This window comes from Ahaetulla prasina, chromosome 1 (genome assembly GCF_028640845.1).
Source record: "Ahaetulla prasina isolate Xishuangbanna chromosome 1, ASM2864084v1, whole genome shotgun sequence".
Taxonomy (NCBI): Eukaryota; Metazoa; Chordata; class Lepidosauria; order Squamata; family Colubridae; genus Ahaetulla; species Ahaetulla prasina.
In genome coordinates this window covers 26,388,690-26,596,078 of record NC_080539.1, presented here as the reverse complement: position 1 = coordinate 26,596,078, position 207,389 = coordinate 26,388,690, and the positions used below count along the sequence as shown (strand labels likewise).

Genomic DNA, 207,389 nt, shown 5'->3' with positions numbered 1-207,389 from the left:
GAAAGCCTTGTTGCTGGCACAGGCTGAGCTTTGGGGTAAGTATTATTGTTGAAAAATATTGTTTGGGTTCAGACATCACACTAAGCTATAAAGGAGTTGGCCCGATTTTGGTTCAGCATGGAATTTGAATCCAGAAATTTGCTATGATTGCTGGGTGGAAAGTCTGAACTCAGACAATTGTGGCATGTTCAATAAATCAAATTTAACCTGTGGCTTGGCATAATTTGTGAACTCAACCAATGCAAGTTTGGGAAGTGGGGGTGGGGGGGCTGTCCATAAAGGAGAGCTGGATATTTTGGTAATCTGTATACCATTTCCGTTGCAGTTCTACACTTCTGATCTCTTAAACCACCCTTCTTGGCTTGGGGTATGCATCTAATGTTGTATTCTGAAGTCATCTATTTTGTGGTTTGATTGAACCATAGTCTATTGAATAAGCCACATTTGCAGGATTATATAACATGCAGAATTAGAAACAGGTACTGTAAATCACACTGTAGTTAATGTGTGAATCCTGTCATTGGCTTATATTGAAGTTGTGAGCCACTATAATTATATTTCACTGAACCTCAGACAGACTGAAAATGTTATTTCTGAAAGTTACATGGACTTCTGCAAATCAGGGTTGGCCTCAAAGCTACAGGAGACACAAGGCTGGAAACAGGTTCCTTGTTTCAACACTGCTTTAAATGGCTTGACTTCAGTTATTTAAATTTTTAAATATTTGCTGAAGAACTGATGATATTCCTGATGATATTCTTTACTTATCAAATGACACCTCAAAAATTAAGATTGAAACAGGATATAGATTTTGAATTTCAATCTCTTGTTTTACAGTTCCATTTTTATTATCTTTATCTTCTCCTCCCTTTCATTTTGATGCATCTTTACATCACAGTCTGCTGCTTCTTTGATGAACAAAATTTATCTTCTCTTGTTCCATTCTTGTCCTTTTCCCAATCCCCTTTCCCTCATGTCTGAGTCCCCAAACTATTTTTCTAAGTGGATTATGGGTACTAGTTATGAGATACCTCATTTATTGAAACCCTCATTTTGCCATCCAATTATATCATTTCTGCCATTTTTGTCCTTTTTGTCCTTTTTTATTTTAATGTTTTCATTTTGTCGTCGTTTCCTTATTTTAAAATGTTTTTAACAATTTATAAACAGCTTACAGTTTCTGGGAGACTAATGATGTAGTATTATACTATTATTGTTGTTGTTGTTGTTGTTATTATTATTATTATTATTATTATTATTATTTTCCCATCATCAATAGCAAATAAAGTTTTGCTATGATTTTTATAGAAGTGCAATTTCTTCATACATGGGCCACAATCGTTTTCCTCTGAACCAGTGGTGAAATCCAAATTTTTTTACTACCAGTTCTGTGGGCATGGCTTGGTGGGTGTGGTGTGGCTTGGTGGGCATGGCAGGAGAAGGATACTGCAAAATCCCCATTCCCACCCCACTCTGGGGCCAGCCAGAGGTGGTATTTGCCAGTTCTCCAAACTACTCAAAATTTCCACTACTGATTCTCCAGAGCCTGTCAGAACCTGCTGGATTTCACCCCTGCTCTGAACCCATGTAAAATGAAAGTAGTGATGGCTATGCCCTCCTGCAGAGCCATAAATGAACAGTCCAGAACACATCCATTTGCAAATAACAATATGTTTAATTGCATAATTATATATCTACCTATAATAAGTATTAATAAAATAAGTCTAGTTAATAATTTATCGTTCTTCCAGTTCTTTCAGCAACTCGTCAAAATGAGTGATGTACCACTTTGCTTTTTCTTTTACTTGTTTCCGTACAACGTTGCCCCCGAAGCCGATGAAACAGTCCTGGGCAAACAGAAAACAGACAAGCTGGGGGTTATTCTTCCTCTCCCAAAGAGACAATTTCAAAGTTCACAAGTCATGGACAAACTGGAAATGTGTCATCCTCTAGTAACAACTGAAAAAGCAACACTTATGAATAGCAAGACTGAATGGATGTTTATTCTTGGGAGAATGAAATACTTTGGGCACATGGACATTTGAGAAAATAAAGATATTAATAGGCAAATTTTTCAAACACTTGTGGAATTCCTGCCTTTCGGTCTTAATGCTACCAAATTCTTGTAATTTTTTGGTTTTCTTTCTGTATCTTTTATCCTTAGCTGCCCTGCACCACTGCTTTATGTTGTGTTGTCCACTGTTAAAAATTCTTTAGAGGAAATGATTCTGAAATAACTTCTTTTGGCTAGCCTAGCACCATATCTTTCCTACCCAGGAGCCACTGCATTTCCCTCCTTTATTTGGTCGTCCAAAAATCCAAATCTAAATCCACTGATCTAATAAAGAAGAAATATTTGCCTTTAAATGTCAAGCTGGCCAACTACCGTGACCAGCACAAGGGTTTTGCTTCTGAATGCCAAGTCTAAATGTTCTGATTGGTCTCTCCTCCCCCAGAAGATATAAAAGACAATAATTAACAATGAGTGATAATTATTAACCAGGAAAGGGAATCATGCTTATTTCCTTATGGAGAGGTATGTACCAAAAATGATTTTTTAAAAAGGCTCCCCTTTTTCATCTGTGCATGCTTTATGGGTTAATTTTGTCTAAATGGTGTGGGAAAGTGCAGGTAAATCTTTCTGGAGAGAGAAAGTTGAAAGGAAGACAGGTGAATCTGTGTTTTATCAGGAAGCTAGATTAGACCACTTTTATACAGTATATGCTTGGCAAATCTGCTGATTTATAAGGGGTTTATTGAATTTAAACGGAGCCAAAAAGCCTCCCCAGCTTTTGGTCAGTCTTGGTCTCTGACACACTGCCTATCCCAATCTCTGTGGAGATAAAAATACAGGAACTCAGCACAGAATACCCTAGACCAGAGGTGTCAAACTCAAGGCCCACGGGCCACATTTGGCCCACAGGGTGCTTAGAAATGGTCCACAGGGCTGCCCTGAAAACAGTGAAGGACCGGCCCATTATGCCTCTTCCAGCAAAAATAGAGCTCAGAAGAGCAGTGCATAGCCCTCCCGGACCTCCGTTTTCAGCCATGACAGCCTCCTGCAGCCCTCTGCCAGCGAAAAAGGAGCCCAGGCAGTCCTCCTGAGCTCCATTTTCATTGGCAGAGGGCTGTAGGAGGCTGTTGCGGGCAACAAAGAGGCCTCAACAAGTGATGTGGAGCTGGCCATGTCCCCCTGGCCACACACCCCTGGGCCCCTGAAGTCAAACACAACCCTGATGCGGCCGTCAATGAAATCGAGTTTGACACCCCTGCTCTAGACCAACAGGAAGAAGGGTAAATAAAGATTAAATTGTGGTTGAAACGTCCATCTTTGATACTCACTGCTGGAGGGCAGGCTTCCATGTCTGTTGCTCCATCTCCAACCATAACTACTTTCTTAAATTGAAACTGTTCTTTCAAATAACTGATGACTTGTCCTTTACCACCTGACTCAGCTGTTGGCTGCGTTTCATCAAAACCGGCGTATTCTCCTAAATAAATGACACAAAGGGAAACCTCTTGACTGGCTGTCCCAAAATACTAGGGAGAATTTTAAAGATGTTAGAAGTCTGAGAAAGGGAGAAAAATGTCCTTAGGGAAGTTCTAGTCATCAGAATTCTTATACAAAAGATTTCAAGTCTGGGAAATCGATTCTCTGGTTAGAAATCTAGCTTTTATCCGCATGTTGGATTTATATTTATATTTTCATTCAGGAGACCAGAATGGTGTACATAACACTATAACAAGAACTTGGAATGAGAGTGGCCCAGAGTCACCCAGGAAGATTTTAGGATTGAGGCGGTCTAGAACAGGTGTCTCCAACCTTGGCAACTTTAAGACTTGTGGAATTCTGGGAGTTAAAGTCTACAAGTCTTAAAGCTGCCAAGGTTGGAGACCCCTGGTCTAGAATCTATGTCTCTCCAGTGCTGTTCTGAACTTTTTAATCATTATGCCATCCTGATTCTGTCTTAATAATCTGTTTTAATAATCTTAGTACATGGATTTGGCTATTTTCCTCTGAAGAGGAAGAAATTTTTTCTTACATGCTCTGGGGCTCAAATGTCTATTATTAGGCCATTAATTTCAAAACTAAGTCCTGAAAATAGAAATAGGTCCCAAACACATTAGCTTCTGATTCCATCATTTAAAATTTGGGGGAAATTACCATTCCCCACTTTCTCTCTTTATTCAGGTTTCCTATCCTTTTCTACAAGCAAAAAAGGTCGGAGACTGTGGAAAAATTCTGATCTTTCACATTTGCTTTTATTTGTCCCCCTGGCAATACAGAGTGATTAATCTAAAGCCAAGTACCACACACTTGAGTGACCCTGTTTATTGCAATGTTCCAAATAAGCTGAGCCCAGCTAGAAATTTGTAATATCAGTGTCATATCACTAGCGGGATATCTTAACCTTGAAGTTGTATATTTTATCAGTTAATGGATAAGAGACCCTGCTGATCGCTCAATAAACAAGCTGATCTCAGCAACACACCCCTTGCTCTTACCATGTGCCAAAGCAAAGTGTCAAATCTTAACCCTTGGAAGGAATTACTTGTTTTGCATAACCTGGGACAATTGATGTTTCATAACTGGGACACTGATTAGCAGGCCTAATTCTTCAAGCGCAACCATTTACAGTCTAAAGATTTCACTTCAACTTGTTTTCCCAGCCCAGGGTCAACTTAAGCAACAACTGGGTCTATGATCTAAAAAAAATTAAACAATTCAAAATATTCCAGAGGGGAACAGGTTTGGAAAGCCCTTTCTACAAGAACAGGCTAAAATTTCTGCAGTTTGGAAGCAGGGAAGATTTAGTAACGATCACAGATTATTAGGTACGATGTTAGAATAGACTCTAAATCTATATACTGCTGAATCCTAGCTGATGGGAAAGCAAAAAATGAAGGCCAGGGACCTGCTGCTTCAAGATAAACTTGTAGTTTGTTGACTTCTTTGGGAAGCAGGAAGCTGGATTAAACCAGCCTTCCCCTTCCTTTGTCCTCCAGACCACAATTCCCAGAGTTCTCAGCTAGATGATCAGGTTAGACACAGCTGGCCTAATGGACTTTTAGTTCTGCTTTATGTTCTAAAAAAGCAAATGGAGCCCATAATTGCCAACCCAGAAATTTGAGAAGCTGAAGTGTCCTAAGGCTAAAAGCTCTCCGATATTTATAACCCCAAAGATCCTTTTTGCAGACAGCTCAACAAACTAGTTTTACAGTACACTTTATTCACATTTCTGAAATGAGTCCTGAAGTGTGAAAAGTCACTAGAAGATCTGTAAGAAATGTGCAGCAAACCTTGACTTACTGTATGAATTGGCAATGAGACTTGTCAGTTGGCTTGTTAAGACCAAATGGAGGTTTAGCTACCTTGGAAAAGGCCCTCTGTACATAGAGTGCATGGTCATTAATTTAAATTAAGTGTGAGAAACGAGTAGCCATTTTCTTCATGCATCGATGAAAATGGACTGATCACCGGTGAGGAAGTGCTAAAATGTAGGTATGATACACATTTTGGGTTTTGAGCCTGGATTGCCTTCTTGGGTATGTCATAAAATACTGCAGCCTTCAGTCTGAAATAAGTTCCCACTTCTAATCTAAATTTACACTTTGCAAGTTTATTACTTTTCGATGGAAATGCATCATGTGGCCATACAGTAATGTATTAGAACAGAATTATTTTCCCGAGTTCCAAACCAAGAAAGAAAGTTCAAGTAAGAAAGTAATTAAAAAAGCCTTTTAAAAAGGCTTTAATTACTTAAAAAAGCCATGAGGCAATATGATCCAGTGGTTAACATACCAGATCCAGATGGATCTTGACAGACTTGAACAGTGGCCTTATCTAACAAAATGAAATTCAGTGTAGAGTGTAGAGAAAAGTAAAGTCTTACACTCAGGTAAGAAAAACCCAAAGCACACATAAACTGGGGGAAACCAGGTTTAATAGCAGTGACGGTGAGAGGGATCTTGGAGTCTTAGTGGACAATCAGCTAAATATGAGCCAGCAGTGTGCAATGGCAGCTAAAAAAGCCAATTCAATCCTAAATTGCATTAACAGAGGGCTACAATCAAGATCAAACCCTAGTAAGACCACACTTGGAGTACTGCATCCAGTTTTGGTCACCACACTATAAAAAAAATGTTGAGGCTCTAGAAAAAGTGGAGAAAAGAGCAACCAGGATGATTAGGGGACTGGAGAATAAAACATATGAAGAACAGTTAGTCTAGTGAAGAGAAGGTCCAGGGGACACATGATAGCAGTGTTCCAATATTTGAGGGGCTGCCACAGAGAGGAAGGGGTCAAGCTCTTTTCCAAAGCACCTGAAGGCCAGACAAGGAATAATGAATTGAAACGGACCAAGGAGAGATTCAACCTAGAAATGAGGAGGAACTTTCTGACAGGGAGAGCAATCAACCAATGGAACAGCTTGCCTTTGGAAGTTGTGGGAGCTTCATCACTTGAGACTTTCAAGAAAAAATTGGACTGCCATTTGTCAGAAATTGTGTAGGGTCTCCTGGTTGAGTGGGGGTTGGACTAGATGACTTATAAGGTCCCTTCCAACTCTGTTAATTTGTTAAATAGTCACTACCAAAGTAAAAGTGAGGGAACCCAGATTCTAGCTCATTCTCAGTTTCAGAAACTCCCTGGGTGATTTGGCCAGTCTTGCTTACTCAACACAACCAACTTCACAAGCTGGTTATTGGGGGTGGGGGAATAAGCCCTATGCTTAGAAGTACAAACAAATACCTACTAAATATAAATTTCAACAATGAAGAAAGAAATGATTTAGTCTTGTATGGAATAAATGTTTACATTGATTACCATAGCTAGCCTTCAAATAATTCTTATATATTTCATTTTTTTTAAAGCAAAAGACTTGGAACAGTTTTTGATCCTCTGATGCTACAGAATTGAGATGTTCTGTAATTCTGTTTCAGTTAACACATCATAGAGATACTACTATTATCTTTGGTCCCTATTAAGTCACAACTTTATCAGTTCTAAGTTCAATCATATGGAAAATTTTACCATTAAAGTAGAACTTCAATCTGTTGGCGTAGATATTTGCTGTTGGAATGTTTAATTGTGAGGCGACATGTTCGACAATGCTCTGAAACCCTCCAGAAATTAAGAAAACTTGAACACCACGCTGGTGGAGCCGGTTGACGAGTTCTCTTTAAGGAAAAAAAAATAGAGAGACCATAAGGTCAGGGGAAAAGAACGAATACATTCAAACAGGTTGTTTTTGTTCGTTATCTTCATTAATATCATATACATAATAGACCCATAATAAGCTAGAGAGGTCCAAAGGGATCTTGAGGCTCACAAAGTCAGGCTCCAGCAATAAACTTTAAAAAAATGAAAGGTATGTTAGGCACAGAGAAGTAAGAGTTCTGCAGAGATCTTCCTCCAAAATAACCTTCTCTACTCTAATGCCTTTCCTGTACATTGTATTTCAACTTGCATAATCCCCAACCAGGATGAAAAAAATGATATTTATTTGTGACTTGTTAAATTGAAAACTAAGGCATCTGGCGTGAATGAAATATATGAGAAGATTCTGTGGCAGTGTTTTGCCAAGTATCAGGGCAGTGAGCGGGTGCCCAGACAATCAGTTTGTTTGGAACTCAAGACAATGAGCACTCCTAGGAATAAAGATATTTTAAATAATTAACTTAAATTATTAACTTAAAACAAGATGATATCCAAATTTCCTATAAGCTCCTTAATAATGACAGCAGAGATACCCCCAAAGTGGCAAATTTCCACAGTACCCCATACTAGGGTCTGGGCAGACTCTCCCGACAAACAACAATAGCAATAGCATTCAGGCTTATATATTGCTCCATAGCACTTTATAGCACTCTCTGGGCAGTTTACAATGTAGAAGCATTATTTGCATATTGTCCCCAATAATAATAATAATAATAATAATAATAATAATAATAATAATAATAATAATAATAATAATAATAATAATAATAATAATAATAATAATTAGTATTATTATATTTTTATACCGCCCTTCTCCCGAAGGACTCAGGGCAGTGTACAGCCAATAAAATCACAACAATACAAAACACATTAAAAAACTAATTAAAAAACTTAATAATTAACTTAATAATCAGGATAATAAATCCTAATTTTACCCATTTCAGAAGGAGGGAAGGCTGCGTCAACCTTGAGCCCTGTCAGAATCGAAGTCCAGGCTGTGGACAGAGTTTGCATGCAATACTGCACTTTAACCACTGCACTACCAGGACAATAACTCCAAGATGTTTTTTTAAATCAAAATCTGGCACCATGATTTCTTGGCCCTGTTTTTATGGTCATGAGACTGACCTTGCCTGGGTAGCACATGACTCTAAGATGGGAACGGAAAGTCCGTAATTTTCACAGATTTACAGCTATGTGGAGATTCCCCTCCCCTTCTCTTTTTTTGAGTAGACAAGAGAAAAAATCAAACCAAACTAAGAGGGTTAGCTCAGAATGAGCTCTAAACTTCTAGACTTCTTAATATGAAGGAGAAATAAAAATATGTTACTAAACTCCTCCAATAGCCAAATCTGGGCATAGCAAAATCTCATTTTCACAAAAGAACTACCATTTTAGTCCAGTACATGGAACAAAAATAAAGTCTTCACAGTTCTGTGAAAGAATAAGGAGTCAGAGCCACCCAAACCTTACAGGAGATTGTTCCAAAGGGCAGGGGAAGCAACAGAATAGACACATCTGCTAGGTCCCATTGTATGACTACTTCAAACAAAGGACTGTCTACCTTGGTGTGTAATTTTCGGACTGTCAGAAATAACAAGTAGATGGTCCTGAAAATAACAGCCCTGTTCCATACAGGGATTTATAGATGATAACTAGCTTTTGAATCACACCTAGAAGCCTATCAGGAGCCATTGCAATGCACAGAACACAGTAGTGGTCTTGCATGGACATACCAATGTGCCTGTACTGCTGTACTCTGGACCAGTTGCAGCAACTTAGAAGGCAGTCATTTGTAGAGACCACTGCAGAAATCCAACAGGGAGATGACTAAGGCATGAATGACAATGAACAGGGCCTCCTGATCTAAAAATGGGGGCAATTTATGCACAAGATAAAGTAGTGCAAAGGCCTTCCTGGACATGGCTGTCACCTGTTCTTCACAGGAGCCGTGAGTCCAGGAGGAACCCAAACTTCTCACCAGCTTTAAGTCAAGGAATGCAGTTGTACCCAGAACCAAAGATGAAAATCCCCAGATCAGAATCCAAATTCCATACCATAGCTTGAAAACAAGCAGATAAAGCAAAGTTTGGCTGCAGTTTGAGTACAATAAAAAAAACAGTGTTATTGCAATGGATTTTAATCTCAACTGGCAACGGGCAAGACACAGGAGGGGGAGCAAAGATAATATTGCCTGAATTCAGGAATAGCTTGTATGCTTTGATGGATTGCCTTAATAACAGGGGTGGGGGGGTGGGGGGAGAATCCAACTCAAAGGTCCAAGTCCCAGTCCAGCATTATTGTATTATGTCTTTCATAAAATCCTAGGAACACAGCAAGGACCTATGACAACCTCCATGGGAAAAACACATATTTGGAATACTGCACCACATAACCATTCCTAATATTTCTTACCTTATTCCTGGCGTTAACTGGGGTGGATGCTCTGATATTAATTTCTGCACTTGTTCGTAGGAAGGTCGTATGAGGCCTAGCCGTGCAGTTAATGCTGCCTTGAATGTTACTGAACCTCCCATTGCTCTGCGAGTCCTAAATTAGGAGTCAAAGAAATTCATTTCAAGCTTTTAAGGAAAGCAGAAGGATCGCCTGAGGAGTTTCAATACACAAATCTGATAAACTAGAATGCATTGTAGAAACCCACTGAAAATTTATTCTGTGATGTAAGAATATAAGGGCTCCCTGCTGTATCAAATCATACTGTTTCAGGCAGTCCATTCCCCATAGTGGCCAAATACATATTTATGGAATCCATAAAGAGGATAATACTGACCTTTTTCAAGCTGCTGTTCAAAAGCTGGAACCCAATGTTCACTAATGCTAAGCTTGTTTATTATTTATTTATTTATTTAGATGTTTTATATGGCTGCCCACTCACTCTGTGAGACTTTGGGTGACTTACAAACAATAAAAGCCCAAATAACAATTTGGATGAATAAATTGTTGTGAATGTTGCCTCAATCCCAATCACCTGTAGCCAGTGGTGGGATTCAGTCAGTTTGGGAGAACCGGTTGTCAACTTTCTGAGCCATTTGGCAACCTGGTTGTAGAAAGAAATCATTAGGGCAGAGAACCAGTTGTTAAATTACTTGAATCCCACCACTGCTTGTAGCTGCTACTTCAGTGTTAAAAATGACACATATGGTATTTCTACTATGATCCTTAAGTGGTTTTTTTTAAAGGAATTAAAAGTTCTTATGGTTATGCAATCTAACTATGGTAAATGCCCTGTGTTCTTATACCACAGTGTTAAATAATTTCTCAACAACACCCACTACAGGCTGACATTTCTCTTTCATTTAAAAAAAAACAAACAAAAAATGCCAGGAACTTGCACAGCTGGTTTAACTAGAAGTAGCAAGAGGACAGTGAAAAAATACATAAGCACTGGAGGCAATAACAACTGTGTAGCTGTGGTCAGCAACTTTTTGGACAGACATGACCAACTACAGGAACTTTTCACATCCATTGTCAATTCACACTGTGTTCTGGCTTGGGCAAGCAGAAGATCGAACAGAATCTCTCAGCATTTAGACTTGGTCCTGAAAATGCCACATACTGACCACATTTTGTAAAGATACTTTACAACATAGCTATTCCAAAAGTTTATCATAGATGCATTTCTAAACTGTACATTAAAGTTGTGCCAGAGATACTCAAATACCTGCATGGTGTTATGAAACAAATCTTACAGGAAGCTTAATTGAATTTCTCATGATTAACTATATAGTATCACAAAAGTTTCAAAACCACACAGACACTGAATGTTATACTGAAAGTATGAGATATAAAGTCCTTGGACTGATAATACAATTACACAAGCTTTTTTTCCCTTCATCACAGAGCTACCTCAATTGTCTTTTCATCTTTGCACATACAGACTATGATAATTTTCTCTGCATTATTCAGTGAAATGCCAAAGCAAGCAAAAGCACAAGCAAACTTTGGAGTTACTTTGTAAGTCATATTGAAGAGATGCAAAAGACAAAGCTTGCTGCATTACTAAAGACTTAAGATACCATACTAGGGGGGAAAGTTAGCAGCATTCTGATTGTGCCATGAAGCAGCTTACAATGAGATAATAGATGAACTCAAAATATGTTGTCATATCAATATATTTAAAGCAGCGGTTTGATTCAGTCAAAGAGAAGCAATATTCCTTGTATAATTTTCCTGCCTTCCATCTTCTTGACTTTAGTGTTTATGATCTGTTTCAAAGCTAACTACAAAACTGGTTTCTCAGACTAGAAATAGTTCTGATCTGTATATGCTTATTAGATGCCTGCTTACAATTATCTGCTCAAGAAGCTTCATTAGAGGACTCCGTATATGATCTGACTAAGATCTGATAAAACTAGCCACTCTCATGCAGGACTTTAGATGGGCAACCAAACCCAAACATTAAACCTATAAATTTAATATATTTAATAAATAGTTATCTTTTTGTTGGTAAGAGCCGTCACCATTGCATACAGCCCAGTGGCTTTGGACTTCTCATATTCAGGTCAAACACACTGGTAAACACACAGTCTTTTGGGCAAACAAATTTCCATGTCTGTGTCCCAAAGGTGCTTTTTCAAAAGACAGCTGGACTTCCTTTGTTTTTCCTTGAAGATGTTTCACTTCTCATCCAAGAAGCTTCTTCAGTTCTGAAGTGAAGAACTGGACAACAGAACTGAAGAAGTATCTCGATGTCTGCTCTCTCTTCTCAGAAGCATCAAGCAAGACACAATCATACTTACATTTCTGCCACCGCATCTCCAACACCACAGAATTTTGCCAGTTCATCGATGCCCTCTTCTTTAATGACTGTGCTGTCCACATCGAAGCAAACGGCATCAGCATTGAGGAAGATTTCCTTCATCTCCATGATAGAAGACATCCTTTTAGGAACCTTCCTGTTATGTGAAAGATAGATGAAGTCATTTTGGATGTCGCCAGCCTGTACCCTCAGTTGGGCCATCTTAGAAGCAGATCTGTGGCTGAAAGCCCTGTGTTGAGAGGGGGCAGCTGATGCCGCAGCTCCTTTTTAAGCAAGAGCAGGGAGTGGAGGAGGGGGGGTAGAGGACGCTGCTGATTTGCTGGCTTCAGGGGCAGCAGAGAAATGGGCAGACAATCAAGGTCCCCCCACCCTGTTGAGTTAACCATTCCTGAAACTTTCACTGACGCAGTCCATCTGAGGTATCGCACACATTTACTGAAGAGAAGGATTTCTCCTCCAGGAGTGGCCATCTATCTTACTCTTTGCTACCCCAAAATTCCACAAAATGATTTTTACCTCTTGAATAAAAATAACCACCTTTAGTGATACTTTTAATCAAACTACCCCCTCCATTTATACAGTCTTGTTCCCCCTCAAAAGCACCATCAACTGGTACTCAGAGTTCTTGACATAAATACCACAGAACACTAAAAGAATTCATCTTAAATTAGACTGAAGGCAAAGTAAGTAATCATTTTTGATATCCCAGGGAATGAAACCAGAGTCTTGAAGTTTAACCAAAGAACAAGAGGAAAATTAAAAAGGAAGTATTAATGTGTATAATTGTGGGGAAGGGGAAGAATCAGCACCATGAGGAAAAAACAAGATTTTTTCATTAGCAACTGGAATTTCTATAAATAATGATAATAAATGATTGCATCAAGAAGATCCATTCAGTCACAAGAATAGGAACTATACAAGAACTTATTTGAGGATTTTTTGTTTCATACCTCTTCCATTTTTGGATCTGCTCTGAAAGTCCTGGTCATTAATGCATCAAATTGTAGCAAAGAACTTGGGTAGCCAATGGGTGGGAGCAAAATGATACAGGAAAATCTAACTTTTTTCTGTCATGATCCAAACTTTTGCATCCCAGATAGTGTATGCTACCCTTATGTCTTACAAAAAGACATGTGGATTCCAGAATAAGTTGCTCAAGGAGCCAATCCAGATAGCTTGTTTAATCTGTTTTGCTCCAATATGGAATGTGGCACAAAGTATAAATCTGATTGTCCCCTTAGCTAGCCTCCCGCAGATGTAGTGAGAGTTTCCTAGATGACGAGAAAATGAGAGCTTTTCATCAGATAAGATGGTTTAAAAAAAAGTTTTTTAAAAAAACTTGACTGGTTTTGGAATTATCTCTTGGTCTCATTGTTGGATAAAGAATGAACAAGCTTCCAAATATGCACAATGGGACCTTTCATATACCTGAGTGAATTACATTGTCTCGTACTTGTGAAAAATTGCCCTGTCCCCTTTATCCTAAACATCAGTTATTACTTTCTATGTTCTTTTTAAGACTACCCTGGTTGTGGCAACCAGATGTCTGATCAAAGGCCAAATTGTCAATGGAAGGAATAATAGAATAACAAAATTGGAGGAGAGGTCTTCTACTCCCAGCTCAAACAGGAGACCCTATATCATTCTGGGCAAATGGCTGTCCATTCTCTTCTTAAAAACCTCCAGTGATGGAGCAGCCACAACTTCTGAAGGCAACCCATTCCATTGATTAATTATTTTCACTGTCAGGGAATTTCTTCTTAATTCTAGGTTGGATTTCTCTTTGGTAAGTTTCCATCCATTACTTCTTGTCTTGTCCTCAGGTGCTTTGAGAATAGGTTGTTCGCCTCTTTGTGATGGTCCCTCAAATATTAGAAGACTGCTATCATGTCATACCTGGTTCTTCTCTTCATTAGTCATATCCAGTTCTTGCAACCATTCAGCATATGTTTCATCTTCTAGCCCTCTAATCACCTTTGTTGCTCTTCTCTGTACTCTTTCTAGGGTCTAGAGGAGATGTTTGCAACTGGAAGGGAGATCCTGGATAGATCATAGCCTCTGCCATGTCATCACCATTGATTTGTGGCCATCAGTGTGCCACAAATTGTGCAAATAGCAAAGTTTACACAAGGAAAAGTTGGGGAATACCACTTATAAATCAGATCAGATCAAAGTTAGATGATCTCATGGATGGGTTGGGGTAAGCTGCATCATCAGGAGGGGTCCTCAAAGAAGAGTTAAGTGAAGCATCTTCCAACCAGGTAGGAGAACATGAGGAAGTGTTGAAACTTAGCTTGTACCTAAGAATATTTTTAGAGATTTCAATTGCTTTTTGTTTCATTGTGGCCTAATTATATTTTACAATATAAGCATAGACTAGTTTTTATACTAGTAAAGGTGATGGCTAAAAAATAAAGAAGCCTTACAAACTTTACTCTGACATTAGGAAGACACAGACTATGTGGTCCCAGTATATCCTGGTAGGATGTGACAATTAAGGCTTTAAGGTGATGCTTTATGCTTATGGTTTGGATGTGGTCAGAATCCGAGAAGAGGCAATTATGCTAAAAGGACAGGGTCTGGGAAAGTGTTGAGAAAGCGGAACTTCACATGTGCTCACTAGCAGCCTTGACTTGCTGATGGCTTCCAAATGTTCTATTTGTTTTAAGCCAGAGAAGGCAGAAGAGAGAGCTTTGACTCTGGGGCGGGGTTGGAACACCATGCAATATGACGCATTGTTACACAATGCCATGAAAAAGGCACATGCTCATAGCTCTGGAGTACATCCAGCTGTTTTTTTCCAGGCAATATGAAAGGATAAACATCCAACCAGAACTCAATCTCATGTCACCTGGCCAACTTTGACAGGGACATCTTGCCAAGATGCACCAAGCTGCCTGCGTCACCCTGTCTCCAAATCATGATGTAATATCTGCAGATTAAAGCTGGATTGCAATAGGGACTTTTAGTGATAAAGGAAAACATGTACCTGCCATGCAATGATATTTTACTGGTCCACACTAGTATTTGCGGAAGAGCTTTAAAAACCTGAGCATTCATGGAAAAAGTGAGCCACTTGGGGAAACTCGTCAAATTCTTTTGAGCTAAATATATATATAAAATGAAAACTCTAGTAAGAATAAACAAAAGCTAGGTCACTTTTTAAGACCTCAAAATGGATTTTTAAAAATGCTGAAATTTTGAGAGATTACTAGATTTGACATCTTCACTTGACATCTCCAAAATTCATGTACCGTAAATACACAAAACAGTACAAAAACTGGCAATTGTTTAACATTGTACCGGCAACTATCTTTAAAATTCAATATTCCAAATTTTATTTAGAGTTAGAGTTCTGTAGATGCTATCTAGGGAGCTGTGAGTATCTTGGCACACAAAGATGTGCAAAAAACTAGCATAAACAGGTAGGACTTCCCCACTCTTTTTCCCCCCTCCTTTTTTTCTTTTTCAGAGTTTTTGTAAAGTACTGAATGCTAACCTAAAATATGAACATAGTATTTCTCAGGCCCATTTTTTTAACCATAATTATGCAGAAATTTCAAAACACCTAACTGCTGAAATACAGCCGTAGGTGGTTTGCTGTGGAAAACCAGTATTACTACCAGTTTTAAACAGCCAAACAAGATGGCATTTTATGGGCCGTACCAAAGCCTCATGGGTTTGCTATATGTCCTCTGGACTATCCAGTGTGATATTATAAACCAAAGATGAGAAACTTGCTAATGCCTGGTAGCTGGTGTTGTGTTTTTTTTTCCCAGCTTCAAAAAGCTGCAGTGAGTAACAGAAGTGACATAAACAGCTCTGTACCAATTCATTTCATTTTAATTTAGCATAGTCCTGAAAGGGCATGCCTTTGCTCCAATAGTGCTTTTCAGACATGATAAATATACTTCTTGGATGTTAGCAGATGTCCAAGCCAAAGTTTATCCACCAGACGGATTCACTTTGGATATTAGAGGCTTTTCAGACTCTCTAGGGATGGGAACACTTTGACTGGCTCCGAAAGGGAAAGACATGGCAGACAAATATGCCAGAACACTTAGTCGAACTGCACCTGAAGATGGGGAAATTTAGTTTTCCAAGGGTACCCAAGAATATGGAAATTTGAAACATGCCAGTGCTGGCTTGTTGTTGTTCCTGTATGAGCAGTTCATGTGGGAAACTGGGAGCGCTTAATGCTATCTATAGAGGGACAGGATTTGGAGTTAGTTTCCCCACACTTTATATGGTTGGGAGGTTGTTAACCTTTTTATAGGTATGAACCTACAGATACATAACTCATCTATTTCCCTGCAGGACACTGATAGAAAATTTCAGGGTTTTATTTGGTGGTTTGAGACTGAAGTTCAGCAGCATAATCCTGATTGGCCTCTACAGCAGCGGTCACCATCTGGTGGTCCATGGACCACTGGTGGTCTACGAGAACATTTTGGTGGTCTGCAGAAAAATTATTTGCATTTTTTATATTGCACTAAATCAGAGGTCCTCAAACTACGGCCCCTGGGACAGATATTTTATTTATTTTTACTTATTTATTTGTCAAACACAACGGTATATATAAGTATAAGCATGAAATAACCATACGAATTGGATACAGTCAAAGGGAACATTAGGACAGGAATGGTAGGCACGCTGGTGCTCTTATGCACGCCCCTTACAGACCTCTTAGGAATGGGGTGAGATCAATAGTAGATAGTCTTTGGTTAAAGCTTTGGGGATTTTGGGAAGAGACCACAGAGTCAGTGCATTCCAGGCATTAACAACTCTGTTACTGAAGTCATCTTTTCTACAATCAAGATTGGAGTGGTTCACATTAAGTTTAAATCTATTGTGTGCTCGTGTATTGTTGCGATTGAAGTTGAAGTAGTCTTCGACAGGAAGGACATTGTAGCAGATGATTTTATGAGTTATACTCAGGTCATGCTGAAGGCGACGGAGTTCTAAATTTTCTAAACCCACGATTTCAAGTCTGGTGGCATAAGGTATTTTGTTGTGATATGTGGAGTGGAGAACTCTTCTTGTGAAATATTTCTGGACATGCTCAATTGTATTAAAGTCCGAAATGAGGTGTGGGTTCCAGACAGGAATGTACAATGAAAGTTTTTGTTGCTGCAGAGAATCTCCCCCTTTGGGGTCTTTTTGTGTAAATCGGAGGGGGACAGAAATTCCGACTTGGGGTCTGCTTCGGCCTCCTGGTGTTGGGCTTTGAGCAAAAGCTGGAGGGAAGTGCCACTGGTGGCAAAGAACCGGAGGGCCTTTTTCCAGTGGGACCGCATCATGGCCTGAAACTGGCTGACCATCTCAGCCCACTGAGCCTCCAGGCACTAGCACCTGACCTTGCACTCCTAAAGGTCTTCTCTCTGCTTGGAAAGTCTATGCTCATATTCCTCAGTGAGGTGCTTCTGCCAGATCCAATTTGAACTGAGCTATTTTGCCAACTCTTTCTCATGGTGGCTGCTTAGCTCCAACAAGTGCTTCCTGTAGGGGGCCTAAGGAGCCCAGGTGGGGAGGGGAGGAGTGGTTGAGAGGGGAGGGGCTAGTACAGACTGGCGAGGCGCCTCTTGATGTGACATTGAGTTGGCCACACCCACCCAGTCACATGACCACCTACCTATGCCCACCCAGTCGGTCATTAGGCAGATCATATTAGTGGTCCATGGGATTTAAAATTATGAATTTAGTGTTCCCTTACATCTGAAAGGTTAGGGACCCCTGCTCTACAGTGTCCCCAAAAAGTATTTCCGATGATGCATACCTACCCCTGGTGTAAGCCATAGTTCATATACTGTACATTGTCAGGGACATAATACAATTACACTGAGCGAGCAATTGTAGTAAGTCTTTCCTCACCAGTAGAAGGAAAAATTGGACTACTTTCCTTTTGTATATCAATTCTCTCTTACATGATTGAGCTGATGGCGGCACGCAGTGGGGCTTCCAAGCAGGCTCCCCTCCAGGGTTGGGTTAGGCCTCTTCGGATCATCTCCCAGTCAGGGATAAGATCTTGCACCATAGAGGCTGTGACTTTAAGAAATCTAAAAGCAAAGTCCTCCTTATTTTAGAAAGGCACAATCCATTGGAAACCAATGCAGGTGATGTTGTTTTCATATGAACTGATTATATAGGAAAATATATGCAAATATAACCCTTTGTTCTTGGGTTTGCTTGCCTATAGGAGATATGTAAATAGCTCTTTATATGTCTTGGTTCTGATCTCTGGAAAAACTCCTGCTTCCCTCCTTCTGAGATGTTGCCATAATTTAAATCAATTAAATCAGATATGACTGAAGAGGAGAAAAAAATAATTGATCTCCAGAGCCTTAGGTAGCCCAAATGTAAATTCATATGGTTTATTATGTTTGAAAATATTTTCAAGATAATAAGTAAAATGAGCCAAATTCAACTAAATTCTGTCTAATAGAATTGTAATCTAATATACACATTTACCTGTGCACTCAATTAGGCTTATCTCTGTATTGGTGTTTATGGGACTGCAATGTAAGACCCATAAATCCAATGCAACATGTTCATGCTAGTTAAAAAAGAGAAAGAAAATTTTCCAACAATTTGGCATGCAGAACTCTTATTGTCTCACCAAGTTCAGTGTGGGACTGAAGGGGATTTCAGAGAAAGAGACAGGATAGCCATTTGTCAGAAATGGTGTAGGCCAGGGTCTCCTACAGGAGTTGGCCTAGAAGACCTCAAAGGTCCCTTCCAACTCTGTAATTCTGTTCTGTTCTGTTGTTTTATTATAATTGCCCTGCCTCATTCATAGAAGAGATCCAAATATATTCATCCCATTGATAATTTTCCAAAGGGCTTTTGCCATTTGCTCTGTCGTTTTTCTCATAAATCAATCAAGCAAACAAACAGCAGCAACTGATGACCAGGGGTCTCCAACCTTAGTAATTTTAAGGTTTGTGGTCTTCAACTCCCAGAGTTCCTCAGCCAGCAAAGCTGACTGAGGAACTCTGGAAGTTGAAGTCCACAAGCCTTAAAGTTACTAAGGTTGGAGACCACTGTGCTAGACCAATTCTCGAATACAGCTCATCTGTCTGGAACCCACACTGAATATTGAACATTAATACAATTGAGAGAGTCCAGAGATATTTCCCGAGAAGAGGTCTCCACTCCTCTGCTTACAACAAAATACCTTATGCCACCAGACTTGAAATTCTGGGTTTAGAACATTTAGAACTACGCCGCCTTCAGTATGACCTGAGCATAGCTCATAAAATCATCTACTACAATGTCCTACGTGTCAATGACTAGTTCAGCTTCAACCACAACAATACATTAGCACACAGTAGATACAAACTTAAAGTGAACCGCTCCAAACTCGATTGCAGAAAATATGACTTCACTAACAGAGTTGTTAATGCCTGGAATGCACTACCAGACTCTGTGGTCTCATCCCAAAACCACCAAAACTTTAACCTAAGACTGTCTACTGTTGACCTCACCCCATTCCTAAGAGGTCTCTAAGAGGTCATAAGAGCACCAGCATGCCTACTATCCCTGTCCTAATGTTCCCTTAATTGTATTCATTTTATTTATTCAATTCATGCTTATACTTATATATATTATCTAATATGTACTCAATAAAATAAATGAATAAAATAATAAAATGAAAGAGGGAAAGACAAAAGAGAGCTACCAGGATATTTTTTATCAGTGGTGTTAGGAATCCTTGGATTAGAAGTTCTTAAATTTAAGTAAATATGCAAGAAGACTGCAGCTATGGGCACCAACCTTACCTATACATTTTAAATTGTAGAGTTTGTCACTCTTCCTTTCATGGAAAGCTTCAAAGGTAGCAGAAAAGGGCAATGCTTTTGTTTAAAGCTTTTTCAAGTGGATATTCTTGAAAAAAAAACCAAGTAGTTATATAACCTTACATAGCTTGGAATTTTGTTACAAAAAAGTACTAGTAATTGGGTTCAAAAAATATGAAAAGTCGTGATTTGCAATGTACAATTGGCTTACTGTATGTGCAATAAGGTAAGCTATATTTCAGTTTATAAATCACTAACCCTAACCAAATACTACTTCAGCCAATTGCTAAAGCTACCCAAAATTTATTTATTTGATTTTCATTCTTTATTACGTTATAAGTAACTCAACAAGTAAAAGTATCTAATATTCATTTCTCCACCTATTTTCCCACAACAACTCCTCTGCCAAGTCATCCAAAGTCATCTAGCCAGCTTTCATCCAGCCTAAAGTAGAACTAGAACTCACAGCCTCTTCATTTCCAACCTGGTGCCTTTACTATATTTCAGAAATTCAGCAAATTTTAAATTTTGCTGCTCAATGGAACTGAAAAAGCAAGCAAGCAACCTAGAACAACATCCTTAAACTCTGGGTAACATTTAGGGTTACCCAGGTGATGATCAATTTGTCAATTTATTCTTTTTTCTGGTATGGCATTTTACATATATTTCAGGCATGATTTAAGGAAGCTAAAGCCCATTAGCTTTATGGAGGAAGGCAGGCAGTCCTCTATTTTCTTGTATCTTCTGTTCTTTAAATTTTGAACATTGAAGACATGAGCTGTCAAATTATTAATAACTTTGTGTAAGTGGCACTGGACATCTTTTGGCTGTAGATAAATAAATTGGAGGGGATTATTGTCAAAGTAATAAAAACAGGCATGTGATTTGATTAGCATTTTTACCCATTTCTATTGGAAGTCAGCTCTAGGAGCAGAAGAACCAACTTTGGGATTGCTGAAGAACCTACCCAGCAGGCTGGAACTTTGAGGGCGTGATAAATAGCTGTTTTAGTATTGGGCAACAGAAAAAAGGTGGGGTGATTTGGATACTGATTAGTCTCAGCGGTAGGAAATGGAAAAGTACTTTTGTTTTTTTTTTGCCAAGGCGTTATTGGTAAAGTTCAAGGGCAACCAGAATGAAAAATGACATCATCGCAGGAGAAATAAGCTTAAAGAGTTAGTGATAATTTGATTCTGGCACTAGAAGCATAAAGACTGCTTCACAGTATTCAGTTCATAAGCAGTGAAAATGCCATCGTTCTCTTAAAAGTGGGCTTTGTTGGCATATCTCTCTCTCTCTCTCTCCTCATGAAAGAGAAGCCCCTCCCCTCCTTTCAGTTTCGGAACAGCAATCAGTGAAGTGACTTCACTGTATTCCAGCTATTGCTGGGAATGAAAGAAAACAACGCAATCACAGGATAAAAATCCAATAGACACAGAAGCAAGGTCAAGAACACAACACATCCAGAAAAGAAAAATTGGAGAATGGAGGCAGCAACATCACCAGACTTTTGGCTTAGACAGCCAGAGCCCTACTCAGAAGTAAGTCCCATTAGGTTCAATGGGGCTTTACATTTCAATGGACAATTCAATACTAATACTCAGATGATGGGAATTATCTTGTAACATCAATATTTTCTTTAATAAAATTTTTTTATTATACTATTTAATATTAAGTCTTTTAATTGCCCTTTACTGCCAGTGTTTTAATTTGGAGGACTTGTTATTTTTATTTTAATATTTTTAATCTTGTTTGTGCCACTTTGATGTAATGCAATAGAACATGATTATGCAATAGGATATGAATCAATATAAATAAATTAGGATATATTATAGTATTTCATGCATCCCTTTGCTCTAATCTCAATCTCCTTCCTGTGTTTTCTTCCCAGCAATCAAAATGTTAATGGTGAATTTATGTGAGAAAAGGCTAGTGTTTTTATATTAAGTTGTAATGAAAAACACTGCCTATATTAGCAACGGGAACTAATGAATGAATAAAGAATGTAATGGATGCCTTACAGGATCTGACAAAGATCCATTCAGTCCATATTCTGCTTCCACTGTGACCAAAGAAGGAAAATCCCTCTCCTATTTTTCATCCCCAACACAATATATCTGGAAATAAACAGCTTCTGAAGATGGACATTAGCAGTTGCTATAGCTATAAAAGATATTGAATGATGATCTGTACTCCCATAATTGTATTTAATCCCATTTGACCTGAAACACACATGATTTGATTGCTTCTATTTATGCTTTCTTCATTTAAAAAGCTTTTTTCCTCTTGTTCAGTTTTTCATGGGGAAGAGGAATTAATAGAGCCATGGTGGTGCAGTGATTAGAATGCAGTACTGCAGGCTAAGTCACTGCTCACTCCAGGAGTTCAATTCTGAGCCGCTCAAGGTTGACTCAGCCTTCCATCCTTCTTCCCAGGTCGGTAAAATGAGGACCCAGATTGTTGGGGGCAATATCCTGAAATTTGTAAACTGCTTAGAGAGGGCTGAAAAGCACTGCGAAATGCTATTGCTATTTGCTTTCCACTTTTGGAACTGGAAAAAATAAAAGGCCTGTCGGCAGCAGTTGAGCAACAGAAGGCAATAGAGACTGCTGCATGATCCACCCATGCCTAATGTGAGAGTTTGAGGTGGCTCCCTCATCAAAGTATCTTATGATTCAGCAATCAGAGTCACACAGAATTTTGTACAAAGCTGCAATTTTGTACACAGTGGGCCATGGCTTGGTGAACAAACCATAGTAAAGCTAATAATCATTTAGTGGGATATGTGAAGCTGCCAATATTCTCTATGGATCCCGTTAGCGTGCCATCTTCCTTGCTCGGTTCTTGCTTTGAGCTTTGTCTCATTCATGCTTTGCCTTGTTCAGCACACAGTGGGTTAACCCTTACTAACAGTTACTTTCTGGAGATGCAATTGGCAAGACCCCATATCTGAACAGAAGATAACTGGGGCATGCAAGGGGAGACAAAGGCCTTGTTGCTGCATCGCTGCTTAAGGACATCAAGCACCATAGCCTGAGAAAATGTGCAACCTACCGCTTATATGCTTTGCTCTTTGGCCACCTTGGCTGATAACAGTCAAGTAACAGGTGAGTCCAGAATATCTTTTTAGAAAAGAGAGAGTGCTAGCTTTGAGGAAAAATAACTGGGAAGCCTCTCTTAAACAGGCCAGTCTTAGATTTCAAAGATTAAAAAAAATACTGACAATGATGAATCATCCTTTTTAAAGCAAAGAGCTTGAACTGGCAGTTTTAAAATCTGTTTTGTTTTTGTTTTGTGCAAAGCAATTCACTCTGATCACCAAGAAGAAAAGGAAAGCTGTGTTTATATATTTAAAAACATTTTAAATCAACAATTTTAAGCAGCATTTTTGTCAAAATTATTGTATCTGTGGCTATTTCTTGTCAGCTTTCTTGATGATTTTTAGAATTTTCTGCCCATAGGCAAAGTAGGAATAATGAAATAAAAAATAATAATGAAAATTTAAAAAATCAGCAACACTAATCTCATTAAGCATATCAATGATGATAGCACATTTTTAAGGCTATGAACTTCCCTCTGCACTGGAATCTCATTCTTCCTTTCTTCAACCTTTACAAAATAGAGACAAAATATGGGGGTACAATATGATTCCATCAGGAACTGGGAGCATTATCTGTGGAATCTGCTACCTGGAACAATAAATAGTTCAGTATTTGTTTTAAAAAAGGCTCCCAGTTTCTTGGCCTGGTGAAAGAAAGTCCCAACAACCTCAAGCAAACTCTCTCTAATAAAGATAGTCAATTACAAGACCTTTGGAAGATCTCAATAATCATGTGTGAATTCTGTGCTTTTTGTGACTCCTAGACACTGAGGTTTTTTCCTTCTCACCCTTGCTGAACCTTTTTCATCAGTTTAAGAACACTGGCATCTATACTGGAAATGCTGAAGAAAGTTAATAGTTGTGAGAAATTTGCTTGATACATATGATGCAGTTTTCCACAAAATCCAAAAGATTTCCATGTACAAAACTCAGCAAAACTGCAGCCCAGAGAAACTGAAGGCTGTTTACAAAAAGAATATGAAAAGTTCTGCTTTTCTTTCTTTCTCTTTTTCAAAAACATTTCCTTTCATTAGCACATTGTTTCAATTTCTTTCAGATAACCACACTGAATACTGTGTTTAATAAAAATGAAGATACGTGTTCTAACTCCACAGAATCCTGCATTATTTTCCTCTGGCAAAATAAAACATTTCTTCAGCATCAGAGTATGTGACATGGGCTTAAATTACCTTTAAAAATAAAAGTTACTACTTTAAAAATAGAAGCTTAAAATGCCTTCAAAACAGTGATCAAATTTATTATAAATATATCTAGGCATGATTACTGATGGGGGGAAATGGACTCTCCATATTCAACAGCAAATCTGTCTAAGCATGTAAACAAGATATCAGTTTCATAACTTGTGCCTCCGTTTTCTTGAAGAATCTGACCAATCACTGTAAAAAGCAAACTGCTGGATTAGATGATCTGCTTTAATTTTGAGTGTAATCCAACTCAGCAGAGCTCTTCATAATAAGGTTTTCACTGAGACAAGTGTTGATGATTTGGATAAAGTTTGTCTTATATTTTTAAAAACCTTTTTTTCTGGAGGGACAGGAGCTTCAAAATCATACATATTATGCAATATACAAAAAGAACAACTTTCTGCTCCAGATTGAGATGCTGATGTTTTCCCTCTTTGGGATTGCATCATTCATTCATTGTACATTACAAAAGGGCCCAGAACCTTTTTCCAGCACCACTGCAAAAACTGTATCAACCAGCAGAGGGTTTGGAAGCCAATTCTTTGTGTTAGCTGTCAGTTTGAAGAAGCTGCAAAATCCGAGAGGGAAAAAGAAGAAAAGAAAGGAAATGGAAATACGTTCCCTGAATTTAAACTCCCAGCAACTTACAGTATGGTGGTGTCCTTTGCAATTTTGGACGTCAGTGCCAGCTACCTCCTGACTGTGGAGCCGAGAGAAGGATCAGAGAAGCCCTTCAGTCACATAGATGCAAAAGCACCAAATGAACTGGAAGCCAGCCACATTTACTGTGAACAGCCCTCTTAATTCTGCTGAGCAAGCAGTGGCCCTCCTTTTTTTTAAAAAAATGCTGCTTACATGAAAGCAAAGGGCTCAGGTTGTTTACAGAAAGGCTTAGGAAAGAAACGTGTAATTTTGCACTTTGTGGGGGGAGGAGCCCCTCAAACCCAGCCCTGCAAGATTCCCGATAGGTCGAAGAGAAGCCGGCAGAGAGAAAGTGGGTGGAGAAGGAGGCGGAAAATTGTCTTGATTTGAACAAGTCACCTTGAACTTGCCAAGTCTGTAGGAGTCAGATTAAGGGATGGGGAGCTGAGCCAGAAGGTCTGGCATGGAAGGTAACCTGAAGAAGGAAAGTGAAGGGGGGAAAGCTACTGGCCACAGAACACAAGGGGAACAAGCCCGAGAGCTGACAGAGCAACTAATGTTGTGCAGTTTTGAAGCAGGCAAGAAAGTGTAAACTGTTTCTCCCAAAAGATCCACAGATCATGGCACAAATTTTGTTTGCAGCAGTTCAGCTCTTTCAGTTCTCCGCCCCCCCCCCAAAATAATCTCTTTTTGAATAATTTTGCCTGCCATGAAGCTTCAGTGCCTCATACATTCTGGATTATACTGTGAAGCAAAGTTGCTTAGCGCTGAGCCTCTGCTAGGCCTGCTGGGCTACCCAGGGCTGCTTTCATGAACATGAAAGTGAACATACACTTTCAAACTTCCCCACAGCCCTCTGCAAATCAACGTTAGTAAACAAACTGTCTTTTGCAGAAGTTTGTCTTTCCTGTCCATGAAAATCATCATGGGTAAACTTCCAAGGTGCTCTCAAATCAATCAAAAGTGATAGCCCCCCCATTTCAATTTGAGGTAGAAACAGGAATTATATTAAGATACATACTATTTCATATTGTACTGTTATATAATATGCAGGGAAAGCTTAGAGCCAGGAGCTGAAAAAGACCAAAAATGCTCAGTTCAGCCCCTAGTTTAAAGGCAGGATATTACCCAACATCTACACCCACACTCTCTATCTATCCACCTCTTGAGCCTTTTTTCCCTTTTTTATATAATATCTTTATTAAGTTTCAACATCATGCATTAAAATACAAACTAACATAAAAGGGAAAGGGAAAATAATAAAGTGACAAAAAGTACATCAAATAAATAAACAAAAGGGACCTCTAATTTGTAAATAACCTTATATTTAAATAACCCTGCTGCTTCCGTTTGCCTCCCACCGACCCGTGCGCTCTCACAGAGAGGGACTCCTCAGGGTGCCGTCGGCCAAGCAATGCTGGCTGGTGACCCCCAGGGGAAGGGCCTTCTCTGTGGGGGCTCCTACCCTCTGGAACGAACTTCCCCCGGGACTTCGTCAACTTCCCGACCTTCGGACCTTTCGCCACGAGCTGAAGACGTATCTATTTCTTCGAGCAGGACTGGCATAGGATTTTAGAATTTTATATGTTACTATTGGGGTTTTAAATTTTAACTGGTTTTTATTGTTTTATATATATATTAAATTGGCCATATTTGATAGGTTTTTTAATTATTGTTTTATTATATTTATTATTGTGGTTTTAGCTGGCTGTGAACCGCCCTGAATCCTTCGGGAGAAGGGCAGTATAAAAATTTGATTAAATAAATAAATAAATAAATAAATAAATAAATTTCTCTAGTGAAATCTCATCTCTTGAGCTCTTCCAAAGAAAATTTTACTACAGCAAAAGTCACACCTTTCAAGTAATTCCTGTATCTGACATTTCAGCAGGGGAGATTGGTTCTTGTTTTATGTTAACATATGGTGTGAACCTTGCCAATTTAATATTTATGATTTAGTATTTTGTGCAACACCAGAAAATGAGGTAATTCAGTAACTAGATTGTGTCTTATAAATTACACTGCCTATATAGGTATTGATCTACCTGTATTAATTTTTCAAATTTTTGGGAACATTTAAAAAATCATAACTTTCCTGTCTACATCCATCTCTCCAAAAAAGTTAAAAAGTTGCTATGTATCAATCAAGTAGGTATGCTGTCAATACCCTATCCATTCGTTTTGATTAGAATAGGTTTTATAGTGGTATTCCTGAAGGGCTGCATGCAAACAGCATTGCACAAGCCCTTCCCTTTTGTAATGTGTTGTTGTTTGTACTGTAATGAGCTTTTATCCATAGGCTGGATAAAAAGGGAGTGCAATTATGCTGTCATCATTTTGAAGAAACAGTAAGAACTTGTGGACATTCATGGTAAGACATATACCTGAAATAACATTGCACGAATATGATCTCACTAGAATTTTCCAGGCAAAGAAATAATCCCAGTAGTAATGTGAAATTAATCCTCTGTTGATCATGTGATATTAAGGGGTGATTGCAATTATAAGCAATTTTACTTTATTCTTGTGCTTGAAATACTATTAAAAAAATTTTCATGCACTGAAAAAAGTGACATGAACATTTTTGACAGTAACGACCTTTGAAGCATCATGTGATAAAAATTTGGATGCTTGTCAACTGGTTCATACTTATGACCGTTACTATGTCCCAAAGTCATGTGATCACCTTTTGCAACCTTCTGACAAGCAAAGTCAATAGGGAATGCAGATTCACTTAAAAACCAGATTACTAACTTATCAACTGCAATGATTGACTTAACAACTGTGGTAAGAAAGGTTATAAAATGTTGCTCACTTAACAAATGTCTCACTTAACAACAGAAATTTTGGACTCAATTGTGGTCACAAGTTTCTCTCTCTCTCTCACACACACACACACACCTTTACATATAAACTTATCTGCCAATAGAAGGGTGAAGATAATCTTGTCAATTTCATTTTCCTAATATGAAGTTTCTCTCTAGCAATCCTACTCAATATTGCTAATTTCCCACTATTAACGGCAGATGGAAACCAGTCACCTTAATCAGATTTATCTGGAGGAGAAGAGAAACAATATAGCTTCCTTCTTAATTCCAGTGGCTTTGATGCAAATCACTGGTTTCACATACCATAGAGTTGCTGGGAACAGGTGAAGGAGCTCAAAGCAGATTGCCAGTTTCCTTCTGCACTATCCAATTGATCAGTTGGCTGGCAGGAAGAACGGTGTAGGGGCTGCACAAGCTTCTCTTAAAGATTTGGTTACAAAGACCAACTGAAAGTTGATAAACCTGATCTGGGCATTATCTATGGCTTATATTGTTTAAGGTAAATAGTTATATTTAATGGATTACTCTATATGTCATTACACACTTATACGTATATTTTAACAGATCCCATTTAGAGAAATGCATATTATGGTGATAACTATGGCAAAGTAAAGGGCATATCTATAAAACACTATTTCCATTCCTTAATTCCTCAAAAGCAGCTTGAAGCAAACCTGCCAACTTTATTCACTCCTGGAATGCTGAGAACATAATGAACTAATCTGCATTCTCCCTCTGGCTGACCAGTAGGAGCTTACAAAAAGTAAGTGAACAAGTATTCCGTTATATTGGTACATTCACCCTCATGTTCTTATCACGTATGCTCGATCCACCCCTGGTAGTCTTTTTTATCTCTACCTTTCACCTGACACCCATATATGCTCGTTACCATTCCCCTCACCGGGGTAGACCATCTAGTCCGGGTGGAGCCCTATTCTTGGCTTTACATATTCCCTAAGCGGGTATTATTCCTTCATGCTAGTTGCTATTCCTAAAGCAAAATAAAAATCCCACAACCAAAGGGAAATGTAATGAATGGCTATTGTCCTTTCACACTTTTTTCCAATACAGCTGTAGCATTTGTTTGGATTATCTGGAGTACTGGTAATAAGATGAAGCTGCCTGGCTATCAAATCATAATTCTTCCTGAATTAAAAATTCCACTGAGTGTTGTGACATTGACATAATGTCTTCATCAGTTTTATATCCAAGCTTTTTCTCAACATTGTTCAGAACTAGAATGGTGACTGATATTGAGAAGATATAGTAAGTTCTGAACAAAATGCTTACTTTCCAGTTGGTGGCACTAAAATGAATTGGGCAGACACTTGTGGCTTGTAAAAATTCATAAAACCAGACGTCAACAACAGAATATTCTATATAAACTCAGATTGCTGAAACTCAGGTGGCAGAAGAAGGAGAAGATGAGAGAGATCTAGGTGTCCTAATAGACGGGTCAGGTATGAACCAGCAGTGTTCAGCAGCTACCAAAAAAGCTAATGCACTTAGGTTGCATCAAAAGAGGGATAATTTCAGGATTATATGAAGTAATAGTACTGCTTTATAGTGCACTGATGAGACTACATTTGGAACACTGCATCAAGTTCCAGGAGCTAAAATACAAAAAAGATGTTGAGATTCTAGAAAGAATAAAAGCAACAAACATAAGGGGTCTAGCACCTAAACCATATGATGAACAATTGAGGTAACTAAGTATATCTCGTCTAATGAAGAGAAGGATAAGATCGCATCTTCCAGTGCTTGAAGGGTTGCCACAGAGAAGACAGAGTTGACCTATTCTCCAAGCACTTGAGGGCAGGACAAGTAGTAATGGATAGAAGATCACTGAAGAGAGATCCAACCTAGAGCTAAGGAGAAATTTCTTGACAGTGGGAAGAATTAATCAATGGAACAGCTTGCCTCTGTCAGTTGTGGGTGCTCTCCATCACTAGAGGGTTCAAGAAGAGACTGGACAGCCATTTGTCCAGAATAGTGTAGTGCCTCCTCGAGCAGGTGGTTGGACTAGACCTCCAAGTTCTCTTCCAATCCTATTATTCTACATTCTTTGTTCTTCTAATGGAAAACAACCTGCCCACAAGCTCTATAGAATTTGACATTACAAAAAGCAAAATAAAAAATAAATTGTCTCAATTGTCAGTTATTGGCACTATTAATCAGATCTGCTTTTGAACTTGTAGAAAAGTCTTTCTGTGGGAAGGTCTGAGGAGGAAGTTGCATAGGAATGTTGTGTGTATGTGTATGTTTTTGAGTCTTGAATCCTGGCAACAAGTCTCTGCAGTTTTCTTGGCAAGATTTCAGAAGTGGTTTGCCCTTGCTGCTTTCCTCCTAGGGTTAAGAGAAAGCTATTCCAAGTTCAAAAATTTCACCTTGTTCCAAGATTCAGCTATACCCTGGATTTGGACATATGGGAAATACATAATTAGATTTCCCAAGGCAGAACTCTTTCCTTTCCTTTGTAGGATTAAAAGAGATAGTTTTAAGTACCACTGCAGCTTTAAACTAAGTGGTGTCTAAAATGTATTCCCAACTAATACCATTCTCCCCACCTCATCTCTGAAATTGCTCTCAGCCATAGGGTAGAGGACAGACAATCGGTTTCAGAATCCAATAGCTGAAGATCGATTTATGAAAATTCACTTGAGAATAGTCTACATTTTCTACAAGCCAGAAAATGAAGCCAAGTTTTTGGATTTAGTATGAGTGCACTGCCCTCTTCTGATTGATTCTATATAGTTCAAGGAAAATAAAAGGCGCCATGTAGGTAACCAAGATACAGACAAATTTCAGACTAGGAATTCAAAACCAGAAAAGAATGTATTATCTTCTTTCCCAGGGGTTTATAAGCATATTATTGTCCCTGCATCTTTTGGAAAGAGGCCATATTTCCTTTAATTAGAGAAAAAGCAACTTCCCAGATTCTGCTTTTTCTATCTGAATTTGATAGAATAGGGAGAAAGTGTGTCCTGGAAAATGTTCCTTTTGGTGCAGTTTAAATAATCCACGTATTATATCTACTCAGAGTTAAATTCAGTTGTTGTCTGGTCGTATTCATAGAAGAGACTGCATCACAAACTAGTCAAACCTAGCTTGAAGTACACTATGTTCAAATTCAGCTGCTGGGGAACATGGTGAAATGCTCTAGATTTCAAGGTAAAAATGTGCTTTGGAGGATTTGGAGATGCAAACATAGCACCTATTTACAATCCTTAAGCCTGGTGTCTGATTTAAGGAACCACTGACCAGACTCTTTCTTTGTATCCCCATATACACTGAAGCACCTTTTTGGAATCAGATCCAAAATGCTACTTTGTCCTATTCTAGTATTGTTATTGGGTATATTGTGTGACCCTAGAAAACTGGATTAATTTCAATGGATAGGTGATGGATGTTAATTGTATGTAAAGTTTCACTCTAACACATCCATCCACAAGGATGTTCCAGTTTAGAGTGAAATGTCAACCAACAAACAATAGCTTACTCAGCAAATCACATTATTGTATGAAAATTCTAGCTCAGCATGATTTGTAAACCCAGTTTAGACATGCTATCATATGTGTTTCTCTGAAAAAAAGACTGGGTCTTATATATTTTGGGGGGACCAAAAGACCCATTATTTTCAGGGAATGTCTTATTTTGCAACCGACCGTCCGCTCTCTCCCATCATCTGCTTGCCCATGGACGCAATGGCTTAAAAGACTTTCCAGGGCAGACACACTTTTCATTGGAGAAATGACAGAAACTGGAAGCTTTGCCTGCTTGCAAATGGGGTGCTTTTAGCTCCGTTTCAAAGCACCCAATTTGCAAGCAGGCAAAGCTTTCAGTCTACCTCTGGGCAAAAAGTATGTGGTGGACTCAAGTGGAGGCAGAGGCATGGGGGGGGGGGAGGCATGTGATCACCAACATGCCACCTATTCCATCCCACTCTCTCTCGGCTTGCCTGTTGCCTCACGGGGCATCAGGATTGTCTGCCTCTCCCCACCCCACACGGTGACTCTGTCTCCATCTGCTGCTGGTGCTACTGCGAGCCTCCCATGAGCCAGGTAGCCACACAGCAGGTCTGGATTGCCTGTCTCCCCCCCACCTCTGCCTCTGTGGTCAGACTTATCTACACTGTGCCAAGGGGTCGGCGGGCTGTGGCTGCTGCCGGACATAGTCGGCCCCTGCGTGTTCGTCACCTCTTGTGCTGGCCAAGCCCATTCCCCTGGGCTTATTTTGGAGGTAGGGCTTATATTAGGCCAAAAAGTCAGGCTAGGGCTTATTTTTGGGAAAACATGGTATGTGGAGATAAGAAAAGTGGACAACCTTGAGGCTGTTTTTGCATTTATCCAGTAAACGTACCAAGAACCAAAAAGAATATTTCTTCCAAGAGTCTGTTAAAAAATCATTGAATACAAAAACCATAGTATGCAAATAGAAACAATGCAAAGTAGTAAATTTGAAAATTTGGAAACTAAGCTAGAATACAAGCTTCATTTACCTGTTTCCTTTTTTCTTAAAGCACATCACACTATGAAAAGGGCCCAATGCAGTTCTAAGTTCCAAACATCTGAAAAATGGAAAATCTGGATGACTTTCTCAAAAGAAATTACAATATATATTACTCACAATATGTAAGGAATTCTAAAAGTTTTATAAACCAGTAACCCCCAACCTTTTGGGCATCAAAGACCAGTTCTTTGGAGAGAAGTTTTTCCGTGGACCAGAGGGGGAGTGGTTTTGCATACTGCCTGCATCCTGTGGATGGGGCTTTGCTTATTTGTACAGACCAGTTTCTGGCATGCCACAGACCAGTGCTGATCCAAGGATCCCATAGTAGTTTAATTAAGAGATGACAAGGGCATGAGTGACAGTCTTTGGTGCATCCTCCACAGGAGTTCAATCCTATCAGACACAAAGTCTGAGCAAGTCCAGAATCAATAAGTTTCTGAATGAGGAATCCCTCCATCTTGTCTGGGTTGAGTCTAATCTTTTACATCCAAACTCTGATAGCCTCCAGATATCAGGTCATGACTTCTACTGAATCTCCCAATAGGCCCAGGGTAGAGCTGTGTAACAAGCATACATATTGTACATAAGTACTGCATATTGATGATACAGTGCTTAATCCCAAACTGATTGATTACTTTTCTCAACCGTTTCCTAAAGTTACCCATTCCAAGATATGACACAGGACTTAACCAAGAGAAATTCCATAAAGAACATATTCTGTAATCCTGTAACTGTTCTTGGAGCAAATTCTCACAATTACCAACATTTGGCTCCATTTGCAACACTCTGCCCTATTTTTCAACCCTCACAAGCAATCCAGAAAGATACTGTGGTTGATACTATCAAAAGCTGCTAAAGGATCTAGAACAGGCGTGTCAAACTGGTGGCCCGTGGGCCACCCCCACTCCGACTCCACAGAGGCAAGAAATGTCACGATACGTCCCGATTCAGCCCATGACGCGATCGAGTTTGACACCCACGATCTAGAAGGACAAGAATAACCTCACTCCCTCCATTCAGGTCTTGCCATACATAAGTCATCCATCAGACCAACCAATGCTGTTTCCTCCCTTGACCAAGTCCGAACCCAATTGCCAGGGGTATAGATTATCTGTATTCTCCAGAGCCCTTAAAAATTGTAGCCCCATCATTTTTTCAATAACCTTCCCCAGGAAGAAATAATTAGAAGACAATAGTTGTCCAATTTTATTCAATCAGGTCTCCTGAGAAGCAGGTGAAGCCATGCACCAGCCTCTACCACCTCCCATTTCCTCAAAGAAGCATTGACTATATCCTGCATCACTAGCCAGATAGGCATGGATCTGATCTACAGCTGGCTGAGTTAAAATTGCAGAGGATTGTATCCATTTCCTTAGGATCTACAGGATAAAAAAAAATCTGTTCTTTCTATAGATTCAGCAGAGATGAAATTATGCTTCATTGTCTTTATTATTACAGAGTAAGCTCAAAGCTAAGTTTTAATTCATATCTGGTCACATTTGCCTCTTGTTTTATCCCAAGCATTGGTGCAGGCATCTCTTCAGTCATTTCATTTCCCAGAGGCCCTCACTGAATCACTAGGCTACATAGGATTGCTCTGGGGTAAGCTTATCAAATGCCCTAGCACTTCTTCTTCTTTTTTTTTTATAAATAATTTTTATTTCCATTTTCCAACATCATATTTATGTACAAACTATTATCCATCATTAACCATTAATTTTTATTTATTACTGATTCAGGCCTGTCCGATTGCCACTTCCTTTCTTCACAACCTCCCTCTCTATTTATTTATTTATTTATTTAATCATATTTATATACCGCCCTATCTCCCGAAGGACTCAGGGCGGTTCACAGGCACTTAAAAACACATAAATACAATATAAAAACAATTAAAAAACTTATTCTATAAGCCCGTTAATTAAAATATAAAGATAAAACCCAATTAAAACCCATAAATTTAAAATCTAGCTCAGTCCTGCACAATTAAATAAGTATGTTTTAAGCCCGCGGCGGAAGGTCCGAAGGTCCGGAAGCTGACGAAGTCCGGGGGGTAGTTCGTTCCAGAGGGTGGGAGCCCCCACAGAGAAGGCCCTTCCCCTGGGCGTCGCCAGACGACATTGCCTCACTGACGGCACCCTGAGGAGACCCTCTCTATGAGAGCGCACGGGTCGGTGAGAGGTATTCGGTAGCAGTAGGCGGTCCCGTAAATAACCCGGCCCAATGCCATGGAGCACTTTAAAGGTGGTCACCAAAACCTTGAAGCGCACCCGGAAGGCCACAGGTAGCCAGTGCAGTCTGCGCAGGATGGGTGTTATGCGGGAGCCACGAGGGGCTCCATCTATCACCCGCGCAGCCGCATTCTGGACTAACTGTAGCCTCCGGATGCCCTTCAAGGGGAGCCCCATGTAGAGAGCATTGCAGTAATCCAGGCGAGACGTCACGAGTGCGTGAGTGACCGTGCATAGGGCATCCCGGTCCAGAAAGGGGCGCAACTGGCGTACCAGGCGAACCTGGTAGAACGCTCTCCTGGAGACGGCCGACAAATGATCTTCTAGAGACAGCCGTTCATCCAGGAGGACGCCTAAGTTGCGAACCCTCTCCATCGGGGCCAATGACTCGCCACCGATGGTCAGCCGCGGATTTAGCTGACTGTACCGGGATGCCGGCATCCACAGCCACTCTGTCTTGGCGGGATTGAGCTTGAGCCTGTTTCTCCCCATCCAGACCCGTACGGCCTCCAGACACCGGGACAGCACTTCGATAGCTTCGTTGGGGTGGTCCGGTGTACCCTCTACTACTTTCACATTCTTCATCTCCTTCACTTTACTACTTCCTCTCCTCCTTCTCCACTCCTCCCTTCTTCCACCCTATCTAACCTTCTTATTCCCCTCCTCCTTCTCTACTCTTTCCTACCTACTTTCTTCCCTCCTTCTACTCCTCTCTCCTTTTCTTTCTGAAATGGCAGTCGAGCATCCCCAATATCATTTAATTTTTTTTAATTTCATATCTTCAAAAATTACTGTACATTAATAATCAATCCATGTATCATTTTCCCTTTCCCTTTCCCCTCCCCCGACTTCCCAGAGCAAATACCGGGTATTATGACCAACAATCACAAGCTAAAGTATACAAAATATACATAACCTCCCACCTTTAAAAATTTAAAACTTTAGATCCCCTCACAATAAAAATAAAAAGATAGGAAAGAATAATAAAAAGAAAAAAAGAAAAGAAGCAATACCAACTTCACATATTACTTCTTCTTACAGTCCATTTTTAAAATTAATCCATCTTCTCAAATTCAATTTTTTTTTCCACTTGTATATTCCTTCAAATTTCGTAAATCCATTTCTCAAATTACAGTCCATCTTCTCGAACTCAAATTTTTATCACTTATATATTTCTTCAATTGCCATAACATTTAATGTCCGTTCTTCTTACAGTCCATTTTAAAAATTAGTCCATCTTCTAAAGTTCAAAATTTTTTTTCCACCCACTTGTATATTCCTTCAAATTTTATAAGTCCATTTCTTAAATTACAATCCAGCTTCTCAAATTCAAATTTTCATCACTTATATATTTCTTCAATTGTCATAAGATTTAATATCCAATCTTCCAATACTACTCCATCAATCAAATATCATTTCGAATAAAATCTCTCAAATATAATATTTCCAGCTTAACTTCATAACTTTTACTATCTATAAACGTGTCAATTAAAACAAATAATAATTTAAACTACATCCACATTATCTAAATTCATAAATTTCACTTTCCATCCTTCACAATTAAATAATATCATCCCATAGATTTATACCATACAAATAACAAATAACAAAAATCCTATAATTTATATCCTAAACAAATCAATTCCAAAAATTAACCATAATCATCATATTCACATCTTAAACATTCCTCCCCTCTCCCATTCTATTTTCCATCATTTCCAAACCAATTAACTTAGCATCTAACAACAAAGGATTCCCACTCTTTAAAACATTAATATAAAAATGTCTCGCTTTCATAACTGAATTAAGAAAATACTTTCTGCCTCTAAAATTCACTGACAAACCCATTGGAACTTCCCATCTAAAATATATCTGATGTTTCTTAAACTCATCCACTAAAAAGCAAATTGTCTTTTAAAAATATAACTTAATAACGGACAAAAAAAAAAAATTCAAAAAGAGAAATTCAAAAAACTTTTCTTCTAAATCACTATAATCCCAAAGAAGAAGAAAAAATATAAATCATAAAATTCTCGTTTCTTCCATTTAGTCAGTATCTTCCTATATATTTCTTCAATTGTCATAAGATTTAATATCCAATCTTCCAATACTACTCCATCAATCAAATATCATTTCGAATAAAATCTCTCAAATATAATATTTCCAGCTTAACTTCATAACTTTTACTATCTATAAACGTGTCAATTAAAACAAATAATAATTTAAACTACATCCACATTATCTAAATTCATAAATTTCACTTTCCATCCTTCACAATTAAATAATATCATCCCATAGATTTATACCATACAAATAACAAATAACAAAAATCCTATAATTTATATCCTAAACAAATCAATTCCAAAAATTAACCATAATCATCATATTCACATCTTAAACATTCCTCCCCTCTCCCATTCTATTTTCCATCATTTCCAAACCAATTAACTTAGCATCTAACAACAAAGGATTCCCACTCTTTAAAACATTAATATAAAAATGTCTCGCTTTCATAACTGAATTAAGAAAATACTTTCTGCCTCTAAAATTCACTGACAAACCCATTGGAACTTCACATCTAAAATATATCTGATGTTTCTTAAACTCATCCACTAAAAAAGCAAATTGTCTTTTAAAAATATAACTTAATAACGGACAAAAAAAAAAAATTCAAAAAGAGAAATTCAAAAAACTTTTCTTCTAAATCACTATAATCCCAAAGAAGAAGAAAAAATATAAATCATAAAATTCTCGTTTCTTCCATTTAGTCAGTATCTTCCTATATATTTTCTAATTCGACACTAGCTGTTAATAAGCATTTCTTTAACTTTTGTTTCCAGTACACACATTCCACAAAACCGCCATTTGCTTTCTTCTCTCCTATCTTCGCAACAAATATATCCTCAGGGGCTTGCAGTCTTCTTACAAACAAGTGCTAGAACTCCAGTTTCTGCTCCGTCCACGTTACAATCCATCATAAATCAATTCCTGCCATGGAAATTGGACGCTATGTTTCGTCTGCCATAAAAGGCAGATGCCTTCCCCAGCCAGGAGCTTATCAGGCTATGGAAGGAGAACTCCCCGCAAGCCTCAGAAGCTTCTGTGGCTATATTTGGGTGTCTCAACTTCAGCCTGAATGCTCATCTCTCTCTCTTTGCCCGAGGGAAGAGATTTCCAAGCTGTTGGACCAGATTTACGATGTCCTGACAGCTTTACAGACTAGGGAGTTAGCAGCCTAATCAAAGCTGCTTCTCAACAGAGCGGAGCCATACTGGAAGTCGCCCCCTAGCACTTCTGTATTCCAGAGATCAATAAGATAGCCAAAGGAGTCCTGACCAAAAGCAAAAATGTCATTAGATAAACTTGCTGCGTCCATCAGATAGCTGGGAAAAATAAGCCCCTCCTCCCAGGCAGGTCTAGTTAACCTTAAAAGATCACAAGTATAGTATAGCCTTTATTGTCATTATAGAATAGAATAGAATAGAATTTTTATTGGCCAAGTGTGATTGGACACACAAGGAATTTGTCTTGGTGCATATGCTCTCAGTGTACATAAAAGAAAAGATACGTTCATCAAGGTACAACATTTACAACACAATTGATGGTCAATATATCAATATAAATCATAAGGATTGCCAGCAACGAGTTATAGTCATACAGTCATAAATGGAAAGAGATTGGTGATGGGAACTATGGGAAGATTAATAATAATGCAGATTCAGTAAATAGTTTGACAGTGTTGATGGAATTATTTGTTTAGCAGAGTGATGGCCTTCGGGAAAAAACTGTTCTTGTGTCTAGTTGTTCTGGTGTGCAGTGCTCTATAGCGTCGTTTTGAGGGTAGGAGTTGAAATAGTTTATGTCCAGGATGCGAGGGGTCTGTAAATATTTTCACGGCCCTCTTCTTCATTCGTGCAGTATACAGGTCCTCAATGGAAGGCAGGTTGGTAGCAATTATTTTTTCTGCAGTTCTAATTATCCTCTGAAGTCTGTGTTTTTCTTGTTGGGTTGCAGAACCGAACCAGACAGTTATAGAGGTGCAAATGACAGGCTCAATAATTCCTCTGTATATTTCTTATATATCATGTATACAACGATACATGTTTTAGCCTCATTCAAGAGAATGATCTGCCATAAAAATGAATTGATGTAAAAGCCTCCCCACAAAGGAAATCACAACACATCTATTCCAAGGTGAATATGGTCTTTCATGTTAGTTAGGCCACTGATGGGGATGGGACCATAATTGTCATGACAGCCATGAAACCCTAGACTGCCTCTGATTTCAGAGATGGAAGATTGAAATCACCCAGTACAGGTAGTCCTCAATTTATGACCCCAATTGAGCCCAAAAATCTGTAAGTGAAACATTAGTTAAGTGAGTTTTGATCCATTTTACGACTTTTCTTGCCATAGTTAAGTGAATCACCACAGTTGGTGTTAGCAACCCGGTTGTTAAGTGAATCTGGCTTCCCCATTGACTTTGCTGGTCAGAAGGTCGCAAAAGGGGATCACATGACCTTGGGACACAGCAACCATCATAAATATGAACCAGTTGCCAAGTATCTGAATTTTGATCATATGACCTTGGGGTCATAAGTGTGGAAAATGGTCATAAATCACTTTTTTCAGTGCTGTTGTAACTTTGAAGTCACTAAACCAACTTTTCTAAATTGAGGACTACCTGTACTAGCAATCTAAGCCACAACACCCTGCCATGAGATTAAGCACCTGATAAAGCACTTGGAAGAATGTTAGGATTGCCATCCCTAGCCTGTTCCTTTGACCCCAAGTCTTGAGCATGTATTTATTAGAACTAACAAAAGAGAATTTTAAAAACAAAACTCAAATATTAGGATTTCTGACTTCTCTATTTGTTCTGAGGAATATGGCATAATTAATGTTTCCTACTATATGTGTTAAACTGTTAGGAAAACATTGCAAATAATTTGATATTAGGGGTCAGATTTCAAATGACAGGAAGAGTGGGATTATTTTAAATATAGGACACTCCTATATTTGTTCATTGTTTTGATTTTATTCCTCAGTCCCCGAGAGTTCAGGGCAGAATCCCAAAATCTGAGATTTAAAGGAGCAATGTAACAGTGCTTTTATGCGTGTGGGTGCATGTGTGCATTCATAAACTTATTAAGCAATCCAGAGAGCAAAATGTTTTTTAAACAATAGCTTAATCAGATTATATAGTAATATGTTAAAGTTCTATGAATATTCCACACTTAAACCCACCACCATTTTGCATAGCAACTGCCACCAACCGCCACCCTAGCCGTTATATCAGGCAGCCCAGTGGACTCCTGAGCGAAGCAACTATTTGACCAATGGAATGAAAGGCGGGCTTTCAGAGGACCAATAGCACCCCAAGTGCTCAGGCCTTGATATAGACTATTCTAGAATGAAAGCGGCTGTGACGTCTCTAGGCCCGCCCCTCGTTTCGTCAGACCTGGGTTGAGTCAGGCGGGAGCGTGCGTACGCTCGTTCCTTTCTTTTTTTCTCCTCCAGAAGTAGCCGGGAGCGATGGCGGTGAAGGCGCTCAACCCCAAAGCTGAGGTAGCGCGGGCTCAAGCAGCCCTGGCGGTCAATATCAGCGCCGCGCGGGGCCTGCAGGATGTGCTGAGGACCAATCTCGGGCCCAAAGGAACCATGAAAATGTAAGGCGGGGGGGAGAAGAGGGGGGGGGCTCGTTATGGGAGCTGAAGGTTAAGAGGAGAGGCGTGGCGACGCCTTAGCCCCACCCACCCACATGGCGTTCGAGGCCGGAAGCCGCGACGTGAACGCGTGCGCAAAACAGCCTCGAAAGAGCCCCGAATCCACCTACCGATATGCGCCTTTCCACAGCGTTAGGCAATGAAAATTTCTTCTATAAAAATTGAAAGGATCAGGCAGTACCAGTAGTGGCATCTATTTTAAAAAAATACATGCAGAGAGACAGCAAATATGCCTTTACAGGGCGTGTAATTAGTTAAAAAGCATTGGGCGGTACGATAAACTTCCAGATCGGTATAAAATACTTACATTTTCTGCCTTAGACAATTTCGAGTGATTACAAATAAAGCTTACTTCATTTTAACTCTACGCAATTTGTTAGGAATCTTTATTCAATGTACATCCTACCTTTTGTACTGCAGTTAGAGGTGCCATGCGTAGTCCGCCCTCCTCCTGTTTGTCCCCACAGTAGCCAACCCATGAGATTGGGTTGGGCTTAGAGAAACCACAAGTGGCTCAAAATCACATGTGAGCTTCTGTGGCTGGAGGTGAACTAGGACCTGTATTTTACTGGTCCAACCCCACTGGCTCTCTAAATTAGGCTTTGAGCATAAAATTATCCCATCAGCTAATTAGTTTTGTACAAGTCAGAATTTGAAACATACTGATTGAACCCAATTGTCTTACCTTTGGGGGTGGGTGGGTTACAACTTCTGTTCGTCCACCATCACAGGTGGAGCACTGTTAGCATGTACTTGGCTTAATTATCAATGCATGGTGTCAGCTGAATGAAAGCATGGCAGGTTTGATTGGCCAGATCTTAGTCTGAGGCAATGTCATAGTTTTATAATTGTACCTCTCCCAAAATTAGCTCTCTTACACAACTCCAAAGTACTGAAGTTGTTATGCCATCTCCATCTGGTTGCTGTAACTAGCTGGAGGAGATAGCATTAGAAGAATATTCCCTTGATTAATAGGATAGTTCCAGAATTGAAAGTAGAAAAGAGCCTTGGTGGTGATGGTGCCCACTTAACATTTCTGTTACGTAAGTTTTTCTTTCACACTGATTGCATTATTTTATTGGCCAAGCCCCAAACTACTTTGGCTAAGTCCCCATCTCTTTTTTTTCCTCTAAAGAGAAAGTCAGGACTTATGGGATGCATGCCAAACAATCACATTGAGGGTGGCAATGTGGGTCCTTTACACAAGTAGTCCTTGACATATTACCACAATTAACTGCAAAATTTATGTTGCTAAGAGAGACATTTTTGTGACTTTTCTTGGGACAATTGTTAAGTGAAATCACTGCAGTTGTTAAATTAGAAATTCTGTTAAATGAATCTGGCTTCCCCATTGACTTTGCTTGTCAGAAGGTTGCAAAAGTTGATCACATAACCCAGAAAAACTGCAAAAAACATAAATATGAGTCATTTGCCAAGCATCTGAATTTTGATCATATGACCATGGGGATGCTGCAACGATCATGTGAAAAACAGTTATAAGTCACTTTTTTCAGTACAGTTGTAACTTTGAATAGTCACTAAACGAACTTGTAAGTTGAGGACTACCTGTAATGATATCCTTCATTTCAAATTATGATGATTGGGTTAAGATATTTATTAATAGGACTTTCCTGAATGATATTTATGATGAGTCCAAAAAAGGAAACATAATTTGCTTTGAAATGTCATCTCTTTTTGCAAAACTATTGACTCATCCTTTGTACTATGATACTGTAAGGATAGTGATATTAGTAAATTAAATTTGTGAGGTCCTTTTGCCCAAACACTTGGAAAAGGAACTGGGATTGAGGATTGATGGCTTTGCTTTCTGTTTTCCATAGGCTTGTATCTGGTGCTGGTGATATCAAGCTTACCAAAGATGGCAATGTCCTGCTTCATGAGATGGTATGCTTTCCCTTCCCTTCCAAGAACATAGTTTTAAAATATCAAGTCATACAATACCTTCTAGAACTTTTATTTACATGTAGAAAAGAAGCATGCAACTAGATCTTACTAGGTGAAAACTATTGGTGATACAGTGTGTCTAAAAGTTTTACTAAAAATCTTATCTCAAAGTTACTGATGATTTTATATTTTGTTTCAGCACAAAATGCTGTGTTTTGTTCAAATTGTGTAACAATAGTCTCAAAGGATCTGTTGGTCAAAGCATAAGCTTCTCTCTGCTTTTATGGTTCAAAGATTAGAATATATACATTGCCAGTGTTACTTTGGATTGTTTCTTCAAGTAATTAAATTGATAACAAAGCATAATAGTAAAAGGAGGAAGAATGTATTCATTTTTTATTTGATTTCTATGGGTGCCCATCTCAACAAATGACTGTGGGTGATATACATCATAAAGCGTAAAAAGAAATATATATGGTTCATGTTGAGTGAAACTATTGCCATAGATGTTAATATAGTTAAGAAAGACCTAATACATTTGGGACCCCAGGTACATATTCAAGTATTCACAGCCTTATGAATGGCCAGCAGGTATGCGGTCATCTTGATCTATGAAGGGAGACTGTTCCAGAGGGCAGAGACTAAGGCAGAGAAATGACATTCCTGGCCCGCAGGCCCCATAATATGCCCAACCTAACCTGCATCAAATTGGATGGGTAAAAATGTCTGGGAGAGGACAGTCTCTTAGCTAGCTTGGTTTCAAGCCATGAAGGGTTTTAAATACGATAATCAGCACCTTGAATTGCACCCAGAAGCACACTGGCAACAGTACAACTCATATTGCAATGTAGCGTTATATCAGTTGATAATCTGACACACTTTACTTAACTACTTGGGCAGCTTCCTTGTGCATCTTTTTATTTGCTTTCTGTGGCCACCCACCTCAACAAGACACTCTGGGTGGTATACATCATACAGAATAAAAACAAATAAAAGCTTGGAGTTTTTGAATGCTCTTCCTGGGGAACCCCATGTAGAGCATATTGCAGTAATCCAGACAAGAGGTCATGGGTGACTAAGCAAAGGAATGACATTTTGATGATACTCTTTTTGCTCTCTTTGCATTCATCAGCAAATCCAACATCCAACAGCTTCCTTGATAGCCAAAGTAGCAACAGCACAAGATGACATCACTGGTGATGGGACTACTTCTAATGTCCTTATAATTGGTGAGCTGCTCAAGCAGGCAGATCTTTATATTTCAGAGGTATGTGACAGTGTTATGTACTTGTAATCTGCATGAGGATATCTTCAGTTTGCTTTCAGATTTAAATAAAGCTGAGTGAGAAATTATTGTTGTTGCTATTAGTTGCACCATCCCTATTTTGCTAAATCAAAGTGAGTATCCATAAACTAGATTAAAATTTCAATCTTTGTAACATGTTTAACAAATTAATTTTATTTTTCCTGTGGCTCTGAACTTCTGTCTATTCAGATTAGGGGTGGTATATAATTGAGTTTTGACCACAGTATGTGAGAAATTTCTTGAGTCTGTTGCACAGTGAACACCCAAATGAGCTCCGTAGTTCCTTTGGCATAATTCTGTGCAAGAATAAACTGTACTTTAACCTCTGCATTGAAAGGACTGCTTTTCCTTTTACATGTATTCAAAAGGACAGTACAAAGTGTCTTCATGCGCAGCCTCCGATCATCTAAAAAAGTTAAAATAGTTTTCCCTGAAATCACTTGATTGTTGCGTAGGCAGATTTTCCATTGTTTTCTTTTCTCACAAACTTTACCATTAATAATAATGTCATAATATCAAATGTATATGCCATTCAAGTCACAAGGACTGGGCAGCTTCAGTATCTGTTCCACAGGTTTAAAGTATGTTTGCAGAGGGTTTCTTTTTTATAATAAAAGGAAATTGCTTGTGGAAACTGATCGCTTGATTTTTGCCTATAACCAGAGTATGGAATTGTATATGTATGCGTGGTTTTTTTAAAAATCGTTTGTTTGGTATTAGGGGTTACATCCTCGATTAGTTACAGAAGGATTTGAAGCTGCAAAAGAAAAAGCTCTTCAGGTCCTGGAGCAGGTCAAAGTAGCAAAGGAAATGGACAGGGAAATACTCCTAGATGTTGCTAGAACTTCCCTCCGCACAAAGGTCCATACTGAGCTTGCTGATATCTTAACTGAGGTGAGTTTTATGGATTTGTGTTATCCAAAAATAAATTCTATATAATTCCCATATTTAAAGTGAAGTGGATCCCTGGAGGAGGGATAGTTGAGTTGCTAAATTCTGGAATTCTGTTTGATGAGGCTTGTTCTCTTTTCTTTAAAGGCTGTAGTCGATTCGATTCTGGCAATCAAAAAACCAAATGAGCCAATAGATCTTTATATGGTTGAAATAATGGAGATGAAGCACAAATCTGAAACAGACACAACGTAGGTATAAGATAAATGGGCTCTGTTCCCAAAGCCTTGAAACATATCAGTCTTACATTTTCCTTCTGGCGGAATCATCACTGTTCCACATCATGCTCCAGATATTGGATCTTGTGGAATTCTGTGCCAGCATGACAGAGAATTGTGGGAGTTACTGTTCAACATTGTGGGCTTTAGGGTGGAAGATATACTACACTGTTTCAGCTTTATAATATCTGATAAATAAGGATACATAGTTATTATCTTTTATTCTGAACTGTTAAAGGGGTTGAAGCCAAAGTTTCGTAAGTGTGAAGTACTTAGAACCGAGGGCATGGGTGAATTCTGCATTGGCTTTTGCAATGGCTAATGGAGTCAGACACCATGCAAGAATAAAATTTGCCTCAGATTTATCTAGTGACATGCTGTGCTAAAGCAGTATGCTTGGAGCTGAAAGGGATACACAACAAAGTTGTTCCTAGGAGTCCTATTTTTAGCATGAAATGCATGAGACTAGAAGGGATAAACAATTGAAACTAACCTCTTAAAAAGCTATTTTAAATATCTTTTACAGCCTAATAAAAGGACTTGTCCTGGACCATGGCGCTCGTCATCCTGACATGAAGAAGAGGCTTGAAGATGCTTACATCCTTATTTGCAATGTGTCACTAGAATATGAAAAAACGTATGTATACATTAGAACTTACAGCACTAATTGGGACTTGCAAACTGAGCTGGTTTAATCCTACATTTGTGGAGTTTGGTATTTGGTTTATAGGATCTTCTTGGTTGAAATCCTCTATTTCTGGTGTCAATTACTTCTGACTGCCCTTACCTTCACCTATATGTTTACTGGGAAAGCAAATCAGGCCAGATCTGGTTAGTACTTGAATGGGAGACACCACTTACTGCTTAGATGATATGCTAGACTTGGGAGATGAAAAAAATCCTGGAACGTGACAATAGGAAACTATTTCTGTATAGTTGCCAAGAAAACTGCCTGTCCATGTAGTTAAGTTTGACCCAAGGGTTATGTTACTTTTTATGTTTCCTGTCTATCTTAAATTCTGACAACATTTTTTCCCCCCCAGAGAGGTGAATTCTGGATTCTTTTATAAGAGCGCAGAAGAAAGAGAAAAGCTTGTTAAAGCAGAAAGACAGTTCATTGAAGAAAGAGTGAATAAAATCATAGAGTTGAAAAATTCAGTTGTTGGGGATTCAAATAAAGGTTTTATTGTCATCAACCAAAAGGTAAGAGAAGGGCTTGGTACTGATTGAGATGGTTGCCTAAGAAATGGGTCTATAACACAAAATGGGCCAAGTAGAATGAAACATTGTTTTACTTGCCTCCTATTTAGCAGACTTTAGGTGCATTGGACAAAATTTTTATCCAGATTTTGTTGATCCATTTTATCAGAAGTGGGCAATTTGTGCAAATGGCTATTTGTCAACATTTGTTACTTGTGTTATTGTAAATGATCCAGAACCTCTGGGAGTCAGATGACATTTTATTATGCAAATAACATAAGCTGATAATAAATTCATCATTAACAGACATTTGACTATTATAGGAACCCCAGTGGTCCATTAAATCATGGTATTGCATCTTTTCTGTATTTAATTTTTCAGTATAAGCTTTATTTAAACCCAAATAGATCTGCTTATTGTATGGTCTTCTGTATTTTCAGGGGATTGATCCTTTCTCCCTGGATGCACTTGCAAAAGAAGGGATAGTAGCACTGCGCAGAGCAAAGCGAAGGAATATGGAGAGGTCAGTTTCTGCAAGAACCTGGGGACTGCCTTGGGCTGACACTGCTATTTGTTTTCCTTTGAAAATGTTTAGCCGGTAATACAGCATCTTGTTGTAAATCAGAAAAGTGACATCCAAAGCTTTTGAGAGGAGTGGTCTTCTCTTACGTTAATTCTAATCCTAGATGTTTGGAAAACATTAGGAAATTTATAAACAATGTTTTCTTTAGAATTTATTCAAAATAAATTTAGAATATTGGTATAAATTAACCACTTTAATCACTTGGAATTGTTAGTATTACATAAAGATAGTCACATTTATATATATATTTTTTAGAACAAAGGGATTGCTTAACATTCTTGATTGCATTTAAAAATAGGAGCAGGTATTGCCACCAGCCTAAGTCCTGGTTCACTGAATAAATCACAGTTGGGTTCACAACTTGCCAAGCCAAATCAAGCAAACTGCAGTATGTGAACACAGACTATAACAAAAATATCCAAGCATATTCTTTATGTTCAGGTTAACCCTTGCCTGTGGAGGTGTTGCTATGAATTCTGTAGATGACCTCTCCATTGACTGCCTGGGACATGCAGGTCTTGTCTATGAATATACCTTGGTGAGTTTGATTTTTAAAGTATGTAATTCTTTTCAGTTTGATTTCTGTGGCAAGCATAATTACCTAACTTCAATAGTGTTATGTTATTCATCAGCTAAGTGAGTAGATGGATGGTGGAAGAACATGTTCATAGCATTAGAGCTTCTCTTTGAGGGTGGTGAGTGATTTAGAAATATGCTAAATTAATCTTGGAATTCTTAGATATTACTCAATAGAACAAACTCAGAGCTTTTTAAAAAACAGATAAAAATAGGCGTAGTAATAAGAATATACTGTACTGTTCAAACCTATAGAAAACCAAATATATATCACATAGCATTTATGATCCTTAAATAGTGTCTGAATTGTTCTCTGTGCACAGGGTGAAGAGAAATACACTTTTATTGAGAAGTGTGAAAACCCTCGTTCTGTGACACTGTTGATCAAGGGACCGAATAAGCACACATTGACACAGATCAAGGATGCTGTAAGAGATGGACTGCGTGCTGTCAAAAATGCCATTGAGGATGGTGAGTCTGGGTTAGAAGCATTTCATATTTTAGAAGCCTCAGGATAGCCAATCGATTAAATGAAGTTTTATTTTAATATTACTTCAATTACTATATTTGATTAATAGCACTTTGAAAATTCACTTTTATCAAAAAGAGGAGTAGCTTGAAGTAGTATACATAGTGCTCCCTTCTCTGATTTTTCCAACAAAAGCAAATGGTTAGGGGCAGATTAGACTGACTAGAAAGCTTTTTTGTCTGTAGATTTGAATCTGCATCTCTCTGATCTTTAATCTTCGCATCTTGCAGTTGCCTATGTTGGTTCACTAATTTTACTTTGGAGAATACAGTGCAATTAAAACTTCATGAATGTTGCTGCTTAAGATGAGTCTCAAATAAGGGAAATTGTATTTGCAGGAAATTATATTTTAAAATTACAGTTCAGCATTCTTCATATTTCAAGGTTTTCTTGTGGATAAAATTTTTTGCTTCAGGATACTTTAGTGTTGCTACATTTAGATAAGCCCAGTAGTACCTCCTGTGTGCAATTGATGTGTTTTGGCTATGTGAGTACCAATATAATTGAGATTGTGGTGATGGCTAACAAAACAATATAAATTCTCTCATAAAATAGAACTATCTCACCAGCTCTGGTTTCTAGTAGTGCCTGTGCTAGTATAGCTAAGCCATCTTGAATGAACATAGGTGTTGCAACTTACAATACACTGCTAAGGCAATTATAACCAACCCTAACCCTTTCTTTTCTAAACTGAAGCATAATAATGCACTAAAACTTCAGGTTAATGAGTTTCAATATTTTAAAATAATTATAAGTAGTTACTATTGTCCTACCTTTCAACTGAAAACTATTGTAAAGGTACATAAATGTATAGTGGGAGGAAGGAATGAAGGTAAAATAAGACTTTACCAAATAGATGATTGTACAAACATCAGAGGCATACAGCATGTGTTGAGTTTGAAAGATTTCCAGACTTAAAATTCTTCCTTTAAGAAGACTTGAGAACTCCCAAAAGCTTTATATTTAAGAAATAGGGTTACCTTTTTAAAACACTATTTCCTTGAATGTCTGTTCTGCATTTTGTTGCAGGATTAATGTTAACAAATGATTTTTTATTTTCCAGGCTGTGTAGTTCCAGGTGCTGGAGCCCTGGAGGTGGCAATAGCTGATGCCCTTGTGAAACATAAGCCCAGTGTGAAAGGAAGAAGCCAGCTGGGGGTTCAGGCATTTGCTGATGCATTGCTGATCATTCCTAAGGTAGGAAGCTTCTGGACAAAAACCTCTTAACAGCATTCTTGAGCTCTGTAGTTACCATCTACAAGACTTTCCAGCTGTCAGCAGAGATACAGGTGAAACGAAAATAAAAGGGGTGTGTGTCAGTCAGCTGTTAGTATACATTGGGCATTTATCTCCACTAAATACCAAATAGCTCATTTTTGACAGAGTGAACAATAGCAAATAATTATTTTTTCCCCTTTATTCTTATAGGTACTTGCTCAGAATGCTGGCTACGATCCTCAGGAAACACTAGTTAAAGTTCAAGCAGAATATGCTGAGTCGGGACAACTAGTGGGTGTGGACCTAAATTCTGGTGAGTTCAGATCAGTGGTTGGGACTAGCATGATTGACAGAGACTTACTTTGCAATTCCAAACTGCTGGGTATGTTATGGTCATCAAGGTTTTTCTTTTTACAAACTAAGCTAGCAGATGGGTGATGATTTTTGAAAATGACAGTTATTATAAACAAGTTCAGTTGCAAGGTTTATCCAGAAAACAATAGCACTAAACCAACACAAAGCTCTCAGGAGATTCTTGGTGCTGTCTGAGCTTGGTTTTCTTGCAGACATTTCTTTATGCAACTTAAATAACAGCAGCACTGATGATGTTACCTAGTTTGGGTAATGAAACATCTGCAAGAAAACAACCAAGCTCAGAGAGCACCAAGGGCCGCACAGTTCAACTCTGAGCTGCAAGCATTCTCCTTTATCAATGTTCTCATTTAGAATTTATTGAGGTGAAATAGTGATAAGGGTTGTACTTTTATTTGTGACAATTTAGCAATTACATAAACTTGTAACTGCTAAAGAGTTACAAATCTGAATATTGTAAAGAAGGCTTGGTCATGTTCCTAATAACCCAGGCAAGGGTAGGCTATAAACATTTGTTGTACATGTAATCCCTCAACTTAAATCACAATTGGGACTGAAATTAAGGTTGCTAAGAGATGCAGTCATTAAGCAGTTGACTGGACCCAGTTTTATGACTCATTTTTGTGTTATTTTAAGTCTCTGTTTTAATTTGTATATTGTATTGTTTTATAATCTGGCTGTACACCGCCCTGAGTCCTTCGGGAGAAGGGCGGTATAAAAATCTAAATAATAAATAAATAAATAAATAAATTTTTACCACAGTCATTAAGCGAATCACCAGTAGTTTCTTACCACAATCATTAAGCGAATCATATGGCTGTTAAGTGAATCACATTGTTGTAAAGTGAATATGATTTCCCCAATTTACGTATTGAAAACTGGCTGGGAAAGTTGCAGAATGCTCCCAAAGGAAACGGACAATTCATTTGCAGTTTCTAAACCATATTTAACTCGATAGCATAATTATGTATGTCTTTAGTTTCCAACCCAGTTTGCACAGAGGGTCCTTTATAAAACAAAATAATCCTGGCAGTCTATCAAAAGACAGAGGAACAGATATTATTGTTGCCTGGATTTTATTGGGGTTTATTTTATATTTTGTATTGTATTTTAAATTTAGGCTTTATTGAATAAGTTTTTTAAATAGTGTTTTTATTGTAATGTATTGTATTATTTTATCTGCCTGTTCACCGCCCTGAGTCCTTCGGGAGAAGGGTGGTATAAAAAGTAAATTATTATTATTATTATTATTATTATTATTATTATTATTATTATTATTATTATTATTATTATTATTATTATTATTATTATTATTTTAATGAACTTTCTCCTATGTCTTTCAGGTGAGCCAATGGTAGCAGGAGCAGCTGGAATCTGGGATAATTACAGTGTTAAAAAACAGTTGCTTCATTCTAGGTAATGTTTTATAGCTAACCATTTTTAAAAATGACCTCAGCCACATTTGGAATTGTATATAGAATTTACTTGACAATTAAGACCTGGTTGAGTATACTTTTTGCATAAATAAGTTGATATGTTTTTCCAGACTATTTTAATGGTAGTAACTAGATATGGGTCTGATATTTCAGGATTTTTGCTTTTAATGCAGGGGGAAAAAGCAAAAATGGCCATATGAACCTTCTTAAGGAATAAAAGAAAAAGGGCTGACTGTACTTTTACTAAATGAATGATAAATTGAGACCAATGAAATTTCTCTTCCTGTTTTCTCCAGCACTGTTATTGCTAGCAACATTCTCTTGGTTGATGAAATTATGCGAGCTGGAATGTCATCTCTCAAAGGCTGAATCGGAAGACCTTGAGTGGAGAATCTCTACCAACGGTTTCCTGAATTCATGTTAACATCCCTTTTCCAACATGTAATTGAAAAATTATAGGAGAAAGAAAAGATTACCTTCAGGAATTTGGCCACTCACAAATTGAGATCTTTCATTTCTATAGAATCAATTACTATTTATTTTTTACATGCACTGAACAAATGCATCTGAAGTTACTGTCTTTCTACCCATTAAAGTTTTGCCCTCTTCTGGCTTGAGTGTTGTCTATTTTAATAATACTCATTGTTTATATCATTTTCTATAGTTTCCACTGTATTAAAAAGACCACCCTTTTTATGACCATGTAGTCCCTTCCTCATTATAAAAAGTTTATTTTTCCTTTTAAAACAAACATATTAATCATTCAGTGTGTCAACTGGGTAAATATTTTGTGTCGTATATATATTTGTTTACATTTCAGTTTAATATATCTCCTATTAAAACATTTTTCTTCTTGCTTTATATAATGTACCCCTTTTTATCCATACTCATTTTCTATCCAATGATAAAATTGCCCCCATATGTTATAATACTACATTCTTCCTTCCCTTTAATTGCTAATGTTAATTATTCATTTCTGCACATTCTAATATTTCTTAACTACTCCCTCTAGGGATGTTTTCCACTTTCCAATTTTGTGCAAATACAATTCTCGCTGCAGTTATTATTGAATAATCAAATACACATTTTCTTTACTAATTTTCTCAGATAAGATACCTAACAAAAACAGCTCCGGTTTTAAATCAATATGTTGCTGAGTCATTTTTTCTAACCAAATCTGAATTTTTGCCCAGTAGTTTCTTGCTTCTGCACAAGTCCACCGCAGATGATAATACGATCCTGGTGTCTGGTGGCATTTTCAGCATTTAGTTGATTTATCTTTAAACATTTTTTCGATCTTTCCGGTGACATGCCATCTATACAACATTTTATACAAATTCTCTTTATATGCTGTTGCCATTGTTAACTTACAGTTTCTTTCTGATAGTTGCTGCCATTTATCTAACACTACTGTGTATCCAAAAAAATTTGCCCATGCTATCGTTGTTTCTTTTACTTGTTGTTCTAATTTAATAGAAAGTAAGTAGCTATACAGTTTTTTAATCATTCTCTCATCTGTTCCTGTATCTCATCCAATTCTGTCATCTCCAAGTAAGAACCATATAACTGCATCTTTTTCATATTGATTATATTTGCAATTGTGTATACCACTCCATATCAATCCCTTTTTCTCCTAATTCTTATTTCATTTTCAATTCCCCCTTTTCTGATAAAATACCTATTTCTAATAATATTTTCCATGTTGATAATATTTGGATGCTTCCATTGTTGAAAGCTATATTGGTATTTTCAAATAGTGTTTTTCTCTAACTTTCTCCCATACTGTTGTTAAAGCATTTCTTACATAATGTCTTTGAAAATAACTATATATCTTATTCTTCCCATACCATAAAAAAGCATGCCACCACAGTTGTAGATTATGACCCTCTAATGTCAATAACCTTGTATTTCTTAATACAATCCATTATTTCATCCATGATATTTCTGCTTGGTAATACAGTTCCCAGTTTGGTAGTTCAAACTCTCCTCTGAGTCTTGCATCTTGTAACTTATATTTTCATTTTTCCCTTGTCATATAAATTTCATTACTGTTTTATTCAGATTTTCAAAATATTTTTTTTCTATTTTTATCAGTTGTTTGAAATAAAAACAACAATCTTGGTAATATATTCTTCCCATTAATGATAATTGTAAATTCTTCCATCTGTCTCAATTTGTCTTTTCAATTTAATAATTATCCTCCTTAATTGTAATACACTTTGCAGTTAACTGAATTCCTAAGTATCTTACTTTTTTAGTAATCTGAATATCTAATTTCTCTGTTAACTCCCTTTTCTGTTTCTCTCTGATATTTTTCACCAATATTTTCATTTTTTTCTTTATTGATTTTCAACCCTGCCACTTCTCCATATTCTTCAATTTTTTCTAATAATTTTGGCCCAACTGCTTGCGGTTCCTCTAAAATAAACATCTGCAAATGCCTGTAATTTATATAAGATAACCTCTTATCTCTTCATTTTGTCTTACAGTTCTATTTAATACCTCTAATGTCAACACAAACAATGGCGATAGAGGACAATCCCTGTCTAGTGGTTAAATAAAACAATTTCTAATCAATTCAGCAAACATCAAGGTCATTCTTGTCTTGTCCATTTAATTTATTCAGTTCATTGTCCTTTCAGTGGTGCCTCTAGATGGCACTGCAGTTTATTTTCACACAGAAAATAGAAAAAAGTTTTTTTCCCTTTTAAAAATAGTTCATTCAATCACTTAAATTTAGTTCAATTTCATTTGTTAGGATTTAAAAGTTTAAAAATACTCATCAGGCTTTCTGCTCTTACTTTCTTATTTTCCAGATCAATTCTGCTGGTTCATTTTCTTTCGTTTGGTCCTGCCCGCTTTCCTCGCTGCTGTATTGTCATAGGTAGTGAAGCTGACACAAGCCCACTCTCCCCTCCTCTCTTTTTGTCGCTTTATCCTCTTAGATGTTTCTAAGAGGTTATGAAAAGAAACTTGTATTTTTAAGAAAAGCAAGTATCTCACCCAGATGATCCATACTTTTACTTCCACGCTTCTGTTGTGGCTCAGCTTTGTAGCGACTCAATGGCCGCTTCCTCAGCCATCCAGTTGAGAAGCTTCTTCCGACCAGGGAATTTGTAACTTCCCTATGCTCGCCAGTCTGTGCCTCTCTCGTTCACCATCTCTACAGGATGGCTTTGGTCAAAAAGGACCCCCAAATGACTGCGATAGTGATACTTTGGGAGCCCACTAAGAAAGCATTGTTTTGCCTTGACGCTGGCCATGCCCCCTCCATGTAGTCTTTCTATAGAATCAGGGTGATTATATGGAGCTGAGCATTTACTGGCCGGATGCCTTTCTTGACACCACAAAGGAGTTCGCAACAGATATTTCTTCTCGCCCTAGGAGAGAAACATCAGCTGTTATCTAGGATTGAACTCTCAACCTTCGAAATGGCAGACAAGCATCATCTGCAGTAGGCCACCATGCCACTCATATTTTCTATTGCATTGTTGGTATGAAATTCCACGGCACATATTGCCAGAAAAAAACATACCTTCTTATATATGCATTCAAGGTTGTGCATTACAAATATAAAACAATAAATTTTTAGAATTAAAATCAAGATGTTAAAAATTAGTTTGAAATTAAGCCTAGTGAATGAAATGCATTTTTGCCATTTTTCTTGAAAGGCTCTAGTTCAATGGACAAAACGCTATACTGGGATGGTGGCTGAGACACTGGAAAGAGGAGCTTGGGAGGCAGGCAGTGGGTATACTGTGTTGGGACATTTGGGCAAAGATGAGGCATCTTGCCACTGAGTTAGGGTTAGGTTACTCAACCCTTGTTCATTACTACTATATTAACACATTTACCATACTCCCCAATTTTCATAGCATTGCAGCACTCTAGTTTTGCTGATACTCTGGCTCAGCTGTAGCAGGGGAGGTATTGTTTTTCAGTGGCCCCTGATTTAAGTAAGAATGGGAAGATTGCAAAGAAAAATCTAGTTTGGCCTATAAAAAAGACTGACTAGGCTTTGTTGACTGCACTGTAATGATTAATTTGTACCATCTTCAGTAGCTTTATAAAAATTATTTTCTGTTTATGGATTTACTACACTATGCAAATAAAAATGAGTTGCTCTAGTCACTTCGATTTATAAACAACAGTTTCTAATGTAGGATGGCAGAAAACATGAGCTCTATATTTTTTACTTCAAGCACTGGAAGGAAGCAAGTACTGCAGCTACAAAATAAAATAGAACGCTTTGTTTCTAATCACTTAAAGCCATCCTTTTACTAAGTCGTCTATATGGTGTCATATTTCCTACACCACCCAGACTACATCAGAACGGAGGCAAATACACAAGACTGAATCCTTCACAACTGGTTACCAACACTTGAATGCTGAATGCTGGCATTCAGAAATACCTACCAGTCTGTAATCCTCTCAAAAGGAAAAACCAAATGTATATATTAATGCAATTAAAAGTTGCAAAAAGCTGATTAAGGATTAAACCAGCTTTATACTCGCCACAAGGCCTTAGTTCAGGCACACAAAATTATGCAGTTTGCTCCGTTTTGACTTGAGTCAAGTGTGGCTTCTTCAAACTGATTAATAAAATGAGAATCTTTAATGAAAGCTTTAGTTAAAATATAACATTTATATAATAAAATAACTATCGTTTCAGAGACAAATGATTCCAATAGCCATAAATTTATTTTATTTATTTTCGTCAACCATGTATTTTTTTTAGAATAGAATAGAATAGAATTCTTTATTGGCCAAGTGTGATTGGAAACACAAAGAATTTGTCTTGGTGCATAGGTTCCCCCCATACGATTGTCAATCTAACTCCAATAACTCATGTATTTAGACAAAAGACCCCAAAAATAAATCTATAACTAAAGAAGATCATATCTTTTCTTTAGGGTAGTTTACTCAGTAGATATAATTGAACGGTAGGCTTAGTTACTTAGGTGATCTCTTATTAGCGGATGGTAAAACAATACATCTAATTGTATTGCAATACAGCTAATTGTACAGCAGCTGCCAAAAAAGCCAACACGGTTCTAGGCTGAATAGAATAGAATAGAATAGAATAGAATTTTTTATTGGCCACGTGTGATTGGACACACAAGGAATTTGTCTTGGTGCATATGCTCTCAGTGTACATAAAAGAAAAGATATCTTCTTACAACACTTAATAGTCATAGGGTACAAATGTAACACTTAATGATACAACACGTAATGATAGTCATAGGCTACAAATAAGCAATCAGGAAACATCATCAGTATAAATCGTAAGGATACAAGCAGCGAAATTACAGTCATAAGTGGAAGGAGATGGGTGATTTTATGACAGATACAAGTGTAAACATAATTTATAAACACATGGAAAGGGTATGAATAAAAGAAAACATTAGGCCAGGGACGCTGGTGCCCTTATGCATGCCCCTTACCCTTCACTATTTCGAATAAAAAGGGAGAAGAGCGGAGTCCTCTCCCCCCCCCCCCCACGAGAAAATCCGACACGAAACAACCCAGGCCGTTTGCTAAATGAAGGAAGTTCGCAGCTGCCCGTACACGTGTGTCTCTCCTGTCGACCCCGGAAGCATTCGCCCTGCCCGGCTGCTTTTCGCTGCCAATTGCTGCCAAAGGGGGCGAAGGGATCGCCCTCTCCCCGTGTCAATGTTCTTCTCTCCCGCTTTGCTCGCGAGTTTCTTGCCCGTCCTGTTGTCTCCCTGGGCGGTGACCCGGAGCCGTTCGGAGCGCCCCGGTGAGACCCCCGCCGCGGCTTCTTCTCCTTTTTTCTTCCTGGGACCGAGGCTTGGGTTAACCCAGGGGTCTGCAAACTTGGCTCTCTTAAGACTTGTGGACTTCAACTCCCAGAGTTCCTCAGCCAGCTTTGCTGGCTGAGGAACTCTGGGAGTTGAAGTCCATAATTTTTGCTGGCTGAGGAACTCTGGGAGTTGACGTCCATAAGTCTTAAAAGAGCCAAGTTCGCAGACCCCTGGGATAAATTGTCTCCTTGTGGGCAAGCAGGGGGCTAAACCTTGGGAAACCCTTTTCTTTCTCTCCCTCCCACCCACGAGAATGTTTTTTGCCAAAGAAATAGAAACACAGATAACCCCAGAGTAAATGGGAAAAAAGGGGGGGGGGAGAAAGAAGATTATAAATATAAATGTACCATTATGAAATGATAAGAGTGGGTAAAATGGAAAAGAAATTGAAAAGAAAGTCTATATTATTAGAGAATCGGAATTGCTCGGTTACCAAATAAGGGAAATAATATGCAACAAAGAAGAAAGATAGAAAAGAGGAATAGAGTAGGGGTCTTCAACCTTGGCAACTTTAAGCCTGGCGGACTTCAACTCCCAGAATTCCCCAGCCAGCAAAACTGGCTGGGAAATTCCGGGAGTTGAAGTCCGCCAGGCTTAAAGTTGCCAAGGTTGAAGACCCCTGGAATAGAGGGTAAGATAGAGGGGTCGAGGGAGAGAGAATGGAAGAAAGGGCGAGGAAGGTAGGATAGGGGACAAGAGTAGGAGAGAAAGTGAGAAAGGAGGAAAAGAGGGGAGGAGTGGGGGAGAGGAAGGAGGAAGGAGAGGAGGAGGAAGAAAGGAGGAGAGACGAGGAGAGAGGGAGTGGAAAGAGGAGGAGAAGATTTGTTGTGAAGGGAAAGAAAGGGTAGAAGAGCAACCCCAAATGTAATAAAAATGTTTTATCTTTGTGCTTTCTTCAGAAAAAATATGTATGATTATTTATGGACAAGAGAATGTACATTTACAACATGTGTATAAGAAAATTAAAACAAAATAAAAAGAGAATGTTTTTTGCCAGAACGAATTGAGGCTGAGAAAGAATTCAGAAGAATAGAGTGTAACTTGCTTCAGACCTAGGCATGCTTAGGGCTGTGCTGTTGAATTCTGACTAGAATTAAATTGGGATCCATCAGAAGGAAGCTGGAAATTTTAATTTTATTTTAATAAAAGAAAATATATATTTTTTTACAAGAAGGAAGCTGGAAATACACAACATACCATCGTTTCCAGATTTTTAGGCTGTCTGTTTTGTTTTACTTTTTTCCACTGGCCCTACAATTTCTTCTGCTAGCAGTCTTACTGCAGCCCTCAAAATGTCATTCAAGACTTCCCGTGACTGTCCTCAAAAGCTGGACCCCTGACCTATAAGCAATATTCACACCACACATTAGACCACAACCTTAGATTAGCAAAACTTAAATTACTGTGTTCATATGACATGTGCCCGGTAAATAAACCAATTCCTAGCTTTACATGATGGCTGATTTAAACAGCAAGTTAAGGTCATGGAGGCTTTTCCATGTCATTTAGATCAGGGGTCACCAACCTTTCAGACCTCAGGGACCACTAAATTCATAATTTTAAATCCTGAGGACCACTAATATGAATTTTTAAAAATATAAATAGTATTTAGTGCAATATAAAAAATGCAAATAATTTTTCTGCGGACCACCAAAATTTTCTCGCAGACCACCAGTGGTCCACAGACCACTGGTTGGTGACCACTGATCTAGATCACAAACTGCCAACCCCTTTGGCACCTTCTGTGAATCCAGTTGTTACCTTCTGAATTTTCTCCTTTTATTCTTCTTTGTTACTGAATCCAGTCTGGGTCGGTCATTGGGACTGGAGGTTTAGTCTTTCGAGCTTTTGGACTCATGCTATCCTCAGGGAATTTCTCTCTCACCAAAATGCGAGAAAGCTCGGAAGACTAAATCTCTGGTCCTGGTGACCAATCCAGATTGGATCTTGCAACATTATCCTGGGACATGTATATTTGCCTTCATTCTTTGCCATTCCCTAACATTCTTGCTGCTAATTTTAATTTTCTCAGCTTTCAGGAAAGATGAAAATACAGTACAGCTGCCTGGTGGAAAATTGGAAATTAGAACCAACATATTGGATGGTAAAAATGAAGACAGATCCTTCAGGACAATCAAACCATTCATTATGGACAAGTATCCGGTCACCAACAAAGACTTCAGGTAAAGTTCACATCCCATGTTAGTTGTACATAGTTTTTGACTGGCAGTAGTTTCTCGCTTACTTAATAATACAAATATTTTCACTACCATTTTGGATTGCATTCACAACTTGCAGCTTTCTAACAATTCCAGGTCAGCCCTTCAACGTAGACCAGATGAGGAAACAAACTTTACAAGAAGACTAGAACTATGCACTACTTTGTTAAGAAACTCCTCAAAGTTTCAACAGCACAGTTCACACTGCAGTAAAAGATTGTGGCAGGATACTCTTGAGGACTAGAATCATGCATAAAGAGTTGTCTTAGTTGGGTGGTGTAAATAAGAGTGCAGATTTGGGGTTGATGGAGGATTAGGGAAGGTAAATTTCTGATACAGTTATTTTGTGGCGAAGTCCAATCTGGGAGCAATTTATTTAGTAGTAAGAAAGAACAAAAGTGTCCTCAGTGCCAACCTTTTCTCTCTGTGCAAATTCCTTTGGACCCTGAATTTCCTAGTTGCTTTATTTTCAGAATATCATTAGGAAAAACAAGACATAAATAGTGTGCAAAGGCTAACACAAGAAACCAGTGCTGAATGAGAAAGGGCTTAGTGCATTGTGGCTAGTTGTAGATCACATGTGTCCCCGCAGTCCTTTATTTATTTTTATTTATTTATTTATTTATTTTTTGCATTTTTATACCGCCCTATCTCCCTAGGGACTCAGGGCGGTTTCCAGCCAGAATAAAACATACATATAAATACAGGATAAAACAACAATTAAAAAACTTATTAAATAAGGCCGAATATTTAAAATAAAATACAAATAATAAAACCCCATTAAAACCAAATTCAAAATTTAAAAATTCAAAAATTCTAGTCCAATCCTGCGCAAATAAATAGATGTGTCTTAAGCTCACAGCGGAAGGTTCGAAGGTCAGGAAGTTGGTGAAGTCCTGGGGGAAGTTCGTTCCAGAGGGTGGGAGCCCCCACAGAGAAGGCCCTTCCCCTGGGTGTCGCCAGTCGGCACTGCCTGGCTGATGGCACCCTGAGGAGTCGGTGAGAGACAATCGGTGGCAGCAGACGGTCCCTTCTCTTTGGGTCCCTCAGAGACCTCAAAATTATGTCCTAAGATATTTGCAGACATCCAAATTATAACAGTGCACTTTCCCACTGATGCTTTATGGGAATGGAAAAAACTAGACATATGTACATATATATAAAAGTGACAAATGAAAAAATAAGATACCATCAATTCAGTCCCCATTCCAGGTGATTTCAGCACCTCGTTGCCACATCCCCTGTACCCTTCTCCTGCCAGAATTTTAAAAGAAGCCCCCAGCCACAAAGTTGTCGAGAGATCTCCAAAAATGGCTGATTTGGAAATCGGTTCTATGTTTTGGACACAGGGAATTCGTGAAGGACCAGAAATACAAAACAGAAGCTGAGAAATTTGACTGGAGTTTTGTCTTTGAGAATTTTGTCCCGGAAGAGCTTAAAAAGAAAGTGACGCAAAAACTAGAGGTAAAGGGCTACTTTTCAGTATTTTGAAAGGGGTGATTTTGATCAACCTACCCTGCATTCCAAACTCCAGAAAGTCTTACAGTTCATAGATTACTCAGCACCAACTTACATCAGTAAATGGGTCAGTCAATATTGGGAAATAGTTTGAGTGTTAAGAGGGTGATTTCCTAGGGAGAGAAACTACAAGTAATAAATTCTAGGAAACTATAATTCTAACTTGAACTGACATGAAGTGAGTTGATCTATCTCACCTAATGTAGCTTCTGCAGCTTGACATCTTTTCAGCCATCCTGCCTAAAATTTTGTGATCTGAAATGTTCAGCCTGCAAAGCATAACTTTGATTTCTTATTGCATATATCTTCTGTTGCTTCTAGTTTGGCATGCCAAGTCCTTAGGGCTCTGTATTTTTATTGAGCAACAAGCTTTAGTGATCTCAGCAACCAACATTACAACACTTTCCAATGCATTTGAAATCATAAGGGCGAGCACTATCGTTTTCTTTTAAAATGGACTTTTTTGTGAACCAAGATTTGTGGTCAAGTTTACGCCATCCTTCTTCTTTTGAAGAGGATTGTCTATCCAACATTATTCTAAAAATCGGGGACAAATGCGTGTAACTTTGATGAAGAAGGGAACAGCTCATAATTGGGATTTTTTTATTGTTGATTACATTCTACTTTTATTCTTCCCTTTAGTCTGCACCATGGTGGCTTCCGATTGAGAAAGCATTTTGGAGACAGGTGAGTCTTCACTAGAGGATGAGAGAAATATAGATGTTATCAGAGACGTGATTTGTGTACCAAAGTATTGATTAGTGAACCGTACTGGATACAGGAGTAATCTGGGCTGACATCCAAGATGCATAACATTCGTTGGGACCTTCTACATACCCTACCAATAGAAAATACATAAAATGTTTTTGGTGGCACTAAAAAATCCATAGTGCCCTTAGATCGTATCTGCAGGCTCCCCAGATGACATCTGAAAATTAGTCCTTTTTAAAGGGCAAAACAAACAAAAAAATCAGGAGTTCAACATAACTTGTGAAAATTTGATATATTTTTTTTTAGACTTTAATGTGATTTCTAGTAAGAAATTATGTGGTGGTTCTGTTTCCAGCTGAGTGTGCCCAAGATCTTTTGAGGATGAGACTAATGATGTCTTAAGGTAGTTTGGACATTGAATTAATTAATCTGTCTTTAAATGCTTGGCACCTGAAAATGTTGATAGACCCTGCCTTGCAGAAGCTTTTTAGGAATGCAAATTTAATTTAGGGATTTGAGAGAACCAGAACCCCCCCAAGGGAATGGATATCCCCAAGAAACTAATTTGGTCTATGCTGAAGAGGCCAGATCCCAGTTGGGTTTTGATCCAGTTTGTGCAAAAAACAATTATAAACTACATGGCATATGCAGATGATAAATTGGCTGAGCATATGAGGAAGATCCATGCTGAATTTGCCCTTTGTTTATCTCAACAACTGATGCAAGATTATATTTGTTGAGATTTGGAAAAGCTAACCTTTGACCTTCCCCCCCCCAGTTTATTTATTTATTTATTTATTTATTTTATTGCCTATTAATAGTTGCCTATTAACTGGCTGTCATTCCATCAAATCACCCAATTCTTTCTCAGCCGATTGTGGTAACCACAGACTTTGTTTTTCCTCTTCCTTCCTTGTCCTGTTTCCTTATGTGTCATATCATTTATATTATAACCTTGAGGAACAAAGCACCTCACTACTGTACAGAGATTTGTAAGGCATTTTAAAAGCCTTTTAAAAGAGAAAAATGGATAACTGTGTCTTAAATAACTAGAATCCTTTCCCTTTTTCAGCCTTCAGGTCCTGGATCCAGCATCAAAGACAGGCTAGATTACCCAGTGTTGCATGTGAGCTGGAATGATGCTCAGGCTTTTTGCAAATGGAAAGGGAAGAGGCTACCAACAGAAGAGGAGTGGGAGTTTGCTGCTAGGGGAGGCCTGGAGAGTACGTAAGCAAGGAACCAAAGTGGTTTTAGATCCATCACCATAGCATCTAGAGCACTGCTTCCCAAACCTTTTCCTGCATTACCCAAAACCCATTTATCAAAAAGCTCTTTTTACCCAGTGTAGCTATAAAACACTTTAAGTCAATTTAAATGTCCCTGTTGTAATTGGGTAATGAATTGTATGTTGTTAGCCAAAGAAAAGCCACTTTTACCCAATTTAGGGTAATTTTCCAGGTTTGGGAAGCATTGATGTAGATCAAGATTCTTGCACTTTTAATCCAGGCAGGCAGTCTACAGCAGTGTCTCTCTACTAACAACTTTAAGATGTGTGACTTCAACTTTCAGAATTTTCCAGCCAGCATTGGGCTTTTCCCTCCTTTTGCAGAGTAGAGAGATTGGAGGAAAAAGGATTACAAGAGAGTAAGCAAGCACACAATGGGACATATACATAGAAAAAAAATGCAGTGGCACCAACAGCCCTAAGTGTGCTTTCCAAATAGCGTATATAGGTATTTAGACTTTAATAATCCACATGCTTTTTTAATGTTTGATATTAAAGATAAACCGCCCCAGGGTCAATGGTTGAAGGGAGGAAATTGGCATGTTTAGAATTGATTGTGTGGATTGACATTACCATTCTATTATATTTGTTTCTTTCCCTTTTTGGTAGACAGATTGTATCCTTGGGGAAACAAATTCTTAGCCAACCGCACAAACCTCTGGCAGGTAAGAGACCAAAACTGGAATTTTTATTTTTTACGAAATGAAAAAAGCAAAATCTAAAGAGGATGATGAAAATGACAAAAATGGTTAAAGAAAAAATCAAACCAAGAGAAAACCTTTTTTTAAAAAAGCAGTAGTAATCAGGAGACAGATTATGTGTATGTGTGAATGAATTCATATGTAGTCTTGACAATAAATAGAGATTTGAAATATCCCTTTTTAGTATCCAAAATAAAGGGATTATATTGCCCTGTATAACATCCATGTGATTTGGCTCAAAAAAAATTGCAACACTGATATGCATTGTGTTCCCTAAAAAATCCAAATTATTTATAACCGCACTGGAGAAAGTACGATGATATAATCAAATCCAGGAGCAAAATTCAGTAAAAGCATACAATCCTAGACCATTGCAACCCTTCTAAGAAAAGTGACAGTAAGCTTTCCCAATCTTTCTTTTTGAATCATTCCAAGGCTATTCCTGTGTGTAAACCAGTGTTCATCAACTTTGGTAACTAAAATGTGTGGACTTCAATTCCCAGTCAGCATGTAGGGAATTTAAAAGTTGTACAGGCTTCTACTTCTCCTTTCTTCCTTTTTTACAGCTTCGGCTGTCAAAGGAATAAATGAATAGGCTGCCCATCTCATATATCTGCTGGCTGGTAAATTGTGGGAGTTGAAGTGCACACATCTCAAAGTTGCCGATCTTGGAAAAACACTGTCATAGACCCAAAACTTTTCTTTATTTGCATGATCTGCCCTTTATACTTTGCCACTGGATACACCCTGCACTTTGAAGTGCAAATGACCAGCCTGAAATTATCAAATTTTGGTCATATTATCCAATATGTGAAAAGTCTGTAATATTGGGAAAGGTGGAAGGAAAGGGGAAAAAAATAAAACCAATAATGAAATGGATGGACTCAGTTGTTAGTGGCAGTGGGTACATTTTTGGAATAACTGAAGGATGAGGTTGAGTAGTGGAGAAGATCCATCTGCAGGATGCCCTCAGAGGGAATGGGACAACTTGCTGCAGCTAGTTCACCATGGCCAACTCACCATGGCCAACTTGCCAAGCCAACTTCATCACAGCCAACTCACCGTGGGACAATTTAACGATTCTATTTAATTATTTAAGATAAATAAAAAGTATTTTAATTTTTGCCATTCACATTTCATTCTGTCCCTTCTTTTGCATCCTTTCTTTAATGATTCCATTCCACCATTTCTTTGATATTAGTGTAACTCTTGTCCCACACCGAGTTGTCCTGTGGCGAGATGGCCGTGGCAAGTTGACTGGTTAGTTGCCCTGAAGTCATGTATATGAGATGGGCAGCCTGTATATTTATTTAATCACTCAGTCTATGGTATCAATCACTATGTGTTAATAGCAATTTGATGACACATAAATAGTCAATCAATTATTTTTTCACGGGCTGTTCAAGATTACTCTTGAACTATCACACATACACACAGACATATACATCTGAATTTTGGCACCCAGTTTGATGTCTTTTATTTATCTCAGTTGTTTGCATATTTATCTCTCTTTTTCTGCACAGGGCAACTTCCCCAAAGTTGACACAGCTGAAGATGGCTTCCGTGGAGCATCCCCAGTGGCAGCGTTCCCTCCTCAGAATAACTATGGTAAGATTACAGTCCTAAGTCATTGGAACTGGTCAGTCTGCAGATGCTGATGTGTAATAGGAAGCATTTTAAGTAAAGGTTCTTGAAAGTTCAAGGTTTTAGTCTTCTCTCTAGAAAGCTAAATTGTCTTCCTATGTTGTGGTCCGCCAGCAGCCTGCGGAGCTGGCAACGGAGTCAGACAGCGATGAGTCTGAGGAAGAGTGTGGGCCAGTCCTGGAGGCTGGGGAAGGCTCGGATAAGGGCTCTGCATCGGAGGCTGAGGTGGGTCCAGGGCCATCAGGGAGTGAGGTGCGGAGCCTCCAGAGCCTGACAGAAGTGAGGCAGAGGAACAGGAGGAGCCTGTTCCTAATGCACGCATGAGAAGAGCTGCCAGAAGGCAAGAGCAGCTCAAGCAAAGAGGACGACTCGGGAGTAGGGCCAAGAGATCATTGGCCTCTCCCGTAAGGCTTAAAACAGACCAGCAATGGCATTTGGGCTTTGCCGGAAAACAACGTTGATAGCTTTGTCTTGTTGCATTTGTATCGGTGTCTTCTGAACTTTTGCCAAGAAAGGCCTTTGGCAGTTTGCCTAATTGTACCAAGGTTGGTGATAGGACTGAGGAATTGTGTTGGGAGGAATTTGCTTTAATTTAGTTGAACTACGCTGAGAATGAAGTAATTCTCAGCTGTTCAAATAAAGTTTGTTCATTTTAACACTGACTAAGTTTCCTACTACCTACTTGGGCCTGGATCACAACATCCTAACACATAGTTGCATTTTTCAATGTTCTGTGGATAATACAGGTGGAACTTGCTTAATGATTGCCCTGTTAAATATCTGTTCAAAGTTATCCCGTGATCACATGATCATTATTTTTATGCTTCAAAGCTGACTTCTGACAAGCGGAATCAATGGAGAACTTCGCAATAAAATTGCAAGTTGTGGTTATAGGATGTCAACGACAGCAAGTGATTAACTTAATGGAAATAACATAAATCCGACAGAGTTATATAATATTTTGCTTAGTGACAGAGCTGCTGCTCCATATTGTAGTTGCTATGCAAGGACTACCTGGATTGGGACCTTCATTCCAGGCCAACAATTGAGTTTCTGATAGGAGTGCAGGTTTAGTTCTAGAAAATATGCTGGCATCAGTTTTTCTACAAGAAACCTTGTAGATACATTTTTCTACCTATTTGCTCTTTTCCTTTCTGATTGTCCAGGGCTCATATATTTCTCTGCAGGCAGATTAGAGGCTTCCCCAAGTGAATTACTGTCTTTGCTGTATCACAGGCTTATACGATTTGCTAGGGAATACTTGGGAATGGACATCTTCAGAATATCATCCAAATGGTCCTGCATCCCGCCAGCCTGGTCAAAAGATGCGTGTCCTGCGAGGAGCATCCTGGATTGATACAGTGGATGGTTCTGCCAATCACAAAGCTCAGGTTACAACCAGGTATGCTGGCAGGTGACATCTTATCAGCACTTTCTCCTCCAGAATTTAAAACTTATAGTGTACTGCAGAAGCACAATCAGCAGAAGCCATCGGTCTGACAAAAGCAACAGTATACCATTGTGTAGCAAGTCCTGCCCCTTTTGTATGTGTGTCATAACATCACATAGGCATTTTAAAAAGGGTGGAGCTTCTGGTATAACAACATGATGCTGCTTATTGTCATTTGTCAAAAGTAGCCACGGCTGCCAAGATTTCCGGTGAGGAAAAAGCTAACTGGCATTCCACCAGCAGCAAGAGACATTATGACTGAAAACAGCAGCTGGATGCTGAATTCAGACCACTGAAAATTCCTCAGAAAGGAGAAATCTTGAGATTGCCCATACAACTAGGGAAGAGATTGAAAAAGCAAGAATGCATCCTTGTTCTGATCTGGCTCCCAAACATAACAAGCCCTTTGTATTTAATAAAACCTTCCCTTTATTAGGAGCGCCACCAGGCTATGAAGTCTCTTAAGTCCTGTGGAAAGTGACGCTCACTCCCTTTCCCTCTGAATTGGTCAGCAGGCACTGCAGATTCCAAGAAGAATTCTGATAATTTCCAGACAGGATTTGGAAGTGCAGGCTATCAGTGGCTGACTGGCAGGGAGATGAATAGTTGTCAGCCACATCTATTCATCTCCATCCCCTGCCCTTTATCCCCTGAGCAAGGGTGGGGCTTTGCTAGCAGCGATGGTTCTTCAGTTCCAAGGACTGGCCCACGGATTTCCACTGCTCTCCTTTCCTCTGTCTTCTGCACATCCGCATGTCAGGCAGTGGACCCAGCTGTTCCTCCTCTTCCTCATCAGCCACCTCCAGACCTGGGAGCTGTTGACTCTCCATCTGAGGGCTGATGGACAGCCCAGGCTCCATCTCTGTCTCTGCCTATCTGCCAGCTCCATTCCCTCTTTCCCCTCGGAGCTCTAAGGTTGCCTTGTTGCTGAGCTCAACTCCCATGCCTCTTCCTACAGGCCACAACAATCCTTTTTATAATTTATGATCCCTGTTAAATAAACATTTAAATGTACATTGATGTTTACCATTGCCTAATTAATTGGGAATTCCTTTTTAAACTCACCAAGAGTAAACTGATTGAATGAACTAAATCTCACTTTAACACTCAGGTGTATTTAGATTGCAACCCCTAGAATTTCCCAAGCAGAGTTCTGGTTATAGTCCTAAAACATGGGAAGAGAAAATTTTTTTGGAAGGCTGAAGCAGCTCTGAATTTGGGCCAATGACCCAGGAGACCTTCTGTTAAGACAAACTTTGTTCCTCTTAATCCATAGGATGGGGAACACTCCCGATTCTTCTTCAGACAACTTGAGCTTTCGATGTGCCACCAGCCTCGTCAAGCAGCCAGCGCAGGAAGCTTCTGGAAAAAAGGCTGAACTCTGAAGCCAACATTAAACTCTTCTAAAAAGACCCAGATCTTTTCTCCTATGGAGATGGGTCAGCCTGCATTTTTGTTGGTCAGACTTTGGATATTTTTTGAATGCTTTTGATAAAGGGCAATGTTAATTCTTGAAAGCTAAAAATGAACAAAACCTTTCTACTGGTTGTAATTATAATACAGATACACATTGTTTGATATTTGTAGATTACTAGTTTCATTCTGGAACAATCCTGTGCAGGAAACCATTGTGCTACCTAAAGTGAGATTGGCTGGGCTCATTCATTTCTCTAAGCCAGAGGTCTAAAACTTGATTTCATTGAGGGCCGCATCAGGGTTGTGTTTTGACCTCAGGGGGCTGGAGTGGGTGTGGCCAGGGTGGGTGTGGCCAGCTTGACAACCCTTGTGTCGGGGACGCTTGTGGTGGCCCGAGTGCTCTGGCACAGATAATGGGCTCCTGGCAGCCTCCTGTAACCCTCTGCAAGCAAAAATGGAGCTCATAGCATTCCCGAGCTCAGTTTTCGCTGGCAGAGCACTGCGGGCCACTTCTTCGTTGCTTCCAGGGCGGCCCCGCTCTAAGCCATGTACAGTATTTGTTTTTGGTTTAGCATTTTGAATAAACCTATCTGTTAAGATTTGCAAGCTATAGTTTGTGCCCAGCATGTTGTGTTGGTTTTTTAATTTAAGAAACCACTGTTAAAAAAATCATGGTTTGACAGAATGAGTAATCTTGGCCCTCACTTTGTCTAGGAGCCTCAAGGGGCATGGGGAGGGGGCTGTGACGTCATTCGCACTGCCCACACCCTTTTTAAAAAAAATATTGCTTAAACCACAGTTGGCATTCTTCACACAACACTGTAAACCAAAACCAAACAAATAATACTATGGTTTAGCACTATGTCATAATCCAGCCACTAATTCTTTGGATTTTGAGATCCCTTCCAGGAACTGCTTATAATTCTCCCCTCCCCTCCCCTCCAGCATGACTCTGCAGTAATTTTAAGTGAGATAGGATCATGCCAATTTGGGATAAAGTTCTACAAATTTGGATGAAATTTAAGAATCCACATATCACAATTCGATTGGTTTGAATAAATAAAGCACATTTATTGTTTGTTAAATATTTTTTTAAAAAATCATGTGCATAACATCTATGTGGAGTTTGAGTCATGGCAATTGGATTTCTTTTTGTTGCTTTGAAACGTTTTGTTGCTTATCCAAGTAGCTTTTTCAGTCTGAACAAGTTAACAGAATAACAAAATAACAGAATAATCGAGTTGGGACGGGACCTTGGAGATCTTCTGGTCCAACCCCCCTACTCATGCAGGAAACCCTATACCATTTCACACAAATGGTTGTCCAACTTCTTCTTAAAAACTTCTAGCGTTGGAGCATTCACAACTTCTGGAGGCAAGTCGTTCCACTGATTGATTGTTCTAACTTTCAGGAAATTTCTCCTTAGTTCTAGGTTAAAGTTGGTTAGGGGGATTCCATAGATGTCCTCCAGGGTGAGTTGGAGGACATATATGTGGTCCCCCTAAGCAAATTGCTCAGACTGAAGAAGCTACTTGGATAAGCAACAAAATGTTTCGAACCAACAAAAACAAGAAGTCCAGTAGTAGTTGACTCTACTACTATGGCAACTACCTGAATGACTGAGAATCTTCATCAACATAACTGAGCTACGTGTTAATGCTAGACGTTTATCTATCATCTTCCTTGTTACAGATAACAGAATTGCTTATATTAGATGTTTTCTTTGCCTACTTCTGCTGGATTGGGACATGTTTCAGTGCAGTAATGGCAACCTGGATCTTAACATACAGTACATCAGTGAAGCATGACAACAACCCTCCCACCCCTCAGCAATCCACAATAGCTGGCATTCAGAACTAGGCTGGCTTGAAACATGGAAGTTCCATTTCAGACATGCCAAATACATCCTCCATACTTTGAATGGAAGATTTGGGTTCTAAGACATGCTACCCCTCCATCCTGAATCTAACAGTAACAGCCCACAAGCAGAAATCCCCAATATTTCCTTTCAAAAAAAATAAAGATAGACTGTGAGTTTCATCCTATGACTGTTAAAAGCCCTTCAGAGGGGTAGAGAAACCTTGACGGATGGGAATTAGCACTATGATTTGGCAGTGCAGCTTCGCATTTCAGAGCTTTACATTTATCCTTGGATCTCACAGGTTTCAGAAATACTACAGGTAGTCCTCAATTTACGATCACAATTAAGACCAGAATTTCCATTGCTAAGCAAAGTGGTTGTTAAGTGAGTTATTCTGATTTTACTTTTTTGCTATGGTTGTTAAAGGAACCGAGCTTCCTCCATTGACTTTGCTTTTTTAAAACTAACTGGAATTGGTTATCACATTACCCGGCTATTTATTTATTAAATTTATATGCCACCCATCTTGCTATCTAAAGTGGGTGGCTAGAATAAACACATGCCAAGCGCTGGAATTTGGGTCAGGTGACTGTAGGCATATTGTGGTTGTAAGTGCCAGGACCAGTTACAAGTCACTTTTTTCAGCTCTGTTATAGCAATAGCACTTAGACTTATATACACTCCATAGTGCTTTTATAGCCCTCTCTAAGCGGTTTACAGAGTCAGCATATTGTTCCCAACAATTTGGGTCCTCATTTTACCCACCTCAGAAGGAGGAAATCTGAGTCAATCTTGAACCGGTGAGATTTGAACTGCCGAACCGCAGCTAGCAGTCAGCTGAAGTAGCCTGCAGTGCTGCACTCTAACCACTGCGCCACCTCGACTCCTATAACTTCAAACCGTTGCTTAAATGAACAGTTGTAAGTCGAAGACTACCTGTAGCTTGTAAACAAAAATACCAGATCAAGTCTAAACATTTGGCTGGCCGACTGTGCAATCAACAACAACAATAATAAGGCACTTAATAAAAAGGCATTCTGGTCTATATTCGGCTTTACACTTTGCTATTTCATTTCCATCTTTGTTGGCTGGGGAATTGTGGGAGTTGAAGTCTGCACATGTGTTGGGACCCTGCTCAGCCCAATTAGGAAGATGCCAAAGGCTGTTTGAACTGCTTTCTTCCTGCAGATTTTGGAAATCAGAGAAGTTCCTCTTCGGCAGCCAAGCTGAGCAGGATGGCTTTGGGAGTGTTTTCAAAGAGGGCAGCTCTGTTTTGAGCTTCTCCTTTCTTCACCCAATGGCCATAGATCCGGAAGGCGCAAGCATCAATCATTTTGCGGACTGGCTTCAGCCCATAAGGGTCGCGCTGCAGCACATCCTGGGTGATCGGCTTGATGTTGCGGTAGGTGAGGTAGATCCGAACTGAGGCCAGGACAGTCAGGCAGATCACCTGAGAAGAGACGCTTGTTAGACTGGCATCTTCTTTAAAGTATATCTGATTAGTTTGTGATTCTTTTTTTTTTTAAAGGAGGGCTGTCAAACTTCCAGACTCTGGGCCGGATGTGTCATGCGCTGGCCATGCCCACGCCTGGTTTAGTGAAAGGGAAAAAAGTCACATGACGCTGCCGTGACAATGTGGGTATGACATAGTTGCCATTACAGAAACCAGGTGGGAGAAAACCCATGACTGGGATGAATGGACTGGAATGATAGATGGATATAAATTGTTCAGCTTGTTCAAGTTGGTGTTAACTCTTAGCAACTACAGAGATAGATTTTTGACTGTGACACTCTGTCCCTAACCTGATCTTTCAGGTTTTCCAGGAGGAGCTTTGTTTCGTATATGGAAACACAGTTCATGTATGTTTATATTCATATATTGCTGTTTACCAATTTTGGGCAAGATACTCAAGCCTAATTCATGTGCTGAATAAATCACAAACTTCAACAAGTTTGAAACAAAACTAAGGAAAATGCAATGGTTTAGCACAACCTTTTTGCCATCGGTGCCAAATGCTTGGGGAGCGTGGGGTGTGTGTGTCACTCAGGTGCCTGCCCACACCCATAATTCAATGCGCCTCGACCTCCCTGCGCATGCGTGTGCGACACCCTGCGCCCCATGCCGATTTTGGCACATGATGGCCCGGTGGGCCCAGTAGGCCCATTTTTTACCCTCCCCAGGCTTCAGAGGCTTTCTAGGAGCCTGGGAAGGGCGAAAATGACCTTCCCCATCACCCCCGAGGCCCTCCGGAGGCCAGAAACAGCCCATTTCCTGACTTCCGGTGGGCCCGGAAGGCCCAAAAATCAGCAGGCCACCGCCCTCATGTGCGCTGGAACTAAGCTAAGGCAATGCTTGCGTGCCCACAGATATGGCTCCGCATGCCACCTATGCCACGCGTGCCATAGGTTCAGCATCATGGGTTTAGCACGTTGTGTGAATGAATCTTGTTGGTTAGGATCCACAGCTCAGCAGCAAAACAATCCCCGATTTAGCTTCCCCATTTCCCACTTGAAAAAAACCCTTGATCAGAGTCAACGTCAGGCACATCCATGGGGCAGGTCAAAAAAGTTAAGATATCAGGCAGGAATCGCACAATGTAAGCCCCATATCTATTTTACATGCCTGGCACATAGAAAAGGGGCACAGCTTCAACTGTAATCATCTTGACTTTGTTGAAACCCGCCCCCCCCCACCATTCCTTGGCTATTACTGAGAAAAATGGCCATCCCATTCCCAGGCCATTTCTGCAATTAGGGATACCCGGAATTTCCGGAAGGGGCTGAAGTGCCGGACTTCCTCCACCATGTATTGCTGGAAGAAGGGGTGGGTAAGGGCATCCTCCACAGTGTAACGATTTTGCGGCTTCACCACTAAACAGTGGGCAATCTGCAGGCAGAAGAACACAACAATGCAGTGGAAAAACACAACGGATCTAGCACTGGTTATTGCTAATTATTCAGACAACCCCCCATACAATCCAATTACACAGGCAAACGAACACCAAGAAACAAAGGGGAACCATTTTCCAATTGGGCCCAAGTACTGCATTTTTGGTGTTAGGGTCAATTTCTTAATCATCAGGTGTTCCAGTTACTTTTATCTTGTCCTACCCTACATTTCCCCCCCCCCTTTTTTTTTTCTCCAAGAGCCTCTGGATCCATCCAGGTGAAAGTTACCTACCAAGTCTTTGACTGTATCTGATTGGTCATCCCACTCTGGAGACGCAAACTTGTAATCTCCATTCATGATCATTCTCAACATCAGCATCTGCTTCCGGTGCCAGAAAGGAGGAGATCCGGCCAGCAAGGTGTACATGATGACTCCTGCACTCCACCTGAAATAAAGAAACTGTCAGAAGGACAGATTGAACATTTTTGAAGACCAATGTCTGCCCACTGTTTTAGCAACAGAATATTTTAAACCCAGGGAAACCAAACATTCACTGACCAAATCTGAATTTGTTTCCTAAGCTACACCGTACAATACCAGCCTTCTCTAGGTCAGCTCAAAAGATTCCCTGCAGGTGAACAAGCAGGTTGATGGAGAACATCTTCATTGCAGCAGGACAGAGAGATTTTTCTCTCTTCTTTTCCAGCCCACAGTAGGTAGTAAAGATTTAAGCAGACTAATGATCCTTACGGTCTTATTTACCCAGCAATTATACCACATATTGTAATTGTTAGTTCCAAAGAATTATATATGCTGGTACTTAAAGCAAGTTAAGTATTCTTTGTCCAATTTATGCTGTAAATACACCAATTGCTGGATGGATTGCTGAAAGGTGTAATCCAACAAATTAAGAGGGCATAATTTTGACAAGGCTACTTTGGGGAAACTGGCATTTGAAAAAGCAATAACATGGACAGAGATGAAAAGTCATCTCCATAGAACATTGTTTCTCAACTGTGGCAACTTTAAGAATAACAGAATAATGCAGTGGAAAACACAACGGATCTAGCACTGGTTATTGCTAATTATTCAGACAACCCCCCATACAATCCAATTACACAGGCAAACGAACACCAAGAAACAAAGGGGAACCATTTTCCAATTGGGCCCAAGTACTGCATTTTTGGTGTTAGGGTCAATTTCTTAATCATCAGGTGTTCCAGTTACTTTTATCTTGTCCTACCCTACATTTCCCCCCCCCCTTTTTTTTTTCTCCAAGAGCCTCTGGATCCATCCAGGTGAAAGTTACCTACCAAGTCTTTGACTGTATCTGATTGGTCATCCCACTCTGGAGACGCAAACTTGTAATCTCCATTCATGATCATTCTCAACATCAGCATCTGCTTCCGGTGCCAGAAAGGAGGAGATCCGGCCAGCAAGGTGTACATGATGACTCCTGCACTCCACCTGAAATAAAGAAACTGTCAGAAGGACAGATTGAACATTTTTGAAGACCAATGTCTGCCCACTGTTTTAGCAACAGAATATTTTAAACCCAGGGAAACCAAACATTCACTGACCAAATCTGAATTTGTTTCCTAAGCTACACCGTACAATACCAGCCTTCTCTAGGTCAGCTCAAAAGATTCCCTGCAGGTGAACAAGCAGGTTGATGGAGAACATCTTCATTGCAGCAGGACAGAGAGATTTTTCTCTCTTCTTTTCCAGCCCACAGTAGGTAGTAAAGATTTAAGCAGACTAATGATCCTTACGGTCTTATTTACCCAGCAATTATACCACATATTGTAATTGTTAGTTCCAAAGAATTATATATGCTGGTACTTAAAGCAAGTTAAGTATTCTTTGTCCAATTTATGCTGTAAATACACCAATTGCTGGATGGATTGCTGAAAGGTGTAATCCAACAAATTAAGAGGGCATAATTTTTGACAAGGCTACTTTGGGGGAAACTGGCATTTGAAAAAAGCAATAACATGGACAGAGATGAAAAGTCATCTCCATAGAACATTGTTTCTCAACTGTGGCAACTTTAAGAATAACAGAATAACAGAGATGGAAGGGATCTTGGAGATCTTCCAGTCCCTGCTCAAGCAGGAAACCCTATACCATTTTAGACAAATAGTTGTCCAATCTCTTCTTAAAAACTTCCCATATTGGAGCACCCACAACTTCTGGAGGCAAGTCGTTCCACTGATTAATTATTCTATCAGGAAATTTCTCTTCAGTTCTAGGTTGCTTCTCTCCTTGATTAGTTTCCATCCATTGCTTCTTGTCCTGCGTTCAGGTGCTTTGGAGAATAGGTTGAACCCCACTTCCTTGTGGCAGTCCCTCAAATATTGGAAGACTGCTATCATGTCTCCCCTGGTCCTTCTCTTGACTAGACTATCCATGCTCAGTCCCTGCAACCGTTCTTCATATGTTTTAGCCTCCAGTCCCCTAATCATCTTTGTTGCTCTTCTCTACACTCTTTCTAGAATTTCCACATCTTTTTTACATTGTGGTGACCAAAATTGGATGCAATATTCCAAGCATGGTCTTACCAAGGCATTACAAACTGTTATTAACACTTCACATGATCTTGATTCTACCTCTCTGTTAATGCAGCCTAAGACTACAATTTTGGCAAGTTCAAATCCTAGAATTCCTCAGCCAGCAAGATGGCTGGAGAATTCTGGGAGCTGAAATCCAGACATCTTAAAGTTGCCAAAAAATGCTACAGAAGATTGGATGGGAAATGAAGTGAATTCCTCTAAAAGCTACATCTATTTTTTCATTAGGATAAATATAACAGGATTCACATTCTAAGATGTGTTGTCCCTAGCCATGATTTACTGATATAAGCCACAATTAATGATGTTCACATATCATTAATTGTGCTACATCCTCTGATTATCCAAAAATTACATACCATTTGCTTAAACCAAAATAACCCAAATTATGGCTTAGGATAATGAGTGAACTTATAAGGGGCGTGCATAAGAGCACAAAGGTGCCTACTGTTCCTTCTATTGTTCCCTTCATTATATCCAATTAATATAGTTGATGCATAATTTTAAAAATATATATATATACATATATATATATATATATATATTCTTCAAGATATGCTGTTTTATCTATGACATTTGTTTGTGTATACTGTTGTGACAAAAAGAAATTAAAAAAAAAACTTGCCACACAATCTTGCTTACATGTCAATTTCCTTCCCATAACCTGGATGATCTGAATCCATGGAACATTCTAGTATTTCTGGAGCCAAGTAGCCAGGAGTACCACAGATCTCTATAAGAAAAGCAATAAAAAATTTTGACTGAAACTTTAGTGACCTTGCTGGATTCCTGCACTTAAAGAAAATAGGGGTAGCCTTAGTCAGATTGGATAAAAGACTTACAGCTGCATTCACACAATGTATAAGCCTTAGTTTTCCTTGGTGGTTTGGCATGTCAGATATTCCTAATCCAGTTGACTACCTTATGGTTAAGGAGATCACTAGCAATAGCACTTATACATTACTCCATAGTGCTTTACAGCCCTCTCTAAACCGTTTACCGAGTCAGCATATTGCCCCCAAAAATCTGGGTCCTTATTTTAAAGACCTTGAAAGGATGGAAGGCTGAGTCAACCTTGAGACAAAACCAATTAAATTCAGGGATTGGGCATTATAGGTATCCTATAATTTATGACCATTGCTTTCTGACGGTTCAAAGCTTTAAGGGGCCCAAAAAAGGGGATTTACGATCCGCATCTGACTACAGCCAAATTCTGCTCTTTCTCAATCTGTTGTTCAGCACAGGATTATTATTTTCCCAAGAGAAAATTCATTATGTTTTTAACACATAGATCTAGTGCTCTTTCATAAGAGTGATAATTCCAGGAATATAAGAAGCATACTACAAGTTCGCTTGTATGAAAAAGCAGTGGTTTGGCATTATGCGAGCAGATATTTCTGTGGATAACCATGCCCAAGACCAGAGGAGACAGGATGTGATTGCAGCAACTTAAAATGACCACCAGAGCTAAAATCTTAGCCTCCAAATATATCATCACCGACTGTATCAGTGAAGCATGTCAGGTCATATGCACAACAAAATCTGTGTAAAAAGAAAAAACATGACTAAGCAGCTAAAGAGGACCTAAAGATGTTTCAGCAAATTGTCTTTCTGTAAAATATCCCTAATTCAATTTTTGGCTAAGATATAACCTTATCCGGAATCCTGAAAAAGTGCCATTAGTCAATGTCGAAAATTATTTACACATTGCATTAAACCCTAGGTTTCCATGGCTTACTTCATGATTTGCAGTTGGCTAAGTCTACTGCCATATGCAAAGTTTTAATATCCATGGTTAGCAAATTGTGATAGCTAGCTTCATATATAACATGCTACGGCTGGTTTGAGCAACTGATTCAATGTAGGTCTCTTCTTAGGCAGCTACATTCCTGAGCTTCATGGCCACAGGCAGGCCACTAATTCACACCCCTCTCCCTTAAAATCTCTGCCCAAGATGGACAGGCCACCTTTGAGTTTTTCATTTTCCTGCAGCTGACATGAGAAGCCAAAGTCAGTGAGTCTGATGTTCATGTCGTCATCTAGCAGGATGTTCTCTGGCTTGAGATCTCTGTGGACAATGTTCAAGGCATGGAGGAACTGAATCACTTCCAAAAGAGCACGCATGATTTTCCTAGAGGGAGAAAATGATCTGGTCAGTTAAATAGCAATAGCACTTAGATTTATATACGGCTTCACGGTGTTTTTAAAGTCCTCTCTAAGTGGTTTACAGAGTCAGCCTATTGCCCCCACCAATCTGGGCCCTCATTTTACAGGTCTCGGAAGGATGGAAGGCTGAGTCAGCCTTGATCCTGGTGAGATTCGATCTGCCAAATCGCAGGCAGCTGGCAGTCAGCAAAAGTAGCCTGCAGTACTGCTGCAATCTAACCACAGCGCCACCGCGGCTCTTTTAAATGAGCAAATATCCAGAAGAAAAGGCAGACATTTTTTATACCCATGCCAAGGATTCATGCTTGGTTCCTGGAATTGCCCATTGATCCTCTTTAGCTGGTCTTCCCTAATTTTCAGATATCTTGGCAAATCTCCAACACAGGAGCATGTCAGGTTGAGGAGTTTTGATCTCACAATCATCAGGTGTGAATGAAGGATACTATATTTGCATTTGGGGATTATGTCATCAGGGCTACCAGATCTGGGCTGCCTGCCCAATTCTAGACAACCACTAGAGGGCAGTAAAGAGATGTAACAAATCCTATAATGTGCTTTCATAGAATTATAATATTGAATAGATTGTAAGGGCTAAGGAGAACATCTAGTTTAACCCCCACCCAGGGGTGAAATCTAAAAATTTTCCCTACCGGTTCTGTGGGCGTGGCTTAATTGATGGGTGTGGCTTGGTGGTCAGGTGACTGAATGGGCAAGGTCAATAATAATAAACAATAAAAATAATAAAGTCTACAAAATTTGGGAGGCACCTGTCTACCTGCTTTAAAAATAGAGGCTTCAGTCTACCAATTGTGTTTTACTGAGAGGCACTGGTCTACCAAGTGCCTTTTTTTGGCAGGCACTGGTCTACCTTCTTTAAAAATAGAGGCACCGATCTACTAGCTGCCTACAGCGCTGATCAGCGCCCTTTGAAGTGCGGCAGTCATTTAAGGCTGTTTGCAGCTATATCACCACCGAGCGCTTCAGGGACAGAGGAGAGGAACAGCGAGGCGTGGACAGTGGGGGGGGTGTAGGGATTTTTGCTACCGGTTCTCCAAACTACCTGCTCCCATCGCTACCGGATCGCATGACCGGGAGCATTTCATCCCTGCCCCCACCTAATGCAGAAATCCATTAGGATAGCATCTCAAACTGAATTTCACCCTGAACACCTCTTGCAAATGCTTCAAGTGCCTGTATTAAATGGAAATGGAAATGAGTTGCTTATGGCTAGCAAACAGAGCAGAGTTTCTCATTCTTGCCAATTTTAAGATAGCTGGGCTTCCACTCCAAGAATACCTTATGCTGGTTGAGGAATTCTGGAGGTTGAAGTCCACATATCTTAAAATTAGCAAGGTTGAGAAACAGTGAAGTAGAGAGAAGAAAACATTTTGTATATGCCTCAAAGTACTTTATACCAGGAGTGGGCTGCTGGGGGTTCACAGGGGTTCGGGAGAACCTCTAGCTAAGATTCTGTGTGGTTCAGAGAACCCCCAAATCCCACTCCTGGATGGCCCTGCCCACACCTCCTAGGAGTCCCCACGCGGCCTGTTTTTGATGCAGGTAAGTGCAGGGCGCGCGAGGAGGCTCAGGGAGGGCAGGAAATGGGCCTACTAGAGGTTTGGGAACCGTTTCCGGCCTCCAGAGGGCCTCTGAAACCTGGGGAGACTGTTTTCACCCTCCCAGAGGCTCCTGAGTCCGGGAGTGCAAAAACATCTCCCCCCACTGTGGTGCAGGCGGCCAAATAGGCCCCACCCACCCAGCAACTGGGCAGAGAAGCCCTTGCTAAAATTTTTCAAGCTCACCCCTGCTTTATAAACACTAAGCTATGGCTGAGCTGAACTGCAATACAGTACAGTATTAAGATTGCTAAACTTGGTTTGCTATTTAAACTAACAAGATTTTAGTCACAACTAGTCTGTATAATCGATTACGCAGGGCACCACATATTTCACTAGCTTGCAGGAGATCCTTATATGAAATAGGAGATAAGTTCCACGTTTTGACAGATGACGAGATTGGCAGGTTGGTTGAAACAGCTCACCTAGTTTCCTTCTCACTTAAGGTCACCTTCTCTGTAAGGTAATCAAATAGTTCCCCTTTCTTCATCCTGTTTAGGGAGAAAATTTAGACATGTAGAATATGTTGAAAATGAAGAAAGATATAAAAATAAAACATGGACCCACAATACAACACTTCTGCTTCTGTCGTGTAATGTGGCTGTCTATCCCAGTGTTTCTTGATCTTGGCAACTTTAAAATGTGTGGACTTCAACTCCTCCAGTGGACTTCAACTTCAACATGTTGGCTGGGGAATTCTGGGACTTGAAGTCTACACAGGTTAAAGTTGCCGAAATCAAGAAACATGGGTCTATGGTAGCCAAAAATCAGGAATCTCATCCTTGATTTGTAAAACTGAGAGATTGTGGAATTTAATTAAATACAGATAGTTCTCGACTTAAGACCACAACTGAGCTCAAAATGTCCACTGCTAAAGGCAGTTGTTGTGAATTTTGCCCCGTTTTATGACCTTTCTTGCCATAGTTGTTAAGTGAATCATGATAATTAAGCAAATCTGGCTTATCCCATTGGCTTTGCTTGTCGGAAGCCAGCTAGAAAGATTACAACTGGTGGTCACATGACCCCTGGACAGTGCAACTGTCATAAATACATCCCAGCTGGCAAGCAGCTAAATTTTGATCACGTGACCATGGGTATACTGCAGTGGTTGTAAATGTGAAAAAATAGTCATGAGTCTTTTTTCAATATTTTGTAACTTTCAAAAGTTACTTAATGAATAATTGTAAGTTGTGGACTACCTATACATCAAAAGGTGTCAGACCAGGGGTGAAATCCAGCAGGTTCTGACAGGATCTGGAGAATCGGTAGCAGAAATTTTGAGTAGTTCGGAGAATGGCAAATACCACCTCTGACTGGTCCCAGAGTGGAGTGGGAATGGAGAGTTTGCAATATCCTTCCCCCAGGAATGGGGAGGGAATGGGGATTTTGCAGTATCCTTCCCCTGCCACGCCCACCAAGCCACGCCCACCAAGCCACACCCACAGAACCGGTAGTAAACAAATTGGATTTCACCACTGTGTCAGACTGTTTTGGAAGATCTCAACAAAGAAAAAGGTTTGTATTACATTTGTTAATTGATAATGTACTTATAATGTGCCTCACACCTAAACTGTACCTGCATAACCATCTGTCTTCTTGTTTCCTCTCTTTTACCCCAGCCCAAATGATATCCCGTATCAATTTAATTACTCTGTGCATATGAAAATGTCAGCTGTAATTCCCAAAAGATTATGCCTTTTAATAAAATATAATGCCTATAATTTATATTGCCTTGGTAACACCATAATTGGAATACTGCCTCCCCGTTTTGATCGCCACAATGTAAAAAAAGATGTGGAGACTCTAGAAAGAGTGCAGAGAAGAGCAACAATGATGGTGAGGGGATTGGAGGCTAAAACATATGAAGAACAGTTGCTGGAATTGAGTATGTCTACTCTGATGAAAAGAAGGACTAGGGGTGACGTGATAACAGTATTCCAATATCCCAAGGGATGCCACAAAGAAAAGGGAGTCAAGCTATTCTCCAAAGCACCTAAGGGCAGGACAAAAAGCAATGGGTGGAAACTAATCAAGGAGAGAAGCAATCTAAAACTAAGGAAAAATTTCCTGACAGAACAATTAATCAGTGGAACAACTTGCCTCCAGAAACTGTGAATGCTCCAACACTGGAAGTTTTTAAGAAGAGCTTGGATAACCATTTGTCTGAAATGTTATAGGGTTTCTGTCTGAGCAGGGATTTGGACTAGAAGACCTCCAAGGGCCCTTCCAACTCTATTATTTTATTAAAATGTGTTAGTTGAAATGGTGCCACCAAAAGACTTCTCCTCACCTGGAGGGCACTGAATCAAGAAGGCCGATTTAAATATTTCATTTATGCTGTGATTGTCTACCTTACAATTTGCTTTAAAAAAATCACTACTCTACAAGCTTCTCTATACAATGCAATATTTCATTTATGCTGTTATTGTCAACATTATAAGTTGCTTTAAAAAAATCAAAGTTCTACAAGCTTCTCTAATATTAAGGGGCAGATGTTACATCCCTTTCTAGCCTGTCAGGTTTTTCATTGGCAAGAGTCCTCAAACAATCTGTTTTAAGCAACTTTTTGAGTTGGGGATTTTCTCTCCCCATGGAAGCTGTAATGCTGGTCGAGCGGTTTCAAGCAGATATCCGTGAAAGTATTACACAAGTCCAGGATGCCTAAAAATAGGATGGATCTGTGATTGCCAAGACCTTAGCAAAGGTTATGTGGAAATCCGAGCAGGCTAATGATACGGGACCAGGAAGATGAGACAGCTGCAGGCAGCTTCGGTCCCTTGTGGGTGGGTTGGTGGATGGTACAGATGGCCCTGAGATCAGCAGAGACCAACGGTTAAACAAGCTGGTACAGATATCAAATTACAGTATATGGAGGGAGGGAAGACAACAAGAAGTCTTTTGCTGGAGTCACCATGCACCACCTTGCTCCTAAACACTGTGGCCTTTATCGAGCAGTCCAAAGCCTCTGAGAAACTGTGCAAGCATGACCCTCTCCTCTTACTTCCCTAAGAGGTAGACTGCTCCTGGACATGGGCATTTCACTTAGCTATGAGGGCTTCTTGCTGTATTTATAGCCCCACATTTCCTGTATGAAATGTGGATAAACTACATATCTGGGATGCTAGAATATTAGGATAGAATATTAGAATAACAGAGTTGGAAGGGACCTTGGAAGTCTTCTATTCCAACCCCCTGCTCAGGCAGGAAACCCTATAACATTTCAGACAAATGGTTATCCAACATCATCTTAAAAACTTCCAGTGTTGAAGCATTTACAACCTCTGGAGGCAAGTTGTTCCGCTGATTAATTGTTCTAATTGTCAGGAAAATTCTCCTTAGTTCTAAGTTGCTTCTCTCCTTGATTAGTTTCCATCCATTGCTTCTTGTCCGGCCCTCAGGTGCTTTGGAGAATAGCTTGATTCCTTCTTGTTTGTGGCAGCCCCTATACATGATTCTCCCCCGTCTTAACCTGTGAAATATCCTAGGCCAAGAGATAGGGATTGATTTAAAGCAACCAGCCAGTTTCTCAACCAAGGGGAGATCAAACACGCTTTCTCCTCATCCTAGTCCTACACTGTTACCATTTTTGTTTTTTTATACAGGTAGTCCTTGACTTACAACAGTTCATTTAGTGACTGAAGTTACAACGGGACTGAAAAAAGTGATGTATGACACGTGCGACTGTTGCAGTATCCCAATGGTCACGTGATCAAAATTCAGCTGCTTGACAACTGGTTCATATTTATGACCATTGCTGTGTCCTGAAGTCGTGTGATCCCCTTTTACAATCTTCTGACAAGCAAAGTCAATGGGGAAGCCAGATTCATTTAATAACTGTGTTATTAACTTAAGAACTGCAGTGATTCACTTAACTAATGTGTCAAGAAAGGTATTAAAACAGAGCAAAATTCCTTAACAAATGTTTCACTTAGCAACAGAAATTTCAGGGTCAGTTGTGGTCATAAGTCGAGGACTACTTGTAGCTTAACATGATGTGTGAACCCTGTCCATTATCACTTATTCACTAAGCAATGGTTAAAACAAACCACAATTAAGCATGATGTACAAACACAGCCAGCAAGATTTACTTCTGAATAGACATGCACAGGACTGCATGGTGAATTGGCATCATCTTATTTTGTGTGGTGGAAAAAAGGACAGCCGTGATACTTCTAAATAAAAATAATAAAGGGAATATCTGCAAGAAGTACCGTTTGCCTGAAAGCAAGAACTGGTAACACCACAAAACTGACAAAGTAATAGAAAATGAAGAAGCTAAAGTGTTGTGGGTCTTTACAGTTCAAACAGACAAGCACCTGCCACAAAACACCCCAATAAGAAAGACAGAAAGTTTGGATAGCGGACATGGAAGTACCTGGAGGCAGCAGAATAGAAGAAAAAGAACTGAAGAAAATCGCAAAATACAAAGACCTCCAAACAGAAATAGAATGACTGTGGTAAAAGAAAGCAAAGATAGTACCAATGGTAATAGGTGCCTTGGGTACAAATCCCAAAAGGTTTGGAGCATCACTTGAACACCATGTCAGCACTGACAAAAACACCATCAGTCAATTGCAAAAGGCAGCTTTTACCTGGAACAGCTTTTGTCTTGCAACAATACCTTTAATACCATGAAACAACAGCCTCTGTCTATCCCAGGTCCTTGGGAAGGACTTGATAGATGGATAAAAATGCCATATCCAGTCTAAACCACTGGCTGATTGTGCAACTGACCATAATAATAAAAATAAATAAATTTGTTTAACCTCTTTCAAGGCACTCAAGTTAGCTTTCTGCATTTGATGATAGAAAAGTCCACACTTGCAAATACTGTACGTACTCTATCAAGAAGTGTCCTCTGAAGCTACCTCAAGGAGTATATTTCCACACAGATGATCCATCTGCTAAGTCAAGCTGGCCAACATATGATGGTTGATGTTGTGCCTCGCTCGCCCCCCTCTCTGCAGCCGGGCCTCTCTCATCTCCTGCTATCTCAGCCAGAGACTGATAGTGCAGAAAAATGTCCTGGCATGCCTCCAGCCCCCAGCCCTGGCACCATGCCCAGACAAACCGAGCAAACAAACCGCCCCCCGATAGCATGTGCGCCACAAGCTGGAATTGCCGGCAGCTGGGGACGAAACGATGCAGTGGATAGATCCACGCTTCCGGAGAATGGAAAGGCGACGTCAGCAAAAGGAAGGGAGGGGCAGGCCTGGATAAGTGCTGAGTCATGGAGCCAAACCCCATGGCCTATATAAAGGATCTGCTTTCTGGCATTCTTTGAGTCAGGCAAAGTCTAATTTGGATTGCTGAAGTCACATCCTGGTCTCCTGCCTGCCCTGAGAACTCTGACAGAACTTTGGCAAAGCTGCAGAGGCTTTGCGGCCATGCTTGATACGGACTTCCCCGACCCGGCCGTCAGAGGAGGAGTGGGACACGACAGTTGACATCACTTTCCTAGTTACAGTTCTCAGACTTTTTCCCAGGAACGTAGAAAGCACAAGGCAATTATCCAGCCTAAAAACTCACTTTTTTAAAGGAGAATATATTTAACACTTCTTCCTTCCCCAAAAAAGAACTTTGGTACTTACAAGTCAAAGACCAGGAAGAAGAAGGTGTGAGATTCAAAGCTATCCTTCAGTTGGACTGGAAATAAAATAGGATATTTTAGGAATGTGAAATAACATTACAAATTTTCTTTAAAACTAAGCAAGAATGGGAAGGTACTGAACCACAGACCCCTGGCTTCATTACACAATCCCACAGACTGTTCTGCCTTTCCTCCAACGTGCCCTGGATCTTCAGCTAGGCATCTCTTGAGACTGTTTTACCCTGATCTGGACCATTAGTTCACCTACCCGAGCATTCTCCACTTTGACAACTAGTGACCTTCTAAAATCTCTGGTTTTGAAAAACAGTAGAATCTGAACCCTGAGACCTTGTGAAACGTTGCATTGCCAAGCCATTATTATTTATTTGGTTTATGGCTAAAGAAGATGGGTGACGGTTTATTCAACAAGCAATTGTTAAACCATGATGGTGCTTTCCAAATACAATAAATATTTATTTCTCAATAGACATGAATGCCTAAGAATCTCCCTGTGAATTGTCACTGTCTCATTTTCTCTATATTGGAGGAAAATACATTTGTGATCATTTATCATTATAAGAGTAATCTACAATTAAATTCACAGTCAAAGTGATGAAAACTTAATAATTGAACTTCTAACCAAAAATTTAAGAATTATTAAACTAGCAGAATAGAGGCAGTCCCAACCAGTATAATTTTTTGTTTAAAATTAGGATATCCAGGTCCGGTATTCAAAATGACCAATACTGAGGAAGTTCTTTAGGTGTTGTTCCAAGGGCTTACAACTGGTATAACGACAGATTTCTTTTTTTTTTATAAGCATTCAACTTCAATCTACAAATCCTGGGATTTTGTAATTTATTTTTTTCCCAGATTGTTTTTCCTTAGTTCTAACATCACTGGGTGTAGCAACATCACTGAATCCGATTTTCTTATTTCCAATGACTGTTACATGGGGCATGCTATGAACAAAATGCTTGTTCATTTATTATTATTAATTCATTTATGATGATGATAATTCCATGATATGAAAACTTGACTCTGGGAGATGTTAAATTTGGGACGATGCCATTATAATATATATTGTTTCTTGTTCAGTTATTTTTAGACCTCTGTTTTTTCTGTGTATACCTCTCTATGCCTTTGGGGGCAGAGCAGGCTAGAAATATTAGTGCTGTAATAAATACATATGACATAACTTGCATAGTAGACATGAGGATCAACCCAACAAGGATGGGAACAAATTCAAAGAAAAAATACAAAGACATACTAATACGATCTTGTTTTCATCTATGTCTGTGTAGGAACGTTTGGGATTCTTTCCAGGCCAGAATAATAATAATAATAATAATAATAATAATAATAATAATAATAATAATAATAATAATAATAGTAATAGTAATAGTAATAGTAATAGTAATAGTAATAGTAATAGTAATATTTTAATTTTTATACCGCCCTTCTCCCGAAGGACTCAGGGCGGTTAACAACCAGATAAAATACGGTACAATACAATACAATAAAACCAATTAAAAAACTTATTCTATATGGCCAATAATTTAAATATAAAATACATAATATAAAACCCCATTTAAAATCCAATTTAAAAACCCATTTTATGCCAGTCCTGCTCGGAAGAATAAATACGTCTTCAGCTCGCGGTGAAAGGTCCAGAGGTCCGGAAGTTGATGAAGTCCAGGAGAAAGCTCATTCCAGAGGGTAGGTGCCCCCACAGAGAAGGCTCTCCCCCTGGGGGTCGCCATCTGACAAGATGCCAATGATTTCTTACAAACAGCACAGGGATGATAAATTTGGTCATAGCTTTCCGTACTAGAAAGTTGCAATACTGTATTTTTTCCAAAAGGCAACGGGACTTCCTTGGTTTTTTTTTTCTTTGAAATCATTTGACTTCTCATCCAAGAATTCTCTTCAGTTCTTTAGAACTGAAGCAGCTTCTTGGATGAGAAGCGAAACGTTTTCAGGGAAAAACCCAAAAAACATCCAGTTGCCTTTTGGAAAAGCACTTTTGAGACAGGACAACCATGACCTGAATAACTGAGAATCTCCATTGACATTTAGCAATACTGTAGCTAACATTAACTGGACACTCTTTTTCCAAACATAAACTCTTCCTCCTGAAATGATATCCTGCAGTTACAATAATGCTAATTCATCAGCAAATGGAAAATACACCATCCCAACTAGTGCAAGGGAAGGGGGGGTTGCTAATCTGGACCACTGGTTGAAATGGAAAAGATCAACAGCCATCAAACTATAAAAGTGGATGGCAGATTGGGTGGTTTTCTAGTTGATCAGAAGGATTTTGGATTCTCAGTTGTTTAAAAATTAGTAGAGGCTACCAAAATCAGAAATATATTTGTAAGAACATTGATTAAATTAAATGAATCTAGAGCAGGGGTATCAAACTTGCGTCATCATGGCGGTGTCACGTGATGTATCGGGACTTTCCCCCTCTTCACTAAACTGGGCAGGGGCAAGGCCAGCATGTGATGCATCTGGCCCGTGGGCCACGAGTCTGACACCCCTGGTCAAGACGCTAAACCATATGATGAACTGCTGAGGGAACTAAGTATGTCTAATCTAACAAAGAGAAGGACTAGGGGTGGCATATTAGTCAATCTTCCAATACTTGAAGGGCTGTCTCAAGGAAGAGAGATCAATAAGGGGCGTGCATAAGAGCACAAAAGTGCCTATCGTTCCCTTCATCATATCAAATTGATATAGTTGATGCATATTTTTTTTTACATATATGTATATATTTTCTTCAAAATATGTTGTTTTATCTATGACAATTGTTTGTGTATACTGTTGTGACAAAAAGAAATAAAAAAAAATTATTCTCCAAAGCATGTGAGGGCAGAACAAGAAGCAATAGATGGAAACTTATCAAAGAAAGATCCAATCTGGAACTAAGGAAAAAAATTCCTGACAGCTAGAACTATTAATCAGTGGAATGCCTCCAGAAGTTGTGGGTATTCCATCACTGGAGGTTTTCAAGAAGAGATTGGACAGCCATTTGTCCGGAAAGGTAAGGTCTCCTGCTTGAGCAGGGATTTGAACTAGGTCACTAGGAGATCTCCAAGGTTCCTTCCGGCCAATGGAACATATCCTCTATGTTCTAAATACCATATAATCACTCTATTTGCAAGATATATTAAGAAAGGGATGGTTAGGCATGTCATGCAAACCCAGCCAATAGTAGTTTCAATTTGTTTGTCTTCACGGGTTTATTGCTATGGTACCACTTGACTAGGGTGATTTGGAAGCAAAATCTAACTTACTAATGTTAGGATGTCCAGATACTTTCTGGAGGATGTTGATTTCTTTCAGAGTGGCTTCTCTCAGCTCCTGAACTTCTTGTGGGGAGAGATTTCCAGCTGTGATGTCTATAATTTTAACAGCGTATTCTTGTCGAGTGACTTTATGAATGCATCGACGGACAACACTACTTACTCCTCTGAAAAGACAGTCCACACAAAAGAAATAAAAAAAATTATTCTCCAAAGCATGTGAGGGCAGCACAAGAAGCAACAGATGGAAACTTATCAAAGAAAGATCCAATCTGGAACTAAGGAAAAAAATTCCTGACAGCTAGAACTATTAATCAGTGGAATGCTTCCAGAAGTTTTGGGTATTCCATCACTGGAGGTTTTCAAGAAGAGATTGGACAGCCATTTGTCCGGAAAGGTAAGGTCTCCTGCTTGAGCAGGGATTTGAACTAGGTCACTAGGAGATCTCCAAGATTCCTTCCGGCCAATGGAACATATCCTCTATGTTCTAAATACCATATAATCACTCTGTTTGCAAGATATATTAAGAAAGGGATGGTTAGGCATGTCATGCAAACCCAGCCAATAGTAGTTTCAATTTGTTTGTCTTCACAGGTTTATTGCTATGGTACCACTTGACTAGGGTGATTTGGAAGCAAAATCTAACTTACTAATGTTAGGATGTCCAGATACTTTCTGGAGGATGTTGATTTCTTTCAGAGTGGCTTCTCTCAGCTCCTGAACTTCTTGTGGGGAGAGATTTCCGGCTGTGATGTCTATAATTTTAACAGCGTATTCTTGTCGAGTGACTTTATGAATGCATCGACGGACAACACTACTTACTCCTCTGAAAAGACAGTCCACACAAAAGAAATCTTAGAAAGAGTGGAGGAAGAATTAGAGAGGGAGAGACTCAAACTCGCACACAGACACAGATCTCTAGAAGGCTGTGTTACTTTGTTCACTCATGTTGTGAAAGGAGAAGCAAGGATAAATTTTATTTATTTGGTAGTTTATTAAAATTGGTAGTTTTTGGAAATGTTACTGCATCACAAATGCTTGTGTAGGCATTGTCTTCATAGCAAAAATAGCAAGATAGCAAAAATCTTAACTGAAATGTGAAAGCTATAGCATGAAATGCAGTTATTCCACCCCATGCAGAGATGGTATTTAGCCAGTTCAGACCAATTTGCCCATTAGCGGAAATCGTGGGTGGGTGGGGTGGGTGGGGTAGGTGGGCCCGCCCCTGCCCCCATCCTGGCTCTATGCCATCCTATTTAGGCACATTTTTGAGTCCGGGCGCACGCGTGGAAGGCGCATGCGCGAAAGGCTGTGTGCATGTGTGGAAGGCAGGTATGTGTGTGAACTGGGATTCATAATCTGAACATAACTTTGTTGCTTGTATCCTTACAATTTATATTGATATTGATTGTTTCCTGATTGCTTATTTGCAGCCTATGACTATCATTAAGTGTTGTATCATTAAGTGTTAAATTTGTACCCTATGACTATCATTAATTGTAAGTGTTGTACCTTGATGAAGATATCTTTTCTTTTATGTACACTGAGAGCATATGCACCAAGACAAATTCCTTGTGTGTCCAATTACACTTGGCCAATAAAAAATTCTATTCTATTCTATTCTATTCTATTCTATTCTATTCTATTCTATTCTATTCTATTCTATTCTATTCTATTCTAACATAATCTGAAACCCACCGTTGATCCCCTGTATCAGGGAATAGCCAGGAAGACTACCAAATTTATGTATAGTTTTAGGCTGGTCAAGAGCAAATAACATCTATATTGTAGGAATTATAATTATAATGTAGGTAGACTATAATTATAATAGTCTACCTACAACAATAATAATTGTTGTAGGTAGACTATTTTCAGATTTTCTGTTCAATGGTAGCCACGATTCTCTGGAAGTCTCTTCTGAGGAAAAATTATACCCAGCTCCATCTGTTACCATCTTTATGAAAGGTTTAAAATACAGTACTTTTCTTCAATATTTACTTAAATGCTTTGACGATATACCTACCCCCCTTTCTCAGGGAGCTGAAGTTTCACAATTCATTAGTGTCAATTATCTGTTCTTGTAACTAAATTATTTGAAATACATTCAAATTAATTTGCTAAATTCTGAATTGATTGTGTTGAAATTGGAAATGTTGGTTAAAGGAGCAAATGCATTTTTTGTTTTGTTTTGAGGGTTACATAGCAAATTACCTATTGCGATAACACCTACTTTCAAATATTTACCTTCCCAGGATTTCCTTAGGTTCATATTTTTCGTAAAACTCTTCAGAAGTATGGCTATCTGGCAGTTCTTCAGTTCTGGTCATTTTGGCCTTCTTTTTTAGGAGCCTTCCAAATGATTATTCTAAGATGACAAAATGCTGCAACAACAGAAACAAAAAAAAACCCCTCCAAGTAATCTTTCTCCTATTTATAGTTACAGCAAATAATTTAATATTATGTTGCTCGCGATAAATATTCTGTAAGGATTAGCTTCCTTTATACAATTCTAGAACAGTTTCTCAACCTCAGGAGCTTCAAATTGTATGGACTTCAACTTCCAGAATTCTCTAGTCAGCATCCAATTCTGGGAATTGAACTCCACACATCTTAAAGTTGCTGAGGTTGAGAAATACTGTTCTAGATTGATATGCAAAATTATAGAAATGACTGTCAGAATATTTTTAGACCTAAAACCTATTTGGAATATATGTTAACTGAGCCCATTTGTCAGATTTCACAGAGACGTGAAGGTAATTCTTTCATTCCACAAATTCATGAACTAGTTAAGGGCAGAGTATAAATTGATTTATTGCAGACCAAAAAGAATCCTATTTATGCAGAAGATCTGCTTATTGCAGAACACAGAAATCAAGTGAGCTTCTTTGCTCTTCCTTGGCTCCTGAATTTAAGTGGTTTCTCTTCTCCTTTTCAAATCTTTGGACTCTGACTAATTCCTGCTTTGCCAGCAACTCTGTTACTGTTAACTGCTTAGCTTCTTTGTCCCATGTGAATCCATAAAATTGGGTTAATGGAATAAATCATGATTCATTTAATTTTGATCAAAATAATCACAGTCATAAATACTTGATGAAAACAGCAATTGGTGGATTCACACATTTCATTTAGCTAAAATGTAATTTGCTTTTTTTTTTTTTGGTAAATATAATGGCAGAATCTAGGCATTGTGGCTTAGCAGGATTTATATACTGCTGTGATTTGATTAATAAACCATGACTCATAAACTTCAGGCTTAGGCATCTGTATATACACTGGCACTAAAATGACTAATTCAGCCTTGATAAAAATTTGCTCATATTCGGTTGTCTTGACCTATTTGAGCCTTCCCTCTCTTGCATCTAACCATGGTACCTACTTATCTTTATTTTCTACTCCATCTTTATAATGTTGCCTTCATCTCATCTCCAGCAAATACCTCTATGCTTGTCAGCCATTGTTCAGTCTGCTTTTAAACACAGGTTTAGCATTATTAATTTTTTTAAATGCACTTGCTCCAAAACACTTTTGCACAATTAAAATGCATGTTTAACTTGGCCATGGGAAAGAACCCTTTCTATTTTCCTCACTGGTTTCTGTCATCATCTCAACATTTATACTGCAAAACTACCCAAGATAGTAACCCTTCTTCTGTCATTAACATATGTCAGCTGGTGCTGTGTTTGCTCTTCAGAATTAGCCTCCCCCCCAATATGATGGCTCCAACTCTTATTAGTCTTTCATATAATTGAAACACCTGGCATTTTCCTCCTGAAATGATGGTAATTGAATCCCTTCTACTGATTGATTATGAATACGGATACGATTCTAGTTCTTTTCTCTTACAATATTTTGTTATTTCAATTGTGTTTCATACATGAACACAGACTGAAGTCATAAACTTACAATTTCCTTAAATAAATGTATTTACACTGCTGTATAAATAAGATTTTTTAAAAAATTATGGCAAGTTAACATTTGTCTAAATTTGTTAGACATTGTCTAACATTGTCTAAGAAATGTCTAATATTGTCTAAGAAATGTCTAAATTGAAACACACCACAAACAATGAGGATTCAGCATGGAAAATGTTGAACTGCCATAATCTAATTTCTCCATGGTCATAGAAGGAAAGCCAAGATAGAGCAGTTAAGAATAAGGCTGAATCTGGATGTTTTATTGAACTAAAAGCAATTTCCTTATATACTGTATATATACATATTTGTATATATAGCCTGTGTGGAGCTGGTTTTACACATGGATCCCCTTGAAATCATGATATACATTAATTATTACTTAAGGCAGGTTGTTTTAAATAAAAAACAAATGTAATCTGGATCTGAACAATACTGTGATTCAGCTCAGATGTAGTATAGTGTGTATTAATTAGTTTGAGGCATACCCCAATTATTTTCCTCTTTCTGATTGGTAATTGTAGGGAAGTGATTCACTTTTAAAAGCAAAACAAATATTTATTTCACTCATTAAAATGCAGATCAATTTATAACTTTTTTAAAAATGTGTTTTTCTGGATGTTGTTGTTGTTGTTATTCTGTCTCTCACTGTCAAAATAAACCTACCATTAAAATTACAGACTGATCATTTCAGTGGGCAAATGTACAAAATCAGCAGGGGATCAAATACTTTCCCCCCTCACTGTAACTGGGGATTTTAAGAAATTTCAAAATGAATTTTCCCTGGAAAGAAGACTATAAGATCAAAATCTTTAAAAGCTTTGAAGATACACTCGTTCTACAGGTTCTACCCTTATCTTTAATACAGTGCTAAACCCAAACTCAAACCCAGCCTTAGCCTTATTTCCCTATATGCATCTCCAAATCAACTAATACCCTTACAGAGTTGCATAATTTAATTCGCTAAAGAAAACCAATTTCTTGATAAAATCAATGATTACTTACCCTAAACGTCATTTGCACTATCGGTGTCTTCTAACCAAGAGTAACCCCGCAGATCCAATCCCAAAGCCCCCCTTGAGAAAGAATTCTCCGTGTTATTTGACGGCCAGCAATTAAACCACATAGCAGCGTCTCGCGTTCTCTTTTAATTTGTTGTGGATCACTCACACCGTGGCGGCTGCCTTGCCAAAAATAAAAATCGCAGTGCAACTCGAGAATTGTTCCGAGTCTTCCAGTTTGCACGCTCAGCTCCCTCTCTGTTTAGTTTGGAATGACCCTCTTTGAGGTGAAGGAATTCTTCCACAACCAACAGCGCTCCCATGAATGAAAGGACGAACAGGGATTTCTTTTCCGAGGAAACAAGAACCAGGAACTTAATCTGGAATGCATGCATAATGCGGTTCCCCAAAGCAGGACATATGCAGTGCAACAGGATTGATTTTTGCTTTTTAAGAGGGAACATTTGGGGGTGGTGGAGAATGCAGTGGCATATTTAAATTCTTAAAACGGTGGCCTCATTAGTTTGCCTTTTGTTAAAGAGTGTTGTTATGTATTAACAGTTGTGCCTTTAAATATTTGAGCGGGAAATCAGCACATTGCTGATTGGACGAAGCCTCCAGCAGAACTGTATAAAAGGAGAGGTTTTTCCCCCAGCCCGTCGCTGGGTTCACCCTATATTAAAGAGCTGTTGTCACTACCCTGGTCTCCAGCCTCGTTACTTCCCGGACTTAACATTGGCGACGAAGGTGGGATCTCGAGGCTAAGGGGAACCAGAACCGAGCTGAAGCACGCTAGTGTTTCCGAACCCAGCAAACTCAGGGCAGAAACGCGGAAATGGCAAACACGCCACCCGCACCGTACAACCCGGGCAAGGAGAAATGGGGAACATATTTCGAAAGCTTTCGAGAAGCCAACGAACTACAGGGGATCCCTGATAACCGCAAACGGGCTTACTTCCTAAGCCATTGCGGGCCGGAGGTAATCGAGATTGCGGAAGCCCTGGCAGAGCCAACGCCGATACAATCGGTATCGTGGCCGACTCTGCAGACCTTGCTGAAGAACCATTTCGCACCGACGCCGTCCAAATACGTGCAGCGGTTTGAATTCGGAGAACGTAGACAGATGGAGGGCGAGTCCATCGGTGACTACATGGCCGCTTTAAGAAGAGTGTCCAAGGACTGCGGATACCGAGACTTAGACGAAGTGCTACTCGAGCAACTCATCCGAGGGGTCAAGGACATCCGCCTACGGCGACGACTGCTAGCCAGGAGCAACCTGACACTAGCCACCGCTCTGGGCGAGGCCAGAGCACACGAAATGTCTACTAAAGCAGCAGAGACCCTGCAAAAGCCTCTTCAATCCAAGGCGGCGCAAAGCCAACGCCAGTACACCAGGAGGAGATTCAGTCCGAATCCGAAGGTGAGGCGAGATGAGGAAGGGTCTGCCGGACCGAGAAACGCGACACTGAGGACCGTGGCGAGTGCGGAAGCTGCGGAGGGCAGCATCAGCGCCAACGCTGCAGGTTTAAAGACGCGACATGCGGCGGTGTGGGAAGAAAGGACACTTAGCTCAGGTTTGCAGGCGGCCCAACCTTCCCGCCGAAAATTCAAATCGGCCAATCAAAGCGGAACCGGAAAGGCGGCCCGCGATTGGTTCAAACAAGAAAGGCGAAGTCTAACCAAACGACTGTCATTATAGGCGCGCCTCAACCAAAGTGGAAAAGAAGATTTTCACAAAGCCCAAGATCGAGGGAGTACGGTGCAGGCTTGAAGTAGACACGGATCAGCGATCACCATCATGTCCTGGGACACTCTGGCGAAGTCGCTGCCGTCCGTCAAGCGCCATCTGCAAGCACAGCGGCTACGAGTGCACGACTACCAGGGAATCGCATCCCTGTTCGAGGGACCACCTCCGTCCGAGTCGAGTCGGCCCTCACAAAAGACCCTGCCCATCACGATCGTCGAAGGAACTCTGCCCAGTCTGTTGGGACTAGACTGGTTTCGTGCCCTGGGCATGGGAGTGACTGGCATCTACAGAAGTGACTGCAATTTGAAAGACATTCTCTTTAACGAGTTCAAGATGTCTTCAAGGACTGCCTGGGCAAGTACAAGGGGACCCCTATTTCCTTCAACTTAGACCCCAGGTAGCCCCCATTAGGCTTAAGGCGAGGAGAGTCCTTTGCCCTAAAACCAAAATTGATAAGGAGCTGGACAAGCTCATAAATCAGGGATTTTGGTGCCAGTCGATCACGCAAAGTGGGAGACGCCAATCGTCACCCCATCAAATCGGACGGGTCAATTAGAATTTGCGCTGACTACAAGGCGACGCTTAACAAAGCCTTACAGAAAAGCGCTACCGGTTCCGTAGTGCAACACTTATTGCACTCTTGGGGCAAGGGCAAGTCTTTGCAAAGTTAGACTTGGCCCAAGCCTACCAACAACTGCCAGTAGGCGCCCGCACAGCGAAGCCCAAACGATTGTGACGCACAGGGGGCATTCAAGTGCACCGATTGCAATTTGGGGTTAGTGTGGCACCAGGGCTGTTCCAAAACCTGATGGAACGACTACTGCAAGGGCTCCCAGGGTAGTTCCTACTGATGATGTCCTAATTTCAGGGAAAACATGGAGGAATTGGGGAGGCGGTTAAGAAAGGTCTTGAGCATTTTCCGGACAGCCGGATTAAAAGTCAAGACAAATAAATGTCAGATAGGGGTCGAATCGGTCGATTTCTTGGGCTACCGGATAGACAAGAAAGGAATTCACCCTACTGAGAGCAAGGTTAAGGCAATTAGGAAGGCTCCAGCGCCCAAAAACAAAGCAGAGCTGCAGGCATTCCTGGGATTGGTTAATTTTTACGCGGTCTTTTTAAAGAACAAAGCAACTGCTATGGAACCGCTGCATAGGCTCTTAGGAAAAATACTGTTTGGTCTTGGGGAAAGTCAGAAAATAGGGCTTTTGAAGCAGTAAAGAACCTGCTCTCAAGTGATAGCCTGCTCATCCAATATCACGACTCACTACCCTAGTGCTGGTTTGCGATCGTCCCCTTATGGGGTGGGGGCTGTACTCAGCCATAGACTTCCAAACGGCACAGAAGCCCCTATAGCGTTCTACTCTAGAACGATGTCCTCCCCAGAGAGGAACTACAGCCAATTAGACAAAGAAGCATTAGCCATTGTATCAGGGGTCAAAAAATTCCATGAGTATGTCTTTGGGCGGAATTTTGAAATCGTGACTGACCACAGACCGTTACTGGGATTACTGGCTGGCGACCGCCAACGCCTGTGGCACTTTCGCCACGCTTGACTCGATGGACTATATTTTAGCCGCTTACTCATACAAGCTGCAGCATCGACCGGGAAAGAAGTGGGGCATGCAGACGCATTGAGCCGATGCCCACTGCCAGGGGCGATCAAGACCCCACTCCGGGACCCCCCATCCTCCTTATTGACTCGTTGGACTCTGGCCCAGTCACATCAAAGGAAGTGGCTCGGGCATCATACCGGGACATTGTGTTAAGGACTGTACTCGGTTGGGTACAGAGAGGGTGGCCCGCTGCGCCGGGCGAACGGTTCAAAGAATTTGTTAAGAAACGTGATGAGCTCTCGGCTCAAGGGGGGTGCCTGTTATGGGGTGATCGTGTAGTAATTCCTGTCAAGTTAAGGGGCAAGGTATTGGACCTCCTCCACGAGGGTCACCCAGGCATCGTAAGGATGAAGGGGTTAGCTAGAAGCTATGTATGGTGGCCACTCATGGACGCAGAGATTGCTGAGAGGGTAGGGAAATGCCAAGCTTGCCAAGAGTCCAGACCGCTACCCCCGACAGCCCCAGTCAGAGAATGGGAAAAGCCCCAAGGGCCTTGGTCAAGAATCCACATTGACTTTGCTGGCCCCTTTCACGGCCAAACGTTCCTAGTGGTGGTGGACGCATTTTCCAAATGGTTAGAGATCATACTTATGAAGTCCACCACAGCCGAAGCAGTAATCGCAACCCTGCGCCACCTATTCGCAACTCACGGGTTGCCGGACACTCTGGTGTCCGACAAAGGGCCCCAAATCACGGCCGCCCAGGTTGGAGGGTACCTGGCAGAGGGAGGCATCCGCCCTGCCCTCTCTGCGCCTTTCCACCCTCGTCGAATGGCCTTGCAGAGCGTTCCGTCCGAGCGCTAAGGAGGCATTGTCCAGGCTCAAGCCAGGTGACTGGCAAACAAAAATAGACTTTTTCCTAGCCGTCCAGCACAGAACCCCAAGCACAGCCACTGGAAAAAGCCCAGCCGAATTGCTAATGGGACGAAAACTCCGGTGCCCACTTGACCGTTTGAACCCCCATTACACACCCGAGGGTTACAAGGGGAGCTAGAAAAACAAGGAAATGAGCATAGGCGACGGGTGTGGGCCGAAACTATGGGGACGGCCCGAGTTGGGTCGCCGGACAAGTAACAAAATAACAGGGCCAAAATCGTGCGTGGTAGAGCTACCAGACAACCGAGTGTGGCGCCACATAGATCAGTTAAGGAAACGAATAACTGACCAAACCAAACCAACAGAGACAGGTAATGACCAATACCACTTTGAATCCACAGCTGACAATGACCCGGGAGGCGCAAGACTTAGCTGAGGTCCCAGAGTTCCAGCGACGCCATCAGGTCCCGAGGAAACAGCAAGGAAAATTCCAAAATTAATCCAAGGCCGGATAGCCAAGAAAAAGAGTCGGCCAATAATCCAGAGCCCGATGGCCTAGAGAAAGAGCTGGGAGGAGAAAACAGCCTCTCCGACCAGCTCAAAACACCACCCAGAACTGAACCGCGCAGGTCAGAAAGAACTAGGAGACGCCCAGGTTATTTGCGTGACTACGTCGAAAAATAGCATGTAAATAAATATGTAAATAAGACCAAGTGTTTTCTGGGAGGGGAGGAGTGTTATGTATTAACAGTTGTGCCTTTAAATATTTGAGCGGGAAATCAGCACGTTGCTGATTGGACGAAGCCTCCAGCAGAACTGTATAAAAGGAGAGGTTTTTCCCCCAGCCCGTCGCTGGGTTCACCCTATATTAAAGAGCTGTTGTCACTACCCTGGTCTCCAGCCTCGTTACTTCCCGGACTTAACAAGTGTGAAGAGTGAAAACCTACCCTGGATAAATTCCGTCATTCCATTTGTCTCATGATTCAAAACAATACCTTTGACGCAAGAAACCACATGTTCCACCTATTTTTAAGTGGAACAATCACCTCTTCTGCAACATAACAGACACAGACTTCAGAGGATAATTCGAACTGCAGATAATAGTAGTGCAGATTTAGTAAATAGTTTGACAGTGTTGAGGGAATTATTTGTTTAGCAGAGTGATGGGGTTCGGGAAGAAACTGTTCTTGTGTCTAGTTGTTCTGTTGTGCAGTGCTCTATAGTGTCATTTTGAGGGTAAGAGTTGAAACAGTTTATGTCCAGGATGCGAGGGATCTGTAAATATTTTCACAGCCCTCTTTTTGATTCGTGCAGTATACAGGTCCTCAATGGAAGGCAGGTAGGTAGCAATTGTTTTTTCTGCAGTTCTAGTTATCCTCTGAAGTCTGTGTCTGTCTTGTTGGGTTGTGGAACCAAACTATGTGTGATCACCTTTTCAATCTTCTGAGAAGCAAAATCAATGGGAAAGCCAAATTCATTGAACAACTCTATTACTAACTTAACATGTAACTGTAGCAAGAAATCTCATAAAATGAGGCAAAATTCACTTAATTATGTCTCAGCAATAGAAATGTTGGGCTCTACTGTGAGTCAAGGACAAACCTGGATACGTAACTCATAAAATTTAGATTTGAGCTATGTACAAAAATTTAAATTTCTGGCCACTGTAAGCTTTATTGAGGGTCCACAGATGAATTGAGTATTTTAACTACATAGATGTAGCTGTTGTTTATGAATCATGTCTCCAATAGATTTTATTTCTGTATGCTCTGGCTTACAAATTAGATCTATGAATTTACATAGTAAATTATCTAATATTTGGGGGTGGAAAGTGTTTCTCATTTTTCAAACTTGGCAACTTTAAAATATATGTACTTCGGCTCTCAGAATTCTCCCAGCCAGCTGGGAATTAAAGTCTATACATCCTAAAATTGCCAAGTTTGAAAAATATTGGTTTATCCAGTTCTAAAATTAAAACATAAGAATTATCAGTATATTTCAGCATATTTCTGAGGCTGAAGTTTTCTCTGGGAATTACATTTAGTTGAGAAGGCATTATAGAAGTGAATTAATGAAGAGGTGATCGCTTCATTACATAAAAATAGGTTATCACTGTTCACACTCTTTTAACAAAAGGCAAAGTAATAAGGACTCTTCTGGTCACCCTTTTAGTCCCCAGAATGCTTCTTATTCCCAATTTACCTTTTTTTCTGGATTAACAGTCAGTTTTATCAATAAAGTATTTAGCTACCCAGTTTTGTTCCCCCTAGGGTATCCCTGGGATTTATGTGCAACCCAAAATGATGAACAGAAATACTGCAGATGTGTTTGTATGTTATTTAAGGCTTTTGAGAGTCCGTTACAGCTATTCATTTTGGAATATATTAGAATTGTGGCTACAGTTAACCTTCTTTGACAATCAAGAAAATTCAGTTTAAAAAATGACATCCTAATTATTCATTTTGTTGCTATTGCCCATTATTTTACATAAGATCAATTTAGCATCCCAAAGTCAATTATTTATTGCCATTTTTCTTAAAACAGGCACTTTTCAGATATAGCCTTGAGTTCCCAGAATTTCCCAGCTTTGAGTTTGGGGAGGTTGAAAGGGAGTTACACTTCCTGTGCAAGTGTAACTTTTATACAAATTCAGGTACTGTATCGATTGCCATGACTGGGTCTCAGTATTGAATTCCTGGAGTGAGACTTGAAAAGTCACTTGAAATGCCCTTGTTAGTTTTTTCAGAATAGCAACTGAATGCATGTATTGCTTCAACCATGGAACATTCCTGAAAGATTTTTTTTTTTGCTTTTTGCTCAAGGTTAGAAACGTGGGGATCAGTGCTGAATTTTATGACACCTTGTTGATATTTGTGGAAATGTTATAGAAATATTAAGAAATATTTTGCAGTTGAGTCTGTTAGATTATGTGGAGGGGGAAGATCATCTTGACACTTGACATTAAAGTTGGTACGGTGCCTGGATTGACTCCCCCCATCCCCTAAAGCACCCCCATGATTTAGTTTTGCCACTTTTGGACCTGGATAAGTAGCACTTCCTCAGACAGACCTGATGTGTTTTTCGTCTTTGAAATTGCTTTAACCTTTGTTAGCTGTCCATTTGTGAACAGCCTCAGAAATGGACTAAATAAATATTTCTCTCTCTCCAAGTTGCAAAATGTGGATTGAGCCCAATTGTCCAGGAAAAATGTCAGTAGATGTTGCATTTTATAATATTTTGCTTCTTAACAATAAATTAAGAAAACAAATTCTTAACTGTTACAGATGAAGTAATGTATCCCATGCCTCCTGTGTTTCCAGTCATCATTATTTATCAAAGACTGACAGGCAACTTAAAACCTCTTTTCCAAAATAATAATTTTTTATTCTGAGGATCATACACAATTACAATCTGGAATAACACAAGTGAAATAATCCTAAAATTGGATGATCATTCTACTTTCCCAATCACAAGAAATTATTGCCACAATTCTTTTTGCTGCAAGCTTCATGCTTTCTTGTCAGATGGAAAACAAAGACACGCCGGAGAGCTTTTAGACGTTAAAAGAAAATTTTACTGGCGATGTATCTCAGTGATGGAGCTAGATTTGATCCTCCAGCATTTAATTAAGCTAAGCCTGTGAATTTGAAGGAAAAAATAAAACATATGTATAAGTATCAATACATAAAAAGAATGCACTGCATGATCCAGAAAATCACATTTAAATTCCCTGACCTTTCCATACCATGTTTAAGTACTATCTTAGCCACTTCGCATTTTTCCTCCACTTTTTACACCAAACCAATATTATTTTTCATTCTTTCATCACAATTCTAAGAATGAGCTAGTAGAAATGGGCTGCTGGATAATAAATTCTACCTGAAGATTTTTAGTGCAGATTTTCCCAAGTTGTATATTCATGTGACTTACTACCTTGATCAAACACAGATATGACTTTACTTTAATGCATTATGTATTTGCATTTCATCAGGATACAATGAAGTCAACTGATAGCCAATACTAGACCACTATCAATAACTAGGTATCTTCAAAATTCCTCTTATCATAAAGTTTAGATTATGCAATATGTCAGGAATGTCTGATAAAGTTGGAATTAACAGCTTGCCAGAAGGCGCACAAACAATGAAAATCTTAAATTTTCAAGATAAACTGGCATGCAGTTATAGAAAAGAGTTTTAAATTGTCATCCTGCATGGAATAATGGAGTTCAATTATCACTGTAAGTAAGCAGTGTTTAATGTTTTGTATGAATTAAGTTAAAAAATTTAAATGTTTTCCTAACATTCGCAATGTCAACATCACTCTCAAAAGTCCTCCAGCAATGATTCATAACAGTGCCTAAATGAGTTGTCCTCTTTCTCATGCTTTGAAAAGAAGCCTGCTTCCAATTTCCAGAGGAAGCCACAGAAGCTACATACCATTTGCAAATCGGCATTGCTTCAGCACTTCGCTGAAGCCTTCACATAGCTTCAGATCAGCCTGGTTCTGAGCACACTCCAAGAACTGCTTCATCTCATACTGGCAAGGCGTGTATTGGGACTGCTGCATAGCAGGCTGGGCTGGCTGAGGCTCCTAAAAAAGAAATGCAAGTAATGAGACTGATAATTAGAAGAGGGGAAGGGGAGAACAGATCCTGATAAGGAAGTCCAACCAGGACCTCTTTTTGTTACAAACTGAAAAAATGGGGAAAATTTACATACACAAATTGTGGAATTCCGTAATTTGTGGAATTCTCAGCCCTGCTGACAATTTCATGTAACTCCTTTCCTAATCAGCAGGCTTTATCCTCCAATTTCTAAAACTAAATATCTCAAGCATTCCATGATATTTAATACAATTATGCTAATAACACCCTGAAAAAGATAACAGATGGTTTGTCTTGTGGAATACTATGAAGAAATATACTCTTCAAAAAAGAGTAGCACTTCATGTTAGAAATATCATTTTTTAAAGCACATGTCTTCCCCTTTTTGTTCTCCCTATTTATTAGCCAGTTCACAATCTTTCTTAACAAGTATACATTTCAGAAAAGAAATAATTTCTTTTACCTGGTAAGTGATGTCAGGTCTTGCAGCTTCAGAGCTTCCACCCCCAAAGCCGCCAGTCATGGCATGTCCTAGAGTATGGCCCACAGCAGAACCTACAGCGACACCTGCAGCTGTGGTGGCCATCTGGGCCATCAGGCCAGGCTGCTTGGGGGCAGGAGAACCCACTGCCGAAGCAGGGGCTGGAGCTGGAACAGGAGCACGCGCAGCCATGGGTGGAGCTGATCGCATTGGTGCACGGCTATGAAAAGAAAGGGAGAAAACAATTAAAATTCACGTACTGTGTAATTCCAAATGCCAGCTTCTTTCACATTTGAAGATTACTGAAGATACCGCTCTGCAGTATCTCTTGCATGTTTTCATGAACTACTGCTACATTTCAACCTATTTATTTTTTTGGCTTATATTCCACTTTTCATTCAGGAGCTCAAGAGGCATACAGGTAGTCCTTGTCTTACAATCATTCATTTAGTGACCGAAGTTAGAATGGCACCAAAAAAGTGATCTATGACTGTTTTTCACACTTACGACCATTGCAGCAGCCATGGAGTCACATGATCAAAATCCAGGCAGTTGGCAACTAACTGCATGATTCACTTAACTGCAGTGATTCGTTTAACAACTGTAGCAGAAAAGGGGCATGGGGCAAAACTTACTTAAAACTGCTCTACTTAACTTAAGAAATTTTGCACTCAATTGTGGTTGTAAATTGAGGATTACCTGTATTTACCACTCTTTGCTATTTTTCCCTACAGCAACTACCCTGTGAGATAAACTGAGCTGGGAAAGGTCATGTTTCAGAGCATACAGTCTGAAAGGACAAGATGAAGCACATCTGTGGTTTGCCACTGCTTTCTGAGAACAGAGCCAGTATAGTAAATTTGGGGACAGTGCAATGAAATTCCAGTTGAAATTGGGAATTATTTTCCAAGTGCCAACCATATTCTCAGACTGTATCAATAGGTAGGTAAATAATTGAGGAAGCAGACAATACCCGCTGTATCTTCTTGGTGTCTTGCACCATTACAACATATAAGAGAGACTCTGAGGCACTATAAACAGCAATATTTATGTCTATTTTGTTTATGTTTTGGCTTCTCCTTCTCTCAAGAAGCCTGAGCAGATGAAAATTAAATTTCAATAGAACTTGTTACCATTACCCTTATATTCAGATGAATCCACTTGTATCAGTCATACAATGTGCCTGTGACCTGGACCACATGTTTTCAGATATGCTGTCTGAATCATCCTATAGCACACTAATAGACTAAAGGGGACAAATTTTTCATAGGTAAGATGAGGACCTCTTGTTCACAGAATAAGGTTAGAATTGACTCGTTGGAAGAATCTGATTTTCTTCTCAAAGAAAAGGAACACTGATTTTCCCTACTGTAACGTTTAACTGAACTGTCATAACAAATTACAAAGCTGTGACTCTGCAAGATAAGTTAAATATTCACATACAGCTTATCTAATCTGCCCAAAAGACAGAAAAACACAGCTATGGCTGATCTTTGGCAAAACTAGCTGACAGTCAGGGGGGAAAAAAACGTGATAGAAAATGAAACCTACATTTAACAGGTCCACACATAAATGATTCTGAATCATATAGGGAAAGTAGGAAGATGCAATTTAAAGCACAATGTATATTACAATTTACAGCTGCATTTTTATAATTTGCATTTACAATTGTGACTTTTATAAAACATGGAAGCCCGCAACTGCTGCTTATGAAGATGTAACTAAATTATGACATTTGACACATCTAATTAGTGCAGGGGAGACCATGCTTCTCCAGGATAAGCCTACAGTCAGTAAGATTTTAGACAACTAGAATGTTTAAGAATAAATTCTAGCCATACAATTTTGGATATTGAATCTCTGAAACGTTATCGATGGATTAGAGGAAGGTAAAAAAAAATTAAACGGGGATTTGAGATCATGTTCTCTAAGGTCAGGCAGCTGTTCGGTCTGGAGCAAAGATGACTGACAGGAGACTAAAGGTTAGTTACATAAAAAGGCTGCTATAAAGATGGTAAAGTCGTCTTTTCTATTATGACAGAAACTAGGACAAAAATATTGGATTTATGTTGTGACTATCTTGATGCTGTTTACCCATCAGGAAAAAGCATTTGGATGGTAAGTTCTGTACAATGCTGGAACAGTCTACTCATGGAATGTATGGGATGTCCATCTAGAAGTTTTAAAAACAGTCTGGATAGCCACTATCTGTGTACTGCAGCAGGCTGGACTAGATTATCTTTCCCGTATCTTCCAATTCCATGTTGCCATGATTTAACCTTTTTAAATACTTTTGGGCTGGATGATTTGAGCCTTGATTTACATGTTGATTTTCATTTTGGAGAGAACCCCCCTGCTGTCTGTATGTCTCCAAGATTTGGTTCATTCCAAAGACTCTCCACCTACCCAAAATTTTCATTTTGACTGAAGATGTTACTTGGATGAGTAGCAAAACATTACTTACTTTTAATAAACTTTGGTCCAGTTGCCATGATTTAACCTTTTTAGATACTTTTGGCCTGGATGACAGAGTCTTCATTTATATATTCCAATTCCATTCTATACACATCTGTGGTATTATTCTATCTTGCAGCCCACCTCTTCCTTTTAACTAAGCCTGGGGTTTCTGTTTTTCTGTTCCTTTCACTCCTCTTGACCAACTATTCCTATTGCATATCATGGAACCCAATCAAATACACTGAGGGCCGGGCTATTTACGGGACCGCCTGCTGCGACCGAATACCTCTCACCGACCCGTGCGCTCTCACAGAGAGGGACTCCTCAGGGTGCCATCAGCTAGACAGTGCTATCTGGCGACACCCAGGGGAAGGGCTTTCTCTGTGGGGGCTCCCACCCTCTGGAACAAACTCCCCCCAGGACTTCGTTAACTTCTGGACCTCAGAACCTTCCGTCGCGAGCTTAAAACACATCTATTCATCTGCGCAGGACTGGATTAGATTTTAAATTTTATATTGGTTTTAATGGGTTTTATTATTTATATTGTTTTTTAAAAAAACTGGGCCATGTAGAATAAGCTTTTTAACAGTTATTTTATTCTGTATTTATATGTACTTTTTTATTCGCCTGTAAACAGCCCTGAGTCCCTAGGGAGATAGGGCGGTATACAAATATGAAAAAGAAAAAAGAAAAGAAGAAGAGTCCACTTTCAGCCCTTAAACCTCAATTCAGTAGGTGTGGGTCAACCTATCTTCACCACAGGTTTGTTGTGTGGCAGCATTGAAGTGAAGAAAGGCATGTTTGTTGCCTTGAACTAAGCCAGTTTGGTGTACTGATGAACATGCTTGGCTGGAAACCAGGAGGCTGCGAGTTCTAAGCCTCCCCTACCTAGACATAAAAGCTGTCTGAATAACTTTGGACCAGTCAGTCTCTCTCGGGCCAGTCCGCCTCTCAGGGTTGTTGTGGGGAAAATATGAGGCATCAGCATTAAATATGAACCGCGAGAGGGATGGCATATATACATCTTACAAATGAATTTAACAGAAATTGTGTAGGGTCTCCTGCTTGAGCAGGGGAGGGGGGTTGGACTAGATCAGGGGTCTCCAACCTTGGCAACTTTAAGCCTGGCGGACTTCAACTCCCAGAATTTCCCAGGGAGTTGAAGTCCGCCAGGCTTAAAGTTGCCAAGTTTGGAGACCCCTGGACTAGGTGACCTGTAAGGTCCCTTAAAACTCTGTTAATCTGTTAATAAACAATGTTTGCCGCCTTAAATTATATATAATATAATCAAATAATAAATAATAATTAAAAAAGGCGGGATAACAATCTAAAAAATAAAAACTCTCCCTCGTGCAAGCGGCATTTTCCTTTTTTTAATTCTGCCCGCCATGTTCTCTTTCCTCTGCCTCCCTCAGCCCAGCCTCCGGGGATGCTCCTCCCAGCTCTCCAGCCCTCTCAAAACGGCCTTCTCCTCGGCTCTACCGAACGAGTCGCCGCTGCTCCGGGTCACGTGGCCCCTCGGCCGTCATAAGGTAAATAACAGTCTTCGCCCCCAGTCCCACTCCTTCCCCCCCCCGCTTCCCTCAACGGCCTTTTAATGCACTCCCAACCGAAATCCGCCCCCTTCCCCCCAACAAGGCCCGTTTAAGGTCCACCAGATTCCCTCGGCTGCCTTCCAGTTGTGTCCGGATTTTGCAGCCCGGATTCGGTCCTGCTGGCTGCAATGCAACCTCCTTTACCTGGCGGGTGGCGCCATCCGGGACGTTCGGCTTCGGCTCCCCCTCGGCATGATTGATTTACGGACGGACGTTCAACCTGCAGCGGCTTCTCCTCCTCGTCGACGACTTCTCCCTCACCAAGGCGTCCTCGGCGTTTGGCGATGTTTCTTTTTTCACTTCCGTCCCAATTACCACTTCCTCCAGGCCCAAGGTCACCGAAGCCGCTTCGCCTCAAAGGGGCATGCGCGATGACGTCAGCGGCGGAAGGGTTTCGAGTTTGTGGGAAAGCGAGGGCATTGGCGCCTGGATCACGTGATGGGCGGACCTTCTCCCCCCCCCGAGAATGACGTCAAGAATATCTGAATATGAGGCCCAGGTCGCGCCTGTTTCTTTAGACTTCTGTTCAAAAGCCATTAACAGTATAACAAAATAACGGAAGGAACCTTGGAGGTCCTCTAGACCAGGGGTCTCCAACCTTGGCAACTTTAAGCCTGGCGGACTCCAAACTCCCAGAATTCCCCAACTGGCAAAGCTGGCTGAGGAATTCTGGGAGTTGAAGTCCGCCAGGCTTAAAGTTGCCAAGGTTGGAAATCCCTGCTCTAGACTTCTTGCCTGATTCCCCCACCCCTCCTAGGTACTCTTGTGATGCACCAGACTTCAGCGATAGTTGCAATTTAGCTTTTAGCATGCTTGGAGAGCCTCAATGGAGAAGGCTGCAGATGTTTTAGTCAGGATTCTAACAAGAAAGATCTTTCTTTTTCCCCTCCTTGCTTGCCCAGTGTAGGAAGTTAGCACTCACCCCTCTCCTAGAAGAATGAAATATTTTGGAAGATATTGAATAGGGCAGAGTATTGTGTTTCCCTGGATGAGAAATTGAGAAACCTGTTTTAAAGACAAAACAGCTTCCTGCCTCATCACACCTTTGTCAATGGGCCATTAAGGCTTCAGCCAAGCTCACTCAATCCCCCCACCTTTGTCAATGGATCATCATCTGCAACACAATAGGACTCATCTAGCAACAGAAACTCACATGGCAAGGCTCAAGCAAGCTTGAGAGATAACCTACAACGTTAGCTAAGACCTCTAGACCACCTGGGAGTTTGACAACCAATCGGTACATTTCTTATACAGGAACAGGAAACACCAAGGTAGGGCCCCACAGAGAGTATAAACTCGGGCACTCAGCATCTTGTTCTCCCCTTCTGCCCTTCTTCTCTTCTCCTTTCCTCTCTGGTTCTTCACCCAACACCTTGAACATGTGATCACCATTAAACCATCTTTCCAAGCAGTCTCCATGTTTCCAGTGTCTTTTTCCCCACTTGGAACTGAACCCAGATGGACATTTCTTCCAACACCAGCATTGTAGACATACACTGGAATGATTACCATACTAAGTTCTCAATTTACAACTGTTTGTTTAATGACCGTTCAAAATTACAACAGCACTGAAAAATGTTTTTGTTAACAGACCTTTGCAGCATCTCCATGATTGTGTGATCAAAATTCAGATGCTTGGCAACTGGTTTATATTTATGATTATTGCTATGTCCCAAGTTCATGTGATCACCTTTTGTGACTTTATGACAAGCAAAGTCAATGAGGAAGCCAGATTCTCTTAACAACTGGGTTACTAACTTAGCAACTGCAGTGACTCACTGTGGTAAGAAAGGTCATAAAACTGTGGCAAAACTCATTTAACAAATGTCTTCCTTAGCAACAGAAATTTTGGGCTCAATTCTGGTCATAAGTCGAGGATTACTTGTAGTTTTGGGAGCACCAGACCATCTCTTCTTTCCCTCGTTGTCTATCTGTGCTACCCAGAATTTTAGGCTTTATTATAATTTTAATAATTCTAAAGGAGACAAAGATACCATGATAAAATGCTAATATCACCTTTTTAATAAAAGTTATAGTAGTATTTTAGCATGGCATCCATATGTCCTTTAGAAATTCAGGAAACCATGTTCTGCTTTTAGCCAAGACCATTTCAGGTACAAAAACTGGCCTTTTCAGCACGATTGAAAACAATAGAGAGGTCTGGAGGTCTTTGACTACACTTGTAAGTTTTAAGCAAACGTGGCTGGGAAAGGGAGTGCTGTAATGTGACTCATAAATTTACCATTTGCAGAATGCTATTGTGGGAAGCTCCCCCCACCCACAGAATGAAATATTTTGCAGGATATTAAAAGAGGCAGAATATTATATTTCCGCTAAAGGAGAATTTCTTCCAACACTCCCATAGAAAGCTGGACCTGATGAGTTTAAAATATACATTCTCCACCCAGCTCCAAAGACCTCCCAGCCACAATGGGAGTCAGGAAACAATAATTAGAATACTAAAAGAGCACACTCAAGCACAGATCAAAATACATTTCACAAGGAATAGGCATCTCAATCACCAAGCCCCAAATAATGTATAAAAGCCCATGTTCCTATCTCAACCCCATTTTGTTAGCCACCCCAGAAACATGCTATTGTCACTGAAGTTTCTGGCATCCAAATAAACTGAGACCTTCCCTGCAGCCAGCCTCCATTTTATTTCCAGCGTCTTTCTCCTCGCTTGGAACCGGACCGGAGTTTTATAATATCGTATCGTATCGTATCGTATCGTATCGTATCATATCATATATCATATCAATATAATATAATATAATATAATATAATATAATATAATATAATATAATATAATATAATATAATATAATATAATATAATATAATATAATATAATATAATATAATATAATAATAACAGAGTTGGAAGGGACCTTGGAGGTCTTCTACTCCAACCTCCTGCCGAGGCAGGAAACCTTACACCATTTCAGACAAATGGCTATCCAACATTTTCTTAAAAATTTCCAGTGTTGGAGCATTCACAACTTCTGCAGGCAAGTTGTTCCACTTATTGATTGTTCTAACTGTCAGGAAATTTCTCCTTAGTTCTAAGTTGCTTCTCTCCTTGATTAGTTTCCACCCATTGCTTCTTGTTCTACCCTCGGGTACTTTGGAGAATAGTTTGACTCCCTCTTCTTTGTGGCAACCCCTGAGATATTGGAACACTGCTATCATGTCTCCCCTAGTCCTTCTTTTCATTAAACTAGACATACTGAGTTTCTGCAACTGTTCTTCATATGTTTTAGCCTCCAGTCCCCTAATCATCTTTGTTGCTCTTCTCTGCACTGTTTCTAGAGTCTTAACATCTTTTTTACATCGTGGCGACCAAAACTGAATGCAATATTCCAAGTGTGGCCTTACCAAGGCATTATAAAGTGATATTAACACTTCACGTGATCTTGATTCTATCCCTCTGTTTATGCAGCCCAGAACTGTGTTGACTTTTTTGGCAGCTGCTGCACACTGCTGGCTTATATCTAAATGGTGGTCCACTAGCACTCCAAGATCCCTCTCACAGTTACTACTATTAAGCAAGGTACCACATATCCGGTACCTGTGCATTTTGGTGTTTTTTTTTTTGCCTAAAAAAAATATTTTGCCTTGTTTTTCTTCCAACATTATCTAGAATCAATATTTTCTGTTGTTTAATTCTTACATGTAATCAATGTCTGATCACTTGTTTTCTGATGTATCACATATACTGAATATATTATGTTTCTGTACTCTATATAAAGACTTGAGCCCCCCTTTCTAATATATCTAACAATATTTTTTTTTAATTTGCTTCTTTCTGATACATCACATTTACTGTCAAATGAATCATTTGACAGTAAATGGGGGTGGGAGGAAGTAACTTTACAAAATTAGTGTCTCTCTCCCAAATTCAGGGACCAGGTTCTATTCACTTCGAAAACAACTTGGGTACCTGAGTTTTAAAGGCAACAATTCATCACTTTTCATTTAGTTCTTCATTCAGATGTATCAAGGACAGCTATTTTTTCTAGACCAGTGATTTTCAAAGTGTGATCTGGAGACACCTCCAGAGTAATCTCACAGACAAAAGTGGAAAATATGTAATAATGCTAAGAGTGGAACAGAAGTGCCCAGATTTGGTGTTATTGAGAAGAAATGGTTTCTACGTTACAGGACAGGGAACTGAAGTGGATGGAGACTCTGAAACACAGAGCATACCCTGGAGAGAAGTTCTTAGCTACAGAGCAGCTGCATTCAGAGATTGTGAGAAAGGATGCTCAGCAGGTGACCATTTCCGGAGTCTGGAAAAAACAGAAAAAACAGATGCCTTGAATCTGCAGCCCAACTGACTACCTTGCCCAGTTTTGGCAGCAATAGACCTGTGGAAGCAAGGTCCACTGCCTTGGTGAAAGAGACTTAAAACGTGTTTGTTGGAGCTATTGAGGGTACCCATTCAAGGTAGACTGTGAATTGTCCTCTTGCAGTTAAATTACTTGACTGCATCTATAGAACCAAAAGGAGCAGGCATGAGTTAGGACTGGTTGAAACTCATATGGAGAAGGAAAAACAGTCTATCTATATCAGTGTTTCTCAATTTAGCAATTTTGGGATGTTTGGACTTCGGTTTCTAGAATTCCCCAACCAGCTAATGAGGAAAACTGTGAAACACTGCTCTACATTGTGGGTCCTTTAAGACTGAAGTGAAATGTATTGTCACTCAAAGAAAAGCAAAAGCTTAACTAAGCACCCAAAGCAGAGGTGGGTTTCAGCAGGTTCTGACCAGTTCTGGAGAACCAGTAGCAGAAATTTTGAGTAGTTCGGAGAACCACTAGTAAAAATTCTGACTGGCCCCACCCTCATCTATTCTCTGCCTCCTGAGTCCCAGCTGATCGGGAGGAAATGGGGATTTTGCAGTAACCTTCCCCTGGAGTGGGGTGGGAATGGAGATTTTACAGTATCCTTCCCCTGCCACGCCCACCAAGCCATGCCACACCCACCAAGCCACACCCACAGAACCGGGAGTAAAAATTTTTGAAATCCATCACTGACCCGAAGTATATTTTGGAGGGAGAGATCAGAAATACTGGGAAGATGAGAATCACAGGACTTTGGGCAGCATATCTACAATACAGTCCCGATATCATTGCTCCATCACTGGAGGTTTTTCAAAAATAAACCTGATATTTGTCTGGGATAATATAAGGCTCTTGTCTTGAGTGATTCTACAATTCTATTGTCCTCGAAATGGGAGGGGAGCGCAAAGAATACAAAGGGGGCAGGTATGGGAGAGGTGCGGGGGGGCAGCCTTATTCCCGTGGCTATCAGCCGTGCAGCCTGGGGAGGGGAGGCACTGTAGCTTATCCTCATCCTGAAGACTCCCAGATCGGGGAAGGCTCTGAGAGCGGGACGATGCATATTTGATCAGCCGACAAAGCCCCGCACCTTAGCGCCGGCTTCTGCGCGTTTTCTGGGTTGCAGCGGGGCAGATCTAGGTCCTCTCCCCGGGCGCTGCTGGAGGCGACGTTTAGCTAAGCTAGCGCGAATCTTGGCGGTGATCTTCCGTTCGTGGCCGGCCGGGACGCGCCAATTGGTGCGCTGTTCCCGGGAGCGGCGGCTGCGACCCTTCCCGCCGGAGCCGGGACCCCGCGGTCCATCGCGCCACGCCCGCTCCCTGAGCCGCGCCACGCGCTCCTCCTCCCACTCGGAGTCCTCTGACCCAGAAGAGGGCGCCGCTACCACGGACGCCCTTGAGGCGCTCCGGCCGCTTCGCATGGCGGCGCCTGGGCTTCGCCTTCCGCCCCGAAATGTTGCCTCTCCCGCTTCTGTCTTGTCATTAGACGCGGCCGAGGCGGGTCCTTCCCACCTGCGTCACAAGAGCCGGATCTTAATGCTGCACCTTTCTCCTGCTCTCGGAGTTGCCGTGGTGACGCAGTTCTGAGGTTAGAAACTGGGAGGCCTGCAAATCTTATCATCTACAATACAGGTAGTCCTCAACTTAGAAACACAAGCGACCCCCAAAATATCCGTTGCTAAGCGAGGCAGTTGCTAAGTGATCGTAGCCGCTTTTTACGACCTTTCTGCCATAGTTATTAAGTGAATCATTGCAGTTGATAGTTAACATGGTTTTTAAAGTGAATCTGGCACCCCCTTGACTTGTCAGAAGATACCTCAAGGTGATCACATGACCATGCAACTGTCATAAATAGGAGTCAGTTGCCAAGATTCTGAATTTTCATCACGGGGACCATGGGGATACTGCAGGGATCACAAGTACGAAAGATCGCAGTAATAAATCACCTTTTTTCAGTACTGTTGTAACTTTCAACAGCCACTAACTCAATGCTGTAAATTGAGGACCCCCTGTAATATTTCTCAGCTTTGGCAACTTTTAAGAAGTGTGGATTTCAACTCCTGGAATTCTGGGAGTTGAAGTCCACACATCTTAAACTTGCCAAAGTTCTGAAACACTCTTCTACAGTATAAAGAAGATGAAAATATTTATGATTTGTGCTGTTAATTTCAGTCTATGTTTAAAGTATTCGTTCAAAATGTCATTCTATGTGGGAGTCATTAATTACAAATGAGAAAAGTACATTTTTAATTTCTTTAAAAATGAAAACTTTCAGGTAAATTTTGAAAAAAAACTGTTGCTTTACAAACAAGACAAAAATAGCCCTTGTTTTTTTAAAAATCTTTTTTAGACTTGTGTACATAAAAAATGTACAGAACAAAGACAAGGGAAAACAATACAGAAAAGCCCTTGGTGGATATTTTTCACCAGGTGCCCTGGAAATTATCAGCAGAATCATCTTTGCTTGGCACAAGTAAGACTGTTCAAGTTCTAGTCACAAATTTTATCTCCATGTTTCCTCATTATTAGTTGACAAGCTAGCTCCTGCTTAAAGCACATAAAACAATGGTACAGTTACAAAAGAATACTCAAACTGCTTTGGAACCCAGTAGAACAGGGTTGTCAAACTCACGACATCATGGTGGCGTCACGTGACATATCAGGACTACCTCCCCCTTCGCTAAACTGGGCATGGGCGTGGCCAGCGTGTGACCTATTTGGCCCAAGGGTCAGGAGTTTGACAACCCTGCACTAGAATCTCTTTGTTTCTTTGAACTGAAGTGAAGTGAGACTTCACTTGAAAGAAAACCATAACAGCAAACTTGCTGGAAGCCATCAAAGCTTTTTCTAGAGACCAGCACTCGGTTTCTCAGAGTAATTAAGGACATGTCTCTGCAGATGAGAGTGCCACTGCTTTCCAGCAGCTTGTATCTGAAGGTAGGACAACTCTGACCTAGAGATAACAGAGTCTTAAGCCATTGAGAGATCTGTTCTCCATGGATTTACCTTTGAAACTGGCCATCATCGTGCATCACAAACAACTATGAATTCCACAGCATAATTATGTGTTCCTGTTAAATACTTTCTTTTGTTCTCCATTTAGTCAGCTGTATTTGGTAATTCTTGGCTCTAGTGTTTGAAGAGAGAGAGTGAACAAAACTCCCTGTCTACTTTCGTCAAGGCAAGCTTGTTTTTATATTGGCAGAGTACAGGAGAAAATGTAACAGAGGGCAATCAACTGATTTATATGTCTTCATGCTAGAATGCAGTAAAGATTCTTAATCTAATTGTGCTATGTCATGTATCTAAAAATCTTTAGGTGAGTTCAAACCTCAATATTACCATAACCACACCATGTTGTGTCTGGGAATTTCTCTGGAGGTTTTGCTACAATGCCTGACAGATTCCACTTCCAAAATGTGTCAAAAGTGACTTGCATAGCTCCATTACTGTTAGCAGAAAATACTACCTGTGTCATGGATTCAGCCACATATTCATCCATTTTTCCTTTACTGAATTACAGAATTTAAGGATTGGACCTTCAAAGAATCAAGGGATCTAAATATCTAGCCCAATGTTGCTCTCACTGCAGGAATCTTCTACTACAGTATCCCTAACAGATGGCCATCCAGTCTGTTTCAACACTTCCAGTACCCCCAAGGCACTCTGTACCATTGTTGATTTTTTTTCTGACCACTCACCAAAATCTATTTTATTATTTAAACCCTTGTTTCTTGTCCTACCGGAACAAGTTGGCTCTGCCTTCTACATGGAACCCTTTCAGACAGTTATCATGCTACTCAATATTTTTTTTCTCCAGGCGAAATATATTCAACAACTCCAACTGTTTTTTCTTCCCCTTCTAGCCTCTTGGTTACCTTTCCTTTAATAATGATCTAATTCATCAATTACTTCCTAAAACTCAGTGCTCTGAATTGGATCCAATATTGTAGGTGCAATCTGACTGATGCAGAATAGAAAGGCATAATGACTTCTGAATATTTGTGGGTGCAGCCTAGGACTGCATTCACATCTTGGTAGTTGCATTTCTGGCTCATATTTAGTTTAAGAACCACAAGACATCCAGATTTTTTTGGTGTGTATTATTACCGAACAAGGTCCTCTCCTGAACCCGTCGAATTGAGATAGCCTGGTATCATCCCCAAACTTGGCAAGCTGTCTGCTTATCCCTTGTAGTAAACAGAAAGGCAAGCTTACCCCACATTTATTGATGCCCAGGCATGTCTGAGTTTCAATTCACATTGACTCATCTCAGACATAGAATTCCCATGTGCATGAGGGAAAGTTGCATATCCAGGTTACAAACAAAAGTTACAGTATCCAAATCTCTCCCTTTCTGCAAGACAGGATAGGTTATTTTTGAAAGCAGTGCAAGAGGATTCTGAGAAAATGAGCAAGCTGCTCTTCATTTTTCTTCCTTTGGAGTGAATGGTATTTTATTTATATCCCTCCTTTTATTTTTATAAAAAACATCCTTTGTCCTTCTGTTCTCCCTACAACAGCCCTCTGTTGTGGCTTGGGCTGAGAGAGAGAGACTGACTCAGTTTTCCAGCAGGTTTTTCGTACCAAAAGCAGGACTAGAACTCAGTCTCCTCGTTTCTAGCCTGGTGCTTTAACTACAGGCTCCACAAACCATAAAGTCGCACCCTAGGTGGGAAGCAGGGCTAGGATATGCATTGCCAGAGCACGGCTGGAAAAGGGTGTTTGAAATCTCCAGTGTTCACCTACTGCAATGCATTTGATGGATGAATTCAGCCAGTTAGTTTATTCAATAAGCCATAGTTGAACAGCTGAGCTATTGTGTCTTGCAAGCTATTCTAGATGCACGGTCACAAAATCTTTGGAAAACGTTCACGCAATCAATCGCAGCTCGTGAGAAGCAAGAAACAAACCCAGATTACGATGCAACACTTGAACTTGTTTCAAACTGCAGATCTCGCGATGTCGTTAATATCTTAAGAGGCAGGTGGGCGGGGTTTCCTCCCGCGTTCGCGAACGATTGGTCATCTGGTTTCGCCTCTGTTACGACGGAAAGCGCCACGTTCTGCTCAGAACAGAAAAAAAGGAGGAGAAACACCCATGGCCCGGCAAGCGGTCGACGCCAGGAGAAAGTGGGCGTGGTTTTCCTTACGGCGGCTAGCCAATAAACGAGTGGTGCGCGCGCTCCGCATTTCGGCGTGGAGTGGCGTGCCCTGCGCGCGCACAGGGGCGAGGAGTCTCCTGCCGGGTCCGCCTAAGCGAGGGCTGGGCTAAGATGGCGGCGCCCGTCCTGCTGCGAGTCTCGGTGCCGCGCTGGGAGCGGGTGGCCCGCTACATCGTGTGTCTGGCCGGGATTATTCTTTCGCTCTACGCCTGCCACCTGGAGCGTGAGAAGGGTCGCGACCTCCAATACCAGGCACTCTGTGACCTCAGCGAGCGTGTCCGGTGCTCCTCTGCCATCTCCTCCAGGTCAAGCAAGCGGGAGAATAAGGGTGGGGGTTGAGGCGGAAGCCTCCAGGAACTGTTTGGGATTTGCTCCGTTGGCTAGCCGTGATGGTGCGAAAGTTAGGAGAGCTGCTGAGTGTTTGTAGAGTTGCTCATCCTTTCTCCAGAATGATTCTGATTCAAATTTACTAGTCCCTCAAGTTTTGGGGGGTTATTTCCTCAGCCCTGAGGCTTTGCCTAAAACCCCTCCATGATTGAAAACTTATTCACTAATACAAGAATCGCAGAAATAAGTCATTCCCAATATTAATTTCTGTCTCTAAAGTCTCCCTTGTTAATCATGTTGGCCTGTATTACAGAGCTGTTAATCACAGCTAAAAAGATGCAGTGTATTGATTGTTTTTCTGGATCAGTTTTCTTCAGATCAGAATGATGAATGTTGTTTTTAATTAACAAGAAAGAAAAGGGAGAAGGGAAACATTAAAAAGTAATGAGATGAAAAAGCTTAGCATTGCAAACCAGAGCAAAACACTAACATACCAACTAGGTTACTTAAGCAAGGTTAATATTACTAGCATTGCTACTAGTTATTAATTTACTAACAAAAATTGGTTTTAATGAGAAGTCCATTATTTATCAAACTCATTTGATAATGGCAGATCTGTGAAACCTATTGTAATTGCCAATCATTTCCTGTTTATATTTTGTGAGTGAATTTTTAGGAAGCTTCAAGACTTTACAACTGAATTAAATTGAAAGCTCCATGAAAGCTGAGAACATTGAATTAGGATCTTTCCATTACTAGCCTGTTAAATGTTGTCTCCAGGATAGATTGCTAATCATTGTTGATAAATTGATTCTATAAGTATGCTTAGTGCCTGGATGTGCTTGAAGTTGAGCATGTGGTTGAATGGACTGGAGCAGAGAATTGAAAGAATGAGGTGAGGCCGCATTCACTAATGTGGGTGTGAACCTGAACTATTTTTACTGTGGCTGTATACTACGTAGGCTTCAAGAATCAAAAGCTTGGGATAAGTTTTTAATCTGATAATATCTGCGGACCCTGGCTGAATGAATTGAGTGGGTGGTTTGTAGAAATTAGGGAAAGGAAACATTTAGAAAAGTCAGATGTATGTGGAGGAAGTCTAAATTCAACAATGATGTAGGTGTCTCTAAAGTATGAGTATTCTATTGCTATAGCAGAATTTCAGTAGAATTTTGGTATGGAAATATTTGGGGCCAAATGCTGAGTAGAGGTTTCTTATGGAACTAAGCCTGTTGCAATTAGTAAAGAAGATTCCTGTCAAATGAAGTGCATTTGTGCAGAATATATCAAAGCATGTATTTTATTATGGCTAGATAGATGTTCCTGCTCCAAAAATGCATATCACTTAACAAGTACTTTGTGTCTTGAACTTAAGTGTTGAAAGAAGCTTGAGTTGGACATTTGCTGACAAACTTTGACATTATTAGATATTGCATGGTAAAGCTTTTAGGTTTACTCTCAGCAATAAAAAGTGTCCTCAATTTTGTTATGCAGGTATTTTCCAAAGTTCTGTTTTAAAAATAGGGGTCAAAATATTCTTGCATACCAACCTGCTGTTCAGGTTGGATAATGTTTTGCATGTAGAGAGATTAGTTCTACTATTTTGTGTGTTCCATACTACTGTGTACATGCAATCATGTAATTTTTTGTAGTATTCACACAACTATTTATGAATCCAGTAATGTTCACTTTTTCAGTCTACTTTAGCTTAGTGAACAGTTTTTGTAGATGGCAGATTTATAAAACTTGCAAGATCTCAAAATTATATAAAAAGTTCATATTTTTAGTTTTTTCAATTCAAAGTAAATGCCTCAACTTTACATTGGAAATTGGAAAAAATATTTTTGCCACTGCTTTAAGTCCTGGATATTGGGTTTTTTGTTTTTTGTTTAAAGTTCAGAACCAAATTGTGTTCTTTTTAGGCTGTGTTGGTAATCGTTGAAAGCAGCCAGTGATTTTTTTCTATGTACTGTGCAAAAGGTGGATTAAATCCATTTTGGTAATAGAATCCTTGCTGTTTGACTTATCATTCCCTCCCCCCCAACGCTCCTCTGACAATACATTATCTTTTCAGTTACATTCAGAGCTAAATTGCCTAATAAGATACAGTGGGAGTCTTTGACCCCTATTCCCTGTTGGCCAATAAAAATTTCCCAATGAGCCTGACCTATCTTCGCTTTTCTCTTAGAGAACCTGTGCCTTGTTCTGGTTTGAGGAATAAGTATTGTTTGGATTTCACCTAATACACATCAGTTTTAATTAACAGACAGCTATCATAGTTTGATTGGAGAGTAAGATATCAAATCTAAAGGGTTAGTTCAAAATCAGAATAACCTCAGGCTGGAGGCTAGATCAGGAAAAAAGTAAAATAAAGGAATGTCAATCATATAAAACGACTACAAAAATTATGAGAACAGCACTAGTGAACCACTTTAGCTGGAGGACTACATTCATTTTTCTATAGGCCATGGATTCGTAATAAATCTGGGGAATGTTTAAAGTGGATAGAACTAAGAAGAGCTCTTTGCTGTGTTTCATATCCTTTTTCTGCCACTGGATTTGCTTTCTTTGCATTGAGAAAAGGGAGCAGGGCAAGAATTTGTTTGCTCAGTGTCAGAGATCATTCTTCTGCATTGCTTGCCTGATCTGTTGATTTTCTTCTTTACTGAAAAAGAAGTTCCTTCTCAAGAAGCAAATTTGCAGGGGAGGTCATATGTATCCCCCCCCCACCCGCATTAATAGGCTTGTGGGAGATTAAATTTTAGACAAAGAGAGAGCAAGTCCTGGTTTCTTTCTTCCTTTCTAGAAATTAAGTAGCATCGATTATTTTCTAGTCCTGCATCCCTGCATCGATCCAGAAATCCTGAAAAAAATCCGTGGGCCACTTGCAAGAGATTCTAAGTAATGTGTGTCATTGCATTTCATAGGGGTAAGAATACTTGGTTAGAGTTCCCTTGAAACATGCAAAGACAATGTACATTTTTAACAGAACTGCAGACACCTCATATGCATATAGGGTAGTAGTTCTCGACTTACGACCACAATTGAGCTCAACATTTCTGTAGTTAAATGAGAAATTTGTTAAGTGAGTTTTGCCCGATTTTATGACATTTCTTGCCTAATTTTTTAAGTGAATCACTGCAGTTGATAAGTTAGTAAGTTGGTTGTTAAGTGAATCTGACTTCCCCATTGACTTCGCTTGTCAGAAGGTCACAAAAGGGGACCTCCTGACCCCGAGACACTGCAACGGTCATAAATATGAACCAGTGGCCAAGCATCTGAATTTTGAGCACATGATCATGGGGATGCTGCAAAGGTCATAAGTGTGAAAAACGGTCATAAGTCACTTTAGAAGGAGGGAGTCTTTCCGGCCGCCTTGAAAGAGACGGTGGTAAGGCCCCTCCTCAAGAAGCCCTCCCTGGACCCGGCTGTTTTAGGTAATTATCGTCCGGTCTCCAACCTTCGCTTTACGGCGAAGGTTGTTGAGAGTGTGGTGGCGTGTCAGTTTCCCCAGCACCTGGAGGAAACTGTCTATCTAGACCCGTTCCAGTCCAGTTTCCGGCCCGGATACAGCACTGAGATGGCTTTGGTTGCGTTGGTGGATGATCTCTGGAGGGCCAGGGATAGGGAGTGTTCCTCCGCGCTGGTCCTATTAGACCTCTCAGCGGCTTTTGATACCATCGACCATGGTATCCTGCTGCGCCGGTTGGAGGGATTGGGAGTGGGAGGCACCGTTTATCGGTGGTTCTCCTCCTATCTCTCCGACCGGTCGCAGACGGTGTTGACGGGGGGGCAGAGGTCGACTCCGCGGCGCCTCACTTGTGGGGTGCCGCAGGGGTCGATTCTCTCGCCCCTTCTGTTCAACATCTATATGAAGCCGCTGGGTGAGATCATCAGTGGCTTCGGTGTGAGGTATCAGCTTTACGCTGATGATACTCAGCTGTATTTTTCCACACTGGGCCACCCCAACGAAGCCATCGAAGTGCTGTCCCGGTGCCTGGAAGCCGTACGGGTCTGGATGGGGAGAAACAGGCTCAAGCTCAATCCCTCCAAGACAGAGTGGCTGTGGATGCCGGCATCCCGGTACAGTCAGCTGAGTCCTCGGCTGACTGTCGGGGGCGAGTCATTGGCCCCGATGGAGAGGGTGCGCAACCTGGGCGTCCTCCTGGATGAACGGCTGTCTTTGGAAGATCATGTGACGGCCGTCTCCAAGAGAGCTTTTTACCAGGTTCGCCTGGTTCACCAGTTGCGCCCCTTTCTAGATCGGGATGCCCTATGCACGGTCACTCACGCCCTCGTGACGTCTCGTCTGGATTACTGCAATGCTCTCTACATGGGGCTCCCCTTGAAGGGCATCCGGAGGCTGCAGTTAGTTCAGAATGCGGCTGCGCGGGTGATAGAGGGAGCCCCTCGTGGCACCCACGTGACACCTCTCCTGCGCAGACTGCACTGGCTGCCTGTGGCTTTCCGGGTGCGCTTCAAGGTGCTGGTAACTATCTTTAAAGCGCTCCATGGCATTGGGCCGGGTTATCTACGGGATCGCCTGCTGCTACCAAATACCTCTCACCGACCCATGCGCTCTCACAGAGAGGGACTCCTCAGGGTGCCGTCGGCTAGGCAGTGCCGTCTGGCGACACCCAGGGGAAGGGCCTTCTCTGTGGGGGCCCCCACCCTCTGGAACGAACTCCCCCCAGGACTTCGTCAACTCCCGGACCTCCGAACCTTCCGCCGCGAGCTTAAAACACATCTATTTGTCTGCGCAGGGCTGGACTAGGTCTTTTAAATTTAGATTTTAAATGGGGTTTTATTATATATATTGTTTTAATTATCGGGCTATATTTAATAAGTTTTTAAGTCCCTAGGGAGATAGGGCGGTATACAAATTTGAATAAACTAAACTAACTAAACTAAACTTTTTTCAGTGCTGTTTCAAACAGTCACTAAATGAACTGTTGTAAGTTGAGGACTACCTTTAATTACTTTTCATGTTTGCTATGCCTTGAAGGAAAATAATAATGCCAGCCTTGTAAATCCATAATAGTTAGTAACGTTGGCTTCATTTGTGTATTAAACTAGCCATTTGTAACTAAAAAAATGTTAAGTATTGTACACATCTTATTTTTGATTGCCTAGCTTCCTATAGGTGATAAGAGAACTGGACATTTTCAGCTCTTTACTAAATTTGATGGACTTCTGGCAACAGCAGCACTTGTAGAGTATCTCTTCAGGGTTGAATCTCCTGCCTGTTGTAGTTCTTGCTAGAGAGGGCATCTGCTACAAGTATCATATTTTCAGAAGTTGAGTAACATCTGAACATTTTACAGTTATAGGACACTTGGACGTTTGTGTGCAGGAAAAAAAGAAACATTTTTGAGTAGTTTTTCGGATTAGAATTAGGAAATGCCTGTAAAATTGTAAAGTGGTTGAAGTAATGATGCAGGAAGGGTGCGGCACTTAGAAAGTGACAAAGGGGAGCTTGCTGAAATTGTGTCCATGGATTTGTTTTGTTTGATTTCTTGCTATGGATATATGGCAAACAGATCAAACTGGAGTTGAATTTTGACAAGGTTTAAACTGAAACTGGTAGAGCCAGTTTCAAATAACTTTAGCTAATCCGATTTAGGCAAGAAAACGAATTGTATCTTTTTGTATACAGTAATCTAAGAATAATGTAACAGAACTTTATGCACTGTCATTTAGATCTATATTCATTAGCTTGCACGTTCAAATAATGCTAGTTTCTAGCCTAATCCTTTCTGTGAAAAGTAATTGGACATAGGGGCTTTGGCTAGATTTGGGCGAAAAAGGGTTTGTCTATCTCTGGCTCAGTAAACAAGTATATGTACTGTATATCTGAAACAAAATCTTGTGGGCTACTGCAATATCTGTAGATGAGTAAAGGTCGGACAAAGGAAAGAACAACCTTTTCCCACCTGTTTCATTTGTCCTTACATTACTGCCAGCCTTATTGATTTTTAGTCCACTTGCATGGGGATCTGTGTTCTGTTTAGATATTACTAATAGTCCCACAGTTCAATTAAAAGAAGCTTCCCAATATTTTGTATCATGATCAGAAATCCAAAAGTTGTTGCCTGCAGCTTATGATAAGAAAGGAACAATACAGAAGGAAAAAAAAGTCAGAGGAGAAAAGTAAGTGTATCTCTTGGTTACTAGTTCCACATGTAGTAATGAAAGCATTGGGTCTAATTAAGCGGAAAGGCTGCTGATGCTTCCTTTCATGATTTCATGGCTGCTGATGGCAGTTGGTAGGGATCTCTCAATTAAATGTGTATTTGGGCATGATGAAGAATGCTTGAATAGAATGTCTTCCCCCTCTGATAGTATGAATAATGGTAGGGGTTTTTTTTGTATTTACATTTATATCCCGCCCTTCTCCGAAGACTCAGGGCGGCTTACATTGTGTAAGGCAATAGTCTCATTCTATTTGTATATTTATATACAAAGTCAACTTATTGCCCCCCCCCAACAATCTGGGTCCTCATTTTACCTACCTTATAAAGGATGGAAGGCTGAGTCAACCTTGGGCCTGGTGGGACTCGAGCCTGCAGTAATTGCAGGCAGCTGTGTTTAATAACAGGCTATCTTACAGCCTGAGCCACACTGCGGCCCTGTTGTTGTTGGTTATGCCATCACTCTAAGACAGTGATGGCTAACCTTTTCTGGACTGAGTCCCCAAAGTGCGTGCGCGGGAACCCCCAAATGCAATGTACATGCCCCGCACATGTGCAGCAGAGACCCGAAGACCAGCTGGCCGGTGGGAGGCGTGCATAAAACCAGTTGGATAACCTTGGGCCTGTCACTTTCTCTCAACCATAAGGAAGAAAACAGTGGGAAGCCACTTCCAAAATTTTGCCAAGAAAGTTGCAGGGATTTTCCAGACAGTCATCAGGAGTCAACACTGATTCAAAGACAAGAATAAAAAGTGGAAGAATCTGTGGATGCGCTAATTAGCTGCTGCAGAAAGATTGCGCAGACTGACTGAACAATAGTGTGACAAAGTAGCAACAATGCTTCATTGGGATATTTGCAAGAAATATCATTTGCCTGCAAGCAAGAACCGGTGGGGCCACAAAATAATAGTAAGTAATAGAAAATGATGAAGCGAAAGTTCTCTGGGAGTTTAGAATTCAAATAAGCAGCTGCCACATAACACTAGAGACTTAGCAATTATCAGTAAGAAAAACCAAAAAATCTGGATTGTGGCTATGGCAAAAGAAAACAAAGATAGTACCAATAGTAATAGATTCCTTGGGTGCAATCCTAAAACATCTGGAACACTGAACACCATTGGTATTGACAAAATAACCATCAGTTAATTGCAAAAGGCAGGTTTCCTTGGAACAGCTTACATCTTATGACAGTGCCTTTAATATTGTTAAACAACAATAGCTGCCTATCTAGGTCATTAGGAAGGACTCAATAGAGGGTGGTGGATAAAAATGCCAAATCTAGTCTAAACATCTGGCTTACTGTGTGACCAAGTGTACTAGTAATAACAGTAGGTGCATATTCATGTGGTCCTCTTCAATTGTCTGTTTGTTAGGTTATGGTCAGACTGATGTTTGTTATCTTCATAGCATTGACAGAATGTATGTATTATTTGCATACCTATTACCAAGTTTCAAATACACGTTTTCTAATGAGTTGGGCCACAGTTTTGTTTGTTCAGCTACTTTGTGAATGTTCTAGTGGAACAGTTAAGAAATATGAACAGTGCAGTCCGAACATATCTGATGGTTGTAATGTGGAGGTAGGCTGTTCAAACAAAAAAGCACCGGGAAGCTCATTTGCTTGTTTCATCAAATAGGACTTTTCGAATTCTGTACTCTCCTTGTTGCCCTGAATGTCTGCTCCCTTTCTCCAAATTTTATATATGTTTTTGCTCTCCATAAACCTATCGAGGAATCTAGAAATTCTCTTGTAATTCAGCTCAGTTAAAAATAATAAACATTTATTAAAATACATTCAAATGGAGAAAAATAATATTTTAACAGTGGTTGTTATACCCAGGATACATTCATGAAGTAATTAATATTCCTGAATTTAATTGAAGTTATCCAGGCTGAAGTCTGGAAAGGCATTATTAATTGGCAGTTGCCTGGAAGTTTGCACAAAACAATTGGACTCAAATGATGATGTGAGTTTTTTTGGACCAGAAGTTGACATTTCACTGCAATTCCTCACTTCAACTCCAATTTTTTTACCACGGACATTGAAAGCTGTTGAGAGCATTGCTATCTCGATTAATCCATATAACCCCTTTCACAATTCAATCACAGAGGCCCACTCAGAAATCAAACCACAAGACCTTAATTTTAATGTGCCTAAGCCATTGGGAAAATTCCACTTAGATGTTAAATCAATCCATTATCAGTACCACAAAACCTTTGTGTTAATATGCTTTGACCTGAAACAGAAGCTTTTGTAAAAAAATCGTTACTTACATGGCTGAAAGGCAATTAATTTGCTCTCTTGAATAGTACCCATAAATTTTCTTTGAGTAGGACCGATGAACAATTTTTAGATAGTTGGGTTATATAAATTTGGCCACATCTAATTCCTTCTCTTTGGAGTGAGGTTCCCCCAAACATCTAGGTGGCCTCAAACTGCTTGTGTTTCAGAAGGCCTTTGGCTAGGATGGGGGAAGCCCTTTCAAAGAATGGGTGTGCTTTGCATTTTTTGTCATCATTTTCCTTATTTTTACTATTGTATTTTTTGGCTTTGTGAACTATGTAGTGTTTCTGGGAGTCAGGCAATGTACAAATGTAACTAAATATTGTAGAAAAGATATGTAATATATGTCAAATAAATGCACTATATATAAGTATAGAACTTACTTTATCATATATTTGGCACCTGGATCTCTCTACCCACTATTCTCTGCCCAGCCTTTTGTAAATCTGCTGCCCTTTTGAAGTTTTGTATTAAAGTCCCATAATTCCCACTGAGTACGGCCATAGTGTCATTTGAGTTGTGTGTTATTTAATCATGATTTATTGAATCAGCTCCAAATGGCTAAGTTAAGCCAACATGCTAAGCCATTACTAATGAATTTATTAGCCACGTAACTGCAACCCATTCTGCACAACTAAACAGTGTCCCTATTCAATGTACCATCTATTCCTCCCATCTGCAATTGTTCTGCTTGGAGATGCCAGGATCAAAGCGTGCTTCTTATACATAAAACATGTGTTATTTCACTAGCATCTTTTTAATTCCTAGGATGGGGTAGAAGAGAGCGGAGAATAGATGGGTGGCACAGTTACTTTGCAGTTCACCTTTTTAGTGAGGTGAAAGCTGTTTACCAACAAGCAATCTGACTTATATTTTATGGTTGGCAGTTTCTTACTAATGGTTGTCCCCAACTGTTCTAAAAAGTTGCACTAATTTAAAAATGAATATTAATAGTCTGTTCTCAAGCAGAAGATAGTGTGGGCCCAGCAAGATGTAGCATTTTGCTTTGTTGTCTTGAGCAGTCAAACTCTTATGCCAACAGTCAAGGATAAGACAAAAGTGTGACAAAGTTCAGAACTGTGGGCTCTATTCTACATGGGTGTATATATTGCACACCCAATGCATGATTAATGCCAAGTTGCCAGTATTTGTGCATTTCTTAAAAAGGTTCATTGAATTGGATCGCAAGCCCCGTGTTTCAGGGCTCATGTGGCTTAGACTCATTCACATAGTGTAGGCTATGAATGCAATAACTTAATTAACCAGTAACACAAACTTCTTGGAGTAATATTTTAAAGTTGGCATGTTTAAACCAATTTGCCTTTTCTCGTTGCCCCTCTTCATTCATTGAAAACAACCCCAGAGTAGGGCTTAGTTAAAAATTACCAGTCTAACTGGTTCCCCCCCCATCAGATATGTACTTCTTCTTAATCTAGAGGTGTGATGGCACATCGTTTTTGGAATATTTAACTGGTTTTTCTGGTCTCTGAACAGATAGCAGTTTTTGTATACTGATTCCGAATGTACAGTATTCAGTTTAGTCCCTAAATATTATTTTTACTCTCTCCAGGCTTTCGAGGGAAAATGTTTCCTTGCCTTGAGGCTTGGGCCTTTCATATGTGAAAGATCAAATCTGTGATAGAGCTGTAAGGCTAGAACAGGGGTCAGCTACCTGTGGCTCTGGAGCCACATGTGGCTCTTTCACCCCTCTTCCTGGCACTCAAAATATGTGTCACAACCACCAATGTACAACACTCACCGGCACACTATTTATTGAGCTTTTCAACCCCCAGTAGGCCAACCATGGATAACTCCAAGAAAAGGAAAGTTTCAGAAGAAAGCAGAATGTTTAATTCAACTATATATGCTAGTTTTGTAGCAGCTTAAGAAATAGTCAGGCACGGGAAGGGTTTTGCCTGCTGAGCTCCCGGTGTTTTCTTTTCTGTGGGAAATGGGTCCAAATGACTCCTTGAGTGTTTAAGATTGCAGACCCCTGGGCTAGAATGACACCTTGCACTAAACCATAATATGGTCTCTAGAGCCCCTTTCTACAATTGAAAAACTTTATAAACAAAATCTCCAACTGTCTTAAAAGTGGGCAAATCTTTTCACATAAGGATCCCCAGGCTCCTAAAACACAGCATTTCTTAAGCCCTATTTCAGTTGAAATGCTAAGACTTAAACCTAGTTCTTTCTTATAAAAGTATCTTAGAACAGGGGTCTCCAACCTTGGCAACTTGAAGCCTGGAGGACTTCAATTCCCAGAATTCTGGGAGTTGAAGTCCTCCAGGCTTCAAGTTGCCAAGGTTGGAAACTCCTGTTTTAGAAGAAGGGGCACAATTCTTTGCATGGTTTGACATAATGCTATTGTATGATTAAATATATATTTAGATATTTTATACTAATTTAGTATATTAATGCTTAGGATTCTTTTATCTGTTATTTAGTCATTGGATTCTACACTTTTCTTTTAATTTGTATATTTTTCCGTATTTCTCTTTTTTAAAAAAAAACCTGTGATAACACTTTTAAAACACCCGATGCCTTCTGCATTCAAAACAGGCACACCTGCTTTCAACCCATATCTTCCCCACCCATTTGGCTCTCAATTTCAGAAATGTAGAAATGTGCTTAGCCTATCTGGAAGTTAGTCATACCTTCAACAGGGTTCAGGCTGATATAAGCAGATGATTCATTTACTTCTGTATTCAGTTCTGCAGATTATTGCTTTTCACCTGTATTCTGATTTAAGCTTCCTGGGCTGGTGGGGGGAGGGGAGTGCCTGCTGAGTCACATATGGAGTCCCATTATGAATCTGTTTTACTGCATGGGTATAGGATATGTTATGACTGAAAGAATAGAATAGAATAGAATAGAATAGAATAGAATAGAATAGAATAGAATAGAATAGAATAGAATAGAATTTTATTGGCCAAGTGTGATTGGACACACAAGGAATTTGTCTTGGTGCATATGCTCTCAGTGTACATAAAAGAAAAGATACGTTCATCAAGGTACAACATTTACAACACAATTGATGATCAATATATCAATATAAATCATAAGGATTGCCAGCAACAAGTTATAGTCATACAGTCATAAGTGGAAAGAGATTGGTGATGGGAACTATGAAACGATTAATAGTAGTGCAGATTCAGTAAATAGTCTGACAGTGTTGAGGGAATTATTTGTTTAGCAGAGTGATGGCCTTCGGGAAAAAACTGTTCTTGTGTCTAGTTGTTCTGGTGTGCAGTGCTCTATAGCGTCGTTTTGAGGGTAGGAGTTGAAACAGTTTATGTCCAGGATGCGAGGGATCTGCAAATATTTTCACGGCCCTCTTCTTGATTCGTGCAGTATACAGGTCCTCAATGGAAGGCAGGTTGGTAGCAATTATTTTTTCTGCAGTTCTAATTATCCTCTGAAGTCTGTGTTTTTCTTGTTGGGTTGCAGAACCGAACCAGACAGTTATAGAGGTGCAAATAACAGACTCAATAATTCCTCTGTAGAATTGGATCAGCAGCTCCTTGGGCAGTTTGAGCTTACTGAGTGAAAAGTACTCTACAGCCAGGCATTTTAAATTTTATTTTAAGGACTGTAGTTGGTGTAGTGGTTAAGGTACTCCAGCTAGAAACTGGGAGACTGTGAGTTCTAGTCCCACCCTAAACACAAAGCCAACTGGGTGACTTTGGGTCAGTCAGTCAGTCAGTCACTCTCAGCCATAGGAAGAAGGCAAGAGTGAAGTACTTCTGAAATCTTACAAAAAAAAAAAGCCATGCTAAGTCAACCCTAACTTGAAGGTAAAAAAACCTCAAATCAAACCAAAACAAAACTCAACAACAACAAAAAACCCTTATTATCCTGAGTAACAGTGATAGTTACTATTTGAAATGAAATCTGCATAGATTTTTTTGGCTTTGCATTGGTGGTGAGGGATTTGCATTATTCAGAATGGTCAGTAGAGAGGATCTGTACTGCTAAAGATAGTGCTTAGTTGGGTAATGGGTAGCAGCTTGTTTGTGATGGATTAGGGCTCAGGCATCGCACTAGCACGTCTGTTTTGTTTTAGATTAGTGAGTTTTAGTAGCTTTAATAAATGTTTATAATTGAGTTGTATTATATATTGTGGATTGCTTGGTAAGCCACAGTTTGTAATCAAGATTTAGCATAATCTCAATGTTGTTCAGTAAATTAGCAGGGAACACCATCCATCCATCCATCCTATAATGCTATTTATTACCTGACTTGTTCATAGTGAATGGGGTACATAAGTGCATTGTGTGTATAGATTTGTATTTTTATTAAAGCAAGTGCTTACCACTTAAGACTTAATGGACTGTGTTTCTTTTCAGATGGGGTCGAGGATTTGGCCTACTAGGCTCCATTTTTGGAAAAGACAGTGCAATAAATCAACCAAACAGCGTTTTCGGTCTTGTATTCTATATACTGCAAATGTTGCTTGGTAAGTAACAGACTATCATCTCTTACTCCCACCTACCTCTTCCTTATTTTTTACTCCTCTAGGCAAAAAGGCAGGATATAATTTTTTTGTGGGCGATTATTTCAGTCTAGTAATCAAAATCTTGTACAATATGTATTGAGTCCTAACAATTGTAGCACGTGCTTCACTAATCTCCCATTTAATTCATGCCTGCTTGACAAATGTGATGTCTAAGTCACGTTCACAGTCCTCTCAGCTGTGCCTGCAGATCCTAAAGCAAAGCTGGAAAAGATTGTTAATTCCCAGGGATTTCAAAGCAGAGTTTTGTTGTTGGGGTTTTTTTTGGGGGGGGATCAACATTGGAGAACTGAAGCTGATAATTAGATTCCTCTTTACCTCCTTCCATTATCTATGATAGCTAGAATTCCCTTCCCAATCTTCTCCATGGTGTGTCCACTCCTTCCTTTAGACCCAGGCCAGACTTTTGCAAATAGCCATTGCTTTAGTTGCTTGTAGATTATGGCAAAGAAAAATTCCCTCCAAACAACCTGATTGGAAAATTCTAATAAAAATAAACCTATCTCTTTCCCCCAAAACCTTAATAATTAGATTTTAAATGATTATACACAGGTAATCATGAGGCATTATACACAAAGCTGTTTTTGTGAGTCTATTTGCAGGTGTGTGTAGCAGTGTCTGCTCCTGTTCACCCAAGTCCCACCCTTGCCTCTTTCATCCTCCCACTCCCTCTCTTCTACTCTCCCTACTATCAAGACTTCTGGTTGTGGGGCCAGGATTCATTCTCTGTTTGCATGCCCTAGAAAAATGCCATGCATGACATTATTGCTGTGTAAAACAATATAGGGATGACTTGTGCCTCTTCTTCTTCATCTGAGACACGGGAGCTCTACCCGCAGTGAGTGTGCATGAATTTCCTGCAGGAGTCTTAGATCCTCTGCTTCAACCTCTTGACCAGTTTTCTAGTTCTGTTAAGAAGTAACTTTTGGATCTTCAAAGAGGGGCAGACATGTTTTGTAACTGAGCAGACATTATGAAAATGCATATTTAATATAATGAAGAGAGTATTTCATAATTTGTGTGAAGACCAGATTTCATATGTTATGCTAAGCCATTGTTTGTTGACCAATTATCACAGATTGCTCACACATCACCTCACTGTAGTGTGTGTGTGCGCACACGTACACACCCACCCACCACAGTGGCTAGGTTTCCATACTACATTATAGTAAAACAACCATTTATTATATACTTTTATTCATTTAATAAATTTTTATGCTACACACCTGCCCTGCATGGTGACTCTGGACGGCTTACATATTTTATTTTATTTTATTTTATTTTATTTTATTTTATTTTATTATTTTAATTTAATTTAATTTAATTTAATTTAAGGCTTAATTACATTTTCTGAGCCCAGTCATAATGTTGCTTCATTTCCTGGAGGCAGTTAAGAGAATGTGGAACTCTCCAGGGTCTCATGTGGTCTTCTTCCTCTCCTGTCCCCTGTTTTCTGCTGTTTCTCCAGCCTGCAAATTAGCTCCTTCTCTCACTCTTTTTTTTCCTTCAAAAATAAACTTGGGAAATTTTAACGCTTCGCAAAATTAACTGCAAGATAAGGTTTTGCAAACTGAGATTTGAATTGCAGTTAATTATGGGTCGTGCTTAATGCCCACACAACATTGTATTAACGTTAGTTCCAGAATCGCTAGGCAAGCTGCTGTATGTTTCTTCAGTTCTTGTCTTAAAATCAGTGGGCTGAGAACCCTGGCACTTTTTCTTCTAGACTGTATTTAATGGGTCTGTTAAAATATAAACTAATGAGAACCTGAAGTTATAGTACAGTCTAGAAACTCCTGAATAATTGGGAATTTATCTGTTGAAAGAAGGAACGTGTACTGTTTATTTAAGATGGTGGGAGAGATGGATATCAGCTTGCTTGGCATTTCTGATACTAACTATCAGTCATAAGTGCTGGATCCAAAGCATGTGATCCTTCGAAGTGAATGGATTGTTTTCTGCAGTGGGCAGTCAGATGGGACTGGGAAGGTCCATGGTCAGGGCAAGAGAACCCCATTTTCTCCCATTTTAGCAACAGAAAAGTAGAGTCAGTCTGCCTCTAAATTTGTAGATGCCATTTAATGAGGATTATGAACAGCAACCTTCTTATGCATATATCTAAATTTCTCATAAATTCTGCTCCTCAGTTACTGAACTATGCTGTATCTTAACAGTTATCCATAAATTAGATGTTGTAGGTGTTTGCAGCATTTTAGAAATACTTTGCGAGTGGAATCAGCTACCCGGAGAACTGGTGGGCTCCTTTTCAATGGATATACTCATGTGGAGACCGGACAGTCATTGGTTTGGAATGCCACACATTGAATTCTGGCATGGGGCAAGGTCTTTGGCCCTTTCCAGTTTTATAATTCTGTGAAAAAAGGCATTGCTTGATTCCTTCACATCAGCATGCAGTGAACAGCCTTTTGCTAATTTGTTCTTAAGCCTTCCGGCTGAGGAGAAACCTCCTCGATTGATCTAACAAGACTTTGAAATGGTACCAGGCAGGTTTGACCACATTTTGCACTTCTTGCCCCTTGACCTGAGCTCTTGTTGATCGACAACTGCTTATATCAAAAAGAAACCACCGCAGTAACTGCTTGTCTTCTTCTTCTAGGTATGACAGCAAGTGCAGTAGCAGCGCTGGTCCTCATGATGTCCTCCATAGTGTCAGTAATAGGATCTTTGTACTTGTCTTATATTCTGTACTTTGTGCTGAAGGAATTCTGCGTTGTCTGTGTTATCACATACTTGCTGAACTTCGTTCTCTTGATCATCAACTACAAACGACTAGTATACTTGAACGAGGCCTGGAAACGGCAGCTCCCACCCAAACAGGATTAACTGCTTTGCAAACTTTTGACTGACAGTTTGAAGGCCCGGCTTCCGTTTATGTTTATTTCACAGTAAAAAGATTTTTTTAAAAAAAATATTATTCATATCACTTGCTTTCCCCAGGAATCATAGCTAATTCAGTTAGAGTGACTCAAAGGATAGGGGCCCTGGGTAACTTCTCAGTCAATAGCTATGGCGAGGAACTGTTTGCAAAAGTCTTAACCTGATCAGAGACAAGCTTTAACTCTACTTTGAAGGAGTTCACAGAGACATATTCTTTACTCCTTCTTTACCCTTCCTCAAATATTCCAGGTAGACTATAGGAAGTCTCCCATCTCAGTGTGAATTGAGGTGAGGGAAGTCTTAACTGGGAAATCATGATTATTCTAGACTTTATAGGTACCATAGGAAAACATTGCCCTGTTTACATTATGTGTATTGATAGCCAAGGGCAGGGGTCTGCACACTTGGCTCCTTTAAGACTTGTGGACTTCAACTCCCAGAGTTCCTCAGCCAGCAAAGCTGTCCACAAGTCTTAAAGGAGCCAAATGTGCAGACCCCTGGCCAAGGGAATTTGACCACATAGATGCAACTAAAAACACTTACCACAACTTGGTGCATAGTGGTAGAAAAGATTGGCTATGTCCTGGCAAAGAAAAAAGGTCAGCACAGGTCAGCCAGGTGATGACTTGAAGCATAACTTTGAAGAATGGTTCATTGTGTTATTGAGGTTTTTTTTAAAGGAAATTGAAATTAGTTTGTTTCCCTGGAGACGATTTGCAACAAAAGATCTTTGCCGAGATGCCTTTTTTCCCAGGATATGTCTAAAGAAAGGGAATTCAATAGCATAAAAAAACACACACCCTGAACTAAGTTGGGTTTCCTTGCAACATCCAAACTGTTTGCTGTGCTTGGAAACAATCTTTGTCTGGGGATGTTTAACAAGGGGGAATGGGGCATCTTGAGTCCTTCATCAGTAGGAAGCCTGTACAAATGGAGTTTGAGGGGCAGAATTGGCTGTGTACTTCAGAAGATGTGAAACAGCCAAATAGTGTTAACCAATTTGATTATAATATTTCTAGCTGCTGTATAGAATTACAACTAGACACTGGATCCCAGTAACCCATTGGGTAAACGAATGCACTGAAGAATTGGGATGCAGTCCCTCTGCGAGCTCTTTTGTACATAAGTTCCACAGAAGTGAAGAGGGGGGTGTATAAAGAAATGTCAATGGAGGGTGTTTTGATGTTCCTAAGAAATTCCCCTTCATTTAGTGAAGCTTGTATAGGAAACCCAGATTATGGACCTAAATAGATTTATATCTGTAGAGGCAGAGCCATTTCAAATTCCTACATACAAATTTGGCTGAGGCTTAGGGAGATGTACATTGACTCTTCCTCCACCCCCACCCTCCCCAGTTAGGGTAAAGGAAATAAATGGTAAACAGAATTGGCCCAAGATTCTATTGGTTCTATTTGAAAGAGCAAGTTGAAATAATTTCCCATTCATATTGTCCTAAAATACAGTGTTTTTTTTAAAAAAGTGCCTTCTGTCTTACAAACCAAATATTGGGGGTGTTTGAAATTGCCAGGCAGAAGGGTTCTTGCTTATATATATATATATAATATTTTTGATGAATCAGACCTTTGCAGTATGTGGAAGGTGATCCATTGGGCTTCTCTTATACCCAGGCACTCTGGCATCATAAACGGTTCCTTGTAGGGCATACCTGGAGGTTTGGGGGTATTTTTTGACAGGCAGGCTGCTGACCTGATTGGGACAGCTTTGAGCTCTGCAGTCCGTGCTGGCTTCTGCTTTTCCTGCTGGAGTACTTTAGAAAGACACATTTTTTTCTCAGAACATAAAATTTTGTTTGCTATAATTAGATTTAGGGCTTCGTTTACCCAGGAGTCTCAGCATGCCTCGGTATGACAAGGAAGCCTTGGAGGACCGTTGCAGTTTCTGATATGACAGCTGGGCCATAAACTGTTCCAAGAAAACCAGAAGAGCTACTCCTTAGCAAGGTTGCCATGTTTCTTCCTGCGGTGGCAGACCGAGGAATCTGTTGCAGCGGCCTGTTTAACATTGGAGTGCAAGAAGGTACCAGAAGCTTCCGGAGAATGAATGAGTTACAGGACTGATAGGATCAAAAAGATGTGCTCGGTGACTAAGCAGCTTTTGGAAGCAAAATGCAATCTGCCAGTGTCTTCTTGTGATGCGTATTCACCAGTTGGGATCCTTGAGATCATTAAGACAGTTCTTCTGCTCACATGATGGAACACATTTGGAAGACTTGTATTAAGGGTAGAAAGCAATTTTGGCATCTATTATAGCAGAGATAGCCGTACACTTGGGGTCGTAACAGGCTAACTAAAAAGATCAGGTCAGGCCAGAATATATCCAGAATACAACAAAGGGCGTTGTTGCCAAAAAACTTGAATCCTGTTGTTTTCATACCATTGATGTTTGCTCTTGCTTATGCCCAAGAAGAGTGATCTTCCCGAAAAGCTCCCTTTTAAAATTCCAGTCTGCGTCTAAAGTCTTTCCTCTTTCTGAGTCCTCTTCTGAGTCATTTTCTTTTAAAAAATCAGCATTAAGGTATAAATGCAATTCTCCTTAATGTTTTGTAAAAGTGCAGGATTTTATTTTCCAATGGGAGCAGCATCTGCTGAAGATGGGATGTCTGACAGTATTTATGGTAAATGCCTGCCAAATGAACAGTCCAGTTGGTTTATGTACAGAACTATGGTGGAACGCAAGTCTAATGGAGGAAGACAGGTGTTTATGGTTTTTATATATATATATATATATGTATGTATATATGTATTAAAAAGAAAACACTAAATTCTGCTTGTTGTCCTTGTCAAAGAGTTTCTCAGAAATGCATTTTGTATTAACCAGAGTACAGTTAAAGCTTGTCTTGAATTTTGAAATTAGAGCTGATGGGGGGAGTATAATTTACAATTTTTGTTACATTTGGTATGTGGAGAATATTTTCAAGTTTATACCCTCACTGATAAAATTTTATTTTACGACATTAATGTAACATAGTGTGAGGCTTTATTTTTTTACATGTCTACAGATGAGATGGAGCTTTTCTATCTTTCTAAGTAGAGATTTCCATTATCTATACTGGGGTGGGCAAATATGGCAACTTCATGACCTGTGGACTTCAACTCCCAGAATTCTTGGGTCAGCTCTGAAATTCTAGGAGTTGAAGTCCATAGCTCATAAAGTTGCATAGTTGCCTATACACCAGTGTCAGTTATAGGGGGTACAAGGAAGTTGTAGTTTTCTTCCTAGGACTTCCCTTCTCCTCCAATTCCTTGGGCAGGAGTGCAAGCAGACCCCATTTTTCCCCTCTGCTGAAAAGTTACCTGTTCTGCTCATTTCTCTTTCTAAGTCAATACCTTTTACATGTTGACTCTACTTTTTTCTTGTTCAAGAGCAGAGGTGTGAAGGTATGAGTCATCTTGTGTACTTTGAAGCAAAATCCTGACTTCTGTACTCTTCTCCCCCATCTCCCAATTTCAGAAGTATTCCGTGGTGTTAAACGGTCTATGCAGCCATAGTTTGTGTTGGATGAGTTGTTCTCAAGCAGGTCCCCTTCAGACATGTTGCCCCCCCCCAACTCCCAGAATTCCTGGACAGCTGCGACACTTTGGGCTAAGGGCCAAACAAGACAAGATTTTGAAGTAGAGATTGTAGGGCACCCTTTGTCCAAATGGAAAATTGGTCCTTCTGAGTGCTGGGCTGTGAGAAGCAAGCCAACATTTTTAACACAGTGGAGCCTCCCCTGCTCGTGCGTTGTAATATTTGTAAGCCTTCCAACAAGCAGGTGGTGGGCAAATTTCCCTGCAGGTGTGGACTCTCTGCTGCCTTCCCTCTTCTTCCATAAAGGTAATTGGTTCTCTCTAAGATGGCAATATTACTAGGTTGCTTGGCCGTATTCCCAAACCTATATGGAGGATGGAACATGCAGCATTTCCATGTTTTTCGCAAGTGCAGCTTTCACTCTGCTTCGCTCCCAATTCCTTTCTTTGAATTTGGAAAGCCTAGGAGCTCCAGCCTGCTCTTTGGTTCTGCCTCATCACCTCAGTTGCTTCTAATTTTATGCCAGTGAGGAAGGAGGAAAACTTTTTCAGTGACAAAAAGTTTAGGGTTTTGTTTTTTTAATAACTGTCCCAGGAGGTAGTTTTCTTGAAGATCAATTTAATTCTCCCTACCACCCCCGCCCCCCAAATCTACCACTTCTCTCCCACTTGTTGATGGCTCAGAAGAAAGAGCCCTGACCTCTTTTTCCAGGAAATCAAGGTTTCCATAGGTCAGACAAGCGTTTTTCCTAAGATTTCTTAGAAATCTTCATACCTGGGAGTAAGTATGGTTCTTAGTGCTTGTAATGAAGTTTTGAATGGATGATGGCTTTCTTGAGATACCAGAAAATGTATCCATGAAGCAGATGGCTCCATTGCATCTAGAATGTTGCCATTCCCAGGAAAGGTTTCTGTCACCTGATTTTCAGGCGGAATCAAGGAGAAGTAGCAAGAGAAATCTATACCCTTGGAAGAGGAATATTTCTACTAAGGCAACTCTTTAAGGAAAACGTCAAGTGTGGGCTCTAGTCCAGGATTAGATGAAAGTTTAAGAAAATAATTACTTTGGGGCTCAATTCAATTTCCTGATTCAAAACAAAGTCAAAAATGATTTTCTTTTTGCAGATTAATATCTCCTGATCTGTATGAACAAAAATTGGTCAAAACAAATTAAACATTTGCTTGGATTCTTTCAAGACCAATTAAACATGACCTAGTAAAACTAGTAAAGAAAAAAAAGATGAAGTATTCCGTTTCCATTTTTTAAAAAAAATGTATTAAGCATGGCCTAAATATTCAATGTGTGTTCTGTCTCGTATGTTTGATCTGACAACTTTTTGATGTGCTTCGAGCTCCAGAACTTCTCCATCTCGATTGGAGTCATTCCATTCTTATTTTTTTTTATTTTTTGGTTCAACATAGGACTGTGATATTCTGAGATTGAAATTCAATTTTGCTAACAGGGGAATTAAAACCATGTAAATATTGTAAGAATGTTTATTTGTTGCACATAACTTTTTTGGTATAAAAATAAACGTAGAAATTATCTGTGGATGTGTTTGCAGAATGTTTTGTATTCTCCTGTGCTGATTTGTCTCCAGCCCTCACTGAAATCATAAATTCTTTGATCTTTAGTTACCAAACACTAGCCATTTCTTGTACTTTTTAAATAGAGCGTTCATGTTAAAAGTGCCACTTTTAAACCAAAAATCCATAGGGTTGCAGTGGCTGAATTCAAGCATTGCGTTAAGCCATGCTTTCTTTAAGGACTTCCTTAAAGGAATTGGCTGAATTCATAAAAGTGAAGGCATAAACCATTGGTCATTAATCATAGTGACTAGGTTTATGCAACATGTGATTCGCTTGTTTGTGACTTAGTATTTTGTGACAAACATACACAGTTGTATATTCATTAAATGATGGAAAATTATCACAAGACCCCAATTTATTGTTGGGTTCATAGTGGGCTGTAAGCCATAGTTATGGGTATTTTGGTTTGGTTTTGTGTGTTATGGCAACCCAAACATTGTGCATTTACAGACTATGGGTAATATGTGTGTGGAGTGATGCTTTTTTGAACCCCCTAAGCATCTACAGTATAATGTTCTGTCAGACGGATAATACATATATTGTTGGCAGAAACTGCCATGTTGATTTTTTTCACACACACACACACACACCCCGAAATGCCTCTACTGCCACTGAAGGAAGACGTGTAAGTGACACATATCCCACAGTGCCTCCCAGGGAAGAAAAAATGACCTCTAGAACTGGGAGTTAAGAGATTAATCATGATAAGGTGAGTGCTTTGTGATATGATGTATTTCTAAATTGAGACAGAGGTTTTCACGAGAGAGAATTCATAATTGTGTTATATTGAACCTGGAATGTAGGACATACTCTTTTCCTCTACAGTACACTAATTCAACTCACTGGATCCATTAGCCAATCGGCCTTTTGCAAATCTTTTTCTAGGTATTCTGTATTTACTGGCAAGCCAGTCAGTTCCTTGCAAATAGAGTCCTACTTCTGAGGTGCTTACCTTTTTTTACGGGTTCGTCAGTCAATCAAACTGCCCTCTAGGAATCATTTCTGCCCTCTAGAAATGATCTTCGAGTTATCCTACATTTACAGTGAGTCAACCCTTGTGGGAATGTCCCTCACATTGCTTATTATTTTGCTTTGTTGCAATAGAATCTTTCCCAGGGATAGGCAGATGTTGATGTTTGATGATACTAGAGGTATTGTTTATGGAGGTAAGCTCCCTTTTGCAATTGATTGATGATGAATTTGTCAATGTGAATGGTATTCAAGCGGTGCTCCAGTTGTTTTGGGATTGCACCCAAGGTGCTTATTACTGTTAGTATGACCCTTCCTTGCCTTTGCCACAGTTGTTCTATTACTATGTGTGGGTCTTTGTATTTTGTTATCTTCTCCAGTTCTTTCTCTTCTATTCTGCTGTCTCCAGGTACTGTCATGTCCACTATCCAGACTTTTTTGTCTTTTGGTAAATATATATATATATATATATTTTATAACATATAAAAATTTCAATTTCAATTGAACTGTGTTGTCTGGGTACATGTAATTTTAGAAAATAATAATCAAAATGTTTACGGCAATAGTCATTACATTGATGTTAATTCTATAATAATAATAATATTTTCTTATCCATTTTAACAAATCTCCCTCATAACATTAGTTCTTTTCTTACATTTCCATGTTTCTAACTTCCGTTTTTATTAGCCAACCATTGATAAAACAGTTGCCATGTCAAAAAGTATTCAGTTTCCTCCTTTTCCTTAATTGTCACTGTTAGTCTATCCATTTCTGCACATTCAAATATTTTTTAAAGTATGTTTTCCTCTGTTGGGTTGTTAAGTCTGTTGTTAACAATTGTTAAGTCTGAGTTGTTATGTGACAGTTGCCTGTCAGTTTGAATTCTAATGTTTCAGGCACTTTAGCTTCTTCATTTCTTGTGATTTTATGGTTCCACCAGTTCTTGCAGGCATATTATTATTATTATTATTATTATTATTATTATTACTACTACTACTACTACTACTACTACTACTACTACTACTACTACTACTACTACTACTACTTATCTTTATTCATTAAACATGAAACTCAGTCAACTGAACATTCAAAAAGGCATCACAAATACCATTGACTGGTGCTAATGGTTGATACGGGTTGCTGCCAGCATCCTAGGTATCAACCAAGATGATGATGATGATGATGATTATCATCATCATCATCATCAAATTTATTTGCTGCCCATATCACAGTTCAAAGTAGCTTTTTTTGGAAAAAAATATTTTATAGATAAACAAACATACAATACATAATCATTCAGTGTATCATCTGAGTACATCTTTTGTGTCTTCTTGTTCTTCAATATTAATCATTTCATAATATTGTTTCATTTATTGCAATATTTCTCCCACATTTCTACTTTACTATTAATTATTAGTTCCACCGTCAGGAATATCTGATCTTTCCTACGTTCATGGTATTTTTCATACACTTACACAATCCATGCTATCCCGCATGCCACATTGTGTAAGCTACTCCTGTTTGTCTTATTTGAGTTTCATGTGTGCCTGAGGCTTAATATCAGACCACTTTACAGTTTCTTTACCTAAACAATAGTGAACGATGTTGGGGGAAAAAATAAGATATTGTTTCTTCTACTTAAAACTCGTCAAATAGTCATAGAATTAAGCATCTAAAATTTAGTAAATGATTACCAAGTTTGTCAAGTAAGAACAAAGCTAAATATCCTTGTGTTAAGAAGAGGAAAGAGAAAGAGGGGATTGGGGAAGGAGGAAAGATCTTTCTGATACATTAAAGTTGTAAGATAATGTTATAATCCATGGCATAGTTTATTTATACTTTATTGATCTTTCAGAGACAGACTGAGAGGGAGAAGATGTTCTGGGGAAAGTGGGAACCAACAGGACGACCCAGTCAGAAAAATAAAAAGCAGAATCATCATCTTCCCCATTCTGTAGCTATGTCCTCTTTTTCAAATTTATCAACCAATGTCACTTCAACCTCTTTTTTTTTTTAATCCCACTTTTCCATATATGATGACCTTGTCCTATTTTTCAAATGCCTTTTCCTGTGGAAATGTAGCTTAGTTTTATCAACCTGCGGTTTGTGATCTGTGTGTGTAGGGTCAAAACAGTCAAGACGGTGGACAGAGTAGCACAATTGATGCCCTGACCCTTTCTATGCTTTTGCAACATCAATGCACGAAATTAAGGGCCGGGGTTTAGACAATGCACTGCCAATTTCACCCTCTTGCCCATTTTTATTTCTTCCTACAAAAGCCAACAGGCTCAGTGTCTTTATGCCAGCTTAGCCACAAAATCTGAAATCTAATGTTCCAAGAGGTTTGTCTTCTGTCAAGGAACTAGGAGTCTTTAACGCGTACTTAGAGCAAAGTCACTGAACATCCAACGTGAGACGATTGATTTTAAAAGCTTTATTTTAGCAATATAAGCACCTCGATTTCACTCTCAAACGACATGTTCCAAGAAGTATTTCTTGGTGTTAACCAAGTGGCAAAAGGAACAGAGACGTTCAAGGAGAGTTCTTTGAGATGATCTTCAGTGGAGTGGAAGATGGGAATTCGGACTTCTTTCTTCAGCTCTCTTTTTTATAGCTTCTCACACTGTAAGATTGTTAACTGATGATTCTTCATCAATCTGCAGAGACCTTTCATCTTTGTGAGGGTCATTAGGCTGTATGTGCCCTTATCATGACCACTGAGTAACCTCATGGACTGCAAGAATCTTGCTGGAATGATGGTATCCCTTCACATCCTAGTGCAGAGGGGCTCCAGCCCTGGCAACTTTAAGACTTGTGGACTTCAGCTCCCAGAATTCTGGGAGTTGAAGTCCACAAGTCTTAAAGTTGCCAAGGTTGGAGACCCCTGCTCTAAAAGGATGCAAATGACCAGCTGCTGCAAGGAATATAAATCCTTCCATTCCCCACTATCCTGTCAGAGCTGAAGAAGCTTCTTGGATGAGAAGCGAAACGTCCTCAAAAGAAAAAACAAGAAAGTCCAGTTGCCTCCTGAAAAAGCACCTTGATCATCTCTTTGGTTGGCAATAGCTCTGGATGCCAGATGTGCAAACCTATCACAACGCAGAGCAGGGGGATGAAGTACTGATTGTAGAGTTTGGCTCAAAAGTAGGGTAACCGGAATGGTAAGCTCCAGCCATTAAGATAAAAATCTTAGGATGAACAATGAGGTTGCTGTCTCTGCTAATCTCCCAAATCTTGTTCCCCTGTGTAGGTGGAATTCTACATAGGTGTAATTCCTATGTAGGTTTGCAAATATTCATTTGTGTCTTGATTACATGCTTTCAAAATCATTTAAACATGTTATTTTGAAACTTCTGTTTCCTGCAGCTGAGTACTCACTTTTGTGAAGAAGGGGGGAAATGCCGTTAAGGGAGGAAAACTCTTTTAAATGTTTGTGATCTGAAGGCAATCAACCCCTTCCAAATATGCAGTATGGTTAAAACAGTATTGGTCCATTTTGTAAAGCTGTAGAAATACTGAGATGTGTGAAACTACACACATCTTTTATTTGAGATTAAAAACAGAATATGAACATAAATATTTGGGGCCAAATCCTTGAGTGCTTTTTTCTCCATCACACAATGGGCTCCCTGTGAGAGGAGGCCATTATATTTTAAATTATATAGAGCCACACATTCCATGAATAGGAATTCATTTAGAAGAGCATTCATGATCATAACATAGTACAAAAGAAATCCTTCATATCATGACTTAGTCCGTATAGGCAGTCCTCAATTTATGACTGGTCATTTAATTGCTGTTCAAAGTTATGATGGAACCCCTCCCCCCAAAAGAGACGTCCTGGATTCTGACATCTGGAGGCCCCCAGTCACATGACCACATTTGGGTACTTGGCAACCAGCTGTTTGCAGTGCCCTGTGGTCGCATGACCGTGATTTACATTTTCTGGCAAAAAAAAAAAAGTCCCATACTGAACAGTGGGTTTGCTTAAGGACCATGGCCAGGGGTGGGTTCCAAATTTTTTTACTACTGGTTCTGTGGGTGTGGCTTATTTGCTAGGCATGGCTTGATGGTCATGTAACTGAGTGGGCGTGGCCAACTTGAAGTCACTCAGGGTGGCACCTTGCTATAAGTGACATCAAGTTGGCCACGCCCACTCAGTCACATGACCAATGCTGCAGAGACAGGGCGATTTCTCCTGGGGGACAGCCAGAGCTTCGCCGCCGCCTCTACCTCAGAGGAGCTGCCTCCAAATCCTTGTGAAGGGACACACACACACACACACCACACCACATCACACAACAGACTCACACACAATGTAAAAGCAGCTGCACTTCACCCAAAATGGCCCCTGCAACAAGCAGGAACCTCACACAGCCACAAAAAGCTCAAAAACCAACTTTCACACTTTACACACACACACCACAAACACAATACAACTGACTCTCTCACACACACACACAAAATACCACATACAGCTTTGTGAGATTTTGTGTGTTTGTGTAGCTAAGAGTGAAACACTACAGAAATGCACCAAATCTTAGAAAGCTACACAAATATTTTATTTTATTATTTTATTTTATTTATATTTTTTAGATCAGGAGTCTCCAACCTTAGTAACTTTAAGGTTTGTGGACTTCAATTCCCAGAGTTCCTCAGCCAGCAAAGCAGTTGCTGACTGAGGATATGGATTCCAGGCAGGCAGATTCAGTTGCTAGCTGATGCAACTGATGTAAAGCATGGCTTTGCCAGCTGGAAAGAAGCTGTAATGAGGTAAGTGAGGAGGGGGGATTGGGTGGGCCAGAGGAAAATTTTTTTTTAAAAGGCTTCTCTGACGATCCAGCTGAAGTTGCCTAATAGCAGCCCAGAAGCTCTTAACTCAGCTGGGATCGCCAGAGGAGCCTTTTAAAACCTTTTGTTTTAACAACCACTTCAGCCAAAGAGGTTGTTAAAAAAAAACTTTTAAAGGCTTCTGATGATCCCTGCTAAGCCACGCGATCATCAGAGGGTTTTGTTTACTTTTAAAAGCCATTTTTTGGCTGAAGAAAAGGTTCTTTTAAAAAAAAAAAAAAAAAAAACCTCTGATGATCGGGGAACTGGTTGGGGGGCGTGGCCAGCCAGCCATAACTACCAGTTCTCCAAATGCCAGCAGATTTTTACTACCGGCTCTACAGAACTGGAGCGAACTGGGCGCAACCCACCACCGACCATGGCATTCGCTTAACGACTGCCGCAAAAAAGTTCATAAAATCAGAAATGGTCAAATGGTGTCCCATTTAATGACCATCATGACTCAATGATCATAACTGTAGGCTAAACTGCAGTTGTAAGTTGAAGACTACCTATGGTCATCCTAAGAGGAACACTGCACAAATATTGCAGGATGAATATAGAGTCCTTTTATACATGTATGCTTTGGTATGGCTGTTTATAGCTTCATGACGTAAGTTAGAGGAAGTATTAACTCCTGCAGTCTCCTTTATACATCTCTGGATAGGCACTGTACTAAACCATGGTTTAATGACAGTTTAATACCTCACACTCAGTTGGCTTGCCCAACTTGCCACACACATGATGAGTGGTGTGTGGCTTGTAGAAAAAGGGATTTCATGAATGTGTAACTCCAGCTATTAATGCTGCAGCCAGTGTTCTGACCTAGGCTTCCTGAGTCAGTAAAACACACGAGCAGTCCCAAAAACCTCTTTAATTTCAACGGCTGTGAATTCTGTTCATTCACATATGAATCCCAAATAGTTGTAAAGAGTCCTTTGAGATAAGGCTGATAATCACCCACCTTTATCTCCGTTGACACGCTGCCAAAGACCTAATTGGCAGAGCCACACGGAGTTCAGAATCAAACAGAGCTTCAAACTTTAAACTGAACAGAATTAACAATGTTGCTTCCTGCAAAGGCCCACATGCCTTTGTTCCTCTTTTAGGTCTTATGGGAGGGGCCAATCATCTCCAAGCCCTACTCCCGAGTCGTCCCTTTTGTTTTAGCTGTTCTTGCCTTCTGGCAGCTCTGCGCATGTGTGCACTGGAAACAGGCTCCCCCTGTTCCTCTGCCTCACTGAGGTCCTACTCTGGAGGCTCCGGAGGCAGCACGTACGTCCCAGATGGCCCTTTCTCTGCCTCCAACACAGAGCCCTGATCCAAGCCTTCCACAGACTCCAGGACTGGCCCATGTTCCTCACCAACCTCCTCACTGTCTGACTCTGCTGCCAGCTCTGCAGGCTGCTGGCAGACCACAACAGCCAGACCTGGGTTCAAGAACTGAAATATTCTAGAGGTTTGCCAGATGGAATCTGTTCCAGCTCCTGCAGCATTGATTCTTGCCCAGCTGGCTCCAGCTATAATGGGAGTCTTTCTTTCTTTCCTCCATCCAAGAAGAAGAAATATCATACCTCTAGTGAACTTCTGATAGTTTTTGGTTCTGTCATTAGGAAAGAAACAAATTGCAACAGGGAGAGTTTACACAGACCTACAAGAAGGGGTTTTTTTTCTGGTGAGACTGGCCCATCAGGGCAACCTGGTCTACTCAATTATGGGATGCAGCATACTGCTGCTGCTTTCGCTTTTCAGCTCCAATCCAGGAGCCTTCACAAGCAATTGCTTTTGCAACAAACTATTTTTGTGTTGAATTTATGTTTCCCAACAGAAATAAAGGGAGACTAATATAGATCTATTTCAAGCTATTTAGTTCTCATCAGCTAGCCACCCTTCTGGGATTCAAACCTGGGCTCCTTGTATATTAAATAGATGTATTAGGTAGATGTATCTCACCGAAAAAAAACAAACACTTAATCACTTCCCTGGTATAGACAAAGCCTTAGAGGTTAATACCTCTACCTAATATGCAAGTAGCCCGGGTTCAAATCCCAGAAGGGTATGGCTAGCTGATGGGAACTAAATAGCTTGAAATAGGATCTATACTAGTCTCCCTTTATTTCTTTGTCGGTAAACATAAATTCAAGACCTACAAGAAGTTATTAAATGAAAGTTCCAGAATCACCACCATCCTCCAAAACATGTTCACTCTGTCTCTGCCAATATCTTGCTTGTGGCACTTCTTTGATCCTCCATCTTTTTCTTCCCAGGTGAGATCTCCCAACTGCTTCTCAGCCTTTTCTCCCAGCCAGCCTTCCAGATCTTCTCATCCCTTTGACTCCGTCGCTGATCCTGTTCTGGAATTCTTTGGGCAAAGGCGCCTGCCTGTTGCCCTCCTTCGCCTCTCGCTCCTGAGTGGTCCTTACGCCAGCAAAGGAGCCTGTGTGGATCTTTCCACTGGTTCCAAGCATTCTTCTTTACCTCTTTCTCACTTTCTCTCCCATCTCTTCTCTCCTTTTCATTGTCCACATTCCCTTTGCTACCCCCAATGCTAGGACCTCAAATAAGTTTCTGAGCTTGGTCTCTCTTCCCACCTCGCAAATTAGTTTCCTTCATATCTTCACATGCGCGCGCGCACACACACACACACGCACACACACTGTTCTTTGGGGCAGGGTTAGTTAAATATAAACTGAAGCTGGTAAACATGTCCATGATGATTTCTTCGCAAAATTTCTACCTCTCTTTCCATATTAGAAGATCCTGCATTGGCTTAAACCTCTTTAAACCTCTTCCTTTAGCCTTTTCCAGAATAACAGAATTGGAAGGGGCCTTGGAGGTCTTCTTGTTAAACCCCCTGATCAACCCCTTGCTTTCCTGCCAATCACTGGGATGACAAGTTTATGTTTATGGGTGAATGGCAATGGCCCTTGAAAGGCAGTGCGGAAGTCTCAGTATCTTGAGCAAGGTTTTCAAAAGGGCACTTAATAAATCTGCATATTCTAAATTTAGTTCCCTCTACAAAACAGAATTAATAAAATGTATTAACAAGGAGATAAGAGCAGCAAAAGAAGCTACTCTGAAAAGCTAAAGAATCAATTTTCAGCAAATGAACCAGCAAACATGTGGAAAACTCTTAAAAATATCACCGGCTATGGCAAACCTCCTTCCCAGGCTGAAGGTAATCAACAACTGGCAGATGACCTGAATGAGTTTTACTGCAGGTTTGAAAGGAAACTACAGCCACCTATCTCCACAACCCCATCTCAGACACACCAACAACAGCCAAGCCTCCTACAACTGACCCCATTTCATTGGGTTCACAACCCCTAGTGATCACAGAAAAGGAAGTGCAGGACCTATTTCACAGACAAAAGCCAGGAAAAGCTCCAGGCCCAGACAAGATAACTCCTTCTTGCTTAAAAGTCTGTGCTGACCAATTGGCCCCATCTTCACCCATATTTTCAATAAATCACTAGAGATGTGCTATGTTCCTTCTTGCTTCAAACGCTCTACCATCATCCCAGTGCCGAAGAAGCCCACCATCAAGGAACTGAATGACTACAGACCAGTTGCTCTAACATCTGTAGTCATGAAAACCTTTGAAAGGCTAGTGCTTTCCTACCTGAAAACCATCACGAATCCGCTTTTAGACCCCTTGCAATTTGCATACCGAGCAAATAGATCAACAGATGATGCTGTTAATATGGCTCTGCACTACATCCTACAACATCTTGAGTCTCCAAAGACCTATGCAAGGGTCCTTTTGTAGACTTTAGTTCAGCATTCAATACCATCATTCCAGACATTCTTCTAACTAAGCTAAACCAGCTACAGGTACGGAACAGACTTGTAAGTGGATCACAAGCTTCCTAACAAACAGGAAGCAGCAGGTGAAGCTAAGCAAGATCACATCAAATACCTGTACAATTAGCACAGGGGCCCCCAAGGCTGTGTGCTCTCCCACTTCTCTTCTCTCTGTATACCAATGACTGCATCTCCAATGATCCATTTGTTAAGCTACTGAAGTTCGCAGATGACACAACAGTGATTGGTCTCATTCGAGACAATGGCGAATCCGCATATAGGCGAGAGGTCGAGCGACTAGCCTTGTGGTGCAACGAAAACAATCTGGAACTGAACACACTCAAAACCGTAGAAATGGTGGTAGACTTTAGGAAAAACCCTTCCATACTTCCACCTCTCACAATACTTGACAACACAGTATCAACAGTAGAAACCTTCAAATTTCTGGGTTCTATCATATCAAGATCTCAAATGGACAGCTAACATCAAAACATCATTAAAAAGGACAACAAAGAATGTTCTTTCTCGCCAACTCAGTAGCTCAAACTGCCCAAGGAGCTGGTGATCCAATTCTACAGAGGAATTATTGAGTCTGTCATTTGCACCTCTATAACTGTCTGGTTCGGTTCTGCAACCCAACAAGAAAAACACAGACTTCAGAGGATAATTAGAACTGCAGAAAAATAATTGCTACCAACTTGCCTTCCATTGAGGACCTGTATACTGCACGAATCAAGAAGAGGGCCGTGAAAATATTTGCAGATCCCTCGCATCCTGGACATAAACTGTTTCAACTCCTACCCTCAAAGCAGCTATAGAGCACTGCACACCAGAACAACTAGACACAAGAACAGTTTTTTCCCGAAGGCCATCACTCTGCTAAACAAATAATTCCCTCAACACTGTCAGACTATTTACTGAATCTGCACTACTATTAATCGTTTCATAGTTCCCATCACCAATCTCTTTCCACTTATGACTGTATGACTATAACTTGTTGCTGGCAATCCTTATGATTTATATTGATATATTGATCATCAATTGTGTTGTAAATGTTGTACCTTGATGAACGTATCTTTTCTTTTATGTACACTGAGAGCATATGCACCAAGACAAATTCCTTGTGTGTCCAATCACACTTGGCCAATAAAATTCTATTCTATTCTATTCTATTCTTCTGATAGTTTTTGGTTCTGTCATTAGGAAAGAAACAAATTGCAACAGGGAGAGTTTACACAGACCTACAAGAAGGGGTTTTTTTTCTGGTGAGACTGGCCCATCAGGGCAACCTGGTCTACTCAATTATGGGATGCAGCATACTGCTGCTGCTTTCACTTTTCAGCTCCAATCCAGGAGCCTTCACAAGCAATTGCTTTTGCAACAAACTATTTTTGTGTTGAATTTATGTTTCCCAACAGAAATAAAGGGAGACTAATATAGATCTATTTCAAGCTATTTAGTTCTCATCAGCTAGCCACCCTTCTGGGATTCAAACCTGGGCTCCTTGTATATTAAATAGATGTATTAGGTAGATGTATCTCACCGAAAAAAAAAAAAACACTTAATCACTTCCCTGGTATAGACAAAGCCTTAGAGGTTAATACCTCTACCTAATATGCAAGTAGCCCGGGTTCAAATCCCAGAAGGGTATGGCTAGCTGATGGGAACTAAATAGCTTGAAATAGGATCTATACTAGTCTCCCTTTATTTCTTTGTCGGTAAACATAAATTCAAGACCTACAAGAAGTTATTAAATGAAAGTTCCAGAATCACCACCATCCTCCAAAACATGTTCACTCTGTCTCTGCCAATATCTTGCTTGTGGCACTTCTTTGATCCTCCATCTTTTTCTTCCCAGGTGAGATCTCCCAACTGCTTCTCAGCCTTTTCTCCCAGCCAGCCTTCCAGATCTTCTCATCCCTTTGACTCCGTCGCTGATCCTGTTCTGGAATTCTTTGGGCAAAGGCGCCTGCCTGCTTGCCCTCCTTCGCCTCTCGCTCCTGAGTGGTCCTTATGCCAGCAAAGGAGCCTGTGTGGATCTTTCCACTGGTTCCAAGCATTCTTCTTTACCTCTTTCTCACTTTCTCTCCCATCTCTTCTCTCCTTTTCATTGTCCACATTCCCTTTGCTACCCCCAATGCAAATAAGTTTCTGAGCTTGGTCTCTCTTCCCACCTCGCAAATTAGTTTCCTTCATATCTTCACATGCGTGCGCACACACGCACACACACGCACACACACTGTTCTTTGGGGCAGGGTTAGTTAAATATAAACTGAAGCTGGTAAACATGTCCATGATGATTTCTTCGCAAAATTTCTACCTCTCTTTCCATATTAGAAGATCCTGCATTGGCTGTTTAACCTCTTCCTTTAGCCCTTTCCAGAATAACAGAATTGGAAGGGGCCTTGGAGGTCTTCTTGTTAAACCCCCTGATCAACCCCTTGCTTTCCTGCCAATCACTGGGATGACATGTTTATGTTTATGGGTGAATGGCAATGGCCCTTGAAAGGCAGTGCGGAAGTCTCAGTATCTTGAGCAAGGTTTTCAAAAGGGCACTTAATAAATCTGCATATTCTAAATTTAGTTCCCTCTACAAAACAGAATTAATAAAATGTATTCAAGAAGGGATGAAAAGATTGTAAAACACTTTAATAAGGCTAAGAAATGTTTTGACCCTTAGAAATGTGCAAATGTTTTTCAAAATCGGAGGAGAAACGCATCCACAGTATCTTTTTCTCTGACTCCTTGAAAGGGTAGAACAAACCTATGATTGCCAAATTTTGTCACCAGTCCTGCTCGCAGCTTTGTTGATTATATTTCATGATCTCAGTACATTTCTTCTCTGACATTTAATCATAGAAAAGTTACCTGTATTTTAATGTTCTTTCTGTAGAACATCTGTAACACGAACGTCTGGTAATACCTGAAATGAGAGTTGAGCAAACTTGGAGAAGTTTGCTTTAGGGCAAGCAGGCACTGCACGGGGCTGGTGGCATCTGAGATCTGGATTCATTGGCAATCTTCCAGTATCTTTTTTTCAAAACAAAGGCAGCGGCTTTCGGTTGGCGTTGGCGAGTGAAAATCCCTTTCTTGTTACCCATGACGCGTGTCACCCCTGCAGACAGGAAAGGACACCACAAAGCAAATGGGTATAATTGAAATAGTACACAAATCATGCTTAGCTACAAACAAACCAGAATCAACATATCAGACTGGCCAGTCACCATAGTTTCTTAGGTCAGTTCCTGGTTTCTTTCGCTCGCCATTTACTGCTCTTAAGGACTTGGTGAGGTACACAAATAAGCTAGGAGTAAGTTGGAGAAACTGGAAACTCTGCATCCCCGTGTCCAACCTGACTCACAAACCCAGGCTTATAATTAATCATGATTAAAGGATTCACCCCATAAATGTGCCTCAAATGACTCTGCAAACAAACTGTGCTGTATTTTTATTCCCGTTTCTCTGAGAAACATGCATTCGTAGATGTTTTGTTGCCTGCTCAAGCACCACTTTTGAGCTGTTGCTTTCAATGCTTGATTTTTAAAAAAATCTGAAACCTGGTGGTGTCAGAGGGTAATGCTCTCCGCAGACCTTTTTTGGAGAAGTGTAGGGGAGAGGAAACAGAACAGAAATAGTAGAGTCCCAGCTTGTTTTCTGTTGCAGAAATGTGGCTTAATGATAAGCTAGTTTTGGGCTCAGATAACAAACTATGCTTAAGGAAAACTAACTTGCAAGTCTTGATTCGTTTGTCATTCAGGCATTTCTTCCATTTTCTACTTAACTTGAATCCTAAATTTGTGTGATATGGTAATCTGGTTTACCATGTTGTGCAAACATGTAATTGTTGAGTTTGCACAACATAGTGAACTAGAATAAAATGGGGTTCAGTAGTTTGCAATTGAGTACGATATATGCTAAGGCATGTTTAACACGTCTTAGGGCAGGGGTGTCAAACACAATTTCATTGAGGGTTGTGTTTGACCTTGGGGGGCCGGGGTGGGCATGACCAGGGTGTGTGTGGTCAGTTTGGCGCCACTCATCTTGGGGGCACCTATGGTTGCCTAAGCACTCTGCCAGCAAAAATGGGTTCATGAGTTCCGATTTCGGCCAGGACGGCCTCCTGCAACCCTCTACCAGCAAAAACAGAGTGTCAGCTTTGGAAGCCATACTAGGCCGAAGGCTTCCACATGCTGCCACTTTCTCCTGTGTGGAAAGTAGGGGGTGTGTGGTACAAGGGATTATTAGACATAACAACATTCTTCCTGGCGGTCAAGGTCAGGCTGAGCTCGCATCTGGAGAAGGAGTGGCCGGAGTGATGTCTCGAGATGGGACGGTTGAAGATTGGAGCATGTGATCGGCAGAGGGGTCATGAGGGTGGGGATTTTGGAGTTTGTATTACTGAGGGAGGAACCTGGATCCCCAGATTCGGATTTCAACCAACTGTGCCAGATTACCTATGCTAGTAAAAGAACTTTGAAAGATGTTTGCTTCGAAGTCTTTTCTGCAAGAAGAGTTTTCTGGAACACTGACACAGAGCTTGGGAGTGCTGTATGCAGCCTTCCTAAGCTCCATTTTCGCTGGCAGAGGCACCACAGACCAGTCCTTTGCTGTTTCCATGGAGAGCCCCATGGGCCAGATCTAAGCACCCTGTGAGCCGGATCCAGCCCGCGCATGTTAAGTTTGACACCCCTGACTTAGGCAATAATATGCTTTTCAATTAGTGTGATGATAGGGCGGTAAAGCACAGTTTCAAACCATAGCTTGATAATGGCTTATTGATTGCAGCTTGGAGGCTGGGCTAACAAAATATATTGTTGTACTCACTTAAGATATTATACCCCATGAAAAAACTAGTGAGTCATGCCAGTAAAAAAAAAAAATCTGATTTACTGCTATAAAATGAACCGATAGATCTATATGGACCTTGTCTGTGCATCACACTAAGTAAAAAACTACAAAATGGCCCAGTGTGATGCATGTACTGACCAGTACCAAACTGTTATAGTGTAGCCATGCAAGCTCCATCGCAAACAATAATTCCACCTCATATTCATATGTTTAGGAAGCCGCACAAAATATTTCATGACTTGAGTAGCGACTGGATTGGGGGCTTCTAAGCCTCTGAGTTAGAGGCTTCCTGTATCTAACAGAATTGATAAAGTCTTGCCAATGACACTATAAACAAATTATCATGGAAATATTTTTGCAAGTGGTTGAGATTTATTAGTTTTTCCTGCCTCATCACTGAAATGTTTATGTAAATATTTCTGTTCCAGCCCAAATGTTCATTTTATTAAATCCGACCCTAAGCATTTGGCAAGACAATGTAGCAGCTTTTATCTAATAAGCCCCTACCTTGTTCTGTCATAAAATCGGCAAAATTCCAGATGAGCTCTCCAATCACGTACTCCTCCTTCTTTTGATCTAAGACAGCATGATACTCCTTGAGTACAGCTTCCTGGTATTCCTCAGAGAACATGAGAGGGGGGTCCTGCAGACACCATAAAAGCAGGAAAGGGTGAGCACGAGTCTAACAAAATAACACTGTGTATCCTCAAGATGTACTCTTGAAGTAAATGGCAGCAGAGCACCATCCAGCTCCTAGAGTAATCTTATGAGGATTCAGAAAAATCACTTAATTAGTACACACGCTTAACCTGATACCTGCATTTTCCCATTTTCTGCATTTGAACAATAGCAATAGCATTTAGACTTATATGCCGCTTTACAGCCCTCTCTAAGTGGTTTACAGAGTTCAGCATATTGCCCCCAACAATCTGGGTCCTCATTTTACCCACCTTGGAAAGATGGAAGGCTGAGTCAACCTTGAGCCTGGTGAGATCTGAACTGCCAAATTGCAGACAGCCGGCAGGCAGCAGAAATAGCCTGCAGTATTGCATTCCAACCATACAATGGACTCTAAACTAATTCAAGGACTGGATGTGTACAACACCCTTAATCACAAAAAACAATAACAAAGCTTAGAATGTTGTTGCAAATGCAGTTGCTGCGCCTCTAGTTATGACCTGATGAAAGTAGTGTGTGAATTTATCCAGGGAGAACATTTAGCTCTGTCCCTTGCTTAGTGCAAGATCTGTGATGCAGATAAAATATCCTTGACAATGATGCTCCAGTCTTTGGTTAAATACCCGCAGCAACAGAAAGCACCTCCATATAAGTGTGTTTCACATAAAACTTCCTATTGGTATTATATTTCTCCTATGAGTAATCCAAACACATATAGATGTGTATTTTGTTAAGTGTATTTATGGTATATGGATATAGCAACAGCAATAGCACTCAGACTTATATACCACTTTACAGCCCTCTCTAAGTGGTTTACAGAGTCAGCACATTGACCCCAACAATCTGGGTCCTCATTTTACCGACTTCGGAAGGATGGAAGGCTGAGTCAACCTTGACCCAGTGAGAATCGAACTGTCAAACTGATAACAGTCAGCAGAATTATCCTGCAATACTACATTCTAACCACTGCGCCACTATGGCTCTTATAGACCCAGTTCCATTTGGAAAAGCCTTGGAAGAAACAGGAATTAATGCCCTTGGTATAGAAAAAGTCCTGTCTACATCTTCTCCCTGCAAACTACTTTCTACTGCTGCAATTGCCCCTCAGAATCGTAAAACTTACAGCATGAAAGCCGCTGATGGTGTCAGCTCCATATTCACTCTGAATGATGGGCTTTTGGTGGGTAGTATACCAGTTCTCAAACTGTGTCTTCAGCTGCGGCTGGATCACTTCCAGGTGTCCTGCATCATGGTACCAGGAGAAGTAGCTATTCACACAGATGACATCCACATAAGGTGCCTACAGGAATCTGAGGTTAGATCAGACAACGAAGGAGATCCAGGAGAATATAAAACTCCTGCTTAAGCAGCTGGGCCTATTCTCGTTGAATATTTACTTGGTTAAAATGAAAGTTGGTAACCTGCAATGGCCAAATGCTCTGCTTCACATTATACTCTGAATCATAAAACTGGAAATGGAAGGGACCACAAGGATCATCTATTCTACCTTCTGCAACATGAAGGATTTTAAGCCATCCTTGAGTGGTGACTGTCTAGCCTCTTCTTTAAAACCTCCAGAAATGGAAAACCCACAACCACTCTAGGCAGACAATTCCACTGTTATAACACTGAAATCATTGATACTTGGAAGCATTGTGTCTTTTCCTTAGTAAAAGTAAGCACTAAATTAGAAATGCTATGACTCGGGTAGGTTCTTGTACTTCTATTTTGCTTGAAAAATCCTCCAATCTCCACCATCCCCAATAATGAGTCACATATTGGTTCACTGTCCCAACCAGGGGCATCAATGCTCTTGCACCACGTTCCCTTCAGACTTCAGTGGCTGAATTAAAAGAAAATCAGTGCAGCCTTTTTAGCTATGAATAACTGGCCAGCCCTGATTTTGATAGAGAGAATTGGACTGTGCACAGCATGCTCAAGCTGCTGTTACTCTAATCAGATCCAGAAAGTTCTGGATGAAATAAATTTTGCAAATATGATTTTGGTCACCACACTATAAAAAAGAACAAACTTGCAGTTTCAGGAACCCTCCCTGTTAAACTCAGTCTAAGCCATGCAATACTTACCCCCTGATCTCGGAGGTAATTAGCATTTGAGACAAATGTCACAGGCCGGGTGGGGTCCAAAGCTTTGGTGTGGGCTATCACTGTCCTGCAGGGTGAAGATAAAATTCCAAAGATCATGGTTATTTCTTTTTATTGTACATCAAGGACAGGTCATTTGCAGCATTCTTTCCCTAATAGGAAGAGAGGATCCTTCCAAAGATAGCGACAGCAATAACACTTAGACTTATTTACCACTTCAGAGTGCTTTACAGTCCTCTCTAAACAGTATATAGAATCAGCATATTGCCCCCAACAATCTGGATCCTCATTTTACCGACCTCGGAAGGATGGAAGGCTGAGTCAACCTTGAGCCAGTGAAAATCGAACTACTGGCAGTCGGCAGAATTAGCTTGCAATACTGCATTCTAACTATTGCGCCACCACAGCTCTTGATATACGTTGTCAGGTAACATGTTGAAAACTTCCACCAGCTTTACGTTCAGGATTACTATAAAGGGAAACATAGGACGTCCCCCTGTAATGGAGCCTGCCCATTATGGTTGTAAGTTGTGATGGTCGTAAAGTGGTTCATCCATGTGACCTGTCTGATTTTATGACCTTGTTTGCAAAAGCCGTTAAGCAAACGCATTGTTAGCGATGGTCTGGTTTTTCCAAAAACCAGAAGTAAATGTCAGTTTTCAGCAAAAACATCGGAAAATGCAGTAATGTTATTCCAGGATGCTGCAAACAGCTGTAAATGCGAGCCAGTTGACAAGCACCCACATGCAGTCCCGTGACCATGGAGAGGTGCTGGTCATTAGAACTTTGGAACCAGGTTGTAAGTATCCCTTTGGAAGTCCATATTAATTTGGTGATTGGTCATAAGTTAAGAACTGCTTATACTTTCCCCATTTGTCAATCTGTACCATTTTTGACTGCCCAAAGGTAAAAAATTCTTATCCTTATAAGAATTTGATAGCTAGAGATTACAACACCACAAAGGCAATACGAGGTAAGGAGAAAGTTCCAGCTTTGATCTGGGCCATCTCTCATTAAATAAGCAATCAGGACCAAGAAAGAGCAGTAACCAGAAGGTTTTTAAACTGTTAAATTGAAGGTGGGGAATTTTCCTTTAATCTGGGGCCACAAATCATAATATTTTAAAGAAAAAAGATCCACATAGATTTTGTCGGGAGAGGGGAGGGTGGGGGGAAGATAGGATGATATTGTTGTCCTGGAGACAGATCAGGGGTGTCAAATTCGTGGCTTGCGGGCCAGATGCACCACGCCTACCCCCATTTTAGCAAAGGGGGAAAAAGTCGTGTCATGTCACGACAACGTGACGACACGTGTTTAACATCCCTGCAGTAGATGTTATATTTTCAATCTGTTTCTTCCATGGATGGCTCAGACTTTATACTTTATTTTGCTCAAAGTCTGTTTATATAATAAGTCTATCATTATGTATATGCGTAGATGTATAATCTGATTCACTAGAGCTGAATAGATATTATATTTTGTATCTGTTGAAGCAGTGTTAACTAAGATTGTAACTACAAAAATAAAAACTGCAATAAGAATAAACTTATGAAAAATGAACTTGTTCAGAAGCTGCAGAATGTGATGACAGAGGTTTAGGGCAGAGGTGGGATTCACTTACCTTCCCTACCGGTTCGCAAATTTTTGCTCACATTATGTCGGGGTGGGTAGGTGGAGCTTTCTGCAATCACCACTACTGGTTCACTCGAACCGGACAGAACCGGCTGAATCCCACCTCTGGTTTAGGGTGCTGGTTACTGGGTTCAACAAGCTGCATTGGCTTCCAGGTGGGCTTCTGGATGCAGTTCAAAGTTCTGGTTGACGCCTTTAAGTCTTTCATGACTTGGGACCAGGTTACCTACGGACTGTCTCTCCCCAGTTGCCTCTATCTGTCCTCCCTCATCCAGAAGTCTATGAAGGCTGGAAGGAGAGCCTTTTCTGCTGTAATGCCCACTCATTGGATCTTCGTCCCTCCTGACTTTGCCTTGTCCCTGGTGGCCTTGACAACTTGGTTTTGTAACTGCTTGCTGGGGAGTTCTAGGAATTGAATCCACACATCTTAAAATTGCCAAGGTTGAGAAGGGCTCTGTTGGCACAATACCCTACTTTACTGTAAGCCACAAAAGAGTCCTATATGCAGATGACAGCCAGGTGCAGGATTAAGCTTTCATCCCAGAGGTGCTATTCAGCAGGTTTTGACAGGTTCTGGAGAACTGGTAGTGGCATTTTTGAGTACTTCAGAGAACTGGCAAATACCACCTCTGGCTGGCCCCAGAGTGTGGAGGGAATGGAGATTTTGCAGTATCCTTCCCCTGCTACGCCCACCAAGCCACACCATGCCCATCAAGCCACGTTCACAGAACCGTTAGTAAAAAAATTGAATTCCACCACTGTTTCATCCCCTATTCCTATGATTGTAAATTCCACTTTTTGTGTGAGCTCATGTCCAGTTCACAGACCTCAGTGCATTCTCAGCTGGGCAGGTACTCACTTGAAGTAGTAAGCAGCCACAGGCAACTCTGAGGCTGGCTCATTGGCTACTGACCACATCACAACCGAGGGTCGGTTTTTGTCCCGCCGGATCAGCTCTTCCATCACAACAAGGTGGTGTTGCAGAGACTGGTTTCCAAAGTTCAGACTAAACAATGAAGCAAAGAGAGACCAAAGGAGAATAAATCCATTCAGAAGGGGAAAATGGACTACCTGAGGAAGGCTTGGAGTTGCTGTCACGAGGAACGCTCCCTCTGAAAGCAAACATGGATTTAACAGCACTTCCACATTTTTAACAGGAATTGTAATAAGGGGATGGACAAGCCAAGAAAATTGTACATTTTCTGAGCATTTCCCAAATTTCCCATTCTCTAATTGAGAACTATTGAAATCCTTATCAAGTCAGGCTTATCAGGACTAGGAGAAAGTTGCAATATTTCAGCTTTTATAGAAACACTTTGTATTCCAAATATCTATCTACTTTCTCCGGTGGTCCCCATTCACTTCTTCATTCTTTTTTGAAACACATACAAGAGGCAAGCCATCTTAAGATAGATCACAGTCGTGATAGAAGAGAATAATCTTAGTTCAGGGCTGAACTTGGTGCTCTCTGACCGTGGTGGTTTTCTTGCAGATGTTTCATTACCAAACTAGCTATGTGTAGCATGGATGATGTTACCTGGTTTGGTAATGAAATGTCTGCAAGAAAACCACCAAGCTCACAGAGTACCAAAGACCTCAAATACCACAGTCCCACCAGCTGAAACCCAATGTCTAAAACTCTTAGTGAGACACCTGCAGTCCTCCAGCGCTCATCATTCTTGATCACTAGCCATAGGTAAAGGTAAAAGGTTCCCCTCGCACATATGTTCCCCTCATCTCTGTTTCAAAGCCGAAGAGCCAGCGCTGTCCGAAGACATCTCTGGTCTCTCTCCTTCCCCACTTCGGAGCAACGAGCTGGCCTTCAGCCAGTGGATTCACGGTTCAGTCCTGGCAGAGAAATCGCAGCTGTCTGCCAAAGTTCAAACAAATGACTCACAGAGTAAGACTTTCAGCTCTCTCTGAAACGGTTCAGCTAATTTTTGCTTCCTGTGAAATGAGAGCAGTCCCAAAGCTCCTTATATATCCTGTGGATATATATCTTCCCTTTGATGACGCCGCCTCTCTAATCTTCTGAAGCATGGGTCGATCCAAGCTTTATTATTATTATTGTCAGCTGGGTCTGAAGGTATAGCCGGGGGAAGGGAGGAATCAGGGGATGATGGCCTCATTACGTCCTCCGACTGGTCTGGTTATGGCTCCTGGAGCCGGGCCAAAGGAATCGGTGCTCCCGAGGTAAGCCCTACCGGCCCTTCCCCCTCACTCTCGGAGTCACTTTCGGGCATGGGGCCAGGTTCGGGGGCTGGAGTCACAACAATCTCCATGGTCATGTGGCCGGCATGACTAAATGCTAAAGGCGCAAGGAACGCTGTTACCTTCCCACCAAAGGTGGTCCCTATTTTTCTACTTGCATTTTTTACGTGCTTTTGAACTGCTAGGTTGGCAGAAGCTGGGACAAGTAACGGGAGCTCACCCCATTACGCGGCACTAGGGATTCCAACTGCTGAACTGCCAACTTTTCGATTGACAAGCTCAGCATCTTAGCCACTGAGCCACCGTATCCCTGTCACTAGCCATACTGGACCACAAATTCCTCACCCCGGCAACCTCTATAGACTATTCACTTCTTAGGTTTCTGCCTCCTATCCTTGGGAACTCTGATATACGGTTGTCCCTGACCCTGCACCCATAGGTGTTTTCCCATTAAATTATCCAACCTGTTGTGGGCTATTAATTAAAAAAAAAAAAGCTATGTTCAGCCAGCTACAAAAAGAATTGCCCATTTCTGCCTTAGTATATTATGTGATAGGAGACATAAGACATGAGCAGAGCAACCATACCTCACCTGTCACGCATGCCTACTCCTGGGCTCTCGTCAATCACGACAATGCCATAAGCATCACAAAGCTCCATGATCTCCTCAGCATACGGATAATGGCTGGTGCGAAAGGAATTGGCTCCCAGCCAGTGCAGAAGGTTGAAATCCTTCATGATCAGAGGCCAGTCGAGGCCCTTGCCACGGATCTGTAGCAGAACAAACATCTTGTTAGCAATGGCTTTGCTGCCCTCATGGTTACAGCTTAATATGGAAGAAATGAAATATACACAAAATATCTTTATATTCTAAAAATGAGAAGAGCAATATATTTCATATAGTCTAGATCAGGGATCTCCAACCTTGCCAGCTTTAAGCTTGCAGGAATTTAATTCCCCTGGGGAATTCTGGGCCTCTTTGTAGCCTATGACTATCATTAAGTGTTGTAAGTTGTACCTTGATGGAGGTATCTTTTCTTTTACGTACGCTGAGAGCATATGCACCAAGACAAATTCCTTGTGTGTCCAATCACACTTGGCCAATAAAAAATTCTATTCTGTTCTATTCTATTCTATTCTATTCTATTCTATTCTATTCTATTCTATTCTATTCTATTCTATTCTATTCTATTCTATTCTATTCTAAAGTTACCAAGGTTGGAGACCCCTGGTCTAGATGTAATAAGTAGTTTAACAACTGAATTCATACTATATTGATTTTTTTTCTTTTGCCTAATACCTTTTTTCTCTCCTTCAGTTTACTTTAATTTTTGTAATGTGTGATTTTACTATACAATCACTAACCCTAGTTTTTGTTATTTCACTAATGCATGTTTTAAAATGAAATAAACACAAATAGGCCCACTTGCTGTTTCAAAAACGTGTTGGCATTTTAGCACGAACCTTAGATAAGTCCCAGATAATGAATTGAGCCAAGACTTAACATGGTTTATTAACTCCTCTTTTTTGGGGATAGCAAACATTATACAAGCTGACATTTTGTTTTTCAATTAACATTTTAATTTTATTCTTTTAGATATCAATGACAACAAAATAGCCCTTTGGGCATTTGTCTGAGGTCAGAGCCCCAGGAGGCGCAGAGCACAGGGGCATCTGCAGAGTAAGGGGGGGGGAGAGACAGATGGTGAAAAGCCAGATGGTGAAAAGCCAAGATGGCAATTGCAATCACGAAATCAAAGCTTCACTCCTGTTTATGTGCATCATATGCCAATGCATATAAAAGACAACCGTGGCTTTAATTACACAGTCACAGCTGCTGTTATTTTCACCTGCGCATACCCTTGGGCTCCAACACTTGTTTTCAAAACAAGGCCCTACAAGGTACAACATTAGATGAGCAAAGATTCCGCTGCAGGCGTGGGTCCATTTCACAGACACTTCTGTATCCAGGTTGCTGTTCTGGAGAACAATGATTGCTTAACAATCAGAAACCATTGTTCCAGATTCTGGCAACAGTCTGCAATATTCTTAAATAATATTTGTCTACTATAAATCATGGTTAACGATCAGGGATCCAGTGTTCTCTCTTAACTATAATCTGAAATTTGGATTTAAACAATGCAAGTAGTCCTTGACTTATGACCACAACGGGGACCAAAATTTCCATTTGCTAAGCAAAGCAGTTAAGTGCTCAGTTTTATGATTATTATTTTTTTGCCACAGTTGCTAAGCAAATCACTACAGTTGTTAAGTGAATTGTTCCCCTCCGGTCTTTAAGCTAATCTAACTTCCTCCATTACTTGTCAGAAATTGGCTGGGAAGATCACAAGTGATGCTCACAGGACTTCAGGATCTTTTCTGCAATCTTTGAAAATATAGGCCAGTTGTCAAGCTTCTGAATCATGCAAGTGTGGGGACGCTGCAATGCCAGGTGTAAGCGTGAGTACCTGTCGTAAATCACTTTTTTCAGTGCCATTGTAATTTTGAACAGTCGCTAAAGAATACTTGTAAGTCGAAAACTATCTGTACGTTAAAACTAACAACAGCATGTTATGTGTCCACTTCTGGGAGAATTCTGGATAAATTAAGATGGTGGCTTAATATAGTCACTGTGTCTTCTCTATTTTGACCAGCTTTTGAGATACAAACTGTGTATGGATATAGCAAAATTATGACGAGAGAAAGACTGGATTATGCACTGAAATTTAGCATGTCTAGAAGGAACCAGGCGTGATTAGAACAGTGTGTGATTCTTTACGACATAAATTGAGAACCTCTTTGTACACTGAGTGCTTTCCCAACGTTTTTTAATCACTTGAAATCTTGCAAGATCTCATGTGAGAAAACTAGAATGTTGTGAGGCTTGGCAATCTTGTTCAACTGAGTGTTGCAAAGATCTAACTCTGTGGGTCATAGCTGACGGTAAGTGATGCACTCAGCTCCCTGCTTTCATTTTAACATTTCTTTTCTTATCTGCTTTGCCATTCAATCCAGGTTTACTCACATCAGCATCTTCATGTTTGTTGACCCCGTGAAAATAGAATGGTTTCCCATTAATAAGAAACTGGTTGCGAGCAACAAAGATGGTTCGGATACCAACTGGCTGCACATAGGTGTCTTCAGAGATGGAGCCATCCACAACGGCGGAAAGCGTGATCTGTGTTTTGAAAAAAGTAATTCTGGGTCAGTTTTCTGAGGTACGAGTCAATATGACAGGGGTGGGCTGTTGGGGGTTTGCAGGGGTTTGGGAGAACCTCTAGCTAAGATTCTGTGCTGTTCGGAGAACTCCCAAATCCCACTCCTGGATGGCCCTGCCCACCCCACCCTGCCCCTCCCAGGAATCCCCACACGGCCCATTTTGGGTGCAGATAAGTGCAAGGTGCACGCAGAGGCTCAGGGAGGGTGAAAAATGGGCCTACCGGAAGTTCAGGAAGACCAGAAACGTCTGATAGGCCCGTTCCAGAGGGGCTCTGGAGCCTGGGGAGCCGTTTTCGCCCTCCCGGAGGCTCAAGAAAAGCCTCCGGAGCCTAGAGAGGTAATCAAAAAAAAAAAAAAGTAATCCAAAAAAAAAAAAGTAATCCAAGATCATCCATAATCGTACACCCTGTTTGAATGAGATGAATGAATGTAAAATACTTTTGAGACTGGACAAGGGGCAGGAAATTACTCTTTATTTTTCACTTTTCAAAGTCTCATTCAGCTACACCAGGAGTGTCCAACTTTAAGACCTGTGTATTTCAACACCCAGAATTTTTCCTGTAAGTATGGGAAGTTCAAATAGACCTTTAGGGTATAATGCTTGTTTATAAGCAGGGTTATCTGCAGCATCTGGTTGAAAAATGAAAATAGTAATCACAATGGTGTGATCAAAAGCTCTATCTGTTTTTCTATTGTGTTGCACATGAAAAGTGCATGGAGCTTTGATTGCATAGTTGCCATCTTGATGTTTTGATACACTTTGCAGACACCCTTCTTCATAAGCCTTTTGTGGAATCTATGTAATGAACCATGTCAGCCAATCTGCTTGGATTCTTTTATTTACAGGCAGGTTTAAGAATACTGAGAACAGGTACCTTCAAGGAGTAGAGGTATCCAGGACGTTCGTTCATCAAGTAGGGCCACCAGAGAAAAGGATCCATCACTTTCAGTTCACCAGCTGACCCGTTTCCTGTTGCTACGGCAAAACGGTCACTGTCATACAAAGTCAGGGATAAAAAGTAGTCTGAGCTTCCTCGTACAGACACCAAATAACGAACCAGGCCTGTGTCACAGAAGGAGAGATAAAAGCTTGCATTTGAAAGAAAAAAGTGGGGAACAGGAACGTAGCTCCATAAAGTGGAAATCTCCCTCAAGAGGCCCCAACACAGTCCTGCTTTGCTCCCTCAGCTTCTTACCAACATTTCCCTTCAAGGCCATGGTTACTGTGATATCGTCAATGTAGGCCAAGGGTGTGGTGTAGAGTAAGACGGGGCGGTGAATTCCAGCATAGTTGAAGAAATCAAATCTTGTGTTTTGAACAAAGTAGCCCTTTGGATACCTGGGTTAAGGGATAGAGAAAGGGAGATAAGGATGTCTTGGAAGGGCAAATATCTATGTTTGAATAAGAGATGGAAAGGTGCTTTAGGAATTTTAGAAATACCAGAGAAAATGCCTGAGAATCCATTCAGACCAGTGGTGGGTTGCTACTGGTTCTCCCTGGTTCGGGTGAGCCAGTAGCGGAAATGTCTATGTGAGAGCAAACCGGTTTGCTCCGACCGTCAACTGGGCCCCGCTGCCCGGCTCTGCGCTATACCTACTTTTATTCTTTTGTTTTTAGCCCAGCTGAAAGGCGCGGCAGAGCGGATTACAATGCCTCAGCTGTTCTGGAACTCAATGCGCTTGCGCGAAGCTGATTGCACGCAAAGGTGTGCGCAAAGTGAACCGGTGGTAACACCGGTTGGAACCCACCACTGATTCAGACATCTCTCCTATATGAGGGGCACCTACAGTGAGGGGCAATCAAAAACATCAAGATACCAGCCCAGCCATATGATCAAGGCCCACTCTTTTTTGGCACTTGTGTCATGTGTCAGGGTTCCAAGTAACACCTGCAACGAAAGAAGACTCTGAGGCTAACGTTTCCTCAAAGTTCCATTTTATTAGAGACGTCATATTGGCCCATCTGGGGAAACCCGCATCTGAAAACTTCCAGCTTTTCCCCACGCAAAAGAAAATGCAAGTCCCTGCCCCAACACCCACGTGTCCATCACATGGGCCAACCAATGCACCTTCCCAACGAGATGCCTCCCAGTCACGCCACTCCAGGTGCAGGGCAGGATGTCCTTGACTCTCCAAGAAAAGAATGTTATTATGGCTAGCTATCTCTCCACTCCATACAATGCCCCCTCCTAGTTTCCCACAGCACTAAACGTGGCAGCCCCGAAGATCTGGAGTAAAAGATGGCTTCCAGGACTGACATCATGGGCCATGCTTAAAAGGGGCAGGGTTTGAGCCATTTGGTTGGGTTGCTATCTTTTTTTCTGACACCCCCTTGCCAATGACCCTTTGCCCACAGCTGTCAAGCCAGTGGTGAAATGTAATATTTGTTACTACCAGTTCTGTGGGCGTGGCTTGGTTGGAGGGGGTAATATGACTGGGTGGATGTGGCCAACTTTTTTTTTTTTTACTTTTAAAAGCATTTTTTCTACAACCTCTTTGGCTTGTTGGAATAAACTGTCCTTCAAGTCAGAACAGCACAACCTTTGGCTCGTGGATCACCTGCAACCCTTTCCTTCAAAAGTTGTTACCAAAGTATTTTTTCCAGTGGAAAAAAAATGGAAAATAACTGGATCTAAGGACCAAGCAAAAATGGGATTAGGTAATTGGGGGTTTCAAGTATTTGGGAATCCACACCATAATAACCGGCTTTGTTTCAGCATTGTAGGTTTTATTTTCTTGGATTTAGCATTTTATGGAAACCCAGCTGGAACACAATCAAATTTGCTTTCAGTTAAATGAAGTTTTATTGTGGTGTCAGCCACCTTTTTGCAGCACAGGTGGTCCTTGCTTAATGACCACTCATTCAGCAACCGCTATAACTTGCAACAGCACTGAAAGAGTGGTACTTACAACCAGTCCTTAGAGTTCTAGCTGTGGCAGGATCCCCAAGATCACACGATAGAGATCCAGGCAACTTGGAGCCAGCTCATGATTTCCACATCACAGCATCCCACTGTCATGCAGTCGCCATTGGCCATCTTCTTTGCTGCCTTCCAACAAGCAAAGTCCAAGGGAAGTCGCATGTGGTGAACACACGAGGTCCTCACCTAATGACCTGCGGTGATTCACTTAATGACAGCAACCAGGATAAGGTGTCAGCCTTGACAACTTTAAGAGGTGTTGAATTCAGTTCCCAGATGTGTGGACTTCCACCAAAACAAGGTATCAGGCGTGGCAATTTTAAGTCACGGGGACATCAACTCCCAGAATTCCTCAGGCAATTCTGGGAGTTAAAGTCCACACGTCTTAAAATTGCTAAAGTGAAGAAATACCACCGTGAATCGCAGGGAGCTGTTGAACTTACATGGACTCATCATCCATATACTGAATTGTTCCTGGAGGCAGTGTGTGCGGTGTCAGAGTGTTATTGATTGCCATGGTGATGCGGCAGGGCTCTTTGGGACTCCTATGCAAGATTTCACTGATCTCCACTTCAAAAGGGAGGTGTCCTCCTTCGTGCTCAGTGACTTCCACTCCATTCACCCACTGCAAAAGAGGAAAAAAAAAAAAAGAGCTCTGGGAAGGACTAAGAAGAAACCGAGAGGCCCATCACCAGGCCTTGTGACATGTTGCCCTTAATAACTGTAAATCAGGGGTGTCAAACTCAAGGCCCGTGGGCCGGATCTGGCCCAGGGGTGCTTAGATCTGGCCCGTGGGACCACCCTGAAAACAGTGAAGGACCAGCTCATGGTGCCTCTGCCAGTGAAAACACAGCTTGGGAGGGCTGAGTGAGGCCCTCCCAAGCTCCGTTTTCATTGCCATTTTCATTGGCAGAAGGTTGCAGAAGGCTGTCGTAGCCGAAAACAGAGCTCAGGAGCCCCTTGGGAGATAGGGCGGTATATAAATATGATTAAATAAATAAATAAATAAATAAATAAATTTTTGCAGGCAGAGTACTCAGGCCACCATAGGCGTCCCCTGACACAGGGGTGAAATGCTTCCGGTTCGGACCGGATCACCCAATCCGGTAGCGATGGCGGGTAGTTCGGAGAACCAGTAGCAAAAATTCCTCCCCCCCCCACATTTATTTATTATTTATTTATTATTTCCATTTCTATACCGCCCTTCTCCCCAAAGACTCAGGGCGGTTTACAGCCAAAATATAACAACAAATACAAAAATTAAAAGCAAATTTAAAAGACAAAAATTCAAATTTGGCTAGAAACTATAAAAACCTAATAAAGCCCCATTTAAAAACTATTAGGCCAGTCCTGCACGATGGAACAAAAACGTTTCCAGCTTGCATCGAAAGGTCCGGAGATCAGGGAGTTGGCAGATCCCTGGTGGTAGCTCATTCCAGAGGGCTGGAGCTCCCACAGAGAAGGCCCTCCCCCTGGGGGTTGCCAGCCGACATTGTCTGGCCGATGGCACCCTGAGGAGACCCTCCCTATGGGAGCGCACTGGTCGATGGGAGGCCACCGGTAGCAGCAGGCGGTCCGTAAATAACCCGGTCCTATGCCATGGAGCGCTTTAAAGATGGTAACCAACACCTTGAATTGCACCCGGAAGACCACCGGAAGCCAGTGCAGCCTGCGCAGGAGAGGTGTTATATGGGAGCCACGAGTCGCTCCCTCTATCATCCGCGCGGCCGCATTCTGAACCAGTGCCCAGCTGAGTCGCGCGATCATCAGAAGTTGGGTTTTTTTACTTTTAAAAGCATTTTTTCTTTGGCTGAAAAAATACTTTTAAAAGTTAAAAAAAAGGCTCTTATAATCACGTGGCTCAGCTGGGATCGTCAGAACCCTTTCAAAGCATTTTTTCTATAACCTCTTTGGCTGAAGAGGCTGTAAAAAATGCTTTTAAAAGGCTCCTCTGGCGATCCCAGCTGAGTTGCCTGATCATCAGAACTCAGATCAGGCAACTACAATCTCAGCTGAAGAGGTTGTAGAAAAAATGCTTTTAAAAGTAAAAAAAAAAGTTGACCACGCCTACCCAGTCACATTACCCCACCACCGAGCCATGCGCACAGAACCAGTAGTAACAAATTTTACATTTTACCCCTGCCCTGACAAGAATGATGTCAAACTGGCCACGCCTCCTGGGCACCCCCGCACCCCCCCAGGTCAAACACAACACTCAATGAAATTGAGTTTGAAACCCCTGCTGTAAATAATCTGAGGCCAAACTTATTTTTAATGAGCCTCATATGTCATGGGATACCCAAAATCTTAACAGATTTAACTCTTCCCATAGGGTCTTTTCAAAGTTTTCAGAGGAAATATGAGATCTCAACATTTCATCAGATTTGACAATGTTACAGGATTTTAGCCATTTCAAGCTGTTGTCTGGGTCACCATTCCATGTTGCCCAGCAGCTGATGAAAATGCCTAATCACCTCTATTAAGACTGGCTCTGTTTTCCAGCAGCAATGTATTCTCTGCAGTCAGGATAGACAACTTAGTCCTCTCTAGATGTGTTTCTGGACACCTATCAGCCTTATTACCAAGGCTAATGGAAGTTGTTGTCTAACACATCTGCAGTGTATCTGGTTGTTTTATCCATTCGGTGTGCAGATGGGTAGATAACTGTACAAAAGACTCCTTGTTAAATGTTCTCAGACTTGCAGATTCACTATCGCAGTTCACTGCCAGGAAACATTGCAACCCAGCAGGCATTTAAAAAAAGTTGACAAGAAGAACATAAGAGTATTACTGAATCAGTCTAAAAGAGCAAAACTCGTAAGGGCTTCAGAATGGTTAATTAAATGGTTATATTCACACAACAGGCTTAAACAAGTCTTGCACAACAGACTCAACACTGAGCTTGTCGATCAGAAAGGTCAGCAGTTTGGCGGTTTGAATCCCTAGTGCCGCGTAACAGAGTGAGTTCCCCTTACTTGTCCCTAGCAGTTTGATAGCATATAAAAATGCAAGTAGAAAAATAGGGACCACCTTTGGTGGGAAGGTAACAGAATTCTGTGCGCTTTTGGCGTTTAGTCATGCCGGCCACATGACCATGGAGATGTCTTCGGACAGTGCTGGCTCTTCGGCTTGGAAATGGAAATGAGCACTGCTCAGAATTGGGAACGACTAGCACATATGTGCAAGGGGAACCTTTACCTTTTACCTTACCTTATGCTTTAGCATATTGCATGGCCTCAGCTTGCTTGGTTACCTTGCAATTTAATGCTGCATGTGAACCAAGAAAATGGAACTTTGGGCTTACTTTGAAGGGTTTTTTTTTTCCTGCCATGCACGAAAGATATTTTTAGCAGGATTATAGTATTCCTATACTGTACAGATACTGTACTCCTCCAACAAACTGGACCAAGAAAAAGAACAAAAAGTAATTTTGTTTTGTAGCCCCTAGGTGGTGGTACAGACTAACCTGCCAGCCAGTTTAGATATTGTCAAGCAATATGGTACAGTATTAGAAAAATCTCTATATGGTAAGAAAAGAGATGAAGATGTAAAATACAGCTTTGCTATTGTTGCTCAGTCCTTCAATCACTTCTTGTTATTTTATTACATATTTCTATCTGTGGTGAAAAAAAGTTGGAAGTCATTTTTTTCATCTTCTCATTTCTTTTCTTTATTTGTATCCATAACATAACATAACATCAGAGTTGGAAGGGACCTTGGAGGCCTTCTAGTCCAACCCCCTGCCCAGGCAGGAAACCCTACACCATCTCAGTCAGATGGTTATCCAACATTTTCTTAAAAATTTCCAGTGTTGGAGCATTCACAACTTCTGCAGGCAAGTCGTTCCACTTATTAATTGTTCTAACTGTCAGGAAATTTCTCCTTAGTTCTAAGTTGCTTCTTTCTTTGATCAGTTTCCACCCATTGCTTCTTGTTCTACCCTCAGGTGCTTTGGAGAACAGCCCGACTCCCTCTTCTTTGTGGCAGCCCCTGAGATATTGGAACACAGCTATCATGTCTCCCCTAGTCCTTCTTTTTGTTAAACTAGACATACCCAGTTCCTGCAACCGTTCTTCATATGTTTTATCCTCCAGTCCAACCTTTATCTCCAGGGGAGCTTTTTATCAGGTACGCCTGATACGCCAGTTGCGCCCATTTCTAGACCGGGATTCCCTATGCCCTCGTCACTTCTCACCTGGACTACTGCAATGCTCTCTACATGGGGCTCCCCTTGAAGAGCACCCGGAGGCTCCAGTTGGTCCAGAACGCGGCTGCGCGGGTGATAGAGGGAGCAACTCAAGGCTCCCATATAACACCTCTCCTGCACAAGCTGCACTGGCTTCCTGTGGTCTTCCGGGTGCAATTTAAGGTGTTGGTTACCACCTTTAAAGCGCTCCATGACATAGGACCAGGTTATTTACGGGACCGCCTGCTGCCACCGATAGCCTCCCATCGACCTGTGCGCTCCCATAGGGAGGGCCTCCTCAGGGTGCCGTCAGTCAAACAATGTCGACCGGCGACCCCCAGGGGGAGGGCCTTCTCTGTGGAGGCACCTGCCCTCTGGAATGAGTTGCCTCCAGGGTTACGACAACTCCCTGACCTCCGGACCTTTCGTCGAGAGTTGAAGATGTTTTTGTTCTACCGCGCAGGGCTGGCTTGAAATAATAGTAATTTTAATTGGGGTTTATTATAGTTTTATTATTGTTTTTTAAGTTTTAATTCGGCCAAATTGAATTAGTTTTTTAATAGATTTTTTAAATTTTTATATTATATGTATAATTGTTTTTATCTGGCTGTAAACCGCCCTGAGTCCTTTGGGAGAAGGGCGGTATAGAAATGAAATCAAATAAATAAATAAATAAATAAATAAATAAATAAATAAATAAATAAATAAATAAATAAATAAATAAATTTTTTTATTTTATTCCCTTTTCTGGTTTTGTCACTTTATCTTTTATCTTCCTTTGAAATTTAATAAAGTTACTCATTGATTCTTTCGGACAGGCCTCATTTCACTGGGATTTTCCATCAGAAATTGGTTTCTTTTTTAGTTCTTATAAGTTCCTGCCATAATCCCTTAGTGATGGCATTACAGAATTTTGAACACCAAATTGGTAACAACAACAAGATGCCCTCTATACTCACCACAACAGAGTAGTAGTGTGCACTGCCAATTCGGAGCACAATACGAGTCCCAGTATCTCTCAAGAACCAGCGAGCCGGTGGAAGCACCTCTTTCTCGTACCACACCCAGCCAATAAATCTCCGCAACTTTGGATCTTGAGTTATGTCATTGAAGCTGGCAGGGACTGGCATGTCCATCACAGGCCCTGTCTGAAAAGATTGAGACCCATTTATGGTGGGACTGTTTTCCAGCTTTGGTGAGCTCTGCCAATGTTTTTCTCACTCCAGCCTAGTGATTCTCAACTTTGGCAACTTTTGAGATATGTAATTGACTGACATGCTGGAACTGCAATCACATTTTTGTCTCCTGGCATACAAATATTAAACATCTGGATAGATATACTCAAAGATTAATGTGACTGTTGATCTGTCTTAAAGGTACCGTGTTTCCCTTGTCTTATATTTTTTTGAACCCCGAAATAAGCACTTGGCCTTATTTTCAGGGAGGTCTTATTATCTGGGGGCGCATGAAGAAAGAAGGGGATCCTCTTGCCGTCTTACCTGATTTCCAGCTCTGTCTCCCTAACCGGAGGAAATGATGGGGACCAGCTGTGCATGCGTTTAAATATTTTCAGGGAGGACTTATTTTGGGGGGAGGGCTTATTTTCGGAGAGGGTTTATTTTCGGGGGATGTCTTATTTTCGGGAAAACATGGTAGAGTGTGGGGTCTGTTTTCAGATATTGCAATCAATGAATATTTTTTTTAAAGAGTTTTGAAATTTTCCAATATAAAGTTTTCATTTCCTATTAGAACATATGAATACTTGTGCTTGACCACAAAAGTCATCCATTCTGAAGAATATTCGATTTTACAGAGTGGTCAGCTAGATTCTACAAAAATTCCAAGAAGTGTTTCTTAGGACTCTCATACGTGTCTCAAAGGTGCTTTTCAAAAGGAAACTGGAATTGTGTTTTTTTCCTTGGGGAACATGATCCAAGAAGCTTCATAAGAACTAATCTTTCTATCCCCCATACCAGGGGTCTCCAACCTTAGCAACCTTTAAGACTTGTGGACTTTGCTGACTGAGGAATTCTGGGAGTTGAAGTCCACAAGTCTTAAAGTTGACAAGGTTGGAGACCCTTGCCCCACACCATACAGTCAAAACTGATGAAGCTTCTTAGATGAGAATTGAAACTTCGTCTTCCTCAAGAAAAAAAACACAGTGCAGTTTCCTTTTGAAAAAGCACTTTTGAGACAGCCATGACCCTGATGACTGAGAATCTCCATAGACACTATCATACATAGTTGCCAATAGTTGTTTCTCATCAGTGCACTTTATGCATAGTACTGAGCCATAATATAGTTAGTCTGGTTTTAGCTTAATAAGACAACAGAACCCTGCCGATATCTAAAGCAAGAAAATGGTTTGCAGGTTATCCTAATATAAATTTGGTTCAGACAACATAAGAAACCATGGGGTCATTTTATTTTTAACCTATTGTATGAATCCAGCCATGGTATTGTCACTTAGTTGAAATATGACTGAGGTGAAATCCAGCAGGTTCTAACAGGTTCTGAAGAACCAATAGTGGAAATTTTGAGTAGTTCAGGGAACAGGCAAATACCACCTCTGGCTGACCCCAGAGTGGGGTGGGAATGGAGATTTTGCACTATCCTTCCCCTGGAGTGGGGTGGGAATGGAGATTTTGCAATATCCTTCCCCTGCCACGCCCACCAAGCCATGCCCACAGAACTGGTAGGGAAAAATTTTGGATTTCCCCCCCGAATATGACCATACAGTAGCTTATTCAAGTAAACCATGTCTAAACAACTGAAAAACTATTTTATTTTATTTTATTTATTTTATTTACATGATGCAATTTTATACGGCTTCTTATTTTGTCCTTTCTTGGGGTTTACAGATAAAATGGTTTGATGTACGACTCCAGGCATTGACTCTCATTTTATTTGAACTTATCCTATTAAGTCTTTTTTTATCACTGTTGCTTAGCAAGCTTCAGACATGGTCTGAGTAGATTTCCAAAGCTATTCTCCCTCAATTCCAGATCAAATGATCTTTTTCTTTCTTAACTTAGCCCTCCAAGGCTGATTCCTGCTTTATCAAAAAAGCAAAATCATCCTTCACATGTCAATGTTTATTTTTTTCCTTCCCGTGATATGTAGAAACCCCAGCTATTTTGGGATGATCTGAACTTTCCTTTCCACCACAAATGAGGAAGTTGATAGTCAGAGCTTACTTTGTACAGGGAGTCCTTGACTTACAGCCGAAATTGAGCCTGCATAAGTCATAAGTTATGCTGGTCATATGACTGGGTTCAATTTTATAATCTGTTTTGTGGTGGTAGTTAAGCAACCAATTGTTCACCGTGGAGTGCTTTTTGCCAGAAACCGTAAATAAATGCTGGTTTCCAGCAAAACCATTGTAAAAGATGATCACGGGATGCTGCAAATGGCCATAAATTCATTAACGCTCAAAATGCGATCATGTGACTGTGGGGGGAAAGGGGGAGTCCAGCTATTGGAACTTTGAATCTGGGGTCATAAGTACCTTTTTAAGGGTCCTTCATAACTAAGCTACCAGTCATAAATCAAGGACCACCTGTATTTGGCTTCTCCAAAGATCACAACATACATTTTTACAAATCCACTGAGGACAGCGCTGCTAATGAACAACGTAAGATCATTGAAATAGAAGCCGCATGTTGAGAAGCTGAGTTATACCATTTGGGGGATGAAGGGGGGAAGAAACAAGGGAGGACCATTCAGTGGTGGGGATTCAGCCGGTTCTCTCCACATCACACGAACCAGTAGCAGCGACTGCGGGAGGCTCCGCCCACCTGACCGGACGTAATGTGTGACTACTGCGCAGAGGTGGCATGAGTGCACGCGCTCACATCTGCAAACCGGTAAGGAAGGTAAGTGAATCACACTTCTGGGACCATTCCAGTTTTTATTTTCTATTTATGAGTTTTCCATTCCTTGAAACAACAATAATAATATTAATAAATAGAAGAAAGAAACAAAGTTGTGGACAGAAATTCTGTCTACACAATACGAAGTCTTAAAACTAAATGCTACAAAGCCAGAATTGGGACGACAACAACAAACAGCAAATGTGCCTTTGTAAATAAGCTGAAGAAACCATGGTTAGTTGTTTTCAAGAGGATCGCACAGACTGACTAAAGCAACGGCATGACAAACTAGCAATAATGGTGTATTGGAAGATCTGCAAGAAGTAGCATTTGCCTGGTGGGATCATAAAATGAAGAAGTACAGGTAGTTCTCAACTTACGACCACAACTGAACCGAAAATTTAGGTTGCTAAGTGAAACATTTGTTGTGAGTTTTGCCCCATTTTACAATCTTTCTTGCCACTGTTGTTAAGTGAATCATTGCCATTGTTAAGTTAATAACATCATGAAGTGAATCGAACTTCCCCATGGATTTTGCTTGTTGGAAGGTCACAAAAGCTGACCACATGGCCATGGAATACTGCAACTGTCATAAATATGAACCCGTTGCCTAGTGTCTGAATTTTGATCACGTGACCAAAGGGATGCTGCAAATGTTGTAAGTGTGAAAAACAGTCATAAGTCACTTTTTCAGTGCTGTTGTAACTTTGAACAGATACTAAATAAACTGCTGTAAGTCGAGGACTACCTGTAATAGAAAATGAAGAAGCTGACGTGCTCTTGGGCTTTAGAATTCAAACAGACAGGCATCTGCCACACAACGCCCCAGACTTAACAATTGCAGATAAGAAAGGCAAAAAAGTCTGGGTAGTGGATGTGGAAATACCTAGAGACAGCAGAATAGAAAAGAAAGAATTGGAGAAGATTGCAAAATACAAAGACCTACAAGTAGAAATAGAATGACGGTGGCAAAAGAAAGCAAAGACAGTATCAATAGTAATACATGCAATCCAGTGGTGGGTTTCAATTTTTTTTACTACCGGTTCTGTGGGTGTGGCTTGGTGGGCATGGCATGGCTTGGTGGGCGTAGCTTGGTGGGTGTAGCATAGGAAGGATACTGTAAAATCTCCATTCCCTCCCCAACCAGGGGGTTATTGCAAAATCCCCATTTCCTCCCGATCAGCTGGGACTCAGGAGGCAGAGAATAGATGGGGGCAGGGCCAGACAGAATTTTTACTACAGGTTCTCCAAACTACTCAAAATTTCCGCTACCGGTTCTCCAGAACTGGTCAAACCTGCTGAAACCCACCTCTTGTGCAATCCCAAAACTGCAGCACTACTTGAATACCATTGGCATTGACAAAATCACCACCAGTCAATTGCAAAAAGCAGCTTTATCTGCAACAGCTTATATCCTGCGAGCATACCTTTAACACCATCTAACAATAACATCTCCCTATCCCAGATTTTTGGGAAGGACTCAATAGGTCAGGGGTGTCAAACTCGAATCGTCACGTCATCAGCTTGTGATGTATCACAACCTTTTCCCCCTTTGCTAAACCAGGGGTGAGTGTGGCCAGCACATGAAGCATCAGGCCCATGGGCCATGAGTTGGACACCCCTGCAACAGGTGAATAAAAATCACAAAATTCAGTGTAAACCACTGGCTGATTGTGTGACAAACCATAACAATAATTTGTTAAGTTCATAATGTTATCAAATCAGAAAAATGCAAGGATGGAATGCTGGAGTAGATGGTCACTATGCCGATCCAATTGGAAAGTTCTGGTGTGCTTATTAGACAAGAATAAATATATGAATAAAATATAAACCAATTAATATTTAAGTAAGAAAAGGATCAAGTTGCCTTATTACTGAAAAGATAATTTTCAATAATTATTTTTATTTCTCTTTAAATTATGATTCTCCCTCCTCACTTTCCTTCTGGATATTCTGTGCATTATTATTTTAAGTAATTATTTCATCTATGGTTAACCAGTATGTAGCTTTCCTTTTCTTTTAATTTTGCCCAGACACCGCATACATTCCTCTCTCACTCCTCTTTTTCTAACTTCCTGTTACAAGAAGGATATTCATAAAATGTCATAATCAGTAGTTCAGTGCCACGTTGAAAACTAAGAAAATGTATTACAGCACATGCTTCCTCAAAACAGCACTTATTTCATCAGATGCTAGAAGAGTTAAACACACACATTCACCCAAATGCATCAACAGAGATGTCAGATCAGAAAGAGCTTAAGTGCAAAATAAATAAATAAATAAATACACTTTCTGGTAATGACCAGTGTGCAAAAGCATGATTGGCAAAGTACTGTTATAAGCATTAAATTCAGTTTATATAAATTTGTGCCATTAGACTATTAGCTTTAAGCTGCAAAAACGCGCTGTACGTTTATTGTCCAAACTTTGCACCCACATTCAGGGGTCTGCCTGCGTAGTTCTGCACTGCTAGCTCCATCCTAGCATTGTCCAGGCAGGCAGGCAACCCCTCCCGCGCTTTTGCTGTCACACACCTGCCGAAGTGGCCGGCTGTACCACTGCTCCACGAATCCTGCATTCCTTTGCTCTGACCAGTCTGCCCTGAAGCTCCAGAGGCCGCTGAGATCCTTCAGCTCCCTGGAGGATGACTCCCGTGGGTAGAGCATCCCACTGTCCAGGGCTCCAGCCGGACGCCATCCCAGCAGGACACAGCAAGCACAAAGCAGCAACCTCATGCCGCTACCTCACTCCGCCCGCGCTCTGCAGAGACAGGGATGATAGTCAGCTGATGCTCAGATCAGCTGATGATCGGCTGCCAGTCCTTATTCAGACAGGAACGTCATACGTCAACTCCGTGCGAGAACAGCCGCAGCCATCTTTGTTGAGGGCAGCCCCGGCTTTCCCGCTTCCTGAAGTTGCAGCGTGCAAAAACTGGAGCCAAGTCAGTGTGTTGTTACAAGTTAACGCAGGCAGAAATCTTTTCAGCGTCACAAACATTTTCTTCCAAATTCGTGTGTGATTCACCGATCTAACCGCTGGCTTTAAGTACAGAATTGACATCCCAGACCATTTGAACGCTAAATTCTAAAGTTTCCTCTAATTGTATCTATTTTATGTATTCAATTCATGCTTATACTTATCTATATTACCTAATATGTTCTTGACAAATAAATAAATATATGAAAAGGTAGACTTCAAATCTCATTAGCAGAATATGATATTGAGTGGAGTATCAGGGCTAACATAGCAGGCCAAGGCTGGAAAAAGAAATAGGTAGAGCTAAGATCAAAATGAAATTGATCTGAAGAAAGAAAAAAATCCCTGGAGTTCAAGCTTGTCTTCTGGTGAAAGTGTAATTAATAGTCCTAGCAATAATACAGCAGTCCTTTGCCACTGTCTTCTTGGGGAGAGTTTTTTTTTTAAATTCCTTCACAACTCCTGGTGGTTTCTCATTAAGGTACAATTGAGGTTTAATTCTACTTAGTTTTTTTGGTAAATAGCCAAATTTGTCTGGATGCTGCCTTTTGTTGTGATGAGTTTGATTTGAATTTCATTTGATTAGGATTAATGCATTGTATTTGATGTTATATTTATTATTTATTTATTTTTATTTATATATTTGTCAAACAACAATATATATAAGTATAAGCATGAAATAACCATACAAATTGGATACAACCAAAGGGAACATTAGGACAGGAACGGTAGGCACGCTGGTGCTCTTATGCATGCCCCTTACATAATATATATTAACATTATAATTTGACATCAACTTTTAGAGAGGCCCCAGGCTGACTGCATAAGCCATAGTGCACAATGTGAATGAATTCTGCAATATGTAGACTCCTTCAGTTGTAGCTTATGCAAGTAATGGTGAAACAACCAAGTGCAAATGTGAATGGTACAGTCTTCCAAGTCTTTTTTCTAAAAACAGCAAGCTATTTTCTTTTATGAGTTCTCATAAACATCTTAGCCTATTTAGCACTATGAGAAGAGTCCAGTATGAGAAATGTTTAAAGTTTTAATGTTTAAATGTTTAAAGTTTCTGCAGCTCTACATAGAGTAATGCATTGCTGTTCAGTTGGCTGTTGAGTGTTTGATTCTCCTTCCCATCTGCTAAACTGTCCAGGTTTTAATGATTACTCTACTTCTGTTGTGCCCTGGGGTGTGCAATCAATTTCAGACAAGGAGTATGCAATCAATTTCAGACAAGTGGTCCAGACACAGATAGGTGGGCAAAAGAGATGAAGCCACTCAGTCTTTGGACTGGACCCACATCCAGACCACCCATTATACTTTTGGCTTGGTGGATTCACTTCTGAAAAGTCACAGAATTGCTCCTGAAAGGGCTGTCTGGAGGAGCGCAGATTGGCAGCCTGGGGGAAGAATGGAAGTTTTTGGACACATCTGCCAAACAAAAGGCAAAATCAGGAACTTTCCATCACTGATTCTATACCCAAAGCCACCAACCCTGAACCAGAGTTCTAACTAGCAACATATGGAATGCTGGTTGACATTTCCAGATAGAAACCACAAGGTAGAAAGATGGAGAAATGGTAGTTCTGTTGGGTAACATTTAGCACGAGACTCCCTTAGTTTTCGGAATCAGAGCTGACTTGCTTTGAACTATGAAAGCTTTCTTGGAAACCTTGACCCTGAAGACGCCAACCCCTTTGCCCTTTGAACTTTGCTGGTAATAAATGCTTTGTCTCCTATGAACAGAATAGCTTTGTTCAACAGGATAGTGCTGTTGCTGGTTCTCAGTATTGAACTCCATGCATGTTTTATTTTTAATTTTGATGAGCCAAGATTGGACTCTTATTTTATCTTCGCCATTCATTTTAGCATATTGTGTCAACCCAGCTCATTGTTCGGTTTATACTGCTATAAACTATTGTAATTATTATTGTAATTATTATTGTTGTTGTTGTTATTATGGGACATCACACAGTCAGCCAGATGTTCAAACTGGATTTGGCATTTTTGTCTGCCTATAAAGTTCTTCTCAAGGACCTGGGATAGGCAGATATGGATGTTTGATGGTATTGCAGATATTGTCGCATGATGTCAGGTGTTTCAAGTAAAGCTGGTTTTTGCAATTGACTGATGATGAATTTGTCAATGCTGACATGGTGTTCAAGTGTGCTCCAATGATTTGGGGATTGCACCCAAGGAGCTATTATTATTGGTACTATTTGCCACCTATCTCATCTTGGGGCTACTTTTGGGGCTAAAATGATAAAAAATATTGGTCTTGGTATGTACGCTGTATGTGCTGTATATTTGTTATTGATTTGTTTTCTATTGAGTTTTAATTTTATGTTAGCTACCCAGAGTCACTGTTGAGATGGATAGCTATATACGTTGATTAAAATAAATGTTTCTCAGTGGAAACACTTTTGAAATAATGACTAAATAATTTTTCCTGGTTGAAACATATGACCCAAAGTAAAAAAAAAGAAAAGAAGAAGCATACACAGTTTTTCCTGAAATCCAATATGCCACTGTATTTATTATCTTGTGGTTAAACATGCTAAGCAGAAACCTGCAGCAACGGGACAGTATTTCCCCACACTCAAAACTTAATCCTTCTGTCTCTTCAGCATCTCCTTCAGATATTCAATCTGGGCACTCACGCAGCTCCTGGCGGTGCCCCCAGGGGAGGTGTACTGCTCCACGCTATGCTGATGGTTGAAGATTTGTGAGATATCACTTCCCATCATGGGGCTGGAAGGAGCAACAAGAAATAGCTTCAGTCAGATGTTACGGAAAGCCAGTCTTTTAAACCTAAAGCTTCTCTTTTCACACATTTTAACTGGCCAAGAAACAGAATCCAGGAGCTCTGCAAATAGGAACAGCTGTCAGCTTCAATGGCTCCTACTAGAGCAGCGGTGCGGGAACGATGGCCCCTTTACGACCTGTGGACTTCAGTTCCCAGAATTCTTGAGCCAGCCATGGGATTCTGGGAGTTGAAGTCCACAGGTCATAAAGGGGCCATTGTTCCCCACTCCTGTCTTAGCGAATGAATAGATCATCGTTAGCAAGGCAAGTGGACTACATAGCCTAGTTTACCTAGGCTAGAGATATTCAACTTCACATTCTAGAACAGAGTTTTCACCATGCTGGCTGGGGAATTCTGGGAGTTGAAGTCTACACATCTGAAAGTTGCCAAATTTGAAAAAACAGTGTCCTAGAATCTGGTGCTGCCTCTCAAGGTGTGGAGTACAGTCTCCTCAGCTCATACCAAAGTGGTCACTAATTTTTAAGTGCACAACTTGGCTTTACTCAAGTTTCAGAGCAAATAAAATGAAACCAAAGTCAGATTTCAGGCCTGGTTCTGCTATTGTTTTAGACTGCAACCCTTAGCATGCAACTAAAAAGCCAAATGTGGCCCTCAGCCTGGAACACAATTCATGACTCCTCAGTACAACCCTGTGAGGTAGATTAGGCTGATAGACAGTGGGCCTTTCTATGAACTTTCTGGTTAAGCAGAGATTCGGATATGGATCTGGTACTTAATCTTAACACTCTACTCCTTTAGCATTGACTACAAAAGATTGCTTACTTTATCCCTTTTATAATTGTACTTATGAAATAGTTTTCATTATTATATAATTAGGTTGTGCTAATTATATAATTATTCAGGGGATAATTTCCATCCCTGGAAAAAAAGACATGGAATTGTGGGGTCTCAAAGGGTCCCTGACTAGATGATAGTAATAGCATAAGTCTTTAGCATTCCATAAATGTGGCTTATCTCCATATCCAACTGCTACTAGAGGTAGTAATATGACTTCCTTGTTTTCAAGAGTTAGCAATAGCAATAGCACTTAGACTTATCAACCGTTTACAATGCTTTTAAAGCCCTCTCTAAGCGGTTTACAAGAGTTAGCATATTGCCCCCAACAATCTGGGTCCTCATTTTATTGACCTTGGAAGGATGGATGAGTCAACCTTGAGCCAGTCAAGGTTGAACTGGCAGTAGGCAGAATTAGCCTGCAATACTGCCTTCTAACCACTGTGCCACTACAGCTCTTAAAAGCAGTATCTACTATAGGAAAACCTTTAAAAGCGCCCATAACCCAATACATACTGAATTCCCTTCAGGTCATCCATGGATAAATGATTAAGAGTCACTCCTTTGCTCTCGGCTAAACGGACTGCCTTCCCCACAACAGTGTGGGCTTGTCTGAACGGCACCTGGATCACAAGGGGAACAGAATCAGGAGGCTTAAATATTTTTCTTTCTAATTTTTACCCTCAAAAGGTTCCCCAGTGTTCTGAAGCTGACATTTCAGCGCTGACATTTCCAACTATTTCTAGACTATAGAATGTGGCGGAGACATGAAATGCAAAACCCAATGGCAGCATCGTTTATGAAGGCTCTTGGATCCCTGCTGAGATATTCTTTGAGTTGGGCAGTCCTATAAATCCATTAAATAAAATAACAGATACTGGAGGAAGGTACAGACTTGTCAGTATAGCCAGCAATTCCTCAGGCTCAAAGATTTCTCCAATATTTGTTTAGGGGGGTAAGAACGGATGCCCAGCCAATTTCTTGCCCAGCTACATCCTGTGCCATTGGAGTCATGGCCTTGGCACATGGATATAAGTGATTCTGTCCCCTACAAGCTTGGATACTCACTCCTTTGCGCACCAAATAGTAAGCAAGATCTGTAGACAACATTTCAGGGGTCAGGGCTCTTTCCATGTTATCCCTGTTGATCTAGACGAATGAAAGAAAGGGGAGAAGGAATCATCATTATCACACGCTAGCTAGTCAAAGCAAATGAATGTATTTTTAACCATTATTTTTTTTAAAAAAAAGACTCAATATGGCATTTACATTCAACTTGGCAAACGCATAATGGGATTTCTACTCCTTGAGCGTCCAAAGTAGTTGTAGGCTACTATATATACTATATAGCAGGGGTCCCCAACCTTGGCAACTTTAAGCCTGGTGGACTTCAACTCCCAGAATTCCCCAGCCAGCAAAGCTAGCTGGGGTATTCTGGGAGTTGAAGTCTGCCAGGCTTAAAGTTGCCATGGTTGGAAAACTATACTATAAAGGGGCAAGCTTCTTGGAGATTCAGAGAAAAATATTTAAGCCATTCTAGCCGATAGGATAACCCAACTTTTTGAAACGCTCACCTGGAGAGTGGAGATAACTCCGGTGGTAACTTTAAGTACAGTGCTCAGGGTATCCATCACATCAATCACAGCTTCCTTATCTTCCTATTTGTTAAAAAAAAAGGTTGAAAGAGATAAGAAGATAATGGCTGGCAGGGGAAGAACATCCTCTGGCCCCCAACCTCTGGTATTTCAGTGCATGTGGACGCTGATATACTATGGGGAGAAACTTTTTCCCCACCTTATACAAGGGCTGTTTCCCAGGGAAAGGCTCAAGGTCACTTTAGCCTATTAGCCAGTTTCCAGTAATGACAAGATCCTTAGTAAGCTCCTCTACTAAAAGATAAATCACTTCCAAACATGGCGATTCTGATAATAATCACACACAGATCCTCCCCAATAATGATCATGAGGGCCATATGTCAAAAAAGTGCTTCTATATTTGCTAACCCTCAAGCAATATTCAGTGGCTGCATTCATGTAATAAGTTGAATATGGATATTGAATTAAGCTGTTTTCTGGATTTGCACCTTAGATTGCATGACAAAGTAACCTGTTAGCCATAACACAGGTGCACAAAACATTAATCAACCTTAGCATGTTACGCACGCATATCTCCTAGGAACTTTAAACTGATTTAAGTATGTTGTGTGAACACAATCTAATTACGTCAACTTAGACTAGCCTAAAAAGGATCTGGCTGATGCAGAAGGCAGCCAATCTAAGTCAAAATTCTCTGAAAGTGGTAAATTCCCCAAAAAGAAAACTATTTCACAACAAATTAAACTTTTACAGTGGCGGCTGTCTTCGTTAACAGTTAAGAGAAATGGACGTAAAAATGAATTATGCAAAACAAAACAAGTTTGAATTTTGCAACTAAGCCAGGGAAATGATTGGCAGGAATGTTATCAAATTAGTAAAATCGATTTATACCTCACAAAAAGCACAGATCATTGTGAATGGCTGAAGAATTTTGGGAATTGAAGTTCACACATGTTAAATTTGCTGAGGTTAAGAAGAAGCACTAGCCTAAGCTAGCCTAGGCGCCATAAACTCACCAGCTGCTTTCTGGATCTCATCAGCCCGAAGTCTACCTTTAGCCCATCCTAAAGCGTTACCCCCAAACCACTTGAATTCAAGCATTGTTCTCCTCTTGCAGCAGGAAGTTACAGAATCACAACTACATAGCCTAAAATCAGCTGAATATGCAGAGAAGCAGCAACTAAAGCAAGCCTTGATAATCAGATGGAAAGAATCCCATCATTTACCTGCAGATCCTTGTTATAGGTACTGGGAAGTCCTTTCAGAACCACAAGGAGTCCAGTAGCCTGCAAGAGGTCCAAAAAGCTCTGTTAAAATTCCCAGTTCTTGGCCATGTCATCATCAAGGGCAGTAACTCTCCCCACCTCATTTTCAAGGCTACAGTCTCTTGTACATGGATCAATATTCTAGCCCCACCCCACCCCACAGCTCCATGAATGCTCGTTTTCTTAGAAAGCCTGCAGTAGCTTTCTTTCCAGACTCCTCCTACTCCATCCTCCGTTTACATTGAATATTTAACTTTTAAAAATAGGAGCTATAATCGTGAAACATCCTAATCTTCCTTCCTTCTGTGGGTGGTCGCAAAGGTGGGGTTTTTTAAAAAAGAAGGCAACCGCACTTTGTTTTTCCTTGAAGATGTTTCGCTTCTCATCCAAGGGGCTTCTTTAGTTCTGACTGAAGTTCTGTGGGGTGTATATGTCAGGTTCTAGGCGGTTTATATGTCAGGACTAACAACTTCCTTTGCAAACATACCCCTGGCTTACTAAAACATTTCCACCAACTCAGTGTTTTTAATTGTGATGCTTGTGACACGAATAAACAAACAAACAATCCAATGAATGAAACCTGAGCACTTACTCTTCCAATCACTCGGCCAGCCTTGCTGCGAATCAATTCAAGGCTATCTGGATTTCTCTTCTGGGGCATCAGGCTGCTCCCAGTGCTTTAACCAAAAACAAAAAAATATCACGATGCATCTGCAAATATCTCAAGCTTCTGATGCACAAGCAATGTCTAATTCTGCACTATTAGCATGAATTCACTGGTTTTCTATTCAAAGGGAAGGTGGGATTATCTATTTATTTGCTTTCCAACTGAAGAGGGCACTATTTATTTTTATTTATTTATTTATTTTGTCACAACAATATATATAAGTATCATACAGAAAAGATTATATAGTGTATAAACATATAAACACTAGAGGAAGTGCCCTGATGCAGGGGGGTCTCCAACCTTCAACCAAAGCTGGCTGGGGAATTCTGGGAGTTGAAGTCCTCCAGGCTTAAACTTGCCAAGGTTGGAGACCCCTGCGCCTGGTGCCCAGATCTCTGGCCATGCCTACTTGGTTCAGTGTTGTGAACTCCATCACTAGAATACTGTGATCAGTAATTGAAATCTCATGTGACTGTGCCGGAATTATGAATTCGCTTCTGTTTCCGTCATTAAGTGAACCAGGACAGTCATTAAACAAGACATCACGTGACCATAACTTACAACTTCACTTCTGCATGGGTTGCTAAATGAGGCAGTTGGTAAGCAAGTATATTGTCAGTGTTATATCTTTTCAACTTGACTTTTCAAATGGCTTCTGCTTCCTGGGTGGTTTTATTACTGAAGTTTTATGATTGCAATGCTCATTTGATTCATTTTATTCAGTGTTGCACAGCCACTTGGTTTCTCAGTGGAAAGACAGTAAAACAATATTTTTGAAAAGAAAGATTATAATTGGAAGAGCTCCGGATAGGAGTCTCCATCCATGCAATATCAAAGTTTTAACAGTAACAGAGTTGGAAGGAGCCTTGGATGTCATCTAGCCCAACCCCCTGCTCACGCAGGAGACCTATACTAGGGATTCGAACCGCTGAACTGTCGACCTTTCTGATCAACAAGTTCAGCGTCTTAACCACTGAGCCACCTATCCAATCTATTGGACAAGTTACTGGACTCAAGAATGAGACTGCTAGAACAGGGACTTGAAAGGATGAGCGAGCCCCCCAAATTACCAATATGCATCTGAGAGAGTGATGAATCCAAACTCCTTTGTGGTATAGATAATCAGATCTTCAGATAATCTGCTCAGATGAATCATGATCATGGAAGCAATGTGAAGAAACTCCACTGATAAAAGGAAGAAAAGTTGGGGGGGGGGGGAGAGAAAGTCTAAATTTTGTTTCTGAATGAAAAGCAAAGTATGCTGCCCTGGCTAAAAACAATCATTGCATAATCTAGGGACATAAGATTAAGACGTATCCCTAAAAGCATTCCTTGTTGAGACCTAGAACCTCTACTATGGGTGATTTGGCTTCGTCTTTGTTTTGAGGAGATTGGACAGGTTTTGAGAGATGACATGAAAACCTTCAATCCCTGTAAGACTTAATGCGTTCATTTCACCCTTCAACCCACCCATCAAAATCAGAACCACACGGCATTCTGGCTGACGTATTTGGAGTGTGCAGCTTTTGACCTACTGTGCATGGACCAGCACAGCTCTTGAGAGAATCACACAAGCATACCCCTGTCCAACTCCTCCTTTTCTTTTCTTTTTTTCTTTTGTTTGTAATCATATTATTTTGCGACTTTCCCCACAATGGACTGCCCAGAAAGAAACACAAAAGCAGTGTACCTACCTACAAAGTCTCGATCGCTCACTGCATCCATGCTGTTGATGCTGATGCTGGCAAAATCCAGTTCTGTAATTAAAAGGAGGGGGGAGGGAAGCAAGGATACAGTTAATTCTGGAGACTCTGGGAATAGGATTTCAACATTTCTGGAGGGTCCCAGTTTAGAGAAGGAAATCCACGTTTCCCCCCCATCCCCCAAAGATTCTGCTGATAGCATGCAGGTCTCTACATGCTGGTATGTAAGACCAAACAGTCATGAAATCAACATAAGTATACTCAGGGTGCATAACAGAATAATATTCTGTTATGTTATTCTCCAGTGTTCACAGGTGGGATCAAAAATCTTACAAATGCACAAAAGAGACAAGGCTCTGATCATGATACAGAGCTAACCATCTTGCTGATTTTAACACCCTGCCAATTCCCATGGACTATTTCCTCATTAATGAAGATATGCAATTTGTCCTCATACAAGTGGAAGAAAGAAACAACATGTTTTCCTAGGACTAATACCGCTGTATGTCTCCATGCTTGAGCCCCAGAAATTCTTTTCTTAGGAATGTTAATCCCACCACTCCCATCAACCTGTTTTAAGAACTAAATCCCAAATGGCTTTGGAAGTATTTAAAGCAAGATTAAAGAATGAGTGATGGCCCTGAGATGATACCCATCTGATCTACCTGACCGATTGATTGTGGAAGACCAAGGACTCGCTTTGGAAACCACTGCTGTGAAACATCAAGAATTACGTTTATAACTCTGTGTGGGAACTTCAACCTATTTGTGCCTAACCCTTGATCTCATTTCAATCTCTTTGCCTTCTGGACATATTTCAAGAGATATAAAGCTCACCTCGGCGGAGCAGTTCACGGTCCAGGCCAAATGGGTTGCCAGCCAAAGCCCCACTGCAACAGAGAGAAAGATTAGAAGAAGGAATCCTTAAAACATCTACAAAGGGAAAAGATGTCTCACAGAGGAGAGTTTAATGATTATGTCACTAATGACATGCTAAAATTCTAGCAAGTGTATCAGCTATTTATCCCTATTACATCATAGTTTGCAAGTAGGTTGTATAATTACCCCCCAGATAGGAAACTTAATGTTTCTTATATAATAATATTTTAAAGCAGGGGTCCCCAAACTTGGCAGCTTTAAGACTTGTGGACTTCAAATTGCATACCCTAAGATCCAGTGGTCCAAATTGTGGTCCAAAGGTGGTCCAAATTGCATACCCCAGATCCAGTGATGAAATCCAATTTTTTTTACTACCGATTCTGTCGGTGTGGCTTGGTGGGCATGGCACGGGAAGGATACTGCAAAATCTCCATTCTCACCCTACTCTGGGGCCAGCCAGAGGTGGTATTTGCCATTTTTCCAGAACCTGTCAGAACCTACTGGATTTCACCCCTGCCCAGATCCCCTGCAGTGCTCCACAGTGATTGCCTGTTGGAGGTTTCCTCAGTAGCATCCTATGGAACAAAGTCAGAGGATCTGTGCTTTGCTGGCCCCAATAATGTCAATAATGCCAGTCTAGCTTTGGATTGCATCCTCATTTGCCCACACTTTCATTCCATTTCCTCCATATGAATGACCAAGTGGTGAAGCACTTGGATGGTATTTCATTATTAATTACAATGCATCTAGGCCACAGGTGTCAATCTCGCCATGTCATGTTGATGTCACATGACGTATCATGCGGTTTTTGCCTTCGCGGAGCTGGGGTGGGCGTGGCCTGCACACCCACCCCACGGGTCGCCAGTTTGACACCCCTGATCTAGGCCTTCTCTAGTGATTCCCCTTATTTTTTTTAGTCAATCTCCCTATTACAGGTAGTCCTCAACTTACAACAGTTCCTTTAGTGACCAAAGTTACAACAGCACTGAAAAAAAATGATTTATGAGCCATTTTTCACACGTATGTCCATTGTAGCATCCCCATGAGCATGTGATCAAAATTCAGCCACTTGGCAACTGACTCATATTTATGACGGTTGCAGTGTCCCAGGGTCACGTGATCACCTTTTGTGACCTTCTGACAAGCCAAGTCAATGGGGAAGCCAGATTCACTTAACAACTGTGCTACTAACGTAACAACTGCAGTGATTCACTTAACAACTGTGACAAAAAGGTCATAAAATGGGGCAAAACTAACTTTAAAAATGTCTCACTTAGCAACAGAAATTTGGGGCTCCGTTGTGGTCATAAATTGAGGTTTACTACCTATAGTAAACCAATGTCATCCATCATCCTTCCCATCATGATTATCTCAAGACTAACAGACCAAGGAAACAATGTTTCATGGCATATTTTCCATGGTCGTCCAAGCTGATGCCCCTACTGATAAAATGATATAGTTTGAGGAGAATTGTAAAGAAAGATCTCTCTGCAACCAAGATCATTTCCCTACTATTCGGGAAAATGATGCAGAAGGCTGATTATGTCATTAAAATGCTACCAAGTATAGCAGCTATTTATCCCTATTACATTATAGTTTGCAAGAAGGTTGTATAATTACTCCCCACATAGGAAATATAATGTTTCTTATATAATAATATTTTAAAGCAGGGGTCCCCAAACTTGGCAGCTTTAATACTTGTGGACTTCAACTCCCAGAATGGGAGTTGAAGTCCACAAGTCTTAAAGCTGCCAAGTTTGAAGACCTCTTTTTTAAAAGTTATAAATGACTTTTTTCAATTAAATTTAGCAAAGGGTTGAACACTCAGAAGCCAGAGGACTGTCAAAAAATGATGTCTGTACTCATGCCTCCTCTTCCATTCTTCTTTGTCCTTCTGCTTTTCAGCAAAGCAGCCAAATTATGATTCTCTTGTCAATTTATGTGATGTAAGTTTTTATGTGATTGCACAGACCTATTTCTGGAAACCAAGTTGAATACAATAACAGACTGGCTAAATCGAGTGTTTGCAAATACAATTGGGAGAGAGGAATTATTCTATTTTCCTCACCCATGTTAAAATTTCTTGATTTAGATATGTTCACATCAAGTTAGTTTGACCTCTACTGACCCACAAACATTTTTCGGGGTGGGGGATGGGGCAGGGTTGCTTTTACCTTCCCAAAGGCAGAACGTTGATCCGTTTTTTAGCCTCGAACAAGCGCTCATGGTCTCTGGTCAGAGCAACAGCAAAGCTGTGAGAAAAAAGGAAAAAAGGGGGAGGGAGGGAGAGAGGGAGGGAGGAAGGAAAGTTCTTTTGTTAGACAATTTTAATAGGTGCAGATAATAGGAAATCTTTACAGCAGCAAAATTGTTCTTGGGCACATGGATGTATGGACTGCAGAATTTTATGTAAAACTTAATAGTGTACATAGCGTGTAAGCCCTTCTTAAACAACTGAAGAAATAGTATGCTAAGCATTCACTATAAGCAAGAAAAATAAAGAATTTTTTTAAAATTCCAAATTTTAGAAGCAAAATTGGATGGGATCTGAGTTTTGAATCTGGAAGTTCAGTTCCAAACTAAAAGAAGGTCTATTGTCAGATGCAACCTTTCCTTTTCCATTTTCATGGGACACCAACTGTTATAGATAGTGGCTATAATTCGGTTGATGTAAGCACTGACCAAAGTTAACTCCAGAAAGTGCTAAGGGGATTGGTTACCTGAGTAAAAAGTGGCTCCATCTGATTGGTTGAGCCTTTTGCAGGTGGGTGTAACCAGGAAATATCACCTCCATTTCACTACAACAGAACAAGCAGACCACAAAGTTACAGATTTACCCTTCATTTTAACAATGAGGAGACAATTATTTATGAAGCTAATTATCCTGTCACACATTAATAAGGAAAAACATGGCTTTGTAATGGATGAAGGAATTCACAGATGAAAAATATATCCATGTATACCAGTTGTCACATTCTATTACCATGAACCAAAACAGTATCCAAATTACTGGGAGAAAGCAATTAGGCTTAAGTGCCTATTAATTGTTTCTTATGATCAATGGCAGGTCAGACTCAAAAACCAAAGAAGTTTACTGGATAGTGACTAGATCTTAGTGAACTAGGTCAGAAAGTACCTACCAACCCTATGCAGTTGGCCAGCATCCTTTTACAGCATTAGTGGTGGAATTCAAAATTTTTTACTACCAGTTCTGTGGGCATGGCTTGGCGGACATGGCAGGGGAAGAATACTGTAAAATCTCCATTCCCTCCCCACTCCATGGGAAGGTTACTGCAAAATCCCCATTTCCTCCCAATCAGCTGAGACTCAGCAGGCAGAGAATAGATGGGGATGGAGCCAGCCAGAGGTGGTATTTACTGGTTCTCCGAACTACTCAAAATTTCTGCTACTGGTTCTCCAGAACTGCTCAGAACTTGCTGAATACCACCTCTGCTCTGCACATATCTCAGATATGATGAACCTAATTCATGAGAATATGTATGCTTGGAATTTTTGGGGGTCATTTTGGTTCATCAAATGGAACCTCCATGTCATGCAATATTTTTCAACCTTGACAACATTAAAATGTGTGCACTGCCATTCTCAGAATTCTGCAACCCCAAGAAAAATATATATCAGAAACCTGGGAGAAAAGGTAGGATGTAGGATGTCTGTTTTTAGGACTTCCTTGGAACCATTGGTCTGGGTGATTCCCAGGACCAGGATTGTGGTCCTCATAACTAAATGGAGCCTTCATTGTATATCTGACCACCTAGAATCTGGTCATCCAGTGGGGGAATAAGATGGTTGGATGAGATTTCTCACACATTTCCTTGTGCTTTTAATCAGGGATAGTAAGAGTGAATTGGGGGTCATTTCAATAGGAATTTTATTAATGGAGGATGATGGAAGGGTGGGAGAGATAGCTGGGCTCAGGCAGATGCTCTTGATCTACAGCCTGTAAAGCCACTAGGCTTAAAAGAAAGAGCCAGGCTTACGTAGAAGCACGTTCCATCAGAGTCCGAATGAGCTGTTGAAGGTGAACGGACAGCATTGTCATGGAGCTCTTCATGAACAACCTCAGGTCAGTCACTATCTGTAAGAAAGGCACACATTTGGATTTTCAAAAAAGGAGACCCAAACCATCCAATGGAGGTACGATTTTCCCAAAGGATGCTCAGAGGATTACAGGTAGTCCTCAATTTACAACGGTTCACTTAGTGACCATTCAAAAATACAATGGCACTGAAAAAAGTCACATGGCCATCTTCACACTTATGACCATTGCAGCATCCCCATAGTCACGTGATTTACATTTGGATGCTTGACAACTGACTCACATTTATGACCATTGCAGCGTCCTAGGGTCATGTCATCACTTTTTGCAACCTTCTGACGAGCAAAGTCAATGAGGAAATCAGATTCACTTAACAACTGTGCTACTAATTTAACAACTGCAGTGATTCACTTAACAAATGTGGCAAGAAAAGTTGTAAACTGGGGCAAAACTCACTTAACAAATTTCTCACTTAGCAACATACATTTTGGCCTCAGTTTGGTAGTAAGTTGAGGACTATCTGTATTTATGTCTTTGGGAGAATAGAATTCAGATAGCAGGTAATGTCTGAAGACGCCATTTCAACTTCCCTTCAAAATGGCTAGAGACAGTGGCTAAGCTTAATTATTCTAGAAGGTATCCATTCTCAGTGTAATGGAGCCTCATTTTAATGGATTCCTGTGTTCCTTATTCTGGAATGTCTGGTAATGATGGGCATTTATATCATTTGTGTGAAGATATTATAATACAAGTGACAACACCATCATCAAAATGTCATCTGTTGCCTGTCAAGTCCAGTGCAGTAAAGCTTCTATCATTACAAATACAAAATGTCTGTCATAAATTATGGAGGAGGACAAGAATTTAAATAATTCTGAATTCTGCATCCTGCAAGCTACCATTGATTAGATGCATGAAGTAAAAAATGAAGAGAGAATTTATTTGAAACTCCTCTTATAAGCTGGTTAAAATCATTATTTAAGATCAGCTGTTTCTCCCAGATGAATATTTAACCAAAATAGAACTACAAATAGATATACTGTAACTATATCATATGTAATTTTATTTCATTTCCAACATATGTTTTTAAACTAATGTGGCGGAGTTCCAAAAACTTCAGGGGTTATTTTGTTGTTGTCTCAAATCAAAGAAAACTAATTTGATATTCTTTAACACTTTGTAATAATTCAGATTTTCAAGATTTTCCAATGATTGTCTATTTCACTTGCACAGAAACATGAAACAGAAAGAGGGAGGAAAAACACTAGAACATCAATATAGCTAAAAATTATTTTGGAACCATTCAGATTATTCCTACTTGATCATTCCTGCTTCGTCCAGTGTGAAGCTTTCCAGCCACATCACCTATCAGTTCCTGCCAATAAAAAGAAAGGTTTCAATCTCTGATATTTCCAAGACATCTGATCCTATAAGTAGCTGCAAAGTTTGACTGTTTCCAATGTTAACCCCTGAAACCATATATATTTCTCAGAGTTTTCAATTAATTCATTTTATTGGCTGCTCATTTTACCACAGGGTAACGTAAGCCACCCATCTTACCACTGGGTGGCTTACAGTTACATAAACAATTAACATATAAAAAGTTTAAATCAGACATTAAAACCAAGGACGCATGTGGAGGGCAGGGATGGGGGGGGGGGAGTGGGATTTGTTATTACTCAAAAAACCACCTGCATTGCGCTATTCCCTCACTGGGGGCCCAAGCCAACTGGCAGAGCCACATCTTTAGACCCTTATGAAAAGATAGGAGGGTTGGCGCCAACTTAACATTGGAGGGCAGGATGTTGCTCTTTTTCTAGATTCAGTGGGATCATTTATTCATTTACAGATGTATACTCTGCCTTTGCTTTGTAAAACACAATGATCCTTCTTCCTACTTCTAATCCCACAACAACAACTCAGTGAAGTGGATTGGATGAGAGAAAGTGATTGGTCTATAGTCACCCAGCTGGCTTTCATGCATACAGGAGAATTAGAACTCAGGTTTCTCCTAATTTCTAGTCCGCACCTTCACTACTACACTAAATTTGGTTTACCAAATTTATCTCACCTCCCCCCTCCTGTCCCCCCCATTATGCTCTTTTTCCTTGTTGGAAGGGCTCCACCCCTGGTTATCCTTTTGATTCTACTCTACCAACCGATTGCTCTACCTGGAATAGTTTGAACGTTTATGAATTTTCCAAATCAACACAACCGCTGTAGAAACCTTATCCTTCAAATCAGAAATTTTCAGTCATGCAAATAAACCAAACAAACCTTGAGTCTCCGTTCAACGGTAGTGTGGATGTCCTCATCGGTTCGGCTGATTATCAAGCTGCCCTTGGAACATTCATCAGAAATCTACAATAGCACCAGTCAAAGAAAAAGTTGTTTAGTAATTCACAAAATGTCCTTGTTATCTGGGACAAAAAAGGAGGCTTAATGGATCATTCATGGGCTTAATAGCAAGGCCTGTCCTTAGAAGGCCTAGTTGTAATCTTGGCAGAGATCTGGCAGGAGTAACTATGTCCATGATGTCATCAGCACAGTGCAGCGCTTAGCAACTTTCCAGATGTGTTGGGACTCCAATTCCCATAATTCTCAGCCTAAACTGAAACTCTGTGCTCTGGATTCACAGACTCTGGATCAGATTAAAACTCTTTCCCATTCTAATTAATAGGCCTGAATGACAGAAAGCATATTTCCATGCAGCGTTAGTTAAGCCAATCAGTATTGGATTTGTGCCTGGTGACCCAGTATCAGACTGAACCCAGCAAAAGCCTTTGATTCAACAGACATTTTTTGTTTCTTCCCATCCCTTTAAACTTTTTAAATAAAAATCATAAACTGTTATGCTTTATACTTCCCCCCAACAAAGCTATCGGGGTTTATAATTTGTGGTCTTGAGTCCAGTTCTTTGGTTTTCAATATTCTCTAGATTTCTCCAAAGCCTCATTTTTTTTTACTTCTATTTATTTGCTCAGTCTCTCTGTTGCCTCCTCTTTGTTGTGCATTAGGATTGCCTAAACAAAATACAGCACATAAAATTTCATTTGCAAACCTTTCTGGGCTTTTTTATTCTTATCACAGCAATAACACAAAGACCAACAGCTAATTGTGGCATTCAGTGAATGAATATAAACACACCTGCAGCTCTCTTATCCATTCTGTGTTGCTTAGAATTTAATAAATTACTGTACATTTGGACCTAACTTCTCTACAGTTCAGAGATTAACTAAGATGACAGCATGCCTATTCTAAAATGCAACTGTTACTAAATACTGAAGGATTTCAGCTGAAGCTAGCTGGCAGCCTCCCACAGTTAGCAAAATGTAGTGCCTTCTTTCTGGATTGTTTTCTTCCTCTGAATATCTGGCCAGATACAGAGATCCCATGCTATGCCCTACTTCTTGCAGAACATCCTTGTGCTAATTTCTCTTCAGTGGTCTTGAGTGGTCCTGAAGCCTTATGAACTGTAGTGGTGAAGTGGTTAGAATGCAGTATTGCAGGCTAACTCTGCCAACTGCCAGGAGTTCGATTCTGACCGGCTCAAGGTTGATTCCTATTCTTCCAAGGTTAGTAAAAGAAAGACCCAGATTGATGGGGGCAATATGCTAACTCTGTAAACCACTTAGAGAATGATGTAAAGCATTATGAAGCAATATACAAGTCTAAGTGGTATTGCTATTGCTATTCATCTCTTTTGCAGTCCATCACTGCTTCTAAGCCATTTTTCCTTTTTTTCTATCTCCTCATTTCAACTCAGTTTCTCCTTAACCGCTCATTTCAACCTCTCTCCTTCTATAACAGACTCTCTTTGTGAAACCTTTTAGCTGTTCTTCTCTTACCTATTTCTCAGGCTCAAGTTACATCAGCCCCAAGTCCTGTTGGCATATCTGGGTAGACTCACAACAGGCTAGGAGATGATTTGTTACATAGTGCTTGGCTAAAATCAAGGTTTTGGATACGTGCTTTTAAAAGTGTGGGGGAAATGCTTTAATTATCAGTTGTCATTTTATTAGGTTTATAAAATGCCAACAGGAATTTGTTTTGCAAAATACTTAAAGCTGAGACGTCCCATGTACTTAAGGCTTCCTTTACTTGGAGTTCTTTCTACCTCTATCACAGCTTTACCTTCTCTAATCCACTGATGATCTTCTCCATTTCAACTTTAGACAGAATTCCAGCCTTTTCCAAAGCTTTTGCATAAGCCATGCTTCCGCAGATATCAAATTCCGACAAGCGCTTGTCAATCTCGATTGAAGCGTTAAACTGTTCCATGATAGGGTCAATACTTCCCACTATCCTTCCTCCATAAAGTTTGTCACTCTGGGATGGGGAAAAGGGAAAAATAATGTATCATAAAAGTAATAATAATAATAACTCCTTCCAATGCCATGTTAGTATATTACCCAAATCTTTCTGCTGGCTGAAGGTGGGTGCCCTCAACCCATGCCATGGATAAACGTTGTCTATCTGTCTTGTGGGGACAGGCTGGCATTCTCCATCAGAGCTGAAGGCAATATTTATTCATGTAAAGCTGTTGGAATGTTCTTGATAAATTCAACTGGTGATCCATTTACTATTTATCACATCCTAATAGGTCAGCATGCTAATTATATTATCTCTGAGATAGAAGACATGCCCCATCACCATTTCTAATCAGTTCAGCTTGCTGGGAATGTTTATGACAAGGGCACTTTTAAGAAGCTCACAGGTATAAGGTACTTTATACCTGTGAGGTATAAGGTACTTTATTTGCATACTGCCAAATATCAGGACTGGCCTTATGTGGACTGGCATCCTGAGGAAGCAGAAAGTTTCAGTATGATGGTTCAGTAACAATATGACAGAGTCGGGAGGGACCTTGAGGTCTTCTAGTCCAGGGGTCTCCAACCTTAGCAACTTTAAGATTTGTAAACTTCAACTCCCAGCTGGCTGAGGAATTCTGGGAGTTGAAGTCCACAAGTCTTGAAGTTGCTAAGGTTGGAGACCCCTGTTCTAGTCCTTTCTGAAGCGGGAGACCCTACACCATTCTGGACAAATAGCTGTCCAATCTCTTCTTAAAAACCTCCAGGGATGGAACACCCACAAGTCAAGCCATTCCACTGATTAATTATTCTAATAATTAATTATTAATTACTGGCTAGTTCTAGGTTGGATTTCTCTTTCACAATTTTATGATGGTTTCTCAGAAACTGAGAAAGGAACTAATGACTTGAGAAACATTGAGCTTAGAAGATCTGAACATTCCTCCATTTACCCTAAAAATAGTTACTGCCCCATTCATTAATAATTTTTACCCTGAAAATTAAAAGTCCTCTCCTTACTAAATTTAGACATTATTGTCAAGATTTTGGGAACAAAAAAAAAGATTGTCACAAATTCCACTATAATCTATGTATTGAAAGGGAAAAGAGATTAGGATACAGTAATCTTGGCAACTATATATTTTTATTTTGGTATCCAATCTGGTGAGCACTTTTTACTTTTGGTAAAAAACACACTATGAACAGAGAAGACAGTTAACCATATTTTTAATAATGGAAGAACATGCAGATATTCTGAGCTAGTAATATTTTGCACATCATTATCTATTTCCTCGGGTCCTGAGACACCCATAACACTGATTTAAATAAGATGAATAATCATAGCTGGTCAAATTATTAAAAAGAACAATCCTTCCTCCCGTTAACCAGACAGTACAATCCTATCATTTGTAACACATGGTACTGTTTTAGAAGATTTGTTTCTTATTTTTACTCATGCAGGAGGAATTCCTCTTCTGTCATATTTTACCAAATATATATAGCACCTAAAAATAAGCATATGTAAATATTTATTTTTAATTTATTCAATTTGTAAAGCCACCCATTTGCCAAATGGCTACGATAATACTGCTTGTATAATAATAATTATTTTATCCTTTGTGTGGATACATATAAACTCATTGATTGTGGTCCTTGTGGTTGCACTACACAATGTAAGTCTGGTTAATTTAACCTTGGTTAGATTTTCTGTGGTTTAATGAGCTTATATAGTTAATTTACGGCTGCCCGTATAATGCAATTCAGAAAATTAGTTCATTCAGTAACTAGATTCATTCAGCCAGTCAGCTAGGATTTTCCTGCTAATATGACAGGTTTCCTATTAGATTCAGAATTCTGAACACTGGGCAAGATGTACACCAGCTTTTCTTCCACAGCACCACTTTTTTCATTAAAATATATATATTTCTTCAAGTCTATCACTAAAGTCCAACTATTCAACACACACACACACCAAACACCCTTCAAGATTATCTTTCTATGTAGGATTCTGGCAGGATATTGATCAACTATGCGCCATATAGCTTGTTCATTTGGCTACCTGGCAGCATATAATTTGTTCATTTTGAATGATATGCTCAGTACACTGCAGCAATTCCAAAAAGGCCTTCAGTCAGCATGATTCAGGTGCAGCTGTTGCGCTGTTTTCTCAAAGCAAACATGAAGACAGCATGTGAGGCTTAAGGGCCAGTCAAAGTTCACTGGTCAGAAGATACGGTTTCTGGGCCAAAGGAAGGTTAAATCTTCATCCAGCAGTTTTAAGGGGTGGGGTGAGGGTATTTCTTCATATAAGGCCATTTCCATGTGATATTTGCCACTTCTAAATGCTCTCTGCTCAGGACAGGAAGTGGACCAAAGATAATTTAATACCGATCGCCAATTTTAGCTAAGTAAAGAGATATTGTGAAATTGCAGGCTTGGCAAATCTATCAAAAGAATTATTTGTTCCTTATTCTGTTATTCTTTGCCACGGAATAAAGGTTTTAATTTTTGTAGTAGGACTCTATTAGTCATACATATTTTCTTTCTGAAGTGAGGAGATAACAATAACGGAAAGTACCTCAAAGGTCTTCAACCCCCTATCCTGGACAAGAATTCTCTTAACATCCCAGACAAGTGACTGTCCAACATTTGCTTGAAAATCTCCAGTGATCTAACACCCATGAGTATACAGATAGTCCTTGACTTACATCCACAACTGGAACTGGAAAACCTGTCATTAAGTGTTGCAGCCATTAAGTGAAACATCATGTCAGTGTTCCAGAGGGGTTTTCTGATTGCAATTTGTGACCTTCACTAATGGCTTCCCCATTAACTTTGCTTGTCAGAATCCAGCTGGGAAGTTTGCAAATGACAATTGTGTGATCCCAGGACATTGCAAACACCATAAATATGAGCCAGTTGCCAAGCACCTAAATTGTGATTACATGACTACAGTAACACTACAATGGTAGTAAGTGCAAGAACCGGTCATAAGTCACTTGTTTTGACTTCCAGTAGGAGGCAAATTGTCCCACTGCTTAAGACCTATCAAAGTCAGGAAATTCCTCCTTATTTTAAATTTGTGTCTCCCTCTGTAAATCTTCCATCCACCAGTTCTTGTCCTTTACTTGGATATTAGGGATAATAAATCCATATCCCTTCTCTATGATAGCCCTTCAAGAACTGGAAGACTGTTGTCAAGTTTCTCCTTTAGGCCTCTGTTATTTAGGTTAAACTTCAAACATTCTTCATAATATTTAGCTCCAAAGCCTCTCACTATCTTTGCTGCTTTTATCTGTACTCCTTTCCAGTTCATCAACATCCTTCTTATTCCAAGTGAAATCTAACCATGGCAACATAAAATAAAACTATTATCATCCAGGATCTTATCATACCTCTGTTGCGTTAGCTCTTTTGCCAGGTGTAGCACACTGTTAGCTCATGAGTAATCTGTGATCTAACATGACACCCAGATCTTTCTTACAAATAGAAATAATAAAAGAGAGTATTTGTAGCTAGGGTTGAAATGAGGGGTCCTTGGTGCTCTTAGTGCTAGTAAGGAGCTAGCACTAGTACTAATGATGTTACTTAGATTGGGTAATGAAAAGTTTGGAAGGACACAACCAAGCTCAGAAAGTACAAAACTAATGTCAAGCCAAATACTTTTCTTGTACGTATATCCATTTTTTCCCATCTAAAAGTATTTACCTACATTTTTTACACTGGACTCGTTTTGCTGGATATGTTCAAATCTATAATACCCTTCTGAACCTTTGTCCCCTGCTCTGTATTGACTGAATCCCCCAGAATTGTACTGAGTGAAAATCTGATTAGCATCCCTCCTATCCCCTTACCTAATTTTTTTGTGAAAATGCTTGAAGAGCACTGGGATACAAACCTGAGATCCCACTTAATGGATTTGTGTAATATAATGTAGGTATATTATTAAGGACCAATCAGCTTGGGCTCAATCAGCTGAGGATCTATCTATAATAGGAACTATCCACACCACATTATTACATTTTACTAAAAAAGATGCTATGAAACGCCTTCTGAAATCTAAGTACATTACATCCAGAGTATTCCTTTGATGTATTAATCTAATCGTTTTCTTAAAAGAAAAACCACCAAAGTTTGTCTAGCATGACCTATTTTTTAACAGTCACGCTAGCTTCTAGTGATCTCGATCCTCTGTAAATGCTTGTAAACCTACCTTCTGATTATCTTTTCTAGGAATCTCCCAGGTATTAATATCAAACTGACCAGTTTCCTGGGTATAATTCCCCCACCTCTTTTTTTTTTTCAAAGATCGGAACAAAATTAGCTCCGCTTCAGTTTTCTGGCACTTTCCCTCTCCAATGGCCATTCTTTAAGATTACACTTAGTGGTTCTGAAATCACATCTCTCATTTCCTTTAGTTAGGAATAGTGTTTCTCAACCTTGGCCTCTTTAAAAGAGGTAGACTTTAATTCCCAGTAAGGTGTTTAGGAAAGCCTAGGAACTGAGAAACACTGATCTGGGGTATTATTCACCCAAAGACTTAAAATTCATTCAAAGTAATTTGGGGTGCTCTCATCAATTCCTTACCTATTTTGGCCTACGCTTCTCTTCACCATTTTGTCCTTTTATGAAAATAGGATGGAATTTAGGAATTAAAGCAGTTCAGATTTCTCCCTCTGGCTTTCATGATCTTGCTGTCTTCTCCTTTCAAATTAACTGCTTCCTTAACTTGCCTCAGTGATGCATTTCTAATCAGTGGTGGGATTCAAGTAATTTAACAACCGGTTCTCTGTCCTAATGATTTCTTTCAACAACCAGTTTGTCAAACTGCTCAGAAAGTCAACTGGTTCTCCCAAAGTGGTGCGAACTGGCTGAATCCCACCACTGGTTGTAATCATTCTAATCCTTAGAATGAAAGCTCCTTGGGGCCCAGAGATTTCACGGTATTTCTTACCCTATCTGCTGTATAATAAAGTACCTTTCTTCACTGCTGAAGCATTTTTAGGAATGGGGTTGTCAAAATGTTTGATTCAGCCTTAGACTTTTGTTTAAAGTGCATTTCACATACTAGCTAGCCCGCCTACCTATTTAGGTTTTTCCCTCCGATTGGATGGCCTTCAGTTGTTAACAACTCAGCTTGTAGGGGAGATGGTGTAACTCAAGCCCCATATAGCTAGAGAATACCAAGTTAGAGAAAAATATTCTATATATAAGCTCCAAAAAAAAAAAAAGGATATTCCCTATTCTACAAATAAGAGCAACTAAAAAAAAATCTCTAGTTGGACTGGATCAAATCCATTTAGTTCTCGCCTCTGAAAGAGAACAGCGGATCTCTCTAGGAGCCTATAGATACAGCAAGTAAGAACGGCTGCATCCTGTTTGCTCACTGAGGGTAGAAATGCAATGCTTTATTCCATAGCACTTTTCCTCAGCTAATATAACTGTATGTAATAGCTCCAAAGTGGGAGAGGGGCATAATCAGGTATGTGCTCTGCAGCCCTTAACAAACCTTGCAAATGGCTCACAATCAATCAACTCCACCACTTAATTTCATGCAGTTCCATGAGAACTGCAGTTCCAACTGCCCAATCTCTGAAACCGTTCTCTATCCCCGTTTTTTCCCTCCCACCACACGCAGATCTCTTTGGGGTAGGAAAGGAGGTAAGCAGAGGTCGCTTCCATGTCCAAAGGGACGTGAGGGAAGAAGACTTCCAGGTGCCCACTCACCTCAGCTGCCATGGCGGACGATTGTGGATTTTTCTTTCTGGTTTTTGCGAAGAACGTGGAGAACCTGTCAGATAGAGGGAAGCGATTATTGCAAACAAGCGGACAGTTAGTCTGACGCACGGAGAGACACAGGCAGACAGACACACGGACACAGTCAGTCGCTCGCTCGCTCCAAAGTGGTCCCTGCCAGTGACTCGTGCAAGATCCGGAGAGACGACCGACTCACCACACTGCGACCCGATCAGCCGCTGCAGACTTAATCGACTCACCTCCTGGGTGTGCAACCACCAGCTATCCGAACTTCTGTAAATCAGCCTGTGAAGGGTCTCCTTTTCAAGGGATCGCTGCCAACAGGCCACGCCCCCCCGGGCGGGGTTTGCTTCCAGCTGGGATGTCCTGCCCATCTGCCCTTCTTTTGCCCCCACCCCCCCTTTCCCCTTAAGCGGGACTCTATCCCCTAACAGTGACCCAAAGGGGACACCCAATTGCTTATTTTTCATATTCTCCCCATCCTAAGAAATTACTTTAGAAGTTCCAGATTTAGAGGATATGAGTTTTAGTAGAATAATAACAAAAAAAGTGCTGTGTATGTGGGTATTTTGCACACATAGAAATCGTAAAAAGTAACATATTTCGGATAGTTTTGTCCGGCCAGATTTCTACAATGCAGGACACAAGAGGGCAATAGACGGTAACATTCCAGCTTATCGTTTACATTTGGCTGTTACGTTTTCTTTAAAGAAATTGAAGATTTGCTTGTTGAGTTTACAGTGCCCCACAGAGTGCCTTTTAAATACAATCTATGATACATTTAAGTATTTGGTACTGTTTTGCTTATTTCATGAGATATAATTTTAAAGATGCTAATGCATACTCCTGTTGCAGGATCCAGTTTTTTGTATTCACATTTTTGCATACCATTCTGGGCTCCATTTTTAACATCATCACAGCAATTAAGGTTGTTGACAGGTGTTGCAATGAAAGATTAGAGGGGGAACCCCAGATATTTCACACCTGTCCTAGGACTATAATTCGGGCACCAAAACTGGACACGTCTTCAACTATTTGGAAACCTTTGCTTTATTGTCCAGGTGAAACAATGAAGGGAGGAGGTTGAACACAGCTCCTGCAGAAATTTTGGGGGTAGTATTTAAAACACGTTTTAAAATAATGGAATCCGTGCATTGATTGAAGATTGTTTGAAAGCTGCAATTGGTACAGAATGCTGCAGCTTGCCTGTTGAAGAATGAAATCATTTACAGCCAATGACACCAATCTTGTGGGGGCTACAGTGGCTTCCAAGAAGCTTGTGAGTACAAAAGCAGACACTGGGGTGTGTATGTGTGTGTTGATGTCTCTGGGTTTTTTGAATGCTACTAGGGTTGTTGTATTGATTTTATTTGGTTATATTTTACTGATGAGTCTTTAAATGTCTGGCACTACATAAATACCATGAATAAATAAATCATGATAGAAAATTGAGCACATTCGGACTTACAAGATTGACACCAGTCCTCCTAGGTAAACCAAACATGGGGTAGCAAAATCTTACAGCTTTGAATATGCTCCTCCCTCCCTTTATCCCCATAAGAACTAGTGAGGGTTATGTTTGAAACATTTTCTCAAATTACATTTATAACCCAGACTTAGATTTCTTTTATCTGACTGTCTTCCTCCTGTTCGTCAATGTTATTCCTTGGTCCCATTACAGTTCCCCAAGTCTTCCAATGGTGCAGTCATTGCTGTTAGAAATGAATTCATTCATTTTGCTGCCAGTCATTCTTATCTTTTTCCTTCCCCAATATGATGATGGTGATGATGATATCCATTCAGTCGAGTCCAACTCTGGCAATTTTATGGCACCAGGTCTTTCCACATCTTCCAATCTTGTACTAATTCTTTGAGTTTTTCTATGCCCTGATAGTGTCCAGCCACCATGTTCATTGATGGTCTGGTTTCTTCCAAATATAATTGCTTTCTCTGGTGAATTCCTCCACATGATGTGGTCATATTATAATCTTCTCCAAGAGCTAGGTTTTCATATTATGTGTCCAAAGTATGACACCTTGAGCCTGCTCACTTGCTGAGTGAGTTGTCGAGTTAATTTGTTTGATGATTCATTTTCTTGGCTATCCATAATACAGGTAGTCCTCAACTTACAACCATCTGTTTAGTGACTGTTCAAAGTCACAGTGACACAAAAAAAAACGTGATTTATGACTGGCCCGGCACTTACAACAATCACAGCATCCCAACAGTTACATAATCAAAATTTAGGCAGTTGGCAAACTGACTTTCTGTATTCTCCACAGTATTCTGTATTCTCTGGCACCAAAGTTTAGGAGTGCAAATACGTCTTATCTTCAAAATCCAACTTTCGCTTCCATAGAGTTGCAGGGAAAAACATTGCCTGCATGAGTCTGATCTTTATGGATATAGACACATCCCAGCATCTAAAATATATTTCCCAATTTCTTCAGTGCCACTCCACCAACAGCTAGAAAATGACATATTTCTTGCTTGCTCCTTTACTGTTGGTAAGCTGATCCTAAAAAATTTTTTTTTCACCCTTTCAGTATTTTCATTGTCAATTCTAAGGCTGGTTGTTCTACAATTTTGATTAGTTTGGTCTTGTCTGTATTTAATTTTAGTGCATTTTTTTCACTGTATTCCTTGACTTTTATTAGTAAAGCTTATAGATGATTTATATTGTCAGAGTACTGTCATCACCATACTGCATAGCATAAAAAACCATTTTCATTCTCTTTCACCCCAGCTTCCCTCAATATACAGGATATATTGCACATAGATTGAATAAATAAGGGAAAGTATAAAATAATATTAAAAGCTTAAAAGAACATTAAAAAGGAAAGAAATGGAAAAACTTATCTACATACTTCCTGAAACTGTAACATAGATACACTGCTAGCTATAGTATTGAGGCAGTATTATATTGTATTTTTAAAAGGTATGAAAATTATTTCACAAATGTGTCAGTTTTTAAGGATTTATTTGTTTGTTTGTGTCCCACCTTTATTATGTTTCCAAATAACTCAAGGAGAACATATCCAACACATCTTCCTCCTCCTATTTTCCCCACAATAACAACCCTGTGAGGTGGGTCAGGCTGAGAGAAAGTGACTGGCCCAAGGTCACCTAGCTGACTTTCATGGCTAAGGCAGGACTTGAACTCATGAGTCTCCCACTTTCTAGCCTTAGCCACTAAACCAAACCGACTCTCTATAATAACTGGATGATTAAATTGGATGATTAAACTCTCTATAATAACTGGATGATTAAACTGGATGATTAAACTCTTTATAATAACTGGATGATTAAAAGAAGTTCTCCAGGATATACTTTCTCTCCATTCTATTGAATTCAGATAGAAAAATCTGGGAACCTGCTTTTTCTTTAATTCAGAGAAAATAACCCTCCTTTTTAAAAGGTGTGGAGACAATAATATAATATATGGAAAAGAAGAAATAGATTCTTTTCTCCGGCAGTGATGTCTATTGATACAACTTGATTCTCAGATTTTTTTTTTAATTCAAGCAAAGGGCAAAAAAATCCAACAACTTTATTAATTCTTGCCAGCATAAAAACATACCAGCAGCAGGCTGCATCTAATCTGTTCTTGGCCAGTACATGGCAGTTACTGGCAAAAAACCGAGCCCACTAGGGCGTCTGGCCTGAACAAGATACGTTTTTGTGCCATTTGAGCATATGCAAGGATATCACTACTCAAGCGCCATGTTGTAATCCTTATAACACAGGCAAATTAAGATAAAGAAAGGCTTGTGAGACGACATTACTGCAGATCAAGTTTGTCATAAACATCTGCTTTGCTGCAGATACCCATCTTTTACGAGGAAAGAAGGAAAGAAGAGTTATGCACCTGACCTGAATCTATTAAAGAAGTTTGAATTGATTTGGAAAATTGTAGAAATGTTTATGTATTTTAAAACATCCTTGTTAATGAATGGGGAATGTCTATGAGTTTTTCTTTTTTTAAAAAAAGACACTTTGAAGTAATCAGCAAAACGTTAAGCATAGTAAATACCTTCCCTGACAAAGAATCCAAGCACACAGCAGTTCTCTTCACAATGGCATTGCCTAGGCCCCTCTGCTTTCAATAGTCAATACCAACATGCACACAGCAACCCTGGCCCCTTTGCATTTTCAGTCAAAATGTTACTATGCTGAGCATACTGTTTTTTTTGCTGGAGGGGGGAAGAACGAACAGTGGGTTTTTGTTCTTGCAGCTGTATTGAGAACTGGCAAGAAAATGCATTTTCTACCAATCAGGATTTCTCAAATGCAGCTTTAAGCCAACATTTTCTCATCTATTGCTGTGGTGCAAATACAGAAGCTACGCTTCCAACGTTGGCAAAATTGCAGGGTATGGCCAAGATGGCACAGGCTCCAATGTTGCATAGTAAAATGCCCCTGTTCTCCTGCCAAGGATCACTGGCCCGGCTCCACCTTTTTTGTCATGAATGCAGGGCAGAAATTGCTTCCTCATTTGCTGTAGTTCAGAGTGGACAGCCTTCAATTTCAGCAAACTTGTTTCGTTTTGTTACGAGAGGCAAAACAGTTGCTGGAGGCATGAAAAGAAAAATAGAGAATTAAAATTAAGGAACAGCATTCCTTATTTTTCAGGGATTCAGCATTCTCATAGCCTAGTTCCATAAACCAAGATTTTCATCTCTTCCCACACAAACCATCACTGATTTCCCTCCAAGCCACTTAATTTCAACGTGCAGAAGGCGGCTGCAAGTGAATGTTTGCATTTGCCTCAGAAACATATTTTTCATTGCTATCTCTGATAGCAACAGAGCAAGATTTTGGGGTGTCATTTGGCAGAACCAGGATGAAAGCCCAGCTTCCCTAAAAGTATTTAATTTACCACATTTTGACATAAGCAAAGTAATACTGTAGGCATGTCTGACACTAAAGGGGGAACATAACCCATGTCTGGCAAACCAGAGTCCAAAGTCTTAAAATTTTTAACTGAATCATTAACTGGTATTGTCTGAACTTGTTGTCTACTAAATAAGGATTAAGATTTGGCACTAGTATTAGGGGACTGGATTAAGTCTACCTTTGGCTCTAGGTCATTGTTTACTAAATGATTTCAAGTCAGTCACTACTAATTTTCTCAAGGATGTTGTTCAGAAGAAAAGGTGAAATGATTATTTTACACATCATCTTGTGCTCAGAGAGAAAAAATAATATATAAAGCTAACCAATAAATAAATCAAAACTGCAAAATTTCTGGAAGTTGCCAAATCTTCTGATCAACTGCAAATCAAAAAGGGTACCTCCAGACTGAATCTGCCAACAAAAAGAACATTGTATAGTATTGATTCCATCTTCCTATTTCTGTTAAGCAAAAGAAAAGAAAAAGATATTAAAAAATGAGAAAACACAGAAGAGAAAATGTTATTTGGATCTCTTGTTAAATTCATTGAACGATTGCATAACAAAAACCTAGTTTTGAACGAATTCCACTGATCTACCACTAGATCCTGATCCATCTTCTGCCTAATGCTTCCTATCTTGCCATCTATCTTTTATTGCTTTAAAAGCCAGTGAGTGATGGATCCGATTCCTTGAACACATTATCAGAATAAAATATATCTTTATAATTAAAAACATACTGTAGAAGCTACTGTGCACAGTAACAAGGTGTTTTTATGTGGATGCATAGATTTATATTGCTGCTTCTGTCCATTTATAACAATAGAAACTTTGGGGAGATAACCAAATACCAAGGAATTAAACACTAACATGATACAGTAGGTAAGTATCAAAGGACTGGTTTAAACTAACTCTGAATTCAGATAGAAAAAAAATAGATTGTTCGTCTGCCCTGGCAATAGGTATTCTTCCTGTTTTAGAGTGGTGTGATCTGCAATTTTTATCTGAATTAGAGAGCAGATTTTTTTCGCACTTTTGAAAAATTGGATTCTGTGCTTGCATCAACAATATCCCTTGCAGGGAAAAATGAAATCCAACCACATTAGAAATTTGCAGCCATTGAAATAGATACCACATTTGTTGGACCTTATGGCTATATAATATGATTCCAAATTTGATAAAATTCTGATTTGGTCCTCTGCGTATTTACATTTTGAATTCTATCCATGATTTCTTTTGCTCAAAGCTATAGGACAGAGGTGTCAAACTCAATTTCATTGAGGGCTGCATCACGGTTGTGTTTGACCTTGGGGTGTGTGTGGCTGGGATAGGCGTGGCCAGGTTGACATCACTCTTGTCAGGAGGCTCCTGTGATGGCCTGAGCACTCTGCAAACAAAAACGAGCTCCCGAGCTCCATTTTCGGCTGGGATAGCCTCATGCAACCCTCTGCCAGCAAAAATGGAGCTTGGGAGGGCCACCCGTGGCCTTCACAAGCTCCATTTTTGTTGGCAGAGGCACCACGGGCCAGTCCTTCACTGTTTCCAGGGTGGCCCTGTGGGCCACATCTAAGCACCCTAAGCAGGGATGGATCAGGTCTACGGGCCTTGAGTTTGATATCCTTGCTACAACACATACTTTTGAAGTCTAATTTTCTATGGATAAATTATCTAACAATGTCCATGGTTGATTTATCATGCTCTTTCTTCTCTACCTCTGCTTCCTCATTACTCTTCCATCTATGCCTTTATTCCTTTGAGTCTTTGTGAAGTTCCTTTCTTCGATATTCCTGGTAATTATTCTTACCAGTCAGCAAACTTTTTGGGACAAATTGTAATGGCTATATTTTAATATACTGGTCTGGGAGGTGAGCAATCCTTAAGTATGTTATATTTCCTGTCAATAGCCACTCCACCTATATTGTCTTTTTTGTAACATGCAGAACAACACTAAGGTTTCTGAATGGTTCTCTAACGAAAACATTTTCCCATACTAGTGCTGCACATGGCAGAGGAATCCGATTGCATTCTATACTGAGAAAACGTATCACAAGTCGGCTGACACAACATGCTAATCATTGGTGCTCTCTGAGTTTGGTTTATTCGCTTGCAGATGTTTCATTGTTCAGCAAAATAACATCATGGTACCTAGCTGAGTAATCAAATATTTGCAAACAAACAACCAAGCTTAGAGAGCACCAAGGATTCCACAGTTCAACCCTGAGCTACATATATTCTCTTCTATTGAAATAATATGGTATGTTAAACCATAAACTATGCTTTACAAGCCAAAAAGCAGGAGGAACTTGTGGTCAAGAAAGCTTTGGCCAACTTTGGTGGCTCAGTAGTTGAGTTTGTTCCTGGATCAGGAAGCACTGGAAACAATGACTCATGCCATTGTCTTGTCTCAGTTAACTTCTTTAATTCATTTGACATGGGGTTGCTCTTGAAGATGATTTAGAAAGTATCACTAGCATAGAATGCTGCTGCCTGCTTGCTGATGAGAGTTAGCTGGTTCAGCAAAAAGACGCTGTGTTGTGGGAGCTGTGTTGCTTGCAGGGATGAGCCCCACCTCGGAACTCCCAATGAAGGATCAAATGTGGTTTCATAGAGAACTTGAGGTTATTCCTGATGCTGTGGTGTATGATTAAGCAATGGTTTGAAATCTGCATGCATCAGGGGCCATGGACTGGATCATACTTGTGAGGACTCTTAGTAACTGTGGCTGGTGTAGATCTCCTTAGTTCACTGTGGAGCTCCAGGAGATGAAGTGATAAAAGGGATGGCTGGAGAGCCACTGGCAAAAGACTTACAACAGAAGTCAACCGCCCAGAGGTAGGAGATTTTACATGTATTCAACTTACAACCATTCACTTAGTCATCATTCAAAGTTCCATAGCACTGAAAAGTGACTGACAACTGGTCCTCACACTTACAACCCATAGTCAGCAGCCCCATGGTCATGTGATCAAAATCTGGACATTTGGTAATTGACATGTATTTACAACAGTTGCAATGTCCTGGGTCATATAATCACCTTTTTGCAACCTTACCAGTTGGCTTCCAACAAGCAAGGCCAAAGGGGGAAGCTAGATTTGCTTATTGACTGCATGATTCACTTAATAACTTCAGTGATTTGCTTAACAACCATGGCAAAAACATCATAAAATTGGACATAGCTCACTTAATTGCTTTGCTTAAAATTCTGGTCCCCAGTGTGGTCATAAGTCAAAGACTACCTGTAATAGCTTGTGTCAAGGGTGAAGTGAGCCAACTTCTCTGCTTTTACTGCATCTGTAGGAAGCTGGTCAGCAGCTCTGTTTTGGGTGAAAAGGCCTCTCTTGAGTAAGAAGATGTCAAGGAGCTTTTGTAGACTTTTGTGAAGAATAACCTCAGGATCTGTCAAATAATGTCATTCAGTTTCATTTGGAGTTAGATGCGAGGGTTCCGACGGCCTCAAATGCTTTATGAATTGACATTAGATTCCACATGGGCAGATTCTATGGAAGGGCCCAGGCTCATTCAAATTCATTTATCAGGAAAGAGTTTGACCTACAGGTAATCCTCAGTTTACAACAGTTCATTTAGTGATCATTCAAAGTTACAACGGCACTGAAAAAAGTGACATGACCATTTTTCTTTGTAGCATCATAGACTCAAAATTCAGATGCTTGGCATCTGGTAATCATGTAATCAAAATTCAGATGCTTGGCAACTGGTTCATACTTATGGCTGTTGCTGTGTCCCAAGGTCATGTGATCACTTTTTGTGACCTTCTGATAAGCAAAGACAATGGGGAAGCCAGATTCACTTAACAACCATGTTACTAACTTATCAACTACAGTGATTCGCTTAACAACTGTGGCAACAAAAGTTATAAAATGGAGCAAAACTGACTTAACCAATTTCCCACTCAACAGAAACTCTGGGGTTCAATTGCGGTCGTAAGTTGAGGACTACGTGTAGTTGATATTGAAGAAGTGTACAGAGTCCTCCTGATTTGTTAGGGACTGTGCATTGTGGGGGGATACTGCTGCTTACCTTGAAGGAGGAAATGCTGTTCCTTCTTCTCAAAAGGCCCTCCTTGAACCCAGAAACGTTAGACAACTTTCATCCAGTCTCCAACCTTCCCTTTCTAGGAAGATTGTAGGCTGTGGTGGGCATAGCTGTAGAAGATCCATGATGAAGATTATCTGGACTCTTTTCAGACTGGTTTCATGCTGGATTACAGTAGCAAAATGACATT

At 40.3% G+C, this 207,389-nt stretch overlaps 8 protein-coding genes and 2 non-coding genes across 16 annotated transcripts; 5 read left to right on the top strand and 5 right to left on the bottom strand.

The window, feature by feature from the left end:
- Positions 1–1,655: 1,655 nt before the first annotated feature.
- Positions 1,656–24,884, bottom strand: PSPH (phosphoserine phosphatase). 2 transcript variants are annotated; one of them, XM_058164516.1, is made up of 6 exons: positions 24,749–24,884; positions 11,980–12,135; positions 9,635–9,769; positions 7,034–7,179; positions 3,343–3,491; positions 1,656–1,847 (listed from the first exon to the last, which is right to left on the bottom strand). In XM_058164516.1, the coding sequence occupies exons 2-6, from the start codon at positions 12,117–12,119 to the stop codon at positions 1,737–1,739; spliced, it is 681 nt and encodes a 226-aa protein (XP_058020499.1). In that variant the 5' UTR covers positions 12,120–12,135; positions 24,749–24,884; the 3' UTR covers positions 1,656–1,736. The 2 variants fall into 2 exon arrangements, with proteins under 2 accessions (XP_058020499.1, XP_058020498.1); XM_058164515.1 differs by lacking the exon at positions 24,749–24,884 and having other exon boundaries at positions 11,980–12,247.
- A 14,893-nt stretch (positions 24,885–39,777) lies between these two features.
- On the top strand, positions 39,778–50,938 carry CCT6A (chaperonin containing TCP1 subunit 6A). Its single transcript, XM_058164509.1, has 14 exons — positions 39,778–39,976; positions 41,875–41,938; positions 43,071–43,205; positions 43,965–44,138; positions 44,283–44,386; positions 44,940–45,050; positions 45,457–45,616; positions 46,054–46,136; positions 46,638–46,734; positions 47,096–47,243; positions 48,365–48,498; positions 48,730–48,832; positions 50,235–50,307; positions 50,624–50,938. Exons 1-14 carry the CDS (start codon positions 39,843–39,845, stop codon positions 50,694–50,696), a joined length of 1,593 nt encoding a protein of 530 aa, XP_058020492.1. The 5' UTR covers positions 39,778–39,842; the 3' UTR covers positions 50,697–50,938.
- On the top strand, positions 43,493–43,624 carry LOC131189392 (small nucleolar RNA SNORA22). The gene has a single exon (XR_009153006.1). It is a non-coding gene; the product is annotated as a small nucleolar RNA SNORA22 (small nucleolar RNA).
- LOC131189389 (small nucleolar RNA SNORA15) lies at positions 44,698–44,832 on the top strand. The gene has a single exon (XR_009153003.1). It is a non-coding gene; the product is annotated as a small nucleolar RNA SNORA15 (small nucleolar RNA).
- Positions 50,939–55,076: 4,138 nt separating the features above from the next.
- Positions 55,077–67,706, top strand: SUMF2 (sulfatase modifying factor 2). Of its 2 annotated transcripts, none has more exons than XM_058164500.1 (9): positions 55,077–56,088; positions 58,185–58,335; positions 59,721–59,835; positions 60,532–60,576; positions 61,673–61,827; positions 62,499–62,550; positions 64,110–64,194; positions 65,467–65,632; positions 66,957–67,706. In XM_058164500.1, the coding sequence occupies exons 1-9, from the start codon at positions 55,869–55,871 to the stop codon at positions 67,063–67,065; spliced, it is 1,098 nt and encodes a 365-aa protein (XP_058020483.1). In that variant the 5' UTR covers positions 55,077–55,868; the 3' UTR covers positions 67,066–67,706. The 2 variants fall into 2 exon arrangements, with proteins under 2 accessions (XP_058020483.1, XP_058020482.1); XM_058164499.1 differs by having other exon boundaries at positions 55,081–56,088; positions 61,673–61,823; positions 62,495–62,550.
- Positions 67,707–68,018: 312 nt separating this feature from the next.
- On the bottom strand, positions 68,019–92,350 carry PHKG1 (phosphorylase kinase catalytic subunit gamma 1). The gene is made up of 10 exons (XM_058164501.1): positions 92,017–92,350; positions 89,345–89,481; positions 87,751–87,926; positions 83,791–83,845; positions 78,625–78,690; positions 76,385–76,548; positions 75,060–75,150; positions 73,161–73,314; positions 71,719–71,844; positions 68,019–70,407 (listed from the first exon to the last, which is right to left on the bottom strand). The coding sequence occupies exons 2-10, from the start codon at positions 89,425–89,427 to the stop codon at positions 70,156–70,158; spliced, it is 1,167 nt and encodes a 388-aa protein (XP_058020484.1). The 5' UTR covers positions 89,428–89,481; positions 92,017–92,350; the 3' UTR covers positions 68,019–70,155.
- Positions 92,351–99,549: 7,199 nt separating this feature from the next.
- CHCHD2 (coiled-coil-helix-coiled-coil-helix domain containing 2) lies at positions 99,550–105,663 on the bottom strand. Its single transcript, XM_058164497.1, has 4 exons — positions 105,474–105,663; positions 101,260–101,497; positions 100,630–100,783; positions 99,550–99,827 (listed from the first exon to the last, which is right to left on the bottom strand). The coding sequence occupies exons 1-4, from the start codon at positions 105,521–105,523 to the stop codon at positions 99,817–99,819; spliced, it is 453 nt and encodes a 150-aa protein (XP_058020480.1). The 5' UTR covers positions 105,524–105,663; the 3' UTR covers positions 99,550–99,816.
- Positions 105,664–111,103: 5,440 nt separating this feature from the next.
- On the top strand, positions 111,104–136,130 carry VKORC1L1 (vitamin K epoxide reductase complex subunit 1 like 1). Of its 2 annotated transcripts, XM_058164496.1 has the most exons (5): positions 111,104–111,300; positions 113,192–115,137; positions 127,984–128,093; positions 130,768–130,819; positions 132,872–136,130. In XM_058164496.1, the coding sequence occupies exons 2-5, from the start codon at positions 114,944–114,946 to the stop codon at positions 132,915–132,917; spliced, it is 402 nt and encodes a 133-aa protein (XP_058020479.1). In that variant the 5' UTR covers positions 111,104–111,300; positions 113,192–114,943; the 3' UTR covers positions 132,918–136,130. The 2 variants fall into 2 exon arrangements, with proteins under 2 accessions (XP_058020479.1, XP_058020478.1); XM_058164495.1 differs by having other exon boundaries at positions 130,768–136,130.
- Positions 136,131–148,402: 12,272 nt separating this feature from the next.
- Positions 148,403–174,245, bottom strand: GUSB (glucuronidase beta). Of its 4 annotated transcripts, XM_058164491.1 has the most exons (13): positions 173,978–174,244; positions 168,531–168,719; positions 163,829–164,010; positions 161,661–161,803; positions 161,340–161,527; positions 160,686–160,793; positions 160,271–160,423; positions 157,838–158,016; positions 155,894–156,040; positions 153,385–153,469; positions 152,421–152,597; positions 151,127–151,262; positions 148,403–148,886 (listed from the first exon to the last, which is right to left on the bottom strand). In XM_058164491.1, exons 1-13 carry the CDS (start codon positions 174,176–174,178, stop codon positions 148,732–148,734), a joined length of 2,043 nt encoding a protein of 680 aa, XP_058020474.1. In that variant the 5' UTR covers positions 174,179–174,244; the 3' UTR covers positions 148,403–148,731. The 4 variants fall into 4 exon arrangements, with proteins under 4 accessions (XP_058020474.1, XP_058020476.1, XP_058020475.1 ...); XM_058164493.1 differs by lacking the exon at positions 168,531–168,719; XM_058164492.1 differs by lacking the exon at positions 160,686–160,793 and having other exon boundaries at positions 173,978–174,242.
- Positions 174,246–176,936: 2,691 nt separating this feature from the next.
- On the bottom strand, positions 176,937–198,505 carry ASL (argininosuccinate lyase). The gene is made up of 17 exons (XM_058163018.1): positions 198,450–198,505; positions 198,224–198,287; positions 192,321–192,515; positions 190,464–190,547; positions 189,505–189,561; positions 188,128–188,225; positions 186,850–186,927; positions 186,304–186,381; positions 184,088–184,140; positions 183,242–183,304; positions 182,618–182,732; positions 181,473–181,557; positions 180,842–180,901; positions 179,595–179,678; positions 179,089–179,169; positions 178,537–178,643; positions 176,937–177,170 (listed from the first exon to the last, which is right to left on the bottom strand). Exons 2-17 carry the CDS (start codon positions 198,233–198,235, stop codon positions 177,026–177,028), a joined length of 1,395 nt encoding a protein of 464 aa, XP_058019001.1. The 5' UTR covers positions 198,236–198,287; positions 198,450–198,505; the 3' UTR covers positions 176,937–177,025.
- Between the last annotated feature and the right edge of the window lie 8,884 nt (positions 198,506–207,389).

Coding starts and splice junctions, on each gene's coding strand:
- GUSB (XM_058164491.1), bottom strand. CDS start 174,178: ATGAGGTTGCTGCTTTGTGCTTGCTGTGTCCTGCTGGGATGGCGTCCG. Junction 160,794..161,339: donor GATACCTCTACTCCTTGAAG/GTACCTGTTCTC, acceptor TTACCTCTCTAG/GCTCCGGAGGCTTTTCTTGA. Junction 156,041..157,837: donor GGAGTAGGCATGCGTGACAG/GTGAGGTATGGT, acceptor TTCATTGTTTAG/TCTGAACTTTGGAAACCAGT.
- VKORC1L1 (XM_058164495.1), top strand. CDS start 114,944: ATGGCGGCGCCCGTCCTGCTGCGAGTCTCGGTGCCGCGCTGGGAGCGG. Junction 115,138..127,983: donor TCCTCTGCCATCTCCTCCAG/GTCAAGCAAGCG, acceptor GTTTCTTTTCAG/ATGGGGTCGAGGATTTGGCC. Junction 128,094..130,767: donor TATACTGCAAATGTTGCTTG/GTAAGTAACAGA, acceptor TTCTTCTTCTAG/GTATGACAGCAAGTGCAGTA.
- PHKG1 (XM_058164501.1), bottom strand. CDS start 89,427: ATGACCAGAACTGAAGAACTGCCAGATAGCCATACTTCTGAAGAGTTT. Junction 71,845..73,160: donor CAGATACAGTCAAAGACTTG/GTAGGTAACTTT, acceptor TTCTGCCTGCAG/ATTGCCCACTGTTTAGTGGT. Junction 70,408..71,718: donor GCCCCTTCCGGAAATTCCGG/GTATCCCTAATT, acceptor GTCTCTTCTCAG/GTGATCTGCCTGACTGTCCT.
- PSPH (XM_058164515.1), bottom strand. CDS start 12,200: ATGGCCCAACTGAGGGTACAGGCTGGCGACATCCAAAATGACTTCATC. Junction 7,180..9,634: donor CAGTTAACGCCAGGAATAAG/GTAAGAAATATT, acceptor TTTTCCTTAAAG/AGAACTCGTCAACCGGCTCC. Junction 3,492..7,033: donor ATTGAAGTTCTACTTTAATG/GTAAAATTTTCC, acceptor TCATTTATTTAG/GAGAATACGCCGGTTTTGAT.
- ASL (XM_058163018.1), bottom strand. Junction 186,928..188,127: donor CTGATGGAACGTGCTTCTAC/GTAAGCCTGGCT, acceptor GTTCTGTTGTAG/TGAAATGGAGGTGATATTTC. Junction 184,141..186,303: donor AACGTTCTGCCTTTGGGAAG/GTAAAAGCAACC, acceptor TCTCTGTTGCAG/TGGGGCTTTGGCTGGCAACC.
- CHCHD2 (XM_058164497.1), bottom strand. CDS start 105,523: ATGCCGAGGGGGAGCCGAAGCCGAACGTCCCGGATGGCGCCACCCGCC. Junction 101,498..105,473: donor CGGATGGCGCCACCCGCCAG/GTAAAGGAGGTT, acceptor TTCTTTTCATAG/CCGTGCACCAATGCGATCAG. Junction 100,784..101,259: donor GACCTGACATCACTTACCAG/GTAAAAGAAATT, acceptor TTTCTTTTTTAG/GAGCCTCAGCCAGCCCAGCC.
- SUMF2 (XM_058164500.1), top strand. CDS start 55,869: ATGAAGGAAGTTCGCAGCTGCCCGTACACGTGTGTCTCTCCTGTCGAC. Junction 60,577..61,672: donor AGAAAGCATTTTGGAGACAG/GTGAGTCTTCAC, acceptor TCCCTTTTTCAG/CCTTCAGGTCCTGGATCCAG. Junction 64,195..65,466: donor CCCTCCTCAGAATAACTATG/GTAAGATTACAG, acceptor GCTGTATCACAG/GCTTATACGATTTGCTAGGG.
- CCT6A (XM_058164509.1), top strand. CDS start 39,843: ATGGCGGTGAAGGCGCTCAACCCCAAAGCTGAGGTAGCGCGGGCTCAA. Junction 41,939..43,070: donor ATGTCCTGCTTCATGAGATG/GTATGCTTTCCC, acceptor TGCATTCATCAG/CAAATCCAACATCCAACAGC. Junction 45,617..46,053: donor TTATTGTCATCAACCAAAAG/GTAAGAGAAGGG, acceptor CTGTATTTTCAG/GGGATTGATCCTTTCTCCCT.